Source organism: Phycodurus eques, chromosome 11 (genome assembly GCF_024500275.1).
Source record: "Phycodurus eques isolate BA_2022a chromosome 11, UOR_Pequ_1.1, whole genome shotgun sequence".
Classification (NCBI taxonomy): Eukaryota; Metazoa; Chordata; class Actinopteri; order Syngnathiformes; family Syngnathidae; genus Phycodurus; species Phycodurus eques.
Genome location: NC_084535.1, coordinates 9,499,575 through 9,749,497, shown reverse-complemented (window position 1 = coordinate 9,749,497; position 249,923 = coordinate 9,499,575). Strand labels below are relative to the sequence as shown.

The 249,923-nt window shown below is 40.6% G+C and overlaps 6 protein-coding genes across 15 annotated transcripts; 5 read left to right on the top strand and 1 right to left on the bottom strand.

Moving 5' to 3' along the window:
• The first annotated feature begins 8,890 nt into the window (after window positions 1-8,890).
• Window positions 8,891-21,392, top strand: LOC133409790 (transmembrane protein 26-like). The gene is made up of 6 exons (XM_061690261.1): window positions 8,891-9,099; window positions 11,182-11,278; window positions 14,010-14,102; window positions 16,208-16,407; window positions 16,557-16,636; window positions 19,080-21,392. The coding sequence occupies exons 1-6, from the start codon at window positions 8,903-8,905 to the stop codon at window positions 19,373-19,375; spliced, it is 963 nt and encodes a 320-aa protein (XP_061546245.1). The 5' UTR covers window positions 8,891-8,902; the 3' UTR covers window positions 19,376-21,392.
• Window positions 21,393-23,404: 2,012 nt separating this feature from the next.
• Window positions 23,405-35,048, top strand: perp (p53 apoptosis effector related to pmp22). The gene is made up of 3 exons (XM_061690434.1): window positions 23,405-23,712; window positions 29,938-30,078; window positions 33,427-35,048. The coding sequence occupies exons 1-3, from the start codon at window positions 23,508-23,510 to the stop codon at window positions 33,636-33,638; spliced, it is 558 nt and encodes a 185-aa protein (XP_061546418.1). The 5' UTR covers window positions 23,405-23,507; the 3' UTR covers window positions 33,639-35,048.
• Window positions 35,049-40,004: 4,956 nt separating this feature from the next.
• Window positions 40,005-67,356, top strand: tnfaip3 (tumor necrosis factor, alpha-induced protein 3). The gene is made up of 9 exons (XM_061689501.1): window positions 40,005-40,229; window positions 45,923-46,285; window positions 53,685-53,875; window positions 53,984-54,125; window positions 55,504-55,674; window positions 56,509-56,689; window positions 57,822-58,798; window positions 60,568-60,776; window positions 61,651-67,356. Exons 2-9 carry the CDS (start codon window positions 45,979-45,981, stop codon window positions 61,930-61,932), a joined length of 2,460 nt encoding a protein of 819 aa, XP_061545485.1. The 5' UTR covers window positions 40,005-40,229; window positions 45,923-45,978; the 3' UTR covers window positions 61,933-67,356.
• Window positions 67,357-70,216: 2,860 nt separating this feature from the next.
• sdccag8 (SHH signaling and ciliogenesis regulator sdccag8) lies at window positions 70,217-127,395 on the top strand. Of its 4 annotated transcripts, none has more exons than XM_061689696.1 (17): window positions 70,217-70,372; window positions 71,500-71,667; window positions 73,105-73,172; window positions 74,092-74,163; window positions 74,240-74,368; window positions 75,233-75,304; window positions 76,140-76,204; window positions 76,285-76,485; window positions 77,353-77,491; window positions 78,450-78,602; window positions 79,180-79,314; window positions 79,653-79,769; window positions 81,111-81,253; window positions 103,335-103,462; window positions 111,543-111,619; window positions 114,024-114,155; window positions 127,042-127,395. In XM_061689696.1, the coding sequence occupies exons 1-17, from the start codon at window positions 70,306-70,308 to the stop codon at window positions 127,090-127,092; spliced, it is 1,917 nt and encodes a 638-aa protein (XP_061545680.1). In that variant the 5' UTR covers window positions 70,217-70,305; the 3' UTR covers window positions 127,093-127,395. The 4 variants fall into 4 exon arrangements, with proteins under 4 accessions (XP_061545680.1, XP_061545677.1, XP_061545679.1 ...); XM_061689693.1 differs by having other exon boundaries at window positions 111,511-111,619; XM_061689695.1 differs by lacking the exon at window positions 75,233-75,304 and having other exon boundaries at window positions 111,511-111,619.
• A 4,026-nt stretch (window positions 127,396-131,421) lies between these two features.
• On the bottom strand, window positions 131,422-208,153 carry akt3a (v-akt murine thymoma viral oncogene homolog 3a). 5 transcript variants are annotated; one of them, XM_061689625.1, is made up of 14 exons: window positions 207,789-208,153; window positions 201,316-201,686; window positions 161,707-161,832; window positions 156,346-156,475; window positions 153,720-153,873; window positions 152,588-152,719; window positions 150,481-150,546; window positions 149,760-149,828; window positions 146,019-146,141; window positions 144,964-145,092; window positions 136,356-136,570; window positions 135,182-135,269; window positions 134,984-135,086; window positions 131,422-132,874 (listed from the first exon to the last, which is right to left on the bottom strand). In XM_061689625.1, the coding sequence occupies exons 2-14, from the start codon at window positions 201,359-201,361 to the stop codon at window positions 132,789-132,791; spliced, it is 1,467 nt and encodes a 488-aa protein (XP_061545609.1). In that variant the 5' UTR covers window positions 201,362-201,686; window positions 207,789-208,153; the 3' UTR covers window positions 131,422-132,788. The 5 variants fall into 5 exon arrangements, with proteins under 5 accessions (XP_061545609.1, XP_061545610.1, XP_061545611.1 ...); XM_061689626.1 differs by having other exon boundaries at window positions 153,729-153,873; XM_061689627.1 differs by having other exon boundaries at window positions 156,364-156,475.
• Window positions 208,154-225,612: 17,459 nt separating this feature from the next.
• Window positions 225,613-237,731, top strand: zbtb18 (zinc finger and BTB domain containing 18). 3 transcript variants are annotated; one of them, XM_061690934.1, is made up of 2 exons: window positions 225,613-226,048; window positions 232,848-237,731. In XM_061690934.1, exon 2 carries the CDS (start codon window positions 232,865-232,867, stop codon window positions 234,464-234,466), a length of 1,602 nt encoding a protein of 533 aa, XP_061546918.1. In that variant the 5' UTR covers window positions 225,613-226,048; window positions 232,848-232,864; the 3' UTR covers window positions 234,467-237,731. The 3 variants fall into 3 exon arrangements, with proteins under 3 accessions (XP_061546918.1, XP_061546917.1, XP_061546916.1); XM_061690933.1 differs by lacking the exon at window positions 225,613-226,048 and adding an exon at window positions 229,485-229,748; XM_061690932.1 differs by lacking the exon at window positions 225,613-226,048 and adding an exon at window positions 231,125-231,565.
• The last annotated feature ends 12,192 nt before the right edge of the window (window positions 237,732-249,923 follow it).

The window sequence follows — 249,923 nt, the reverse complement described above, 5'->3', positions numbered from 1 at the left end:
GCAAAGTGTGTCTACTGCTCTGCTAAATAGACACCTTCCTGTAGCCTCGCCTGGTTTGATGCATAATTTACATTGCGATTTGACCTCAATCACAGCACATTGTCATGCATGCGGGACGGAAAGGCAAACATTATCTCCGGCCGCAGCTGCTATGACGATGAACTAACAACTCGTGGTGTGTGCACAGCAAGAATTTGCATGCGTCAAATTGGATCACGTGACGGCTTTTATTGTGCGTGGATGTAAAAAAAAAAAAAAAAAAAAAAAAAGGCATGTTGTGAAACACGCATGTATGTACTGGCGAAAGACAATTAAAGGTAGGGTTTGAAGGTCAGGGTTTTGAATTAGGGCTTCAAGCCAGATTTAGGGTTTCAAAAATAATTCTAAATTTCATGTCTGGGTTTCAAGGTAGGAAACCCGAACTTTCAAAGTAGGGTTTCAATATAAGGCAAGTGTCTCAAGCAAGGGTTAAGGTTTCAAATTAAGGTTTCAGACATGAATCGGGTTTCAAACAAGGGTGAGGATACCGAGTTAGGGTTTGAAGCCAGGGTTAAGGTTTCAGTTTAGGGTTTCAAGCCTGGGCTAAGAGTTTCAACCATAGGTTTGGATTTCAAAGTGGTGCTTCAAGACAACGTCAGTTGGGGTTCAAACCTGGATTAGGGTTTCAAACAAGGGTCAGGTTTCAGTCCAGGGTTTGAAGGCAGAGTTAGGGTTTCAAATACAGATTAGGATTTCAAAGTATGCTTTCAAGCCTGGATTAGGTTTCAAAGCAGGGTTTTGAACCTGGGTTAGGGTTTCAAGTCAAGGTTTGAATACAGGATTAGAGTTTCATGTTAGGTTTTCAAGCCTGTGTTACGGTTTTAAAAACAGGATACAGTTTCAAAAGTAAGCTTTCAAGACAAGTTTAGGATTTCAAGCCTAGGTTAGGGTTTCAAAGATGGGGTAAGATTTTAAAGAAGGGTTTCAAGCCTGGGTTAGGGTTTGAAGGCAAGGCAAGAACAAATTAAGGTTTCAAGCCTGAGTTAGGTTTTCAAGCCTAGGTCGAGTTTTCAAATTAGAGTAAGATTTGAAGCCAGCGGGATTTGTTTTGTTTTTGTATTTTGCTGTGGTTGCAAGTGTGCATCGGCCTTGCCTGGAAAAAAATATGAGCGGGATGAGAAAAGTGGAAACTGCAAACAAACTAAGATGTCTCACCGCCGCCATCTGCATACAGTTACATTTTAATATCTCACCATCTGAGGCAAGGATTAGAAGCATGAATAATGGATTTATGTAAATGTCTGATGGGGTTTAACCATAAAAAGATGAGAATGATTGAACGGGCTAGATTGAGTTACAGCTGCAAGGGAGTTGTACACGTGTTTTCGTGCATGTCACCTCCGCATCAGAGGAATCCATTAATACAGAACACGATCTGCTAGCTGCATTTCAAACCACATGCCGCTCAAACTATGCAACTATGCAATTTCTCATAAAACGCTCATAAATGTTCGCGGGCATCTGTGATCACATGATTCACCGACATGTATCAGCTTCTCCTCTTGGGGCAGTGACCTACTAGATCCCGCAAATGGTGCTGTGTTGAAAAAAAAACAACACTATTTTTGTGATTCAGATGCAAAAAATAATGTCTATAAATACATTTATTGATAATTACTTTCAGTATTTAAATGCGTGTGAAGATGTAGATCCATCCATTTTCTATACCTCTTATCCTGTTTAGGGTCATAGGTGAGCTGGAGCCTAACCCAGCTGACTTGGGTGAAGGGCAGCCTGCATGGAAGTCAGGCGAATGTACCACTATACCATCAGTGATGCAGAACAAAATGCTGTATCAAGCTTGGAAAACCTGGGGATAAACAAGGAAGCAAAAGCCAATACAATAAATGTGGGGTCTGAGGCCTGGTACACACAAGGATTTTTTCAAATCCTGAGGTTTTCCCTATGTTGCACACCCCACAGATGAATCATTTAAAAAAAAAAAAAAAAAAACCTGATATTTAATAGTTTTGATCGTACTGTGTGTTTGCTCCAATAATCTCAACACAACAACATCACACACGTGAACATTTTGTTCCAACACTGATCTAGAACCTAGTCCTCCAAGACAGAAATCGCACGTGATCAAACATGACCTAACAAACGAACAAGAAGAAACATAACGACAACACAAGACGCAACATGGAAGTAGGGGACACACGAGAGGAGGGAATGATGGTGGTCTTGGGAAAAGTTTTTAGCACAGAGAAATTGTGAACTAAAATGTTGGGAACAACCCAAGGAATCCATGCATACAAAGAAAGTAGAACAAATAAACTCAGAAATGAAGTTGTGTGTAAAAACGTGCAATGACACAGGGAAAAAGTATTGAACAAATGACGAAAGGGAGGTGCAAAAAGCCATGGAAAGCCTAAAATATCAAACAGCAATCCAGCCCCTTGTCAGTGCAAATGAATATCAGCTGGTTCAGTCCTAATTGATGGCCTACAAAAAGGTCTCATTGCCAAGGTGTGAGTCAAGACACATCTCGTGATGGGTAAGAGCAGAGAGCCGTCTCAAGACCATCGCAAACTAATCGTTGCAAAACATAACGATGGCGGTGGTTACAGGCACATATCTCAGCTTCTGAATGTTCTCGCGAGCGCGGTTGGGGCCATAATACGTAAGTGGAAAGTCAATCATACCACCATAAATTTGCCTCGATCAAGTGCTCCTCGTAAGGTTTCTGACAGAGGGGTGCAAACAATAATCAGAAGAGTTGTCCAAGAGCCAAAGGAAAACTGAGTAATGTACTCCGCCGCCATGGCCGGCTTTTGTACAAAGTATTAAATAAATACCACTTGCCGTTTATTTATTTATTTATTTTGAGACCTGGTTTGGGAACTCAAAGAGAGAAGAGAGCAAAAAGTAGTCAAAAAACATATTGGAACCAGGTTGGGGCAAAAGGGGGAAAAACAACATCACATATTAACGATTAATCTCGTTTTATAAGACAATTTAGTCATCACTCAGGGTTGCTATGGCGACACCAGGTTTACTCAGAGACAACTAAATGACCTCATGCAAAAAGCCACTCGCTGTTTGAGATGAAATTGCTGCGATATACGTGGCGGACAGAGAGAGGTTAATCCCTGCACTTTTTCTGCTGGGGACAAATTAAATTTATTAATATCGATGTAAAACATCTGTGGGCTGTTTACTGCACAGGCAACATGAGCCAAGAGGAGGAGGTGGTGAAGGGGGGTGAGGGATGGGGTGGGGGGGGGGGGGGGAGCTCAGTGCCGCATAATAGCCTCTTGTTTTGATTGCTAATGCAGAATACACAGCAGTTTTCCAGCTTTAAGGTCAGGATAGAAAACAGCAAAGGAAGGAAAATTAAGGTAACGTAATATTGTTTAGCACAAAAAAATCATTATTGTCACAGATTCCACACTGGAAAAGCTTTGATGAGCCTCGCTGCCTGCCTGCTCTGAATCATATTTGTCTAATAAGCGCTTGGCCGCTTGCAGCTGTCGACACAGACTAGAAAGAGAGAGTGAGAGAGCGAGAGAGCGAGAGAATGAGTCATGTGTTATCCATTTAAAGTGCAATTTCTTGCAATGCAAATGCCTGACATGTGTGAATGTGTAAAGGTTGGCGTTTTGGGAACAAGCGCAGGGGAATGCGTGGCCGCTTATTGAGCCACCTGCTTCAATTTTGACCCCAGCTACAACAACAAAAGAAGAGATTTTATTGGAGCAGCCAAGAGAGAGAAAAGAGAGAACAAAAGATGACAGCAATGACACTTCCTGGGACCTGGTCAGTGAACCTAGGGAACAAAGAACAGGAAAAAAATAGAGCTAAAAAGTAATAACAAAAGACAACATACAATAACACCTGCTGGGACTTTGTTGGGGAACCTGGGCTTAAACGAGGACAGAAGAGAGAACAAAAAGCAATAGCAGAAGACAACAGCTTTGGTACATCGTTAGAGAGCAAGAAGCAAGACCAAATGATAACAGCAATGACATCAGCAATGACAACGACACCTTTTGAGACATGGGTGGGGAAACCTGGGAATAAACTAGGAGAAAAGAGAGAACGAAAAACACTAGCAATTGGCAACAAAAATAACAGCTGTTGGAATCTGGTTGGGCAACCTGCCGATAAACAAAGAGAAAAGAGAGCAAACAGCAGTATCAAAAGACATCAATGACAACACCTGTTGCAACTTGGTTTGGGAAAGTGGGGAGAGACAAGAAGAAACGAGTGAGCAAAAGACAAAAACAATAAGAACTGCTGGAACCTGGGGATAAATAAGGTGCAAAAATAAAGCATAAAACAAAAAACAAAAAAACACCACAAAGCTGTGTGCTGCAATCTGTTTGGGGGACCTAGGGATAGATAAAGAGAAAAAAAGAAATCAAGAACAATAAAAAAAGGGGGTGGGGGGGGGGGCACTTGTTGCACCTGGTTGGGGAACCTGAGCAAGAACAAGTACAAGGGTCAAAAATCTAGAACAAAAGAAAACAGTTTAGGGACATAGTTTGAGAAACTGCCCTGGGGACAAAAAGGAGTCAACAAGAGAGCAATCAGCAAAATGAAAAGACAACCAATGGGGAACCTGGTGATAAACAAGGAGTAAATAAAGAGAGAAAAAGCAACAACAAAAGATATAAACAGTACCTGTTGAAATGAGGAGAAAAACAGAGAAGAAAGCAAAGGAAAAATTGCTGGAACCTGGGGGTAAATGAGGAGAAAAAAAACAATAACCAAATACACACGACATCAACAATAATACATTAGGTCATGGGATAAACAATGAGGACAAAAGAGATTAAACAACAAAAATGAAAGACAACAACAACACATGTTAACTTCCAGGGATAAACAAGGAGAGAGAAAAAGAAAAAAGCAACACCTGTTGAAACTGTTGAATCTGGGCATAAACAAGGACAACGGAGGGAGTAAAAAGCAATAACAAGAGACAACCGCTATTGGACATAGTCTGGGAATCTGTGGAAAAACAAGGCGAAGAAAGAAAGCAAAAAGGATGACAAAAGACAAAAAAAACACCTGTTTGGAACCTGGTTGGGCAACCTGGGAATCAACTAGAGAGCAAAAAGCAAGAACAACAGACAAGGTAACACCTATTGGAACCTGGTTAGTGCACTTGGGAATAAACAAGTAGGAAAAAAAAGTAAAAAGCAATAGACAAACAAACATCAACAAATGCATGCATTAGATCAACAGTCGTTACTGGCTGGTGGTGTTGTCACCTCTATGCTTAGAGCTTATATGCCAAATCCACAGAGCAAACAAATGGATTCAGCAGATTTCCTTCGCCCAAATATGGAAAGAGAGAAAAAAATTCATATTTGGAAAATGTGACTTGTGCTCAGCGAAGTGTGGCGAACCCGAAATAAACTTGAACCTGAGCATTTTTCTTTGGCTGTAATATCCGTGGGAGGTTATATTACTTCATTGCGTGGTGTTGAGCGCCACCTGTTGGGACACAACAAAACAGCACATCATCATCATCATCATCATCATCATCATCATCATCATAACACAGGAAGGGACCCTGACCGGCTACTATTTTCACTACTGACGCCAACTCTCTTTTTGCGCTATGCCAGTGCAGAGAGAAAAAGAAAAAAAGATGATGATGACGACGATGATGATGGACAATATGGAACAAAGACAGGAAAAGGCTGTCTCCCTTCCAAGGTCGCGCATGGGCCGGTCTGCCCTTCCCCTCGTCTGCATTGGCAGGCTAGGCCAGCATGAGCTGGGTGTGGGTGTGGGTGTGGGTGTGGGTGTGGGTGTGAGGGTGTGTGTATCGAAGAGCGAGAGCCAGTGTGAACTGGGGAGCGAGTTACTTCCTGCACAGGCGATATAATGAGATATGTGATTAGAATGCCTGATAAGGTTTTTATATGACTGACGAGACAATGTACGAGCTGATTGTTTTATGCAATATTATAAAAGTATTGAAAGTGAAGGCGCACACACGATTTAATGGGTTGTTGCGCAAAGGAGGAAATGACATAACATGCAGTACAATAAGGTCATTTTTTTTCAGGCTGCTTGTTTTTACTTTGCTGTTGTCCTGTTTTTACATTTATTGTTGGTTTCCATGTAATATTTTGCTACCCTGAGGAGTAAGAATTCTAGCATTTTTTTTTTTATGATTACTGTACTTCAAAAAGATTCTTCTTCTGTTCTACGTATAGCAGGGATGGCCACAAGTTATTTTCAAACATTTAATTAAAATAATACGACGATATCTTAAAAGATGAAACTTTTTTTATTCCAAATTTTAAAACTAAAAATAGGGTGATACTTTGTAATAGTCAACTTAACAATTCCTATCCATTATTTTATAAATTAAAAAAGAGTGTGTTCTGTTATGTTTTTAAATAAAAAGTGATAGCATATACGAAACTTTTAGTTTTATTTTGTAAATACAAATAGTGTGATACTTTGTAATGCTGAAGATTTCTTTGGCATTATTATTTCTATATATATTTTTAAAAATAATAATTTGATATCTGGTAACATTCAACTTTTTTATCTTATTTTCCATTCATCCATTTTCTAAATTGCTTACTTGTAATATAGTTTGACAAGTGTGATATCAACATTTTCCAACTATCCATTTTCAGTACCGTTTATCCTGTTCAGGTTTGTGGGGTGCTGGAGCCTATCCAAGCTGACATAGTAGTATAGTTATACCTTCTAACATTAAATTTTTAACATTTTTTAAAAGTAGCGATTTTCTTTCAAGTAAAAAAAACGACCCTGTAGCATACTAAGCCTATTTCCAATATTTCCTATGGGGAAAGTAGCGTTACAATTGAAAAAGCTTTACAACCCCAATTCCAATGAAGTTGGGACGTTGTGTTAAACATAAATAAAAACAGAATACAATGATTTGCAAATCATGTTCAACCTATATTTAATTGAATACACTACAAAGACAAGATATTTCATGTTCAAACTGATCAATTTGATTGTTTTTTAGCAAATAATCATTAACATAGAATTTTATGGCTGCAACATGTTCCAAAAAAGCTGGGACAGGGTCATGTTTACCAGTGTGTGACATCACTTTTTCTTTTAACAACATTCAATAAACATTTGGGAACTGAGGACACTAATTGTTGAAGCTTTGTAGGTGGATTTTTTTCCCCATTTTTGCTTTATGTACAGCTTCAACTGTTCAAAAGTCTGGGGTCTCCGTTGTTGTATTTTAAGCTTCATAATGCGCCACACATTTTCAATGGGAGACAGGTCTGGACTGCAGGCAGGCCAGTCGAGTAGTCTCTTTTAATACGAAGCCACGCTGTTGTAACACGTGCAGAATATGGTTGGCATTGTCTTGCTGAAATAAGCAGGGGCGTCCATGAAAAAGACGTTGCTTGGATGGCAGCATATGTTTCTCCAAAACCTGTATGTACCTTTCAGCATTAATGGTGCCTTCACAGATGTGTAAGTTACCCATGCCATTGGCACTAACACAGCCCCATACCATCACAGATGCTGGCTTTTGAACTTTGCATCCATAACAGTCCGGATGGTTCTTTTCCTCTTTGGGCCGGAGTACACGTCCACAATTTAAAAAAACAATTTGAAATGTGAACTCGTCGGACCACAGAACACTTTTCCACTTTGCATCAGTCCATCTTAGATGAGCTCGGGCCCAGAGAAGCCGGCGGCGTTTCTGGGTGTTGTTGATAAATGGCTTTTGCTTTGCATAGTAGAGTTTCAAGTTGCAAGTTCAAGTTGGTTTTCTGACGTGTTCCTGAGCCCATGCGGTGATATCCTTTACACATTGATGTCGGTTTTTGATGCAGTGCCGCCTGAGGGATCAAAGGTCACAGGCATTCAATGTTGGTTTTCGGCCTTGCCGCTTACATGCAGTTATTTTTCCAGATTCTCTGAACCTTTTGATGATATTATGGACAGCAGATGATGAAATCCCTAAATTCCTTGCATTTGTACGTTGAGGAACAATTTTCCTTAAACTGTTCGACTATCTTCTCACGCACTTGTTCACAAACAGGTGAACCTCACCCCATCTTTGATTGTGAATGACCGAGCAATTCAAGGAAGCTGCTTTTATACCCAATCATGGCACCCACCTGTTCCCAATTAGCCTGTTCACCTGTGGGATGTTCCAAACAGGTGTTTGATGAGCATTCCTCAACTTTCTCAGTCTTTTCTGCCCCCTGTCCCATCTTTTTTGGAACGTGTTGTAGCCGTAAAATTCTAAGTTAATGATTATTTGCTAAAAACAATAAAGTTTATCAGTTTGACCAGTAATATCTTGTCTTTGTAGTGTATCCAATTAAATATAGGTTGAACATGATTTGCAAATCATTGTATTCTGTTTTTATTTGTTTAACACAACGTCCCAACTTCATTGGAATTGGGGTTGTCCATAAAATAAACATGAGCTCTGTACAACAGTTGCACTGAAGATGAACTAAACAGTACTTAATTTTCTATGTTGAACTGCTAACATATGCTTTATTTGTTTCTTCGTTTGTTTGTTTTACAGAACTGACTCAACTCTGCAGCTGCAGCAGGACATTTCCAATAAAAATGTGTGCCACCCTCAGGTCTTTGGCGCCCTCATGTGGACGCTTTTGCAAACGTCATCCCCAAACTGCTGTCTATGAATAATCCTCAACATCCTCCTCAACATCAACGAGGCAAACTGTGTAATGGATTCTACAGCGAGTGGCTTCATGCAGCAGCCCTCATTCCCACTCCCACTCGGGGGTGGAGCTTCAACTTTGAGCCCACTTTTTTTTTTTTTGTGCGAGTGCCACAAACTTCATCCTGCAATGCTGAGTTTGTCAGTCAGGAGTGTGTACTGTACCGGGTAAAGGGGGCGGGTGGGGGGGGGGGGAAGATGATGCTGAGCGTGTTGAAGTTTACGTGCGCCATCGTGACCAGGGCGCTCTTTCTCTTCGTGTCGCTGGCGGGCGTGTGGCGGGTGACATGGGTGAAGGGGGACAACATCTTCTGGCTCCTCACGCTGCTCTTCGTGCCGCTCCTGCTGGAGATGATCGTCACGCTGAAGAGGAGGAAGGGACAAGATTATAAATGGTAAAAGAAGCGATTTTTAGACACTTGTTAAACTCCCACCGTAGCTACTCTTACTTAGGCTGCTGCTGCTATTGTTCACAGGACAATAAAGGCAAGGGTGGTCCCACTCCCTGCCCTAAATAGACGTCGTGGAATCTGCGCCCCCCCCCCCCCCCCAAAAAAAGTGCATTGTTGTTATTAATTGCATGGAAGTTGTTGTTTAGAAACAGGACATGATCCGGGATGTTGATTAAAAAATAAATAAAAGATCACGAGCTCCAAATTTGGCTCAACTGTAGCCAGTGGCGAGTCTAAGATCAGAGGTTTGAGGGTGCTGGTCTCCCAGCCACATTTCACAGTTTTATACATTTCAACGCAATTTCATTCCCACATTTATGAATGAGAGGTATAGCACTTTTTAGGAAAGTCTGCGACTAAACCATCAAATCTGGTAAAAGTTATTTAAATGTTGAGCCACAGCAAATGAGGAATGGATTGGATTTATAAAACAAATATATTGTAACCCTACTACTGTCTTGGGGAAGATAACACATTTTGCAGCTCTACATACACATTAAGAGTATGGATTTTTTCCAGGAGTAAATCAGCCTCCAATAGTGAGTTCTAAAAATACAATACCATTTTTGAGGCAATTAAGTGCTGTTTTTTATTATTATTTGTTTTAATGTTGGCGGCACGGCGGATGACTGGTTAGAGCGTCAGCCTCACAGTTCTGAGGACCCGGGTTCAATCCCCGGTCCCGCCTGTGTGGAGTTTGCATGTTCTCCCCGTGCCAGCGTGGGTTTTCTGCGGGCACTCCGGTTTCCTCCCACATCCCAAAAACATGCATGAATTGGAGACTCTAAATTGCCCGTAGGTGTGAATCTGAGTGTGAATGGTTGTTTGTTTGTATGTATGTGCCCTGCAATTGGCTGGCAACCAGTTCAGGGTGTACCCCACCTCCTGCCCGATGATAGCTGGGATAGGCTCCAGCACGCCCGCGACCCGAGTGAGGAGAAACGGCTCCGAAAATTGCTGGATGGATGTTTTAATATTACATTTCAACCAAGTATTGTATGGTTAGACACTTACCGAGCGTGTTTAAAAAGGAAATACAGTTAAAAAAAAAAAAAAAACATCAACAAAAAAACAAGCTCTAAAATTTTAGGGGTGCTGAGATTAAATTTAGGGGTACTTGAGCACTCCCACAAAATGGGCTAGAAACACTTGTGTTGTAAACCATTAGATAACTGTAAATGTATATGATATTTTGCTAGGGTAGTACCAATCTGAGGGTCTGGGTTCGAATCTGTTTCTGTGTGGAGTTACAGGTGTGAATGTAAGTGTGAGTGGGATCGACCGGCGAGCAGTGAAGCGTCTACCCTGCTTCTCTTGACAAAAATCTGATGGGATGGTATATTCTTATTTTGGGGCTTACTGTAACTGTGGCTGAGCAGGTTTAAAAAAAATAATAATAATAATGAATAAAAAAACATTTCAAGCTGCTGTACCTTCCTCTGACATCCACTGCAATACAGTACATCACATGGATGCAATATTTTGAATATCACAAAATAAAAAATATATACAGGAAAAAGACCCTAATAGAAAGGGTTTTTACATATTGAACATACAAAAAAAGGTAAGACATTCAATATTTTGATATCAAATTGGACTTCTTCTCTTGTAAGCTACCATCAAAATATGGCGTGTCTCCCTCGTGTAGCTGACTGAGGTGACCCAAATATTAAAAACAACAGAAGAAAGCTTTGAGAACCTTTTCCGGTAACCTTTCCTCTGAGCTATTCCAAGACAGGATGTACAAGCCTTGTCGAATCTACTTTATGGTACTCAGGAACACTGAAGTGGACCTTCAATTTGCTTTATCTGCATCTCATACTGTTAAATGTGAAGCGAAGAATTGCACTCTATGAATAAATCATGAGCATATCACAAGTAGTAGGGCAATAGGAGATGATTGGACCTCTTAGAAGTAACTTTAAATGTAGTTCTACGCAATCTAATGGTTGCAAAATGTTTGCATGACATAATTCGTTCCCATTATGTGTTCTCATGGACTGTTTGCATGTTGTTGTTTTTTAGGTTTTCCCCTCCAATCTTTCTCTTTCTCATCAGTATCATTCCCTCCATTTGGATTCTGGAGCTGCACTACCAGCAGGACAAAGCCAGCGACCCTCAGGTGTAAACGCCACATCACATTATTATGGGTACATTTTTGAGTACAGCATTATTTTTGGGGGGTTTGGGGAGGTTGCTGTCTTTTAGCATGCTAAGTTTAGCCTTGTGGTTTTCAAATTGCAACTATTGACGTATTGATCTCATCTCATCACCTTGTTTGACTACAGCGTTTAGGTTTTATCTTTTACTTATGGTACTTATTGTAATTTCTGCAATTCATTTTTGATTTTTTTGTCCTTTACCTCACCTGGTGTTGTTGAAACTGCAAAGAGTAGCAACTACATCCAAGTGTCAATTTCTATTAAATATACTGTACCTAATCACTTTGTGCCAGCACGGACTGGTTAGCACATTTGCCTCACACTTCTGGGGACCGGGGTTCAAATCCCGGCCCCGCCTGTGTGGAGTTTGCATGTTCTCCCTGTGCCTGCGTGGGTTTTCTCTGGGCACTCCGGTTTCCTCCCACATCCCAAAAACATGCTTGGTAGGTTGATTGCGGACTCTAAATTGACCGTAGGTGTGAACGTGAGTGCGGATGGTTGTTTGTTTCTATGTGCCCTGCGATTTGCTGGCGACCGGTTCAGGGTGGACCCCGCCTCCCGCCCGAAGATAGCTGGGATAGGCTCCAGCAGCCCGCGACCCTCGTGAGGATAAGCGGGAAAGATAATGAATGGATGGATGGATGGATAATCACTTTGTTTGACTACTGCTTTCATATGTTATACGATATCTAGTTATTAATATTACATATTTTTGCAGTCTTTTAGATTGTGGACGTTTTGATCAAATTGCTTTGTTGGACTACTGCTTTTAAACGTTTTTATCCTGTATTTATCTAGTTAACATTATGGCGTTATCATGTCTTACATTCAAGTCGTGTTTTTGAAAGTGCGAACATTTTATGCAACTCCGTCTAAATGTGACTGACTGACTTACTTGACTTAATGTTCTTTACCCCTTTGAGCGTCATACGGCGTCCACAAGAGCTCTCCATCTCACTATCTTCTGGGCCCAGTGGCCTTTGCGTCTTGCCAGCTCACACCGATACTCCTCAGGGCTTGTCATGTGGAATGTCTCCAGGCGTTTTTTGGCCTACCGGCTTTCCTCTTCCACTTCCAAAGTCTGTCTAGTGATGTTGTTTGAGTCCTTCTAAGGGTGTGCTCTATCCAGTTCCTCTTTCTCCTTTTGATGGTGGTAGCGATGTTGTCCTGGTTTGTTTTGCTCCACAGCTCTTAATTTGTGGTTTTGACAGGCTACCACAGCTTGAGGATGTAGCACAGGCGTTTGTTGATAAACACCTGGATTTTTCTTGTGAGGCCCTCGGTAGTCTTTCATGTTTCAGAGCTATAGGGCTGTAAAACAAGTGCAATAGGGAACCAGATATCCCAAAGAAATAGTAATGGAGGCAAGAATACAAAAAATAGTATGGTAGTGAAGAAGAAGATGAGAAGGAACAGGAGGAGAAGTGTTGACAGCCTAGTATGTGAGGCAGATGTAGCAGCTGGACAGAGGAACATGAAAGATATTTACAGAATCACAAGAAAAACTAGTGGGAAAAAAACAGAACCATAAGCCGACAAGTGAGGAATAAACAGGGACAACCCCTCGGATAGGAAGGTTAACAACTGGACCGCCGGAGGGAAGATGTCCAAGAGCTCCTAAATTGACCTCCCCCAGAAATAACAGAAGACATCAGCAGCATATTATCAGATAACTGAAGGTCAACTGTGGGAGGGTGTCTTAGGATGAACTAACCAGAGCCATCAAAAAGATGAAGGCCAAAAAAGCACCAGGAGTTGACAATATCCTCCTTATATTCTGAAAACTGATCCCAAAGCGACCACAGCGGTTCTATACCACCTTCTCAACACGATCTGAGATGCAGAGATAATCCCCAATAGAATGGAAAATGGTCTTAATTGTCACCATTGCGAAAAGAGGAAACCTCAGCATACGCAACACCTGGAGAGTCATAATGCTCCTGTCCATCCGTAGCAAGGTTCTACGGATTATCCTAGATGGAATACAAGCAGCCATTGACGATCTGTGGAGGAAAGAGCAAGCAGGTTTTAGGAAGGACGAGTCATGCACAGACCATATTGCTACAGTGAGAATTATCATCGCACAGTTTGATGAGTGGCAAATAAATTGAGAAATTTATTAGACTTCGAAAAAGCCTTTGACAGCCTACAGTATAGATAAGGAAGTGCTTTGGAAACTCCACGGGCACTATTTGCTACCATCTAAGATCATCAACCAAATAAAAAACTGTATCAGGAATGTATCAGGAATTCAACGGCCAGGTGATCTGCAAGGGCAAACTTCTAAATGTACATTTCTAAAAATATACACATAATGAATGACTTTGAGTGCTGCTTTTAAGTTTTGTGTTTATTCTTCACATTGGCCAAAAGTCAGTAATAAAATGCTGGAATGGATTGTATTTGTCATTGCAGCACTCAATATCTTTGTTGTAATATATGAATATTCTTAAGATCTTTAACATTAGTTTATTTACGGTGTATGTCGATGTAATGGCTATACATGATTTATTCTTAACAGGTTTAGTCAATACTGAAACAAAACAGTCATCAGGATGGCTCATGGTCTTATGACTGACTGGTTGTCAGTTGGGAGTAGTGCAATGCTGTATTACTCATTGATAAATGGGTCGCTAACTGTATTTGATGTCAAATGTCCTTTCAATAATCGTGGGGTTTACTTTGTTGCAGTGCAACAAGCTGGACTCGTGGGAGAACGTGAAGCGAGTGATCACCCTGAACGAGACCACAGGGACAAACCTCACATACCAGAACTACCTGGAGGTAAAGCTGACTTCACATTAGCGTATTATTAGCATGCGGTATTGGTGTGCGATGATGAGTGACATATTCAAGATTATGTTCTGCTTTTATTGGAAAACCACTCAGTGATGTCAGTATTCAGAGCAGCGACAGTAGCCGGAAATAAAGCTGATTTCACAAGAAACCCTCTAGCAGGCGATTGACGTCGTCAGTCTGTCTGGTCATCAAAAAAAAAAAAAAAGGCTGACTACAGGCTGCACATGTGATTTACGTTATGAGTTGACTCAGTCCGTAGATTGAGTCTCAGAATAGACAATCCGATAAATTTCTGTTAAATTTCAGTGAAACGTAAGAATTTGAGGTTTTGGGTGGCAATCCCATTAAACTACTCCCATTAAAAGCTTTATACAGTACAGTGGATCCCCGCAATTCGCGGGGATAACGACTGGGCCCGACCTCGAATAGCGAAACTCTATGGATAACTGCATTGGAGAAAAAAGTGATTTGGATTGATTGAATTGAATCTGATTTTGGTGCTCGTCTCAACTAAATGGTTAATCTGTGAGGAACAATCATAACTCTGACTAGTTGCATCAGTCAACACATCCATAGACTGTGGATTTAAGTTTGCCCTGGGTTCACACTGTCAGAAATAGGGATACAATAAGAGTTCAATTACACTGGGGAACAATTTGGGGAAAAAAAATTCAATATATGCAAACAGAAAGCTCGCATTGTAGGAGATAAGAGGATTTGTGCCATATCCTTTGTAAAACATAATAGTGTTAAATAAACATTGCAGTCATACCTGTTTCTTTCATATTTCATTGTATGGCAATATTTGAAAAATTTTACGAAACAAGTACATATCTGTTAAGTACAGTATTGTTCACATTTTTTAAGAAAACGGGGATCTATAGTTAAAAAAACCTGACATGATAGAGAAAAACAGATCAGTTTTGGATTCCGCACCCAAAAATGAGTTAAAAACAGCTGTCAGACCTAAGTCAACAAAAATTGTGTTCCCCATTTATCAGACTCCAAGGTAACTGTACTTTTTCGTATAATAAAAAGATATGCGTATGTTTACAAGATGTAAAAGACGAGTTTCAAAGAATTCAAGGCTTTTTGACCATAAAATCAGAATAATGGACTTATTGAGAGTGCAAAAGTTGCCGCCTTTTGGTCCCGAAGCCAAGTCCTTAGAGCCAAGACCTTCTCATCTGAGGTACTGCCACCCCCAATTTTGTGTCAGACCAACACAATCAGTCAACAACACACTGACGCATCATCAGTGCTGAGTCAAGACTGACTTGACATGAAATCTTGGAGCATTTAGGTTTTAGAATCTCAGACAAATAGGGTTCGCAGTTTGGGGAGAATAAACACGCAAGGAACATTGCACAAAGATGTGAGTGTTGACGTAATGCATGTAGCAACAGACGTCTCAAAGTCTCAGGCAGAACTGACCGTTGGAGGGGGTGAGACAAAGAGCCTTCTCAGGAATACTGGCCTGAATCCGTTGGGAAAAGTCAGGAAAAGTTGAATGGTGCAATTAAGGCACGAGTGGACATTAATGCAGCTATACTCCAATATCATAAAACGGACCATGTTGTTAAGCACAAAGATGTCGAATCAAAACAAGATTTTTGTTGTAACTGAATATAGCCAAATCACCAAGAGAGAATGCACATAAAAATCCAATGGATTGGATTTGTATTAGGAGACTAGAAGTGGTCATGTAACTGATCTTTGGGGAACTCTGCAAAGAAAACAAACAATTAAGAAACTAGTTTCCTCTTTTATTACCACAGATAATAAAATAGATCGTACAGCAATGGAACATTTTAAAAGTATAGATTTAAAGCAATTTTGAGATTGCCACTACACCCATTTATCACTTGAGTCATGGATACACCTCTTAAGCTTTGTTCCCCAAAACGAAAACAGGCTTTGTCCCTTTTCCATTTCAGGGTGGGGGTAGGCTTCAATAACACCCAGCACAGTCTTGTAACAGTGCATGAACCGAGTTAGCTGCATGCTACAACAGTGCAAGCCAAGTGTAAACACATCCAGATGTCCATTTACATAGAAACAACTTTTCTGATCTATCCTGGGTTTTACAGAACATCAACCAGGCGTTGTGCTCCAACGAGTGGATCCTCGCTCTTCATCAGATCCTGCTCATCCTCCTCATTGTGGGAAAATGGCTCCTGCCCCTGGGGGGCGGCGTCACCAGAGACGAGCTCTCTCAGTTGCTTCTGATCTTTGTCGGCACGGCGGCGGACATCCTCGAATTCACGAGTGAGACGCTGTCAGATGTCAAGTGGGTGTCTCATCACATTTCCTTGGCGGGCCTATGCTGAGCTCTGGTGTTTTACGCCTTTATCAATATAGGAACAATTGTAAAGAACTACCAGTGCCAACTTAAGTATGCCAAAAGATCAATTTTTAGCTGTGTATTGTCCTTTCCAGAGAGAACAGTCCTCAGTTGGTCTATATTATCTTAGCCGTATGGACATGGAGCATGTTGCAGTTCCCTCTACATTTGGCCGGTGAGTAAAAGAATAAATAATAACCTCTATAAATAATAATAATAATGCAGACAATTATACAGCTTTCACAATGAACTGGTGCCAGTGCTGGTTGAGCACCAGTGATCGTGCCAGTCCTCAGTTTGAGTCAACTTGCACACCTCCAAAGAGCAGTTTGGTTTCACACTGGCAGAGAACCAAACCAGAGCAAAATCATGAGGTCACCAATATAACATACATACGTCACCGTATGCGCTTCTGTTTACAAAGTGGCGTGCAACTAGAGTTTGTTGGCTTCTTGCAAACTGGCAGTTGAATGTTTACACAAAGGACCTGTGGTCACCACCCCCACTGGCAATGACATAATAGCGACCTTCTCTTTGGAGCAGGAAAAAGTTGTGAACAAGTGCTGAATTTGTCTCCAGGTCAAACCAGCAATGGCACCAGGTCAATGTGATCACTGTGAAAGGGTTTATTACTGAGTGGTTTTACATATAGTAGCATAGCAACTCAATATTTGTACATGGGTTGCATAGTAATTGGTTCTTTCAAGACAGGCCTTTATTTGGATTTTGAGAACACGGTGACCCCTGTTTGAGGTTGTCTATCGTCGCTGTCCAATGGAAACAGTGAACATTAGCCACCCCATTTAAATCAATCAGACTTGGTTAAATGAAAATGCACCTTTATTGTCAATCATCTGCACATTGCTTTCATAATCCAAGGTTGCCAACACTTGGTTCACTAAAATAAAGTGACGTTGACAGACTTTCTTTTCAGCGGGTTGTCGCTTGTCTCCAATATAAAGTGGATGGACGAAGTATGGTTTATGGGGAATAATTTTTTTATTGTTGTTCATAATGCAGAACCACCATAGTGATCGAATCAGTACTGTGACTTTGGGCATATGTAAAAGTATATGAGCATATTTGGCCTGTTTTGGAGGCGAACTCAGAATTAGATTTGAATAAACGGTATAAAGATTCTGGTCCTATAAAACTCAACCATATCACACACCGTTAAGAATTTAAATCATTCTCTCAAAGATAACGTTTAAAAGAAGAAAAACTAACTAAACTGGAACGGTAAAGTTAAACATCCTTATGATGATCCCAATAGAGAGCATCTTTTTAATAATGTAAAAGTTAGCTTTGCCCCTAATATTTATAATCATGATGCTTTTAGAGCACTTACATTAAACATTCAATAGTGCTTGACTGTGGTTCTCACTGTGTTGTGTTTATCTTGTATCCTTTTTGTCAGGGTGTGGCTTTGCGCGGTATGTTTGTACAGCTTGTAAACACGGACTATGTTGTTATACAGTATCCTATATGTGCAAAGTGTTCATAAACATGCTTCAGTGATTCATCCTTGGATGCACAGCGAAAAATACCATTTTGAGTTTGTTGCCTTGTTTAGTTTATTCAAACAGCCTACTTGTGCCAGCTAGCCTTCATTTGGCATATTAGAAAACATGCTAAGTGATTTTGGCTACAAACAGTCATCGAGCAGCCAGCAGAAAATCTACAGTATACTGCACGTGTGCACTTTCTTGTGAACAACTTGTGGATAGCTAAACAAATCTAATATAATTATTTGATCATGATAAGTGGTACACGAGCTAACACCTATGAAAAGGCACTTATTTCAACTGGAAAACAAAAACGAGATAAATGTGGATTTACACTATATGATTCAAGTGACACAATTGGTATAAGCGTCATGCCAGTGCAAGTAGAAAAAAACAACTCATGGACTTGGATATCTTCTGATCAGAATCTGGCTTCTTCCAACTTTGGATAAAAGTGTGATACTTATCGGATATCTACCAAAGTAAGAGCATCGTAAACGCACGGATCGGATATACTGTGTCAGTGTAAGCTTGACATTACCGAAAGACATCAGTTGGTGAGGTATACACATCCACGTCTTTCCAAACAATGCAAATAAACGGAATAAACCACTGAAAAATATTTGATAGAGGTATTCTATCAGAATTGGGCACTTTAAAGTGCAGTGTAAATCCAGCCTTAGATTGTGTTCACAAGACCGGTCTTTGTGTATTTTTCCACAGACAAAACATCCCTGATGGACTGAGTCATAATCTACATTGACTTTATTTGTGCAGTGGTGCCTTGACATACGAGTGACCCAATTTATGGGTTTTTCGAGATAAGAGCCGTGGTCTGGACTATTTTTGGCATTTCAAATGAGTTTGATGTACTGCCAAAAGGACATAGCTTGCCATGACCATCGCTGGCCAGACGCTCAGCTGCACTGTATTTGTTTAAGAAGTAAACTATAGTGGCTAAAGTGTGAGGCAGCTACACTTGTCGGTTACCTAATATTTTCCATGTGGGAACTTGGTATGCCTCTGAACTCTACTCCAAAAATCAATTAAGATGAATTGTAATTTTTTTAGTAGCTGTCCATTTAAATTACTTTTCCTGCTTTTTTCCAACAGTAGTGAACTCCAAGTCGGACCCTGTTGATGACCAGGATGCACAGGAGGTTTCCCTCTTGACCAAACACAGCACGGACATTTGGGGTATCGTGGAGGCTTTGTTTATCCAGGACGGGCCCTTCCTGATGGTGCGGCTCACTGTCATGACCTACTTCGACGTCTTCCACCAGATGCTGGTCTTCTTTGCCATTAAGAACTTCCTGGTAGTCATTTTGAACGTGTACAGGTTGGCCGTCATATGCCAGGACTTCAGACCTTCCCGGAGTGGCAGTGGTCTGGGCAGCGGCATCCCATAATTAAAAAGGGGAACCCTGAGTCATTCTGTATTGATTGGACGATAATACTCTTGTGTTGTCTTCGTGTGTCCCGCAAAGTCAGTTCATTTGGAAAAGTACTATTTTCAATCTTGTTCTTACACTTTATACCACATTTACTGTCCATGCTTGATGCTGCTAACCTCACTTTACAGTTGATCAATGCTTATAGTAGAGGAGTGAGTGGACTGGAGTAACCGCAGTGGTGTTAAAGCTGAAGATACCAGCAGGCAAACAGGAAAAGAGAAAGCGGTACAGGAACAAAGAGGGGTCTGGAAATTTCTGGTTCCTTTTGAAAGTGTGTTAGCACAAAAACAAAACAAAAAAACAAATAAAAATAGTCCTCAATCTTGGATAAGATAAGACTTTCCATCCCGATTCTTGCAGTCTGAGCATTAAGGTCAGAAGACATGGGAAAACTCCTTGTCTGTTAAGTGCTGACGGAATCCAGAGATTGAAGGGAGCGTTTGAACTCAACCAGGAAGATGAAACAGAACGTACCCAACTGTAAACACTGGGTAATTATTTGATTTAATGCTGACTCAGACTGTTCATTTTTTTTTTTTTTTTTTTAACAGATAACAATTTTAAAGCATTGGTGTCATTTTTAAACATGCTATAAAAAAGCCAAATAAGACCATAAAAAGCCCCTGACAGTGTCCCATTGGGAATAATGTACTGTAAACTGCATTTCTTGAGGGGCAAAATAGGTATCTCCACAAGAGCTTTATTCGGTTCGTGTTATTGCTTAAAAACACAGGGTTTAATTATTGTTTTTTTATGTTACTTTGAATAAGCCTCAAAAATGAATCTGTCCCATTGTCCTGATTTGTGTATGACTTTTTAAAAAAATGGTATTACACAAGCAATGATTCCACAGTAATGGTTATAATGATTAGCTATGTCCTTACAGCATGACATGTAGTTTATTTGGATCAACAGTTTTATTAATGTTAATGTCCTGGTATTCATAACTTGTTTCATACAAAATAGGACCTCGCATTTTAGTCATTTTCTCCAGTACAGCCACATGTCGCCTCAAAGTGGGCAGTAATTGCAGTAACACATACTGATGATGTAATCTGTTCAAAATGATTTGGCTAGTGAATCACTGACAGTTTTAAGTAAAAATGTGGGAAATGAATTCGTTTGTTAGCAATTAATACTTCATACATACTACACAGGACACCATATGTCACCAAAATAGCTTCACATTTATGTAACTTAATGCTGTTAGCAAAAACGTTGATACATACTGTGAAGTTGACAGGCTAATGCTATTGGCGAACATAAGAGGTGACAAGTCTTGTTTGACGTAGTTATCGCAGTGCATTCTGGGATGTGTAGTATGTACGGTGCGTGCCTCTCTGACAACAAGTTTGAACAGGTGAAGAGATTCCCTTTGACTCGCTAGCAGGCTAAGCTTTCAGAAAACAGAGATTTACCTCTTGCCAAAGGAAAGGAACAATTAAACAAAAAATTAAACAGGTGAACGCGTGTTTAAACATTTTCCTCCTGTGTGTCTCTTAAACTTAATTCAAACTAGTGACGAGGAACCAATGAGGAGTTTCAAAGGGGCTAGGGACAGGTACGTCGCCACGATGTCGCAGCTATCGCGGTGCATTCTGGGAGTTGTAGTACCCGGTCCCGCGGCATTATGCTACATTATATCTTCCCGCCCAAATATAATTACGTTGTGCTACCTATTATTCTTCATTTTGAAAAAAAGAATTTCAAAAAATCCATTATAATTATCAATATTACGGTTTATATTGCGTTAATTCACTGTACTGTCTTTGTAGTGTACTGCTTCTTTTTAGATGTAATTGCAAGTTCACCCTGATCGCAAGTTTTACCTTCTGCTGGACTTTTGGCAGGCATTTGAGATCAGAGTTGTCCAATGTCTGCTTTACGAGAATGAAATCATCTTTAATTCGAAAAACGATGGGTCAGTTACTTTGTAGCTGTATTATAATGAGCTATTGTTTCAATTGATTAAACAAAATAAGACAATTTATCATCTGGTTTGGACATTATTAGTTTTCACTAGTATTAAAATGAGAATTTATTTAAATGTGAATTGTTCTCCAATATGAAATGATCGTATTGGATCTATTTATTTACTTAGTGATGGAATGATTAAAAAAAAAAAAAGGTAAAATAAAATTCATATTTTAGCCCGGTAATCTTGAGTGCAAGTTTTGTAATCGACGAAAGTTCAATACGTCATTTTAAATGTATTTTAAAATAATTAGTGCCATTTTAATTGTTATATTCCTATTTATTTCCAGGTGCATCTCAGTAAGTTAGACTATATCGTAGAAAAGTTCATTTTCTCCAATAGTTCAAGTTAAAGTGTGAAATTCATACATGATACATAATACTTTTCAGAAGGCCAACCTAATTCCTATATTAAAAATCATTGAAATTGTTTCTCATGCAATATATTTTTTTATGGTGAATTTCGGGTTTTCCTCGCTATAAACTATAATCATCAAAATTATATACATTTAAAAGGCATGAAATAGTTGTTAATTTATATAATCGATGAGATTTTGAATCAAACTACTTAAATTACGTTATCCATGATTATAATTCAGTGATTCTCAAATTGTAGTGGTATGCAGGCTTCAACTAGTAGTACCCGAAAGAATCACTGATGAAAGGTTCAAACTGTGCAAAATATGGTGATTTAAACTTTGTTTTAATCCTCTACAAGACATTTGTTGCATACAGTTTATTTGTATCCATCTTTTAAGTACAATACAATGCCATCTAATCTTTTAGAACGGATTGTTTTCCAACATTTATTCAGGTACAAATCTCATTTACCTTTCATGTGCATTCATTTTGAATTGAGTCATTGTTTAAGAAATGTAGGCTACATTTTTTTTTTACTCCCCTCTATTTAAGTGCACTGTTAATTTTCTACCAGTGCATAATGTTACAGTGGCTTACAATAATAATATTAAAATGAAATATACTTTTTAGAAATAAAACCTCTGCCTTGTTTTTATTGTTTATTACGCTACTGTATTTTAATATTGGCCAGTATGGTGTTTTTTTGGAGAGACAAATATATTTAAGGTTATACTTGGTGGAAAAGGTTTAACAACTACTGTTGTAATTTATTGCGCTGCAGCCCTACCGTTAGCCTAATAGCATTGCAGCCTTAATAATATTTGAACGATTTTGTAAAACAAGAAAAAAAAAACGTCATCAACGAAGAACATTCCAGTTTCCTCGATTCAACCTCTTCAAATTACCATGACTTTGATGACTGAGAATCTACACAGACACAAATAACAAACACGAATTTTAGCAAACACATGGGTATTTTTTTTAATTGCTGTTGTAGCAAAAATGGCGGAGGCAATTGTGCTATTCGGCTAACAACAGTGGACAAAAAAAACGGGTAGGTGCCCCTCATCTTGTTGTTAAGATTTTCCAGTTTGTTATTATTATGAATTATTATTATTATTATTATTACAGTTAAGTTTTGAACATTCAATTAATTATTTCGATTTGATTAATTCATTGACATTTCAATTATATTGTCGACCTCGTATGTATTCAATCAAATTACCGTCAATGCCAGTACGTGGCCTCCAGGGGGAAGCACCGAGGCACTTTTGAACGACGATGTGTTTTTGCAGCGTTTTGGCCGCCATCGTGCGGCGAAACAGCGTCACCCCAACAACATTACATTTCAAATCTCCTTCTGTTGCTTGTGTGTATTTGATTTGTATTTTTTCGCTGCCCGGAACAGGTGGTCGCCACCTGAACGACCATGAACACCAAGGCCACCCAGGAATCGAACAGTGTGGCTGACAGCCTTTGCGTGAGAGTGTAGCATGACACACTCCCAATTCAATTGAACTGGGCTGGGCTTCTTTAAAAAAAAAAAAAAGTCCAACCCGGTACGTCCCAAAACAGGTTGACGACTGCATTGCACACTCGGGTGGGGCTCCCCCCCCTCTCCCTCCCTCCCTCCTCTCTCTCTCTCTCTCTTACACAAAGACACTAAAATTCAGCCAAGCGCCGCACAGCACCACAAACAGGCAAGCAGACAACACCGCTCTTCCTCCCTTCACTCCCCGACAGCTCGCTCGCCATGTTCCGCTGCGGGATCGCCTACCCACGCTGCAGGTGGATCGTGCCCCTGCTGCTGCTCTTCGCCATCATCTTCGACATCATCGCGATCGCCGCCACGTCGGGCTGGGTGACGGACGAGGAGGGCAAGACGCACTACGCCAGCATGTGGGAGCAGTACCACGGACGCAACGACCAGTGGGAGGGCAAGTCCCTCATGGAGTTCCGTAAGTGACACGCAACTACCGCGATCAATAGCAATGTAAACCTGAAAATGCAATTTGGAGCCATGATGCATGCGCACTAAGGTGGAAAATGTAACACCTTGCCTGAATCCACTTGACAATGAGTGTGTGTGTGTGTGTGTGTGTGTGGGGGGGGGGGGGGTAAACTTTGGAATCCTTCGCCCCCTTCCCCTCACCCTCCTCTCTCTTATCACATCCGGCCTGGCAACGCAAACAGACAAGAAACTACAATGGCTGTTTGAGCCCAGACCTCCACCGAGGGTACAATTTAGAATTTTAAAAACCAAGGTGATTAAAAATAAATAAATAAATACAACATGTGGCGGGAGACTGCAGGTATACAAGGTGTGTCAAGAAAGTACCAGGACTGGTGTCACAAAAGATCTATTTCAAACCCAAACGAAGAGTTTTCCCCCCATCAGTGAGCGGCCGACGATCAACCGGCATGTCTACAAAAAAGATAGGTTTGCTTCGTTCAAGTGAGCAAAAAGAGGCGAGAGTTGTGGCAGGACCACTCAAGGCTGCTTCACCACGGCAACGCGCCTGCTCACAATGACCTCAGCATCTGACACTTCCTGGCAGAGAGGAACAGCCTTTTTACTCACCCAACCTGGCTCCGTTTGATTACTCTGAAGTAGAAAACTTGTCGTCTGGATTTGTCTATCTTTTGTGACGCCGGTCCTGTAACTTTTCTGACTCACCTTGTATGTACACTATGTTCTTCATACAGCGGAACTGCACGGCTTACAATCTTTGATTTTAAACGATAAAACTTGTATCCGCAGCCAGAATAACAAATTACATCATGAGCCAACAAGATGAAGGTTTTTATTATTTCAGACGAACTAAAATCATGATGTGTGGACTAGCCGCTGAGTGTGTTTTGCAGTCAGATTAGAGAAGAAAATGAAATGAACATGTGAGTTTTACGATATCACAATTATTAATACAGTCAGAAGTTACACAAACAGAGAAAACACGGAAATGGTTGCTAGAACCCAGACCTCCACCAAGGCTACAGTCTTGGACTTTTAAAGCCAAAAAGAGGACCAGGTTTCATCGGGATCCGGAATAACACAAATTGCAATATTATCCAATATGATTATAAAGTGTCTGATCATGTTGAATGGGAGCGTCCGTGTTGAATTTAAAGTTCCAGTGTAAGTAATATAATGTTGTGTGGCTGGTGAGTGTGTTTTATTGTCTGATCAAAGAAGAAAAGATCCATTTGAAATATGCAGAAGCAATATCACTATTATTAATGCAGTGGTGGAAAGTAAAGCAATGGCTGCCTAATAGGGTATTAACAGAATTAGCAATCGTAAATATCTTCCATTTCCGTTCATTTCTCAGGAACACCAATAATGTTCCTGGGTCAATTTGACACGTTTAATCATCAAAGAGGGTCTGAAATCAAGAAATCACAATAACTATTGTTTATATGTTATTTTTAGCTCTACTTGCAAATATGGGAAATGGACCGTTGTCACTGTGAATGTTGATTGCAGTAATTAAGCCATGCTTCATACCAAAAGACGCTTTTTAAGCTTGGGTCTATTTGACACGCAACATAACAGGATGATTAACTCATATAATACAGTATACACAAGTTAGAGTAAAGTAAGTGGACTCATTTAGAGCCAAAAAGACGGGCAGTGCTTTTGGTAGCTAGCTACCTTCCTGTGTTTCCTCTGTTGCTTGTAGATTTTTTTTTTTGTGAACAAAGGACTTGGGTTTCCTGTGACTGCCATTTGAATCCACCTCTTTGTGTTGTTTGACAAAAAGGAGCCTGGAGTGAAGCTGGACAGTAGCCTGCTGCGTTAGCTTCCCACACTAGCATTTGGTTGCTAAACTGGCTAGGAGAGTGTTTGAAGCATGTTTTTAACCGACTAATATTTGACAAAGTTACATTCGGACATGCTGAACTTTCAGCCACTGTACAATAAAACTGAAGTGGAACTACCTATCGTCATATTATAAGATAAAAGTAAAATTGATTACCTTTTTAAAGACATGTGACAAGACGTAATTGAGAGGGAACACGGCAGAGCGTGATTTGCATTCGGCTAAACGTGTTGTCGTCTGTGTTTACCTTAATGCAGTAATTATCAACGCGTGGTAAAAAAAAAAAAAAATTTTTTAAATCATATTCAGTTTACGACGATGCCAACGTACGACATTTCAAGGTTACGAGCAGCATACAGCATACTATTTTAAATACATGGTCATGTGGCACAAGAAGGCACGCTCAGTTAACGCAGTACTTCCTGTTTTTCGTTTGATTGTTCAATATTCATTGTTTTATATTCCTGAACAAGGTGTTTTTCATACAAATATTTACTGCAATTATGACTACTCCTGTGTTAGCATAGGTTAGCGATGACTACGGTGCATTCCGATTTACGTGCAAATTCGAGTTATGTCGTTGCTGCAGGATCGAAACGTCGTAAAATAAGGACCCCTGTACTGTAAATATTTAACGTGCATTCCAGGTGGGACTCGCTTTTGGAAAATAACATTATTTTGACAAGCATGTGCCTGAAACATAACTTGATTTGATGCCTCAACATAAGCTAAGCTTGAGTGTAACCAGTTGGTAAATTGACAAAATTTGCACTAATTTGCAGTTTGTGACCGTTTTAAGAGTGATCACACAGAAGCGGCAGTCTAGAACCGTACTAAAATGGATGTTGTCCCAGGGAGCAAAGCAAATGGCTGCCGTATTTTGGGAATTTGTCATGCGTTGCTGTTGATTCAGGGTCAAAAACGGTCAGGTTTTTGATTCCTGGGTGCATTCCAAATTTATCATGTCCCCAGTGGTTTCCTTAAAGAATGTTTTAGAGACTTCCCCTTCATTGTTCCACTCCTCTGCACCCACCACCATGACAACAGTGCCACACAACAGAGGACACTTTTGTCCTGTACTTCCCAGATCAGCGCCGGTGTGGTTGTTCAGCCGTGAATATTCCTCCTGACGTCCCGGTGAGGCGCGGAGGCGAACGTGGCAGGCATAGTCCCTTTCCAGTTGGGTTGTTTGGACCCCCCTCCTTAAGCAGTATGGCGGTGGAACAATGTCTAACGATGACTTATAACTCTAAGGAAAATGTGGCTCAAAACCCAAAAAAACATCCAGAAACCAAGTGAAAATAGTACAGCTCAACAAAGCAATGCTAAATTAGCTTTTCTCTTTCACTTTGTTTTGTGCGTGTTCTTTCGCAACGGAATCAGTGATAATATGCCAAAGAGGAAAATGGTATTGACAAGAATTACTAATATAAAACTTATTGCGAAAAGGTTCATTACCGTTTTAACATTTTTACCTTTAACTGTTAACAACTTGTTACTTATGTAATGTCTTTGTGCACTTACATGACAAATAACAATGTTAAAACTATGTATTTACAATGTTGATCGTAGGGGGGGGAAATATATTTGAAAAAATCTGAACAAAATGTGCAACAGTTTCCTGGATATAATTGTTTTTGAGTGCTACCGTGTAAAATAGGATATAAAAAAGCTAAGATTATTGTCTCTTTGATTATACATATTCAGAACTCTAACAGTCTGAATTCGACTTGCGCTTTAGTGCTGTTACGTTTGCGAACGTTTTGTTCAGAAGAACGAATCTTTTTAGTGAACGAACTGAACCGAATCAGTTTATGGAGTGATTCGTTCTTTTAGCTTGGCCGCTGTGAGGTGAGCGAGTCGTCCGGGAGCGGAAACGGAACTGTTGAAGCGTTCTGTCACTCACTTCTGAATCTTCGGCGAATGACCAATGAGCAGCCAATGTGCAGTCGGGGGCCATTGAAATCCAAACACTTGGTTGATTGGTCTTGCACGTCTCATTGTTTTTGCTAATTCCGCAGTTCCACTCTGTAAATTATGATGAAAAAAAAGATAAGATAATTCATCTACCACATACTGTATGTCGTATTTCTTGATCTTTTTTTGTATGGAGGTAACATTCCCCAAGACTATCCCAGAATGTAAGATGAAGAAGAAAAATGGGATCGCCAATGACAGAACTAAAAAAAAGTATTCAAAACCGAGGCTTGTCATGCGTTTTTAAACTTAACATTTCAGCTATACTACCTGTATGTCAGTTAAACATGTTATGATGGTGAAACTATGTCTAGGAATAGATAAATTACTACTTCTGGGGAAATGAATTGGGTAAAACGTCCTGGAACCAATTGTTCCATGAAGCTTGCATACTTAAATGAAGCTAATTTGTCTGAATCCTAATGCAGTAAGCGAGTTAGACCATTGCTTAAATCATACATCTTTAATCACGGTCACTGTCTGGCTTTCAATGTAATCTGAATAGGTGGTGAAGTATTTTCCATTGCTAATCAGGATGTAATGCAAATGAGAATATAAAAAACTTAGATCAAGATTAGGAGAATTTTTTTTTTTGCTGATTTTCAACCAAACAGGATTATTGAGGAGTGAGAAGAATCAACCTGTCCAACACGTCTGGTGTGTGTATGTGTACGTGTGCCATGCCTCAGGCCAGGTAGCTCGGCCGCTGGTAAAACACACGCACACACACGGGTATGAATAATTGAAGGCGTTGGCTGATCCTTGCAGTAACAACAAAGTGGGTGGAACGTAAGGCTTGGCCTCAAAGCAACTTGCTTCCACACTGAAAACATACTTTTTTCCACCTTCTAATAGATTTGTGGAAACAAGGCACGTATTTGAATATCAAGCTTGAATGTTTTGAAAAGTGACTTTAAAGAGCTTTAAATTCATGTCTTTCCTACATGACAAACAGTGATCAGACTGGAAAGTGTGCTTGTTAGATGGCAAAATGTATTTCTGAATAAGTAAGTGTATATTTAGGAGGCTGTCTGTGATATGGAAACAGACCTATTAGAAAAACCTAAATGCCAAAACTTGTTTTTGAGTTTAATTAGGAAGCATTTAAAAAAAAAAACATTTAAATAATTTAATTTCTTGCATCTTTACTATTTATTTAGTTAATTATGTCGCTTATAAAATATTTAAATAATATTAAAAGCGAAAACATTCCTAAATGTATTTAAAATATCTATATATTGCATTTCTTAATACAAAAATTAATAAAATCTGTACATATTCTCTTTGATAATAAAATAAATAAATGTAAACATTTTATATCACAACAAAATTTTAAAAATACTACTTTTTTACACATTTTATTTGATAATACATTTTAAGAATTTTTTAAAATGTATGATCAAATAGATTGTTGTGGAATTATCAAATAAAATGTGGAATTGTGGAAATATATTTGCTAATAATGCAGTAATTGTATACGTTTAATATTTTTTGTGTACATATTTTGGAGTGAAATATTTTATTTTTAATGATTTATAAAATAATTGTCTGAAAATAGTATAGCTATTTGATCATAAGATAATTTAAATAAAATTAAATGTTTACATATTTTATGTGGTAATAATAAAATAAAATTTAAAAAGTGTACATGCAATATATTTGATAATACAGTAATTGTACAGGTGTTTTTCATGTGTACATTCTATTTTGCAATAATACAGTAACTGTAAAAAAAAATGTAAATGTGTACATTCTATTAGCTAACAATACGATAATTGTGAAAAAAAAGATCTACAGTGTATACTGTACAATTAATTTGATCGTAAAGTAATTGAAAAGTAAAATCTAAATGTGTAAGTTCTATTTGATGATAATAACAATTTAAAACATAGAATACAAATAATGAAAATAATAATAATTTGACTTAAAGAAAACCAACATATTAAAATAGTTAAAAAGAAGTTCAAAACGTATGCCATAAATCATAGTTTTCTACATGGTACTTTGTTTTTTTTGAAAATGTATGTATTTCTTTGTGCTTAAAGTGTATGCACAGTATGATATCATTTCGTATTATCCTGTAATACTGTCACACGAGCTCCTTAAAAGCATGCAAGGAGACTCGTGTGTCCTTATATTCTATAAGGGTTCCATCTGGAGGACGTGACGTGGCGCCGCAGAAGGTGAGCGTGCTGTTGTGGGGAGTGGCAGGCCTTGCTTCATATCAGCATGGACCATAAATCATCATCATAATCATTTGATCTCCACTCACTACCAATATTGCGGGTGTACCTAACGTTATGGCCAGTTCAGTATACATTGACATGGAGTGACATGGAGATGATATTTATTTTTCTCAAAAGTTTATGTTTGTTGTACATGCAGCATGGGCGCAGGCGGTGGCCGCCCTGATGATCCTCGGCCTCCTCATCCTCATCGGCGCCTTCATCCTCTCCTGCGTGGCTCTGTGCTGCTCGCTCAACGTCACGCTGCTGCCCTTCATCGGAATGATGCTTATTGTTGTCGGTAAGAAACGCACACACACACACACACACACACACACAAAGGAGAGCATAAAAACATGAATAACTGAGTTGAACAGTATTTTCGATACATGTTATGCTTTATTGTGTTCAACTACATTTACAATATGTCTAAAAGGTTTGTATTAATATGTTTAAATGCGTTGAAAGCAGGTGGTAGGGGTAGAAGTATTTAAAAAAAAAAAAATTATGTGGTCTCTTTATCGCCGATATTGACCTATTGTGAGTGGTTCTGGAATGTATACGCAACAATAAACGGGGGTTCGATGTATTAAAAATAAATGTATCTCCAAATGTTTAGATTTACTTTTCAATTGATAAATTAAGAGTTAAATAGAAACAAAACAAAACAATAATAAAGAAAAACATACATGCAGTATATATATTTTTTAATTATATTAATTTAAAAAAGTAAGTGCTTTAAATTAGACAGCGTCAGGGATGCTCTTTTAAAATGTAATGACGACACTAGAGAATACCGAATTTAATGACTAGCAAATACAAATCTGTATTTTGTTGCAAAAAGAATAAATTCTATTGTTTAGCGCACAGGTGGTACATGCTAAATAAAACTGACCTAAAATGAAAAAAGGAAATCATTTAAAACAGACATTGGAAAACAGGTGTTTTATCTTTGGCCTTAATTTGTACAAATGTAAAAAAAAAAATGTAATGATTACTAAATCTTGCTGTATCAAATGTTTGTTTAATCTGTATTTTGTAGCACAATTATCACGAATCTTTGTCTACCAGGCAGCATTATATTTGTTAGAACCTAATTTAAATAAATAAAAAAGTAAATAAAAACATAAAAAGGAATGTTATAGAAATTCAAATGTCCATACTTGTTTTGCGGTATTTGGACAAAAATAAAAATAACAATTTTGTCAATGTCTTTATGTCTCAAAAGTCTGTTGTGGTACTAGAGCGGCTCCAACTACCGTTTTTTTGGACATACTTGGCAAATAAAGATGATTCCGATTCTGATTCTGAACACCAGTGACTGACAAACCTTTACCGCATGGAAGCGAATATGTTCACTGTTCTTAAGGGTGCAGTTGTTTGGGGGAAGAAAGAGTTAAGGATGGTGTTGTTAGTTTTTAGGGCCACATCACCTTAGGAACAGCACTTTACTGTAAAAAGTGCCCCTTCTGACACATTTCCACGCTGTGTGGTGTTACCGAAGGAACCAGGGCATTGTCTTTAGTAGACAGCAAAGCCTACAAAGCACTGCTGTTTTATACATGGCCGTGAGGATTATTTACACGTGTATTTTCCCCTTTGTGAACGCTTTGCAAAAGGTTTTGATGAGTGTTCGGTCAAGTTGGGCTTTCGCTGTGGGAGTGCTGTGGAACAAAAGGTCACACAGAGGAGTGAAAGAAGAGAGCAGTAAATGTTGACGCTTTCTGTAACTGGGTGGGAGGAATCCAGTCTCAAAGAAAAAGGGCTGAGCAACATGATAACGTATGAGGAAGAGAGAGCGAGGGCGGGCTTGGCCTCAGAGTAGGGTGTACCGCCATTGGTGGAATGTTTGCAAGAGCTTTCACCTCACATGGCGCCACGCGTATCTTTTGTGTATGGAGGAGGGGTGTAAAAGTATGCCAAAAATCAGTGACAGTTGACATTTGAGCTCACATAAAGTAAAGGAACAAATAAAAACAAATAAACAATTATATGTACAATAAAATGAAAAACACATCCATGACAGCTTAGATCATTTCTTTTTAACCACGCCACATCAATAGTTTTTCTTCATTTCGGGGAGGAAAAAACAATGCAGACAAGTGCAATTTAATGATATGTAACAAAGACTGTACAATTTTTTAGAAAAGTGTAACACTGAAAGGTTGTCATCATTTTAGGTAGTAAACAGTGCAGAAAAGTGCTATTTTTGTATATCATCTTCAATCTTTTCTTTTTAAGAAACTGCAATACCAATAGTTTTTCTTATTATTAGGAAATGAATGATGCAGACAAGTGCAATTTACCAAAATAAAACAACTTAATCATTTATTTTTCGGAAAGTGCAACACTAATAGTTTTTTTTTTTTCTGAGGAAAAACAATACAGACAAGTACAGTTTAATAATATGTCAAATCTTAGATATTTTCTTTTTCCGAAAGTGCAAGTCAGTTGTTTGTAACGGGAGGTGTTGCTTTACTTATCGGACTGGCAAGTTCATTAGTGGTATGCATGTCTATTCTGGAAGGGAACACAAAAAAACAAGTGTGTGTAGTTCCCTCCTGCCATTTTAAAACTCCTTAGTTCCTCAAATGATAATTTTTCTGAATGTTTTTCTCACATCAAAACCCCGGCATTCATTGGTGTCACGCCTTTTTCTCGAGAAGACGCAACAGGCGGCCCACGAACGCGGATGTGATTGCTTAACAGTGACTCACCACCGAGTTGCTGATGTCGAGTATTTTGGTACAAAAGTGTCTCACGCTGGTGTGACAGTATTTTCCTCAGACTCTTGTTAGCACCGCTGTCATATGTCCTCGACCAACACTTGTCACACTAAAGCTAGAATAAATCAATTTGAGATCATGGAAGTGTTGAGAAAACATTTTTTTAAGATCGGCGAACAGTGGTTAGCCTCACAGTTTGGACGCTGAGGATTTGAATCTTGGCACGGCTCATAGGTGTGAATGCCAGTGTGAATGGATGTTTCTCTATTCAGTTTGTGCCCGACGATTGGCCGGCGGCCATTCTCGAGTGTCCCCCGCCTCTCCCATAAAGTTCAGCTATGATAGACTCCACAACACCCGATAGCGACCCCTATTATGGGGGCTATTGGAAATGGATTGATGGATTTAATATAATTGTTAATATATAAATAAGGCAGGCGGCACGGTGGACGACTGGTTAGCACATCTGCCTCACAGTTCTGTACACGCGCCGAAGTTACTGTTGCATAAATGCTGCTTTTCACAAAAAGATAATTATATCCATATTCTGAGACTCAACCAAAACATTTAAAACGTACTTAACTAAAGAACAAAAAGGGTAGGATCTCGCATTTTTTTTCCTGCTGAAAGTTCATACTTTAATTTGGTAGATTTCGTATGTGTATAATCATAGAACACAGTATTCTGTAAGCCTTGAAAGATCGGTCAAAATCGGCTGGCACTCAGGAGGCTGTCTTTTCTGAAAACGGCTGACATTTTTGAGCAAACTTGAAAGTTCAGCAGAGGATCAAATGATAATTTCTCCCACCGTATATTGCTAGCATAAGATAATAAAGGTCTTGCCAAACAATACTGTAGACACCCTGTAAATAGCTGACTGTTTGCACAAATACTACAAGGAATGTTCAATTTCCTGTGTGCAGTGGTGCTGCAGGTGATCGCCCTTATCATCTACCCGGTCAAGTTCAACGAGCAGATCTTCGAGGGCCACTACTACTACACGTGGGCCTACGGCTTCGCCTGGGGCGCCACCCTGCTGTGCATCGGCTGCGCTGTGCTCTTCTGCTGCCTGCCGCGCTATGAGGACGAGCTTACCGGCCTGGCCAAGACTCAGTACCTCTACACGTCTGCCTAAAGCCCCTCCTACCCCGACCACCACCAGCAGCATGTCCTCCTCCATTTTGGAACACTTGTACACTTCCACCCCAATTCAAGATGGAGGTCGCATCAGAATCGCCAATAAAAGATGGAGGTTGCATCAGCATCGTCCGTAGTAACCAGTTTATCCCTCACAGCTTCTACATACAAAACATCACCAAAGTGCCTACGCGTCATGGCGAATGATCATAGCGATTGTTCCGGAGTGTTTGATCTGGAACAATTGATATGGAGCAATTTTTCCTGATTGATCCAGCGCTTTTTTCTGAAGACCTTGATCTGGAGTATTATATCCAAGGGGATTTAATCCAGAGCAATTGATCCGGAGCAATTGAGCTAGCCCACCATGAAATTCTAACCATAAACGGAATAAAACTGATCCGTTGAGATTGATTCGCAGCAAATGTTCCAGACCAAATGATCCGGCGCGATTGTTTTTGGAGCGATTGATCCGGCGCGAGTAATCTGCAGCAAATGATTTGGAGTTTGTTCGTTTTGTATGGCCCCTAATACGTTCCCCACTGGGAATTTCACACATTGTAATTGTCACTTGCTCGCTTCTTGTGTCACAGTGCATACAAAATGTGGTTAAATGTCATCTTTGCACTTCTTTTCTTGGTATTTTCAGTGTTCATTTGTACTTCTTTTGCCTACGCATTCTTTATTTGTATTCATTATTTATCCCAAAGAGGCACCGGGAGGATTAACTTCACTTTGCATTTTACGCTGTGTGATGTAATTGCGGTAAAATATTCAATATTTGGTAATATTTCATCTTTTAGGGAAATTAGGATTTTTAAAAGATGTCATAATCTGTGTGCTGCCTTGATTGTGATATTAACATTTTTTGTTGGTTTAGAGGGTGTGTACCCCAAATGTGTTTTTTTTGTTTTTTTTTTAATTAATTATTTGTATGTTTGGGTTTTAACGAGTCAAAGAGGGACCTAACATTATTCTGTATGGAAAACACCAAAATCCTTCATCTGATGTGCCTTAGCTGCTCCAATGTCAGATTTTTGCTTCAAAACACTGTACTAGACCTCCTTGTTTGATGTATTATGAGAGTAAAAAAAAAACAGAGCCTATTCTAGCCGGCAACTCGTAGAAATAACTACTGTGTGAATCATAACTGACAGGCTAAATAAAAAAAGACTACAGTATATGATAAATATTTGAATACAGGGATTGATTATAGCAGGCTGCATGTGTGTTGATGGGCAGGTGAAAAAGGACTACTGTACTACGACTGTATTAACGCTCTGTCAAGCCTTCCTGTGGGTGTGTTTTCAATAACCATTTGCTTATTATTTTTCCTGCTTTAGTGTGAACTGAATCTCTTTTTTGTAGTTGGTATTTTTATCCAATAAACAGTTTTGTTTTGACAAAAGCAACGTGTTTCTCCAGTGAATAAAATGCCACGCCTCAAATAGACTCCTCTAGCTGACTGTAATTACCGTCACAATGACGAATACCGCCGTGTGTCACGGTAGACATCTTTGCTGCAACATGTGCAACTGTAAAGCTGACGTTCACCGAGAGAAGTTGGAAGAGAAAGTGCGGCTGTCTGCGACATGGAGTCTTCCAGAGGAAGACAGTGACTGTGATTTATTCATACTTTAACAGAACCCAAAACGAAACGTTTATCATATAAAATATATTGTTTATTATAATACTGTGCTTTTGTTGTAATACATTATTTTAATGCTTTATTTGTATTTAATGCAGGTTTGTGATTTAATACAATTAGAAAAACGGCTGTTTATGAACAAAAAACACACGTCCAAGTCCCCAAAAGTTGGAAGATTTTGGAGTTCAAATAAAAGTTTGAGGGGAAAAATATGGCCCAAACAACACAGATTTTTTTTGTTTAAGCAGAAAAGAATAGGATGTCATAAAATGAATAAACTAAAATAAAATGTTTCCAAAAGTCAAAGAACAACCAAAGTTAAAATGGATGTAATAAATACAAAAAAGAAAATTAAAAACACAAAAATGAAACAAATTAAATCAAATACATTTATTAAGAGACTGAGATTGACTGAAGACTGAAATTGAAATAAAAAAGAATAACAACAAAAAGAAATGTCAAATGAAAGGGTGACTTAAAAATGAGACATTTTAAAGACTTCAAAAGAATAACTAAAGCAAAAAAAAGCATATTGAAATTGTTACAAAAATTAGAAAAATTAAAATGAAATTAAAAAAAAACAGAAATGAAAGCAAGGAAGACATAACACATTCCATCAAACATTTTTAAAAATCTTCAAAGAAAACAAGTAGATGAAAAATTAAGCCAGTTGACATTTTTCCAAAAAAAATAAAAAAGACAATTAAAAATTGAAAGAGAGAGTGAGATAAAAATGTTGCAAAAAACATTTAAAATATTCAAAAGAAGAAAAAAATCCAAAACAACAAAATAGTATGGAGATTGAATTTCATTTTTTAAACAGTAAATTGATAGTAAAAAAATAAAATGATAAAATTCAACAGAAGAGGATTTGGAGTTATTATTTAGACTTGTTTTTAAATGTAATGAGATGCTATAAATCTCTTTGTGAACAAATCCCTTTTAAAATGTCAACAACATGCAAGTTCCCCTGTATTATTATCAAATGCTTTTATACAAATAAAAGCCTCCCCTGATAGGCACATGGTAACATCTGCCATCAAAATCAAACCCATAAAACCCTGGCAGACAACATGACAAAATCCCAGTGCTTCATTATCGTCCTGTTTATGTTGCCGGTGAGATAAAGGAGGCTCTGACAGGAATGCTAAGCTAAGTGCTAAACATCCCACCACTACTGGCAGTCAAAATGTACTGTGTGCAAAACAGGCCGCTGAACTTTGTCCTCGACTTGTCAGCGCACACACAGACACACACAGCCGTGGTGATAAGCAGTCCGTGACTCAGACCCACTGGGCCCCACCCTGGGACGGGCCTCTGTGTGGAATCTGACTTTTGCTACCACTCCAATTTGTGTAGTGTGTGTGTGCGTGTGCTGACAGTTACAGAGGCGGAATGACTATTGCGTTCGATAATGGCGGGCGGGAGAAAGTGAAACAAAAGGTTTTTAGGAAAGCAGGTGTTGACTTGAAAATGGAAAGCAATTTAAACAGGAGGCTGCTGCAACCATCAACAGTTAATAGCAAATCAACGCTTAGATTCGAATATGTCTACAATGTGTTTAACACTGAAACCAAAAAAAAGCGAATTTTACATGGTTATAAATATCTATAATGCGGATTTTTCGTCGTAGTGTGATACTGGGGGTTCACTTACACTTTGAGCATAATGGAAGGAACAACGGTAGAATTCCTTCCCATACAACAGGAATGATGAGTCCTGTTTTTACAAAGTGAAACTACGCCATCTGATGGCTGGTAGCATGTGTTGCACGCAATGCAAATCAAATCTCATGAGTTGCATTCAACGTCTGCCTTTACGAATATAATGATGCTCACTCTTGATGGGCACTGTCAGACCTGTGATTGCTGATTGTATAGCAAATGGGCGTTGTACAAGTATTTTACAGTAGGAATCATCTGTTAAACAAATGAGTGTTTATGTCAAAGATTGACAATCTAATAATGGTCTGCTATTATGTTTTTATGTTTAAATTGTAATATGTATTTAATTATCATTTAATTTATGTCATTTTATTTTGTACTTGTATTTATTGTGGGTTGGTTATGGTTTCATTTTACTTTTTGTTTCTTTTTTTGTTTTGTCCTTTTTTTTATTCTTTTGAATGTGGTTTTGTGATAATTCTTTGAAATTCTATTTTATTAATGTTTCACATTTTTATTTTGGAGATGCCATTTGAATGTAGTCACAGGCTACCGTAGCTCAGAACGTAGCAGCGGGTTTTACTACTGCCACTAGAGAGCAGGCTTGTTTTGTTGTAGAGTTGCTTTTAAAGTCATTAGACTTTAAAAGCAATACTGGGGCCTATCCCAGCTATCTTCGGGCGAGACACCCTTAACTGGTCGCCAGCAAATCGCAGGGCACATAGAAACAAACAACCATTCGCACTCACATTCACACCTACGGGCAATTTAGAGTCTTCAATTAACGTACCACGTATGTTTTTGGGATGTAGGAGGATACCGGAGAAAACGATGATGGCTGGGATGGGCTCCAGCAATCCCGCGACCCTTGTGAGGATGGGCGGCTCAGAAGATGGATGGATGGATGGATAATATATTATAACTTGTGCCCGACTGGGTAGCACGTCTGCCTTACAGTTCTGAGGGCCGGGGTTCAAATCCCGGCCCCGCCTGTGTGGAATTTGCATGTTCTCCCCGTGCCTGCGTGGGTTTTCTCCAGGTACTCCGGTTTCCTCCCACATTCCAAAAAAACATGCAGGGTAGGTTAATTGAGGCCTCTAAATTGCCCTTAGGTGTGAATGTGGGTGCAAATGGTTGTTTGTTTATATGTGCCCTGCCCTAGTGAGGATAAGAGGAACGTAAGATAAATGAATATTTTTTTTATTTGTATCATTCTATCTTTTAAATGTATTTTATATGTTCTTTTATTTATTTTTTGTTATGGTTTAGTTGTATTTTATTATTATTAATATCTTAGCCTGCATTTTTTTATTTTTATTTTATTTTCATCGTATTTTGCTTTTTCTTCATTTTTTAAAATGTTTTCATTATATCTATGTGTTCATTGTCATTCTAATTCATATTTTGTTTCATTTTATTATGACTTTTATTTTGTAACTTCCATTAAAGCCTTCATCCACTGAACAGAGCTGAACTTCTAACAGTGTTTTCTACTTCTGTTACTAGAGGGCTTGTATGTCATGGATGTAAGTCAACCTTGTGATAAAGATGATGATGTCATCCCTAGACGCACAAAAAAAAACTGTGTCAAGTGATTTTAAAATTTTTATTTTAGTAGGTGTTGGTTTCGATCCACCTTCAAGGTGCTTTCCAGTTCAAAGTTGTCCTGAGGGTTCCCCCTGTGTGGCCCCGACACCTCATACCAGGACCAGAGGAAGATGCCCAGTGGAAAAAAAGTGGGTCAAAAAGTCACTGGGCCAGGGGGATCGCCCACGCTGTCAGAACACGAGATCATCTTTTTTTTCATCTTAAAAAATACTGAGCTTCAAGTATCCACCATACTGTACAGTCGAACGATAGTCAAAAAGAGGAAAAGAAAAATAATCCAGGCGTCCAACAAAATGACCGAGATTAAAATAGAGTACCGTAATAGGCCGAAGTGTTCATGAAAAACGTGCCACATACACAAATAATATAGCAATACTCACAGGCATATATTCTTTATCCTCTATTTAAAAAGAGACTAATATCAGCATCTTACGGAGTCACTTACAGTAGTTGTAGTAGATGAAGAATTATTGTTCTTCTTCATTTGTATCTGAATTACTGTATTATACTGCCTCCTGATGACCAAATCGGGCACACCAGGAGCAGCACAATGGGTGGATTGCAGAATTAAATCGTGATGTGATCATGATTTTCCTTTCCTTTTTATTGTCGACATACAGGGGTGTCAAACTCATTTTTGTCACGGGCCACATCGTAGATATGGCTTCCCTCGGAGGGCCGCTACAACTGTGAACCCATATAAATGAAAGATTACCTCATATACTGTAATGACATGCTGTATACACAACACATCGATGAATAGCTAGTTTTGAAATCAGAAGCCTATAAAAACATGTTTTTCAACTATTACATTTCTTTTCAAAGGAGGATCGGTAACAAAAAAATGCTTGCAAATATCTCAATGGCATTACATCAGAACACACTGAGCAATTTTGATTTGCTTTCGCGGGCCACATAAAATGATGTGGCGGGCCGGATCAGGCCCTCGGGCCACCTGTTTGACAATTTAGCGGAGGTTCTCAAGCTTTTTGAATCACATACCACCGTCATGACTCAAATTAAGGGAAAATAACAAAACTGTACTTAAATAATGATTCAATTAAAATTCAATTCAAATGGATTAAACAGAGCACGAGATCTATTGAACGTGTTTTTACAAGCTCTTCAAACAGAAGAGAAAATCCCCACACAGACAAAATAGTACCAGTTTATCAGTATTATTCCATTAGTGTGCGCACATCTTTTTTGACCTGCTAAGTCAGTAGCCCAGTGGGAGTATTTCGTTATTTTAGTGCACTGTCAAGACAGCTCCACCCACGAGCTCCCCCTGGCGGCATCCAGCATAACAGCCCTCAGGGGTGAGGGAGGGACGGGGAGGGGTGACTTGAATGAGGGAGGGGAAAAGAAATGGGTGGACGGAAAGTCCCTGCGTGGAAATCCCCCTGAGTTGAGTTTTTTTTTCCCCCTCCTCTCGTACTTTTTTTTTTTTAATGGTTTTAAACGCTATCGTCGGTATCAACGCGAGTAGTCGGTGTGAGCGAGAGGGCTCGTCAAAGTGCGAGCGGTCTCCCCCACCTCCCCCAAAAAATATATATGAAAAAATAGCCGCGCCGGGAGGAGAAGCTCGAATGGCGCCGAGCGAGAGGACGAGGCTGCCGAGTATGCGGCGGCCTTTGTTGTAGCACCAGCCCCCGCGCAAGTCGGACAGGTAAGCCCGGCCCGACGACGCGTCTCCTCGGCTCGGCTGCCCAGGCGAGTCCGAGGAGGCTGGAGGGGGTGGTGGCGGCGGCGGCGGTATGGGGCCTCTTCCGAGTCGGTGGAGGAAGCGGCTCACGACAGCCATTGTTTACAAAGACGTCATCGTCCTCCGGCGAGCGGACCGTAACGGGGGCCGTTTAGCCGGGCTACGGTCGCCAATGAGCGGACAATTTTGGGGGGCCTCGTCGGGCTATATTGTTGTCGTTAGGGATTACGTCAGCCTCGTTGTCACTTACATGTACTAGTGTATGTCTGACCCCCCCCCCCCCCCCCCCTTACTCCTGCACCTGCCACTGGAGACATGAACCGAACCTCTATGGCACAGGTGTCAAATTCAAGCCCCCTAAAGCAGTGATTGCCAACCTTTATTGAACCAAAGCACCCATTTTACATTATAATCTCATCAAATCTCTCGGCACACCACCAAACAAAAATGTCACAAAAATTATGAATACTGAAATAATGATCTTGTCTCAATTTATTCACAAGTTGACTTACTCAATGTGGAATATGGGCCTGTTCAGATGAGCACAAGGCAATTTATTATTCAATTATATGAATGGCAGCAAGTGGATACACAGGTTTATTGTACCTTCTGCCATCTAATGGAAGAGCATTTAATTGTTTTGCCTGTTATGATATGTCGCTGTCAGATACTGTAGATGAACAAGTTATATTTGTAATTAATATAGAATACATTTCAGACAAATTACGTGAAATTGGATAATTTCCCACAGCCCTCCAGATGACACATTCACAGCACACTAGTGTGCCACAGCACACTAGTTTTGTCTCACTGCTTTAAAAAAAGGTCTACTTCACATTTCTTGCTAAATGGATTTGTTCCTTTCATTTCAGCAGTTTGCAAATTTTCCGCCATTTTAACTAGGGTAGCAAAATTCTGTGAATTTTTGGAATTAACAGGAATAAACCAGAAATTTAAACTGTGTTATCCTCTGTCACAATAGCGACACACACTTTTTACTACCGACTGTGACAAATACTTTGTTTATACCATACATACATCGATACACATACTCTCTTCAGGTGTCAGGTGCCTATTAGGCTGACTTTCAACATCTAGGCACTTCTCTCTCATAATCAACGTGACAAGCCGAGATTCACGCCCTAATCATTTTCTTCTACTCAAAAGCTCTGCGGGTTGTGAATCCAAAGCGACGCAACTCCGCCATCTATGGGGATCTGTCAGTCATTTACAAACCTTGACACCCGTTGAAAAACGTACTTGACAAATATATACAAAATGAGTTTGACACTCATTATAGCCTCGGGCTGGGCGATCTGGCAAAAAAAGAGATCACAATTATTTGTTTTCATATCGTCCAATCTCAAGTATTATCCTCATTGTCAATATTTAAAACAGTAACCCCAACGTGATATTGGCATACTAAGCAAATAAGGGAAAAACATTTTCACTCAATAGTGCAACGAATGTAGACAAATATAACAACAGTGCACTAGTTTGAAGTCCTGAGTATTTTTGGCGGTACGAGATACAAAATAAACAAACTGTGCCCTCTGCGATAATGACGATGTCTTGGATTGTAAACATTATCATTCTCCAGTTATGATGCTATTGTTATTGTTAATACTATTATTGCTACTTTCAAATGTGCATCATCTTTAATAATAATACAGTAGTTAAGTAGTTTTGCCATTTTACCCCACCTGAATAATGATGACACAATTGACTGTTGCTTTGGTCAGGTGGCCTCACCGCTAGCAGTAGTTAACTGCTAATGCTACGTTTGCTGTGCAGTGAGTGACAGACTGTACTGACTGTGCTAAAATCGGAGAATGGGCGAAGAGTGGCCGCCGAGGACGCGGCATGTTTGTGTGACGGCGGCTGAGTTGGATCCAGAGTTTTGATTTTGCCAGCTGAGGAGGCGTGCTTGCTGTTTACTCCCACAACTGGCAACCAGAAGTGAGCAGGAAAAGGATGACTGATTGGCTGTTGTCACGCACATTCCCGCTGTGTTAGATCAAGAAAATATGCAAACAGTTGATAATTGAGATTGAGGTGGAATTTATCACGCTCTTCGATCTTGATCATAAAATCGCCCCGCCCTATTATAGCCGATAGCAACTTTACTTAAAGGGACATTTCACTTCAATTTAGGGTGTCATGTAGATGACTGGTTAGCATGTCTGCCTCACAGTTCTAAGCTTCAGTGTTCAAATCTCAGCTCCGGCATCCCTGAGTACAAGTGTGTGAACAACAAAGCAAACTTCATGTTCTTCTTGTTCTCGCATTGTTTATCCCCACACTCCAAAAACAGTCTCCTTAGATTCACTGAAGACTCTAAATCAGAGTTGACAAACTCAGTTTTGTTGTAATTATGGTTCCCGTCAGAGGGCTAAGACTGTGAAACCATATAAATTGCCTTGTCATATTATTACGTATCGCAGGTGTTGGGCATAATCCTTTCATCTCCAAAATTATCACATTTCAGGAAATCCAGAAAATGGCTCAAGTAGTGATGATTCACCATTCACAAACGCCCCAACTGTTCACTGAAAAACTCACTTATTCACGCTTTCTGTAACGCCCTAAGATGGTCGCCACGTTAGCGGAAGAGTAGCTAAAGGTGGCCACCAATTGATAGCTGGTCAGTTTGACAGCGAAAAGCAGTGTGATGGAAGTTTCCAGTAGAGGCCCGACAGGTAGGGATGGAGAAACTGAGGTTTTCTGAAGCCATGAATCATTTTGAGACAATTGGCCTAAAATGATTCACTGTTACGGAGCATTTACAGACATAAAAAGAGCTCCATCTTTTGGCTAAACCTGCATATTGCTTTTCAAGGCCCGCTTTGGCAAAGCTTCTTTCATGGCTGTCTTGTCATGTGTCTCACTACTGTGTTCAAAAAAGACCTAGTTGTCTATCATGTCGTTGTGTTCTTCGGAAGATAAATGTTCCGAAGTGACGATTACTATACTCTGATGTCTCATAATAGGTGGTTAAAGATTGGGAATCTGCAAATAATTAAAACATTTATATCAAAGTCAAATTTATTTATATAGCACTTTCCTAACATTAGTCCATGGCTTTGACCCATTATTTTGAGTTAACTGACCTCATAGCCTTTTGAAAAATAACTTGCAAGTAAAATGTTTGTGAAACACAGATATTGACTCTTATAGTTGCTGGCAACTTTATCTGAGGCAAATGGGTGACGAAAAACTTATATTTTTATCAAATTATTGGTGCATGTCGTGTCTGGCACGCAACTGTCGCAGCATCAAAGATGTGATTTTGCTGTATGTAAACTATCAAGCCATCAAACCATCGATGTATACAACTTTGAGTAACCACATATGGGCTCAAACACACGCCAGCACCGTCCTCACAGACTGAGAGGATGAGAAAAATCCGGGGCTGCAATTCTACCGGTAAACACCCTTTTTAGGTAGCGAGGAGGCAGCACTACTCCGCAGCACTACCCTCTGCCGTTTTGTATCTACGGTACACTTCAGCATCTCACTGTGTGTGAATCACTACCGAAATGTTTGTAATATAAATATTGTTCTACCTCCTTGGCTTGTTTGTTGAAAGTGATTGTGATGTACTGTACCAATAAAAAAGCCACCATTTGGTGGGTATTTCTGACACACAGAGGGGTTGTGAATGAGCTATAGACATGCCCACCCAGTTCAACACTGCTTATACTACACTACGTATTTTTAAGGGTAATGTTGTATGATGAGTTGGAAATAAAATTTAAATGTTTTGGGGTCAAAGTTTGGGGTCTAAACTATTAATACAGGCAATTCTAAAAATGTTTAGCATGGCGTCTGTTCATGAGTTTTTGCAGTTCGCGGTGGGTCTTGGTCCCTAAAAACCGGAACTAGCGAAGGTTTGCTGTGGTACATTCACCTCATCCATGTTATTGATGTGTTGATGTTATGGGGATACATGGTATATTTTATTAAGCTTGGGTCCTGGGGAAGTACTGTAGGTATGGAGCGTACTTATTACAAATTATTAAAGCCTCACTGGGGGAAAAAAAAAAAAAAAAAAAAGGACTCGTTAAAAATGTATAAAATGCCAATAAAAAAAGTGGTTAAGTTGTTGTAATATGAGAAAGATTTCCCAGTATAAGAAGGTATTCTGAATATTTTTGGTTTTCAGGGCTTTGAATTTGATTGCAATTGGACAGTTGTGGTTGTCTTAGAAGAAATCGCCTCTCATCCGAGCAGGATTCAACAGTTCATGCAACAAGGCTTGTTAGGACAGACTAGTGTTGTCCTAACTAAGTTAATATTGTATTTTGTTGAACAAAATAATTTTAATATTATCATGTGTAAAACAAACATTGTTGTAATGTTGGAAGAAGAAAGTCATATGTATAAAAAGGCGTAATATACAGGAAGAAGAAAGTCATGTATTAAAGTATATATACAAGATATGTTTTTTTTTTAGAGCATGTTTTTAATGAGAAAAAAAGTATAAAATGACTAGCAGAAAAGTCGTAAAATTATGAGAGTAACAAGAATGTCACAGGAGTAAATCTTGGCTTTCACGTGCAGTGTGAAACAGGCTAATATTACATTTAAAAAATTCACCGGCAGCACAATTCACAACGAGCATGCGGGAAGTTGGAGGTGACGAGTCAAACAAGCTGAAGTTTGGCTGACTTACCAACTTTTAGCGACAGGCTTTTGTTTGCTGTCCCGTCAGCGGATTTGCACCTGTCGGGACGCCTGACAGAAGTGTGACTCATCACCTCCAACTTCCTGTGTGCCATGTTGAAACTATAGCTCATTTAAGTGAAACGCCTTTAAGTGCCCATAAGATGAACACTTAAATACATGTAAGGCAAGGTACCACTTTATGTTGACTTTACGGTCAGTGTTATAACAAGTCAGTTGTGGTTAACAATAAAATGAGTGCCTTTGTTCAGGTCTGCCATTTAATTCTAAAAACAAAACCCCAGTATCAGAAAACGCATAAAAACATTTAACCCAGAATATTACACAAAAGTTGTCGTTTACCACTGTTTCTCTGAACTCATGCAACACAAACATCTGTGTTGCATGAGAATGAAGTTGTAATATGAAAAAAGTTGTAATGTTACAAGTGTAAGTTCATAATATTGCAATAAAAAAAATCAATATTTTATAAGAATAGTTGTATTTTTCTACTAAAATATTAAAGTAAATAAAATAATTAGCAAAATAAAATAAATAAATAAATTGTAATCTCTAGGGGAAAAAACACCAACCTCTACCACAGTGTATTAACGGGTGTTTAATGTGTTAGTCCAGTGTTACAGTGTTAGTCCCATGCAGGCTGATGATCCCAGTGTGGAAAACAGCAGTGCATTGTAGGATTGCCCCCCGAGCGCATCGGGATGCTGGAGCGTCGTAGTTTTTATTTATTTTTAATTTTTCTTTCATTTTAATTTTTTTTTTTTTTTTTTTTTTTTGTCGAGACAAACCGGAATACAATGATCTCTTTATGGATAGAATTTGATTTAGCGGAATGATGATTGTGTTTGTGGTGCTTTCCCAACTGAGCTATAAATTAAGACTCCAATTTATAAAATAAAAATAAAAAAGGGGAATATCCGGCGGACATTTCCTCACAGACTAACAGACTCCACTGTCTCCCTCCGTTGTAGTTTCTGCCTTCTACTGCCGCAGCTTCGCCTCTTGCTGGGTCCCCTTCCTTGCCGCCATGTCGCAGGGCCAGAACTTCCTCCCCAAGTTCCTGTTCGTGTCCAATCTGCTAAAAGCGGTGAAGATCAGACAGCGGGTGCCTAACGATGTGGTGAAGACGGCGGCCAGCGGCGGCCTCATGCACCACCTGCGGGGCATGCACCGCTACACGCTGGAGATGATTGCCATGAACCACTTCCCGCAAGCCTTCCGGGAGGTGGTGCAGGCTGCCATCTTGGACCGGGCCATGCAGGCCTCACTGGAGCAGGAAAAGAAGCTCAACTGGTGCCGGGAGGTGAAGAAGATGGTGCCCCTACGGACAAACGGTAAGAGATGTGCACTTGCTGTTGCTCCTATTGTGCCTTTCCCCCCAAGTGACTTTCTTCATGGTTCTGATTGGCTGGAATCAGGTTAAAGGATATAGCACCACCTGTTTGTCTCAAAGTGCAATGTTCACTGTCTTTTCGCCCATGTGATTCTGTGTGTTCTAGATACACTGGCGTTGTTGTTTTTTGCGGAAATTACTTTCTTCAAGTTTCTGATTGGCTAAAGTAAGGTTAAGGGTTATAGCGCCACCTGTTTATTTGTCTCAAAGGGTAATGTTTACAGTCTTCCTACCCATATGAGTCGGCGTGTTCTTGACATGCTGGTGTTGTTTGTCTTTTCTGGAAGTTACTTTCTTTAGGTTACTGTGATACAGGAGGTCAATGAGAAGGTTAGTCAATACCTTCACATTTGCTAGTGGAATTACTGTAAGTGACAGCACTGAGTGCTTCCTGCGCTTCACTTTCCTCATTTAGTCATCCCGGATTAGTTTTTAATGTTGCAAAGTCATGTTTTCGTAAAAGGCATGGAACATCCAAGCGCCCGTACACAAGTTTTGAAGCACGCTGGGGAAACTCTGTGGTTTTGCATGCTTTTATTTACAACTCAGGGTCTGCCCCCTCTTTTTCACCGTGTGTGCAGGGTGGTGTAAATCTCACAGGTTCTTAAATAGATTTACGTCTCCAGGAAGATTTACACTGTCCCTCGTGCAGTCAGGCATGTCACAGCCGGCTAGACCTCATTAAATCAAACGTGACCACGCTCTTTTATTTCGTAGTAAACCAAGCGCATCTGTCAAGCACTGTACAGAGGACTCCATTTTTAGAGCAGCCCTTAAAGCAGTGTTGGGATACCTTTTTCATAACGTCTTATATGGGGCCATAGTAAATGTTTAAAAAAAAAAAAATTTTGTGGTCATTGTAAGGGCTTTTCCATACTAAAAATTTGCAGGTGTGACTAATGTGAAAATGTACGTTTGGTAGATGTTGTGGGTGTGACTCGTAAATTTGTCTCAATAGCACTCAATGGAATCTTTTGAAAATTCAGCCCTTGAAGGTAATTTCACTATCCATTCATTTTCTGTACCGCTTATCCTCACTAGTGTCACGAGGGTGCTGGAGCCTTTCCCAGTTATCTTTGGGCGAGAAGCAGGGTACACCCTGAACTGGTCGCCAGCAAATCGCAGGGCACATATAAACAAGCAACCATTCGCACTCACATTCCATTCATACCTACGGGAAATTTAGAGTCTTCAGTTAACCTACCATACGTGTTTTGGGATGTGGGATGAAACCGGAGTACCCGGAGAAAACCCACGCAGGCATGGGGAGAACATGCAAACTCTACACAGGCGAGGCCGGATTTGAACTGTGAGGTGGATGTGCTAACCAGTCGTCCACCATGCCGCCGCAATTTCACTAGTCAATGTGAAATTTGGTAGGTGATGTCTATAATGAGCAAACCCGCAAAAAAGTCTCAAGAAGCCATGCCGAAATCACAGAGGAATTTGGTTTTAAGTAGCCATTTTTAGGGTCATTTCCAGGGGTCCTTCAAAGGTGCGGTTCCTATACATTTGGTCTGATTGTTTTTAAATTTTAACAGCATATTTGACAGACGAGTGCTGCTAAACCGTAAATTGGTTGGAGTAGAAATTGGATTGAGTTTTCATCATTGTGTGTGGGCGTAGCATGGCACCAAAGTTTGATGATGTTGGAAAACAATATCTCTAATAAATCAGTCTTTACAAGATCAACGCTTGATTAAGCGGATGCACGAAAAAGTCTCAAAGACCCATACCTGAAAATGAATAAAAAGTCGGCCATTTTCTTTTGAAGTAGCCGTTTATGGGAATTAAAGGGCTCATACTTATGACAAACTCCTACTTGGGAATTTGCCCAAATGAGCTTTAATCGGAACAAGCTATCCAAGACAGATAGGCGATGCTAAATTGGCAAAAATTGATGATATTTTGAGGATTCACAATGAAGAGGGGTCCGAGGGCCTGTCCATTGCTTGTAACAGCTTTATGTTATTGTTTGAACGACGTGGTAGGCTGCATTTAGCCATCGGTTTGCTACCACTGCTCTAAAGGGAAGCATCAGCCCAAACTAGAGGAAGAAGCAGAAATGATCTCACCATTTATCTCAAGCGTCATGGTGACACCATAAACGAGGAACGTGTGTGCGTGTTATATCTGTGTTTGTGACTGTTGACTCGAGAGGCTACTGTAACACACTCACTCACACCAGCTCAGTTCCTCTTCAGAAAGCACCCTGAGGTTGACAAAACTCTGGCCCCCTGCTGCCGGTAATAGCCACATAGAACTTCCTGGCATGTGATGATGTCATCAAGGTGGGACGCACAGTCACACACACCAGAGTTAAAAGCTTTTTCTAACTCTGAAGGACCCAGACGTGACATTCAGCAGAGGACACACACATATTGTCTGCTGCTGAGTCACTGGACACACACACACACGCACACACCGAGCGGAAGTCCATCAATGAAAAGCAAGCCGGAGAAGGTCATAACAGTCATGCTTCTTTGCGCCGGCCAGACTAATTTACATTCACCTGATACCCCAAAAATAGCTCTTAAAACTAAAGCTGCAACCAACACATCAGACTTTTGACGCCATGCTCTGCCCACATTGGATAAAGTAGGCAAAAAACTTTGCAATTTAGCATCGCCCATCTGTCTAGGATACCTCAATCCTTTTGGTTGGATTCTCTAGTAGGGGTTTGTCGAAGCGGCAGTACGGCGTGAAAAGTGGTTGAAATATTATTGAATGTCCGTATTTTGTTATGGAAATCACTGAACACTGACTCGTTACATTAGTTAGTTACTGCACGCTGACTTGTTACGTAAGTAACGCGTTACTGTAACATGCTGCTCCAAAAATCCACCATTTTGAGTAACGAGCAAAGTAGTGTGTTACTTTCCCCGGCAAAGTAGTAAAATTACAGTTACTTCTTCAAACCATCAGTCGTTACTTTTGCATCATCAATGTCTCTCACCAAATACTAATTTGTAGTTAGTGATTCGAATAAAGCGCAGTCAGCTGCAGCAGCATTTAAGTGAGATCGCTCTATTCTACAAATAGAAGAATGCGATATGGAAGTGACTGTTTATTACACAATGCACAGTGACGGTGTAGTACCATAAAAGTGCAAAGAAATGCACGATTTCACTGTCGCCACACTATTTTTGTTATTTTCCCTAGTAAAAATTGTATTTGGTGGTTGTTACTTTTTTATTTACACGTTAAGAATACAGTTTAACTGGCGTGTTAAACGCACAATGCATTGTGGGTTAATTATTCATACCGAGTGCGCGATCATCAATCGGTCATGGAGGGTAAGGACCGACTCACTGAATGACTTAGAATACTCAGCTTGAATCACAAAGTGAGAACTCTCAACTTTCTCTGTGAGCTGGTTGATAATTTTTTTTAATCTGCTGTTTTTGGTTTCACTTAGGACCGGTTTTGATATATCAAAACCGCTCCTAGCTGATATATCAAAACCGCTCCTAGCTGATATATCAAAACCGCTCCTAACTGATATATCAGCTCCCCGACTGATAAGACTGATTTGTCGTATTTGTCTACTGGACATCGGCCTTGTTTAAAGATTGTTTGTTGTGCTTTTAGGAAGTTACCTAACACGCCAATAAGGAAGTGTCTATATTTATCCTTAGAGACGACAACCTATTACCATAATAAAGTCACAAATAATGATGTGATTATAAGAAAAAAGTTGAAATATTATGAAAATAAGTAAAAATGTTAGTTATAATTACAGAAATAAACTAAAATATAAAATATTACAAGATTGAAACACAATTATTACAAGAAAAAGTCAAAATTGCAAAAGGATAAAGTTGCACTTTAATAAGAATTTGGTTTTCACAAAAGTAAAGTAAAAATATTAGATTAAAAACATTACTAGAATAAAGTCAAAGTAATTACAAGAAAAAAATTGAAATATAACATGAATAAACCCAGTTTAGAAGTGAAAACTTTACAAGGAATGTTTCTCTGAGAATGGTATTGAAGAACAAGCTCCCAAATGGACAAAAATCCCTATAGATGCACTCCAACAAGCCTTCCCAGAAGAGAAGCTGACATGTTTTCTTCTATTTTAGGTGTAACATGTCCCAATAGTTTTGCCTGTACAGCCTATTACAGTTTCATTCTGACCACACACGGCGAAAAATGCAGACGTCACATCGCACATTCATTCATACTTGATGTGACTGATGATAGCAGCAGCGGTTGTTGTTTCAAGATATGCGCCGGCATTCTGTCCTCCCCTCCCCACCCTCCACGGAAAGTCCAGGACCAGCTGAGTGCTGTGTTTGACAAGCCAGTATGAAGAAGATGAAGAGCACAAGCTGGGAAATTCCTGTGTTTAGTATGGGAACAACAAGGCTTTCTGTACAATCTTTCACAATGAGAGAAAGACCCACAGAGGCTCCTGAGTCAGCATGATTAGAGTTGGGTAAAAATGTTGAGTCATCAATGCCTTGCAATTCTTTCCCCTGCAAGTAAATATAGATACAGCAAATCTTCTGAATCAATTCACCTCCTGGCCAGTGTAGAGCCATGTGATTGGCATTGTATTGGCGGAAGCCGCACACGACCAACCACCACCACCACCAACAACAACGATGGCGACTAAGCAAGCATCGTGGCAGTATAAAGCGAGCGGCCTCTACTTTTAAATCGGACGTTTGGGCTCCTTTTGTAAATCCGGAGCACAAGAAGGGGACAAAAGACACTCGAACCACGATACGCAAAATCAACCCGTAGGTCTGTCACGAATAAAAAAATTTAAGGCAATATATTTTCCCCAAAACTATAATATTGTTGTGTTTTTAATGCCTCTGAGATCTTGAAAAATAAGGCCCGCCCTTATTATTTTTTAAATTATTTATTTTATTGCTTTTAAATCAGTATTGTTGTTCTTATTTTTGTTGTAGGGTATTATTATTATTATAATTTCAGTTCTTGTTAATCTATTACATTGTTTTTCTTTACTCTGTGATATGGATCCCTCTGTGTCCAAAATAAAGAATAAAGAGCTGCAAGACCAGCCTGGTTAACAGGGAGCCTTCGATTCCGATTCTTATCGGTTTAGAAGCCCAAACCAAATGGAAATGCTCCATATAAAAACCTCAATCGGGAAAAACAGGCCGAATGCAAATGAATAGAGAGCTGTCATCATGTGTTTACCTTTGTACTCCACATGCACAAATAAGTTATCATGCACCTTTTTTAATTACAATTTACAAGAGGCAATAAACATTCTTTACATGCACTTTACCTTTTCAGTGTTTATACACAACTGTCATGTTTTTTTTTTTTTTTTAAACTTTTGTTTTCTTTGTTGTTTGTTTTTTGCACAAATAAGTTATGGAAATATTTGTATTTTCAGATGTTTTATTGCTTGAGAAATGTGACGTGACCTGCAACATTTTTACATGGTATCAAAATAAATATTTCAAAATTTTCAAAATGTCCTCTTATTTGTGTATTTCTACTACTTACTGAATCAATACCAAATCAAATGGCAACCTTAGAGAATTGATATTGAATCCAATTGCAACCTAAAAAATTTATATCAAATCCAATTGCAACTTAAAGAATCAAAATCGAATTGTGACTTTCTTAACAAAGCCCAGTTCTAGCATATCAACTGTACATAATATTTTATATCCTCCACTGCCCATGTTCCATGTTTTGTCAAGAGGTACTTAATGCAGGAATAATATCAAAGTCAGAATTTTGGTGTTGTGACAAAACTAGTTGTGAGATAAGCCTGGAATTAATGTTTATTTTCAAAAAGCTTCTTTCTCATGGTTGACCTCTAAAGGAGAAGCTCAGCCTCTTTGTGCTTTCAGACATGTGAGCGTCATATAATTGCAGAGTAGCCCACAGCGCGGAAAATCCCCACACTCCTCTTTCCGCGTGCGCACGCACACTATTTAATGTAACAGCACTTTTTTTTCCTCAATGCGCACTTTGCCTCGGTTAATATCTTTTCTGTGCCTTCTTAGGACATGGTATTCTGTCTGTTTGTCATTAGCTTTCCTTCAAAACCTTGCTTTCACGTCATGTCAATAACAAATCTATTATTAACCAGTAGAATGTAAAAGGAAGATCAGCCTGGTTTCATGGAGCCTTATATTCAAATTATAATTGGTTTAGATGCCCAAACTGAATGAAAATGCTCCATATAAACACCACACAAGAATGGAACAGGAATGAAGTTGCAATTTAAAATGAGAAAGATGGCATTTTTAGAATTATGAAGTCAAATATTACAAGAAAAACTATCACAAGCCCAAAATCAAAATATTTTACAGAATGAAGTTGAGATATTTTGAAAAAAGTATAACTTGTATGAGGGAAAAGTGGCAATTTACAAAGAAAATAGAACACTTTTATGAGGACAAAAAAAGTCTGACTTTATTTTTGTAATATTTAAAGTATTACAAGAAAAAAATGCAAATATTACAAGAATCAGAATCAGAATAATCTTTATTTGCCAAGTATGCCCAAAACACACAAGGAATAAAGTCAAAAGTATTACAAAAATAAATTCAGAATATTAAAAGAGAAAAGTTAAATATTAATGAACAAAGTCCAAGTTTTACATGAATATAGTAGCATTATTACAAGAATTAAGTTACAATTTTATGAGAATTAAGTCAAAATCTGTCCAAATTGTACAAGGATAAAGTTGCAATCTAACAAGGAAAAAAAGACAATATTTTGCGAGAATCACGTCGCAAAAAGTTGTTCTTAAATAAGAAAATATGAGAAAAATATTACAGGAATTACATCAATACAAGAAAAAAAGATTAAGTTTAAAATAAATACAGACAAAGTTGTGGTTGCTATAAAAAGTAAACATGTAAACAAAATATAAATCTGCAATTAAAGAGGAAAAAGTAAAAATATTACCAGATTTGCAATTTTACAAGGTAAAATCAAAATATTTAGAGAATTAAATCGCAATTTCTGAAAAGTAAATCAAATTTGTACAAGGATGAATTCACAATTTAACAAGGAAATAAGAAATTACACACGAATAAAGTAGCAAAAAGTTGTAAAGTGAAACAAATATTTGAATAAATATAAGAACAATTAAGTTGTAACGAAAAAAGTTTAAATAATGGTAAAACAAATAAGAATGAAGTTGTAAAAGTCTAAATTTTTTTAGGATAAAGTTGCAATTTGTTCTTGTAATATGTCACCATGTTCTTGCAACTTTTTTAACTTAAAAAAAAAATTAAAAATTATTTCCAGTCAATAGTCAATTGTAATGGATCTATTTGTCCCTGGCTAATACATAGTATGATATAACGTGAATGTTTTTGTGTGTGTTTGTGAAGGAGACGGCAACTGTTTGCTGCATGCTGCCTCCCAGTACATGCTGGGTGTCCAGGACACGGACTTGGTCCTCCGGAAAGCCCTCCACGGAGTTTTAAAAGAGACAGACACTGGCGTCTTTCGGGCACGGTTCCAAGCAGAACTTCTGCACTCCCAAGAGTTCACCCAGACGGGCCTTCGATACACCACCACGGTAATAAGCCATGCCCATAACTACGATAATATTCAATGAATAAAGTTGAATAAAGAAATTAAAAAAGAATGGGTGAAAAATTGAAATAATGTGTTGAATGATTTCCAGAACTGGGAGGACGAGTGGGAAAAGATCATAAAGATGGCGTCTCCGGTGTCCAGTAGCAACGGCCTCCAGTTTGACTCGCTGGAGGACATTCACATCTTCATCCTCTCCAACATCCTCCGCAGACCCATCATCGTCATCGCAGGTACACACAACAATTTCAACAAAAAAGAATAATCCACTTGCCTCAAGTGTACCGGCGGACCGGTACACTCTTGCCAGTGTTGGCTCCTTCCAATACTCCACAGCCTTGCTCCATGTGCAGCGTGTAGATTCACACAACAGAGACACTTAAGGAAAACTTAACTGTTTGTTGTGTTCGCTAGCCCTGCCGCGAGCTAACGAATTAGTGAGTTAAGGAGCTAAACGGCTCGCTCCACCGCGGCGAAGTCATTTAAAACGTCAGTGCCTTTCCTAGTTGTTGTGTGTGTTAGTCCTCAATTAACACAAACACTGGAACCTTAACTGTTTATTAAGCATAACCTCAGTGGCACACGTTATTAAGCCAGTAGTTGACTACAGCGAACGTCAACGTATATTTGGTTGACAGGTAAAAGGGTCGTCTTTAGCGGACCAACCACACAGTAGCCAGGTTTACATGGAGACTTTTTTGTCATTCTGATTGAAATCATTGTGATGTGCACTACATTTAATCGGAACAGCTGTGTGACATGCACACTTAGTCGTGAACATCACGTCATTTATCAAGATGGAGGTCTGTCATCTATTCAGCACAGTAGTTGGGATTGTTTTTATCCGTTTACTTAAAAAAAACCTTGATGAAAACCACTTATAAGTCGTGAAAAATAAGATCTCTGTCACATACGCACTCCGTTGGGACCCATCATATTTACGGCGTGCATAAACGATGACGTCACCGTGCCTTCATGTGGAGACGAAGCATGTGCAGACAGCTTTTCCCGGCTCTATTCAGAATGGCGGTATAGATGGTGAAAATCTACTTCTGATTGGTTTGCCAAAAGGAATATTCCACCCCTATAAAACCAAATGAAATTCCATTCGGATTCGGCCGGTTTATTCCAATTGAGGTCTTGATATGGAGCATTTTCATTTGGTTGGGGCTTCTAAACCAATTATAATTGGAATGGAAGGCTCCATGGAAACCAGGCTGGTCTTGCAGCCATTGGGATCCACATCAACAACAAGAAAGGTAATAATAATAATAACAATAACAAAACTACCAATTTAAAAATTAAATATAAATAATAAAAAATAATAAGGGAAGGCATTATTTTTCATGATTTCAGATGCATTACAAAAAATATAATTTATTGTGATAGTTTTTGGGAAATTAATTGTCTTAGAAAAATTTTAAGTCTTCAATTTCAAGTCAAAATATTCTGTCAATGGCATCAAAATGAATTACTAATTGAACTTTTCTTTTAATTTTACCCTAAAAAAATATAAATGAATAACAAATGAATTTGTTGCAAAGGAAGTTGGAGGAGTTGGAATAGGACTGTCTTGTTCCTCCACTAAAAAGTGATTCTCTTCAACAACAGACCAGGTGCTGAGGAGTATGAAATCCGGTTCCTCCATCTCCCCCCTCAACGTGGGAGGGATTTATCTCCCGCTGCACTGGCCGCCGGCTGAGTGCTACAAGTACCCCATCGTGCTGGGCTATGACTCGCAGCACTTTGCTCCCCTCATCACCATCAAAGACAGCGGCCCTGGTAAGGGAAAGATGTCTGCCTGCCGGGGACTTGTACCTGTGTTTAATAGGCTTGCAATAGGCTGGAAAATTTACGGGAAATGTTCATAGGGCGTTAAGCTGGGGAAGTCCGTAAATATTCGAAAATTGGATGAATGGAAAGGTGCCATATACAAGTATAAATATAAAGTAAATAAAAAGGGGTATTTGTGTGTGTGTGTGTGTGTGTGTGTGTGTGTATATATATATATATATATATATATATATATATATATATTTTGTTTTTGTTTTGTTTTGTCATAAGCAGACATTTAGGCTCAATAATACAAATAAAAAGTATGATGTTTCTTCATATTTATCTGAAAGTAGAACTTTATCAACTTTTAGATATTTAGTGAACAATCAATTATTTCATTGACGCACCTTCACAAAAACACGAGTTAACTATGGTATTACTCACCCCCCTGACCCAACCCATTAAAAAACTAACAAAAATGCACCCTTTATCCAAAGATAACAACAAAGTCCCATTCAAAATGTTAAATGAAAATTGCCCTTCCCACCAAAAAACATTTCCATTCCATCAAGTTTCTCAGGCCTGCATTTTGCTAAACCTTTTTAGGCAATAGGCTCTTCATATTCAACTGTACTTGCATGAAACCAGTTTGCTATAGTCAGGATATTGCTTATGTGAATTTCCCTCAACAATATTTAAATTCCAGTTTAAGAGCAAACCTTCAATTTTACTAATTCTTGGTTATGCCCATAAATTCCCATTGAGTCCCATGGAGAGTTTCCAAATTTCCTGGAATTCTGAAAACCTAATGTTTATTTCCGTTTTGTTTTCCTGCTTAAGAAATAAGAGCTGTGCCTCTGATCAATCCCGGACGAGGAGGCTTTGACGAGCTGAAGGTGCACTTCCTGATGGAGAAGGAGCACCAGCAGAAGGAGAGGCTCCTCAAAGATTACCTGCTGCTCATCGAGATCCCCGTCATTGGATTGGGATGCGACGCCACGCGCATCATCAACGCCGCACGGTACTTTTATTTAGAAAGTATGTGAAGGGGGGAAAAAACTGCCATTTGACTTGACTGGGCAACTTTGTCAAGCTCAAGGATGACTAGAATGTGACCCAGAACATATACTGTAGCTTACTGCACATTGGCAGTAACAAAGAGGGCTCTATTACAGAGGAGGCCTTTATTACTACAAATAAGAAAAAAGGCATGATATGATGAGAATAGTAAATTAGAAATATTAAAATAATTAGGTCCCAATTTCTGGGGGGGAAAAAAGCCTTCATTTCACGAGAATAGAGTCAAAAAGAAAAAAAAAAGTTGACTATTATATGTCACAATTTAAAAGAAACCTTTAAAAAAAAAGGTAGCAATATCGCAAGCATTAAATTGTGATTAAGAGAAAAAAGTACTAATATTGTGAGAATAAAGTCAAAGTATTACAAGGAAAAAAATTCAATTGAAAATAAAAGTCTTAATTTTACGATAATAGTCAACAAGAAAAAAGTTTAAATATTAGGAGAATAAGGGCACAATTTATCATAAAAAAAATATATGAATAAAGTAACAATATGACAAGTTGTGATTACGAGAAAAACTCTCAATTCACAAGACAAGTCTACATTTACTAGACTCAGAGTGGTAGGTTTCACCCAAAACATAATTTTTTTCTAATAAACACGCGCTAGCTTAATACTAACCTATAATGCTAAACGCTATAGACAGGCTAACAGAAATAAGCGTAGATGTTAGGGTAATTATAAACCTTCAAACAACTGCTACTTTAAGACACATGGAGCAGCAAGACATACAAACAGAACATTCTTCCAGTAGACCTCAGTTCTGTCCACACATTGTGGTACTACATTAAAGGTGCTTAACTCTTGATTCAAACTTGCCTGTACACCCTTTCTTAAGAAACCCTTAAGAAAAACAATTGCTTAAAAATCTGCCATATGGCAGGGCTACGAACGTTGAACTACGAGGAAACACGATTGAAATTGTGGCTAGCATCATAAAAAAACACTTTGATCTCAAACCGTGAAAAGGTCCATGGTGGAGGTAATAAGCATTTTGATGTCTGTTGTTCAAAAGGTTGGACAACTTGCCCATGGTGGAGGTAATAAGCATTTTGACGTCTGTTGTCCAAAAGGTTGGACGAGGGCAACTTGCCCGAGGACATGAACCTAATGGAGGACTACCTGCAGCTGGTCAACCACGAGTACCAGCGCTGGCAGGAGGACAAAGAGCAAGCGTGGGCGGCCCAGCCCCAGCGCCCACCGCCCTTCTCCGTCTCGCAGCTCTCGCTAATCGAGATCCGCTGCGCCACACCGCGCTGCACCTTCTACGTGTCGGTGGACACGCAGCCGCACTGCCACGAATGCTTCGAGAAACGCCAGGCCACCACTACCACCACCGGAACCAGGGTAGAAGGCCTGGTGCACACCAAGGGCGGCGGCTCGGACAGCAGCGAGGGCAGCTCCAGAGGTGGCCGGAGCGGCAGCCCGCTGTCCTCCTCGTCCAGCCGGGTGGTGGTGCTGTCCAGCCCGCGCTCGGCCCTGCCTCCCACCGCACCCAGCCTAAGCTTGTACAGTGAAACTCACGCCATGAAGTGCAAAACCCCCGGCTGCCTCTTCACCCTCAGTGTGGAGCACGACGGACTCTGTGAGCGCTGCTTCAATGCCAGACAGAACCAGGCACTGCCTGGAGCTGGAACGGGACCTGGAGCCGGAACGGGCCCAGATGCCGTAGCCCCTCACACAGTTGCTGCACAGGGTCCTGGGTGGAACCAGTGGGGTGCCCGTGAGGTGGAGACGGAGCGCTGCAGCATGTGCAGGCAGGAAGCGTTTAGGATATTCAACGGGCTATGTCCACCCTGCATGCAGAGTCAGCAGGCTCCAGAAGGGGGTGAGCCGCAGCCCAGCAAGCCAAGGACTGAGGCTTCGTCTTCGGCTTGGAGCCAGTTGAGGGACCGTGAGCGGCCGTGCCTCACCCTGACGCCGGGGCACGCCTCCGCCTGGCAGGCCCCGCTTGCTCGGTCCTGTAAAAGATCCGGTTGCCAGTTCTTTGGGACGCCGGAGAAGTTGGGTTTCTGCACTATTTGCTACGTAGACTATCAGACCAACCACCGTAAGTTCTTTCCCTTCACGCCATTCATCATCAATCCATGTAGCATTCATTCTTTCCATTTCCAATTGGAAATCAAAAATCAAGAAATTAAAAAGTGACTGATTATTTTATGTTTTTTTATCTGGTGGCACGATGAACGACTGTTTAGCACATCTGCCTCACAGTTATGAGGACCCGGGTTCAAATCCGGCCTCACCTGTGTGCGTTTGCTTGTTCTCCCCGTGCTTGCATAGGTTTTCTCCAGGTACTCCGGTTTCCTCCCACATCCCAAAAACATGCATGGTAGGTTAATTGAAGACTCTAAATTGCCCATTGGTGTGAATGTGAGTGTGAATGGTTGTTTGTTTATATGTGCCCTGCGATTGGCTGACGACCAGTGCAGGGTGTACTCGCATCTCGCCCGAAGATAGCTGGGATAGGCTCCAGCACACCTGCGACCCTAGTGAGGATAAGCGGTACGGAAAATTAATGAATGAATGTTTTTTAATCTAACACAAACAAAAATTGCCCAAGTTTTGCCTGAGACCAAAATACAAAATGGAAAAACAGGACTGAATATGATTTTAATACAGTGATACCATGACCGGCGGCACAGTGGACGACTGGTTAGCACATCTGCCTCACAGTTCTGGGGACCCGGGTTCAAATCTGGCCTCGCCTGTGTGGAATTTGCATGTTCTCCCCATGCGTGCGTGGGTTTTCTCTGGATACTCCGGTTTCCTCCCACATCCCCAAAAACATGCATGGTAGGTTGATTGAAAACTCAAAGTTGCCCGCATGTGTGAATGTAAGTGCGAATGGTTGTTTGTTTATATGTGCCCTGCGATTGGCTGGCAATCAGTCCAGGGTTTACCCTGCATCTCGCACAGAGTCAGCTGGGATAGGCTCCAGCACCCCTGTGACCCTAATGAGGATAAGGAGTATGGAAAATGGATGGATGGATGGATGGATACTGTGATCTATGAGTGTCCCATTTTACGTTTTTTTTTTAGTCGAGAGCTGTCGCTGGATGATTTTGCGGTACGAGCAAGCATCATATACGCCACTGGTTGAGTGAAGTGGAAAAAATGTAAGCAATTATTAAGGTACTGAGATGCCCTCGCATGTGTGCAAGGAGAGCCACAGTCAGAGATGCACTTTCAGCCGTGAACAGGACAAGCAGGCAAACACAAATACAAATGAGAACACTCCCAAAGAGCAACTCTGACTCCAGCCCCTAATGTCACTCACCAGGCTACGCCTCTTGAAGGCACGCCTCAAGCACAAATACTACAGTGAATACAGTAATGACACTTTATGAAACCAGTTTTTTTCTGGTTTATTCTTTTTATGCCATACTGTATTATTTCTCTTCTCTCTTGGGCGACTGTGGCTCAGCTGGTAGAGTGGATCATCCAGTGACCGAAAGGTTGCTGGTTTGAATCCTGGCTCTGCTGTCTGCTGTCGAAGTGTACTTGGGCACAATACTGAACCCTAAATTGCTTCCAGTGGGCATGGCAGCAACCGCCCATTGGTGTATGAATGTATACGTGAATGGGTGAATGTGAGCCTCTAAACCGTATTGAGCACAATATGGTGTAGATCCGGTCCCCCAACCTTTTTTCAGTCATGGACCGGTTCAAGGATGATGATTTTACATGGCCTGGAAGTTTGATTATTAACTTTAGAAAAGTCACTTTTCGATTGCTAATTGAAAATGGAAGGAAAAAATTATACATGTATCATCGTCTTTTCACATGATTCAGGAACTTTGTGTGCTTCCGTTCCAGATCTGACACCTCCCCCCCCAGCCCCGGCACAGGGCCGGCACGGTGTGGAGGCCAGCTTCCAGAACGCCACGCGGTGTCGGGGGCCGGGCTGCGGCGCGGTGGGCAAGGCCATGCTGGAAGGCTACTGCGACAAATGCTATGTCAAAGAGCAAAGCGCACGACTCAACCAAGTGGCGCATCGCACGCCAGACTCCCCTCCTCCTGTCGTGGTAGGTGCCACTTCCTCTTTTTTGACTTCAATAAAATCTGGTGGGGAGGGGGGTTGTTATCTCGGTTATTTACAGTATATGGCAATGATTACTTTTTTGGGATAGGATTAGAAATATTCATTTTGGATCATCACAGATCCCAATCATTGTCATCTAGGGTGCCTGAAAGAAGAAGAAACAAACTGGTATTAGAAAAAAAAAGTTTGGTTTAATAGTGCTGTAAGTCCAACAATCTGCCAAATTTATTAATATTTCATGAAAGGTAATACATAACATTTACAACTTGCACCCGAGATAAAGCACTGCTTACTTTCTGAGTCTTCTACCAATTTCTGGGTTGTTTTTGTGGAAGCTGAGGCCTGCTGTCATGGGCGCGGCCATTTTGGAAATGAGAATTGGCCCAGTGTAGCATTGATCAATCAGGAAAAGGGCTGAGTGCAATAAAGACTGTCCCCTATATGTAAAAAGTTGAATCAAACCTTGATTTCGATCAGTATTCCTCTGAAATATATACCTTTTCTTGATTAATGTCTGCACTTCATAAAAAAAAGGACAAAAATGGAGTGAGCCCACTTAATTTTTCTCTCACTGTAATACCCTCACATGTGGGAAGGGAGAGCTCACTTGCGCATGAGCTGCTGTCTGTCTGCCACAGTTCACGCCCAGACACTCACACTGGAACAAATAGGGTTTACTGTTTAGTAGTTTATGATTTGTTTCGTTTTTTATATTTAAGAAAATATTTATCCTAATATTTCAGGAAACACTTTATTTTTACTGTATTTTATTTTATGGGAAATGGCAGGAGTCAATTTTAGAGAGACGTTTATTTTGTTGACTTACCTTTTACCCTGTGTCGTGTATTCCCCAATAGCGTGAGCGAGCCACCAAACCCAGATCCACGCAGCAGTCGCAGACACAAACGCAGACCCAGTGCCGGCGGAGTGGCTGCAGCAACGTATCTCCGGGCTGCACGGACCTCTGCCCCGAGTGTCACACGCGGGGCCAGGGCCGGGACGCCGGCCGGCGGGCGCAGGCGCCCAAGGAGAAATCCAAGCAGCGGTGCCGGACGCAGGGCTGCGACCACTACGCAAACCAGGAGAAACAGGGCTACTGCAACGAGTGCGACCACTTCAAACAGATCTACCGCGGCTGAACGCCAGCCCCTCTCGCCTACTAACCAACTAACTAACTAGCTAGTGACTAACTAGTAACCTTATGGCCTGAAAATCACCCCCCCACCCCCGCCCCCAAATCCTGTAACATAATTTCCTCCCCTGTGTAGAATGTGAAGAGAGAGCGCGTGTGTGCACATGGGGGGATAAGCGAAAATGTGTGTGTGTGTGTGTGTGCGTGTGCGTGTGTGTGTGTGTGTGTGCGCGCAGAGTTGACATGGCCTCCACAATACCTCTTTGTGCAGTCATGACCATCTGACAAGCTGTGGCCACACATGTACAAAATGTATTTAGAGGTACTTGCCCACTCGTGCCGGACGCAATGATTGTATGTCAACCGGAAGCATCCGATTTTTTTATTTTTGCTTTCTAGACCAGTGTTTCCCAACCTGTATTAAGCCAAGCCACATACAGTAGTTTACATTAGAAAAATGCCACGCCACACTACCAAACAAAAATGTCACTAAAAAGCATACAGAAAAGCGTTAACAGGGAACTGAGCCCCGCCGTTAATAGTGAAAACCTGCAAGTAATCAACGCCCCCCACACCAATTTTTTTTTAAAATTGCCAATAGAGGCCACAAATTGGTGACAAAGCGCTACTTTTGTCAAGTACTTTTGTCATCAACTCACGTCAACATAGTTCCATGGCACAAGATGCAATAAGATAATGCCAAGAGCAAAAAAAACTATGAAAAGATGAGTTTTTCAGGAATAATGGAGGATAAGTACCCTCCCAAAAAATGCAAATAGGTGAATCCTCAAGTCACAAATATGCATGGGAACACTGTAAACCGAGCCCTGCCATGAATAGCCAAACATTGCATGTAATTTGCAGCCTCCCTCAAGTTTTTTAAATGTATAATTGTGTAAATTTGTGTAAACCGTAAATATATGAAAAACTATGATCCAAAAACCTTCAGATCATTTCAAGCACATTTTACATTACCGTTATCTCGTGTACATGCACATGCAGCAGACTCTCCTTAACAACACAGACTAAACTTGGCTCCTTCCTAACATAACAAAGTTTATCTCTAGTTTGAGACGCCACTTCGACATACTTTCTTGACACTTCTATCAGTACAATTAGCCAGGGCTTTTCCACCATCTTGTGGCATTTTAGGGCATTACAGAAAGATGAACAAAGCTACATTATTTGTATATAATAAATATACATTTTCGGACAGATTAAGTGAAATTGGATAAAACACTAATGTCCCATAGTGGTTGGGAATCACTGTTCTAGACCACAGCCAAGGATTTCTAGCCCTCGTTTGTCTGTCTGTCCATCTGTCTGTCTCGACGCATCCGTCAGTGCCTGTCTGTCTTAGTATTTTTTCTCCAAGGTATGAGAGATAGAGTGGTGGAGTTGTGACCAATCAAAATGGTCCCTGTCCCTCCAAATTCAAATGCTTCAATGTTCTTGCCCCCCCCCCAAAAAATGGACTTATAATTAGTACGGTGTGATTGCATCATACACAAGTCATTTGAGGGAAATCCGCCTCTGTATTATGTTAACGTCACGTATGCTAAATGAGTAGATGTGTGTCCAAACGTGCATGGGATTGTTTTGTGGGGAAAAAGTATATTTTCCAGCGTTTAGGGTCCCCAGAAATGCACTTTTTTAAGAACACGCTGACCAGGGTAGAGACTTGCAAAAAAGTGTCTTGTCTCCTTTGTATGATGTCACATTTAAGGGACGGGCATGCCACTAAGGCTGCGTTCAAACTCTTTCACTCTCTCACTACTCTCTACTCCCCATGTAGGGTTGCACTCTATAGTGAGCTCATTCATAACAGCTTTTGGACACTACACGGAACTCTGTTAATGACGTCACCGTTGTCGCACAATTGCAAAGTAGGCTGTTGCGGTTGTTTAAAAAGAGAGAAAAAAAAGATTGCTGCATTAGTTCAACATACTGTTACTGTACATTCCTATAAAATTTAGGGTGATGAATTTGATCACTCAGCATTCGGACACCTCTACAAAATGGCGTAACTACTATATAGTGCACTATAAAGTGGTTAGTGAGTGATTTCGGACACAGCATAAGTCTACTATCAATTAATTGTTGGATTATTATTTGTTTTGAATTCCTCTTTCGTAGCTCAATTTTCTCATAGCTATTTATGGTGATAACTAAAAAGAACAAGAAATACTGTGAGAATAAAGTCGTAATCTTACAATCACAATGTATATTTTTTTAGGGGAATTTTGTTTTTATTTTGCAAAAAGTAGTTGTAAAATTGCAATCTTAAAATTGTCAAGTTGCAGTCTAGCTAGTCTGAATTTTATGATAATAAAGCCACTTTTTTTTCAAAGAATAAAATTGCAATCATGCATGAATAGTATTTTTTTTTAGAACAAAGTCATAATCTCGCACAAACAAAGCGAGCGTAAACTATCAACAATATTTTCTTTTTTTTTTTACAGAAAATCGTACTTTTACAAAAATAAATTATTAATAAATAATAAAATTTTCTGAGAATAATGTTGGAATTTTACAAGAATAAAGTGATGATCATGTGAGTGTAAAGTTGTAACTTTAGTAGAAGAAAAAGTCATCTTACAAGAATGAAGTTAATTTTTTGGGAAAATCAAGTCAGACTCTTAAGAGAATAAAGTTGTAATCTCATGCCAATTTTTCTCAAATACATTTGTATTTTCATAAATAATATCAAAATTTGCTTTTTTTCCTCAAAAAGAAAGACTTCTCATAAGAATTTCTCTTTGAAAAAATATAACGTTTAATAAAATGACTACTTTAATATTGTAAGATTATGACTTTGACATAAAGCATTATATGTTTCTCAAAATATTAAGACTTCTCGAAACAGGATTTTTTTCTTGGAAAAAATACGACTTGTTATGAGTTTCTTTTTTTTTTTTAAATTGTGACTTTATTTTTGTGAGATTTACATTTTTCTAAAGCAAGACAAAAAGATTTCTCATAAGACTACAACTTTTTAACTAAAAAAAATACATTATTTAAAAAAAAATGCAAATTTAACACTTTTCCCTTATATTACGACTTTCTCCTCATCATCTTCCCTCAAAAGAACTCTTTATGTTGAGCGACTACTATGCCCGTCCCTCCTCACATGATCTCCTTTTAAAAACTTCAACTTCATTTGATCTCTTTTTATTTTGTGCCATGCCAGGGAGTTTCCCACTGTTATACTTAAGTTTTATGCTGAGATTTATTCCAAATGCACTTAGTGTGGAAAATGGTGGAAAATATACTTTTTTACCTTTTTTTTTTTTTTTTTTTTTAATTTTTATTATTCCCATGTATGTGTGGCCTTAACTCTATGTTTAATATTAAAGAGTGCAAGACAGACAGGGCAGGGCCCTGTTGGATGTGGTGATACATGCACAGAGAGCCTCTCCACTGTAGCCAGTGGAGACTCCATTCAGCATTTACGTTCTAGCTTTTTTAAACCCCGACTTAAAACAGATCAGTTGCCTTGATGTTGTTTTTTTGCCTGTTTACGGACTACTTAAGCACCTATACGCAGGCCGTATCCACACACAAACACACGCGCACACACACAACCCTTCGATTGCCTGCTTGGTCCGGCACAATGTATCTGAATGTGTTTGTGCTGCTGCTGTAACAGCACAGTATTGTATTGGGGCTGATCCTCCAGAAGTTTTGCCTTTACGACGGACCAGAGGGGCCTGATCCCCAGATCAGTGCTCCCACTTATTATTATTAATATTTCTATAACCCTCCTGTTACGTCATGGATAATTAAATACAAAGTTCACAAGCCTCATTTGTGAGAGGTAATGCCCTGAATAGGGATAGTAATGAAATATAAACCATGGAACTTTTTACCGTTTCTCACATCATTACACACGCCCCGGGTCAAATTGATCCAGGAACAAGCTTGCTTTTTCCTGAGAAACGCACCTAACAGGAGGGTTAAATTGCATTTGTGAATATGGATCTGGGTCCGTGCTGTAGGACCTTCTGACCTGATGCCTCATCTTTAAAACACACACACACTGAAAAGACACACGTACGTCTCAAAACTGACATTCCTATTTTATTTTTTTACTAGGGAATTTTGGTTTTGTTTTGGTTGGTTCCAGATGTATTTTAATAATAGCTTTGGTTTCCTTTTTTGGTGTTGCTTTTATTGCCAAAATAATGTACATGTGCCATAAAGCGCCAAGCGGTTGTTGTTATACCTCCTTAAAAATGGCCGCCTCAGACAAGATCATCGCAGTGCACTTTGTTTGATACAGTGGAACGCCCCAAAGTCCAACACTCCAAAGGTCAAATAATTAGAATGAATAGATTTTTTTTAGTGGTGGTTGCATTTTTGAACATTTTCTTTCCTTCTTGTAATGTTTATGAATGCTAATGTGAATAGCAAATATCTAAAACTATGATGCCTAAAAGGGCTTTAAAAAATGTAAATTAAGAGTTTAAAACGTTTGATCAAAGTAACCCTAAAAGTATTAAATATGACTCAATAAATGTTACACTAATCATTTTACAAAGCAAATGCTAGCATAGATAGCATAGTGACTAACAACTAGCTTGAAAATGACCAGTGAAGCATGCAAATTCACAGTACAGTTTTTTTACGGGTGATGAGTACTTTTGACTTTTTTTGTGTTTGTTTTAAACATTTCTGTGTATTTTCTTAATGTACAAATTGAAAACGATGCAATTTTTGCTCAACGAACCCTACAAAATCCTTTAGACTCTTTTAATTAATTACATCTAAATTGCATTCAGAATAATAATTTTCCCAAGCAGATGCGAACATAGATTGCATCGAGGGTAACAACTAGTGTGAAAATGACTAGAGAAACATTTGACAACATTAATGCGTATTTTCTTTACAAGGAATAATTTGTCACATTTTGTTCAAACGGGGTCCTGAAAATGTGGTCGAAGTGGCTTAAAAAGTCTAGAATTTGTCTCAAAGAATGAAATGTCATTTGCAATCATAATATGACCAAGCAGAAGCTAACTTAAAAGAAAAATCGCTTTGGGAATGGATTGCGTTTGACTTTGGAGGTTCCACTGTGTCCCCGCAAAGAGTCCAGTATGTCCATGTGCGCGCCAAGTCTGCCTTCACGTTCAAGTTTAGTGTGCGTACACTATAGATCTCCATGTGCTTTAATGGCCTCCAGACCCACCTTAATCCAACGAAGGTCAACGATTGTGAGAGAAAAAAGGACTTAACGCTTAGGGACGTGTAACAAAACATGCAAGTTTTTCTTTGTAGGACCTTTCCACATTGGAGTATTGTATGGAGAGAGAGAAGGAAAAAATTGTTTTATTTGTTAAGTATTTATTCATATCAAGATATCTGTATTGTGTGATTCAATAATTATTTATATGTTGTCCTGAAATGAATTATTTTTATTAAGAAATCAGAATTCTGTCTGCTGTGTGTTTTTATTTATTTATTTTGTTGTGTGCGGACTCATTGTTGCTCTCTTCTTGCATCATGTTTTTAATAAATAATAGCCATGAATAATACATACATAACGGACATAGTAAGAGTAACTTGCCATACAATAATACAGTGGTTCTCAAACTTTTTATACTAAGCACTACCATAATGACCAACAGTATTGCAGTAGGCCTAAATGTACATTTAAAAACTAGGTAAAAATGTATATTTAATATTCATGCAAGGCACTGTAACATCATGCATTGTTTGAACATTAACACTGCGCTTAAATGTAGAGAATTTTAAAAAAGGACTTAAATAATGATTCAATTAAAATGCATTGCAAATAAAGTAAAACAATCTAAATATATGTGTAAAGAAATGGTTCTAAAAGATTATAAGCAAATGTACCTAAAAGACAGAACTGACCTGTACTTAACAAATGTACTGTGCTGGATGTAAAAAAAAATCTAAGTCGAATAACATGCACAATTTTGAACATTTAATTCATCGTTTCTTGCGTACACCACTCGAGTGAGTCCACATACCACTAGTGGTCCTTATAGCATACTTTGAGACTGCAGTAGTATACACACATGGGCAAAATTGTCACTGAAACAACCTGAAACTGACCAAAGTAATATATTTTTTAAAAGTACTGAAAAGTCTCAAATGAAAATCAGGCTTAATTTTTGTAATGCAGCAAAATCATTAAAAGAATAAAAGTTTAAAAGGGAAAAACTATAGTTCCCCTTTCGGGGCTACCAAATAGTTCAATGTCTCAGAACATACGGTAACTGAGACCACGCTTTCTGATGCTGGGCAACACATTTTGCTCGAGAATGCCTTGATATGTCTAGAGATTTCTTTGTAGCCAACACAGATTCAAGACACCCTGTGCCAGATTCAGAAATACACCCACATAATGGAGACTAAGCTTTCTCTTGATAGTCTGGAGATTTCATTGAGGCCTGCATAGATTCAAGACAGTCTTGTGCGGAATGCAACAAAGCAGCCCCTGAACATAATCGAGATCCACATTTATGATCTTGGGAAGCTCATTTTGGCTCCAGAATGCCTGAATAATTCATTGTACCCCACACAGATTCAAAAGAACATAACTAAACAGAACATAACTAAGCTTGAGCAAAGTCAAGTTTTAGTTCATCTGTCCACAGGACATTCTCTCAAAAGCTTTGTGGCTAGTAAAGAAGCATTTTAGAAAATGTCAGTCAATTTCAGAGACCAAGTCATTTCTCTCTTTACCAGAAGGGTACCAACAATTTTGCCTGTGCTGTGTTTAAAAATAAATAAATAAAATACTGCCATCGTGAATGAGACTCTGCAATGATGTTTTGCCATCTTGAAGCTGTTTAAGCTACCAAGAACTCTGATGCCAGTCAAGACATTCTGGAGCAAAATGTGCTGCGTGGTGTCAGAAAGTTTGGTTTCAGCTTCCAGTCATGGGTCCTCTAACAGGACAAAGACACAAAACATGTAGATACAAACAGCCAATTTCAAAGTAGCATGAGTCCTCTCCCTAAAATAGACATACATCCAGTAACCCCACACCCGCATAGAAGCAGGGGGAAGTGGATGCCGCAGTGGGAGGAGACATTTTGGTTATAAAGGTGACATGAAATCATAGGCTGAGGGAACAACGTGACCATTGTTGTCAGTAAATCAATGAATGAACCCGTGACTCACTCTTGGTCCCAAAATGATGCAAAAGTCAAAAGTACAGCAGAGATGGACAGGAAGCTGCCATTGTGCAATATTAGGAGGGCGTATCCATGGTTACCTTTGTTAGAACAGCACGTAGGCTTGATTTGTCACATGAAACTTCCCTCGTTGTCTCCTGAGAAATTTCTCTTTCTGTGAAAAAAATAAATAAAAAAAATAATGTTGGCGTAACTTTAAAAAATTATACAGTGATGAAATTCAGACGTGACTCACAGTTTATCAAAAATCTTACAGTGACGTGTACAAAATTTCAAGGCTTTATTTTCAATTAAAACATATTTTTGTGACATAGAATTGAATTTAGAGGATAAGTGATACGGAAAAAGAATGAATGAATGAATGAACATGCATTTTTTTATTAATTTGTTAATACATTTATGTTCATGTCAACTCGATGTAGGCGAATAACGTTAATTATTTATCAGTGATAAATGCACATAAAAATACATTTCCAAACAATGTTCAGAAAATTTATTCGTTTCATTTTAAATATACTGTATATTTAGAATATGATGACACACATGAAGTCAGCACATTTATTGTAAACTCATTGAATTAAATAAAAAATGTATGGTTAACATTTACCTTCTGTTTCTATTTTATTTCGTTTCGTTTTCCCCAAACATTTTAAATAAAACTTAATTGACCAATCATCACCATTCTACTTCCTGCTTTATTTTATTTTTTCAAATTAATGAAATAATAACTAGTACTACATTGATACATAATGTGATCAACATTCTACAGTTTTTTCATTTAACTAAATTTAATTAAGAAACATTGTAATGTCATTTAATTTTATTTAATTTCGTGATAGGTGAATTAAATGTAATATTATTTATTAATGTGTGTATTTATCTATTTATGTATGTATGTATGTATTTATTTTTTTGTTTTTGATGCAATTGAAAATATAGCGAATTTTATTTTATTGACTACAACTCCCAGCATTCCTTTGACACCACTCCGTTTGGGGGTAGCCTCGTTTAGTATAAGTCAAGTGTTTTTATTGCTGAGCCCGGGCGGAGACACCAACTTTCTTTAACACCGCCTCTTCGGCACATCAGAGAATACAAAACAAATACTACATAGCAGTTGCGAGACGCGTCTCTAAGTTGTTATTGCGTGTAGCTCATGGAGCATGTCTAATCACAGTATTTACTCCCTGAGCGACATTAAAGTGCTTTAAATGAAACCGTATGAGTCGGACGAGGAGGAAGAGGACCAGCTGGGTGTTTACCAGAAACAACTGAGGCGTGAGTGGACGCTGATTTTGTGTGCGTGAGTGTGTGTGACTTCGCTAACGTGGCTAATTAGCATTCGCATTAGCAACGCGTTAAAAACAATCATCACATTACTTGGTATTGTAAGGTGTGTTTGTTTACGACAGCTGTGCGTGTTTTTTTTTTTGGGGGGGGGGGGGGGGGGGGGAAGTGAAATTTAAATATTAAATCATCTTATAATAATTTAAATGACATCTTTAGCCCCAGTTAGAAGTTAATGCCACCTGTTGCTTTTGGACCCCTACTTGTACCTACACTGTAGAAAACATCAAGTACATCTTCACTGCTTTTTAAATGGCATGCAGTACACTAGTCGTATCAAAATTCCATCTTCTTGACAGTACCAATGCTTCATTTTGATCGTATTGAGATGGTTATTACTGTAGTTGTAGTTTGCATTAAGTGTAGGTAGCACAGTAATTGTTGTGGTTTGCACGTTTGCGTCACAGTTTTGAGGTACGTGATTTGAATCTGGGCTACGGCCTTCCTGTTTGGAGTTTGCATGCAATTTAGGTCGACATTGTTAATTGATTAAAATGTTCCTTGTGTGTGTGTGTGTGTGTGTATATATATATATATATATATATATATACACACACACACACACACACACCGTATTTTCACGACCATAAGGTGCACTTAAAAGTCTTAAAACTTTCTCCAAAATGGTCTTATAATGTGGTGCGCCTTATGTGTGCACCGAGTTCCAAAATCTGTAAATGTTGTTGTGTAACTTTAATGAGCACTCCGCTTGACTGACTGGGAGCATTTCCTTAAACGATTTTAGCAAATGGCTGCAATATAACAAAGATTGAAAATTTTAAGGGGGTCTGAATACTTTCCGTACCCACTGTATATGAGTGTCACAGCAAAGGGTCTGCATACTTATGGCTGTGTGATATTTCAGCTTTTCTATTTTAATAAATCTGCAAAAATTTCAACAATTGTTTTTTTTTCTGTCAATATGGGGTGCTGTGTGTACATTAATGAGAAAAAGAAAGAACTAATGATTTTAGTAAATGGCTGCAATATAACAAAGAGTGAAAAATTTAAGGGGGTCTGAATACTTTCCGTACCCACTGTATACTTGTGTGTTTCAGAACGGGCCAACCAAAGCCTGCAGCAGCTCAGCGGTGCTCTAGAGCAGCTCCACCACAACGATGAAGAGAAAGAAGAGGTGGTCAGATGTGGTGGTGGCAGCGGCCCCCGGTCCTCCATGACGGAGAAGGACCGGCCGATGTGGAACCAGAAGAAGCAGAGCGAAGCGGGTGATGCACCCTCTCCCATTATTATTATTACAGTGATAGGGACCAAGCACGACCTTGAAACTACGTGAGTAACTTACCTATGGATGCGGTAAGATGGTGACAAAGTCCTTTTTTATATGACAAGGCTACGGCCTGACTATCTGAATATCCCGTCACTTCAGCATACATAGTTCCTTGTAGGGCTGGGCCTTGTAGGGCATTTGGCCTTCTCACGATCATCAAAACATTGTAATCGAAGAAAGACAATTGTGCCGAACGGCGCCGCGTGTGTGGAAGTGTGGAAAATCTTCAGCCTACCGAGATAATTGTGTCTAAAAAAGGTCTACTAGCTTATTACTAACATATAAAGCAAAACACCATAGACGGGATAATGGCAATTAGCATCAATGTTACAGCAGTTAAAAACGTTCAAACACCTGCTGCTTGATACACAGAGCAGCAACACATACAAATGGCATTCAACAATACTGACAGGCATACACAGTAAGTCTCTGCTCTGTGGAAAGAACTATTAATGGAGAATAGTTGGACGACTGGTTAGCATACCTGCCTCACAGTTCTGCGGACCAGGGTTCAAATCCCGGACCCGCCTGTGTGGAGTTTGCATGTTCTCCCCGTGCCTGCGTGGGTTTTCTCCGGGTACTCCGGTTTCCTCCCACATTCCAAAAACATGCAGGGTAGGGTAATTGAAGACTCTAAATTGCACGTAGGTGTGAATGTGAGTGCGAATGGTTGTTTGTTTCTATGTGCCCTGCGATTGGCTGGCGACCAGTTCAGGGTGTACCCTGCCTTTCGCCCGAAGATAGCTCCAGCATGCCTGCGACCCGAGTTAGGATAAGCGGAACGGAAGATGAATGGATGAATGAGTTGGGGACCGTTCCTGCCTCTTCTTGCTCTTAATTACGCTGCAGCGTAATTAAGAGCAATTGACCTCAGTTGACCTCAGTGCTGCCCGGCATGTTGTGGTACTTAAACTGAAGGTGTGCAATTCTAAATTTGGACTTTCCTGCATACTGTATTAATCCAAAATAAGCAATGGCCTAATAATTGCGATTATGGGGACCGTGAAAATGATGAATTGCAATATAGCGGGGATTTACTGTCATCCATTCCAGTGTCAAACTGTCACCATCATAATACCTTTATTAAATGTACAGGTAGTGTGAAAGTAAAATTTTTACCTGCCATGAAAGTGCGAAAAGTAGGGACTTTTGAAGGATTGTGGGTATTTGGACCGCAGGGACTATTAAAAAAATTGGAGGCCAAAAGAGGAAACTGCTCGTAGTCTAGTCCAGGAAGCTGAATATATCTGATTGGAGCCTTTTAGTACCAAGACGTTTACTAATTCCAGGAAGGGGTACTGTGACTTTAAATGTGGAAAATTCAAGCTTTGTAATGACTTTTTGTATATGTGGGTGTATGTCTGCTGCTGTACAGTCAATCAACTGAAGAGCCTCCTATTGAAGCAGGGCAAGGAGATGCCTGCTCCTCTCTCTCCTTCAAAGGTGGAGTAAACATGTCACACCATGTTACATATCGATATTTATCTCTTTGAATTGATATGTACTGTATATTTATATATGTAGTTATATTTTATATATATTTAGATTTATATAGTTATATTTTTATTCATATATACATTCATACTACGGGTTGAACAGACGAGTCGACGCGTCAACTTTGACACCCCTTAGCTTGAGGTCGTCTAATCGGCAGTCGTGTTTTGGAAACAAAGCCTCGCTGAAATCAACAGGTGGTTGGTAGGTGCACCAAACTATGGCGTTCCCTCAAGCGTGTGGATGTATTTTACTAAAAATTTGATTTGTACCACGGACATTTGTAAAATATGCAAATCTATCCTCAAATATAACACAGACGAGTGCCATTAGCCAACAATAAATTCACCAGACGCGATCCTATAACAGTAAAAAGAATATGCTGTAGCTTCTGCTTACACAATGAAAAGGAGACAACCCATGGCCGATGAGCAACCTCTTTTTAAAAAAGACAACGCTTAGTGTTGAACTTCTCTAAGACTGCCAGTGCAAGGGGAAAGAGAGAGGATTGCATGCTTGGAGCCCTTTACAGTCTCAAAGACAGTCGGAGAGTATACAATTTTACAACAATCCACGTAACGCAACTGAAGGTTTGCTAAAGTACATTATTGAAAACCATTCCCTCCTCCTCTTTGTTTTTCTAAGACTATATACACTATTGCTATTTCCTGTAGCAAGTAGTGACCCTCTAGTTGTGTACTTGTATTACATTAAATGGTGTTAGAGTCGCACAAATTACGACTGTACCTTGAAGGTGTCTGAATGTGAATTGATGTGTGTTTGAATGTGATTGGATGAACAAGTCGTGGGGTACAATCTGTGCACTAAGGACACTGTGTGTGTGTTTATGACCATTTCTCATTGTCAGGACTTGGTCCCAGTGACTCACAACCCCCCAGACTACATCCAACACCTGGAGGCTGAAGTCAGATTCTGCAAGGTTTGTTTGAAAATCACTTTATATGTTCAGCCAGTTAGATTTTAACTTTGTGTGTGTGCATGCGTGCGTGTCACAGGAAGAGCAGCAAGGCCTCAAACAGCGCATCCGAGTCGTGGTGGTGGAGAACGAGAAACTGCGCACGGAGCTCCAGGCCAAACATGCCGATGTGTCTCCGAAGGACCACCACATGTTTCCACATCGCATGGTAAAACATACATTTTCATAAATTGTATGTTGCAATCAAAACACAAATAATACATCTAATTCATTCTCATTTTTGTCCTAAAACGGACCATAATTTACTAAATGAGTGTGTTACCAGGTGCCGCTTAATTAAAGGGCAAAATATACAAAGGATTAAGAGTTATAGTACACTAAACATCCACTTGTCACACGCTGGTTTAAATTGCTCGGTTTGGGGGGGGACATGGGCGGTTATGTCTCATGCAAATGAGAAGTACGCCGTTCGTTATCTTTACAACCAGGAGTGAAGCTTGGGCGTTGTGACGAAGCCAGCGGCTGCTCAACTTGCTGAGCAATTCTGTCTCAATTTTAGTAACTTTTTCAAACCCATCAATGACTGATTTTGAATAAAGTGACTTTTTGTGGTGTTTTTGGAGACTGATACTCCTTCCAGAGTAGGACATGTTCTCCCCTCCGTGTCCAGACTCCAAATGTATGCCACTTGCATACAGCCACCAGTGGCTAATTTAACCATGTCGACCCCAAATTCACAAGGACTCGCTTAAAAAACACATTTTCAGAAATAGGAATACAACAAAAGATTTTCTTCGTTGTTTAATTTCACACTTGATGTGTGGACAGCCATTCCAGGGACCAACTATGTGTATACAAGTTATTAAGTCAAAGTTAAATAAAACAGTTACATGTATGTTCCGTTTACACAAGGCACTGATAACATTGAGGCTAAGGTTGCTACCTAACGGCCACATTAAATAATGCATGCTTAAAGACAGTGGCTGCCTACTTTTTATGTCTTGAATTAAACAATTCTGCAAAAGCATGTGGACATTCTCTTACAATTTAGTGTGCTGTCTTGTGTTTTTAGGTGAGTGAATATATGGCAGGCGACAGTCATATGGCCAAGAGAGGGGACCACACAGCATGGAAACATGAGCTGGTTTGTCCTGCCGCCCCGCACGTATAATAGGTTATATCCACCATTTTGATGTGTTTGTCTTAATTAATGTTCACTATATATATATATATATATATATATATATATAAATAATTTGAATCAAGTATCTTTTTATTTTTACTTATCTCAAAATTTGCTAAAATCACACAAATATACAATTCTCATATTGTAAAAAAAAAAATGCATTCCTACAGGATACATTTTTTAAGCATTATTTTTTCTTTTAAATAAAATTACATAAATATAGAAGACAAATACGGCAGCATGGTGAGCAACTGGTTAGCACATTTGCCTCACAGTTCTGAGGACTATGGTTCAAGTCCCGGACCCGCCTGTGTGGAGTTTGCATGTTCTCCCCGTGCCTGCGTGGCTTTTCTCCGGGCACTCCCCGGGCACTCCGGTTTCCTCCCACATCCCAAAAACATGCATGGTAGGTTAATTGAAGACTCTAAATTGCCCGCAGGTGTGAATGTGAGTGCGAATGGTTGTTTGTTTATATGTGCCCTGTGATTGGCAGTGACCAGTTCAGGGTGTACCCCTCCTCTCGCCCGAAGATAGTTGGAATGGGCTCCAGCACGCCCGCGACCCAAGTGATGATAAGTGGAACGGAAGATGAATGAATGAATGATTTCATATTGCTATGGAAAATTAATTTATACAAATGAACGTCTCTAGTTTGTTAACACTCTTGCGACTATGTGCAGTTGAGTAAATAAACACTATATCTTTTTCTTACACGGATGCATGCACACGTGCGCGCGCACACACACACACGCACACGCACACAATATTTAGTCTGTGTTTGTGTGTGTGTCAGGAACAATTGAAGGTGATGCAGCAGGCTCAGGTTCAAACGCTGGAGGCTCAGGTCATCTCCCTCAGGTTGTCCTCTTACTTTTTATTGCAGCTTAAGGCAGTTTCCTGCTTTCCCTTCATCATACTCTCGCTCTTCCACAACCCAGGAGGGATCTTTCTCTCAGTCAGAAAGAGTGCGAGGAGCTGACAGCCCGTCTGAGAAACACCGAGAAAGAGGCGGCAGCGTCGTTGCGGGTCGATTGCGTGCCGCACGTGTCCGGCTTGTGTCTGAAGTGCGCGCAGAAGGAGGCGCTCTTGGCCGGGGCTCCTGCCAACGCGCACGTCCAGGCTCTGGACCGACTCACCAAGTGAGCGGAGACAATATAGTACAGTGTTCCCCCTGCTATATCGCGGTTCATCGTTAGATAGGTGGAGTCGGATAGAGTAGCAAAAAACTGTGGAGAGTCCTGTTACTTTAGACAGAATAATATGACTCAAGTAAAAGTAAGAAGTCGTCCTCCAAATAATTACTTGAGTATGAGTAGTACTCAGTGGAAAAAACTACTCAAGTACTGAGTAACTTCTGAATGATTATTTTTTTAACAAGAGCATGAACGTAAAAAAAACAAACAAAATATAAACTAGTTATGTGTAACTTCTATATCACTTTAACTACAAAAAATGGAATGAAATCTTTATAAAGTTAAAGAAATTTAGGCAGATTGAGCCACAAGAAATGGTCTGAAATTACTTTTCTTTGTTTACACTCTTGAAACATCACAATAGTTCCCATTTCATTTATTCTAATTTCTGTCAGCCCATCTCTGGGTTTTTTATTTATATGTTAGCATTTAGCAAGCAGACTTTCGTTAAATACAATTATCGTTTGGTTGAACATTTAGGTGTATGTTGAAATCGCTCTTGTTTTATGTCAGTTTTACGTTAAGCTTCAGTTGGGAGTGACAAACCGCTTGAAGCAAGCACGCTGAGGCTTCTAATTTGGAGAACTGTGCAAGCGACAACAGGTGCTAAGGAATACTTTGAAAAGAGTGTTTTCATAAGTTTGAATGTCTTTAAAGTGTGTGGGAGGGGTAAAACTATATAAAACAAAATCTTTATATTGTCTTGTCTCATGTGTTGGTCAGGAACGTATCCTCCACGATAAACTGGGGTTCACCATGCGTGTATATAATGTATGTATGTGTGTGACCACCTAATTTCGGGCCTCCTCGCAGGGAGCGCGACGAACTGCTGGCGGCTCTGAGTGCAGCGCGTTCAGCTCGCCAAGAGGTTCAGCACCGGGAGTGGTCCGCTTGTCTGCAAGTCAAAGACGCAGTGGAGATGGCCGAGGAGGCCCACCTGCACAAAGCTGAGGTTGGATTATTTAAACTGACATATGGCAGGGTGAAATGGCTTTAGTTTAAAATTAAATCTCAGATAATGTTTTTCACAAAAATCTGCCTACCATTCGCTTATAGAATAAGCAAATGACAACGGAGTCATGTTTTGCTTTTATTGCTTTTATTTTTAATTGACACCAACCCCCAAAAATGTTGCTTCTATTAATAGTTGTAAATGTATAAATGTATATATATACCCCATAAACAATGATCCCAAAACATTTAAATATCATTTCAAACTCATCTTACACATTATCCTTCAAAATGAATGACTTCGAGATGGTTTGCCTTGTAAAAAATGCACTGGATGTGCGCGTGTAAATGCACGTGGCGAAAGACTAACTTCCACTAACAACCCAGGCTAAACTTAGCTCCTCCCCGACATACAAAGATGTTCGTCTCTCACCAAGTGCTACTTTTGTATTAGCCAAGGGTTGTGGCTCAATCTTGTGGAATGTTAGGGTGCTAAAGAAAGTGCACAGAAACCACAAATCTTTCAGCGAATAGCTGAGGATAGGTTCTAGATTTTAAAAAGCACAAATGAGTTTGTGAATAGTGATCTGCGAAAAGTTTTATTTCCCCCCCCCCCCAAGCATTAACTAGCATCAACTTTCACAAAAATAATAGAAATACATATATTTTCTCTTACACACAGTAAGAAAATAAGTGTTCTTGGAAACATTTCCTGTGTCAAAGCGTGCAGTTGAACCTCGGTTCACGAATGCTCCTGTTTACGAACAAATTGGTTTACATCATCCCAGTTAATCAAGAATGAAGAACGAATAAGTGTCCATCATCATAGAGACAGAAATCTGAACTATAAATCCCCAAAATATTTTACCTCTGTAGTAGTCTAATTGGAAACTGTGTTCCATTTACAATGAGCCCCCAATTCAGCTGACGATGTGACACATTTTGGAGTCTCCGTGCAGGTGGAGGTGCAGTGCCAGCAGCTGTCCAGGGAGCTCGCCCGGCAGACGGCGCAGCGAGAACGCGACGCGCAGGCCCTAAAGGACAGAATAGTCAAGGCCAGAGAGGAAGGACGCAGCGAGGGTCGCAGGCAGGAGGAGGAGCTGGCAAATACTGTAAATGCAATTTATGTACTGTTTATTACCACACCTGCACAATCAAATGAGAGCTTACACGAGAAAATATGCTTGTCTATATATTATAATGTCAATAAGATTTTAATGCTGCACTGCGTCCTTTGGACGTTTTCTGGATTTTGTCATTCATTCTGATACTGTCCTTTGTTCTTTTTTTTTTTTTCCTTGAAAATAAATCTGGCTTTGTTCTTGTATCATCTTTTTTTCTAAAACAATATTTGTCATTATAACATTACAACTTTTTTTTCTGGAAATTAGGCATCTTTTTAATTCCTATGGCATTCAGGGGTATTCATGGTAGTTATGTTTAATTGTTTTTAGGACTATGAGGGGTTTCTTGGAAGAATTTCTCTTCAGTAAGGGGTCCCTGGACTCAAAGAATTTGATAACCCCTGCTCAAAAACACGCAAAAAACGTGTCAAAACAAACCCCATTCAAGCCGATTAAGTCATCGATAGATAGAAATATACATGGATAGAGAGATGGAATGTAAAGTATTCACCACTTGATATGTTCCATAATAAAGTTTCTTCATGTCCAATTGTGTATGCATTAGGTGGCCTGGTTGTCCCAACGTGCCACCGAGCTGGAGGGCCAACTTGACAGACTCCACGCCGACAAGAGCTCGCTGACCAATCAGCTGGAAGACGCGCTGCGACAACTTGCCAGTGTGGAACAAGACAACAGCAAAGTATACACATTTATTTATACTGTATAATCAGCATATGTCCTCTCGAGATTTTTTTGGGATGCATGACAACCACAAATTTGACCAAACTGTACTGCCTTGTGTTATAATCCTTATTAATTCCACTGGATGGCAGCAAAACTATAGCTACCGCCTCCTGTATTCAGCCTCAGCTTAAACCCCCCTCACTAGCACTTGTAGTTATACATAAATTTAAACAAAAAGCAATTATAAATAGGTCATTCATACAAGTAAAATGAATTAAGGGAGTTTAGCTTAGGCAAAATTGATTAAAATGCGCGCATATGTACCCATAGCATGGACATTTGTGTCCTCTCCAGGTCCGTGCAGAGCTCCAGTATCAGCTCAGCGATGCCCGACTCAAGGAAGAGGAGGCTGAGCGAGAAATACAAGACCTCAAGTCCAAGACCAGGAGGCAGCTGGAGAAATCGACACAAGTAAACCCACATTAATCTTTTTATAATTTCACATGCCAGTACATCACAAGAAATTACAATAACCTGGAAAACGTAATTTATTTCAGTACAGTGATCGTCGCTGCTATATCACCATTCATGCTTTGCTGTCCTGCTTTATCTCAGACTTTGTTTTAAGTGTTATTACAGTTATTACTCTATTTTTTATACTGTTTGTATAATATGTTTGTTTTCCATTGCTCTTGCTCTCTCTCAATATTTTTCTGCATTTGTATTGTTTAAAAATGTGTTTGAACACCTTAATCTTTCTCTAAGGCTGTAAATGCTATAAAAACCCCATGTAACCTCAGCGTTGGAGGGGGGATTACTGTAGTTCAATTAAAAAAGTGAAACTCATAATAGGGTGTCCCCAAAAACCTATTCACACTTTGACTGCCCAGTACTCATATATTTTATATTTAGACGGATAACTAATAAGCCACTAAACCTTTTAAAAGTTTTCTTTCTTTTATTTTACTCACTCAACGTTTCTCTATGTCAATAAACACCTCAATAGAAATTAAATGAGTAAAGGCCAGTCAAAGAGTGAGTAGTTTTTTGGGATACGTCGTATTATAGAGACTCACTCCCCATTGAGTAAAATATTTCAGGATTGAGAAAAAAACAAACACTAATGATTAGAGCTTGCAGCTAATGAGTAGTAAAATTCACCATCTGAAGAAATTAGAATATTACATGAACAATCAAAAGGATTTTTAACATAGACATTAAGTCGGAATTTCCCTTATGAAAAGTATGTTTTTTAATCAATCTGTATAATTTATGATTTTCACTTTTTGACTCGAACTACTGAAATGAATGAACTTTTATACCACATTCTGATTTGAGATGCACCTATATATTTTGTTTATAGTTGCACATAGATAGATACATACATACATGGATAGATGGACTCTTATTCAAGAAGATAGCCACGATGTGTGGATGTAGTAGCGTTGCCATGTGAGGAAATTGGTAAATTACAGTTACCCCAACACTCTATAACAATATATGTCTGTCAAAATTTGTTAAAGGAGGTATCATTTTTGGCCAAAATACTGTTTACAAAATGAACATGTATTATCATAATTACGGTAAAGGCTGGCAGGCAGCTGGAGAAATCGACACAGGTAACAACTGAAATAAATTAAGTTTTTCTACTGTATTCTTATTTACTGAGCTGACCTGTATATTTTATTTATAGCGTTGCACATAAACAAGAATAAGCCATAACACCATTTACATGAGGTCACTCGAGAGGTGTTTTAATGTGCTAACCATGTGAGAGCGCTTGTTTTCAACATGTCTCTCTCCGCGGGACAGGAAGTGGAAAAGCTGAGCTCAGAGCTGGTTGGTTGCCGGCAGCGTCTGGAGGCGGTCCAGAGGGACGGCGGCCAATGGCAAGCCGAAGCCCTGAGCCTGGCCGAACAGCTGGCGAGTGCCCAGCGCCAACTGCACCTCACCAGGTTAGCGCCTAATCCCATTACGCATGCCAACGCGCTCGCGGTGCTGCCCTCTGCCTTGGTCTCGGTCCGGACTGGACCCTGCATACCAACTGTACAGCACCAGGTAGCGGCTAATCCTATTAAACAAAACCACGCACACATGAACACGCGTGGGCAACCGCTGCGCTGTGGTCCCGGGACCAACTGGACCCCACCAGGTCACCTCTAATCCCGTTAGGCATGCCACAACATAATGTGCACACGCACATACACTGGCTCACTCGCTCTGTGCCACCAGGCTCATGCCGAGCCAGCGCCAGCAGAGCCAAACTGCTACTTGAGCCTTTCCTTCACTCCCTGGCGTATGTGCTCACACACACACACGCACACACGCACACGCACACACACACACACACACACACAAAAGCACATACACGCAAACACAGGACAACGTGGCCTTAGTGCCCTCTCACCAGCGGCTCTCTCGACAGGCACTACCGGCTCTCCTCCTCTTACCTCCGTTTTCTGCCCTTCCTTTCTCATCTAATTCCAAGGTTTTTCCTGGTTAAATTTGAGGCAGAGGTGGTACAATTCTGAACCCCACTAGCTCAAACAGATGTGAAGTATTTACATGCGCTTTTCTTTTTCTCAAATTAAATACGAAATATAAATGCAAGACCCCTCTTCGATATTAAATTACAGCACATATAACAAAAGTGCATAAATGTTACTTTAAACACTAAAGTTAATCAACTTTAACTTAGCTAAATGTGACCCTGTTAAAGTCTTTGTAAAGTGAAAATTAATGTCTTGTTAATTTGACACACCATAGAGGAAAGTGTTGTTAACAACCCTGCCAAATTTGAATGATTAAAAAAATTAGTATACAAAATGAGGCTTCAAAATTGTGAAAAATCATGCCATTGTCCCTAATCTCAAATACTGTGGGCGTATTTGTTGAACACATAAAGCCATTGGTGCTGAAAATGGATGATACGCCATATATCACCCGGATAACCACTGATGAGAATGAAGGTGCTCAGGTTCTTATATAGTGGGTTACAGACACTCATGCCAGATGCACAAGCACATTCATTCATAGGCAATGTGGGTTAAGTGTCTTGCCTAGGGACATGACGATGACATGCGCTCGGGCGGGGATATGAACCGGTGTATAGGACGTACGCCACGCCGCCCTAGGTTAATGTATTATGTCCAGAGTTTAGTAGTACATAGTTCTCAAGAAGTTTTATCGTCAAGCATGTATAATGTATTAAGACACAAATCTCAAAATTCACTTTATAGGGTTTTTAAATGGTACTTGAACATTTGCTTGAGCCATTTCATTGATACATTTCACAGGCTGAGGCAGAACAGCCTTTTAGTTTTCAGTTGGTAAAATGTCCTCATGCACTCCAGTGCGGTGTCCTACCTAAAAAGTAAAAAAGACAATTAAGCAATTTTTTTTTTTTTAAAACAACCACTAGGTTTTCCTGTAAATTTCAGATGAGTTTTGTTTTATGTACTACCTGTTTTTTTCTTTTTCTTCTTTTTCTATTGCTGACATATATAGGAGTCATCTTGTGACACTTTCAGGTACAGGTGTCTGGCCAGATCTGGCCCTCCTCCTCTGGTCACATGACCTAAAAAATGTGAACAGGATGATGAAGAGGACTGTGTAAATACAAATTCTATTTGTGAATTAATTAATGAACCTGGAAATGTATCGGTTGAGTCATGAATCAGAATACCTGTTATACATTTTGCCGTTCAGCTCCTTGTTAGAGAACAGAGGTTTAGAGGTCAAATTAAATTCGCCCGTAAGGTTACAGTGCATTTTAGGTTCATTCTAAAATTTCACCTGAAAAGCCAAAACCCTTTACTCTTTGTGAGTAATTTAATACCTGTTTTCATGACATCAGAGGTTTTAGAGCCGGAGGTGGCCGGAAATTAGGCGTAGGGTAAAACCCTGTATTTCTATTCCGTCCATCTTGTCCCCCTCCTGTCATCTGCTGCCCGACGACCCGTTGCCTCTGCCGTCGTCCACACCGACCCGTGCCAGCCGCCCGGAGTGCGCCATTACCCCCGCCACCCTGTAGTCGAGATGTTTGAGATGGGGACAGGTGTTACTGCGCTGCCCTGTGGTGCTGTGTGTGTGTGCGTGTGCGTGCATGCGCGCACGTCTTCTCTGATCTGTGTTTAAGTGTGTTTGTCTGTCAGCTGGCCAGTGTTAGCACTCACACTGGCTGCATGGCGAACTGTCATGTGTTTCAGTCTCTGTGTGTGTATTTTTGTGTGTGTGTGTTTTGTAAGCAGTTGTGGAGAATAAAACAGACATTGAACTGGACCAGAGTAACCATTGGCGCGTATCACGGTGTGTCTGTGTGTTATGTAGTTTCATGGTAACGCAGATGCGCGCTGCGATGTTGGACAGCTGTTGACTTGGACGAGGAGGCGGCCATTCTCATTCAGTTTTGCTCATTAGCATTAAAAGCCACTTGTGATTTATTGCCCTAGCCGAGGAGGTTATCTTGTTACTGTCTGCAGTATCAGAAACATTTAACCTGAGACATACAGGTGCATTTTAATTATAATATGGTATTTTTTTCAGTAGTAGTTCCATGCAAAAATGAAGCTCGAATAGTGTTTATTCAAGTTAATTAAAATACTTTTCAGAAGAATCTATGAATCTATATCTATGATCTATATCTATTTTCAACTATATAATTAGCTGCATTGAGTTTTCATGGACTTACATACTAGCGACGCCTAGGACTGTTAGCTTCTGATAAGTGGCACATACTTGACTGCTTGGTTGAGTTGTCGACGCGGTCAAATATGTGCTGCTTTGATAAGACCGCCCCTTTCCTCTGATTGGTTGCCTCTGTATAGAACGGTGGTCCCCAACCACCGGTCCGCGGACCGGTATCGGGCCGTGAGGCATTTCTTTGACCGGGCCGCAGAGAAAGAATGACCAATTTATATAATTTCTGTTGTATTACAATTTGCGGGTCAATGTGTTTTATTTTGAAAATTGACCAGATCTTCTCCGCCGCAACAGCTGCGTGTCTCAATTGACACGTGGAGACACAAAACGCTTCCGTTTCCGGTCCCAGCCGGCTCGAACGCTTCTGTTTCCGGTCCGAGCGGGCTGGCTAACGGCGGCAGAGCTCAAAGAACGAAATAATTTCATAAACTATTTCAGCTCATTACATTTACTGAAAAGATTTGTTCTTTTGAGTGAAACGTTCGCGAACGAAACAGCACTATATCAGGAGTCCTACTTAAAATACGGTTTATCGCAAGTTAACTCTCACGTACCAAGTCCGCTCTGATACAGAAACAGTCGTAGGTTGCTGCTCGACACAGGCAGGACTACTTCTACGGCGTTAAAAGTCTACTCTCATTGAGGAGCTACGGAACTGCAGTCTGGTCTGGCTGCCTACAATAACTCCGACCCCCGCTCCTGCATCGCGCACACTGTGGACGCACTACGAACGGCGAAGGAGGAAGCAGAAGCGAGGCAAGCGTGTGCCTGTGTGTGTATATTTATGTATACATGTGTATATGCGCGCACGCCACCATAGCCGGTCCGTGAGAAAAATCCTGACTCCTAACCGATACGCGGTGCAAAGAAAGTTGGGGAAAACTGGTATAGAAGACCCACTTGTGAGAGCACACGTGTTATGTTGATAGCGCTGGCTCAGGACCGGAGAGGTAGGTGGAGATCGAGAAATTCGAATGACTTGATTTCAGGGATATGCGGCAGAAAAACATCTGGAACTCAGGAATGCGTGGATGATTTTAATTGATATTTCATATGTTTACTGAGGCACCATAGAGCCAATATTACATGCCAAATACTAGAAAAAGTTGGTTTGGTCAAATATGGGACCATTAAAATTAGTATGACTTAAACTCTGACGTCAAAGTACAACCCCAATTCCAATGAAGTTGGGACGTTGTGTTAAACATAAATAAAAACAGAATACAATGATTTGCAAATCATGTTCAAGCTATATTTAATTGAATACACTACAAAGATAAGATATTTAATGTTCAAACTGATAAACTTGATTGTTTTTAGCAAATAATAATTTACTTAGAATTTTATGGCTGCAACATGTTCCAAAAAAGCTGGGACAAAACCTATATGTACCTTTCAGCATTAATGGTGCCTTCACAGATGTGCAAGTTACCCGTGCCATTGGCACTAACACAGCCCCATACCATCATAGATGCTGGCTTTTGAACTTTGCGTCCATAACAGTCCAGATGGTTCTTTTCCTCTTTGGCCCGGAGGACACGACGTCCACCGTTTCCAAAAACAATTTGAAATGTGGACTCGTCGGACCACAGAACACTTTTCCACTTTGCATCAATCCATCTTAGATGGGCTCGGGCCCAGAGAAGCCAGCGGCGTTTCTGGGTGTTGTTGATAAATTGCTTTTGCTTTGCATAGTAGAGTTTCAATTGTACGTTGAGGAACATTGTCCTTAAACTGTTCGACTATTTTCTCACGCACTTGCTCACAAAGAACCTCGCCCCATCTTTGCTTGTGAATGACTGAGCAATTCAGAGAAGCTCCTTTTATACCCAATCATGGCACCCACCTGTTCCCAATTAGCCTGTTCACCTGTGGGATGTTCCAAACAGGTGTTTGATGAGCATTCCTCAACTTTCTCAGTCTTTTTTGCCACCTGTGCCAGCTTTTTTGGAATGTGTAGCAGCCATAAAATTCTAAGTTAATGATTATTTTCTAAAAACAAAGTTTCAGTTTGAACATTAAATAACTTGTCTATCGATGTCTTTGTAGTGTATTCAATTAAATATAGGTCGACCATGATTTGCAAATCATTGTATTCAGTTTTTATTTATGTTTAACACAACGTCCCAACTTCGTTGGAATTGAGGTTGTACCATTGTACGTTCCCTTTAAATGGCCAGTTTTTGTGTTGGAGCTCATAAGGTTGAGCAAATGTGATTTCTTTCTCATCTCGCTCATGTCGTTCAAAACTAAACAATCTCGGTCTCCACGGCCCTGCTGTTCCAGCTGGGTGTCTATTTCCGTCTATCTGCAGGCCTTCGGGGGTGACGCGGAGCTGCGTGAGGCTCCCTCGGTGGCTGTGGTGGTACGCTTTTTTTGTAGTTGTGTTGGCTATGTGCGCATCACAGCAGTGAGGCTGCGAGGCTCCTGTTTGACCCTCCTGATAAAGGAAAAGAAGCTCTTTGAATGCCTCTCTGCTTTCATTCTGTCCGCGTTGTGGCGGAATTGATCACAGCATAGAGCCTGTTTGATTCCTAGTGCCTTTCCTTTCCGATTAATATGTGCAGGAAGTGGGTATTTGTTAATGTCTCTATGTGGAAATACACATCAGATGTAGTATCACATGCCTACACACACACACACACACACACACACGCACACACACACTATGGGGGTCCCATGGCGGCTGGTGCGCTCCAGGATTGGATCATCAGCCAGCTGTGAGTTGGACAGCTCAGGATCTGTCCTAATCCCCGTCACTCTGTTCACATCCACGCGTGCGCACGCACGCACGCACGCACGCACACACACACACACACACACACACAGACACAGACACACACACGCGCTGCAGCCCCAGCCCAGCAGAGGGCTTTACCAAGTTTGTATTGATTGTTTGCTCCTTTCTTTCCAGTCTTCAATTCCTGACTTCCTCCTCATCCTCTTCTTCATTCTTCCTTTTGCCTTGTTGTAATTAAGTGCTCCCAAAGGCAGCCAGAGTGAAACGCTGACCTTGTGGTCATCTCAAGCCAGTCACGTGTGTGTTTGCAGAGACTGCTCCATGCTCTGTTTTTTGGACAATGTTTGCAAGGCCTCCCAGTTGTCTATCATCTCCGTAAAATCAGGAATCCATAATCATGAGCGTGTTTGCTTGGAAATCAGGAAGTTTACTCATTGGACACTTTGTCCAACAAAATGTACTTTTTTTTTTTTTTTTTTGCAGAAGAAATGAAATGAAAAGCCAGACAGCAAAAGAGTCAAAATAATTTGTTTAATCCAACTCTGAAATGTATTTTAGCCCAGTATAAACTGGAAGGGTCCATATTATGCCCAAATTATAAAACACACTAGGGTGTGCTACATGTTCGTAGACTGGCAAAACTGTTGATTTCAATGAAAACAAAGTAAAGTTTGATATTAAATGTCAGTTATTTCCTTCTCTGATGTTTAAAAATAATTCTACCTTAAACTTGTACATTTATTGTAATTAAGTCTGTTTTCTAAAACTGTTCTGTGTTCATCCATTTAAATTTTACCAATGTCTACACTTCTAATTGTACTCAATCTATACCTAATACGATATAATTACATGAGAACCTTATTAATGAAACATAAAATAGTAATGTCTTGTTGCATCTGAAAATATAAAGTAAAATACAATATATAAAGGGGTCGATAAAATAGGTCAAGGTAGGAAAAAATCGCTTTCCCACAGTTCTCATGACTTTAACAGGTGCATCTCAATAAAATTTATTAATCTGTCTGTTGCGGAAATCCATGCCCAATGTTTGTGGAAATATGCGATTGATGGTGATTTCATATATATATATATATATATATTTTTTTTTTTTTACAGTGTACTTTCTGACTGTAATGTCCTCGTATGTAGGAAAAGAGAGGCACACTCACCGATGCACTTTTCAGTCATTTATTGAACGCCGGGAGAATGGTAAAACACACAAAGACAATGAGCACACTCATGCAGGAGCTCGTGTCAGCCATAACCCACGCTGGACACTCACACGCGTAATCTCAAATGTCACACACCACCCCACCATGCCCCGCCTCTTAAAGGCACATACCTAACACCCAGAAAATACAATTTGTAAGTGTAGCCGATACACTTTAAGCTTACAAGTTACTTTTTTTTTTTTTTACGTTTGAATACGTTTACGTGTTTAAAAAAATTTTTTCAATCCTTTTAAATGTGTGTAAAATGTGTGGGAGGGGTAAAACTATTGAAATAATTTTATGTATCTCATGCGATGAACGGGTTTCACCGTAATATATGATTTTCTTATTGAATTTAGCTACTGTACTCAAATGTTCCATGATTTTCAAATGTATTGAGATGAAGCTCAATACCTTAATAGTGAGAAGTCTGGTGGCCATTTTACAAAACAGGCTAGGCTATACTTTGTCGGCGCTGATAAGACTGCTCTTCCACTGTGTCCATAAGGTGATTGTTTTGTCACTAACTGACCGACCACACTTTTTTTGGAGTGTATTTATAACCTCATTTTGTTGACATCACTAACAAGGATGGTTGGTGATGATGAGCTACTTCCTGTGCTTTCATTGACCTTGAGCGCACAGCGAGACGGGAGGAAACTTTCCCCAAACTCCATTAAACCTGTCATGCTGCTGCTCTCTCTCTCTCTTTCGCTTTCTCTCTTTCGCTTTCTCTTTCTCTGGCGCTCTCTCTATCTCGCTCTCTCTCTCTCTCTCTCTCTCGCCCTCTCGCTGTGTGCTCCTCTGCCTCATCTGTCATGGCAGGGGGGCAGCGGCGATGTCTGCGTAGGCGGAGACGAGAGAGTGTGGCGCGCGTGTGTGTGAGTGAGAGAGAGCGTGAGAGGGCGGAGAAGTGTAAATGAGGAAGGTGAAGGCAGCAGATGCAGCGTCATGCCAGAGGCTCACTCTGAGCACGGCGGGGCCAAAATCTGCGCCCGACAAAACTGCTGCAAAGCAAACTCAGTGGGAGGCTCTTGTCTAATCACGGCCCGGCATAATAGGGCTGCGGCGGCGGGGGTACAAACACACACACTGGAGGACGGCATTGGTGCTCCTATACCTGTTAACCCACCCATCCGTATTTCTAACATCTTAACAGATTTTTTAAATGGTAGCGCCCCCCACACAAGACAACGAAAAATACAAAGAAGAAAAAGTAGTAGAAGTAGAAGTAATGGAAGGGGCTTTGTTAACTGTTTCTTTGTCCGGTAATATCGTTATGGTTGTCAACTTGCCCTTGTCACTTTTCTTGTAGTGAGTGACTCGTGAGACATTGTAGAAACACTCAACTTAACCAGTTGCTCCTTGATTTGTGTGCAGCAACAGTGCCAAGAACAACAAGATTCCCGATTGGCTATCATCCCGTTTCACGTCACAATCATGGAGTCTGTGGCTTGACCCAAATCAAATCGGTGTTGACGACACGCATAAGCAATTGTGAGCATAACTTTGGAACAGATTTAACATTTACGGTTGTCAGCCCCAACCTTTTTTCCGAGCCGATCAGGGAAGAAAAAGTTACTCGTAACACACCCCACCCTACAAGATAATCACTCAAGATAATGTTTCGGAGACATCGAACAATTGTGCCTTTACTGGAAAAATCCTCAACTTCGGCCTGATTGTCGGGATGTGGGACTTTGTGTACCATGCTTTAGATACTGAACAGCTTTAACATTTATTATTTTCGGCCCTGACTGGTTTTTCAGCAGATTGGAGAGATAAACTCACTCTTAACACACCACACATCATAGGAGACTTGATCAGGATAATATTTACAACCATCCTGCAGGGGAACCGGACCCATGTGTATACCCTGCTTTGAATATTGAAGATGTTTAACATTTACAATTGTTGTACATCCAATAATCATAATTGCTGTTTTCGATTCAACGTAGGTCGGGGGATGATCGGGCTCAAAATCTGCCTGATCATTGGAATGGGTGTACCCCACTTTAAATAATGAACAGGTTTAACATTCATGATTGTCAGCCCTGAGCATTTTCTGAGCAGACTGGGGAGGAATAATCACCCTTCAAAGACACCAGACCACAGAGTAATCGCTGAGTATTATCGTTAGAAACATCCGGCAATCAGGCCTTTGCTGTCTTTGGTCGGAAATGGGGAATCAGGCTCAAAATCAGATAACCGGTGTATGTATTGAACAGATTTAATATTAACGATTGTAAGTCCCAACCATTTTTGAGCAGATCCTGGCATAAAATTCACTCTTCATGCACCCAACTAGAGGATAATTGCTCAAGATAATCTTTAGTGACATCCGATGATCGGCCATTGCAGACTTTGACCAGACAGGGGGAATTGGGCTGTCTACCTCGCTTTAAATAATGAACAAGTTTAACATTTACGATTGTCCGCCCCGCCTATTTCCTCGCAGAAAAGTCATTCTTAACATACTCCACACCACGGGATAATCGCTCAGGATAGTCTTTTAGAGACAACCAATAATCAGGCCTTTGCTGAGTTTGATTGCAAGGGAGGGAAAATGCTCAAATTTGGCCCAATTTTTGGTATGTGTACCCTGCTTAATGGCGCTACTACGAGTGTGGTGTGTTAAATGCAAGTCTCTGGCCTCGAAGTGTATGAAATTGGCTAATTTATATATGGTGTGCTGGTAGAATCCTTGGAGTGTGCAGCTATGTATGTGTGTTTCCTTTGTGTGAATGTTAAGTGTTGATACCTTTGGGCGACACCTGTGTCTGTGGAGTTTGATGTGTGTGTCTTTGTGTGACAGCAGCCGAGCCGTGCCAGGTATAGGCCTCGCTGAGCGCGTGTGTTCGCGTCTGGTCGGCAGCCATGTTGTTGGGTAGCAGATGGCACCGTGGTTGGCAGGGGAGGGGCTGCTTAGCACAACTAATCAGACAGTTACGGATAGGGCAGCTGGGAGGGCACTTGGCCAGCCCTGTGTGTGTGTGTGTGCGCGTGTGTTCGCGCTTGTGTGTGAGCGTGTATGTTAGAGTGTGTGTCTGTGCTATGATGTTGACAGTGGTGGCCTGTTGGCCTTGTGATACCTCGCAGCGCTCCTCACGCCTCCTCGCTGTCGGTGTGCCCTCGTGTCCTCACCTCGCTCTTCCTGTCTTCAGTCTTATTGTCTTGGACTCCTTTGATCATTTTTCACATGGTATTTCATTAACAAATGCTCTTGGAAGCACAAGCTTACATTATAGTATAGCATCGCATCACCATCAATGGGATTTCTGAAAAATGCGTCAAGATTTTAACTACAGTGAACCAACAATCACTTAGGGGGATACATTCCAGACCCGTAATAGCTGAAAATCCGCAATTTAAAGAGACCATTTAAAAACACATCTTTGAAATAACTTTTAGCCATCCCAAACGCTTTAAACACATTTAAATTGATTAAAACACATTTTATTTTTATTTTTGTTAATTCATAATAAATACTCTGCAGTGGAAGCTCGATAAAACGCACCCTGATATAACGGATATCGGTTAAAACGGATCATCGGGGCTGGCGCTATGGCGTAATGCAGGCAGAGAATGGGACTGAGGTATTTCCGGGTCACATAAAAAATGTGCCTCGCGTGCTTACGTGGTGGCCATGTTGAATGTGGGGATTGAAGTGGCTGTCATGTGAGGATGATTCTATTGTCTAGTGTGCATAGAGCGCTGGCAACGAAAGAGCGAGAGCGGCATGGCTCTGAGGAATACAAAACACAAGTCTTTGGAGTCTACAACATGCCATTTTTGGTATAGTTAAATTTTTTTTGTCAAGCCCTTCACCTTTGGCAACAGATTTGGAACCAGGAAGCACACTAATTCCTCGCGGCTCATGAAAGCGACTCGCCTATGATGAATACTGTACATGACCAAACACTTTGTAAGTTTGGATAAAATGTGAAACTTTCAAAACATTTTCAAGCTTTTTTTTGTGTTTACAAAAACTTTGTACTGTACTGGATGTTTTAGGCCACGAAAAGAAAAACCTACAAAACAATAATTTTGAACTGTACAGTAAGATGGGTGTATATGGCCTCAATAAAACGTGCTTCAATGTTCCTAAAATTGGTAAATCTAACTGTATTTATTCATTGGTGATTAATTTGTATTATTAAATAATTGGCTTAGTTCTTTATTGTAAATAAAAAGCAAATATTATTAATCCAAAAGAAGGCACATCCTCAATAAGCAAATATTTCCAATTCTGTGCAATTCATCGGTTGATCGGTATCCTGCGATGGATTGTATTCAACCTTGGAGTTTCCACTGTAGGTCGCTTTAATTGACACAGGAGTAGAACATCACTCCACATGCACCGTACTGTGATCATCAAACAGCGCTGTAATCTGTGCGTCCTTTGCAAGAATAGACAGATCTCTAACTGGGAGACCTCGGGCGAGATGGAGGCAAATCTGTCGGCGACAACTGTTCTCAGAGCAGCCAAGTCTGCCCCAGGACACTGGCCTACATAGGCGCACTTCTGCTGCACGACCCAGAAGCGAACCGGCCCCTACGCCTTCCATCCACCATTTGTCCACCACCTTTTCTTGCCCGTGCCATCCCGCAGTGCTGCGCGCACGGTCTTTCAGAAGTTTGGACATATAATGAAGTTTGAGTATCGACAACACAGACCGGCGTACAGTGAATGCAGTGAAGAAATTGTGGTTTCAATGCCATGTATTTCTGCCTTCACCAAATGCAGATATTCTTGTTGAATAAAAATACAATTATTTCTTCAATGCCATGTATTCCCAAATGCACCAAACACAGATATTCTTGTTGAATAATCATACAATTCTTACTCCAGTTAGTTAAAAATTTACCTATATGAATAAAAGAAAATGTTACTGTAATTAGATTTGAAAAATGCTCAATAAGTGAATAAAACAAAGCACAACACAATGTTATCTTATTATTTTCCGTTCGGCTTGTCCCGTTAGGGGTCGCCACAGCGTTCTCATCCTTTTCCATGTAAGTCCTGCATTCTCCTCTCTAACACCAACTGCCCCTCATGTCTTCCCTCACGACATCCATCAACCTTCTCTTTGGTTTTCCTCTAGCTCTCTTGCCTGGCAGCTCCATCCTCATCATCCGTCTACCAATATACTCATTCTCTTTCCTCTGGATGTGTCCAAATCATCGAAGTCTGCTCTCTCTCACTTTGTCTCCAAAACATTGAACCTTGGCTGTCCCTCTGATGAGGTCATTTCTAATTTTATCCAACCTGGTCACTCCGAGAGCAAACCTCAACATCTTCATTTCCGTCATCTCCAGCTCTGCTTCCTGTTGTCTCTTCAGTGCCACTGTCTCTAATCCCTACTTCATGGCTGGCCTCACCACTGTCTTGTAAACGTTGCCCTTCATCCTAGCGGAGACTCTTCTGTCACATAACACACCTGACACCTTCCTCCACCCTTTCCAACCTTCTTGGACCCGTTTCTTCACTTCCTGACCACACTCACCATTGCTCTGGACTGCTGACCCCAAGTATTTAAAGTCCTTCACCCTTGCTATCTCTTCTCCCAGTAGCCTCACTCTTCCCCCACAACTCCTCTCATTCATGCACGTATATTCTGCTTTACTTCGGCTAATCTTCATTCCTCTGCTTTCCAGTGCATGCCTCCATCTTTCTAACTGTTCCTCCACCTGCTCCCTGCTTTCACTGCAGATCACAATGTCATCTGCAAACATCATGGTCCACGGGGATTCCAGTCTAACCTCATCTGTCAGCCTATCCATCACCACTGCAAACAGGAAGGGGCTCAGGGCTGATCCCAGATGCAGTCCCATTGCCACCTTAAATTTGTCACACCTACAGCACACCTCACCACTGTTCTGATGCCCTCGTACATGTCCCGTATTTTTCTAACATTCTTCTCTGCCACTCCAGACTTCCGCATGCAGTACCACAGTTCCTCTCTGGGTACTCTGTCATAGGCTTCCTCTTGATCCACAAAGACACAATGTAGCTTGTTCTGACCTTCTCTGTGCTTTTCCATCAACAGCCTCAAGGCAAATAATGCATCTGTGGTACTCTTTCTAGGCATGAAACCATACTGTTGCTCGCAAATACTCACTTCTGTCTTGAGTCTAGGCTCCACTAATCTTTCCCTTAACTTCATTGTGTGGCTCATCAACTTTATTCATCTGTAGTTCCCACAGCTCTGCACATCACCCTTGTTCTTAAAAATGGGCACCACCACACTTTTACTCCATTCTTAAGGCATTTTTCACCCGCTAGAATCCTATTGAACAAGCTGGTCAAAAACTCCACAGCCACCTCTCCTAGATGCTTCCATACTTTCACAGGAATGTCATCAGGACCAACTGCCTTTCCATTTTTCATCCTCTTTAATGCCTTTCTAACGTCCCCCTTACTAATCATTGCCACTTCCTGGCCCACCACACTTCATCTTCAAAGTTCAAACGCTACAGTCAAACTACAGACCAGGCGAAAATCCGTAATGGTCGAAACAATTCAGTTCACATCCAACTGTCCACATTTGGTCAAGTTTTCTCGGGGGGTTTCAGTAAAGAAATTGTCGACGGACTACCATCACATGGCTCAGGTTCAGTAGAAGGTGCATTCTGTCGAGTTCAAACTGGTTAAGACCGTGTGTGCATGCACACTTCAGTTATGTTATGGAGTTTCCCACTGGAACCTGACTTAAATCAAAAAATCTACTCAAAAGTCGATAATCTGTTGTGCTATTTAGAAAATCTTAGGAGAACAATGAGAGAAATTTGTTGGGCAGACAAGTTTTTGTAGGTTGTAAATGGAAAGCTTGATTTCTGAGTCAGTTTAGCTTGAAAACACATCAACAGTTACTAGTTATCGTTTTCACAGTGCACATATGTTGTGTTTTACAACAATACTTAACTATATTCATAATTTATGATGTAACAGTGGTTGAAATTGCGAAGATTGTGGTTATTTTTGCAAGCGATGATCATCGCCGCAGGTTCAATTCCAATAAATGAGAGTGGATGACGACCATAAACTCAAAATATCCCCCTCTTTTAATTTTCACCCACATCCCCTTTCAGATCACGTTCCCTATTAGTGGGCCAACAATCCAACGCTTGCTGAATTGTTCTTCACAGTGATAGTAAGACATGGAAGGACGCCACGTTGCTATGAACGTTTGGCAGCCCCAAGTGTCGCTGCAGGTTAAATTCTTATCAATGGATTACAAGCAAACCCTCAAAATATCCCCTACGGAGCATATTAATGTGCCGCAGATTAATGAAATGCGCGTTCAGTGTGTATAAATAACCCTGTGATAAAACTCTTGCGAGGGAGGCAAGTCTGAATGTAGCATCGAAGGGCGCAAGATCGCTATGTATGCTTGGCGCCGTGGTATGGACCAATCAGAGCCAAGCTGTGTTCCATATATCATTTGGGGAATATGAGCGATCCAATCAGAGCAAAGCTCTTTTACGTCTCGCATATTAATGATAAATCTGGCCATCTCAAATGCCAGGTGGAAAAGACAAACTAGAATAGCTTGAAAAAGGACATTTTGGCTATTTCTTGCAAACCAGATACAAGGGCATAAAAGATTATGAAAATAAAATATAGAATGAGGGAAGGGGACCGTTAACAACCTTAGAAAGTTAATTCAGATTGTCATTGGCAGATTTTTCACTTATTTTAGGGACAAAATGTCTTTTTTTTTTTTTTCTCATGTAACTAATAAGTCAAAGTACCACTGTATATGTCAACAAGAATCGGTGGACGTGGAACGATGTGGCTTTGTTACAATTGGTTAATAAATTTAAACCGAATATTTGTACCGTAAAGCTTTAAGTCAGATACTGAAGCGCAAGGATATTCAGTATGTAAAAAATTTAGACTTTTTACTAGACCGCCCCACCCCCCTCCCTCCCTTTCTCCCCCTCTTGCTATAGCCCCTCTTTTGTCATGCTTGCACTCACTCAAAATCAGACACAGGAATCCTCGAGTTGTGTTACTATAGCAGCAACGGAATCCCAAATTTATATGCAACTCTGAATGCACCGTCTACCACCAGCCTACACTAACAAAGGCGTACAGTTATGATTAAAGTAACTATTTGTATTGTTCTCCACATTTCCATCAGGCACTTCAATAAATTAAATAAAACAACAACTTTCCATCCAGTGGCTATCATGTCATTGGCCATTAGACACCTTCAGGCATAGTGCTACTGCTCCCTCCATCTCTAGCTATTGCTCACCCTTTAAGGGACAGTACAGCATTGCAATTAGGGCACTGAGAAAAGTCCAGTGTCACCTGGAGTGCAGAAATACAAAAAGGTGATTCAAAGTGTTATTCTTTTAATGCATTATTTTTTTCTGCAATTCATTATTATTATTAAAAGTCCTGCCCCTAATCTTTTAAATACATCTAGTATGTCCAGAGGATGTTTGTGTTTGTATTTTGTACAGTATGTATGACAGCTTTTGAGACACCAAGCAATTCACCCTCGCTTCTTACATCATTGCCATTAGACAAATCCTCCATACATAGCACTACTGATCTCTGTCTGTCTCGCTCTCTCTGCCCCCCCCCCCATCTTAAAGGGGCACAAATGCGACCCCAATGAGGATAAGCGGAAAAGTTGGATGGCGATATAGCTTTAAAGTTCATGTGCTACTCCACATACATATGACAGCTTTTGAGATGTCTTAAACATATTTACAGGCTTGTGCTGGAGTGCTCTTGGTATTTCAATGTGGCTCGGCGGGAAGAGAGAGTGGGGTACAGTGGCGGTGGAAAGGGTGACGGTGGGGGGTCCTCCTTGATGAAGAAAAGAGGTTCGGGCCGCAGCCTGTAAACAAAGTTGACTCGTCGACAGATGGATTGAATGACAGAGCGCCAAGCCGCGCCTGGGACGAGCCTGGCAGCGCTGTGGTGAGTGAAGGAGGGAGGGAGGGATGGATGGAGAGATAAAGGGAGGAGGTGGCCAACAGGAGAGGAGGTGTGAACAGGTGCATGGCCGCTGAAGGAAGAACCAGCAGATGGAGAGAGACACAGCCAGTTTAGTTACAGGAAAAAAAGGTGGGAGGGGAACGAGGCATGAGAAATGGAATGGAGGATAGGTATAGAGCGAGAGACAGAGACAGAGAGAGAGACAGACAGACAGATGAAGGGGGTCTGCGGGCTACATCAGGCTGCCTCTGTGTGTCATATGTCGGCATGACCTGGAGGCGTGCTAAAAACCAAACACAAAGCAATTTGTTACACGTGGCGTCAATAAATGATGTTCAATATGTCTTTTTAATTTTGCGCGCTCTCTTTTTCTCTCTGGAGTGCTTTCTCTCGTGTTCTTTTCATGATGCTTGGCAGAGAGCCACACGAGCCCTCCACACACACTTACAGACGATGTTTGCTTCAAAACCGATGAATATTAATGGTGTGTAAATTGACGCTGTCTGTCATAAATAGCTGCTACGTCTGTTGGAATAGTCCACCTGAAGTGAATCATTATCCGCCGTTTGGATAGAAAAATACATACTGTACTTAACAGCTAATATAGCAAAGTATCGCTCCATGACTGTAATATTACCTCTTAAAAATACTTGTATTTTAGAGATTACGGTGGTGCTAGAGAAACAGTGTAGCGTAGTAACATATACAGTGGTACTTTGACTTACAAGTGTAATTCGTTCTGTGACCAAACTGGTAAAAGGCATTTCACACTGGCGAATACGTCGCCGCAGCTCACCACAAAATATTGCTTGCTCTCTGACCAGGGCGACATCTTGTGGGGACCAATTAGCTTGGAAGTTGCAAAGTGCGGTGACGTCTCCACAATTTCTCCTCAATCTCCTTGGTCTCCAGCAGGTCTTGGAAATGTCGCAGAGACCTTGAGGAGATGCTGCGGACTTGAAAAAGTCTTCAAAAGGTATCAGAAAAAAATTGAACATGTTTGAATTTACTGTGACTCCCGACGACCTGGTTCTTCCAGGAGACGTCGCGGAGACTCGAGTCGCCATCAAGTCTGCAACTAGTCTCCGGGGGAGATGAAATGCCATAGAACATATATTGGTTTGAAATGGCCATTTTAGGCAAATTCTAGATGGGTGACACCAAAACTGTGGAACTTTGTTGCCTGTATCAGCTAATGTAAGCATACCATGATGTAAAAGGGGGCAAGGGGAAGTTTATTTCTGCTTTATTTTTGTATTTAACAGGATTTTTGTACAGTATGTAGTAGTACAGGCTATTTTATTAAGAATTTGTAGGTAAGTTAGTTCATTGAAAACTGTGATTTTTGTTTGTTTTGTTTTGTTCTACATAGTATTACATTAACCCGTCTTTAGACTATTTTGGAGCACTTAAGAGTCTGCATGAATAAAAGAATGACTGACATGTTTTTTGATGGGGTTGGAATCAGAGAATCTCTTTTTATATTTTGACAAATAATCGCAGTAGTGTTAATGCTCGTCTCCTAACAAAAAGTTACTGTGTTACTGTGACTTTGTGTGACTTGTTACGAAAGACTCATTGTACTTCTGAGTCTTTGTACAAACATCAGTCCGTATGAGCGAGTGTCTTCTCCAAGCTGACCATCTGACTCCAATTTGTGTGCTGCTGCTCTAATAAAGCAGCATTTGGCGCTGCTGGCGCGGGACGTTGCCGACACCGTGGGGCGCCGCAAACTCTGAGTCGGGCCGGGCTGCCCCAGCGCCCCCTCCTCATCTAATGGCCGACAGCTTGAAGAGTGCCCACTTAGGCTGGTCCTGCCCAGTAGCCCCCCCGCTCTGTCTTTACTCTCTTTACCCAGCAGCCACTGCACCTGGCTGCTCAGCCACAAACATCCCAGCTTTGGTCTTTGGCCCGCCTGGTAACTGACACTTGTCCAGAGCTGTGTGTGTTCATATTAATGCGTTTGTGTGTGTGTGTGTGTCCGCATCAGGGCTGGTCACATTATGGACCCGACACACTGGTTCCTCTCCAGCCCACAAACTAAAGGCTCTTTGATGGTTATATGCTAATGACCTGCTGCTTGGATCTGATCAAATCAAACTCAAGCAGATGAAGAAGGTCACATGTCCTCCAGCAACTTTATGTGAGAGCAGTAGAACCTCCAAGGTCCAACACAATCCATTGCGGGCATACAAATAATTCATTCCAGGCTCAAACTGTCAATCCCAAAAACTTTCTTACCTGTACAGGCAATGTTTTAAGTAACCTTTTGAAATCCTTGTGGGATTAGATTTCGTGCCACTGTCTTCCAAGTGTAAAAATAAATAAATGATGGTCTTAACTTTGACGCCAAACAATCAAAGCAGGGTAAACACACCAATGTTTTTTTTTTTAACATTAACTGACTTGAAGAATATGAGACACTTCACAAATGATAAGGGGAAAAAAAATTGCATCTGTGTTCTTACAGCTATAGTGTGTGGTGTCCTTGAGGTGCCCAACACAGCACACCACATGCATGACAATGTCATTGAACCAAGACTCACCTGTGAGAGCCAGCACGGTGCCACAAGGCATCCAGTGCTGCCGCAAAAGACGACGAAGAAGAAATATATACAAATAAGAAAAATAGAATCGTAGTGGTAGAAGAAATCAAGGAAGCTAGGCTAACTGTGAACCTGTCGTAATTACATTGCAAACTGTTCTACTTGCCATTTTTATTGTGGTGAGTGACTTTTGAGACACGATGCAAAGCCTCAACACAGCCAGTTGCTTCTCTATTTGTGTCTGGCAACCACAACAGCTTCAACTAAATTCCTGATTGGCTAGCGTTTTGTTTCACGTCATGTATGGTGGAGTCAGTGGCTCGCCCAACTCTGTGTTGAACACACAATAGGATTTTCCATCGTAAATATTATGCCTGTGAATATTCTCATTCATTTAGATCTTTATATTCTCAGGGCATTGTCCATCCATCCATCCATTTTCTGTACCGCTTATCCTCACTAGGGTCACGGGCTGCTGGAGCCTATCCCAGCTATCTTCGGAAGGGAGGCGGGGTACACCCTGAACCGGTCGCCAATCAATCGCAGAGCACATAGAAACAAGCAACCATTCGCACTCACATTCACACCTATGGGCAATTTAGTCTTCAATCAACCTACCATGCATGCTTTTGGAATGTGGGAAGAGTGCCCGGAGAAACCCCACCCCATCACAGGGAGAACATGCAAACTCCACATAGGCGGGGCTGGGATTTTAACCCCGGTCCCCAGAACTGTGAGGCAGATGTGTTATCCAATCACACACCGTGCCGGGCTCAGGGCATTGTATTGATCGCAACAGGACTGTTCTGGTTATCTTAGACGTTTCGCTTCCCATCTGAGCAGGCTTCATCAGTTCATGCACATAGGCTAGATAGGACAGCTCCAGCCTGAGTATTGGTGTGGAAACCCAAGTATTTATCCTCTAAATTAGAGGCACGCCCCAACCATGAATTATATCAGTCTTTTGGCATGCAAAACGACAGTCATTAAAAATCTACAGTAGATGCGACCACATTTTTCAATGCCATTCGGTCACATCAGTCAGTGTGCAACTGTGGCTTGGTGTAACTTGAACTTTTTGTGTTTGTTCTTGTCGTTGAGGTTGATCCTTCTCCCTTTTAAGTCATTTTTTGCCCAAATATGTTGATTTTAGTGGTTGACTATACTGTATTTCTTTATCACATTCAGGTCTTGACACACTCACGCTCATACCGTATATAGTAAATGTGTCAAATTGTGCAACTTGTTAAGAAGTTGTTTTGCGATGATGAGGTGACGCTCTGCTTGCTTTTCTCATCTTCTTTGCCACCATCACCGCTCTGTTGCTGATTGCTGGAACTTTCTGGCGTGGCGTCCGATGCTAATTGGTGGGTAAACAGGTCTGGTGTGAGCGCCCTGTCCTCCTCCTCCTCATCCTCTTCATCCTCCTCATCCCCCTTCTCAATTGCATACACACACACACACACACGTATGGACAGACGCACAAAAGTACACATGCCCCCCCCCAAACCTCTTGCAGGACCAAATGGCTGGCAATGCCTGGCCGCCATCTCCCGCTGAGCCATGGTGTGCGCTTTGGTGGCTCAGGCTGCTGTTCAAGCCCAGCGGGTGTTCAGCTCACCCACTCAGACGCGCACACACACACTCACAGTATCCTTGTGTCCCCTGCACGGCAACGCCACCCGCTTTCACACCCCAGACAGCAGGACAGCAGGATGACACACATACATGCACACAGGCAGGATGGAACAGACAGACGCGGTCACTTTAGAGATGCAGGCCAAGCGCTGCAGGGGAGAAAAGTTTTCACTTTAACTGTAGAATTCTCTCTTCATTAGCGCCTCTTTGGACTTCAGGAAGAGTTGTTTATTTGTCATCGCTCTCGCTCTCTCTCTGTCTTTATAGTTTTTCCCGTTCTTTTGGTCTTTTGTCTGCATCTGTTGTTGGCACGCGGCTGGACTTGCTTGAGTTGGAAAGTTTGATTTGAACAGACAGACGGCGATGATGCACGCACCTTTTTTTTTTTCAAGCCCTACCTGTGCCGTTTTTCATATATATGCAATTGGAGGGAAGAATTAAAATAATTCAGTGGTTTCTTACCATAGATTTGTGCAGCTACTGTACAGTCAATGGTCACTCTTCTCTGATTACTATTTTATACAATGGCTGCAAACGTGACGGAACAGCAGCCATACATTTTATATAAAAATAGTGCGGTAAGTATGGTTTTATTGTGGGCGTTGCTCCAAATGGCCTCTACATAATATTTTACAGTAAAATAATGATAAAAAACGTAAAGAGTGCCAAAGGCGTACAGTGGACCCCATATACTCGCGGTTCGCCACCCGCGGATTCACCTATTCATAGATTTATTTTTCAAATTTTTATTTAATTTTTTTTTTGAGGGGGGAACCAACACCCGTTTTTTTGTGGAAAACACTAATTAGCGGCAAAAAGTATTTTATTCCATTGCAATTGTAATGGGCGTCAATTATTCGCGTAATTTCACTATTAGCAGTCGGGCCCGGTCCCTGTCCCCCGTGAATAGCGGGGGTCCACTGTATTTCTTTCACCTTGAACACCCTTTATTTGCTTATCACCCACATACACACATGTAAATGGGGTGAAAATTCCAGATATTGAGAGCTCATATAAAAAACAAAATATTTTTTAAGAAAAATTTCACCCCTCCCACATGCCTTAATGACATTTCAACTTTTTAAAACTCAAAACAAAACCACAAATACAAATTTAGAACTTTGACAAGGAGCTGCTGTAGGCCACAACTCACACAAAGACATCCAGCACACAAATACTATACTATGTATTGTAATTACACTTCCTAAAACCAGTTTTCCTTTTTTCATTCTCTTTGATTGTTTTTTTATTGTCTTTATGGTGCTGTAATTAATTAATAACATTTAATTTAATTTCAATGGCAGAAATGTATTTAATTTGTGAGTAAATGAAACGCGTAATGCCTAGATCTTAGCTTTTTAGGCCCGATATTGGCCCGATTAGCTATCGCAGTTGATTTCCTTGATCGGGCCTGATATATATTGTCGGGAACGACAAAACTTGTAGTGTGACATGATCCTCGATTAACATTTTGGCCCTACAATAGCCCTATCACGCCAAAAGGAAAAGTCTCACGTTTGCTTTATTTATTTTTTTATATCTTCCGTGTAGTGTGACATAACGACAATTCTCCGACAGCGCACCTTGACGACCGATAGGATTGCGATTGCAACCGGCGCTTTGCCTCCCGTGCTTGCCATTGTCAACATACGTGGTCGCCGTTGTCAGCATTTATTCATGCGCACAAACCAATGTTTACCGACGCTTTAATGCATGATTCGACCGAACGCCGGCATGTTTACGTACAACCGTTAGTGCTCGTACTAGCTTGTTGGGCTACGTAACGTTTTGTTGCCTGCTTACGAGCCGCATCGTATTAAAAATACGTGAATATACCTCAAGCAATCCTTGAATGAATGTCCTCTCCCGAGCACCGGTGATGACCCACCACACCTTTTTCCTAATTTTTTTCTTTTACCTCCCCCACAGACAATACATTGGCCCAGTGTGTTGTTGTCGTCGCCATGGTAACGAGTGTATCCGGTTGCGTTGGCCGGTGCCACGTTTTCTGGTTACGCCTCTCCGACAGTGTTTGATAAAGTCCAGTGATTGTACAAGACGGGATGCGGTGGATACGGCAAGATTTTATGCCAGTAGTCTTACATAGTGCAATCGGGAAAGACCAAACTTGTCTTGTATTCTGATCCAGGCATAAGCCAAGGTGACACTGTATTCTATCTCATCATGATCTAAATTACTTTTGCACTAAGTGTCCTTCTATTATTGTCTTCCCGCCTTCAGAGAGGACAGCGAGACGGCGGCGAGAGCTCACGAGGACAAGATGGCGTGCGCGGCCCGTGCGTGGCACGACCGTGAAAGCGAGATGGCGGTGCTGCTGCAGCAAATGGAGGCGCAGCACCTCCAGAGAGGTCAGTCGCTCCAAAATCACCAAGTTACTCCTTTGACATCATCCTCTTGTATGTGGGTGTGTATTTGGAGGTTCAGCCTTACAGTATGCTTTTGAAAAGACACCACACTAAAAAAAGCAAGCCAGTACACTGATTTGAGGCACAATCTGTTATGTTTCCATTTCATTCCCTGGAATATAGGTTACTTGGATATTTGTCCCCTGGGAAACAATGGAAATAAAACGTACCTGCCTCAAATTGGAGCTCATTTGGGTAGATAGGCTTAAATGGAAAAGGATGACGCTGTGGCGACCCAGAACTGGACAACCCGAAAAGAAAAGAAGAATGTTTACATATGTCAGATCATTTTTGTTTAGATATACATGTATTTAACTTTTGTCCGAAGACATCAACCATAAAGAAAACAAAATTTTAGCAGTTTGGCTTCAAAACAATCATGTCATCAAACGAGTCATGCTTGTCGCATACAACACCAATTCCAATGACGTTGGGACGTTGTGTTAAACATAAATAAAAACAAAATATTTGCTGTCAGACTATCGGAGCATTTTTACGAGTATGAGTACAGATGTACTGTATCGTGTCGGTGCATCCCTAGTATAGTGTGCTGTGTTGGTCATCTCGAGTGCACTACACACAATAAGAGCAGCAAAAACATACAACCCCAATTCCAATGAAGTTGGGACGTTGTGTTAAACATAAATAAAAACAAAATACAATGATTTGCAAAATACAATGATTTGCAAATCACTGCTCTAGTCAGGTCATGTATTCTAATCAGTCAGGTGAAACCAACATTACATGACAGAAATAATGGGTGCTAACTTACTGTAGTTGAATTACTTTATTGTAATTAAATTACTTCACACACCAAAACCTTAGAGCACTATTCGACATCACGTCGGGATGTTTACGTACAACTGTTAGTACTAGCACTAGCTTGCTAGGCTACATAACGTTTTGTTGCCTGCTTCCGAGCGGTATCGTATTAAAAGTACGTGAACATATCTCAAGCAAGCCTTAAATGAACGTAATCTCCCGAGCACCAGTGAACACCAGCACACGTTTTTTCCCCATTTTCCCCGTAATACACGCGTCACCCTGTCGTTGCCATGGTAATGAGTGTATCCGGTCGCGTTTATGAGTTGACAAGATAAAGAAAAAGTCCAGTGATTGTAAAAGACGGGATGTTGTAGTATCGGAATACAAGATTTTATTGCAGTAGTCTGACGTAGTGCAGTCGTGAAAGACCAAATTTGTCTTGTAGTCTGATCCGCACATTAGATGTTGTCTGTCTGTGGCGTATAGTAATTGAAGCCGCCCTAAAAATGTTTCTAATTTTCAATTTAAATGATAAACTGTAAACTACATGAGCCCCCAAAACAGTCGATCATTTCAAACAAATTGTACAATATTACCGTTAAAAAGTAATGGCTTACAGATGATTTGGTTTTGCAAAACATTTACCACAAGTGAGGGTGTACATGTAACTCCATACCTTCAACTAACAGCCCAAGCTAACAAAGCTCCTTGACATACAAAGCTTATCTCTCAGTTGAAATGTATAGCTGCAAGATACTTCCTTGGCACCAACTCCTATTTTAGACGGGCTTCGGCAGCATCTTGTGGCATATTAGAGCGTTTCAGAAAGAACACAAAAATGCTAGTAGGTGAGTTTTTCAGAAAATAGTTATAGATAGGTTCCAGAGGAAAAAGAACACGAATCGGTGAATTTCTGCATAGCGAAGCGCAAATATGTGGGGGATTACTGTATCGGATACAAATTGGGAATGTATGAGGAAGCACAGTGACATAGTGGATAGCACACTTGCCTCACCGTCTGGATATCTGAGTTCGAATCTCCATTGGAACATCTCTGTGTGGAGTTTAAATGCCCCAGCCCCCCGTGCGTCTTTAATTGAACACTCAAAATTGTCCGTAGCCGTTTGTCTATATGTGCCCTGCGATACGCCGCAACCAGTCCATAGTGTACTCTTGGCCCTGTGACCCTATTGAGGATAAGCACATAGAAAATGGATTGCCACAACATGGCTACAGTAGCAAAGCGCCTGGTCACCTCAGAAGAGGAAGTGGAAGCGTGGAAGTTGACCAGTACAGGTCAGAGTGCCCGCTGCGTCAGAGCTACTGCTGCTCGCATAACTGTTGGACCATCTGGATCCTCAGCCCCCTCCTCCTCATCCGTTTCCTTACCTGCATGTTCCTCCGCAAGCAGGCGGCCTGATGCTTTTCAAAACAAATACTGAGGACACTGGATGGTCGTGACAGAGGGAAGGAAAGGGAGGGTTGGGTTGGCAACTTGGATCGACTACATTTAAAAAAATATTCCCGTACTTTTAAATATGTACAGACCCCTCCAAAGGTATTGGAACGGTAAGGTCAATTCCTTTGTTTTTGTTGTATACTGAAGACATTTGGGTTTCAGATCAAAAGATGAACATGAGACAAAAGTTCAGGATTCCAGCTTTTATTTCATGGTATTTACATCTAGATGTATTACACAACTCAGGACAGAGCACCTTTTGTTTGCACCTTTTCAAGTGAGCAAAAGCGTTGGAACATGTGACTGATGGATGTTTCTAGTTGTTCAGGTGTTGCCTTTTAGATATACGATACGGAATATTTTTTTAAAACGTAGTCGATCCAAGTTCCCAACCCTCCCTTTCCTTCCATCTGTCACTACCACCCACTGTCCTTTCCAATACTTTTGGAGGGGACTGTACATACAGGGCTACCTCGAGGTTACATTAGATCATAAACAAAGCAGCAATTTTGCCAAAAATAAATACATTTGTAATTTCATTTGAGACAGCGTTAATTTTCCAAAGAGTATTGTAATTGTACATATACGAATGAAAGAAAAGTTGTAATTTTATGAAGAAGAAAGCTTCTATTTTACGGGAGAAATTCCAAACGTAAGGAGAATGAAGTTGTAATTTTACAGAATTGTTTTTTCTGTAAGTTTATGATCAGATGAAAACAAATTTTGCAAGAAACATTTTTAATTTTACTGAACAAACTTGCTGTAATTTTATGAGGGGAAAAAGTTGTAGTTTTATGAGAGATTATTTTTTTTTCTTCCAAGAGTAAATTGTAATCTTATGAGGAAAAAACATTTTCAAAAGAAAAAAAATACAAATGTTATCAGAATAAAGTTTTACATGGAAAAAGATCACAGGAAAACATTCGGTAATTTTATTTATTTAATCAAAAACTCTAGTTAGAGAAAGAAAATGAATTTTAAGATGAAACAATATGTAATTTTACTTCCAAAATATGTAGTTTTAAAAAAAATACTAATATCAGGGAAAAATAATAGTTTTATGAGGCAAAAAGCCCAAATATTATCACAATAAAGCTGTAATTTTTACTGGAATCAAGTACGTTTTCGCCACTGCTGCTTGCACATCTGTCCCACGGTCTGGCTCTTCATCCCCTCCTCATCATCATCATTTTTCTTACCTGTGCATTCCTCCGCAACTAGGAGCCCTGGTGCTACTAGCAACAACAACAAAAAATTGCAGGCAGAGAAGGACAGTTGGTGGAAGAGCAGGTGTAAACAAAGGGTTTGTTTCCTGGCACGTGGCGGTGGCACACATGTTGTCTAAAGAGAGCTGACATCAGAGCACAGCAGGAAACATGGAGGGAGGGGATATGGTGGACGTCCTTTAGTCACTCGCATCACTTCCTCTTGCCGCTCCGACAGACGAGCGCCATAATGAGCTTTTTTGCTCTCCTTCCATCCATCCATCCACCCCCCCCCCCCATATTCCTGTTTTTTTTTTTTAAATGCATGCATACAGAGCTGCCTCGAGATGACATCAGATATTTTTCCCCCTCCCTCGTTCGCTTCCTCCCCCCTTCCTCCATGGCTTTGGCTGTTGTTTGTTTCCAGTGCCAGTTCTGCCGGGTTTTCTGTGTCCCAGGGTTCTTTTTGGCCTGCGCGCGGCCAGACGCATTCAAAGCCTGCTTGCCTAATTAGCATTCTTCATCGCAACTTTTTCACGCTGTGGCCAAAACTTTACTCTGTGTGTGTGTGTGTGTGTGTGTGTGTGTGTGTGTGTGTGTGTTTGCATGCCCTCTATGTGCGTGTGTGTTCCCCCACCAGATGAAGCTAGTCAAAGTTAGGCCAGCATCATTGCAGACTTGGCCACCTTTGGCACAGATTTAAAATTTTTATGAGTATATAAAAAATGCTACATATATAACAGTAATAAATTACTTCACAGGATTAAATTCACACTAACATGCAGTAATATTAAATACTTAATAAGTTTATAAAACATTTTTGAAAATTACAAAAACGTTTTTAATTTCTATGAGGAAAAAATAGAACTATTGTTGGAATTATGGTTTCAGTTCTTATGTACGGTGGCCTGGTAGTGCAAAACAATATAACAAATTGTGAAACACTTTTACATTTCAGAAATCAAATTTACATTTCAGAAAACAAATTAACAAAACCGGCGGCACGGTGGCCGACTGGTTAGAATGTCAGCCTCACAGTTCTGAGGAGTGGGGTTCAATCCCCGGCCCCGACTGTGTGGAGTTTGCATGTTCTACACGTGGCTGCGTGGGTTTTCTCCAGGCACTTCGGTTTCCTCCCACATCCCAAAAACATGCACGTTAATTGAAAACTCTGTTGACCGTAGGTGTGAATGTGAGTGCGAATGGTTGTTTGTTTGTATGTGCCCTGCGATTGGCTGGCAACCAGTTCAGGGTGTACCCCGCCTCCTGCCCGATGATAGCTGGGATAGGCTCAAGCACGCCCACGACCCTCGTGAGGAGAAGCGCCTCAGAAAATGGATGGATGGAAATGAACAAAACCTACAACACTTTTACATTTCAGAAAACACATTAACAAAAACAGAAACACTTTTACAAAAAATGAAACAAATTACAATTGAGAAAACACTGAAAGGGGACGTCCCATTTCACAGACATTCTTAGAAACCCCACGCCCTTTCTCGGCAAAACCCGCCCTGCTTCAAGATGATTGGCTCCCGCAGATGTAACGAGATGTAAACCCCTAATATGTATCACATTTGTACAAAAAAAAAAAAAAAGTTTATTATGGTTAGGTTTAGGACTAGGGTTGGGGTTAAGGCAGTTTAGGATGAGTTGCGGTGAGGATTATGTCGGTTAAGGCTGGCGCACACCAAGCACCGCCGCCGAACCCGACTGAACTATGGCGTAGTGTGTGTGGTTTGGAAACTGTTTCCATGAGCGGCCGATCGGTCGGCCACTGGTTTTGACGCGATTCAAAATTATCGTCACAGTTTACATTCAATTAAAATGTGCAGAAGCTTTCCTCTACGGTGAAAATACATTCCCGGATTTGCGTGGCGCTCCGTTGCCTCGGCTTAAGCCATATAAATAGTATGTAAAGCATCAAATGTTCTTTTACGTCAATACTAACCTATATTCATAATGTATAATGTGCCTGTGCATGAAAAAGCGAAGTTTGTGACCAGAGTGTACGTTCAAACGAATTTAGCCGGCAGCTTCCTTGCAATATCCACACTTTATCTTTAATTCTCACCAGCATCGTCTCTCTTTAACAACCTGCTTCTTCCTTAACTCTTAATCTATTTTTTTATGGTTTAAGAAATGTGAGCGAGTACAATATATTGTATACACAGCATCAAATGCTATACATATATACAATCGCTATTTGGGATGGACATTTCGTTACATCAGCGTAGCCTACCCTTCCTACGATGCAGGAGCCAATCATGTTGAAGCGGGGCGGGGCTTGCCGAGAAAGGGTGTGGGATTTCTAAGAATGTCTGTGAAATGGGACATTCCCTTTCTGGGTTTTCGGATTTGTAATTTGTTTCGTCTTTTATAAAAGTGTTTCTCCTTTTGTTTATGTTTTCTGAAATATAAAAGTGTTTCGTTTTTTTGTTCTTCTGTTTTCTGAAATGTAAAGGTGATTTGGCTTTTGTTAATTATTTTTCTGAAATGTAAGTGTTTCACAATTTGTTATATTGTTTTGCACTTCCAGGCCACCGTACTTATGAGAACCAAACAAATTCCAAAAGGACAAAGGGAAAACTAATTCTATGAGGAAAAAAATAATTTTACAAGGAAAAAAAGTTTTGAGAAAAAAAGCTGTAATTTTCGAAAGAGAAAAGCTACAATTGTACAAGGAAAAAAGTTTACATTATGAGAGTGAAGTCAAAATATTTTGAGAATAAAGTTGGTTTTATGAGGGAAAAAAAGCTGTAAATTTATGAATTCAAAATATTACCAGAATAAATTTGTAATTTTACAAAACAAAATCCGTTTTACAAATGCTGTATTTGTTTAAAAATATATATATGTAGTATATGTAATATTTCTGGGGAAAAAGTTGAAATATTATGAAAATAGTTGTAATTTTAGGAGAAAAAGCTGTAGTATTGGAAATATGATGTAATTTCACTAGAAAAAAAGTTAAGCTCCAACAAGTTTAAATTAGAAATTTTACAGAAAAAAAATTGCTGTAATTTTACAAGAGAAACATTTTCAATAATACGAGAATAAAGTTATTTTATAAGGAAAAATGCTCTAATTTTACGAGAAAGAAATCAAAATACTGTGTCACCTTGTTGTTTTGCCTTATTTTCTGACTTTGGAGCCGTTGATTGTCCATCCATTTTCCAAACAGCTTATCCTCACTAGTGTCGCGGGTGTGCTGACGCCTATCACAGCTGACTTTGGGCGAGAGGCGAGGTACACCCTGAACTGGTCGCCAGCCAATCACAGGGCACTTATAGACAAACAAACATTCACACCTATGGACAATTTAGAGTGTTCAATCAATCTACCGCGCATGTTTTTGGAATGTGAGAGGAAACCGAAGTCCACGGAGAAAACCCACGCAGGCACGGGGAGAACATGCAAAGTCCACACTGGGAGGCCGGATTTGAACCCGGGTCCTCAGAACTGTGAGGCAGATGTGATAACCAGTCGTCCACCGTGCCAAGCTGTTGATTATTTTTATTTATTTATTTTTTGTGCTTTGTGTTGCAAGCCAAAATTTTAGGTACATACGAATTTTAGATACGCCGCTGCGAGATGGTGGTAGAGAACACCACAACTTCCGCCCAGTATCCCGCGTTTCACTCACAATTTGAGATTTGATTAAACTGGGTTTCGAGCTAAGTGAAGGTACCACAGTATTATGGAATTAAAGTTGTAATTTTACAATTTGCTGAAATTGTACCAAAAACTGCTGTGATATTACACAGAAAAGATTGCTGTATTTTTATGAGAATGAACTAGCAAAAACAAATGATTTTACGAGAAGGAAGTAAAATTGCAAGGGAAAAAAACAACTCACTAAGTCACAGAATTATGTGAATGAAGTCACAGAATTATGTGAATGAAGTTGTAATGCTGAATTTTTAAAAAACTTTTCAAAAGCTACAATTAACAATTTTATTTAGACTTGGCATTAAAACAACTTTTACCATTTCCTTTCTTTACAGTGTAGCGTAGCGTTGGTCTTTGCTTTCAAAATATTTTTTTTCTTTGCCTTGTTTACCATAAGCAAAATAAATTAATAGTACAACTTTTCAAAGACATGGCCTTGCCCTTCCTTTTATTTGATTTTTGCTTGTGCCTGATGGTGCTCGAATGTGGGAGCAGGTGGACCATCATCGACTCCATCCAAAAACGACAGCCATTGTTATTAGTCGTTTGTTTTCTAAAAGGAGTAAACATATGTTGGTGAGCGCATGGCGGCCGCTTTCAAAGTCGGGATGAAAGCCCACTGTTGGAGTGTTCAGAAAGAAGAGAAGGCGGGAAAGGGCACAGAAGAGACAATCGACCGACCTCGTCACATTTTAACCACAGCTACATCGCTTACCACACATTTATTCTAAAAACATATGTACTTCTAGTGCAACTTTTGTGTGCATTTCAGCTGTGAACGGCTGCCAGAAAACAGTTATGTATTATTTACTGAAGTGCACAAAACTGTTTCGTGTGTGTGTGTGTGTGTGTGTGTGTGTGTGTGTGCGTGTGTGTGTGCGTGTGTGCAGCTGGTGAACTGGACGTACTCCTGTCTTCCCAGAATTCCCTGATCAAGAAGCTGAAGGAGGAGTGCCTCACTCTGGGAGCCACACTGGAGGAGCTGTCAGGAAACAAACGGTGAATACTGTACCGCCTTCCCTAAAAAAAATACTACAAATGCTAATTAATAATCATAATAATACACATTTATTTGTACTGTGGTACTTTTTACCATGACCAAGCTTGTACCTGAATTGGCCAAAGTATAAAAATGTATTTTCCCCGTTGAAATTAATTGAAATGACATTAATCCGGTCCAGCCCCCCAAAAACACCACTTTTTACGAATTAAATATTAAGAATTATAAGAATTAATAAGAAGCCACTGCTACATGCTACCTGCCTTTTACTTACTGAAGGGTACTTTTGACCTAGTATATGCTACATACTAAATGCTACTTTTGACTTAGCAAATCGTACATACAAAATGCTACATTTGACTTTCTAAATGCTTCATACGACTGATTAAATGGTATTTTTTACTTATTAAGTAAAGATGCTGCAGGTTATTAATTACTAAATGCTACATGCTACTTAGAAATCCTGCCTTTACTAAATGCTACTTTTGTCAACTTAAATGATTCCTCTTCAATAAAGCATATAGTCAGGAAACATCTATAGCCGTGTTCCTACTTCTGTGTCCTAATTTCCTGAGTGCCAGATGTTGATCAATGCGGGAGCTCGAATTAAACTGAGCACCATATCCGAGTGCAGGACATTGATGGACAACCATGTCATTTTTTTTGTTTTAATTTCTCACACTTTTGTGACCTATTGTTCCATGTTTCATGTACCATCACCCACTGTATCTATTTCTCATCGGTTTGCATTTTTCCTCACTGATTTGTTGGAAGAGAGAGGAGCAGCCAAAACTTGCCTCCGTCGCCTAGTGCTCGCTCAAGTGGGGTTCAGTTCTTTTTTTTATGAGTGTGGAATGTAGTCTTAGACCTGCTCCATGTTTAAAGACCCCTGAGACAACTTCTGTTGTGATTTGGCGCTATGTAAATAACATTAAATTGAATTGAATTGAAAATGAATACTGTGTGATTTGGACAAAGTTTTATATTCCCATCAAGCTAATTTTACCTTCTGTTATCAAGAGTTAGGAATACAAGTTTGTTAGCTTGTTCTGAAGGTCCTGGTCCCTCAGGTGTGGTGAGCAAAGAGGGAAATCTAAAATAACAATATAAACGATAGAGGGTTGTATCGTATGGTAGATGTTTTTAGATCATACTACGACATATCCCGCACAGCCATATTTTGATTTACTAAATGCTACATGCTGAATCCTAAATGCTTCTTTTGACGTATTAGATGCTACATGCTACTGACTCCATGTTCCCTTCCTGCCTGACCTGTTTTCTTGTTCAACCTGATGCTAGTGTAGTCACAGCAGGCCTGCCTGGCTGTCCATCTGCCACGTGGATGAGTGTGCCTGTTGTTGTTTGTGTGTGCGTATGTGATATATACATGTGTGTAAGTACATGTACGACAGTGACCCTGGGCCCAGTGTTCTGTCAGCTGTTGGAGCTGTGCTGCACATTAGTCACATGATGGCCTCCAATCTGGCCCTGACAGACCGCGCTGGCCTCACCAGCCACAGGACACATGTACACACTCTGGCATACACACAAAGACCCAAACGAATGCTGCAAACCGCTAACAATACATACTGATAATCACCAAATACCTTATATGTTCTTTTATTTGTGGCATTTCATTCACATACTCTAGTAAGTGTGTGTGTGTGCGTGCGTGCGTGTGTGTGTGTTAGGTAGTTGAGTCGAAGTACAGCGGTGTCAGTTTGTGTGTGTTTATGATGTGTGTGGGTGGGCCTCTAGCTGTTTGAGCTCCTGGAGTCCAAGCCAAGTGTAGCGGTTAAAATCCTGCTGGACATCTCCAGTGACAATGCACACACACACCCACGCCCACAAACACACACAAGCACACGCACACACTGGGGCTGATGAGGGCCGCTCCGTGCTGTTGAAGCAGAAAATGGGCTACGGATGCCCTCGAGGTTCATCACACATTTTGGGACCCCTTTCACCATGCATTTCAATTCGTGCTTTTACGACTTCTACCAGACAAAAAAATATTTTTATGAAAATAAAGTTGTGAAATGACAAGATTTATTTATTTATTTTTATTTTTTTTTTAAATGAAAAAAAAAAGTCAAACATGAGAAACGTTGATATTCAATGACAGTGAAAACAGTGATTTTAGAACAGCAAGAACAAAGCTAATAATACACTTAATACAAATAAAGTCAGAATTTTGCAAAGAAAGTCATAATTACGAGAAAAGGCGGTCGCTTTATTGTGGCATTACTATGACTTTAGGAATAAATTTGCGTAAAATGCAGCTTTTTTGCTGTTTTTTTTTTTTTTTTTTTTTTTTTTTAAATGACTTTCTTGTTACATTAAAATGTTATTCTGGTTTTTTTTTTTTTTTTTTTTCCCCTCTGGTGTGTGTTTGTGTAGGCGGGAAGTGGAGCAGCTGGCTGTGGTGAATCAACACCTTCAGGACACAGTGAAGAGCATGAGAGCACGCTGCTTCGACATGGAGAAACAGTGTGTTCAGCACGGACGCATGCACCACACCATGAAAAACAGGTACTCACATGTACATGAAAAAACACCACCACTTAAAAGTTAAAAAAAGTTTTTTAAAAAAAATTCCCTCGATTTAAATAACTTTGCCTGGCTTTAGTAACAATATACTGGTGAGAACAATACCCGTGTGTTTGCCATACTCATGAACACTATAAGCCAAAGAATAAAAGTTCATCCATTGATGCTCGCTGAACTGAGCTGGGGTCTTGCTCCTCAACTTGCAGAACACCAGCTTTTTTATTTTTATTTTATTTTTTATAGACTTTACAGGCATAATGCTGTAAAAGTAAATTAAAAATAGTAAAAATAGAAATCTGTACGACTTCTCTCACACCAGAAAAAGTGTAAAAGAAATCTTACAAGAATAACTTTGTAATATTGCAATAGTAAAGTTGTCCTTTTACGATTTTATAGACAATTTTGTAAGTGCTTAAAGGTCTTCCATATTTGGCTTTGGCCGCAATACTTCAGTCTTTGTGTGTGTGTGTGTGTGAGTGAGTGACAGGATGCGTGTGTGTGTGTGTTTGTCTGTGTGTGTCTGTGCGTGTGTGTGTGTGTCCCCACAGGGGTGCTTGGCATGTCGCCTGTCTCTGCCCATGTGGCCCAGAGTGTGTGTGGGTGTTGTCGTCCCACTCTGTAGGATCTCTACATCAGCACCTCACACACACACACACACACACACACACACACACACACACACACATATGCTACACTACATATTGCCTCCCACCCACCAGCTAACCTATGGCCGGACAGACAAACATAAGTAAAAGTTTAGCGTGTGGCAGCTGCATGCAAAAACAATATAGCTTGTCATAGGCGGTTCAGAAAATAGATGGATGGAAGAAGGTATCGCTCCTCTAAGTATGCGTGTGCGTGCGTCCTCAGGAGGTTCGGGTGAGCGGGAACGCGGCTGCCAAGCGCGGATTGGCCGGGAAGCTGGCGCCCAAACTTGGCGCCGTGTTCCCCAGCTGAACTATGATAATCAGCGTTGGCATTTAACAAGTTGTGTTTTCTGCTTTGACACTTTGCTCAGTGCATGAATCCTCTTGCTAGTTGCTGCACTCTTCAAGATTTTTTTTCTTTTTTTTTGGACACGCCCTGACCAGAGTTTTTCTTTTGTTTTGGTTGTTGTTTTTTGCTTTTCTAGATGTTTGGCAATGTCTCTTTATTTTTGTTTAGTTTTAGTTGCAGAAGAATGTGTTTAGCAATGAGCGTATGCTGCTTGTGGGTGTTTAGATGGATTTACATGAGAATTAGAGTACCTTGGAAATGTTTTAGGGGTGCAATGATGCACTGAAAATCATATAGTATAGTAAGGCAGTGTTTTCCAACCTTTATTCTGCCAAGGCACATATTTTTCGGGACTTGCGAGACTTGAACAGAAGCCCAAGTCACACTTATTATCATTGAACCACCAACAACATTGCGCGGTTGTCAAGGGAGAATCGGATTTCCCCGGCCGCTGTAGCTACATTATAATAATGCAAAGAAACAGAAAGGGGCGAGCAACGGAGTGGCTGTGGATATTTGAGAGGCTGTTGGCGATGAAGACCCATTCATTGACTGCATTTGTGAATTTCGGGGCCAGAGACCACACTTTCCCTCTTAGGTACATATGAAATCATCAATATATGTATATATTGTGAAACACACCCTAGATTCCTTGCAATTGTACGTTGAGGAACATTGTCCTTAAACTATTCGACTATTTTCTCACGCACTTGTTCACAAAGAGGTGAACCTCGCCCCATCTTTGCTTGTGAATGACTGAGCAATTCAGGGAAGCTCCTTTTATACCCAATCATGGCACCCACCTGTTCCCAATTAGCCTGTTCACCTGTGGGATGTTCCAAACAGGTGTTTGATGAGCGTTCCTCAACTTTCTCAGTCTTTTTTGCCACCTGTCCCAGCTTTTTTGGAACCTGTTGCAGCCATAAAATTCTAAGTTAATTATTATTTGCTAAAAACAATATAGTATATCAGTTTGAACATGAAATATCTTGTCTTTGTAGTGTATTCAATTAAATGTAGGTTGAGCATGATTTGCAAATCATTGTATTCTGTTTTTATTTATGCTTAACACAACGTCCCGACTTCATTGGATTTGGGGTTGTATTTCCAAATCCATTTCCAAAGGCGAACGGCTTGACAAAAACAAAAAAAGTTACTGTACCAAAAATAGCATGTTCCAGACTCCAAAGACTTGCATTTTCTACTCCTCAGCGTTAACGCCGCATCCATGCCACTCTCTCTCTCGTCTCTATGTACAATAGACAATAAATTGTCACATGGCTGCCACGTCAATGCCCACATTCAACATGGCCACCATGTCGGCACGGGCAGATCTAGTATTATTGTATATCTGTGAGCCAGAAATACGTCAGTCCCATTCTCTGCCTGCATTGTGCCACACGGCCAGTAAACAACAGCGACCAATTCTGGAATTGACAGACTTTGTCATCGGCATTTTACATGACAAATGGCAATTACTGTATTTTTGGACACACTGTCCAGTCCCAACATTCCGTTTGATCCGATATCCGTTATATCGGGGTCCGTTTTATCGAGGTTCCACTGTACTGTACTGGGACAGCCTGGCGACTGCTGGCAGGATCTCGCTTGGTCCCTGAAACGCAATTTGGTTGTGAAAGATCATATGATTCAACATGGCATTTCTGATTGCCCGTTAACCATCTGCGATCTTGCAAAGGTGTTCATCTGCCATTCAAATTCCGAATTGCAGCAAAACTAGTTGCAGACTTGTCGGCAACGCTCGAAAACTAGCTGCAGCCGCGGGCCCTTGAACGCATCACGGGGCGCCCCATCTCGCTGCCCCGAGGCGTTTCAAGGTGTAATCCGTTAACAAGTTAAGCAAGCGAGTGGCCTCATTACCATCCAGCGCCTTCTTCCTCCCCTCCCCTTCCCTTTCCTCCCCTTGCCGCAATCTGTGCCGTGAAGAGCAAAACATTTGGAAAATCAGCTTGATGTATTTTTACCGGGCTAAGCCGGCTGCCAAACGACACAGGGTTTTTTTGAACACACACTTCATTATTTATTTGACTATTTCTGTGTTGTTTACGTCGTGACGATGATGAGGAGTGGCTGGAGCAGCCAAGAATGCTGACAAACAAACATAGAACATATTATTATAACACGTATTGTTCCATAAATAGTGTTATTTTTATTGTTATTATTATTTTGTCAATTCTGTTGATATTTAATGCATCGCATTGTTGTTGGACGTTATTAGGTTGTTCAGATGTACCTAAAGGAGTGTCTTACTTCCCAAACTCAATTTTGTAATAAAAACAGATGTTGGAATTAAAAGTGAATTTACGGATGTTCTAGTTTTTAATGAAAAATGTAAAATAATCTTGGAAAATATTTTTTTAAATGTTGAGTGTATAAAATATATCACACTATTTCAATAAAAAAGTGGAATGTAACAAAATAAATTAAAAATGTTGATGCGATTTATTTTTTATTAAACATTACAAAAATAAACATTGCTAAAAATAAATGTAACAATATTGACCGTCACAAGATATACTGGTTTTTAATTTAAAAGCTAAAAGATGACAAAACTAAAAATATATAACTTATTATTTAAACGATTATTTTCAAATGAAATATATATCAGTTACTGGTCACCAAATGTACCAGTTTTTAATTAAAATAATCTTTAAAAAAATGTTGCAATTTATGTTGAATGTTACAAGCTATCATACTATTGTTTTAAATTTAAAAATTTAAATGATCATTTTAAAACAAAACATAAAAAGTGAATGTTTCCAGATTGTTTTGGATTACTTTTTAAATTGAAAATATAAAAATATAAAAAAATATTTCAAAAAGAAAAAAATAATCAGATATTTATTTTTAATGTAAAAATGTTACAAGATTGTTTTTATTTGTATGGTTCAAACAATTTACACAGATGAATTGCATTTTATGCCAATTGACTTACATAACTAATGAGTTTTTCATATCGACAGTTCACAAAAAGTGTTTTGTAATTTAAGACAAAATAGTAAACGTGTTACACAAAATTACCAAAAACTGAGCATTCATATATTTATAAAGCTGAAATTTAAATGAAAATTAAACATAAAATACATATTTTAGGTGATGCATGTAGATGACAGGCCTGACAGAACCAACTGCAATGCTCTCTTCATTTTTTTTTGTCCCATATTTCTCCAAAAAGGAGGCCTTTCTTAAGATTCAATTCTCAGATGTCATGTCCAGTGGCTGCCTGCTGCCCTCTCTTCTTCATCTTCATCCTCGTCCTCTTCTTCCTCTCCTTCTGTCACTCGTCTTCCCGGCGTTTGTCGTCCGCTTTGCTGCGGCGAACCTCACGCAAACCTTTAGTCAGCGCACAGCTGCTCGCAGGCCGCCTCACCAATTATCACCACATACACACACACACAAACACACACACTTGGGTCACATGAACACACTTATCCACTATATATGTGTGCGTGTGGGTGGTGCAACGTACAGAATATGCGCAGATGTGTGTGTGGATCCACAGGCTTGACTGGGCCATATGGCCTCTGTGAACAAGGATGGCGCGTGCGTCTGGAGGAGGGATGGCGGCCCATGTGCACCATGAGCTGTGCAAGCAGTTGTTGAAATGTGTGTGTCTGTGTGTGCGTGTTGGTCTATGTGTGTGCGCGCACCAGAGGCTCCAGGAGATTGCTTAATGGAACAAATGGTCATGACGGGCCGCGGGAAGAAGGAACAGGCTCGCTATTACCGCGGGCGAGCGACGAGCCCTGGGGGGGCGAGGGATGCTTCATCTGGGCGCCTGCCACACGCACACACACACACGCACACACACACACACACACACACACACACGCTCGCACAAACACACACGCTCACAGTGTGCTGCCATGGCCCAGAAGCTAGGACACCGCTCCTTGCAAAAACTTTTCATTTGCAAATGAGGTTGGCAGTGGTTGAAGAACATGAGACTCATTGCTCTGTGTGTGTGTGTGTGTGTGTGTGTGTGTGAGAGAGAGAGTTAAAGGATGATAAGCTGAAGTGTCTACAGTAGAGTCTAAATGCCTGTAGTCTGTTATTGCACTCGCAATACCCGCAGTACATACACAGTTCCCTGCTATATCGTGGTTCATCATTTTCAAGTGATCGTAATGAACTGTTTGTTGTGGTGTGGTGGGGGCGGGTGGGAGGTTCAATTGGTGAAAATCTGTTAGTTTTACTCCTTCCACACGCTTTAACCTTATTAAAGCCCACTTTTGGAAGTATTCCTTAGCGCCTGTTCTCTCTCGTTTCCTCGCACAGTTCTCCCAAAAAAGAGGCACAGTGCGCTTGCTTCAAGCTGCTTGTCTGTCCCAGTTAGTGTTAACTGCAACACTGACACATAAAACAAAACAAACTTAATCATTGTATATTTAAATGTTCACCCAAAACATATAATTTTGTCTAACGAATGTTGACTTAGCTTAATGCTAATATATAATGTGGAACAGCACAGACAGTCTCATGGAAGTTAGCATTCATGTTGTGGTAATTATAGACCTTCAAACAACTGCTACTTTAGCACGAACAGAGTAGTAACACATTCAAATAGAACATACAACAATACTCATAAGCATACATTTTCTCTGCTCTGTGGGGAGGACGAATATTACTGGAGTTTAGTTAGGAATGTTCTCTGCCTCTTCTTCTTGCTCTTAATTACATGCTGCTTCTCTTCCACTAGACCTCAGTGGACTAAACCTAAACATTTTTACCTTTTTATTGTCTAAAAAACAACCAGACTTTCAATCTTGAGGCAACGTAATGCCACACGGCCCCCGCAGCGTGAGGAACGAGGCGGAGTTCTCAACTCTTCTCGGACAGTTGAGTGTTCAAGAGATTTAATAGATTTGTTCCCAAGCAATTTTCAACGATTCCATTGGGTAATAATGTGTAAAACAGACCAATAGTATCGGTTCGTGGAAAAAAATGTGAAATTGACTGTTTTTGAACATAGGAGGTTTCCACCCGACAGCGACAATAAGCATTACTCCGTGTTAAGTATGACATCGACTGTGGTAGTTCAGCATTTACACGTGTTATTCTGGACCAAAATTCTCGCATTTCTCCTTCCACATATCTCAAACAATTCCAATTCTTCCAAAAGTCACACAATTCAGCACATGTAAGTAAGTAAGTAACATACAAACTATGTTCCACATTCCAAAAATGCACACTTTTCCCAGAATTCCACATTTTCAACGGGAAAAAAAGCATTCATGGGAATGAGACATTAAAAAAAGTTCCTGTCCTTCCTATTCCAACTTTTGACTGTTCAACTCATTCAGGACATCTTGGGAACAATTTTACACACTCCCCAAATTCCCACATTTTTCATTTCAACATTCCCAACTTTTTCTTGACAATGTTCCCAAGTTAATGCGAACATTTTACATCTTTATCTCCTCAGGATGCAAATAGAATTATTTATTAAATCCCCCTAATTGTTACAAATACACTACACTCTTACGACATATACATCACAATAACGATCCCAAATTAGGCAATAGTTTTCGTATAGAGTACATCTTCACCTTCCGCATTCAGCAAGCGATTCAAACCATTCAGTCTTCAAACTGTTGAGCTCATTCGGGTCCTCTTGGGAGCTACTTGTCACATTCCCCAAATTGACACATTTTCTAATTCATGTGTTCAGCACTGTACACTGAATAAATAGTCAGTCCTGTCTTCGCCTCTAGATGGCGTCCATCTCTCATCCTCCGCTTCCTTTCTCTTCGTGTCAGTGTCTCCGTTGTGGTCCAGTCGGCCTTGTGCAGCCTGGGCGGCGTCACGCGTTTGGAGACGTTTGCAGGATCGGAGCACTGAGGCGGCGTAAGTGGCCAGAGGCCTCACAAGCTGCACTCTTCCCAAGTGTGCAAAGTCAGCGAGAACGCCTTGTAAAATGTATTAAATGTGCTAAAATGTACCTCATAAATGCGCTACTCCTGTTTTAACAACAGCAGTAGCGCCGCTCTTTAAGACACACTTAGACGTGTTGATAACACGCCTGCAGCACACACGCACGCACGCACGCACGCACACGGAGCTTAAATGAATGCAAGCGCTTCCAAAGCGTCCTTTCACTTCGAATCAGTCTCTTGTCTGTACGTGTTTATCTGAACGAAATGGTAAAACAAGTAATTGGGAAATTATTTAAGCTTTTTTTCATTCCCCCCCATTGTTAAAGAACTTTTTTTTGGGGGTCATTTTCCGTGTCCATCCCTCACACTCAGATAAGACAGCTTGAAATGCACTTAAAATACAGTGCTTTATATCTAGAAATTACCTTAAAATGATGGTGCAAGAAATTCACTCACTTTTTTTTTTTTTTTTTTTCCCCCTAAACTTAAATTAATTCAATATATATATTTTTATTTTAATATTCTCATCTCTTCTCATCAATTTAGAAATGATGTGAATTATTACCTTTTTTGATTTGCTTAAACATATTTTAAAATGAATGTAACCCTTGGGCATGAATACGATGGCATAAAATGTACTAAAGATATCCAAACATTTTCTTTTCACTAAAATGATATGATTATATATTTTAGACATTTTGTGAAATATTTCAACGCTTTATTTTTTCCCTAACTCGAAAAGTATTTACTTTTGTTGTAGAAGTGTGAATTATTATTCAGTTTTGTACTTTTTCCACTTTTAAAAATATTTTTCACCAAAAGTATTTTAACAATGATACTTGAGTAAGATATCATGAAATGCACAATCTCTTTTTGTCCACATATTTGTGTTAACCGGAAAATGATATTTTAAAACTATAAAAAAAATATTTTAGAAAGTTTGTGAAACATTTCTACACTTTTTCATTCCCCAGTGTAAGATCATGTTTTTTTTTAAATTTAGAAATGATTTGAAATATGATTCCCTGTCACTCACTGTTCACTTGTTCTTAAATTCATCTATTTTACCCAATTAAAATATGTAATTTAATGTATCTTTAAATGAAAAAGTTATACTTGATTATCTATCTATTTATGTAAACATTCGTTTGCCTTAAAATGATAGTGGACATTTTATTTTTAGATATGTGAATTATTTACTTTTTAAATTCTGCCAATGTAATTTTTTTATACATTATTTTTAAACTTCTATTCTTAATTGTTTGGACTGAAAGAAGTCAGCGTTCTTGTTTTTACTTTAGTTTAAATACACTTATCATGCATTTATTGACCTTAAAGGACATGACACACACACACACGCACACACGCGCAGGAAAACGATGAAAGCGAGTGTGTTTTGTGTGCTCGTGATGAAAATGTCATCACACATGTTGTGCACGCGAGCAACTGGCATGACAGGCTGGTGGTGGGGTGGGGGAGAAAAAATGGAGAGGCGGGGTATGACCTGCAGACACACTTATGTTATAGCAACATTCTGTGTATGTGTGTGGCAGCTGCAGCTCGACGCCTCTGGCGTTGTGTTTTGCAACCAGGCGAGCTTGCTATTTAACCCCGAGCCCACCTAACACACACAATCAAGAGATACAATATTTCCTCAAATAATGGCCATCCCTTTCAAATCAATATATAAATGCCTCCTTAAACAAGGTGTCCCCATTTCCCCAAAAAGAAATAGAAGAGGCTCGGCTAACTGTTAGCGTGTGTGGTAACCGCATTGCGTCTGCAGACTCTTCTTGTCGTTTTCATTGTGGCGAATGACCGGTGAGACATGTCACACTGGTACAAGCACGCAACACAAGCAGTTGCTCCTCCCTTTGCCGGGCGATCGTTAACGGCTTCAGCGAGCTTCCTGATTGGCTGTCAGGATTTTCGATCAGAAATATTGACCAGGTTTTTTGCAGTTATGGTCCTCGATTGATTTCTGAGCAGATCAGGGAGGAAAAAATCACTCTTTACACACACGCACACCACAGGATAATCACTGCAGAGACGACTCAACCCAACTGAGGCTTCGGTACCTCCATGAGCGACTGGATGGAGCAGCTCGGAAAGGCAAGGGAGGGCCAAACCATTTGAGCATTTAAAAAAGAAAAGAATCTTAAAACCAATTCTCGAAGGCACTGGCGGCCATTGGGAGGAAGCCAGCGTGGGAGTTATGTGCTCCCTCTCACGTGCTCCAGTTAAGGGGCGAGCAGCCGATCCGCCATGCCCGTTTGCTGACTTCGATAGGAAAAGGAACGAATCGGGTTCAAAATCTGCCGGATTATCAGTGTGTGTAAACCCCGCATAAAATATTGAACAGGTTGTACGCTTACAGCGGTCAATCCGACCGTTTTGCGAGCAAATCGAAGAAAGAAAAACAGAAATCCCTCCCAATGCACCCCACGCCGCAGGATAATCGCTCAGCGTAATCTTTCAGACACATCCTCTAATTGAGCCTCGGAAGAGCGGGAGAATGTAGAACCTGGGCCTGATTAGAAGTACGCATGTACCCCCACTTGAACCGCCCTCCGTTCCTTCCCCTTTGACATTTCCGACATGTCAGCGTATTGATGTGCCGACGCTTCGCCTCAAACCCTCGTGAGGCTTTTGAACAAGACAAATGTGACTTTTGATGCCACCCACCCCCTTTCATCCTCATTCCTTTTAGCGCCTGTTCCCTCCTCGGCCCGCGGGGAATGTTGCTCTCCCACCTGTAAATAAACCCGCCGACAAACAAACACTTTCTATAGACACTAGCTGTGGGCTACCTCTCGTGTATGCCACTGAGTGTGTGCGCGCTGTGGTTAGAGGGTGCAGTGTTTCATTATCAAGACTGTCAGGGGAAATTACTGCAGAGTGCCCCCCAGCGAAACCTGCTTGGAATTTTGACTGCTGTCATGCATACACGCACACACGTGTGCATACACAGGAACACACGCACACACTCTGTCCGGCAAGTGGCGTCCTTTCGCCAGGTCAAAATGTCCCCGCAGAGGCAAATTTCTTTGTTTAATACAGCCATGAATCATCCAAGTTTCTTTTGCAGACTTTGGCAGTAGTGTGTGTGTGTGTGTGTGTGTGTGCGTGTGCGCGTGCACATGTGTGTGTGTTGGTGCACAAGGCATTAAGCCACATTAAGTCCTAATTAATGAATGACTATGCCAGTGGATGGAGGATTGGATTTGGTGCTTTAGCTACAACACGCGCACACTCGCAAGCGGAAGTGGGCAGTTCAAGTTCTGAGGTCGGCCACACGTGATTGTGTGTGCGTGTGTGTGTGGTGAGAGACAGAGAAGCTGCGTTGAGCACATTATATCAAACTTCAGCTTCTGTGTTTGAGTCCATTAAAAGCATGAAAGGTTGCACTTCATTTCCAGTTCCATTCCCATTTATACACTTTATATGAGCACGCAATATCGCACAAAATACACATTTTCTATTGGTGGTTGTGGTAATTAGATTTTATACATATATGGAAAATATTTAACAGATAACTTTTTAATTTAATTTTACATATTTATATTTGACGTTTTCCAATCACTTTTAGACGCAATAAATTGTCATTATATTCATATCCCAATTTTGAAGTTTTCCCATTAGCTTACTGTGCTAATAAATTGGTTTTATACAAATAATCACATTTATTGTACATTACAATTTTCAAAATGTTCACCTCACCTTACAATAGTCAATATTGACGATTTTAGACTGATTAGACGGCATAATGATTGTACAGGTGTGCCTTAGGCTGGCCACAATAAAAGGCGCAGTTTCACTTCATTGGGAGGCTCAGAAAACCAGTCGGTATCTGGTGTGACCACCATTTGCCTCACGCAGTGCATAGGGTTGATCAGGTTGTTGATTGTGGCCTGTGCAATGTTGGTCCACTCCTCTTCAATGGCTGTGCGAAGTTGCTGGATATCGGGAGGAACTCAAGTCGGTTATGACGACGAACTGCAGTCAGGTCGAGACCCCGATGGGGACGACGAGCACGCAGATGAGCTTCCCTGAGACGGTTTCTGACAGTTTGCACAGAAAGTCTTTGGTTATGCAAACCGATTGTCGCAGCAGCTGTCCGGGTGGCTGGTCTCCGACGATCTTGGAGGTGAACGTGCTGGATGAGGAGGTCCTGGGCTGGCGCGGTTACACGTGGTCCGCGGTTGCGAGGCCGCTTGCACGTACTGCCAAATTGTCTGAAACGCCTTTGGAGACGGCTTACGGTAGAGAAATGAACGTTCAATTCACGGGCAACAGCTCCGGTGGACATTCCCGCAGTCAGCATGCCAATTGGACGCTCCCTCAGAACCTGCGACTTTTGTGGCATTGTGCTGTGTGATAAAACTGCACATTCCAGAGTGGCCTTTTATTGTGGCCAGCCTAAGGCACACCTGTGCAATAATCATGCTGTCTAATCAGCATCTCGACATGCCACACCCGTGAGGTGGGATGGATTATCGAGACAAAGGAGAAATGCTCACTAACACAAATTTAGACAGATTTGTGAACAATATTTGAGGGAAATGGCCTTTTGTGTATATAGAAAAAGTTTTAGATCTTGGAGTCCAGCTCACGAAGAACGGGAGCAAAAAAAGAACGCGAGTATTGCGTTTATATTTTTCTTCAATATATAAGTTTTTCCATCTTCTTACCATAGTAATACATTTTGATTTTTTTGATGTATTTTTTTTGGTTATAATTTTTAGGTTTTACAGTTAATTATGACCGCAAATACAAAAAATACATTATTATATTTGACAGTTTGTTTTTCTTCCCCTTAGCGCTGTAATAAATACATTGTTTTCACTAATCCTAAGTATTATACATTTTTATTGTTTAACAATTTAAAAGTTTTACCATTGTCTTACATTTGTAATAAATTATGATATGCAATTTTTTTTTTTAAAACTGAAGCTAAAATTTGAAAAGTAAATGGCAAGATTTGAAACTGTGTTGAGCATTACTAACACATGAACTTCATGAGAAGTTGGGATTGAATGTGTCACTTTCTACTTCTCCATTGTCATCATTTATGCAACTGAGACTTGTGTCGGCTTTTTGTTGTTGTTTTTTTTGCCTTCTTTGGAAACTTTTGTCTCGTGGCTTCTGGCACTCAAAATAAAAAAAATAAAATGTTACAAGGGTATTTATGACACAAATTCCCAAAGAAATTATTTTGGGTGTATTTTTTGTGTATTTCTGACACACAAATGCAAAGAAAAAATATCTTTAAAAAAAAAAAAGAAATTATATTGTTGGCACACAAATTCTCCCAAAAAAAAAAAAAAAACTATATTACGATTGATTGAAACAATATTTGTTTTTATCAGGTATTTGTTATATACTACACAAAATTTCAATTTAATTGGCACACATACACAGAAAAAAAGGAAAGAATTAGGTATATTTTTACCAAGTATTTTTTGAGGGTGCACACAAACTCAGGGGAAAAAGGAGTTTTGGCTCACAAATTGTTAAAAAGAGTTTTATTTTTGGCACAATAACACAGAAAGAAAGGTAAAACAAAAAAGATTGCATTATTCAAATGATATATTTTTGGCAGACAAATTCTCCCTAAACATTAAAAAAAATATTTTTATTTAAAAAAACACTTTTAAAAATAAGTTTTCCCCCCTTAAAAACATATTTTGGGTGCACAAGCTCAAATAAAGTACAAACATATATTTTTTTTAGAAAGTATATATTTTACACCAATTGGGGTGGGGGGTGGCGGGGGGGGGTGGGAGTCATTTGTGCCATCCTGCTGATTTAATTTCAATTTACTTGATTTTGTACCTAATCAATTGTCTACTGTTGAGTGTTGTTTAAAACTCTGATGGGTCCAATGCTTTTTTTCAATATTTGCTTCTCTCGCGGCCAAGACACTTTGTGTGTCAGTCAATAATTGAATAATTGCGTGTGTGTGTGTTTTGTAGGCTTCAACAGTTGGACCGTCACTGTCAGAGCAGCGCCCAGCAGGTGTGTGAGCTGCTGGCCAAACAGAACCACATGATGATCAAGCACACACAACCACTCCACGACTAACGCACACAATATCTGAAAGTGTGTGTGACTAAATGAATTTCTGAGAGCGCGTCACCCAGCACATCAGCGTTGGTCTTTCTGTTTTTATACAAATTTAGTTTGACTTCATGGATTAGATAAATTGGAATACATTAAGCCTGTTTCTCTTGTGTTTAAGCAGGATAGCAATTGTGCGCATTTATAAAAGTTTTCACATGTTGGAATAAATGAAATCTTTTATTTAATAAAACCTTTATAAATTGTCATTTTTGAAATATTCAGTCTAATTGAAATATTTTTGTTACTAGATTTGTATTATAAATATATTTTTTTAAACATTCAGATATGCTGTACCATTAATTTTTTTTATTTTCTAAGATATATTTTATATATTGTTAAAAGAATATTCAGCCAGGTATTTATCTGCAGCAAAATGTTTTTTTTGTTTGTTTGTGTCACCCCCCCCCCCCCCCCCCCCCATATTTTTTAATGCAATATACAGGGTTTTACCTGCTGCAAAAGTTAATCTAATTTTTTTCAAGCGTTTGTTTTTTATTTTTTAAAAAGGTTGTTATAATTTTAAATAAAATGTATTCACTTACATGCAGCAACATGATAGTTAACCTTTTGCCTTTATTTTTTTAACACATGTAGTTCATATTTTTCTAGAGATCCTCTTTCTTAATACTTTGTCATTTTTTTCATTTTACAGTTTTTAACTATTCAGAAATTTTATTTATACAGATTCAGAATTGTTAATTATTTTTCGAGATTAAATTTTTTTTTTTAATCTTTTCTTTACAGCATATAGATTTTATTCCAAGTGAAATTTTCTTTACTGAAATTTAAAAAATTATATTCAGACAGGACCTGCTGCAAAATGGAATATTTTTTATGAATTAAATTTCTATATTTTAATTTTTGAATTTGAATTATTGTTTTTTATATATCAAACTTTCTAGAGTTGTGTTTTTAAAAAAAAATAGAATATACAGGTTTTTTACCTGCTGCAAAAGTTAATGTAAAATTATTTTTCTAGTTTTTCCATTAAAATATTTAAAGCTTGTTTTTTTAAAAAAAGTTATAATTTTAAATAAAATTGATTCGCTTTACATACAGCACCACGATAGTTAACCTTTTGCCCTTATTATTATTATTTATTTTACACGTAGTTACGACTTTCCTAGATTGCGTCTTTTTTAATACTGCGCTTTTTACATCCTGCACAATTACCCCCCCCAAAAAGTAAAGAAATTAAATTAAAATGTAGATGGCATATCTACATTATATATATATATATATATATATATATATATATATATATATATATTCTACATTCTCCAAAATGTAATATTTTCTTATCCATGGATTTTTGTCATTTGATAATTTTACATTTTTAACTATTCAGAATTTTTTTGGTATGGATTTAACATTCTATGAATACTTTTTCTAGATTTAAAAAAAAGGGGGTATTTATATTTTTAAAAGGTTGATGGAAGCTGACCTTTTTTTTTTTTTTAATTCCTGGTTAGAGGGCCTCACTGGGCAAAAGCACTGCAAAACAAACAAAACAAAACAAAATAAAAAAACACCACTGGAGGTCACTTAAATGTTTCTGTTATATTTTCCCTCCCATTTATTCCAAAAAGGGAAGATGGCAGATATGGCATTAATTGACTCAAACTCAAAACATTACATTTTTAATTTTAATTTTTCTTACTTTTGTCCATTGTGCCTTAAAGAAGCACATCATATACTGTTCTGTATGTTGTCTATGAGACGTGTAAAGAATAAAAGGGAGGCATTTATTTTTTTTCAGTTTGACTGCAGAATGAACACAAACAAGATGACATCCAATAAATTAGAAAACAAATTCAAGTGATAATAACACTGACATTCAAATGATAATAAATAGCAAGACATACATTTTGTCTATTTCAACTGCATTGCATGTTTAATGCATCTTTTTAAGTTATTTTATTTAAATAAATTTCCAATTTTTTGTCTTTGTTTTTGGAGTGAAACCATTAAGGCTTTCCTGGCGTGTGAAGACAAACAAACACGGAAGGACCGGCTGGAACGTTGGAAGACATGACCGCTCCACGGCGACTGACGTGACAAAGGCGCAAATGTCGCCACACACGTTAAAGACAGACCGCCAACACTGCCAAGACCGGCTTCCATAGCAGTAGGGTCGCGACATAGCTCTAGCCTATCCCCGCTGACTTTGAGTGAGAGGCCGGACTGGTTGCCAGGCAATCGCATATAGACAGACAAAACATTCACATTGAGACATTTTTGAATTTTCAGTGAAGCTCACATGCATTTTTTGTGGAATGTGGGAGGAAGCTGGATTCAAACCAGGATCTTCTGACTGCGAGGCAGACCTGATAACCGCCAACCAACGTGCTGCTTCCAACTATTTCTTGTTAAGTCTCACTCGCCTACCTTCGTCAACTTCACTTTTCTTTCACCGTCCTCGGCTTTCCTACTTGCGGCTCTCCATCCTGTCTTCAGCTCACACACATGCACACACACGTTCCCATACAATAAGTGCTTATCGATAAACTTGTCATGTCTGTCTTAAACGCGTCCAGTCACCTGCGCTTGTCACATTTTGATCACAAAACACACAAAAAAAAAACAGAAGTTCTGAAAGTTCAGACTTTCACCAAGACAAACCTACCTACATACACAGCAAAAGAATATGTATATGGTAATTCACGTTTAAAGTGAACAAGATTAAACCCAAAAACTAAAAATAATTTACACTTTTTTTTGGGTGGGGGGGGGGGGGGGGGGGGCATAAACAGCAATCTACAGTGCAACCTTTGGAATGCTATTAATATGTACTGTATATTATATACTGCATAATAAATATACATTATGGACGCCCTGTCCAATATAATATATGTCATATATGTACGACAGAAGACTATTAATAATGCTAAGAGAAATATAAGTAACCCATCCATTGTCAAACAATGGACTTTATAAAATATGTATTATTATTACAATAAGACAAACAGTATCTTCAGTGTTGTCTTTGATAACAAAAAATAACTAAATTAGGGGTTGAACCAACTATGTCGACTTTACCACTGCACAATGACAATTATAGCTTGAAGTCGATTAATCGCCAATTACGTGTTTTGACAAAACCGAGCGTATTTGATGCTATACATCCAAAGACATGTTGTCTTTGTACTAAGGTTGCACCGACTAGTCAACTAGTCGACTTTACCACTGCGCTATGACGATTATTGCTTGATCGGCAATCATGTGTTTTGACAAACAAGTGTTATCTTTGATGTTACACCATCAATGAGGTGTTGTCTTTTATTGCACTGAGTCAGGTTGAACCGACTAATCAACTTTAGCACTGTGCAATGACGATTATGCTTGAAGTCAATTAATCGCAATCATGGGTTTTGGCATTAACAACACTTGCGACTGGCTAAAATCAACGAGGTCCGTTGACGACAAAGAAAATAAAAATAAAATAAAAAATCATTGGTCGATTAATCGACATCGAATCGACTACCATCCCCGTAGTGTCGACTACAACAAAATCTGGAGTCGTTCAACCCCTAGTGCTGAGCAGCCGGGATATTAACGTGTACCACATTGGTAGCTACGCTACCGCTTTGAAGCAAAAAGTTCCACTTTCTGTTCCATAGTTATGATTGCATTTTCCCTCTTTGCCGTCATTTATCCTCGTAAAGTCTACTGGGACGTCAAGGTTGAAACTTCTGAGGCGTATTTTTCAATGTTTTTGAAAACTAAATTAAAGGTTCTACTGTATTTCATGCAAAATGTGTCCCAATAAAACAAACCAAAAACAAAAAAATGGCCTTGGTGGAGGTCTGAACTCTCCGGCAACCTCACATGGACACAAGACCTCCGCCAAGGAAGGCGTAGGTCCTGCGCACAACCCAACCAACAAACAAAGAGACACACAAACTAATAAATACACGAATAATGCTTGGCGGAGGTAAATAAGTGACGGAACAGTTTCCCCCTCCTACATTCTTGGGCCATTTTGTTTTCTCAGCCCTAACGCACAGAGACTCCGCCGGTAGAATCAGGTGTCAATAGAAAAAAGGGGAACAATGACTGGGATAATAAATAAGCCAGAAGTACCTCCACCAAGGAAAGATCATCATCATAAATAAGTTTGCATTGGACTCCCACGTCCACGGCGGCGATCTGTCTCACCTCCGTCCAGTCTTAAATCGACGAGTGAGTGTTGCATTGTGGGTCGTAAAGCTATAAGGGGGCGTGGTCGGGGAACTGCTGTGCTTGGATGTGGAACCTCCTCGAATGCAAACATGACATCCTTTATTGATTTAGTTGTTTGTGTACTAAATCTACGTGGATGTGTTGTAGCTTCCACGTTAGCAGCAAGTTAGCAAGCGTAGGCGTAGATGCGTTGCTAGCTAGCGATTAGGGCTGGGCGATTTAGCCGTTTTAATTAATTAAGTCAAGTTCATTGCTCAGGACGATTTAGTTTTATTTATTTATTTATTTATTTTTCAAAAAGAGACTTTCATTCCCGCTAAGAAAATGACAACATGAGCAGAATTATTTTCATACTGTTTTCTATATGACAAAAAGCTATGGAAAGGTGGAAAGAAATGGTCTTAAATGTCGATTTTATGTTGAAGAAAGGTAAAAAGGGATGTTTAATGTTCATTTAGCAATTTTATTAGCCATTTATATTTATTTTATATTGTTTTGTGTATCCTAAATTATAATTATTTTCTATAAAGTGTATTTTTTTGTCAATATTTTTTGTCTGGAACAGATTAATTGGGTTTACATTATTTCCTACAGGAAATGAAATACTGCTTTGGTTCTTGGACAGTTTGATTTTAGTCAGACTTTTTGGGATGGATTAATAATGAAAACCAAGGTTCAAATGTATCTATAAATATGTATTTTTCTGTACATTTCTGTGGAAGTTAATGCAAGTTAATGCTGTGTTAAAAACTGTTTCAAAGCTAAAAACTGTTTCAAAGCTTGTTTGGTATCAGGAGAAATGAAGCAAATCCCAGACGCGGGGAAAAAAGAAAAGAAAACGTAATTGTAATTTGCTTAAAATCAGAAAAGAGATTTTATTTTAAGGCCATGTCGCCCAGCCCTACCAGCGATAGATCTGTTTCGCAGTAGTCCGGTTGAAGAGGAGGTGTATGTGTCCAAGAGGCAGATGTTGGAATAGCAGCAACGACGAGTGGGAAATTGCACCTGAGTCAACTCCTGCCTACCAGACCCACTCAGTCGATCCCAGAATGATTCACGTGTGCAAGAAAAGCCTGAGATTATATCCGAGCCACGTGTGAGAGTGCGTGCGTGCGTGCGTGCGTGCGTAGATGGCCAGGGAGCAGGGAACCAATCAAAGCACAGCAGTCCCATCTGGGGGACATCACATTAGTGGCTAATCGCCTTCGTACCTTACGCTCCATTCGTAAACGATGAATGAGACAAAATGGCTAAGAAAAAAAGGAAAAAGGATGGCAAAATCCTTCCTTGAGGGGATTCTTCCGGGTCCCTAAGCTGTGGGTTTTCCTTTTTTTGTGTCCCACGCTGATGACCTCATAGACCAGCTGTGATGATGTCACAGCAGCAGGGGGCGGGGTTAGAGGGAAGGGGACGGAGTTCATTCTCGCCCGCTGGCCGAGTAGGAGAACTGCGGGAAGTGCGGTCGTCTCTCGTTGTCCAGACAGTCCATGCCGTCCTCGTCAACTAGCGCACAACAACATGGTGAAAAGGCGGTTACCACAAAGGAGGCCTTTATTTAGACAAATATATTTTTATAATAATATAAAACAATACTGTGGACCCCTGCTGTTCGTGGGGGATAGGGACCAGGCCTGACCGCGACGAGTGAAAATCCGGGGATTCTTCACGGCCATTATACAAATGTTTGTAATTGCATTGGAATTATTGAATAAGGGCAGATATACCCCCCCCCCCCCCAAACAAAAAAAAAAGATTGGTGCTGAACTGCGAGTATCTCGGGGTCCACTGTACTGGAATATACAAATATATACAAATATACATTTACTGTATACATGGTACTCAAGGGAGTATATTCTTTATCCTCAGAAAGAAAATGACTAATATTTCTGCATCTTACTATGCTTACGGTCTTCTTTGCATATCTATTATATATTAAACCGCCCCCTTCAATGGGGAAAGATGATTTAAGATACCAGTGTTTCAGTGATGCTGGTAACGTGTTACGTTCACGTAAGTATGTGCTTCTCTCCCCGTGTCAATCATTCACAGCTTGTGTGTGTGTGTGTTGTTGGGGGACGGAATCAGGAAAAGCTACCAACAATTCTAATGCAAACAAAATGAGTACTGTTGGCCGCAATCACGTTTTTAAAACAACATTAAGTGCAGTCCTGTCTGTTTCCTCCAACATCTAACCGGAACGCTCACGTTTACGTACATACACACATGCACGCACGCACGCACACACAGTTGCCTTCAGTTTCCCACACAATTGGAAACCACAGAACTCTAACAAAATGTAGGGTTGCCACAGTCTGTCTATCAGTAAAGAGTCTTTAGAGAAGTGTACGTGAGAATGGTGTGCTTGTTTCCATGTTTAGGTACTTATTGTATTTGGTATGTCAAGTCTTCACTAAATAGCTCATTTAATGTGGCTTCAACTACACTAATATTTAGTATATAGCACCAAGTAATGGTTACAGTTAAGCCAATGCTCTGTTTGTACTGTGGATAAGTGATATTCCTGCCACTTGGCAGCTGCTGAAAGTAACTAAAAAGTTACTTGTCATCTAACTTTGTTACTTTTGAAATCAAGTAATCAGTAAAGTAACTAAGTTACTTTTTCAAGTTAACTGGCAACACTGCAGTGTTTTGAGTAACGAGCGTGGTCACTGAACGAATCAAACTCGTAACTCAAGGCATCACTGAATTATTTTATTATTAAAACAAAGAGACATATTTTATACATTTGAACTTTTTTTTATTGAATGACCTGGCCCATCTGTTTATTTAAAAAATTCAATGTGGCTCTGAAGCACAAACGTTTGCCCACTTGCACATCATTTTCCTTCTCTCTCTCTCTCTCTCTCTCTCTCTCTCTCTTCTTTTCTTTCTTTCTTTCGTTCTTTCATTTTTTCCATATGACAGTCACATGACTATAAACACAAACTAATGACTGCTGTTTCTTCATCTTTTCATCAAGGACTGAAAACTATTATTATTATTATCATCATCAGAGGCGGCACGGTGGGCGACTGGTTAGAGCGTCTGCCTCACAGGGTCAATCACCGGCCCCGCCTGCGTGGGTTTACTCCGGGCACTCCGGTTTTCTACCACATCCCAAAAACATGCGTGGTAGGCTGATTGAAAACTCTAAATTGCCCGTAGGAGTGAATGTGAGTGTGAATGGTTGTTTGTTTATGTGTGCCCTGTGATTGGCTGGCAACCAGTCCAGGGTGTACCCCGCCTCCTGCCTGAAGATAGCTGGGATAGGCTCCAGCACTCTCGCGACCCTAGTGAGGATAAGCGGCTCAGAAAATGGATGGATGGATTATTATTATCCAATGACACATACACTATATTGCCAAAATAATTTAGATACCCAGCCATTACACTTCCACAAAGTGAAAATCAATAAAATATGGAGTCTCCAGCCAACAGCTTCCACTCTTCTGGGAAGACTTCCCACTTATTTACCATTTTTTCGTGTTCACCATCCTCTTATGTTTTCACAAGAGACATTTGCAACGGCCAGCTCTCATTCAGGAAGACCACCAAAAATGGCATTCTACTAACAATTAGCATTGTATCAATGTAGTATTCAGGAAGACTCACATTTCTCGGGTGGCGTCACCGTGATGGTCTGCGCCGTGAACTCCTCGTCAAAGTACCTGGTGTCCGTCTCCGATGTGACCTGAGGCTTGAACGGAGGAACCATCTGGAACAGAGATCAAGCCAGGAGGACAGTGAGGAACTCCTAAACTGTACCTATAGCCAAATAAGATTAACAAAATATTAGAAACGCATCTACACCTTTTTGTCGTATACATGCTGCCAGTCGACTCCAGTAAAGAAACTGTGTCTCATAATTTCTTTCGCGTCATCTGGTCCTCCACCAAGCCTAGTTCAGTGGAAAAAGAAGCCAAATGAAAAGGAACGCCTCAAACACTGCTACCTTTACACATGCGCAAAGACCATAGAGAAGTTTCGAGTCAGATAATTTTTAAAACTATCACAATAAGTTCCAACAGCAAAATGATTCATCAATGTGGATATTGTTGGTATTATATCATATTACAGTCACAACATTGCATGCAAATCCTTGTGTCAGCCTTCCTGAGCATATCTCCTGTCGAAAGGTAATTTTCCTCTAACTTAAGAAAAAGCTTTGTTTTTTCTTTATTTTACTTGAGCTTTTTTAAAAGCATTTTTAAAACACCACCGTTCTAAATCCAATTTTAAGTAAAACAAATAATAAAAATAATCCCTAACAGCAGTTTTGCTAGATTTTATATGCTACTGAACAGTCAGAATATAATGTAATTCATCTGTTTATTTTTATTATAATGCACATTTCTCTTTGATTTTTTTCTATTTATTTACCTACTTAATTGTCCAGGTTTCAAATAAGTACAATGTAAGTCAATAAAAAAAATGCATAAAACATGCAGTTCAACCTGTTCCTATGAGAAGAGTCCAATTTTATTTTCTTCTTTTACTGAAAAAGTCTTCCAAAGAGGTCTTTGACCTTCATTTCATCGTGAAACCAAACAACTCCAACAAAATTATTTTCTTCAAAAAGAGATAAGCCCAAAATTCTTCTTTGTTGCTGCTATCCTCAAGGTCCCGTCGACCCACGTGATTGCGACCAATATTGGCGAAAACCTCCTCGTCGAATATGTAGACCTGATTACTAACACCAATCTCACTGTTTTATGACATCTCACTTGGACTCTTTCAGAATATCAACCATAGGCAATACAGCTAAAAGTTATCCTATTTTACACTCACTTTCAAGCACAATCGGAACTATATTAGCAGGGTGTGAAATGAGAAATTAAGGGAAGACATGTTTGAGGACATTTGTAACGAGTATGCGATGACGTCAATACGTATGGGTTCGTGACTGGCTTTAAAGGAGATGGCACCTGGTTAGGGTTACGTCAGGTTTTTGTGCCATTTCCTACTAAATCCTACACACAGGTACCGTTTGTTGGGGTCCTTGATGAGCAGGCCAGACAGCAGCGACTTGGCGTCGGCTGAGAGTGTACGCGGGAACTTGATGTCCTCCATCAGGATGAGCTCAAAGAGCTTCTCGTGGTCCTGGTTGTAAAAGGGCAGGCGGCCGCACATCATCTCGTACGTCACGACGCCCAGACCCCACCAGTCCACCGCCCGGCCGTAGTCGTTGTCCTCCAGTACCTGAGGAGTACACATGCAGACATTTTGGTTTTAAGCTCAGGTCACCTCAACTTTATTTCTTGGGCACTCACAAAAAAAAAAAAAAACAACCATAGCTGTAACATAATGTCGTTGATAATGAAGCTCAAACATCTCTCGTTTGAGAGTCTAAGATGCTGTGAGAAGTTGTTATTGGATGAGAGAGAGGAAGATGTTTGAAGTCTCCACTGAGCAGTACGAGGGCGCCCGGACGCCGAATTTTGCAATCACAGGCATGACATCACTCGTGTTGACTGCAGCAGTTGAAGGTTGAACGTAAACCTTAATTGCACATCTTTTGGAGTGATCTAAAGAATTCTATCAACTCCAAATTTGAACACTCAATGAAAACAACTATTGGACATTTACTATTTAGAATGTCTAAATTTGACAAAATAAAGTTAGATAAGTTATGTTATCAACCTTCTCGTGTTGTTGGCTCAGGATAACAGCTGGCTGTTACCAGGTTACCCGTAGGCCAGTCTGCGTCTGAGTGACTGGGCATCAGTTGTTGGCTACAGAACCTAGAGTATAAGTGTGCTTATTATGAGTTTCTTTTGTTTATTAAAGCAAATGAAAGTGCACCAGCAGCTAACTAGCGGTTATAGGCTATATTAAAGTAGCTAACGATGTTTACAGTATGTTAACCTAGCATTGTCAATCATAGACGTGCTGTTGTGTAAGCCAGTCCACACATTGCATTATCTTCTTTTTTTAGGTGTGAAAGAATACCAAACTTTGGACATTCGCTATCTTTTACGAACTGTTTTATCATGTCAACTTATTTCCACACAGAGTGGCACATTAGACCGTAGGGAAAAATGATCCCCACGAAGCTTTGAGGCAGTGATTTTGCATCAACCTTTTCTTGTAATTTAACAATTCGAGTTATTCGATTAATCGCTTCAACTCTAGTAAATACCGTAATCTGTATTAAGAAAATAATCTTGATATATATGTACAGGAGTCGAGTGTGAAAAATGTGGGGTTACGCGGTCCTCCCAAGAGGTGACACGCTAGTACTACTTTGCTAGTTGTCGAGAATGTGACAGTGTAGATGCTTTCGGCTAAGCTAACAGGCTAAATTAAATCAACGAAGTCAGAAATAAGGTGGAACATTACTTTACTTTGTTTTTTTTTTATGAGACATCTGCTTGTATTCTGCGCGTGTGCATTTATTTTATTGGCACCAAAGCGCCCACGGTGGTGAAGAAGACGAAGCAGACAGATGAGACAGGAGATAAAGCACAAGAGAGTCAATATGGCGCCAAGGTGGCTGCAGGGAAGCATTAAAAAAAGCAGAGATGGCAAACATCAGTGGGTGGCAGGTCTTCACAGGCCGCGCTAGGAGGAAGAGGACAGCGTCCCTGGATGGAGAAGGCAGGCGAGGCCGTGGACGCGGGTCACGGCCGGCGAGCGACTCTATCAAAGTCTTCTTCCGCACCTCGCTTACTCTCGCCTCCTCCATCTGCTCCCCCTTCATCCCGTCGCAACGCAGAGGTACTTCAGGTGCTCATTAACATCATAAGCTTATTAACATGTGACGCTACAATGAGTGTGTTAGTGTGAGCGTTTGCGCGATGACGGCCAGACTGGCAAGGTTGGAGAGCGTCCAGAGCGGCATATGCCCTACATCTCGCCAATAATAATAGCATCTTCTCACTGTTAAGAATAATGGAGCGGGCCGGGAGCACGCCAGAACACGCTAACAAACCTTAACGACCAACAGCCATTGTCTAATGACACTCTCAGTGCATACACTGCAAATAATGACAATATCTACATGTGCGAGCTCCATAGATTTAACAAGGTTTATCTTTGTGGTTGTACGACTGAACAGGATCACACCGAGGGCTGTTTCTAACTGAAGGGAGGCGCAACTGTTCTCTACTGAATTAAAAATGGGATATCTGATTACGTTCAATATTTTTGTTACTTTTTTGTACGTTTGCCTTTTAGAATTAAAAAATTGAAAATAAATAGAGTGATATCTTGCAACATTCAACATTATTTCATTAAAAAAAAAAAATTTTACTGCGGTATCATGCTACGATATGGCGGTTGTGGCTCAGCTGGTAGAGCGGGTTGTCCACTGACCCTTCGGTCAGTCCCAGCTCCAACTGTCCGCTATTGAAGTATCAAGATACTGAACCCTAATTTGCCACCAGGTTGGCATTGCAAATGAAAAACTGTTCTCAATTAACTAACCTGGTGAAAGAAAGGAAGTTATTATAATTATACATTAAATGTTTTTCGCAGAGTTTGTCCACATTATTCTTAATTAAAAAATAACACAACATTAAAATTGTTCAACCTTGTTCTTGCATTTCAAAATGTCTTGTAATATTCAAAATTGTTTTAAAATTATTTAAAAGAAACACTATGATACCTTGTAACTGTCAACATTTTTAAATATAAAAAATAAATAGAGGGATAGTTTTGAACATTAATTTTAACTCCTTAAAATTTAAAAAATCTTGATATAAAATACCAGTTTTTTAAATTAAAACAATTTTGTTCCTTATTTCTAACTAAAACAATTATGCGATAACTTTAGAAAATAAAAATACTGTTTAACATTCAACATTTTCTTTAAATAAAAAAGTGTTATATCTTGTAATGTTCATTTAAAAATAATATTAAAAAAGGTTATCTCCTGTAACAGTTTTTAAAATGAAAAATAACTAACCATGCCTGATTTTTTATATAGATTTTTTTTGTTAAAACAACTGTGCAATTTTAATAAAAAAATAGTGTGATAACATTTTTAAATAAAAAAAAAAAGTGTGATATCTTGTAACAGTCAACATATGTAATGTTTCTCATAAAAGTCTGATTTACAGTAGGCCGTGTTTGATTTTGTCATCACAATATATCACGGGCAAATAAATAAATAAATAAACAAATAAATAAATTTTAAAAAATAAATAAATAAAAAATAAATGAAAAAAAAAAAAAAAAAAAAAAAAAAAAGGCTCCGGGCGGGACTTTGGTCACTCAGTCCTTAAAATACAGCTGAAAGTCGATCATTCAATTACATGCTTCAAATCAATTGTGGCGGTGCTATATGAAGACAAAACAATAGACACGTCCAAATACTTCTGGCTATAATCAATATTGCAACCAGAAGCAGTTGTCGGAATGATGCAGTGCAATCTCCAATGTTTGTGGTGTGCGAAGCTGCTGGAGGACTTTACCTTTTTGTGCAATATCCTAATAAATTCTTCAGTTTAGGCAGCAAAACAACAACTGAAGCGGTTACACGTCAATACATATTTCATGTGTGATGTGCTTGCATGCTGCTGGCAAGTATGAAGAAGAAGAAGAAGATGAGCTGCTAGAGGAACATTGCCCGCCGCCAGCTCAGCACACTCTACAACTGGAGGGATAACACCGCGGCTTAGACGACTGGGAGACAGATGGAATATTTATCTAATGAAGTTTTCAAAGTACGGCAAACAAGGAGAGATGTTAAAAGAAATTGAGGGGTTTTTTTTTAAAAGTTGGTGAAAAGGTGAAAGCTCAGTCATGCCAGGGTGTACATTAATTTAGAAAATAAAAATAAATGTGACACCATTTAATGCTCCATAATTATTTTGTAATCTCTTAAAATAAAAATAGTGTGATGAATTGCAACATTTAACTTTGAAAAATATATATTTTCATTAAATTAAATCGTAAGAGCTCGTGTTGCATGTAAAAAAACAAAAGGTAATATCTTGTAACAATCAATATTTTTTACATTAAAACAAAAAAATAATTGTGTGACATCATTTAACATTTTTTACATTAAAAAAAATAGGGTGTTATCTTGTAAGAGTATATAATGTAAGAGTAAATAATTAAAATATAAAAAAGTATCATTTTAAAATTCAACTTTCATGAATTAAAACCAACAAACAAACAAAAATATATATTATTATTAAAAATAATTATAATTCACTTAAAAAAATGATTTTGTATTTTTTTTCAAATAAAATAGTGTGATCGCTTCTAACAGCCACAACAAAAAGTTGGAAAAATATCTTTTAAAATTAAAAAATGTGTGATATCTTAGAAAATTCAACATTTTCATAATTACAATTTTAAAAATAATAAATAGCGTGATAAATTATAACATTCCAATTTTTTGCAATTTTAATATTGTAAATTAAAAAATAATTTTTAATATTGTACAATAAAAAGATAAGGACATTTTTATGATGTTATTTTTACTCATAGGCTTGTGAGGCAGGCCGTGTTTAATTTTAATATTAGGGGTGGCCAATAGAAAACGTGCTGTGGGCTACAAACAGCCTCCGGGCTGGACTTTGGATTCCACTGTTCTTAAATGACAGCATCTCATCACAAAGACACCGCTTACTCTTGAATAATGTTGCTCTTCGTAATGTTAAAATAAAGTGTTGTGCAGGACTACTGGAGGGCAAACACGACTTGGGAGACAGATGGAATATTTATCCAGCAAGTTTTCCAAGTGCGTAAAACAAGGACAGATGAAATTGAGAGCAGAAAAAAAGAATAAGAAGAAGAAAAAAAGAGGTGGCAGCTCGGTCGCAGGCAGGGAGCAGATTAATCCTCACAGAGCCAGAACGCTGCCCCACAGCCGCCGGCGTGTGTGCGTGCATGCGTGAGTGTGTGTTTGGACTTGTTTTGAAAAGCAGCAGTGCTGACCTCACGACTTAAAAAGACGCATTTAAGGCAAGGCAAAACAGGGGATGAGACAAAAGGAAGCCAGGGGGAGGGAGAAGGATCTCGGGGATCAGCCATGTGGCGATGGTGGGACGGCGCTCCCGGGACGGAGGGGCTTTGGCAGCCGGGACCGGACTGGAGATGAGATGGGAGCGCACACATAGCCTGGAGCGGCTAGCAGCCCAGATAGCCAGCGGGCCCACACATGATCACAGTCAACACACACACACGCATATTGCTGGTGTCAAAGGGAGACATTTTGTTCATGTTGATACAAAAAAGGTGTGATGAAATAGAAATTGATTGATTAATGTTGATATGTTTTATCAGAGCACAAGTTGATTGTCTGATTGCTTGGCCTTTGACCTGACAGATAATACAGAGTTCTCGCTTCTCTTCACAAAGACTGCTTACTATTTACATTGAGCTTCATAATGATGTATAATTGAAATATAATCATGAATGATTATTATCTTGTAAAATGCAACTTTCTTTAATTGTTTTCAATTATTTTAATAAAAAATATTTTGACATCTGGAACATTCAAACATTTTTTTAAATTGTAAAAAAATAAAAATAATGTAACATGCCAATATTGGATGTTTGAAATTATACTCATAAAAACACTGTGATACTATAACACCCGATATCACTTTACCAGCATACACTATTACACTACACTATTCTGTCCTTCCTGAACGTGTTGTGGGCAGCTTAGCAGATAGCGAACAGTTCTTCGAAAACAGTCGTCTTCTTGCTTCAAGCTTTTTATTGACACTCCCAGTTGAAGTTTACAGTAAAACTAACATAAATTAAAGAGAATTACACATACATTTAGGAAAACACAAAGTTTTGTCTTGCAAAAGTCTTCTAGCTTAATGCTACCACATAATGCAAAAGACAATAGACAGGCTAACAAATAGCATCAATGTTGCAGTGTAACCCATTAAATAACTAATATTCAAACACAAACGGCGCATCAACGTATACCTTGCCTTGACAAAGACGTTCTGCCTTATACTCACAGCCATATATTCTATTTATCCTGCAAAAAACAAGTTATATTGATGCAGATTTTCCACAACATTCTTCATTGTGTCTTTTCATCAAATCTGCGTGCACCGTACTGCCCCCTTACAGGCCAAGTCGTGCACAACAGAAGCAGCACATTGCAGCAAGTGGAATAGGATTATTCTGTGTATATTAGAAGTCTAACAGTTGAATGAGATGCTATGTTAGAAAAATGTTTGATTAAAGTAAAACACATTCATCAAAATTGCAAGGCATGATGGAATTATCAAGTATTGGTACTCAGTATCAGTAAGTCCTCAAATGTAAATCGCATCGGTCCATCCCTACTTCTGAGGCGTTGAGTTTAATTTTATTATTCAAACGTGGCGTCCAATAAAAAACAGGCTACGTACGGCCCCTGGACTGGAATTTGGACACGCCTATCCTTAAATGACAGCATGGCTTCACAAGGACGCTACTTATTATTGAGTCATGTCACTCTTCATTATGAAATAAGTTGTTGAACAAGACACAAGCCCACATTGTGTGGCCTTTGCAAACACAGGAAGCATCTAATATACAATCGCGTAACCCTGAAATATTTCCTCTGCCTTCTCATCTCCGTGTGCCTTCAAGCCCCCACCAGTGCCCCCCACCCCCTTATTCTCTGTTTAATCCCAGCTACTTTGCATCTCTGGAACTTGGCTCGGAGCACACTGTGTTATTTTTACACGCGGGCGGGCGAGCAGAGCGTGCGGGCGGGCAGGCGGGCGGGCGAGCGGTGGCGGTGTAGATTTCCAGGTTTTTTCCGAGCACCTTCCTCCAACCTCGCCCATCTGCCGCCATCTGCCTCACTTTAGCCCGCACTTTCTACTGCAACACACACACAAACGCGCGCGCACGCATAGACGCACATCCTGTGAAAAATAACTAGCAGCCTCCAATCAGCTTTTGGCACGCAAAAGGAAAGCACTCGGGGAGGGGGGGGGTGAAAATGTTGCGCCAAATTGTCCTCGCTACTTTTTCAAGTGGGATATACACTGCCACGCTGCTCCCCTGCTGCCTTCATCTCCACATCATCTCCACCACTCACAGGACTGCGCCACGCTCGCCAGGTGATCTGGTGACCTTGGAGCTGGATGGACGCTGGCTAAAATAAACTATTATCATTTAACGCTCTTTCTAATTTTGGCCCTGTGTTTCAATAGGATGTGTCATTGATAGTCAGTGAATACAGACAGCTGATTAGGTACACCTACACAGTGAGATCCAGTTCAAGGAATGTATGAACACTGCCTTGACAAAGACATTCTGCAATATACGAGTATTAAGTATTGAGTATTAAGGCAGCACTGAAGAAAAAAAAAAAGTCGTTTTTTTTCTATACTTTTTTTGGGAGATTCTGAATTTTTTCTAAAAAAAAAACAAAAACAAAACCCCACTATTCTCATAATATTACAACATTAAAAAAAGACATGCAAATATAACTTTTTTCTCTCGATTTGTATTATTTATTCTCTTAATATTTAAAGTAAAATGTAATATTTAATAAATATTTAAATGTTTATATAGAAATAAAAAAATCTGGAAAAATGCAACTTTATATTCATGAGTTCACAGCGGTTTTTCTCCGACAATTAATAATTCCATTTCATTTGTTTTTTTTTTGTTTTTGTTTTTTTAAATAAGAGAAAAATACAGGGGTAAAGTCTGGAAAAGAAATATGACCTTTTATTTAGAATTTTTATTTTATTTTAACTCCGTAATATAACCAAATCAAATTCTCCAAGCAATACAACTTAATTGTCCTAATACTAGAGGATGTGGATTTTTGGAAATTTGTCTGCGCTTAATGAAGCAAAAAACTCATCCACTTTGAAAGTTGAACTTGTCTTTTAAGACGGTATCACACTGGAGATCAATCAGTTCCCATGGCGCTGTTTCTGGGTCTTGTGTGACTGAATATTGGATGGCAGTTTGTCAGATAATGATGTTTTTCTGAGCCTGTAACCTTGATTTTAACCGCTGATCCATAGCCATCAGTTCATGTGTTGATTGACTGTTAGCATAATCAGCATGCTTGGTAGAAAATTGACGGCTGATGTTATAATCCTCTAAAACCGCAATGGTTTCCTAACAAATTAGACATACAGCCTTTGACCGGACTTCAGTCAAAAAGTATTTAGTAGACCATGCTATATTAAACACTCGGCACTCACTGTTAACTTTTCTTTTCTTTGGCTCACTCATGGTTGAAGAAGGGTTCAGAGCAGTAGCAGAGTAAAAACAGAACAGTCAAAGTCAAGTCAATGTATCACTGTACATACTGCGCTACCTGGTGGAACCAATGGGCATTACAGGACAACCTGGTGGAACCACTGAGCATTACAGCACAACTTGGTGGAACCACTTGGCATTACAGGACAAGGTCAAATGAATGCAGTCATGATTTTAATATGATTTGGGCAATTCTGTACCAATCTTTGGCGGGCCGGATTGAAATGATCAATGGGCCGTATGTGGCCCGCGGGCCGTAGTTTGGCCACACTGGTCTAGTGAGTGTGTAAAAGAATGTTTGACAGGGATGTAGTGTGCTTTAAAAGTAACGGAACGAGGCAATAGAAAAGGATGCTTTAAAATAGACTGACGCAAAAGAGTAGTGCTCAAAATCTTACCTCTGGCGCGAGGTACTCTGGCGTGCCGCAGAAGGTCTTCATGGTGGCAGTGTCTGTGATGCCTTCCTTGCACAGGCCAAAGTCAGTAATCTTGATGTGGCCGTCTTTATCCAGCATCAGGTTCTCCAGCTGGGAGGGGAAATATGGACTTTTTTACTACAGAAAAACAAACATATCTGATAAAGCTGCTGTAATAGAATGCTTATTTGTTATTGATTGTGTGGAGAGAATCTCTATTTTAGAGACTTGACCTTATCTCTGGTGCAATATTGATATAATGAAAGAACATTTTCAAAACAAACAAAACAAATAATTTTCTCATATTATTTTTTATTTTATTCTCATTATACAGTAGACTATTACAACTTTTTCTTGTGAAAAAGTATGACGTTTTAGCCTGAAAAAATTAAACTTTATTTTCCACAAATTTATACTTTTTATAGAAAAGAAAATCAGCTTTACAACTTTTGTCCCATAATATTTTCTTATAAAACTTTTTTCTTGAAGAAATATTATTTAAGTCTTGTAAGAAAATTATTGTTTTTCCTACTTTTTATCTATTATATATTAATAATATTAATATAATCTATTCTTGTTAAATTCTGACTTCTATTGAATCAATAGAATATGCTTGGAAAATTACGATTTTCTTAAAAAAAAAAACAATTTGATCCTCATATTGTTTTGGGGGTAAATTATGTTTAGTCTGGTAATATTACAACTTTAAAAAAAGTAAGACTATTCTTGTAATTTCATTCATAAAATAAATGGGATTTTATTTTTGTAAGTTTACGACGTTTTGAAAAAAATATGACTTAATTCACATTACAACTTTTTTCTTGAAAAACATTAGACCTTTTAAACTGAAGAAAAAAAAACTTTATTCTTGAAAAATTACTACTTTAGTTTGATTTGATTATACATTTTTTACCTTGCAAAAATATGCCTTTTATTATCAAAAACAATGAATTATTTTTTGAAGATTCTGACTTTTTAAAAAAAAAAAACTTTATTCTCGTAAAATTCCCACTTGACTGTACACTGGTGGTGTTTACCTTGAGGTCGCGGTACACGATCTTGGCCGAGTGCAGGTAATCAAGGGCCGAGACGATCTCGGCGCCGTAGAAGCGCGTGCGTTCCTCGGAGAACACCCGCTCTCTGGACAAGTGGAAAAACAGCTGCGGGGGAAAGGAGGGGAGAGAGGGGGTGGGGCAGACAGCAGGGACGGCGCAGCAATAATTACTGATTTATTGAAGGAAATTAGCACAACACAAACTGGCTGCCCGTACCATATTGAGATGATAGATGGCGGAGGGGAGGGCGAGCGCGAAAAGAGAGGGAGGAGCAGGATGAGGAGGGGGGTCTCCGAGGAGGGCGGGTGGATGGAGACATTCAGCAGCTGGCACCTCATCTACTAGCGCACCCCCACTACGTGCGCCCTCGCCACACGCCGACCTCTTCCGCGGTAGCCCGCAGGCTAGGCTGACAGGGCACTGGCGTGGAGTTGGGCGACGGGGGCCAAACAGAGGGTTTAATCAATACGCCAGTCGAGTTAAAGAGAGGCGGCGGGCCACGGCCCCGCTCCCATCCCCCACAGCCTCCAGTGTGACGCTCATTAGCGCGCTATCTGCTCCCCTCGGAGCCTCCATTTTCATTCACTCCATCCTGCTCTCTTTCTGGCAACAAACTAACTCTCATAATTAACAGAAATGCGGCTTTTTTCTCCGGAAAATACAACGTTATTCTCATAACGGAACAATTTATTTTTGAAAAAAAATACATTATATTTCATGTCTTTTTTTCTTGAAAAAAATGTTTCTTCATTCTCGTATTATACACTTTTTTCTTTGAAAAACTATGACTTTATTCTTTTTTAAATTACAATTTTATCCACTTAAAATTATAACTTTTTACCTCAAAAACTAACTTTATTCTCACAAGATTGATTTTTGTAATATAACAGCTTTTTTTTCAGAAAATTATGTAGTCAAGAATTTTATAATTATCCAATTATGTATGTATGTATACATGTATGTACAGAATATATATACAGTATATATATATACATATACAATATATAATATATATACATATATAATATATATAATATGACTTTTGTAAAGACTTTATACTCGTAACTCTTATTTCGCCTTTTTTCTCAAATTAGATAATTTATTCTCGTAACATATGACCTTTATCTTGAAAAAAACACAAAACATCTCAAGAAATGCCTGCATTTTTGCAAGAATACTACTGGTACTTTTTTCTTTAAAAAGCACTTTATTCTCCTAAAATTATGACATTTTTCTCAAAAAATACAATTTTACGCGCATAAGATTACAACTTTTGTTCTTGAAAAATATTACTTTATTGTTGTAATATTATGGCTTCCTTTATTTTTTAAATAGTAAAAAAAAAAGAAAGAAAAGAAAAATGAGTCATTATCCTGATAATATATTCTATTTATTCTGGTAAGATTGTGACTTTTGATCGAAAGCAACACTCGTTAGTACCCCTTCTGAGCCTCCATTTCATTTCACTCCATCCTGCTCTGCTTTTGGCAACAAACTTCACTCTTTATACTTAAAAGCAGTGCTTTTTGTGTCCCAGGTGTCTTGTACCCCCCGCACACACTCTTCCGTGTTAGCCTCATAGCTTCACTCTCTGCTGTCACTTGTCACACTGCGAACTAGTACAAATTACCCTTGAGGCCATGGGGCACACATCTCCCTATTAATTGCTCAGGGAGGTTTGCATATGGCCGCTGGAGTGATGCTTACGGCTGGAGCACCTTGCCGTGTGTGTGTGCGTGTGGGCTAACACGACAGGTGGGCCTTCATCAGTGTACTGGCAGCTGTGACTGTGGCAGCTTTGTAATTGGTGGTGCGCGTGTGCTATGTGTGGTCACAATTTGTCCGAGGAGGCTATATTTGCAGGGTGTGTTTGCCGGCGTCTTCGGCGAGCGTTTGCTCAGCCCTGGCGCCGAACGAAGTCTCACTCGCTGGAAGGCGGGGAGCAGGTGATGACGGCACTGAGGGAATGAGGCATGATTGCAAATGGTGCCGATTAAAAAGCTGAGAAATGGGGAAAAGTCGGGGGGATCCAAACTCATTTTGTCTCCGACTGTCATTCTGGCTGCCCGAGGCCCACAGGTGAGTCGACAAGCAGGAAGAGAGGAGGAGGAGGAGGAGGAGGTAGAGGAGGCACGTGACGAGCCAATTGGCTGGCAAATTGACTCAACAGTCCACTTTAATCGCTCACTGTGAGCACATCTAAACATTCTTGCAGTAGAATTTAGTAGGGAATTGTATATTTTCATTTTCAGCAACACGAGTGTACCCAAATCATCAAAAACATCTATCCATCCATTTTATATATTGCTTATAATTATCAGGATGGCGGATGAGGTGGGGCCTATCCAAGCTGACTTTGGGCCATCGCCAGCCAATTGCAGGGCACATATAGACAAACGAGAATTCACACTCACATTCACACCTAATGACAATTTAGGAGGCTTCAAGACCGAAGAAGCATGTTTTGGGGATGGCCAAAGGACCCGAAGAGAATATGAGATTCAAACCCGGAACTCCTGACTATGAGAAAGAGGTGCTAACCGCTGCGTATTTTTTATTTTTTTATATTTGTTAGTAAACATGAATAAGATAAAAAATTTATTTTTTTGTAAAAACTCAATCTGGAGAAGGTTTTCGTCCAGGATATCCCTGTACTTGGCCGTGTTCATCTTTCCTTCAATTGCAACCAGTCGTCCTGTCCCTTCCGCTGAAAAACACCCCCACAACATGATGCTGCCACCACCATGCTTCACTGTTGGGACTGTATTGGACAGGTGATGAGCAGTGCCTGGTTTTCTCCACACATACCGCTTAGAATTAAGGGCAAAAAGTTCGATCTTGGTCTCATCATACCAGAGAATCTTATTTCTCACCATCTTGGAGTTCTTCAGGTGTTTTTTTTTTTTTTTTTTTAAGCAAACTCCATGCGGGCTTTCATGTGTCTTACACTGAGGAGAGGCTTCCGTCGGGCCACTCTGCCATAAAGCCCCGACTGGTGGAGGGCTGCAGTGATGGTTGACTTTCTAGAACTTTCTCACATCTCCCAACTGCATCTCTGGAGCTCAGCCACAGTGATCTCTGGGTTCTTCTTTACCTCTCTCACCAAGGCTCCTCACCCCTGATTGCTAAGTTTGGCCAGCTCTTGGAAGGGATCTGGTCATCCCAAATGTCTTCCATTTAAGAATTATGGAGGCCACTGTGTTCTTAGAACCTTAAGTGCAGCAGAATTGTTTTTGTAACCCTGTCCAGATCTGTGCCTTGCCACAATTCTGTCTCTGAGCTCTTCAGGCAGTTCCTTTGACCTCATGATTCTCATTTGCTCTGACATGCACTGTGAGCTGTAAGGTCTTATATAGACAGGTGTGTGGCTTTCCTAATCAAGTCCAATCAGTATAATAAAACACAGCTGGACTCCAATGAAGGAGTAGAACTATCTCAAGGATGATCAGAATGGACAGCACTGAGTTAAATATATGACTGTCACAGCAAAGGGTCTGAATACTTATGGCTGTGTGATAGTTCAGTTATTATTATTTTTTTAATAAATCTGCAAAAGTTTCAACAATTCCGTTTTTTTCTGTCAGTATGGGGTGCTGTGTGTACATTAATGAGGAAAAATGAACTTAAAGGATTTTAGCAAATGGCTGCAATATAACAAAGAGTGAAAAATTTAAGGGGGTCTGAATACTTTCCGTACTCAGTGTATATAGGTGTGTGTCTTACCTCTCCGCCATTCACATACTCCATGACGAAACAGAGGCGGTCTTTTGTCTGGAACGAATACTTCAATGACTGAAACAAACAAAACAAACAGATGTTACTCAAAGCACAGCATTGCATCACTGCGACTCATTGCATTTGTCTTGCTGTTTCACTGTGCTGTTGCGTTATTCTGACACAAATGAGAAGAATACAGGTGACTTTAACCATCTTGAATGTCATTGCTCGTTCAAGAGTGAAAACAGCAGGCGCAACAAACAAACTAAACTAGCATCTATAGCTTTAGATGGTTCATCTCTGTATGCGCTTAGGCAAACAATCTTGACAAGTGTTTACTTTGAAGGATAGAGACGCTAAACAAAAGAACAGTTGGTCTTTACATCTCTTTGTGGCTGCAGATGTGACAGTGGTATTAAAGAAAAAAGTATCTGGAGCAGACACGCTGCCACAGAAGTTAGCAGGAGCTGATGTGTCTGCGCAAACACAAAACGGCTAACCGATGCGTCCATTATTGTACCACAATTTGATGCCTGGCACGTAATTAGCCTCCAGAGACTCAGGTATGTAAACATATACATACACACACACACACACACACACACACACACACACACACATATATATGTGTGTGTGTGAGACTCGAGATGTAGCACATTTGCATGCGCACATACAGTACATGTGAAACCCCTTTGTGTGTGTGGCACGTATCTCAAAAAACACTCACAGTGAGAAAGGGGTGTCTGGTGTTTTTCAGTACTCTGCTCTCGGTGAGCGTGTGCGCCACTTCATCCTGTGCACACAACATAACAACATGTTTTCACCAATCAAAAACATTAATTGAAGCAAGACAAGTCTATAGATAAGTAGCAGAATTATTCAAACACAAGACTAATATAGTAATATTAATACTGGACTTATAGCGTCCATATGGCCTATAGTTCACAAAGATCTATGTATTTTTGCTCAAGGACATTAAATTGGCAGTCATTTCCAATAATATCAGTCTGTTTTGGAGCAATTGGTAAATAACTAATTGCCCTGGGAATGATGCTTTTACATCACCAAAATCGATATGCCACCATGTCATGGTGTGACCTCTTTGACAGAACTGGAGAACATTTTGCCACGTGGACAAAGAAATTTACTATACAATAAAGTGGTAGTATTTATTCATATTTTATATATCATTGCTAGTGGGCGGACTTCTCGCACCTCCAAAACGACAGCTTTTCAGTAAATTAAAAAAAAGGTATCTTGCTTGAATTTCCAAACACCACTTTGTCATATATCATTGCACAGTCCAATGCACAATAGCACCCCAAAATTATGTTCAATCACTAATTTAATATGGAAAGAAAATAATAAAACTGAATCGCTAAGTTATTATGCTGTCATTGATTCAAATGGTACACCTCAAAGTCCCCCACCATGCAAAAAAGCAAATGCTTGTGTTACATCATCTTACCAAACTATTTTTCAAAGGTCTGAGAGCCATGAGCAATGCAATAAATACAACAATTAGCTGACTAAACCCGTGTATTAGTTGGAAATGAATCGGCACACACTTGCCTCCATATTTAGCAATATACAATATTGCATAATACAATATACCGGCTGCGATAGCTAATAGAGCCAATATCGGGGCTAAAATCCTGTAGTCTGATCTAGGCATAAGGAAATAAATGTGCTTGTCACTCGGTCGCTGACATCAGCAGGCTGGTGTGTCAATTATGCTGGTTTTGACCTATATGTGGGCGGGCATAAATCTGGCTGAAAATCAAATATGTTATCATAAAACAAGCTTAAATTTACTTTCGAGTCTGTTTTAGGGGGAATTTCTTCTGCAGACATTGATGTTAAGTCCAGAACGATGGCATAAGTGCCAATGTTTGCTGTATTAGATAGTTCCTTTAAAGGAGACATTCTGAACAATATTATTATTTCAATTATGATTACTTTAAATAAAATAATAACAATTATTGTAATAATTGTACAATTATAAGCAAAAATGCATTCATTCATTTTCAGTACCGCTTATCCTCAGTAGGGTCGCGGGCTTGCTGGAGCCTATCCCATCTCACACTGGGTGAGAGGCGGGGTACACCCTGAACTGGTGGCCAGCCAATCGCAGTAAGCAAAAATTAATTAGTAAATTTCATTGTTAATTCCAGCAAGCATTCTGTCAAAAGTCTATTGTAGGACCTACTTCAGTACTTATTCTTCTGGTCTTTCTGTACTCTACCTATCACGTTAGCTTAGCAGTTAGTCGTCTTCTGTTACTTACTACTTGTCCTCCTTTCGTGAAAACGATTCTTGTCAGAAATGAAGCTTGTGCGTTGCCACGGAGGCGAGGATTTGTGACTTAAAGAAGCGGCTCCACACCATGAAAGGACAGTATTTAGGAGCTTGTAGCGGGTGCAGACTAGTGCCTAGCATTCCAACAGTAGCTCCAGAGCAGCCGGGGAAGCAGGGAGGATCCGTGGCCAGATGTAGTTAATGCCATTTTCACACAGAGCCAGACCCAATGACGTCAACAATAATTATCGCAATTGGTCCAAAGCTACAAACTGTAGACAGTACCTTAGGCATAATTTATACCGTCTACCGTATATACCATATATACCTCGCACCGCTGAGTCAAGGCCGGACTACACTGTCCTCTGATATACAGCGCACACTTGAATACTTCGTGAAGATGTCGACGGAAAGTAGAAGTCACTCGCGTCTTTCAAACTGATAACGTCGCCCCCTCAAAACAGGTAAATTTCCGGGTGGAAAATTCTTTATCGAAATTGCATAATAGGTTTCCTTTAAGTCAACTGAGCACCGACCTTGGCGATGATGACTTCCTTTTTTAGAATCTTCATAGCATAGTATTTCCCGCTGGCCTTCTCCCGAACCAGAATCACTTTCCCAAACGTTCCCTTTCCAAGCAGCTTCAAGTAATCGAAGTCACTCATTGTCTGGGTGGAAAAAAACAAGAAAGTTTAACGTCTGGTAGAAACACAGAACTCAAGGACCCCAGCTGCTTTATTTGAGGAGAATACAAGAGTTATGTCAACAATTCAACTACAGTGGAAGCAATCAAAGTTCAGTGCCCTTTAAGTTGTACAATTTGCAATTCAACCACAAATTTCTAAAGAATATGCCGCACATAAGTCATTATAAACTTTTCAAAGTGTTCAAACATGACAGCAAATCTTGCCAAAGACCAAAATTCAGCAAGGGTGAAAGGATTAATTCAGTGGTTTTTCTTCTCTTTCTGCAATTTAGCATCACCCATCAGTCTCGGATACCTGCTTCCAATTGGGTCTCGTTTGGGGGAATTCCCTAGTTAGAGTTTGCCAAAGCCCTGGAGTCTGCCCAAAATGGCTGCTTAAAAAAAAAGGCCAACTTCCTGTGTTTGTTCTTGAAACCTTTTTTGTGTGTACTGTTATAACAGACATGTCCACACATTTTCGAGTTGATCGGTAAAACTTGTTTCAAGAACTTATTTTTTCTTACATGCCAAATTCACTAAATTATTATTAAACTTTGACACCATGTTGTGCCCAAATGGGGTAGGCAAAACAAGCGTGGCAGTTTGCGATTGGGGCTCATTCGTGCAAATTCCCTAGTCATAGTTTGTCAAAGTACGAGCCTTGGAATTCACCCACAATGGTTACGTCAAACCAAAATGGAATACTTCCTGTTCAGTTTGAGGCGTGGGACTTTAAGACTTTTTTCATGTGTACTGTTATGATAAATATGTCTACCAATTTTGTGTAGATCAGGGGACACTACTAAGAAAGATTTTGGGAGCTCATGTTGGGGATTCCTAAAATATGTACATGTACATTTTCACCAATGAAAATTTGCGAGTTTTCACGGCCCCCGAAAAGGTAATTCTAATAACCAGTTGGAATACAGTTTTCCTCAAAGTATGTTTACTAAATAAAGCTTGATGATATAAAGTTTCCATACTTGTGCTACCTTGCGTTTGTGGTGTGTGGTGGAGATGTCCATCTCCTCCTCCACCATGTTGTCGATGTTGGAGGTGGGGCTACACTGGATCCTCTCCTCCTCTTGCTTTTGCAGCTTGTCTGCCACCATCTGGATGGCCTCCGTCCACTCATCTCTAGGAGGAGACCACACCACACATACTGTATAATAACACACCTATACAATAAAAGTCTCTAAAGCTAATGCAGGTTATCTGAGAAAATGGCAGCTTGTTTTAAAAGCACCTTTAAATTAAAATCAACACTTTGTTTAACAGAGAGGAAAATGGCCACCAAGAGAATCAAGCCAATGAACAATGCTCCCGGAGCAGAACTAATGCCTGCGATTGTGTGCGTATGTGTGCGCGTGTATTATACACGCCCCCGTGTTCGAGGGAACAATGCATTGTTGTTTGCAAACATTGTTCCCCCCGTTGGCTTTTCATTAGCATACTTGTTCAACATCTGCTGGGACAAAGTTTGTCAATTAGAATGTGTGTGTGGTTGTGTGTGTTTGTGTGTGTGTGTATGTGGCTGGTTATTGTTTCTAACGATGAATATAATGACTTGAACACATGCACACTTCCCTCTTGTGAGTAAAAAAAAAAAAAAAAAAAAAAAAAAAAACAAGACTTATGACTTTTATTTGTGCCACAAAAGTTATGTGTTAATTAAAAAAAAGAATAATAATAAAAACGATTTAATTCTGTTGTTTATAGCTGGACAATTTTTGATTTTCAGACCTTTTGGAACTGGCCAAGCAAATAAACGACATTGGCTAGGACATGCTTGTTTTTATTTATGGCCACTTCATTTTTCGTCAGTCAGGTCACTTACAGACTGACTACTTTCCGTTTCATGTCATAATTCACAGAGTTATGACTTGGGAGAAAAAGTCTTTCCCTGCACAAATAAAGATTTTTGCACTTTAACAAAGGAATCAAAGATAGTAGCCACTATCCAATTTATAATGTTATGAACCTAAAAATATGACAATAAATACAGTACTGTCAAATTAGTGAACAGACAATTTTTCAATCGTCAGTTTTGTTATTGTGAGCGTAGCAGTGATAGTAGTACTGGCACTGATGTCATAGTTTGTGCAGTTACTCGGATGCTTATAACTTATTTTCATGGTTTTATCTGCACCACAAAATTATGCAGTAACTTCATAATTTGTATGTTTTTTTGGAAGATATTTTTAAACAATTTAATTTTGTCAGTATTTGTATGTATTTTTAAAATTATTTAATTTCATTTTTGATTTTCAGATAGTCAGGACTTGACTGTAAAAAAGTAAAAATGAGCGAAAAACATGGCCATAATTTTATCTGCTCCACAGAATTATGTATTAATGGCAATGCATTGATTTTAAATTCCATTTTTAATTTTTCTTTATGATTTCATTTAGTCGTTACAGTCGAATGAGTCTCGACATTCAGATGTTCTTTCTCAGCTGCTCTTTGCTCAAACAGAGTTAATTACGGGGTTACACGAGAGCATAGAGTGAAGTGAGGTGAGCCATTCTGAGACGACATTCAAATATTGCAAATATCCTCTGCGCTCTGCAAGCAAGCGACTCTGGATTTACGCAGGGAATATTGAGACCTGTTTGACTCCCAAATGATCACTACTGCGTGTTTTATTTGGAGTTACATGCCCATATGTTTCTCGCAGGAATTTGGAAGAACATCTATCTCTACCTAAACGGAGCTTCGTACTATATTTCAAGATCTGAATCCCTTTCGAGTGCAAAGACTTGTGAGCGTATCCTCCACACTCCAAAACAAGGGCAAACTCTGCTTACATTCAACAACAATGGAGCGCTCAGTTAGCCATGTTGTGTGTGTCTTGTGTGTAGTGACTTGAAAAGCAACGGGAACACTCTCAAGGTCACAAAGCAGACAAATGCTCTCTCTCTTGGTTTGAGTGTCTTTACTGTAATGAGTTTTTTTTTTTTTTTTTTTTTGCTAATGAGAGATAATGGGCCTGTCTACAGTCAGCCACGCCAGCATGTGAGAGGCTGGAGCGCTGCCAGTACAGTGAATACAGTAAAACACGCACGCACGCACGCACGCACACACACACACACACACACACACACACACACACCTTGGAGGACAGTTTTAGCTCTCCACATCTGGATCATTTGTTTACACCTGACTTTTATCAGAACGATCAATGTAAAGTTATTCTTTTGTGTTAATTACCGTGTGTTTATTTGATTATCTAGGCACCAAGTTATTAGAAACACACACACACACGCACACACATAGTGAAAAGGATGCACAGGAGCATCTGTGGTCTTCTGGGCAAAGCTGTTCATTTTCTAGAGATAAACACCTCAGCTCCTCAGAAAGTAAGCGAGCAGCTGGAGAATTTATGCCGATGCTACTTGAAAGGTCTCCTCTCCCGCCTCACTCACGCACACAAACACACACGCATACAGACACACTTGCTGTACATACACAGCAAGTCCTACCTGTGCCCTTGATTATATGTATGCAACATCATAAATAATTTACTTTTGTCACGGAAGTTTGTGGCTTAGTTTCCTTAACTTTTGCCCATGTGCGCTTGGTTTAAGCAAAAAGTAAAACAAAGTTTACTTTTCCTGTTCGGCTGACCTCTCATCGGGGGAGTCTACATGGAAAGTCCTCTCGATGACTGTGGTCCACTGGAGGCAGCGTATGATGAAGGTGTTGGGCTTGGGCCTCTCCGTCTTCATAAGCTGGCATTCTGCAAACAGGGGGACATGAAGGCTTTTGTTTGTTGGAAAATAGGCTCAGTGAGAAAAGTCTGGATTCATGAGCACTTCTTGAGCACATATGGAAAATGTACTTTTTAATGGCCTGGATACAAATGACTGGATTTGCATCTTTTGTACGCTGCCTATTTATGAAAATGCGTCTGTGAGCGAGCCCTTATGTATTTTGCCTGATTGGGATGTAACAGTGTGGCTAATTTACATTACAGCGCTCACATAATGAGCTTCTCCGCGGATGACGAGGATGCTAAACTGAGTAAAAATCCGCCATTTTCAAGCGACGGCCGGACCACACTGACTGAAACACTATTTCATCATAGCCAAAAGGTAAACTGAGCTGCATCGTTTTGTTGGATGTACAGTGCTAGCTTCTGCTAAGCGGCACATACTTGATTGCTGGTTGTGGTTGTCGACACAGTTGGGTAACTGGGAGGTATTTGGTTATGTGTCTGCTGCATACAACACGTGCATGGATGCATGACTAATTGACAAGTGGATGAAATATAACGTACAGAGTGCTGCCTACATGAGTAAAAATGCTTTGACTGTTTTAACAGGTACTCACTTTTTTCTATACTTTGAGCTTTGATTTTGCAAGTAGTGTTCACTACAATATCATGGTTCTTTATTTGAGCCAATTATCACGTTTTATTTAAGCGATCATTTTTCAACAGTTTTTACAGTATACTGTACTTACTGAATGTATGTGGTTAAAGAAAGCCACAGCTACATTTTTCAGCCGTTTATTGAAGGCTAGAAGAAAACACAAAGACACCCAGAGTACACTTACGCTTAAGCTGCTGTTGGCCATGGCTCACGCTGAGACACTCGCACACAGACTTGACGACATCCCACACCACCCCACCAGCCACATGCATGTAACATAGATAACTACAGAATGTTATATATATTTTATGCTTGGAATGTTTTTGTGTTCAAGTACATATACAATGTGTTAAAAAGTTGGAGGGTGCTTTAAAGTATGTGGGAGGGGTGAAACTACCAAATATTTTTTTATATGGTCTCTATCATAGCTTTTCACCTATTGCGGGTGGGCCTTCAAAGTACTCTGCTCATTTCTGACTTTCAAAAGTGGGTATAAATAGGTAGTTTCATTTTGAAAAGTGAAACTCTAAAACATCAAGATCACACTTCATATTGCTGGATGCTCTTTGAGACAAATTGCTAGTGGGCTTATAAATGTGTTAAGCACTGTATATACACATGCAGGAAGAATAACTGACAACTGTGAAAAATGGTGTTAGTAGAATACTATGACTTTTAGGCAAGTGTGTTCCATTAGCACAGATGCAGCCGGTCTTTGAAGTGCTTTAAAAGCGAGGGGGAAAAAAAGGTAATAACATCCACTGCCGAGGATTCCAAACGCAGCCGCTTCGGCGTGCCAAAGGATAATATGTGCTGCGGTACATGCGCATCTGGTGAATATCTGAAGAATTGCGCGGCGGGCAAAAAAAATGGGCAGCGCATTAGGCCATTTGTACACAAAGGCAGAAACGTGCGCACACAGAGCCAGATGGGGCTGTGAGCCGGCTGTGGGGACGGGGAAGGCATTGTGACGTCCTCAGCTATCCCCTTCACTCGCTCACTAGAACAACTTTGTGTTCAAGTGAGGCGCGGCACAGCGTGTGAAGGCGCTGCCCTAAATTCAGACTAGAAGGTTAATAGCGATGCCACACAGGTCCAACACACATACACAAAGTTATACCTGACCTGCTGTGCTGCCAGAAAACAAGGTCACTGGACGCCCAATGCCAAAAAACACTCACACCTATACACACACATTAGAAGTTTGAGTTGAAATTAGGTTTGCCACAGCAGGCGACTGCAAAATCTGTGTAGCAGTTTAGTGGGTGGATGTGGATGTGTGTGTGTGTGTGTGTGTGTGTGTGTCACTCTGCAGGGAACAGGCCTGTACTGTCTCTGCTCCATCTGACCACTTCTGTTGTTCGCTTGCACACAGATAAACAAACACACGCGCGCATGCACGCACACACACACGCATATACACACATGCGCCACCTGGCCTCGCAGCTTTGGGCAACAGATGTGGCAGTGCCAGCACAGTGCCAAGCAGCCGGGGCCGGATGTATGGCCCGGCTTGTCCTCGGCACAAACTCCTTTTTCCTCTTTCTCCTCCTCCGCCGCCTTCCCTGATCCTGTCTCCTCCTCGCTGTCTGTTCAGGATGCTCAAACTCTCAGTAGATCCCTCCATCGCTCATCTGTTCACAAGCGGCCCTCCATCCCTGTTCCCATCCATTTTCTCCTCCTCCTTTCTCATGAACAACTGAGTACCCCTTTATAATACGAGTACTTTATAATATGGTTGTTTAATGCTAAGAATTTGTATATTTTTGGAATCATATTAAAGAGAGACCGGCACGGTGGACGACTGGTTAGCACATCTGCCTAGCACATCTGCCTCACAGTTCTGGGGACCGGGTTTCAAATCCCAGCCCCGCCTGTGTGGAGTTTGTTCTCCCCGTGCCTGGGTGGGATTTCTCCAGGCACTCCAGCTTCCTCCCACATCCCAAAAACATGCGTGGTAGGTTGATTGAAGACTCTAAAATTGCCGTAGGTGTGAGTGTGAGTGCGAATGGTTGTTTGTTTCTATGTGCCCTGCGATTGGCTGGCGACCGGTTCAGGGTGTACCCCGCCTCCCGCCCGAAGATAGCTGGGATAGGCTCCAGCACGCCCGCGACCCCAGTGAGGATAAGCGGTAAAGAAAATGGATGGATGGATGGATGGATATTAAAGATAATTATCTCAATATTACATGTGAAGTGAAAGGAGACTTTAAAGGAGACATCCATCCATCCACCATTTTACTTACAGGAAGTAAAAATGGAAGACAAAATGGAGTTGTTGCGTCCCAAGACTTTTGTTCATACAGTAATCGAAATAGCACGTCATAAACTGAGGCTGCATGCCAAGAGGTGAAATGGCAAACACGCAGCTATCAGATTACGTTCTATGAACGTGAACGTATTATGAGACTTATGCCGCATGACATATGCCCCAGATGTCTAATCGTATTTAATCCATTAAAATCATGGGCATAAATCTAAATGACCAAATTTCTAGAAAATCAAACAAGATAATCCCTAAAACATTGAGTGTCACATTGAAACTGCTATTCCTGTAGTTTAAATAAAAAAAATAACAACAGCGGTATTTACTATTTACGCCTGTCTGCTGACAATATAACACACACACATCATAACTGGTCCAATGCAAGGTTATAGTGTTTGGCTGGGAATTAGAGACATTAAAATGCTGCTAACTCATTAGCCGTCTAATTGCACATGTCAACTACACTGTGGACCGTGTTAGCTCGGTGCTGACACCGTGAATTACTGATAAATACATCATCACGAAAGCTATACGGTTCACCGGCGGTGTACCACTTCACTGTGACAATTGGATGTATAGCTTTAAAGTCCATGTAAAGTGAAAATAAATGTCGTCTAAATTTGACAGACCACAGAGAACAGTGTTGAGAACCCTGCCAAATATGAATGCTTAAAAACATCCATCCTTCCTTTTTCTGAGCCGCTTTTCCTCACTAGGGTCGCGGGCGTGCTGGAGCCTATCCCAACTATCATCGGGCAAGAGGCGGGGTACACCCTGAACTGGTTGCCAGCCAATTTCAGGGCACATACAAACAAACAACCATTCGCACTCACATTCACACCTACGGGCAATTTAGAGTTGTCAATGAGCCTACCATGCATGCTTTTGGGATGTGGGAGGAAACCGGAGTGCCCGGAGAAAACCAACGCAGGCACGGGGAGAACATGCAAACTCCACGCAGGCGGGGCCGGGGATTGAACCCCGGTCCTCAGAACTGTGAGGCAGACGCTCTAACCAGTGGACTGCTTAAAAAAATTATTAAGAAAATAATAAAAACATTTTTAAAAAATCGCCAAGTACATAAAATGAGGTTTCATAATAAACTGCTCTCGAGCACTGTGGGCGTGTCCAGTGAACACGCTGAAAGCACGCCCCACTCAACCTTCAACTATCAATGAAATATTTCTGCTACGACCTTTAAAAGTGAAAGCTACTTCGTCTAGCATCTATCTTATGCATACAACATGACTACATTTTTGAGCTGCGAAAATATATCCGCTTAATTCCTACGGTGACTGGAACATATCACACCAGATCGTTGCAGGGCTTTTCCACATTGCGTCACGCCAACACAAAGCCATTGTCCGCACGCTGACACATGCTCAGGTCTGGCTATTTTTTTTTTTACTCTTGGTCTTCCACCTTCTCTCAGTGACGTGTGCACTCACAGCCAACAACGAGGCGTTCTAAAGCTGTCGTGCCTGCCCGAAGCCCCAGTCCAAACGCTGGCTATGAAGTCTGACTTTTTTGATTTTGTTTCCCATCTTCCTTGCTCTTCTGCCTTTCTCTGCATGATGCGCCTTTCTCTTCTGAGTGAGGCTCTCTAATGCGGCCAAGCCAGCGGACTATCTGAAAGGAAGATGCATTTTTGGAGAGGCATAGCTAGGTAGATAACTGCACATCACAATTGCAAGGATAACCGCTAATGTGAACGAAGGCGCTCAAGTCCTTATGTAGTGGTGGAACCACAAAGCATGCCATACTACTAAGAAAGTCACGTAGCGCTATTTTGGCCATGCCCAAAAAAATCTGGAAAACTGAAATGGTGAAAAACAGTTTCACGCTATAGCTCCACAGTTGTGTACTGCATCGGTCTCAGTCTTTGCGCATTTTTCGTAAATATCTTCAAACATGTATAATTGATTTATCAATCTCTGAATTCACTGTACAGGGTCTTTAAGAAATATAGAAAAATCACCTGTATTATGAAGAAACCCCCAAAGAGGGATTGATTACACCGGGTCGTCGGTTTCCGATGGCGCTAACATTTCATGGATACGTATCGCGTGCAATGAGCTAGTTTGCACAGCAGTGTAAGAATATGTCATCATGTAGCACAAAAACATACACTCATTTGTGTTTTTCATACAAATACTTAATGTAATTATGACTTAAATACTGCGTTACCATAGGTTAGTAATTGACTATGGTGTATTTTGAATAACATTAATCCCCCGCATAGCGCGGTTTACAAATTCACCTATTCACTGTATTAAAGATTTGTAGGGAACAAATAATGCGTTTCAGACGGGACGGGATGTGAGTAACGTACTTGCTACGGAGAAGTTGTTTAGCGGGTAGGGCAAGTCGGCGTCCTGAGGTTTCTCCTTGTAGCCGATGAATGAGCCGTCTGTCTTGAGCAGGAAGTAACGTGGCCGCCAGTTCTTTATGTATTCACCTGCAGGCACGAACCAGAGCAGAGTATTAATATGAATCACAATCATAAGTGTGAATACAGATTTGACTGCCTCGACAGATGAGAGCCTAAACACTCATCTGTCAAAAAACACTGCAGTGCCCACACGTAGTATCTCAATGACTTGCACAGCGCTTGCCTGCCAGATTCCGATCGGATTATAGTGTAAAATATGACAATAACATGTTTACCAGCACTCGACTCGAAGTAACCATGCCAGCAGCATCATCTGGCCGATACATGGGCAGGTGTCGAGGTCGCCACCCCGCTCAGACTTACACACACACACACACACACACACACACACACACACACACACACACAATAACACGTACAGTGGAAACACAGAAGACGTGGAATAGCCAGTCTCGGACCGTGGCAACAAATCACATCATCTCCGCAGTTGGTGTCAGAACTTTACCCGACTGGTTGGCACAGATTGGCGCCGAGGTGGCACGACAGCATTTTTTTTTTCCACCGATGTCCTGCCGCTGGATTACACAGGTGTCAAACGTTTCCACAACATAGAGGATGATAAAAACTAGTGCAAAAAGCACGGACAGACCTAGGCTGTATTCACACCTGTAGTGGGGTGTTCCGGTCTGGACCAAATGAGATTTGGTCCTGGTTCACTTGGGATGATAGCATTTACACTTGACCAAACAAACCACACCACACTTTTCTTGTTTAGTGTACACCAGGGTTTGGATGATAATGATCACACATGACCAAACCTAACGCACCAGAACTCAGTTGTTTGTTGCGCAACAGCGTTTGAATAATAGCGTTCACAAAGTTCACCATTTCCCAAACAAACCACACCAGTATTCAGTTGTTTGGTACATACCACAGTTCAGATGAAGGCGTTCACACTTGACCAAACAAACAGTATCAGAGTTGAGTTGTTTTGAGCGCATGAGGGCTCCAATGACAGCCTTCACACATCACCATACAAACCTCACAGGACTTCAGTTGTTTTCTCCGCACCAGGGATCGGATGACAGCGTTGACACTTGACCAAACAAACTGAAACCGAATGTAGTTGTCTGGTGCACATTTGACTAAGTGAACTTCACTCGCAGATCACACCACAGTTTGGAGTGTGTTTTAAACAAACCAAGCATGTCAAGTGTGAACACAGCCTTACACACACAGTTGGACAAGTACGGTGGGTACAAACACACCAAGGCAGAGTGAAGCCTGCAGCTACTGACACTCAGCTGTTGATTAAAAACAACAAGAAAAATCTCAACACTTTCTAGCACCAGGAGTAGCACTGTGTAAATATTTCACTCTAAGCAACGTTCCCTCCTTCTCAAGCCTTTTCTTTTTTTAATTAACCATTCCTCCAGCATACACCTGGTGAACATAGAGAAATGGCATCTGTGCAAGCATTGCACAACTCTGGCTAACAGCTCTGATCACCTTTTTCTGGCTAATTTGCCACGAGAGGAGAATAGGCAGCATGTGTGTGTGTATTTGTGGGTGTCTGTTCTATTTGCGACATCCATTTAAAGCTGGAATGACAGCAGGCCACGCTCATTAGCACGTCGTGCAAAAACACCTGCTCCGCCAAAGGGACCGTGTGACTGTGGGCCCTTCCGGTACCTCCAAGTTCTGTCTGCAGTTGGAAGTGCGTGTGCTATGTGTGTGTACCAGCTGATTTGAATATGATAAGACACAGATAAGAATATGGAGCCAGGTGCCAACGTGCCATTGTGATGACCAAATCACACATTTCCCCCTCGATTGGTCTTTATTTTTCTCTTTTTAACAACTCTGCCCACTCGGTCCCCCCACGCGCATTTCCTCCTCCTGTCCTTTAGAGAAGTGAAGCATATTCTTTGCTATCGATAAAAACAAGAATAAGGAAGGGGAAGAAAGAGAACTGAAAAGGTGGCAAAAAGAGGGTGTGATTATTGCTAAGTGTGATAATTTAAACCACACCATACTGTGTTATGAAAGTGGAAATGAGGGTTTGCAGTTTCATACACATCGTTGGTACCCTTCTGTTAAATGAAAAAAAAAAAAAAAAAAAAAAAAAAAAAAAAATCATATTGGTCACCAAACGAGACTGGAATTTGCCAAAATATGTACTGACATGCCCCCCCCCCCACCCCCCCAAAAAAAAAAAAAATTTTTAAAAATTAAAAAACTACAGCGAAACCTCGCTATTCGCGGGGATACGCAAAGAGTGAAAATTCCCATACCCTGGCCCAATTTTGAATTTTTTATATTACTCTCAACCTAATAGTCTAAACGTTAAATATATAACCAAAAATGAGACCGGTAGCCTTTGATGCCCCGTCATACAACACGCTATGCTATGGAACACAAGATGAAACTGGCTGGCTTGCTGAAGAGAAACATGCTAATTACAATTACAACAATTAGCGTAATGGCGAGTTGTATTTTTAATAATTTGTTTTCATTTATTTCTATACCAGTCCGTCAAATGTCTTCATGTGAAACTGGAAACAGTTGGTCGGCCACTGTACTATGTCGAAAAAATATCAAGTGAAATATCACTTCGACTTGACTTCCATCCATTATAGTCAACAAAAAAAATTTGGGGGGTCGTTCAACCCCTAATGTAAACCCATAAAAATACCAATCACTACTTTCCCATTAGCGATTTAAACGATTTAGTTTTATTGTACCTAATGTTGAGCAGCTAGCCGTTAGCAGCTGACAAGCTAATTTCCACCACTGCTGAAGTGCCGATAGTGATTCGGACCTTTTTCAGCATCATCTAGAGAAGTTTACCACTCTGTTTCTTCGGCGTCAACCTCGCGAGGAGCTTTACTTTGACTTTAATCTGCCATCACCCTGCTGTTCGGTGTCAGGTCTGTCGGAAATTAGCCAGTGGCTACCGACAATTGAGATAAAACACAAGTTGAGCTACTTGGCATCAACTCCACAGTCAAGCATGGAGTGTTTGGGGCTATTTTTCTGGAGAGGGTACAAGGAGACGTCACTGCATTGAGAGGCCAACGTATGGAGCAATGTATTCCTTTGTTCAGCAAGAAGATATTTCGTGGATGGCTCTTTCAGCATGACAGTAACACAAAACATACTGCGAGGCCTACAAAGATGTGGCCAAAGAAGAAACATATAAGGCCAAATCAGTCTTCAGACCGCAACCCAATAGAAATCTTGTTTAGGGATTTAGAAAAACTTGACAGATTTAGAGAGTTGGTGTGAAGGGGAGTCGGCCAAGTTCCCAACTAAAAGAAGCGTGTCATCTGTGTGCTTGCCAACAAGGGTTTCTCTCCCAAGTACTGACTTGGGTTTTGCTTGGGGATAAAATACTTATTTCACTCCATAAAATTCACAACATTTTCTAACCTTTAAATTATGTGTGTTTTACACATTTTTGATGGCTGTATATTCTAAATAACTATAAACATTTTACTCTGTTAGAGCAGATAAAATAATTATATCCCCCAATCTACATCATATCAGAAAGGTTATTGTTTGAAAACATTTAAAAATGGGCAGGTACAAGTAAAACATTTGTTGACCATGTTCATCAATACATTTAATCATTTGATGCTTGTTTCATGTTTTTTCGTGTTAGTAAGAAAAATATTGTGAGTATAGGTTATCAATTAAAAAAAAAATAATAATTACAAGAGATTGGGGGCTGGGATTTCTTTTTTTTTTCTGTATGTAGAAGACCCACAAACACAGAATGAGTGACCAAGTTGTCCTGCCAACATTCAGGTTATTTGAGTTATTAACATGCAATTTGGGAATCTAGGATTGGAAAGAGACAGTCCCAAAAAACGCGATATAGACATTAAATCGGAATTAGGCACTTGGCGCTGCAGCAACAGTTTATACAACAGTTAGTTCCAACCAAGAAATTGTTAATTTGGCCTACAGTACATTTACAGTCAGCGGTGAGCTAACATTACTGTTAGTGAATTCTCTGATCGAGGGATATCCTTTTACCTTTGCACTGTTTTGCGTAAAAGTCAAAGACAAAATTGGGCTGATCTTCTGTTACGGCTCAGATACGGCCATCTGCAGGCTCTCTGTGTGAAAAGAGACCTCAATTTCCCATCAGAATGAATGCGGATGAAGAGAAAAGTTGAACTGCTAAAAAGTATAATAAAACTGGCAGTGACAAGAGACTCGCTGGTCCAAGTCCAGTCATTTCTCTGAGTCACTTCGGAGATTAAAGTGTCCAAGCGACGAACGCCTGTAGCTGGCCACTTCATCGCTCAGCTGTCCAGCACGAGTGAAAACATTTAAGCAATGCTTCTGGCCTGGACCGAGAGGCTAGCGTGTATATGTGTGTGGCTGTGCGTGTGTGGGTGGGTGCGTATGAGTGGAGGGGGTGGGGGGCAGCCAGGGGTGACACAGACGGCGAGGGAAGATGGACAGTTGTCCACGCGAGGCGTCCAAAAGAGACGGCAGCGCAGAACCGATCCAATGGTGTTCTGTCGAAGCAATCGCGTCTTGGCCAGGCCTGCGATGAGTCCAGCGAAGCTCTTCCACTCTGGACAGCTTGTCTCGAGAGCCACATGTCTGCTTGTAGTTTGGACCGCTGCAGAATAAAGACAACAGCCGGCTTCCTTCCCACACCATCGCCTTGCTTCAGTTGCATTTAGTTTTACCCGCTCAAGCTCCCTTCTCCCGCAAGACCAATTAGTCCAAACTAAACTATACGGCGGCGGAGACAACAGGAGTCTTTTGTTTCTTAGAGCAGCGGGATATTGGTGATACAGGAATGCGCTGTGATCTGACGGATCCAAAGAACGTGAGAGGAAAAAGGCTTTTTGTAAAGTCTTTCACGACTTAATTGGCACGGGAAAATACACAAAATGTGTTGCCGCTCTCTGTCTTATATGATATCTTAACAGTATTTTACTCTTTACAATTTCACATCTTTGCATTAGTAGGATTAAACAAATACAATGAAACCGCATGATAAGCTAATTGGTCTTTCAGAACCAAATTGGGGCTCCATAGTGCCTGAAGGAAATAGAGGATTAGATATTTACTACTATGTGGCAAATGTTATAGTTAATTGTATTAAAATATAAAGTGAAAAAAAGTGGAATCGGAAATCGAAATTGGATATATATTTTCTACCCTTTAAAAAATGTTTTGTTTATTTTGTTAGCTCATCTATTTATCTCTCTGTAATGTAAATATAATTAAATTGTCAAAATAATATTGTCCTGTCTCAATCAATAAAAAAAGTCAAGTTTTAGAACACCCCAATGATACCAGCTATTTTAAATTTGAAATTTATGCAGTTCAATTTCTCATTTTAGTCTGAAATGAAAGCACAGAACAAATAAATGATTCAAGCTACAAAAGAAATTATGGTATCACTCTACAAACAAAAATATATTCTAAACCTTTGACTGATTCTGATTCTGTATAGTTGTTGAGGAAAAACATCCCCACATTTTGTGATTTATCGCAGGTTTTATCCTAAAAAAAAACAATAAAAAAAAAACAAAAAACTAAGTGTTTCAGGAAAACAAGTTTTACATTGCATAGGCTCTGAAAACGTCCCCCTCATTGTTCAAATAAGTCTTAAAAATTTAACTTTACACAGGAATGTGAAGGTGAAGTAAGTTGCGCTGGCATGTTTTGTCTCCAGCAGCAGCTTGCTGTTTCTGCATTCGATGGGAGATGAATTAGATGCGACTGTGTCCGTTCCAAGCTTTCTGATTGGACAATTAGGACAACACACTGACTAAATGTCACTCAATTAGTGGAGCTGATTATCCATTCATCTCAGTGCAGAATGGAGGGGAAACGGGAGCGAACGAAAGCAGGAGAACAGACGGGTACAAATGACAAAGCTGAACTTCAGCCAGCAGAAAAGAAAGTCCCGTTAACTTTTCCGATTCATCTTGCGATCCTTCACGACAAGGCAAAAAACCTTCACGACAGCTAAATAAATAAGCGGGAAACTATGTGAGCTCACCAGCCATTTGTTAATCAGCCTGAACAGGGATTTAATTTAATGCCTTGGCCGAGGCTGAGGCTGATATGCAGATGGCGCAGAGGCAGAGCTAGGTGACTGGCGCATTGGGACACAGCGACGGTGGTCGGGAGGATGTGCCACGTTCCTGCACACACGCAGAAGCGCACTGACACGGGAAAGGAAAATGTTGACACATTTAGCACATGGTCGGGGATATTTTGCATTATGTAAATACCAATTTTTATTTTTAAACTTTGAGAGGCAAAGAAAATTAGCATGTAGAACCCCAATTCCAATGAATAAAAACCGAATACAATGATTTGCTAATCATGTTCGACCTATATTTAATTGAATACACTACAAATACAAGATATTTAATGTTCAAATTGCTAACCTTTATTGTTTTTAGCAAATAATCATTAACTTAGAATTTTATGGCTGCAACACGTTCCAAAAAATTTGGGACAGGGTCATATTTACCATTGTGTTACATCACCTTTTCTTTGAACAACATTCAACAAACATTTGGGAACTGAGGACACTAATTGTTGAAGCTTTGTAGGTGGAATTCTTTCCCATTCTTGCTTGATGTACAGCTTCAGCTGTTCAACAATCCGGGGTCTCCGTTGTCGTATTTTACGCTTCATAATGCGCCACACATTTTCAATGGGAGACAGGTCTGGACTGCAGGCAGGCCAGTCTAGTACCCCACTCTTTTACTACGAAGCCACGCTGTTGTAACACGTGCAGAATGTGGTTTGGGATTGTCTTGTTGAAATAAGCAGGGGCGTCCATGAAAAGACGTTCCTTGGATGGCAGCATATGTTTCTCCAAAACCTGTATGTACCTTTCAGCATTAATGGTGCCTTCACAGATGTGTAAGTTACCCATGACATTGGCACTAACACAGCCCCATACCATCACAGATGCTGGCTTTTGAACTTTTCGTCCATAACAGTCCGGATGGTTCTTTTCCTCTTTGGCCCGGAGGACACGACATCGACAATTTCCAAAAACAATTTTGAAATGTGGACTCGACGGACCACAGAACACTTTCAGTCCAGACCACAGAACACTTTCAGTCCATCTTAGATGAGCTCGGGCCCAGAGAAGCCGGTGGCGTTTCTGGGTGTTGTTGATAAATGGCTTTTGCTTTGCATAGTAGAGTTTCAAGTTGCACTTACGGATGTAGCGCTCAACTGTGTTTACTGACATTGGTTTACTGAAGTGTTCCTGAGCCCATGTGGTGATATCCTTTACACATTGATGTCGGTTTTTGATGCAGTGCTGCCTGAGGGATCAAAGGTCACGGGCATGCAATGTTGGTTTTCGGCCTTGCCGCTTACATGCAGAGATTTCTCCAAATTCTCTGAACCTTTTGATGATATTATGGACCATAGATGATTAAATCCCTAAATTCCTTGCAATTGTACGTTGAGGAACATTGTCCTCAAACTGTTCGACTATTTTCTCATGCACTTGTTCACAAAGAGCTGAACCTTGCCCCATCTTTGCTTGTGAATGACTGAGCAATTTAGGGAAGCTTCTTTTATACCCAATCATGGCAACCACCTGTTCCCAATTAGCCTGTTCACCTATGGTATGTTCCAAACAGGTGTTTTTTTTCCACCTGTCCCAGCTTTTTTGGAACATGTTGCTGCCAAAACATTCTAAATTAATGATTATTTACTAAAAACAAAGTTTATCAGTTTGAACATTAAATATCTTGTCTCTGTAGTGTATTCAATTAAATATAGGTTGAACATGATTTGCAAACCACTGTATTTTGTTTTTATTTATGTTTAACACAATGTCCCAACTTCATTGGAATTGGGGTTGTATGTTTTTACTGCTCTTATTGTGTGTGAGATCCTGCCCCAAGTGGAGTAGTTCAAGTATCTTGGGGTCTTGTTCACGAGTGAGGGAAGAATGGAATGGGAGATCGACAGGTGGATCGGTGCAGCGTCTGCAGTGATGCGGACTTTGTATCGGTCCGTTGTGGTAAAGAAGGAGCTAAGCCGAAAGGCGAAGCTCTCAATTTACCGGTCGATCTACGTTCCTACCCTCGCCTATGGTCACGAGCTGTGGGTCGTGACCGAAAGAACAAGATCCCAGATACAAGCGGCCGAAATGAGTTTCCTCCGCAGTGTCCGGGCTCTCCCTTAGAGATAGAGTGAGAAGCTCGGTCATCCAGGCGGATCTCAGAGTAGAGTCGCTGCTCCTCCACATCGAGAGGAGCCAGATGAGGTGGCTGGGGCATCTGATTCGGATGCCTCCCGGACGCCTCCCTGGTGAGGTGTTCCGGGCACGTCCCACTGGGAGGAGACCTCGGGGACGACCCAGGACACGCTAGAGAGACTACGTCCTTCGGCTGGCCTGTGAACGCCTCGGGATCCCCCCGGAAGAGCTGGATGAAGTGGCTGGGGAGAGGGAAGTCTGGGCGTCCCTGCTAAAGCTACTGCCCCCGTGACCCGACCCGGATAAGTGGTAGAAAATGGATGGATGGATGGATGGATTATTGTGTGTAATGCACTTGAGATGACCAACACAGCACACTATACTAGGTATGCACCAACACGCTACAGTACATCTGTACTCGTACTCGTAAAAATGCTCCGATACTCCGACAGCAATACCATTTTGTCAGCCTGACATTACTATTCTGCCCTCCCTGAACGTGCAGTGTGCAGTTTGGCAGATAGTAATCAATTCTTCAAAAAGTCCGCGTGCGCTTCCTTCCGGCTGTTTATTGACACGCCCAGTTGAAATTTACTGTAAAATTAACACAAAATAAAGTGGCTTACAGGTTGCATATTTAAGCAAACAAATAGCTTTGTCTTACAAAAGTTCGCTCGCTTAATGCTAACATATAATGCAAAACATAGACAGGCTAACGAATTAGTACCAATGTCGTGGTATAAACCTTTGAATAACAAACACTCAAACACATACAATACACAAACGGTGCTCACTCATTAGTCAAATGAAAAATGCTTTTGGAACACTATTCGGCAGCACCATTAATTATGTCATTGCTGTCGCATAATTACGTACCGGATCAAAGTCAGCTGGTGGACCTTCTGTAATAAATATTGAATAAATAAATCCATAAATTTTCTGTATCACTTATCCTCACAAGGGTGTGCTGGAGCCTACCCCAGCTATCTTCGGGCGGGAGGTGAGGTACACCCTGAACTGGTCGCCAGCCAATCGCAGGAAAAAATAAATTCTAACATTAGTTTGTTTGAAGCAGAGTATTTTGCAAGCGTAATACAAACAAAGCATTTTACCAACATTTGTATGGTAGCTCCCACTGCTAACCTTGTCTGGCTTCCTACGACACTGAACAGGATCAGCGGTATAGAAAATAGATGGATTGGTGGATGTTCCAATAGCTTTGGAGTGCAAAGCTGCCTTCTCACTACCTGTAGGTAGAATCCCAATATCTTTGTTCATAGAATGTATTTTTTTTTAAGTGTTCTTAACAATTTTAAAGTGTACAGACCTTTGAACCCCAAAGCAGAGCAAACACAGCAATAAGAGCAAATGAAAAAAATATTTATTCAACCAAGGGTGCATGAACAACGTGGGCAAGAATAATAAAAAAAAAATTAAAACTACATAGCAAATGGCTGACGCGAACTACAATTTTCAAAAATACACCAGAGGTGGCTAGGCGGAGGCGATGGAACCTAGTCACCGATAAAACAAAGGAGCAATAAAACAACTAAGGGTCCAGTTCCTGGACTACACAAGTCTAGAAAACTGGGCAGAAACAACATAGCAAAGTCTAACCTACACAAGAAACGCTAATACTAGGACGCAGGAAAACTGGAAATACTTACGAGGGAAAACAAGTGCGAGATGAAACGGGGATGCAAAACAGACAACCGAACAGGCAATGACTACGAGCAACAATATTCCAGCAACTACCTCCCATCTCTCAGGCGCTTAAGAACCTAACTAATCATGATGCCAGGCAGGTGTGCGCCGGATGCTCCGCCCATCCACCACAGCCAGGGAATGAAAAATACTAGTGTCAGCAGGCCCAGAGCCTGTAAAAATACAGTGTCAGCAAAAAGCCCCTTATTGGACCCTACCCATAAAAAAAAGACAGCATTTTCCCAATTTTGTCCATGTCATACAAACAATTTCCAGGTTCAGAGGTACTATCAGAGCCATATGTGGTATTTTTACTTAAATATATATATATATATATATATCTATATATTTTTTTTTTTCTTAGATTTTGTATTATTTTTATTTCCCAATATATTTGTTTTGTTCTACTATTTCTGGATTTTGTCTAATATGCAGGTATTTTTCATTATCTTTTGTCTTATATTTTGTATTATTTCCAATGTTTGTTTTCTCAAATTTTTTATTTTGTTGTCTAATATCTGGATATTTTTCATCAAATATTTTAGTTTTTGGCTTATATTTTGTATTCCTTTCTGCTTGAATTATTTTCTGATTTCTTTTAAAAATTTTCAAATGTTATATGATTTGGCTAATGTTTTTGTATTTATTTTTGTATTTTTGTCTTCCATTATTCTTTCCAATATGTGTGTATTTCCCATACTTTTTGGACTCCATCCATCCATCCATCCATTTTCTTTACCGCTTATCCTCATTAGGGTCGCGGGCTGCTGGAGCCTATCCCAGCTATCTTCGGCCGGGAGACGGGGTACACCCTGAACTAGTCGCCAGCCATTCGCAGGGCACATGTAAACAAACAACCATTCGCACTCACATTCACAGCTACGGGCAATTTAGAGTCTCCAATCAACCTACCACCCATGTCTTTGGGATGTGGGAGGAAACCGGAATACCTGGAGAAAACCCACCCAGGCACAGGGAGAACATGCAAACTCCACACAGGCGGGGCCGGCATTTGAACCCAGAACTGTGAGGTAGATGTGCTAACTAGTCGACCACCGTGCCGGCACTTTTTGGACTATTTTGTATTATTTTATTTTTTTATTTAATTATTTTGTATAATATGTGGGTATTTTTCATGAAATAGTTTTATCAAATTTGGGGTATTTTTGTCTCATATTCACATGTTATTTTCTAATATGCTTGTGTTTTTCTGATGTGTTTATCCAATATTTAGGCATTTTCATAAAATATTGTATTTGTCTTATTTTTTACTTTGTCTAATAATTTTAAATTTAGTATGTTTTGTCTACTATTTTTTATTGTCTGCCTTATATTTTTATATTGTCTACAGTGTTGGTATTGTTCATTAAATATTTATTATTATTATTTCATTTTCAAATAAATATTTTTGTCTGTTCAATTTTGTAGTATTTTTGTATTTAATATAATATGCGAATATTGTGTCAATATTGTTTTCTCGCTCAATTCTTTTTATTACTAAATGTCTGTGTTTTTCTCGTACATTTGTATATGTAAATTTTTTGTTGGGACTGCCATTTTGCTATATCCCTTTATGGAAAAGAGGCTCTCGAGTGTAAACACCTTGAGGCAGTCAGGTAAACATGGGGCAGGGGAAGTGAAGGATAATGGCTGTTGGAGGCCATACACGAATTAAAAAGTGTGGGATTGCGCAACAAGTCCTGCGGCGGAGCTACACTGGACACGCGCTGCGCCTCGTACGAGGACAGGGACAAAATATGCACATTTTCCTTGCGTGTGTGTATTTATACTACGTGTGTGACCCCAACAACCCCCTCCTTCACCCCAGCAGTCCTAACTCCAGTCTGCTCAGACATCTTAAGGCGAATCCGGGCTCTTCAAAGCAAATCCACTTAGAGTGCATTAGTGTAATTAGCACATCGGGGATGTGGCCGCTGTAAGAGATGGATCCAAATGCACTCGTCGCTGTTCCGCAGTGTTCTTGCTTTAGCACAGGGTTGTGGACGCAGCTGGGTTAAAAAAAAGTTGCGTTCACATGACAAGAGTGATCAGGGCCGTTCATGGGGCGGAACCACCCCAGCCCCTCATGGGAGTGCGCTCATCCCTCGGGGGCGCTAAAGAGATTTCACCCAGCCAGCTGCACCTCCTGGTATGCCGGTCTGGAAGGATACAACGTCCTGGTGCCCCTCTGCTCCCCCCCAGCTGGTACAAACACACAGGCTGATGTATCATATAATCTGGGTTAAAAATTAAACCATCATTTTCACTCTTTTTTTTTTTTGTTCACTTTCATCATCCCTACTAAACTCACCTATTGCAGTACAACTACTGTCCGGTAGATGGTGGTGGCTCCCTAGAGCATGGTGTCTACCCTGTGATGCTCTACTCATAATCTCATTCAGTACATTGACGTGTCTGTACGTGTGTTCATGTGTGTGTGGTGGGTCAGCTGAGTTTGCCGCTTCCTGAAACACATTTAGGATTAGTGTGGGGTTCGCATATTTATAATTATAATATATAATTTTTGGGGAATGTTTTTGTCGTTATATGCGTCTCTACGGCGGCACGGTGAGTGACTGGTTAGCACATCTGCCTCACAGTTCTGAGGACCAGGGTTCAAATCCTGGCCCCGCCTGTGTGGAGTTTGCATGTTCTCCTCGTGCCTATGTGGGTTTTCTCTGGGTGCTCTGGTTGCCTCCCACAACCCAAAAACATGCATGGTAGGTTAACTGAAGACTAAACTACCCGTCAGCGTAAATGTGAGTGCGAATGGTTGTTTGTTTATCTGTGCCCTGCAACTGGCTGGCGACCAATTCAGGCTGTGCCCCGCCTCTCGCCCAAAGATAGTTGGGATAGGCTCCAGCTCGCCCACGACCCTAGTAAAAATAAGCGGTTCGATGGATGTCTCTCTAAGATTTTGCAATATTTTTTTGCAGAAATATTTTTGTTCATTATTTTGGTGTTTTTATATTTTTGTCATGACATGTGTCTCCAATATTTTGTGGTAATATCTTTTTGGTATTTTTGTTCAATATTGAAAAAAACTGTCATAATATGCTTACGTAGTCAAATATTTTTTAGTTTTGTATTTTGTTCTTCTATTTGACTAATGAATATTCTTCACATATGTTTATGTTTTTATTTTTATTAATTTTTTTTTTTTTAAATATGTTTGTATTTTTTTTCTCTAGCAGTTTATGTTTTTGGTGCAATATTTTTGTATTTTGTCTAATATTTTTGTCTTTGACTAATATTATGGGTATTTGGAATGAAATATTTAGTTTGACGTTTATTCATAATTATTTTCTGGAATGTTTGCATTATTTGTCTAACATTTTACATTTTTTTTAGTTGTAAGATTTTTGTATTTTGTCTCATGTTTTTTTGTTCTACTATTGATATATTTACAATCCAATATTTTCCCCCAATATTTTCCAACACCTGAAAATTAATAAAAAATGTAAATATAAGTATTATGAAAAGGAAAACATAAAAAAAGCCAATTAACTTTTGCTTGTTTACAATTAGAAATTTGATCACACACTGAGAATATCACTGCTGTAGGAACAAAGACAAGAATCGAGAAGAAAAAAAAAAAAAAGAAAATCCAAGCTTAATGGTGCGAGAAAACATGCGTTAAAATGGCAAATGTCACGCTCCCTGTGTTCATAATGTGTGTGTGTCGAATATAATTGGTGCTTGTAATCACACACACACACACACACACACACACACACACACACACACACACACTAGTTAACTTTGTGCTATTTTCCACATTAAATACTTATCCTGCATTTCCCCTAGCCCCGTGAGTGACCCTTGTTCCACTATATCATGACTGGAGGCCTATGAGCATATGAAGGGCAACATTTCCATTGCTCAGATAATGGTGCTCACATTAATAAACCCACATGAGCGCAAATGATGAAATACTTAGATTCACAGGGAACAAAGAGAGTGGGCTTCCATGTCCTTCGACATTCAAATGCCCCTGAGGTTGTACAATTTAAAAACAGACTTTTGTAAGGGATTAACTCAAGTGGGTTTTGCAAAACAAACTTTCATCATCCCTGCTAACTTCATTTGTTAGATGATAATCCTCAAGAAGCATTTTAAGGAGTTTATTTAGCTCGGGAAACTGGAGAATTTTCTCAAATTCACCATTTTTAGTTGATGATAAACATAAATATTCACAATCTTTGGTGATAAATATCACTACCAGGACAGGGGGAACATATAAAATGGTTTTCTAAGTAGTCATTAATGCCGTTAGACAATTGTAACAGATTTCAGAAGTTTTCCTTAGCTACATACTCATCTTTTGTGGAGGGCTGTGGGTTTAGTTACCCCAAATGACTAGCTACGCCTCTGGTCTTAGGCAAATGAAATTAAATGGGCTTCATGTTGAAAAAAAATATATATATACTTATGAAATTCCAACATATTAAAAAAATGTTATAGCAGATTTTACACAGCTCTACTAATGTTCAATATGCACACAGCTTGTGACACAACAGACGTTTTGCTTTTTGCTTTTCTTTTTAAATTGTTTATGCCATGTCCAAATCTGGTTTGCATTTAGTGTATTTTTTTTTGAATTTCCGCAAAAATGCACACTGCACGTTCTTTTTTTGGACTGTGATCCAGCATAACACACAAAATGCCTGTTTATTACAAGTGACTGTCACTGTACAAAAGTAAAACAGACTAACTGACATTTAACTTGTTTAACATTAAACAGTACATTTCTACAGTTACAGTCGTGCCTTCAGATACAAGTGACTCGACCTACAATATTTGAGATCCGAGCCATCATTTGGACGATTATTTTTGGCAAGCGCTGTATGGTGGCAGTAAACTCAACTCGCTTCACAATAAGCAACAGCTGGCAGATAAGAATTTCTTTTCAAAAAAGACATTTAAAGCTGTTTATAGCCAACCCCAGTTGAAGTTTACTGTCAAACTAAACATAAAACAAAAGATTACACGTGTATTTAAAATGCGTAAATAATTTTGCCTTAAAAATGCACCCGCTAGGTTAATGTTAAAACATGATGGAAAACACCTGTGACGGGTCAACAATCAGCATCGATAGTTGTGGCAACTGATACTTGAACACAAACAGTGGAGCAACACACGTAGAGAGACAACATCACAATACACACACATTCATTCTTTATCCCTTTTGAAAAAAAAGACTAATATTATTGCAGCTGCTGAATCCCTGGGAGTAGTGGCGACACTCACTCGTTTGGGTCTGTAAAACTATATTATACTGTCCCCTGGTGGTGAAGGAGGGCACACCAGAAGGAAAAGCACAAAATAATTGAATTGAAACATTCAATCATAATGCACAAACTGTTCAATTATCCATCCATCCATTCTCTTTACCGCTTATCCTCACTAGGTACACGGGTTGCTAGAACCTATCGCAGGCATCTTTGGGCAGGAGGCGGGGTACACCCTGAACCGGTTGCCAGCCAATCGCAGGGCACATAGAAACAAACAGCCATTCGCACTCACATTCACACCTACGGGCAATTTAGAGTCATCCATCAACCTACAACACATTTTTGGGATGTGGGAGGAAACCGGAGTGCCCGGAGAAAACCCACCCAGGCACGGGGCGAACATGCAAACACCACACAGGCGGGGCCGAGATTCGAACCCCGGTCCCCAGAACTGTGAGGCAAATGTCCTAACCAGTCGACTACCGTGCCGGCTACTGTTCAATTATTCACATTCTATTGAATTATGTTATTACTCTATGTTTTTATAAAGTACAATATTATAGAGTGCTATGTTTCTTATTAAAAACACATTACAAAATGTTTTGTTGTTTTTTAGGGGGAGGCTGGAACGGATTAATGACATTTCAATTCATGTTCAATGGTTAAAGATGATTTGAGACAAATTTTACGAGTGTGGTCACAGAAAGAATTCAGCTCATATCTCAAAGCACCACTGTAGTTTACTGTCAAAATTGGAGATCATTTGAGCAAGAATTGGCTATGTCATTATAGTACAAAATGATGTTTATTAAAAAAAAAAAAAAAAAAAAAAAAAAAAAAAAAAAAAATCTATATATATATATATATATATATATAGATTTTTTTTATTTTTTTTAAATTTGGGCACACCTTACTTTTGTTACTCAGTGGCCAACTTCTTTTTACACTTGTATGATTGTTAAAAATGTACAAGTACAACGCAATAACTTCAGCAAGACCACCTTTGTCCACTACCTTCAATTCTAAGCTTCTGCCGTATATCATCCAAGGTTGAATAGTTTTATATACGTTAATTAGTGGTTAACTTTTTTTATTTTTTTTATTTATTTGATACTCTCCTATGACAGTCATCTTCCTTGAATGTTGTGGTTATTGTCATTAAGGGAAGAGAGCAGTGTCATCAACTTCTGTGTCAGTTAGTAATGTTAGACTTAGACTTCAGGGCTGCTTCTTGGACTACTGGATAGCATGTATGCCTCACAGTTCTGAGGTTCAAACTATGGAACTGGGATAGGCTTCAACTCACCCGATAGTGACCCTTATGAGGCCAAGCACTATAGAAAATGGGTGGATGTAACAAACATTGGCTTTTAAAGGTGGCGTGATGGCACATGGTGTCAGTTTGACATGGGACAGATTATTTCCTATGGGAAAAACGTTTGACATTTACAACGCAGAATGTGCGCGTTGTCTTCAGAATGGGACAAGGCATGATCAGGAGGCTAACACAACTGTGTGTGTGTGTGTGTGTGTGTTCATTCATGTTTAAAACAGTCCGGGTGGGACCTTAACCAGCCCCGACCCTTGCCAATTGAGCAGCGGTGAACAGGTGCAAAGCTTTCTGCATGTGTGAGTGTGTGTGTGTGTGTGTGTGTGTTGCTACTATTCCAGAGTGGCTGGCTCTCTATTATTCATTCAGAAATGCCGGGCTGGGGCCTGTGGGCAGCAGCTGGCGTTACGCGTGCATGCGTGTGCGCAACTTAAGACCCACTGATCTTTTGTAAAGCCACCCCTTAACGCACTCCTTCTTTCTGAAAGCATTGTGCTGTTAGTCTCCATGTCTCCCTGTAAACCTATACACACGCACAACATACCTCGCTGTACACACCCAGACAAACACATCCATAAACACACACGCATACATGCACAAACACACACCCTTGATCAGAAAAGCCAAGCGCAACAGGCGAGAATAAACAATCAAGTACTATTAACACACACACCAGCCCAGCCAATTGATGTGTTGTATTATAGGGGCGACAGCAAGTGCTCTCCAGCTCACTAACTGCTGCTTTACCCCCTTTTGTCCATGCCTTCTGTCCGTCTTCCTATCTGTCTAACTAGTGTGTTACAATAATAATACGCCCGACGATAGCTGGGATAGGCTCAAGTAGCCCGTGACCCTAGTGAGGATAAGCGGTAAAGAAAATGGATGGATGGATAATAAGAATAATAAGTATTTTCCATCAAGATCGATACCAACACAAGGACCAGGACATACAACCTGGTTTTATGAATGAACATGATGACAAAATGCAGGCAAAATGCCGCCGCCTAGGCTGTTTTTGTCTCTCTCTCACAGTCATCAGTCACACTCCATTATGCATAACTAATAAGCCACAGAGACCGTAATCATATTTGTTTTGTTTTGTCTGTTGCCAAAGCAAATGTAAAAAATTAAATACAAACGCTAGCCACCAATGATGTAGTGTCGCCAGTTGCATGGATGACAGTGTAATCGAGACTGGTAAATGGCTGGATCTAGACTGCGTGGTTCAAGTTACACAATTCCAATTCTTTTGCTCTCAAGTCACGGCAGCATTAATATAAAAATATCATGAAATATGTTGTCAGATCGGAATCAGGCCTCTTCCAAATGTGGATAAAAATCTGACATCTATCAGACATCTGCAAATGTGACTGTAGCGTAAACGCACAGATTGGATTTTCCCCGTCAATGCCATCTTAATGGCATCAAAATTGTGACAACACCTGTGTCTGTGCAAACAACAGAAATAAACACATTAAAAACTGTAAACTACAGTGAAAGCATACACAACTGCATATGGTCTAAATATGCTACATTAGAGGTGTGCCCACCAAAAATAATTGCGGAGTGGAGAGTGATTCCATTAAAAGGTATTGAAACATTAAAAAAAAAAAGTAATAACATAAGTAAAACATCCATCCATACATCCATCCATTTTCAACACCGCTTATCCTGGTTAGGGTCGCGGGGCGATGGAGCCTATCCCAGGTGACTTCGGGCGAAAGGCGAACTACACTCTGAACTGGTCGGCAGTCAGTCGCAGTCATTATCATATAGACACGGACAACCATTCGCACTCACATACACACCGTCACTGAGTGGGAACTGAACCCACGCTGCCCGCACTAAAGTCAGGCGAGTGTACCACTACACCATCAGTGTCATAAGTAAAACATACCATGCTAAAACAAAACTTATTCAATAAAAATGCAGAAGTAAAAACATACAACTTTGGATTACTTTAAAATGAAAAACATTAAATAAAAACAACAACAAAAAACACACAACAAATAGTAAAACATGAAACAGAACTTCTTAAAACATCTATCCATCCATTTTCTTTACCGCTTAGCCTCATTAGGGTCACGGGCGTGCTGTAGCCTATCCCAGCTGACTCTGGGCGAGAGGCGGGTTTCATCCTGGACTGGTCGCCAGCCAATTGCATGGCACATATAAAGAAATAACTATTCCCACCCACATTCACACCTACGGGCAATTCAGAGTCCTCAATTAACCTACCATGCATGTTTTTGGGATGTGGGAGGAAACCGGAGTACCTGGAGAAAACCCACGCATGCATGGGGAGAACATGCAAACTCCACACAGGTGAGCCCGAATTGGAACCCGGAAACTGTGAGGCAGATGTACTAACCAGTCGTCCACTGTGCCGCCGCCTTATAATAAAACTCAATAATTAGAAACGTAAAATGTATGAAATAAAAACAAAATGTATGAAGTAAAACAAAACAGCAGTAAAATATAAACCCCATTAAGTAAAAACATCCATCCATCCATTTTCTGAGCCGCTTCTCCTCACTCGGGTCACGGGCGTGCTGGAGCCTATCCCAGCTGTCATCGGGCAGGAGGCGGGGTACACCCTGAACTGGTTGCCAGCCAATCGCAGGGCACATAGAAACAAACAACCATTCGCACTCACAGTCATGCCTACGCGCAATTTAGAGTCTCCAATTAATGCATGTTTTTGGGATGTGGGAGGAAACCGGAGTGCCCGGAGAAAACCCACGCAGGCACGGGAACAACATGCAAACTCCACACAGGCGGGGCCGGGGATTGAACCCGGGTCCTCAGAATTGTGAGGCTGACGCTCTAACCAGTCGGCCACCGTGCCGCCTAAGTAAAAACATTAAAATGTAAATACACAAAACATACCATGATACAATATAAACTATTATATACAAATATACAACAATAAGTCAAAATACACAGGTTATTAAGTTAAAATGTAAAACATAAGTTTAAACATCAAACGCATTAAATAAAACTGTAAAATATCCATCCATTTTCTATACCACTTATCTTCATTAGGGTCAGGGGTGAGCTCGGCTGACTTTGGCCGAGAAGCGGGGTACATCCCGGACTGGTCGCCAGCCAATCACAAGGCACAAACAGACACTCACAATCACACCTATGGACAATTTAGACTCTTCACTGAACCTAAAGTGTGTTTTGAGGATGTGTTAGAAAGTCTGCGTAGCCAGAGAAAACCCAGGAAAGCACCAGGAGAATGTGAAAACTTCACACAGGAAGGCGAGAGCCCAGATTCGAACCCTCAACCTTAAAACTGTATCTGTCACAGACAGAATAAATAATTGTTTGTTAAAGTAAGCCATTTCAGTATCATAGTGTCTGTCGGTCGCTCCAATATTGGAGCTGTTGTGAAAGTCCCACAGTGTCTTAGACGTGCAGCAGGCGCCCGTAATGAGCAGCCTTCTTTACAGCAGCTCTATTCAAAACACAGATCTTGTGTGGAAACACTCAATCGGCAGAGCAATATCTCAATATGGCAGATGTTTGCCCTCTTTCTTGTACTCCCCCCACCCCACCCCCACCCCACACACTCACACAGCTTCATTGAACCTCATGCTTCCGCTACTACAAGACCAATTTTCTTTTCTCTACTCTATCCACTGTATAAACAGATTCATTTAATGAATGACATATGTCAAACAATAGTACATTATTACTTGTTTTTAAGCTTTTTTTTTTTTTTTTTTTTAAGCACGTTTTGTGATCCCATTGTCTGGCGGAAGTGACTATTCTCCATCGACCAATCAAGAGGGAGCAGTGTTTTTACCACCCACCCTTTAGAACTTGATGAATTTTTATTTTATTATTTTTTTTTACGAACTTGCCTATGAATTTTTCACAGGGTGATTTTTAACCAGTGCTAATAACAAACCCATGAGCTAGAATTGATGTTAGTAATTCTCCTTTCACAACAGGAGTAAATGATACACGTTCACAAGACAGCTTTATATTTGAAAACCTCAAATAAATTTACACGAGCATCAATTGCTGCAGGTGCTTAGAACATGTTAATAAGCTCCCATGATCGGCTAACTGAATGAATATTGTGAACTGATAGACAAAATTAGAACTACTTGGCAAACCAGTCCAGATGCAGCAGGTACAGTGTGAAATAAAAAACATTTATTGTGTTTAATTGATTATCATGAATGCCTTTTCAGGCAACATGTTCTGCAGTGTACACACATGCTTGGTATAGACAATACAAATGCTAATGTTAAGTCATAAGCTAATGGCTACTTAGTAATCTTTCACCTTCTTTGTATGTTTCGGCAGTCTGGCTGATCCTTGGCATCGAGCTGCCTCTCAGGTTAGTGTTGGTACTTTGACAGACATCTGGTTTGGAGAAGGAGAGTCCCGATTGTCTGCGGCGATATGGCTATTTCTGTGGTGTGCTGTGTGGGTCATCCTGACTACACTGCACTACAAGAGCAGTAACCACACACTTTTTAAGATCACCCATTTTTTTCTCATCGTGTGGGGTCTGTCACATTTAAAAAAACAGATAACATGTTAAAAATCGGTATGGTATATTGCTTTAACGGAACCAGCACAAAACGTTGGAAGTCGACAATTAACGGTTTCTGAATTCTGAGGCAATATAAAAGCCGTAAAAGAGGCGGTACGACGTCTGTGTGTCAGGGAATTCTACGATCGCGGGATGGGTTGTGAAGTTTAACACCTATCACTCACCTTCCACTTTTGCTCCTGGTGTTGAAAGCACCTTTCACTGTCTGACAGTGTTTTCTATATCACACATCTAATTATTTGTCTGTATGATGCCGTGTAGCTGTGTGAACACGCACACAGTTGCGCCAAACTTCCGCTTCACTGGGTTGTAGTTGAAAGACAAAAACAGATAATTTCCAGGTGTCTTCTGCTATGACAAATTTGAGGTATCACTATGTGAACTTGACGACTGGAGATTAGCAAATTGTACTCCATCTTGTTTGTAACAGGCATATATTTTAAATAAATGATTATTTGGATCATACATTCATTGGAGCTGAATGCTCAGACACACTATTCACATTTTTGTGCTCAGGCACAGGAGACTCAAACTAGAGGCTCCGCTAATCCCGTCAAGAGACAGATTACAGGTGGGCGGGCTATAAATAGACGGGCTGTCCCTTTAACCTGTCCGCTGTGACATAAGCACTGCGGCTCAACTGTGAGGTCGGGCGTAACATTCAACAACAATGATGGCACAAGCCAAACACAATAGCCTAGCGGCTGGTTAACTCCTCAAGTTTAAATTGGACGATTAAAATCATCACTAAACCACAAGCAATGTGGCCGCAAAATTGCTCCGACATTTACAGTTGTTGCAAACCAGCATGCAGTAATCTGATGGCCTAAATCAGATGGAGCGAACTGAGCGAGTGACTCTAACCTGCCTCCTCTAATCAGCCCAAAGCCTGGGCGAAGCAGCCAACAAAACCTCGACATGTTAGACTACACACTGTCCTTTTTGCTCTAATCACTGTGGCATCTTAAGTGGTCAAAAGCAGTGATACGGTTTAAGATTAAGCTTTCTTGATACAGTACAGTGTGTACAAATTGCATCGGACCTGACGGACAGTGTCAATCAAACCTGGTGCTTGACAACTTTTTTTTGTTTATTTTGTGTTAAAATGACTAGTGACAGCACAGTAGACTAGTACAGTGTTTCCCGACCATTATTGAGCCAAGGAACCTATTTTATATTACAGATATCTTATAGTACACCACCATACAAAAATGTCACAAAAAAAGTACATACTGAAATAATAATGATCTCGCCTCAATTTATTCACAAATTTACTTAATCAAGCACATACGGCTCACAGTTCTGAGGAGCCAGTTTCAAAACAAGCCTCGCCTGTGTTGAGTTTAAATGTTCTCCCCGCGCCTGCTTGGGTTTTCTCCAGGTACTACGGTTTGCTCCCACATCCCAAAAACATGCAAGGTAGGTTAAGTCAAGACTCTAAATTGTCAATAGGTATGAAAGTGAGTGGGAATGGTTGTTTGTTTATATGTTCCCTGCGATTGGCTAGCAACCAGTTCAGGGTGTACCCCACCTCCTACCCGCAGTTAGCTGGGATAGGCTCCAGCATACCCGTGACACTAGTGAGGATAAGAGGTGTAGAAAATGAAATGGAATTTACTTTATCAGTGGGAAATCTGGACCTGATTAGTTCAACACCACGAAGTTATTCAGTTGTATGAATGGCAACAGGTGGATAGGATACATAGGTTAATTGTACCCACCGCCCTTTAGTGAAAGAGCATGTCGTTGTTCTGACGGTCAATATATGTGACTGGTTTAGATAGATGAACAAATAAAGATTACCTGTAGTACTGTAAATAAATGAAAACATTAGGACCAATTGTTTACTGCGGCACACCTGATGATCTATCATGCCACAGTGGTTGGGAATCACTGGACTAGTGTTTGGCATGTCCGTCTCACAGTTCTAAGAGTTGGGGTTCCATTCTTGGCTCAGCCTTCCGGTGTGGATTTGACATGTTCTTCCCTTGCTTTAGTGGTATTTCTCAGGTACATTAGCTTCCTCCGTTCCAAAAACCATTGAAGTCTGTCCATAGGTGTGAATGCGAATGTGAATAGTTGCTCGTCTATATGTGCCATGAGATTGACTGGCAGGTCAGGGGTGTACCTCGTCTTTAGTCCAAAGCCAGTTGGTATAGGGTCCAGCTCACCTACAACCCTAATTAGGACAAGCACTATACAAAATGGATGGATGGAAAATGGCTGTATTTACAATAGCCTAAATGCACGAGCGATGCATTAGCATAGATGCATCCAGATTGATCAAACATTTCAGGTCAGCACTTTGATGATCCCGAACTACAAACTAATCTCATTACTCAACCTCCTTCATTGAACATCCTCTGCAGCCATCAGCACTCCATTCATTGATCCTCTTCATTCATTGATACAAGACTCCACATTAGTTCATTCACTCGCTTTGGCCATTAATCCATCCCGTTGTTTGTGTGGTCTTTGCAAAGAGTCTTCTTGCAAATGATTGTAACAACTGGCACAGTGTGCACAATACCTCGCTACCTCATAGCACAAAGGAGACGACTCCCCAGGCAATGACATGCAATTGAGCTGGATATGAATGGCACAACTGGGTAAAAGTAGGTTCTTAACCTGGAAAAAAAGTATGCAACTCCAAATGGGGCTATTTACGGTTAGGCTGGATTTACACAGCAGGTCTAAGTGTTCAATTCCAATTTAATGGCTACATTTTTTTCCCCTATGGTTAACACATACTGTAACATAATGTATTTTTTTCTTCCTATTTCTATTACGCCTGTCGAAACTGAAAATCACGATACTCTATAAGACACAACTCTGCGTCGCTTTTGAAATGGCAGAACACGCGCCTTCCGCCTTTAGGTTAATTTAAAATAAAAATAAAAATAAAATAAATTAAAAAAAACACTGTGACACGTCTGCCTCACAAATCCGGCCTCGCCTGTGTGGAGTTTCCATGTTCTCCCCGTGCCTGCATGGGTTTTCTCCAGTGAGTGTGACTGGTTGTTTGTTTATATGTGCCCTGTGATTGGCTGGCGACCAGTCCAGGGTGTACCCCGCCTCTCACCCAGAGTCAGCTGGGATAGGCTCCAACACACCCGCGACCCCAGTGAGGATAAGCAATACGGAAGATGAATGAATGAATGAATTTAAAAAAAAAAACACACACACAGACAAGCCTAGACTGAGATTAATTTCTTCAGCAAGCCACCTCCCTGTGTGTCGTGTGACGATTTTCTCAGGTGAAGGTCATCCCAACTCAACTCAACTTTATTTATAGAGCAAGTTTAGCAACAACCGCAGCCGTGAGACCAGACATTACAAAAACAACAATAAACAATAAATAAAGTAATAATAACAAAAGTATTATAATTAATAAACTAATTAATTAATTAACATTGTCTAATTACACATTGGGGTTCACCCCGGTGGACGAGAGGGTTGCCTCCCTCCGCCTTCGGGTGGGGGGATGGGTCCTGACTGTTGTTTGTGCCTATGCAACAAACACCAGTTCAGAGTACCCACCCTTTTTGGAGTCCTTGGAGGGGGTGCTGGAGAGCGCTCTCGCTGGGGACTCCATCGTTCTGCTGGGGGACTTCAATGCTCACGTGGGCAATGACAGTGAGACCTGGAGGGGCGTGATTGGGAGGAATGGACCCCCCGTTCAGAATCCGACTGGTGTCCTGTTATTGGACTTCTGTGCTCACCACGGATTGTCCATAACGAACACCATGATCAAGCATAAGGGTGTCCACACGTGCCCTTCGCACCAGGACACCCTAGGTCGCAGTTCGATGATCAACTTTGTGGTCGTGTCATCGAACTTGCGGCCGCATGTCTTGGATATTCGGGTGAAGAGAAGGGCGGAGCTGTCAACGGAACACCACCTGGTGGTGAGTTGGCTCCGATGGCGGGCTAAGATTCTTCACCCACGTCTCGGGGGACAATGCAAAGTGTTGTGTTAAGTTGTTAGTAGACGAGAGAGAGGAATATTAATGAAGTCTCCAACAACCAGTATGAGTTGTCGGGATACTGAAATTGCAATCCCGCAATCACATCTTTTATGACGTCACTCGTATTTGCTGACAGAGTTAAAGTTTGAAACGACTGCAGTTTTCTAGCAGCCATTAGTGCCTCCATTGACAAATACACATACAGAAGAAACAGTTCAAATCTCCTGCCTCATTTAGTCTTCTCTCTCGCTTTACTTTATCACCAGCGCACATCCCTCTCATTATGGATGCATTCTTCACCGACTGAACGCCGGCCGGCTCCATGCTGCGGCAAAGCTCCTCACGGTTGTAGAGTTGTAGACAAAACAATGTTCTCCGCAAGGAAAAAAATAGATCACGGCTAAAACACTGTGATAGTGGAAATGGTTTAGCATGACGCAAAAAGAATAAAAGTTTGAAAAAGTTATTAAAGAAGAAAGTAATGGAGCTTTTGTAAACAGGCTGCCGCTTCACAGGCGCACACAACAAGCGCTGATACAATCTGCCATAGATTGTCACGGTCAAAACACAAAAGCTAGTCCAAAACGGGTTAGCATGATGCAAAACAAACACTAGATGATAAAAAAAAAAAGTTGCCTCTTTAAAGTTTGAAATCTGACCGGAGTCAGCAAAACATTTGGCTCGTGCTAATGTTAGTTGTTCAACAACACAAAGCGGACCCTCAGGCCTGTAAGACTACAATTGTACAACTCTGCCCTTGTTTTGGTTTCTTATTTATTTTACTTTTATTGTTTTAACTTTGTTATAGTTTATTGTTTCTAAATGATGTTCAATTGTCTTATGCTTGATTTCTATTTTTGTATTCACATACAGGCCTTTGTTTCGGCTGAGGCTGTTCTTAAAGTGCTATCTGAATAAATTTTAGTTGAACTGAGACTAATAACCCTGAAATTGCAGACCTCCAAAACTCATTTAGGTCAACAGTATAGGATAATTTGAGAACAAAGATGGAAATCGCATGGTCAACAAGACCCAGACTATTTGGCGTAAGTCACGTCAAACGCTACAGTCAAAGGTATCACCCCGAAATTAATTTAGGTGGGGCACGGAAGAAAACACAGGCCCAGACTACTCTAACAAATGTATTATCCATCCATCCATTTTCTGAGACGCTTCTCCTCACTAGGGTCGCGGGCGTGCTGGAGCCTATCCCAGCTATCAAGGGGCAGGAGGCGGGGTACACCCTGAACTGGTTGCCAGCCAATCGCAGGGCACATACAAACAAACAACCAGTCGCACACACATTCACACCTATGGGAAATTTAGAGTCGTCAATTAACCTACCATGCATGTTTTTGGGATGTGGGAGGAAACCGGAGTGCTCGGAGAAAACCCACGCAGGCACGGGGAGAACATGCAAACTCCACACAGGCGGGGCCAGGGATTGAACCCCGGTCCTCAGAACTCTGAGGCAGACGCTCTAACCAGTCGTCCACGTGCCGCTCAAATGTATTATATTAAGAAATTAAATGTATGCTAAATATGTATATATTATAATGTATTCATAAAAAAAATGTGATTCAAACCATGGGTGAGAAATAAAGGTACAAATTGAATCATAATGTTTGGTGTATCGTTACAGCCCAAACTGTCTTTCAACTGTGTTTGTACTCGCTGCAGGTCTCTTCTGCATTGGCAAATATCCGCAGCCTGTGTACCCCATAAACTGTCTGTCTTTCATGCAGTGTTTGCCTGCCATTCTCCTCTGCAGTGTGGAGTGAGTCATTCTCAGGACAATAGAGACAGTTTGTAAAGCCACACTGGAGCGTACACTTCCTCCGGATGTGCAAGTGGATGCCATTCATAACAAAGCCCGCAGTGTCTGCCTGTCTGCAGCCTGCCCCGTACGTCCACGCGAATTGGAGAAACAGAGGGGACGCGGAAAGGAGACGGTAAAGCGGGACAACGGGAGAGAGAGTGTCGTTGACAAAGGGTAGAGGAGAAGGAGGAGGGTGACTGCGTAGACTGTGGCGGCTGGTGATTGATGTCGGAGACCTGGCACTGCCATCTGATCCGGCCGGCCTGCTAGCCTCCAGCGAGAGCGAACCCGCTGAACTTGCCCAGCCAAAATGGCCGCCTCGCTGCATTGCACCCGCTGAACCTCCCAGTAGCGTAGTTTGATATTTACAGTGGCGACAGTACAGTTCCCCAAGAGATGAAGACGCCGAGGGAGAGGTTTGCGGCGAGGGTGCGCAATGACAGATTTAATGTTTCACCTCTAATCCAAGACACATTAAGCGGCATATAGTAAGCACCCAAAAACCAGTCAGTTAAATATCATTTCAAACTCAAAAATAGATGAGAATTTGATTTATTTTCTTTTTTAATGCATCAGAAGTGCAGGTGAACATACATATGTGGTAAAGACTCTTTAACTTCCACTAACAACCCGGACTAAACTTAGCTCCTACTCAACATACAAAGATCTTAGGCAATGTTCACGCTGCAGGAGACTTCCGATTTTCTTTGCCCAATGTGACATATCTGATTTTTTTCACATCAATGTAAACAGTACAGTTCTGATTTTTTCATATCGACCCAGGCCTCTTTCATATGTGGATATAAATCAGATATGTATCCAACGGCAGTGAAGTATGGACGCTCACGTGGCACGCATCTGACCTAACGTCATCAAAAGGCGACAAATGTCACAATTGTTCAACAAAACAGACATGCCACAAAACGGCAACGGCGGACGAAGCAGCAGAAAATAGCCAGTGGTGAAAAGAAGATGCTTTAGAACTGATAAGAAAATGTTTGCTTCGGTTGCACGAAATCATAAATGCGTAATGATGAAACCTCTGCGATGGGCCACATTCATTTCCGTCAACACGCCGCCTCACAGTTGTGCGCTTGCGTAATGTGATGTCCGGTTTTGTGCACATGCGTGTGACGTGTTCCATCCACAATAAAAGCCGCATTTGTTTTTGTAATGTGAAAGACTGTATAAAAAGATAGGATTTAAGAAAACAATAAATGAAAATAAAAATTGGCATCATTGGCCCTGCAGTGTAGACGTAGTCTTTGTCTCTCACTTTATGAAAAAGAGTTAAGATGGTAAAAATCGGGATGTGTGAACAGTACCCTCAGCTTTAACTGCACAACACAAAACAGTGGGACAAAGTGGGACTTAGTTTTCATACAGGGAAATGTTGAACTAGCATCAAATGTAACACATTCTGACTGAGCATCTGTATTTTGAATGTTTACGGCGATGCCCGTGCATAATGCAATGTATTCCTGACAGGATGTGCATTCAAATGAGGGTGAATTTATGGAGATGAGCAAAACAAATCTGGTACAACAAGCACACACAGTACAGTATAGAATCATATCAGTATGTGATAGTACCCACAGGTTCATTGACTGTGACACCACAGTGCTGTCAAAGGCATTGATCATTTCTAATGCAGTCTCAAGACCTACTGACCTAAGAGAAGAGCCATCATATCGGATCTAATGCGATTATGCAAAGTGTACTTAATGAGGTATGACCAGAACTAAAAACGGTAATGCTTTTGTGTTTTTGACGTTGCATGAAGTTTTGCAGTATGCCAGGGTATTCGCCTTTCCACCGTGGGCTGTGTAGCGTGTAAAAAAAGCAATCACTGGACAGTAGTGAGTCAAGCTCTGCCCTGCACAATTCCACGTTGCAATCAGAACCCTCATGACAAGATACTCAAGAGTGTGAGGGTTTGGTTTCTGGCACCCTTTCCATTGGCAACTAAATAAAACTGTACTTGACTGAAACAAACCACACCACTTGGTGGAAAGAAGGATTCTGAATATGCTTAAATTGGCTTGGTTTAAGAATTTTACATATTTATGCTAGCCCCAGTAGCAGTGGAGAAAACAAACTTTTGTTGTCAAAGCTCTTCACTCATTATCCCCCTTTTTTTACTGCCTACAAAATCAGCAGTGACGCATACTGAGAGGATGTTGACGGGATTTTTCCTCCCCTGGAGGTGGTATCAGTCTGTTGTTTTGAGCAACACGAACACCCCCAAAATAAAATATAATAATCACAGAATCACACACAGTATTCCGCCATTATTATTTTGGGTTATGGTTTACAACGTCCATGTGTAAGGGCAATCCAGAAAGCCGGACCAGAGTATGACGTTTAACATCTGACACATTTTCACCAATTTTCTGTTTCACTGAGCTGTTTATAAAAGGTGCAGGTGTATAAACTCCAGATCTACTGATAGGTACGTCTGATGTGACAATTTTGCAGGATCACTGTGCTATAGAGACTATTGTTTTGAACAGCACAAACACAAAATGACAGGCCTGTGTTCCACTGTTTTGGGTTAGCCACAGGTGTCAAACTCGAGGCCCACGGGCCACATCCGACCCACCATGTAATTTTATTTGCCGTGCGAAAGCAAATCATTTGCGTCAACTTCCATGATTGATGCCGAAATCTGTCCCAAAATTTCAAATTGTCATATTTAATAAAGAATAATGTTGAGATATTGCAAGAATTTGTTTGTTACCAAATCCCTCTTTACAGTGACTTGAACAATAGTTGAACAAAACTATTATCTTGACCTTTGTTTTCAAAACTAGTTATTCATCAATTTGTTGTGTATATGTAATAACATGATGAGGCGATGAAACATTTACAGTATATGGTTTCACAGTCATAACGGCCCTCTAAGGGAGACCCGAACCACAATGTGGCCCATGACAAAAATGAGTTTGACACCCCTGGGTTAGGCTAAGAAATACAGTAGACTTAACACATAAGCAATAGTCCTGCTTTTTCATAGGTGACCAGTCGGAAACTACAGGGGGTCCTTGGTTTACAGAGCGCTATAAACTTGTTTTCACAGCGGCGTAAGTATACGTCTTCACGCAGTACAAGCAGGCAAGTTTAATTACTGGCGTACTGACTGCCATTATCAAAAGTTTACATTTTCAGCCTCCAAATTGACAGTCAGCCATCTGAACACTTTCAAAAAAAGATGATGATGATGGTGGTGGTGGTGGTGTTCCTCTTGCTGCCTTATCTCCAGGCCATTCCTGCCTGCTGTGTGGGATGACGCCGATGGATGCAACTGTATCCTCGGTGACCGCGGCTGACTGTGACCCTGGCGATGTCGCATTTTCCGACTGAAGGTAAAGTCGCCAGCCGGGGCGGAAATTAACTTCAGCATCAGACTTCGCAATTGGGCCTAAGTAGCCTTGTAACTTGTGTTGGCGGTGACCAGGGGCGACATATTCGCTGCGTCCTTTACGAGCGGGACCTGTGGCTTGTCTACGTCCTTCAGACTTTACAGCATCTATCCATCCGTTTTCTATAGTGCTTATCCTCATTAGGGCCGCGGGGGTGCTGGAATCTGTCACTCAAAGTGCCTTTTAAATCATCTGGCCTTTATTTCTCCAATGAGAACTGGATTCTGAGCATTGGTTATTTTACCTTGAAAGCGCTGATTTATTCCATATGCGCAGCCCTTTCTTTCAGGGAGATAAAAAAGTGATACAGCGCACTCTGCTTTAATGAAGAGAGGAAGGAAGTATTCAGCGGTGCGTTGAGAGGGGGGCTCTGAAAGGCTCGGTCATCTGAGGACACAGTGTACTGTACTCTGCCGAGGTGATGTTCCTCGCCACTTCCTTTGTTTCCGGGGGGATTTTATGTGATGGATGGGGACTTTTTACACAACCTTCCATTAAAAAAAAAAAAGACACTTGATCATCAAGTAATGTCATTTTAGGAATATTAATGCCATATTCTACAAATCCTATTCTATTGGCGTAGTAAAAGGGGATATGTCTAATATGCTTGGTTGCGATAAGAGGAAGGAACAGTGACATTAATGCAATAGGACAGACGTTAGTTACATGACAGGTTGACGCAACATATTTACATGAATGCTTGGTGAAACCCCTGTTTAAAACTCGTCAACATGTACATTCAGATAACAAGGATACCCCATGTGTCAAAGCAAATCATCACAGACGTTTTGTACATTAAACAGGAAACACTTGGTTTAAGTCAATAAGGTTTTTGCAACAAAAGCCATTAGTCTCACTACACAACGTCAACTCAAATTAATGTTATTCATAGAGCACTTTTAAAAAAACAACCATAGCTGAAACAAAGTACACACATGAAATTGACCTCATCACTGGTGACACAAAAGTTTACTCAAGCCTCCACAACAACTACTTGATCCAAGTGTCGAGATAGTCAATCAATTATGGTGAAATAGAGGACACAGAAAATGTAGACTCTTGTTAAAAGGAGTTTAAAGGAGAAGCACTTTGAAACAGTAATCCATGCCTTCATCACATCTCAACTGGATTACTGAAATGCACTTTACTTTGGAGTCAGCCAGTCCTCCCTCAAACATCTCCAGTTGGTTCAAAATGCTGTCACGTACCTCTTAATTGGAACACGTAAGAGGGAACAGACAACTTCTACTCTGGCCTCCCTCCACTGCCCGGTGTCTCAGGCCAGCTGACCAGCTGTTCCCATAGGTAACTCTACTGAAGTCTAAACGGAAGCTTAGAAGGGATAGGGCTTTTTCCGTCACTAGTGCCAAACTATGGAATGACATCCCAGTGCACATTAGACAAGGTCCATTTATAAAACTCCCCTTAAACCCCATTTTTAGTCCTTGGCGTTCTACACAGCATGAGACTTTAACCCTTATTTTAGGTTCTTATTAATTTTTATTCTTTTAACTTTGTCACTATTTTATTGTTTTTCAATTATGTTATGTTCAATTGCCTTATGTTTATGTCATTTGTTTGTTTACGTACAGCACTTTGTTTAACCTGTGGTTGTTTTTAAGGTGCTCTATAAATAATAATGAGTTACGATAAGTTGAGTTTCCCTGAGATCCAGGAGAGAGGCTTAAGGGCACACCTGATTCAAAAAGTGCATTGCTTTGCTGGTAGCATTTTTAGCATTGGCATCACTGGACCTTTTGCATTTTTCTTTTATGATGCTTTTCCAGGTTTTAACCACAGCCTCTTTCTGTTTTTTTTGTTTGTTTTTTTTCCAGGAAAGACACTCTTTAGTCTGCTGTTTAGCAGATAAAATGCAAGCTCTGCAGTGGTGTCAAACTCAATCACACAGCGGGCCAAAACTCAAAGCATTCTTGAACAGAATAAGCATTTATTGAACAGACAAAAACTTCTTTGAACATAAATGTTAATCGAAATAGATATACATACAGATAGATACAATATTATTCCAAAACAAATGTAAAATTCAAATAACTTAATATCAATTCATCCATCAATTTTCCGTACCGCTAAACTTCACTAGCGTCACGGGCGTGCTGCCTATCCCAGCTGAATCTGGGCGAGAGGTGGGGTTACACCCTGAACTGGTCGCCAGTCAATTGCATGGCACATACAGACAAACAACCATTCACACTCACATTCACACCTATGGGCAATTTAGAGCCTTCAATTAACTTACCATGCATGTTTTTGGGATGTGGGAGGAAACCGGCGTACCCAGAAAAAAAATCCACGCAGGCACGGGAAGAACATGCAAAACCCACACAGGCGAGGCCGTATTTGAACCCGGGTCCTCAGAACTGTGAGGCAGATGTGCTAACCAGTCGTCCACCCTGCCGCCCCACAATAATAATAATACTATTGTAAATCGAAACTTTTAAGTTTCAGAACTGGATATGTGACATAAGCTATATGGTAAGGTTCTGTACTTGAGATACAGGTATTTTAATGTGTGTTGTTAATTTTAATCAAAGGAACAGCTGCGCACACAGATACAGTATGTGCTAAAGCTACATAGCATTCGAGCAGCAGGAAGACAGAGCTACGGAATGATCACAGGTAGCCTATTGTTCGGTAAGGCAGCTGTCGTGCTGCAATACGGGATTTGTAGTTTGTGTGCCATCAGCCCTTCACAATGCGGTTGCGCCATTAAAAAAGATATTGTGGAGTGTTGGGGAATCGGAAGAGGAGGTGTTTCCTAGCATGCTTTGTCATAGTCACAATTATCACATACTGTGGTATCATGCCTCTTTAATGTGTTCATTTGCACAGACATATTGTAACCATGGATATGAACAAGTAGATACAACCTTTTTGAGCTGCGTGCCTACGGCCACGCTAAGCTAGAAGAGTCGTAGTCGTAGCGCATTCCTTGTGTGTAGATGGCAAGAAAACCGAAAGACCAAGGATTCCGGTACATTGTGCTGCCTACAGTTGCGTACAATGCCGTACAATTAAGACAAGGAAACTGGGATAACCTTTCACAGGTAAAAATATTTAGCTTTGCTTTTTTTCCGAATGTTGTGTATTGATAGCACATTCTTTGCCGTTGACAAAAAAAGTAAGCGGCATGAAAATCGGTCAACAAATGAGCAAGTTAGGACTTAATTTCAATGTCCATGCATTGCTGCTGATGGGAACGTCAACCTCCCCAACATGGCCGACACGTAGCCACGTCGGTTAGCCTGGCTGCTACAGTGTGATGGCGTATCTAGTCTTGGGTGTAACAGTTAAAAGTGTTGCTGTTTGTAGTTGTAGGCGGTGAATCTGTCACCCAGAGTTAAAGTTAGTAAAATGACAATCAGGTCTCTCGCAGCGTTAGCGAACCAACATGCGTGTTTGTGTCAAATATACAGTAGGTATCGCTGCGAAAAACAATCAAATGTTTACGGCTTTTTATGTGCACGTGCCAGTTCCACAATATTTATCAAATGGTTCTGAGGAATGAATATAATTCCATACTGAGCCAGATGTGGGCTGGGAGTTTGACACACTCTATAGCAGTGACTCGCAGAGTGTGGTACTAGTAAACTAGTGGTACTCAGGCTCCAGTGGTACACGAAACAATCACTTCCCAAGTGAAGTTCAATTGTATTCAACTTTTTAGTACAATTTTCCTATATTTAGGCATACTTTTATGTTAAAACTTTGCATAATTTTACAATGACTTGCAATATTATTTTAATGAACATTTAGACCTACTATGGTACTGTGTTCTAATCTTGGTCATGAAGGTGGTACTTGGAGCGCTCAGTATTTTTTCAAGTGGTACTTTGTGTCAGAGGTTTGAGTATAACTGCTCAACAGAATTTAAGTATGGAGATTGGCTTAGACACTAAAGTTTGGTGATGTCAGTGAGTTGCAGCCAAGGGATTGCAACTAAAAATGAAGTTTTATTCACTTTAATCTACATGAACTCTGCCTGTTCAAATACTTTGGCTCACCTAAAAAAAAATTGGTGTTAAAAATGCTAAAGTCTGTGTAGCGTATGAAATGTTGAGCTTTCAAATTCACCTTTTGATGGCAAATCCAAATGTTTTCAGTCTACAGCAAAAATGAATAGACTGGCATCATTGTTCAAATACTTTTGCGGGAAGCGTATGAATGCACTTGTTTCAAATGTTTGATAAACACAATGATCTAAGTCACTTTAAAGTGACTATAGACGGTCCAAAAATTGGCCATTTAGACCTGCAGAGTAAGTGGTATTTGGTGTTCTGTGCCGTACACAGTAAACTAACCCACCATCACAAAATGGATTTGTGTTGACTTGGCAAAAAAGCAGCTGCCTCGCAACAACGACAACCAGGGGGCTTGCTCGCCACTCAAGTGAGAAACGTCAAGTCACCAAGTCACCTCGGAATGTTTGCTAGAGTGACAGCTGTGAGCCACCACAGGAAAAATGTAGAGATCCGACTCAGACTACTGTCACAGCCACTGCCTGCCATGTATGCTGATGACTGGAGCTTAGAGTGCATCTGGGAGGCATTGGCATCATTCACTTTATTTGGTAGGGCAGGGAGCTACAACCAAAAATTACAACATGGTAAAATAACTTCAGCTGAGCTATAAAGGTGGGGAAAAAATAATTGAGCTACTTCAGTAACATTCATTCTTGGTTCAGATCAAATGAAGGCTTACTGGACAGCACCAAACTACAAAAGAAACATAACATCGTTTCAGCATGTGAAAATGTATCAGTGCCCTCTAGATGGAATTTACAATAATGTCATTGTACATCTCTGTAGGACATAAATAAAATGATGATTAAGGTGTGTGTGACCTGCAACTTTAACACTGTCTTTGGGAGGAAAAGCAGGGCACAAAATAGACACATTGTAAATAGGTCTATTTTACGTTAATACATATGTCAATATTGTCGCTGTCTGATGAAAACAAACGTCGATCATTACTTCTTTGTTTTAATAAACCAAGTGCCGAGAATCTTGGAATATGAACAGATGAGTTACAATAAAATGTTTAATTTGTACTGAGTCTAGATGAGCCATTATACTATGAATTACACAGATTTTAATGGCCTTTAATGAAATCTTTGAAACATTGCATAATGTACATTTTTGTTCACAATTTAAAACTGTTAACCATTAAAAGGTTGCCTTTTTTTTTTTTTTTTTTGCCTGAAATTATTCTGTTTTTGAAGGGGCAGTCCTGTCTAATGCAAATGAGCCACTACTAACACTACCCCCCACTCCTGCTGGGCCAATGCAAAGTAAGCCACAGTTTAATATGGCAGCTCTTCGTCCAGCCGACCTGCCAAGTTACTAACTTAGAGAGTACTTTTCTAACCACTCCAGTGACTATTTTAAAACAAAAAGTGACAAGCAACAAATCTAGACACTTTTTGAGTTGTCATTGGAGACTTCTGGAGACTCCCTGCAGAGTAGTTCACCTCTCTGCATCCAGAGTGCGAATGAACGGCTGGCCAATTTAACCATAGCAAGGCTTGAAATAAAGAAAATTCTTTGAGGAGCAGTTTTACTTATCATTTCTTCATTTGAGGAGCAACTTTCTAATTTTGAGGAGCAAGTTTTTGCAGGTTACCGGTAATTGCACAGGGGCCTCAAATCAAAGGTTTTATTAAACAATAAAAATACAACAATATAACGGAGGAGTTGAATGTAGGGCTGCAGGCATAAAATATTTAAGTACTCCAATATCCTACTGAAAATTCTATCGAACAATCGAGTATTTGGATAAACTGGTTGCTCGTTAAAGAGCAATTATGAATACAAAAGAGAAAACAAGACTTTTTTAGTAACATACAACTAACTGGTGTTCTTTTCTATATGATCAACAATTTTTACTTCTTAAATTCACATTGTGCGTAAAAGATAAGGGATTAATCTTTAAAAAACGTATAATATTTTTCTGTTATCCATTGATCTTGCTCTCTCTCTCAATATGTTATATATGTTTGAATGGGTTTGTATTGTTTTAAAGGTGTGCTTAAAGACCTTAAAAAAGTTTTCAATGCTGCAAATGCTATAAAAACATGCCTAGGGTGTATTTAAACAGGGTATATCTACATAGCGGATTTTCACTTATCGTGGGGGGGTCTGTAACCTAACCCCAGCGCGATGGAGGGGGTATTACTGTATATCACAGTACTATATAACATAATATCACATAGCACTACATACGACATACTGTACAATGAACAGAAACCATAATTCTTTCAGATCTGCTCTACACTACTTGCCGTCTTCAGAACTCTTCCTCCCATTCTTACTCCCTTCAAAGCCAACAATGAGCATTATTTGAAAGAAGAAAGAACAGCGCCAGTGGAAACGCGACTACAAGTAATCTTTGAAAGTACAAAAGGTTCACCGTGCAAGTCCGTAGGTGTCACTCCCGCTTTCAGTCTACATCATCTAATGACTAAGACTGCAGTCTTTGCTGTATCACGACCCGGACAGTGAGTCAGCACCCTGACCCTGTACCACACACACACACAGGATTTAGCATATGATGCAGTCAAACATTCATATTCCTGACACGGAGAAACACCCCCCCAGCCCCACAACCTGGATCCCCTTCTCTCTCTCTCTCTCTCGCTCTCTTTCTCTCTTTCAGTCAAACACTGCGTCGTGACTAGAGGCGATGTGTTCTTTTTAATATGCACAGACGACTGTCTGAGGATCACAGCGGCGCGCTGGCACACGCGGCAAAAGAGTGTGCACCCCCATTTGTGTGTACTGTCTATGTGTGTCTATGTGAGGATCCAGCTCATGCGGTAAGAAGCACTTTGATGCCCAACAAATTCCCCCGCTGCGCAACAGGGCAGGCCTACATTACCCACAAGCCTGCTGTCTTGTTACGCACTCTGTCACTTCCTGTGCAACAGTTTGTTTTACACATTCCAAGGGGCTCCCGTCACATAGCGGGAGGGTGACGCTCATGGAAATCCCCACATCACAACCACTGAAGCGACCACTCACTGAACTTGTCAAGTACCCCCTAAAGTGGCAGTTTGGAGTTTAACCAAAAACGTGTTCAGGAAGAATATGCGTTCTAAGTCAAATTATCAATTATCATTTCAGCTCATTAAGTGTCTAAAGAATTAGGTAAGTGTGTTTTTATTTTTCTCTCTTTCCTCTTTTATACAAACAATCATATTCACACATATGGACAATTGAGGCCGGCCACACACCAAGCGACAGAGCCGAACGACACTGAACTGTTGCCAAAAAAGGCAACCTTTTAATGGTTAACAGTTTTAAATTGTGAACAAAAATGTGCATTATGCAATGTTTCAAAGATTTCATTAAAGGCCATTAAAATCTGTGTAACCACTAGTTAACATGAATGGCCAATTGTTGGTAACAAGTTTTACTGTGATTCAAAAATTTAATCGCAGGTGAACGCCATGCCAAGGTAGATGCAGATATTACAGGGAATCAAAAATGCTGTGTCGTATCACATCAGTTTTTACAACTAAAACAAGGGTTAGGGTGCTTCATATGCACATGTGACTAAAAAGCTAAGCCTTGTGAGTCACTATCGCTGTAATGCACTTGAGCTTTCACAACAAAAATCCAGCCGGCTGCTGCCAAGCCGGACCAATTCAGTTTTTACAGTATATGGACAGGTATATATAATGTTTTACAATACAGTGGACCCACACATTCTTGCCGTTCGGCACCCACTGATTCAGCTATTCACAGATTGTTTTCAATGTATTTATTTTGGGGGGGGGAGAACCAGCCCCCGTTTTTTGTGGAAAATGGTGATAGGCAGTATATCCCCTCTTATTCAATAATTTTTTTAGGTTATTTATTTATTAGAATGCGGCGGCGTAGATGGTATGTAGAACCAAGGGGCACGGCGAGTATGTCATCACAGCATGTGACTAAAACGGACCAATCACGAGAGATGGTCTACACGGCGTTCGACGCACAGCAACAATTTTTGACGTGTGCGCGTCAAACTATGCAGACAGACTGCACGGGGCAATTCGGTCACGTGATGCAATGCGGGCGTTGTCGGCTGCGGGAGTATAAAGAGGCCTTTAATGGCAAAGCAAACATGCCATTTTTTTGTTGTCCCAAAAAGTGATGGTATTGGATATGTGAGGATACTGCCCAACCCCAGAGATATGTGTATCTGGCTGAAAAAGCGAAGCATTGAGAGTCTTTGTCGACAAAATGCATACATGCAGTCGATGAATGGAACCAACAGCCTTTCAAATATCTACTCTCATCTTTCTCTTTTTATTATCATAACTACAGCAGCCAAGGCAATCTGCTTTATCCTTGTCAATTGCATCATGTTTGTGGTTCAATAAAAACATCTTAAAGTAGCATAGGGCTATGTGGCACCTCAAATGTTGTTTCCCGATAATGCAGGTTTTCTTTTACAGCAAGACGGTTTGTGCGAAGGTCAATCGCCTGGTGTCCAGTTCAGTCGCATTCGGCTGCATTGCTCAGTGTTCGAAGTCTTCAATCGACCTAACATGAATGTTTTTGGATTGTTGGAAAAAGCGTACCTGGGGAAAACCCACGCAAGCACTGGTGGTACACACACCACTCCACACAGGAAGGCTGGAGCCCAAATATGAACCTGACATAGGACGTCAACTGTGTTCCACTTTGGAGGTTGTCAGAAAGGAGAAGTAGCATCTTTGCAACATGGCCTCCCTCCCTTCACTATACTCATTTCCCTTGTGTTTGTATTCAGTGAGGCTGTAAACAGGATGTGTTGTCACTGCCCACCTCCCCTTCTACTACCACCACCATGCCCCCCCCCTTTACACCCCTCTCAACCTTGTGTCATATGACTCTTTTGTGACATTCAGCATTACAGACTAGCTATGTCAATGAATCCCAACAGAACTAACTTGATGTCACAGTCTGTATGTGATGGCTGCCCCTGACAGATGCAGCAAGCAGTGTGACCGCAGGCTAACACTCCACACATACATAGACACACACACATACACATTCCCATACACACAAGCACATAAACAGCCAACCAAGCCCATAGTAATAAAGAGACGCAGCAAAAACACACAGGCACACACACACAAGCTACTGTGAGCGGCAGACATCCATGTGCTCACACGCTCCAATCACAAACCGGCACATGTGGCGGCACCGGCGAGGCCAGGCCAGGGAGGAGAGGAGGAAGAGAGATGACGATGATAAAGAGCAGAAAGAAGACGGGAGGTTAGTGGACGTACTCACCCCGTTTCTGAAGCCATCCCTCTCTGACGATGGTGACATCGCTCATGGTTCCTTCACGCAGAGTGTGTTGCCGCTACACGCCTGCTCCACAGAGCGCCGTGAAAGAGGAGGAGGAGGAAGAGGAGGAGGAGGGCGGCTCTCCCAGCCTCGCGTCACTCTCCCTCCCTTCCTTCCTTCCTTCCTTTCTTCACCGTTCACGCAGTCGCCGTCTTCGCGACACACCAAATACTCAGCGTGTGTGTGTTGTGGTGCCTCCTGTTGTGGCTTATCTCCCTCCCTCCCCGCTTCTTTTTCTTCTTCTTGTCCTCTGCCGCCGACGCCTCCCCTCCCGTTCTCACTCCAGACCTTCCTCTCACCGGCAGTGACTCAGCCTGGAAGGAAATGAAATGAAGGGGGGGGGGGGAATGAAACAAAATGATTTATTTTTCATATCCTCTGCTATTCAATCACTTTAAAACTGGGAATTTGTGCTAATCCTATGCCTAAAAAAAGTCACGCCATTAATGTCAGCAAGTTCACAGTTCAGCTCACCAAAGTGTACCAGTAACACCGACGGCAAAAGAGGAAAAAGGTGATGCAGACCATAAAACCGTGTGTCTCTTCCCTGGCTGTACAATAAAGATATGAGACGATAATAATGAGAGCACCAGAAAGTCAGCTTTGTGAAGTTCCGATGCCGGACAACTCACGATTTAATTACGAATGGACTACATGTTGGTCAATTGTCACCAAAGAAACTAGTGATGAAGTGAGACGTTGGCCTGTGTCGTGGCTGTTCAGTACAACATAGCTATGAGACGATAATAATTAAAGCAGAAAAACTGCAGGAAGTTGGCTTTGTGACGTCCCAATGCGACAAAACTCCAGATTTCACTTCTGTACAGGCTACATGTTGGTCTCTTATCATCAGGGAAAGTGATGCAAAATCAATGGTGAGCCAATAATAATAATTAAAGCAAAATAAAACTGGACAGTCACAGTCTTCAGTCCAGATGAGAGACCACAACCGATTTCACTGCCGAATATGCTACATGTTGGTCAATCGTTGTCAAAGAAAGTGACAAAAGGCATAGGCGTGCCTGTCCTGGCTACTTCGTAAAACATAACTAAAGGAACGAAAAGTCAACAATAATAATTAAAGCACAAAGTTTCCAGAAAGTCAGCTTTGTGAAGTAACGATTCCAGATGACCAATTTCACTTCCAAATATGCTATGTTGGTCACTTGTCATCAAAGAAAATTAACAAAAGTGTCTCATCGTCCTCTGTCCTGGCAGCTCAGTACAAAATAGCTAAATGAACAATAACTCAACAATAATAATTAAAGTAAAGTACCCAAAAGTCAGCTTTATGAAGTCCTGATGTGAGACATCGATGTCACTTTCGAATACGCCACATTGATCAGTCATCGCCAAAAAAAGTTACGAAAACTATGCTTATGAATCTGTCCTGATTGCTCAGTACAACACTGCTCTGAGATGATGATAATTATAGCAGAAGAACAGCAGAAAGTCAGCTTTTAAGTCCCAATGTGAAACGACTCCTGATTTCACTTCTACATGTTAGTCACTCAAGCTCTTAACTCAACTCACTTATATAGCTAAAAAAAAAATTCCTTATTGAGTTACACTGAAATGCCATTGATCTATCCCAACCCCACCCCCTCAAAAAAAATACAATGTTTTGCGCACACACGAGGGCATTACTGCTCCTTTTCTTTCACTTCATACGAGCGCTGGCGTATCTCAAGCTCGATCAAGAGTAAAATTTTGGTTCACAACACAAAAACAACCAAGCGACGGCTCGTGACTTGAAAAGCTCGTAAATTGGGGTACACGTAGGTCAAGGTACCACTGTATTTCCTGTGAGGACATACTCGCCCTGCTGCTGTGCCATTTGCACAGATGACCGCATTTAAGTCTCTGGGCCAGACAGAACGTGACCTTGCTTGCCAGACAAATACTGGTTAGTTCATTCATCTTGCTCTAGCATGCTGTGTTATTCCTGCATGTCGAATGATGCGTGGAGGATAATGTGTCTGCACGTGTGGGAGGTGGGTGAGGATCTCAGGATTGTGGAGTAGAGCATGCTATAAATAGCAGTAAAATGAAAACATAAAACACACAGTTACACTCTCTCTCTCTGCTTCGGCTCTCCCCCGCATTGCTGGCATGCTCACCTCAAATGCACCCTGCTACACTACACTGTATTACACAACAACAGCACCACGCCTCCGTCGCTTCAATTGGGGATTAGCAGTACGGCGGCTGAGCTAACACTTTGGGCTACCTAGCGGCGGTCGGAGTGAATCAGTATTCGGATCAGCTCGCGTCTGCACTGCCGCCGACACAGACAAGGGGAGGGATTGCAGCGTCATGGTTTAACCAGGGAACATACACACACACACACACACACACACACAGCTTAGTGGGTAACAGGCTAATAAACCACATATTAATAAAAATGTCTCCTTTCATTTTCTCGGCTTGCTAGAAGAAGATCATCAAGTCCAAACTGTGCTTTAGAGAGGGGCTAAAACAATTGATGATGACTGAGATGAAGAGCAAGGAGTTCCCCCTGTCACTAGGGCGGCAGTTGTCATGGTGATATCTACTGCCGGGATGCGCCAGCCATGCCAGGGGAAGCACATGCCAGGCGACATTTACAATGGAAATTCCACTCTCTGATCCCTTAAAGGGGACATATTATGGAAAATTTACTTTTTAATTGCTTTTATACAAATACAGTGATTCCCCCCGTTCACACATTTTTTCTGTGGAACCTAATGCCCTGCTGCTTTTAAGGCACCATCTTAGCGGAAGAGTTGCTAACAATAGCGACCAGCTAGTAGCCGGCTGGCTGGATTGCAAACCACAGCATTCTGGAAGATTCCAGTAAAGATCTGATAGGAAGGCAAGACTCCGCTGAAGAAAGCAGGATGCTAAATTTCTCAAGATGATGCAGAAAAAGGTCTGGAAGTGAAGAGTTCTTTCCATGTTTTTAGAAAATTCCACAAAGATGGCGGCCAATTGTCACATTGCTACTACCAATGCAGATTGAATGGAGTAAGCCCCCCAAAAAACAAATAACTGAAAAAGGATGTGGTGAATGAACTTAACATACATGCTTTGGAATGTGGATGGAGCACATGCATGGAAAAAAACTCCCCACAGGAAGGTCAGAGCTGAGATATGAGCCCTGAACCTCAAAATTGTGAGGCAGACGTGTTAACCAGTAGTCAGTGTTTGGAAGTTTATTAGGAAATGTAGTTGGATACAATTTCAAATTACCCTGTTTAAAACATAATAGTAGTGTAACTACTTCAATTAATTTCTCAAAGTAATATACATAACTAATGACATTTGATTACATTTTGATTTTCTTAATTTTGAATGAATGCAACAACAGACCCTTGAACGTTTCCTCTAGAAAAGTGGATTAAAACCATAGATCATTATTTTTAAATTACCCACGTGTTCTTTACACAAATAATAAACTGATGACAAAAAATGATGAAATGTAAAAGCATAATCAAAAAATGTTTGTTGCATTATGTGTACACCATGTGCAAAAACCACCATACCATACCATGTTTACCTCATGACAGATCTGCACAATTTAGGCAATATCGCTTCATATGATAAAAAACAAGTGAATGTTCCATTAAAAAAGTCAAAAACTATAAAGTTGAAACTCTTCAAAAGTCAGTGTACTAAAGTTTAGGTATGAGTCTAACATTTTCAAAATCTCAGACACCTTTGGAGGTCACATTTGGAAAAATACAGTAATATATCATATTTGAGATTGCAGCAGAGACCAAAGAGAGAGAAAAACACAAGCGTAGGCTTTAGGAGGAGGAAGTGATATGAAAAAAACAAATTCCGTCACAGGCAGCACAGTGGACGACTGGTTAGAACATCTCCCTCACAGTTCCGAGGACCCTGGGTTCAAATTCGGCCTCGCCTGTGTGTAGTTTGCATGGTCTGCCTGTGCCTGCGTGGGTTTCCTCCCACATCCCAAAAACATGCATGGTAGGTTAACTGGAGACTCTAAATTGTCCGTAGGTGTGAGTGTGAATGGTTGTTTATTTACAGTGGGTACAGAAAGTATTCAGACCCCCTTAAAATGTTCACTCTTTTTTATATTGCAGCTATTTGCTAAAATCATTTAAGTTCATTTTTCCCCACATTAATGTACACGCAGCACCCCATATTGACAGAAAAAAAACTGAAAAACATTTTTTTTGCAGATTTATTAAAAAAGAAAAACCGAAATATCACACAGCCACAAGTTTTCAGACCCTTTGCTCAGTATTTAGTAGAAGCACCCTTTTGAGCTAATACAGCCATGAGTCTTTTTGGGAATGATGCAGTTTTTCATACCTGGATTTGGGGATCATCTGCCATTCCACCTTGCAGATCCTCTCCAGTTCTGTCAGGTTGGATGGTGAACATTGGTGGGCAGCCATTTTCAGGTCTTTCCAGAGATGCTCAATTGGGTCTAAGTCAGGGCTCTGGCTGGGCCATTCAAAAACAGTCACGGAGTTGTTCTGAAGCCACTCCTTCGGTATTTTAGCTGTGTGCTTCGGGTCATTGTCTTTTTTTAAGGTGAACCTTAAGGTTCACCTTAAAAAAACCTTAAAACCTGAACCTTAAAAAACCTTAAGGTTCACCTTAAAAAAAGGTCTGAGGTTCTGAGCACTCTGGAGAAGGTTTTCGTTCAGGATATCCCTGTAGTTGGCCGCATTCATCTTTTCTTCATTTGTCTCCTGTCCCTGCAGCTGAAAAACACACCCACAGCATGATGCTGTCACCACCATGCTTCACTGTTGGGAGTGTATTGGAGAGATGATGAGCAGTGCCTAGTTTTCTCCACATGCCACTTAGAATTAAGGCCAACAATTTCTATCTTGGTCTCATCAGACCAGAGAATCTTATTTCTCACCATCTTGGAGTCCTTCAGGTGTTTTTTGTTTTGTTTTTTAGCAAACTCCATGCAGGCTTTCATGTGTCTTGCACTGAGGAGAGGCTTCCGTCGGGCCACTCTGCCATAAAGCCCCGACTGGTGGAGGGATGCAGTGATGGGTGACTTTCTAGAACTTTCTCCCATCTCCCGACTGCATCTCTGGAGCTCAGCCACAGTGATCTTTGGGTTCTTCGTTACCTCTCTCACCAAGGCTCTTCTCCCCCAATTGCTCAGTTTGGCCGGACGGCCAGCTCAAGGAAGGGTTGTTATCGTCCCAAACGTCTTCCATTTCAGGCTTATGGAGGCCACTGTGCTCTTATGAACTTTAAGTGCAGCAGAATCTTTTTTGTAACCGTGGCCAGATCTGCGCCTTGCCACAATTCTGTCACTGAGCTCTTCAGTCAGTTCCTTTGACCTCATTATTCTCATTTGCTGACATGCACTGTGAGCTGTAAGGTCTTATATAGACAGGTGTGTGGCTTTCCTAATCAAGTCCAATCAGTATAATCAAACACAGCTGGACTCCAATGAAGGTGTAGAACCATTTTAAGGATGATCAGAAGAAATGAACAGCACCTGAGTTAAATATATGAGGGTCACAGCAAAGGGTCTGAATACTTATGCCTGTGTGATATTTCTGTTTTTGTTTTTAAATAAATCAGCAAAAATGTCAACAATTACATCAATATAGGATGCTGTGTGTACATTAATGAGGAAAAAAAATAAAAAAATATTTTAACAAATCATTTTGTGCAATATAACAAAGAGTGAAAAATTTAAGGGGTCTGAAAACTTTCCGTACCCACTGTACATGTGCCCTGCGATCGGCTGGCGACCAGTTCAGGGTGTACCCCGCCTCTTGCCCAGAGTCAGCTGGGATAGGGTCCACCACATCCACGACCCTAGTGAGGATAAGCGGTGTGGAAAATGAATGGATGAATGAATAAATCGAGTTACATTCAAATTTGTTACTCTTCAACACTAACAGCAGTTCCAACCAGGGTGCCAAACTAGAAATCATTAGGGGTGCTGTGGGAAATTATCCAATTTCACTTACTTTGTCAAAATTCTTTGCTCATCTATGTCAACAGCATATACTGACAGTCCACCTGTTGCAATTCATACAACCAAATATAGAATATATAGAATATCACACTCTTGGTTTGGTGATGTGCTATGGGATTTTTTGAGGAAAAGGTTGGGAAACACTGTCGTCCACCCAGCTGCCCGAAAATGTGGAACCCCTGTATTTAAATGTGGGGTAGGACTCCATTTTACTCGCTACACTCTACTCAATGATGATGTACAAAATCATCATCATCACCATCACTGACTGCCAACCTGACGCAAGTTGCACCCCTTCCACTGTCACTATAATAAACAGTGTTATGTATGTCTTGCCACTGATGTTGCGTGACACGGCCTAATTATCTGGGCCGTATCGTAACAAGTAGACTAGCACAACATTCAAACAGCCATGTTGTTATGTTAGCTTGTTGGCTAGGTTTACCTGAAGCAGCAGGTGCAGTCCTCGTACTTCTGTTTTCCTTCGCGTGTCTCTCTCGTCTTAAAGATGTCCTCCTGGTTTAGGACTTAGTTTTATTTACAATCCCAACATCCCGAACTTCACCCCTCACGGATTCCCTTACGGCGTTACCGCATCAACATTCTCTTGTTTTGACTTTCGGGGGAAGCTCCTGACGTCACGCGGAGACCCCCTCCTACCCCCTCCCTCTTCCTCTTTATCCTCTAGCTCACGCTCATAAATGACACGCCAGCGTCCAACCTTCGGGTGTTCACTGGTACTCGGCGTTCTTATTGAGGGGCCCGCGTGTTAGTCTTGTTTTTGTAGAGAGCTCGCTCACCACTGACTACTCGAGCGCATCATCTTCATCTCATTCCAACATCCCGCGCGGCTCCGTTGGGCCGGGAAGCCAAATCTCGCGAGATTTGGTGCTGCTATTTAGTTCAAACGGCTTCGTGGTTAACTAATGGGCTCACCTGTGGACTATAAACACATCTGAGAACTGATGATTATGTGTTTATCTTATTTTATTTTTTAGTTAAAAAAACTCATTTGTAAAATATTATACACATTACATCCATGTCACAGTTCTTCACTGATATTTATTTATTAGGACATTTTTAGCTAATTTAGCAGCAGGGGTCATCCACCAGCCTTTTTGAAATTGAGAGCTACTTCTAGGGTGCTAATTAATGCAAAGGGCTACCAGTTTGATACAAACACATTTGCTCAAATTACCTTTAATTATGTTACATGTTTTTAAATTTGTCACCAATTTGTGCTGTGTGGTTGTGTTGCAGTGCATACAAGTGGTGGACTTAGGGGAGCAGGCATACTCTCCAAAGTATTATAAAAAAAAATAAAAAATAAAATAAAAAAAAGCAAACAAGGTTCATGGAAATATCAAAATACTAAATTCACAAAGTCCCCCAAAAATCCAAATACAAAGTAACAAGGAAACAAACCACTATAGTAAACATGACAAAAGCTATGTGACCTATGACAGCAATATTAGTGAACCAACAGACTGAGAGAAAGCAGGGAACTAAATACAAACAAATTGATTAGACAATGTGGCACACCTGGACAAGGCATGAGTGGCTGGAGGGAGCTCATTGGTAAACACAAGGAACAGGGCTGAACCAAAGATACAGGAAAAACATGACAGAACTAAATCTAAATCTAAACAAAGTCAACAAAAACACAGATCATTACATAATTAATGATATTCATATATGATAAACAGATAAATATCAATAAGTTACTCTATTTTTTACAAATCTCTGCAAGTGCATACATTTCCAAATGATCACTTTTACAACATTGCTAGGAAATCACAATAGATCACAACTGGTGAACAGACATGCAGGCTACTCATGTGGTCCTTGAGGGCACCATCTTGGTGACCCCTGATCTAGTGTGAATAATCTGTGTCTCTAAAAACATTTCTAAATATTTTTGTGGATATTTATTCCTTATTAATCTTGCGTAATTAATCTGTCACAAAACCTTAAGAATTGTTCCTTGTGCTCTAGATTTTGACCTTGTCCTTGTTTTAAAACTGATAAATTAACACATTTTGATAACGATGTGTTTGATAACGATGACACAAGGCTTTGTGTTTTTGATAGTTGGGCAGGGCAGCTGTGTCACATGTGACTGCGTGCAAAAAAATGTGGGGCGAACATTTTGAGGTCAAATTGGGAATACAGGACATTCTTTGAATACACTTTTTGCATCATGAACAATTCATATTGCTCTGGAATCATACGTGCATACCCCAAATAGTAATATAGGCCAAGCACCATTCAGTTATCCACAAGACAATTAAACACTTCCCGTCAGAAAAAAAGACAAAGCCACAATTGTTCACACGCTGACATGAAAGAGTTAACATTAATCTATGTAGCTAACCAAAACAGCAGCGCCTACTGAATCACCTGAACAGTTTCTTAGTTGCGTGGAGTTCCACACATAAAGCTATGAAGCCCTCCACATTGTCAGTTGAATCTGTCAAAAATCAACACACACACACGTTTGTCTGCTCTGAAGTAAGCAACATACTTGCATTATCTGTAAAAAGGTGCTATGCTGTTGTTAGCATTTTAGCGGATAAAGCTATGAAGCTATCTGCAAAGTCAGTTGAATACTTCAAAAATCAAGAAGCACACCTTTGTATGCTCCAAACTAAACAAATTACACTGAGCAAAAATAGAAATACTTTTTTTTTTAAATTATCTGTAAAATATGCCTGCGCAGTTGTTAGCACCTTAATTGCTAAAACCATACGGTCGTACGCGTATGTGAATTGAATCTGTCAAAAATCAAAATGGCAAACTTTCTGCTCAAAGGTCAGAAAGGTACCTTGACCTGCCAGCGGCCCACCTTTAGTTTTTCGAGCTTCGAGCCGTCGCTTCGTAAATTTTTTGTTCTGTGCAGTGAGCCAAAATTGGAGGTATGAGCAAGCTTCAGATATCCCCCCGCTCCCACAACTCATGCCCAGATGCTCACACACAGAATAACCAGCCAACATGATTCCCGGTCCTGACATCGCTCACTAGGCCACGCCCCTTAGAGGCACACATTCATCATAGAAATACTTCAGTATGTACAGTAATTACACTTTCTAAAACCAGTTAATTTCTTTGCATTCTCTTTCATGATGTTTTATTATGTTTGTATGCAATATAATAAGAATAAACAGTATCAAAAACAGATGGATGGACAACACAAAGCTATTTTTCTTTATCAATTTACACAAAATGAATACAATTGTGGTGTTTTTGGGGTCTGACACAGATTAATGGCATTTAACATCATTTCGACTGGGAAAATTGATTTGATATGTGAGTAACTGAAGTTTAGAGCTTGATCACAGGATGAATTTAACTCATAAGTTAACGTACCACTGTACTTGGATAATAATAATAATATTAAGGAAAATTAAATAATATGTTGTTGTTAACTGTTTAATTGATAAACCTATGCGACCACACACACACATACACACACGCGCGTGCTGGCATACGTGCATGCACACACAGCTGACACTTTAGCACAGAAGGTGAGTTGAGGCCAACCCAGTCAAACTAAACTTCCACTTCTTGTCTATAACAGCCCCTCCCCTTCATTCCCAAACCTCCTGTCTCTGCCCCCCCCCCCCCACACCGCACACACACACACACACACACACACACACACACACACACACGACATATTTCTGCAAACACATCCCTACCTTAACTCCAGCCCCAGCTCCCAAAGCTCAAGGAAGCAGAAGCTGCCCCCTTCAGCCCGTCACCCAGGGTGGCTTTGAAGAGACAGAGGGGTCAACGCGGCCCAGGAGACCTGCAGAGAGGTAAGGACAGCTGCGGTCAGACGGACCCCCGTGTGGGAGGTGAAGTGGAGGTACACAGACATGTATGTGTGTGTGTATATATATATATATATATATATATATATATATATATATATATATATATATATATATATATATATATATATATATATATATATATACACACACACACACACACACACATGCACACAGGAGACAGGACAAGAGCAGCTGCAGTCAGAGTGTTCAAGGTGTGCTGTGCAGCAGCAGCGCTCCGCAGCCAGCATGGTCCAACATGCATACGTGGGCCTCTTCTGGGTCACCTCCTGTGCACCGGCGTGTGTAATGGAGGCTGCACATAACCAGATGACCGCATACACGACACACCTAAAGCAGTCACGCCAATGATGAGCAACTTGGAGAAATACATGGCAAACTGGCATAGTTCGTAATTATAATTTAACTACTTCTTTTTCAAAACTTTTTTCAAATAGTTAGATTTTGTTCGTAAAACACAAAATACAAAGGTGCCTTGAGAGTTTAATTTGTTCCGTGACCACGCTCATAAATCAAAACACTCATATCTCAAATTCTATTTTCCTAATAAATGGACATGCCACAAATACATTCCAAACAAAATTGTTGTAACGTGTATTTTGATGAGGGAAAAACAGCTTTTTAAACCTAAAATACAACCTGTACCTTGTTTTTGATGAACACAACAATGCTGAGGTTATTGTGGGCCAGTTTGTTGGCCCTCTAAAACAAATTTAAAATCTGATTGGTCAAAGAAACAGCCCCGTTGGTAATATAGTATATACTATAGTATAGTATAGTATAGTATAGTATAGTATAGTATAGTATAGTATAGTATAGTATAGTTAAAGTTACATCAGCTGGCACTATTGATTCTTAAGGCTCCGGGGCAGATTAGATTGACATGGCAGCAATCTGAAAAAAAAAAAAAATACTCTAACATCCACATACACGTACTGGAAGCAGAGCAGCCAAGAGAAATGCTACGAAATACAGAGTATAGACCACTAAATTATATTATCCATAAAATAATGCTGAGCTAGCTGTATTGTGTGTATGAAGCGATGCAGCTATCCTTTTTTATAGTATGATAGATGTAGACTTTTCTGTGTGAGGTCTTTTGTCTCTTTTAAGTGTGTTCTAGTCGACATGGTTCGTTGTGGCGTTAGCGTGTTAGCTTACAGTGTGTTTCTTTGTTAGGCGTGCAGCGCATAAACTCTCAAATTGACAGTCATATACAATGTGTGTGTGTGTGTGTGTGTGTGTGCGTGTGTGTGTGCGTACATACCTTCTGCTAATGTGCACACAGGTTGCCCCGCCCCATGCCCCAAAACACACCAAAACATCCCCTTCCTACCTCCCCCATCCACTGCATGGCCCCCAGGTTGTAGCAGTCTGTTTTCTCAAGTTGTTCAGCTGTTCTAACCCTAAAAAAATAATAATATTGGTGGGGGCTTGGACCCAGAGGAGCCAATGCACATTCTTACTTTTATACTGCAGTAAGTGCAATGTTATAGTTTTTATTGCTAAATGTGTTTTGTTCCCCCCCTTATGTCTCTTAAGTATCTATAATCATGGGACACATATCCCCCCCCCCAAAAATAACTTATGGGAGAAAAGCACCTTTTAAACAAAAACACTCACTCCTATTCATTGACATTAGCATGCAATGCTACATTCTTACTTAAGAACAATTGGCACCAATTACCAGGATATTTCACCATATATTTTAAAATGATTACCTCCATCAAGGGGATTCATGTTGCTTGAAATAATGTCAGACATTCGGGTACAGCCATAGCCAAAGTCGACATGATATATATATATTTTTAAAAGACCACAATGATATACTCTGAACACATTTAATAATGTCAATATATAATTTTTCATATTAACTATTATATTAAATAATAATTTATGCAAACTATTATTTTACATTTTTGTTCGTTTGTGTAATGTAGACGTTGGATAATAATATACTGTATGTATTCGTTGAATCACAATACGAATGATATACCATACTTAACATTTTTACTCACACATATTGTCCCATTATATTCTATTTATTTTGAGATTTTACAATTACTTATTTTATTTGACATTTTGACATTTTGAAACAAAGAAACCCAAGCTGATGTATTTATAATAATAATAAAATAATAATACATATAACCAAAAAACATATTTGATGTTGATATTATTTTTTATGTTATTCAGTTGAATTTTATAATTATTATTGTTATATTTTGTTTTCCATGTTGAAGTAAGGCAAGTCAGATGAAATACTGTATAATGTAGACTTTGAATATGTATTTTTAATAATAACTATACTAATGATTTTAATATTTAATAACATTTTATATTTATTTCATATGTACTATATGTTTATTTGTTTTGTTTTATCATAAAATGTTGTATTATTATGCATTTCATTCGACGTGTCAAAGCAAAGTCAAATCAAACTGATATAGATTCATAAAATAATATTTAATTACTTAAATAATTAATTTAATTTTGCATGTAATAATATTAAACATTAAACATTTATAAGTAAGGCAAAGTCCTGTAAGATTTACATTCAAAATGGCAATTGTGTATTATGTGATTATATATTATTGAAAACCACTGCTTTTCCTCTTTTTTTTTGTTAGCTTTACCTGCTTGGATGATAAAATAATATGAAAAATATGAAAATGTGAATAAAATATAAAAAATAAAATATGAAGCGGATCGTACCATCCATTCAATTCAGTCGTCACTGCACAAACCACTCCAGGCCACTCGGGGGTGCTCTGTTATCTGGGTTACTTCAGTACCAGGCTGCAGCTGTTTGCTTCCCTCTGTGTCACATGTGAACAAAAAACCAACAGTGTGTTTTGGTTATTTATAGAACACCAGGAAGGGAAATAGTTAGCTCTCACTCTCCCCTGGGGTTCACCTCTGGAAATCATCATATTTGATGTGCTAGTCCAGCCAACAAAAAGAAAAAGAAGATGAAGTCTTCTCCGGAGGGAGCGTGCAGGAAGTGTCGCCGGCGCCAAGTGAGGCTGAAGTCGGCACATCTGTCAACATCTGGATGCGCAGACTGTGTTTGGCTTTCCAACAACTGGCAAACCCACACACGGAGGGAGCAGAGATTTTTTTGATGGCCCCCGAGGGCCCGCTGTTTCCAATCCTGACACTTCCTACTTGTGCTCCTCCGTTTCCTTCATTGAGACACAACAATCCTCCATCATGTCGGCACACACAAACACACTCGCACACTCTCTTAGCCAGCAGACACATTAACGCCTAATGTGCAAATATGCTCGTGGCTCCCCTGGGGAGGCCGGCCATAGATTATCGTCTTGCTTTCAGAACAAACATCTGTCCGGAAGAAGAGGAAAAGGAGGAGGACAGACCCGTCTCTTTTCATTTGCAATCCCCCAGCGTGCCATTGTGTCAATGTGTGTGATGGGGAAGTAGTCACCAAGAAGCTAGGACATATTTTTTTTGTGTAAACAACTTGACTAAACTACTTTTTGATTTTAACACCTCTATTTTTGCAGGGAACTGCTAAAAAAAAAAAAAAAAAAAAAAAACATGACCCAGTGAACGCGTCAGTGGGAACGACACGCTAACAAATAATACAGCAGAATGAGGATTAAACTGTGTTCAATTATTGGCATTATAGAGTAAAATAGAAAGCTTGGTGGCGCAGATACAACTTAAATTCTGGAGTGTTACATTCATATAAAAACTATACTAAGACGTGAATCGTCCACATTAAAGACACATTTTATCCAAGAGAAGACTAAGTGTAGTTGCAGTAAACTGGAGACGAAGGCACAGCGACAACAAAGGATCTTTTTCAACCGAACAGCTCTACCTTTTCATAGTATATTTTTATGTTGGTTTAATCTCCAGTTTCTTGCGACATAAATCGTAATATACCACTAACATTGTCATTATAAGTTGAAAATGCACATTTTCTGTGACTTGTTTACAAAAAAAAAAGCTGATTTCGGGACATCACTGGGGCTCTCATATGACATTTGAGGTCTTTCAGATGAGAAATACTTGTCATCTGTCATCTTTAGCAGATCAGATCATGGGGGTTTTTTTTATTCTAAAAAACAAAACAAACAAAAAACAAAAAAACACTACATCAATACTCACTCCAGTGTCCAGTTGTTGTTTACTTGGTCAACATGATGGCTGGCTGAAAGGTGACACACAGGGGACGGACGCAACGTGTTAGCCCAGCGTCAATTCACCATATGGGGTAGGAGGACGCGCTCTAAGCCCTGTGGAAGTCCCAACACATGGATCTCACAAACATGGGTATAAAGTCCCTGGCAGATGCCACCTCTGTGGTTTAGCACACACACATGCACACACATACAAACACGCACACATTAAAAACACAAAACACAGCCAAATTTGCCCCAACATCCTAGCGACATGATGATGAAACTAATTACCGTTTGATGATGAGTGCACATGTTTTTGTTTTTTCTCTACCCAAATATACGCCTGTTGACCAAAACAAGTGCTGACACTAATTCTGGATGCTACAAGTGCGAACACAGTAAAGTTATTGATTTTCAGTAAATGATCTATGGAAGTTCGAAGTGATATGCCTCACAGTTCTGAGGACTCAGGATCAAATCTGGCCTCGCCTGTGTGGAGTTTGCATGTTCTCCCCATGCCTGCGTGGATTTTTTTTTTCCTCCGGGTACTCCGGTTTCCTCTCACATCCCAAAGACATGCATGGTAGGTTCATTGAAAACTCTAAATTGGATGGATGGAAATTTTAATGATACATTTATTTCTTTATTTATTTAACCAAGTAGGTCAATTGAGAACAAATTCTCAATTACAATGACGACCCGACAAATTTATGTCCATTAATATTAAAATCTGAAAATTCTAAATTCAAAAAATGAAATCAAACCATTTTCTTTTTTAAATACAATAAAGTTTAAACCAAATTTTTTTTTTTTCATATTATATCGTCGACATGGGCTTAATTCTTTCAAGAAAATTAAGTCAACTGAAATAAAACATCTGATAATACAAAATTGAAAAATGATATCAAGCCATTTTTGCTTGAATAACAATAACATTTAAATTTGAATAGTTTTTTTAAATGAATTGTTATATTAATTACTAATAATTAATGATAATCATACAATATGGTTAAAATGTTACATTTATTAAGTATTTCAATAATTTTATGCCTTGGTGGATGTTGTCATTATATGGGAGAGCTCATGTTGTGTAAATAGTAAGTAGTTATATTTACAATTACAGTACGTCACATTGTCCAAACACTTTTGACCCCCCTGCTTACCACTAAAATACTGTATAACAAAACATTTTGTGTATTATGTGATATAATTGTTTTGAATAAAAAAATATACCAATTTATTTTAACGTTTGAAATCAATTCCAATGTTACATTTTTACATTTAAAATTTGGAAAGTATTATTTCATGAAAGATTCATGAAATAATTAATCAATTTTCAATTACCTGCAATTGGCTGGCAACCAGTTCAGGGTGTACCCCGCCTCCTGCCCGATGACAGCTGGGATAGGCTCCAGCACGCCCGCGACCCTAGTGAGGAGAAGCGGCACAGAATATGGATGGATGGATGGATGGATTTGCAATTACTAATAACTGATGACAATAATAAAAAATAATTACAAAATTGTATGTACTGAGTAAAAAGTAAAACTATGGTTGTATTTACAATGCGTATGTCCAATTGAGATACTTACAGTGAAATATAATAAAACATTGTTGTCTAGTTGTTTATTTTGTTGGGATTTCATTTTCATAAACTATAACCACAATTATCAATATTTATATATTTTTAAAAGTATTATTAAAATAACAATTAACATTTTGATTAAAATTTGAAATTAAATATTTTGTATTTTCAATTGTACATTTAAATACAACATAAAACATTTAAAATAACATTGAAAAAATATAAACATTTTAGTTGATACGTTTATTTTAATAAAATATAGTAATTACAAACTTAATACGTAAAATATTAAATTTTGCCAGTCTTTCACTTATTCAATGGCTTGCTGAAGCTTTGTATTATAAGGAAAACTCTTATTATGTACCAAATAAAGTCACATCCTGTCTCATTGCCTAAAAAAAATATTTTTAAAACTACAAAAACGAATTTAAAAAAAAGACAAGTTGTAATTTAGGAGCACTGAATAATAATAATAATGCTGATAGTAATAATAAGTGTGCAGCTCCCTCCATGTGGCCGCGGGCTTACATGGCTAACATCTGGACTGTTTGGCAGGCGAATGGAGGCTCTGAAAAGCTTCTGCCATGCTGCTCCAGATGCGTGCGCGCACACACACACACACACACACACAAACACACACACACACGCACACAACAATATCTCACACCCAGATGGAGACGGAGCGAGTGGCAGCTGAGGTGTCGCGGGCAGCTAGCAGCGCATTGTTGGCACAGGTAGCATGTTGTCAACAGCTGGCGCAGGTTAGGCATTCCTGGGAATTGGAGCCACAAGGCAAATGTTCCCGCTGCCTCCAGGGGGGGGGGTCAGTGCGGTGGTGGCGGCAAGCCCACTGGCACAACAACATCACCCACACAATGGTGCACAATGGGCAGAGGTGACAGAAGTATTCATACTTTGAGAAAAGAAGTACAGATATGTACTGTACTGCAAAAAAAAAAAAAAAAAAAAAAAAACACTGGTAAAGGTAGAAGTACTGTTTCAACTCCTGTACTGGCTTGCAACACAAAGCCCAAAAATAAAAATCAACCCAATGATCTCAATCAATCAAGATCACAACTGTGGTTGACTTTAACTCTCTCGAATTATCATCTGAGTCATTCACTCTAAATTGCCCATAGGTGTGAATGTGACAGTGAATGCTTGTTTGTCTCGATGTGCACTGGGATTGACTGGCAACCAGTCCAGGGTGTCCCTCCCCCTCCAGAATGCATTGACAGAACAAGTTGTCTGACACCAGGCAGGCACATTTAGCTTCAGAATGCCTTGAAAGACTTGAGTTTTCATTGTAACCTCCACAGAATCAAGACACCCGGTGCCGGATGTAGAAAAGCAGCCCCAAAACATAACTAAATGTCTTTTTTTACATCTGTGAACCTATTTTTTTGTTGAGTTTTGTATAGTCTGTCCACAGAAGTCCCTACTATTTTGTGCCTTGTCTCGATGCATTTTGGCAAATTCCAATTTCATTAGTCATTTCAGTGACCTTTGTGGCTTTTTTGTTTCTTTAAGGGTACCAATAAATTTCTTTTATCCAATCTCAGTTGCTTTTCAGATTCTATTCTATTCGTGGAAATGTGCTCCTCAGCATAGAATACTTGAAATTTGTCATGCATTTATAAAAAGAAGCTTTATATGATCGCTTTCTGAATGCGTGTGTTTTGTTTGGACTATCTTTTTCCATGTGTGAATGTGTATATTAGCTGTCTCACTGCCCGGGGGCTAATTTCCTCCATCACCACAGCTGTTGGCTGTCTCCTCTGACATCTGGAGCGGAGAGGGACAGACGAGCAGACAGACAGATAGACAGAGGATAGACTTGTACTTCACATCTCTCTGATTTCTCCCCAATAAACACAATGTGTGCACATCACAGTGTTGTGCATCTCCCGTGTTGGCTCTGAGACTCACACACACACACACACACACACACACACACTGTGTCTGATCTGACCGTTTCCATCTCAGTAGAAAAACACAAAAAAACTTGAATGACATTCTGTAGAGTGCAGACCTCCACCAAGGCTGAGAAATTGTGTACACGTCTCTGTCCTAGTTGATCATCACAATACATGGAAAATGAAAATAATAATAAAAGTTTGCCATGTTGGACCTATATTATGTTTAATGTGAAGAGACTCACCTCCCAAAGCGCAAGCAACTTGTCACTCATGACGCATTACATTAATGATCATCTTATTTTTACATGCGTATGACCGTTAATAATGTGAGTTAAAACATTGACTGTATGGTTAAGAAATATTTTACAATGGTGACAGTGTGAACCAGGAGGAGATTAATTCCAGTTACTGTAATTGCTTGATTTGAGAGATGTCTGAGGTCACTCGTTGAAGGTGGGAAAGACAAAAAAGGGAGGAACGGAGCAAAAATGAGAGGAGACATGAGGAGGAAAAGAGAGGAAGAAGAAAAGGAAGGAAGAGGCAAAAAGAAATGAAGAGAGAAGAGACAGAGAGATGGGAAGATACAGGAAGAGAGACAAAAAGAGAGGATGATACAGGAAGAGAGAGGAAAGGATAGAAAAAGCAAGAAAAATAGTGGAAGAGCCAGAACCAGGAAAAGACCGGAAGAAAGGAAAAGAGAGGAAGAGACAAAAAGAGAGGAGAAGACAGGAAAAGACAAGAAGAGGTAAAAGACAAAGAGAAGGGAAGAGAGAAAAAGAGGAAGAGATAGAGTGGATGAGATAGAAAGAAAAATGAAAGGAGCGGGAGAGAAAGGAAGAGAGGAAAAAGAGAGTTGGAGAAAGTGCAAAAAGCAGAAAACGAGATGGGAAAATAAAGAAAGAGACACAGAGGTCAGTGACATTTTTCAGTTGATTTTTTGATTTGATTTTTCATTGATTTTCAGTCACGCTGAGAGTCTCATTTGCATTATTTCAAAAACAACCAGCGGAAAAGGACACGTCCAGCAGCAGGGACAGCGAGACAGATGTACAGACTCCTCCCACACACACACTCACACACGCGCACACACACACACACACACACACACACACACACGCACACACACAAGCACATACAGATTGGAGGTGCCATTAACCAATTTAGCTTCCAGATGTCCATCACTGAGCCACAGCCAAAGTTGCACAGCTTCCCGTAGGTTTCACACACACGCACACACACGCGCGCAAACACACACACACACACACACACACACACACACAAGTGCGAACATCCCACTCACACACACACGCACACACTGCCAAGTTTCAGTGTGCGGCTGCTGTGGCAGAAACGGATACACACATAAGTGTGTGATGTACAGAAAGCAGAGGAGGTGTGCGTTTGCCTGTGTGTGTCTATTTGTGTGTGTGAGGCATATGACTGACAAGCACACATCCTGATAAAACATTTTTTTTTTTTTTTTTTAATCATTCCTAAAAATGAGCTTGCGCCATCTGGAAGATAAGCCAGTTAAACACACAGTTGTTGTTCCTGATGTCTGATGCACACACAAACACGTAACAAACACTCATGCACACACACACATACGGGTACACACACAGTCAAACACACACATACTCGCACACATTTTTTTACACGCACATGCGCACAAACACAGTTAAAACACATACAAATGGAAACACACACACACACATAGCGGATAGTAAAAGTTGACACACCCATGTTCAAATGCTAGATTTTTGTGGCACAAAAAAAATTAGATCAAGATAAATTATTTCAAAACATTTTCCACCAATAACGTGACCTTTACCCTGTAGAATTCAATTAAATTTTGTAAAATGTTTTAAAGAGGTAAAGTAAAAATAAACAAATAATATCATATGGTTGCACAAATGTGCCCACCCACTTATAACTGGGGATGTGAACCAATCATATTCAAACTCATGTTAAGGGAGTCAGCACCCACCACCACCATTTCAAGTTTAACTCCAAATAAAGTTCAGCTGTTCTTTTAGACTTTTCCTGACATGTTTCTGCTTTTTAGCAAAAACCTGAAGGTGGTGTGCTAACACTGATTGCCTATTTGGAGCCGTTCGTAATTCCCTCCACCATGACCAAGATCCCATTTCCAGCTGGAAAAAAAGAGCCCCAAAGCATGATGCTGCCACCAGCATGTTTCACCGTAGGCACGGCATTCTTTTGGTGATGAGCAGTGTTGCGTTTGAGCCAACCATACCTGCCTTGGTTTTATTGGACACATTTTCCCATGTGTCACGGGAGATTTTAGGGGTTTTTTCTTTGTAAGGTAAGACTTCTGTATTGTCACCCTACCCCATAGCATAGACATATGAAGAAAACAGGAGGTTGTTGTCACGTGCCAAACAGCCAGTACTTGCCAGAAATTGCTGCAGCGCCTTCAATGTTTCTTTTGGCCTCTTGGCCGCCTCCCTGGCCAATTTTCTTCTCATCTTTTCATCAATTTTGGATGAATGTCCAGTTCTTGGTAATGTCACTGTTGTGCCATATTTTCTCCACTTGCTGAAGAATGTCTTCATTGTGCTCCATGGTATCGTTAATGCCTCGGAAATTCTTTTGTTCCCTTCCTGACTGAAACCTTTGAACAATGAGATCCCTCTGATGCTGTGGAAGGTCTTTGCGGACCATGGCTTGCACTGTAAGATGTGACTATACAAATGTCAGGAAAAAAAACGACTAAAACTTTATTTGGGGTTATCAGAGTTACTTTCAGTTGTGGCAGGTAAGTATTAACTCCCAGTTAACATGAGTTTGAATCTGATTGGTTAATTCTGAACACAGCCAAATTCCCAGTCATGAAAGGGTGTGTGTACTTGTCCAACCACAATATGTCAGTGGTTTATTTTGACTTCACCTGTCTAAAATATATTATTATTGGTGGTTTCTTGGTCTAATTTTCACAAAAAGCTGGCATTTGAACAAGGGTGTGTAGACTTTTTACATCCAATATATATATATATATATATATATATATATATGTACACACACACACGTTGTGCTGAAATGGCCAGATGCTGCACCTCTAGAGGCTCCGTGAGCACGAACATCTGTTCCCCAGCCAGTCAGATGGGTCGCCATTGATAGTTCATGAATATTTTACGCCCAGAAATAAAATGGCCGCCTTCCAGACCGCCTACAAATGCTGTGGCACGAGCGCATCTTCCCACTATTTCATGGGAAAGCAGTCATGTTTACGAAGATGGCATCAGAAAACTATGCTTATGTGTAAGAAAGTTTGACGGGTAGAACACAATGAACTACTTTTTCTCATAGAAAACAATGGGAAAAAAAAGATCATATTTTTGTGCTGTTTCCATGGCAATACTTGTACCAAAACAAGTAGTTTTTGAAAGCCTTTCTTCTCGGTCTTACATTGGTGTGACAGGATACCAAAGAGGCAGCGTTAGCCACAATGCAGTCTCTTGATTGGTGGACACTTAATGGTCACTTCCTGAGTGAGCATCATGAAAATAAAATGAATGTTGTTGTCATGACGAGTCACATGTTGTCTGGATTGATTTGATTTGGCCCCAGGCTGGCTTCCAAACAGCTGTCTGTGGACATACTGTACTTCAACCACTCTCTCGCTTCATTTCTTTTCCCCTCACTTCATCTCACATTCCCGTCTTTTTTTCCCTCTTCCTTTCTTTTTCTCTCATCCCATCTCATCATCGTGTCCTGTCTTTTTTTTCTCTCTCTCTTTCTTTAATTGTCTTTTGTTGTCTTCCGCTCTTTCAGTCTCTCTTTCTGTCCACGTCTCTCTCTTCCTTTTATCCGTGACGTTTTTTCTCTTCCTGTCTCTCGACCTTTCCCTCTATTTTCCTTCTCTTTTCATCTCTCTGCTGTTTTTTCTCTCTATTCTTCTTCTCTTCCTGCATTTTCCTTTCTGCCTGTCTTTTCATCTCTTAGTTTCTCTTCCTCACTTCCCCTCTCTCATCCAGTCTCATCCACACTTTTCCTCCTCTCTTCTTCTTTCCCTCTCTCTTCCTGTCTTTTCCCCTCTTGCTGTCTCATTCTATTCTTTCCACTCCCATCCTCTCTTCTTCTCTTTTTGCATCTCTTCCTCCCTTTTTCTCTCTCTTCCTGTCTTTTCCTCTCTCATGCTGTCACATTCTCTTTTTATCTCTTCCTCACGTTTCGTCTCCTTGTCTTTTCCTCTCGGTCACTTTCTCTCTCCATTACTGTTCCTTACTTTTCTCTCTCACTTTTTTCTTTTTCTGTCTCTTACTCTTTTCTGCTCTCTTCCTGTCTTTTCCTCTTGCTTGCAGCCTTCTTCTCCCATCCTTTCTTTAGTCTCTCTTGTTCTCTTTCCCTCCCTTCCCAACTTTTTGTCCCTTACTGTCTCGCCCTCTTTTCCAGTCTCTTCCTCTTTCTTTACTGTTACTTACACGTTCTCCCTTACTCCTTTTGTTCCTTTCTGTCTCTTACTCATTTTCTCTCTTCCTTTCTTTTTCTCTCTTCCCATCTCTTCCTCTCATCTGGTCTTTTTCTCATCAGGTATTTCCTTGTATTTTCATCTCTCCTGTCTTTCCCTAAACTGTCTTTTTCCGCTCGCTTCCTGTCTCTTCCTCTCGCTTCCTGTATTTTTGCCATGTCGGCCGGCCAACATCCAGCCGGTGTCTCCCCAATTACGTGTCCCCATTACTGACATAATGAGGCAAGCACGTACACACTTACTCTAATGGAAGACGACTTTACTCTAGGGATGGACAAATGGACGGATCCATGTACATAACTTCATGAATGTTTATATGTGAGAAAAGTCATAATGATTGTTATTATTACTACAAGTGTATCATTGGCTTTGTTTTACATTTACTGGTGAGGCAAAACTGTGCACCAGTTGACAACGGTGTGCTACTAGTATTACTAATGACATTATAAGATTATACTAGTAGTTAACATCTAGCGCTTGAGTAGTAGTGCTAGTAGCACAGAGGTGTCAACTAATGCAGATTTGTGCCTCTCTAGTAGTGTGTAGTTGCCCTACTAGTATGCCAAAGTTGTCCTACTAGTGTGAAGAACTGTCACACAGTGGTGAAAGGCAATCGTGAGAAAACTGTTAGTACTAAGACACAGTCGTTCTACTAGTCCTGCCTAGTTCCTCTAAAAGTGCACTTAATTATTTTTTCATAAAGCTGTTTAAGCACTTATTCGATATCTTCGGCATCCATCCAGTTTCGGGTCCATAGGGAGGAAAAACCACTAGTGGGTATTTTGTTCCTACTATGGTCCAGGAGGTTACTAGTGCGTGACACATGCATATTAGTTGTGCTACTAGTGCAGCACAGTAGTTTACTAGTGAGGTTAAATTGCATACTAGTAGGCCAAAAGTGGAACTCGTCGTGAAAAAAAATAACATTATTAATAAGACACAATTGTTCTACTAGTGTGATAATTTGTCTTACAAGTGAGGACAAAGAGAGCAGCAGTCCATGGACCTCAAGCTGGATATCAAAGATATCGAATAAATGCTCAAAACGGCTTTCCACGTATTGTGGAGTGATCGACATGGGATCTACAGCGACCTCCAGAGGTGGAGAGGTGTACTGTTGGTTAAAGTAAACCCGGAATGTGAATCTTCTGATTGAGTCAATTTAAGTAGTCTCTTTTTAAGTTTTGATTTAAAAGTCCAGGGGGTAGGGGGAAAAAAAAAAAAAAAAAAAAAAGGCTAATCCACACAAATATTTGGTGTGAAATACTTCGGGAAGGTCCCACTTGTTCCATGTGCGCTCCCCTCCCTGCACGTGTGTGTGCCTGAGTGAACATAGCCACACACACACAAGGGCCTCATTGTCCCCCCACGCCGCTAAAATGGAGCCCCGGAAAATTGACAGGCAACAACAGGGTCGTCATTCATTTGCATTTTAACAAGTGCCGCGGCTATGACACCGCATCATGTAAATTCATTAGCCGCCTATTAGTGACGCCAATTAGTTTACTAGGACGCCTTTAGCCCACGCAGGATGTGGGACGTGTCCGTCTCCCTGCGGGACAGACGTTCCGCCAAGGTGCCTGATGACCCAGTGACCCACAAAAAGACTTATATATATATATATATATATATATATATATATATATATATTTATTTTATTTTTTTTAACTTTTTTAATGTGCATTGTTATTTGAACCTGCCTGAGGTTCAAGGCCATCACCAGTTGTTGTTGTTTAACACTAAAAAGAAGAGGAATATTGAAGTTTTTTCAACACAACGACAGACAGGATACAATGTCACTCTGTACAAGGCAAGGAACCATATGTGGTCACTTCACATTCAAAATGGTCTCACTGTAACGTGGTATAACCATATACTATATCTATATGTCCTAACCGCTTGATTTATTTAGTGACTAATATCTTTCATATTCATTTTTGATTTTTTTATCTCATAAAATAAATTACTAAACAACAAAAATACTAATAATTGTACCACCATTACTACAATAATAATCACAATTAATATTGAATTTGTTTTAGTAAATGATTCATATGAATTCATTAATTCATTTTAAATCATGATTAACATGTAATATTAACGATATAATGTACTGTATATTATTGTGCCTGAGGGGTTAAGACGCTTGGTCGAAGTGTTTCCATGGTGGTGCACCTGCTTGCTCCAACCGGACTACATTGTCCATGATGCACCGCGCACCCGACTCTCTCGCTCTCTCCAGTCTGCGCCAGCCGTCCACCTCTCACACAGCCGCCCAACCAGTCGGTTCATGCGAGCCGCTTCCCTCTCCCTGCCCCTCTCGGTGTCTGTGTGTGTGTGTGTGTGTGTGTGTCTCACCGCCTGGCTGTTGTCAACCTCCGCCAACCGAGGAAGAGCGAAGGCGAAAAAGAAGACATATCCCCCCCCCACACCCTCCACTCCAGCTCCTTCTCGACCCTCCACCATTGGCTCCCAGCCTTGCCATTCAAGTCCGAGCCCGAGTTGTGAGCGGTTGTTTGGGGAGAAAACAGCAGGCAGGGAGGCAGCAACAGCTCGGAAACATCTGGCCGACGCGGAGTCCCTCTTCCCTTCCCCTGCCTTGACAAGCCTGTTATGGAAAGGAACACAAAGTCGTTATCATCGTAAGGGGGAAGCGGGGAAAAGACGAGGCGGATTCAGCGGGGGACGTCGGAGCGTGCTGCCTGTAAGTGGCGCTTCTAATACGGCGAGTGGAGAGGGCTTGAGGGAGCGAGTAAAAAGTAGCTTCCTTATCCCTAGCATGACTGTGTTGTGTTAGCTCGCCTTTTTTTAGCAGCAGTTGTCATAGCAGCGAGGCCTAAAGGAAGGAAGGAAAGTCCTATGGAGGACATAGCTTCAGACGCATGCTTTCTTTTGACGCTCGCCTTCACTTTTAGCCGCTCGTAGCTAGCTTCTCTGCGGGCTCGGCGTGCCTCCTTCGTCGTCGGTGTCGGTTCTCTATCGTCTTGAAACTATATACAGAACGAATAACTTGTTAAAATGTCTATATCACTATTACACAGGCGGCAGTTGTTACAGGCTTGTCCCACTACTACTTTATTACACTGACTTTAAAGATGGCCACCTGCAGCGTTAATGCAAGTGAATCATTTGAATTCATAAAGTTTATCTTTAGACGAAATGGGGGCGTTTGGATGTTTATACTTAATCCCTCTATCATTTATTTGATAGCAATGGTTCTCAAACTTTACAAAAATTATTTTTCAAGGACCGCCTCATAATCATAACCAGTTAAATATACTGTAAATCCCATAGGAATGATTGATTGATTTTTAAACGTTTCAACTTAAAGATTCATATTTTCGTAGTTTAGCTGGTTTAGGGTCAGCGCCACTAGACGGATTTAAATCTTTCTCCATCAGCGGTAGCTAGAAATGCTGCGTGCCAAGTGATTCACTGATGTAAGGATGACAGAGTTACAGTCACAGCAGAGTTTTTATAAGTTACGGTGGAGTAATGGGTTTAGTGTGTTTGTTTTATTGCCATGCTGGACCTCACATGTATGAGTTGTGTCTAAAAAGTACAAGAATTGATGTTCACAAGTAATTCAAATCCAAACAGGTTTTCCCCTTGAAAGTAAGTCCCCTGTAGTCTAACGTACTTTCCCACGCCCTTATGCTCTCTTGGAAGGGTTCTTCTGGGATCATCTGCATCTCCGTCGTCACGTCCATCTTGATGTCATCCACGCCCTCAAAATGGGTCCTTTTGATAAGCCCCTTAAACTTAGGAACGATGAAAGAAATCACAGGGCGCCAGGTTGGAGGAGTAAGGAGGTTGCTTCAGCGTGACGATGTTCTTTTCGTCCAGAGACTGTCCGATGCTCAGGGCATTGTGAGCAGGCGCCTGGTCATGGTGAAGCATGGCCACAACTGTCGTCTCTTCTCGTGCATTGAACGAAGCAAACGCTGCAAATCTGCGGGGGAAGCGAGGCGGTAAGGAAGGAGAGCAGGAAAGCAGGTTTGAAGGAAGGAAGGAAGGAAGGATGTAAGACTGCATGATTAGGGGAAGGAATAAAGGAGGTCAGGAAGGAACAAAGGGAAGCAGAAAAGTATGGTAGGGATCAGCCAAGCAAATAAGGAAGTCAGGATGCAAGAATAAAATACAACTCTTGGGGAAGGAAGGAAAAGATGTGTGGAAAAACAGACATATTAGCTCCTCCCAGAGCCATACTAAATCTACCCATGAAAGGTAGACTACACCCTGGACTGGTCGCCAGTCAATAGCAGGGCACATATAGACAAACAAGCATAGACAATCATATTGACACCCATTAATGACTGTAACGTGCACGGTTTTGAAATGTGAGTGGAAAACCCATCGAAGAACCAGGAGCGCACGCCAACTCCACATGCGAATGCCTGTACCCAGATTCGAACCCCATACCTCTAAACTATGAGGCAGACGTGCTAACATCTCTGCCACAGTGTTGCTGCGTCATACTAAATATATGAAAAATATACAATCAAATAAATCTTTATTATATTTTGGCTTTCTAGATGATTGACAGCAGGTGGTCAACCAGTGGTGACAAATATTTGTCAATAGTAGACGCAATGTTTAGAATTGCCTATATTAATAGTCGAAACCATACATATGTCACAAACTGTGATCCCAAAACAATAATATAATTTCAAACTCATCCTCTATCATTACCGTTAATAATAAATGGCTAACAGCTATTACAATTCTCATACTACTTGCAAAAGCGAAAAAGACAGTTACCCCTATGTACAGTACGTGTGTATATATAAGTGCGAATAAGTGTGTTTCTCAGTGAATAGTTTTAGTTATGTTCCACAGGACAATTGGCGAGTAGGTGAGGAATCATTTCATGATTTAACATGGCTGCCGATAGGAAGAAGTTTCCCCAAATCCAAATTTAGACATGTTTTTTGGAGGTTGCCTCCACTTTTTTTTTTTTTAGTCTCTTGCTATGTTGCGGATCAAACCGTCCCATTTTAAAGTGAAATACAGTGCTAACTTGACTTATGAGGGCACCAATTTAAAAGTCACCCTTTTTTAATGTTTTTTTTTTTTCCCTTTGTGTTGTGAGCCAACATTTGAGGTAAAAGTGCGCCGAATGCCGCAACATCTGCCCAGCATCCAGCGTTTCATTCACAATTTGAAACAAGTAAATTGAGCTCAGTCATGGGACAAATTAAAATCCTAAATCAGGGTACCACAAGAAGTATAATTTAAAGTTGTTTTTTTGGTAGGGACCCTCCTCTGCTTGGCAATAAAAATGGTTCTTCTCACATATTTGCAATGAAATGGTGAGTAATGGGGTTGCTAATAAGATATAAACAATGTTTATTCGTTTTTTCTACTGTTTCTGACACTTTCGGATCACAAAATATGCCACTGGCCAACTTCATTGCTTTTCCTGAAAAACAACGTGACAGGAGGGTTAATATTCTTGGAAATTCACAAGCACACTTTCACTAACGCTGTGTGGATAATCCAAAAAGTTCTACTCATTGGACTCCTTAAAGAGTGTTTGTTTCCTATTGTTTCCTCATGTCGTAGCTTGTTCGAGTGCGGGCGGGTGGGAGGGACGGACGAATGAATGAGTGAATACAAGACGAGAGGCAGCGTCGCTGATGCGTGAAAAAGTGGAAAACAATATCAGCTGCGTGCGTCTGTCAGTTGTAAATCTTTCTTTTGTTTCAAAGGGGGTGGAGCTAGTAAAACAACTTGTTTTTGGATAATTTGCTAACTTTGCGGTGATTTTTTTTTAGTGAGGATTTTTTTCTCCATAAAATTAACTGCTGCGGCGCCTGCTGCTGTTAGTCGCTCGTGTCGTTTTCCAGCCAGCGAAAGATATGGGGGGGGCGGGGGGGGGGGGGCAAGAGGGGATGAGGAGGGGGCGACAAAGTTGTTGGTTGAAATGAAAGAGGAGTCTGGTGGCAGGAGTGTAGAGGAGGCAGCATATGGCTGTAGAAAGAGCACAGCTGGAGGTAGCATCTCCATCTGAGGATGATGTCAGAGCAGCTGACAGGCTGCCATCCACCCACCACCCCCTCCCTCGCTGCCCCCCCCCCTCCCTGGCCCTTTATTGTGAGGCAGCCTGGGAGAGTTAGTACTCTGTGCGTGTATGTGTGTGTGTGTGGCAGTTAGTAGCAGGGAAGAGGTGGGAGGTGGTATCTCATTCCCCCTCCAACATCTCCGCCACTTTGCATCTGTCCCTCGCAGTTTGAACAGCAAGCTTTGTTTTTCTCCCTCCTCCTCCTCCTGCGTCTTCGCTCGCTACCCACTCACAAGCAAGGCGAGAGAAGGGAAGGACTAGCGGGAGAGAGAGCGCAAGCCACAGAGCTCCAGCTCCTCAGCCACAGTGGACTTAATCGAGTTGATGCGTACCGCTGCAGGTATCGTCTCATATGACATGCGTGTGTGTGTGTGTGAGAGAGAGTTCGCGAACGGAGCTTCAGAGCAGTAAATGTTTCGGGAATGCTCTTCGAGGACAGACTAGATGCGAGGCGATTCAATTCCTTCTTTACGTTCTTTGGCCAGTCACTTTAAAATTAAGATGGACCTGAAGGATTTTAAATGTGCTCGTTTGGTAGTTGGGGTTAAACTGTTGCTCGAGTGTGGAGGAGAAGCGCGATGATTCCATTTGTTTTTTACGTTTCTCTGAAATTCACTCAAAACTTAACACCAACCATAGTATTTTAAATGTTGCTCTTTGGCAGTCGAGTGTGGACGAGAAGCAGTATTATTCCCTTCACTTAAAAATTAAGACTGAGTGGATGCGTTCTAAATCATTTGGCTTTTACTTCACCAGTCAAAGCCACTGTCAGCCCCGAGTGTAGTGGAGATGGATTATTTCATTTCAAATTTTACAATAGTTAAACCTGCCTTTTAAATGTTCTCGTCTGGCTCTTGTTGTTACTGTTGCTCGCTGTAATGTAGTTCGAGTGCTGACTTGAAGCAGGATTATTTAATTTCAGTGAGAGTTTGGACCGAGTTAAAGCATTCTAAATGTTGCTCGAGGACGTCATTATTTTAGTCGTTATTTGGCAGTTACTCCCAAAGTTAAAGTGAATATTGCTCGAGTCTGGACTAGAAGCACAGCTATTATTTAACGTTCCCAGCCATTCAAATTTTAAATGGTCTTGCAGTTAAAAATTAGTCAGTTAAGAAAGTCATTTGTATTCATTAAGTTTGCGTTCATTAATAAATTGCTTCAGCTAGAGCATGGACTTGAAACACCAGGTTTATATTATGTTCTTGTTTTACCACAGTTCAAGTCATTTGAATTCATTCATTCATTAAGTGGGAGTTGACGTGAGCAAAGGGGAGTAAATAATTGCTTGAGCCTGAGTGTGGACTACAAGTGGGGGTTATTTATAATTTCTTCTTTAATTTAAGACAGCCTTGTATATGTTGCTGTTGGTCATTTTAGAAGTCATTTGATCAAACCGTGAGGGTCTAAAATCTCAAAAGAGAGGTTATTCCAACCCAACTATGAGACTTCAAAATGACTGGAAAGCGTCCGCGTGTATGTGACCGCTCGGCCCGGTGCAGAAGACTAATTTAGAAGTTGCAGATTTGCGCTGCCTGAATTGGCTAGACAGCTGTAATCGCACTCGCTCCTCGTCTTAATCTCTTTATCTGGCTAGCAGCTGCCATATGGCCCCCGTCAGCTGGATCAGATGTGGCTAAGCCCTGCCTCCCTCCCTCCCTGCCTTCCTCGCTGTCCATCCCAGACCCCCCTGAGCCGGGCCTGGTTGGTTTGGGCCGGGGCCGGGGCCGGGCTGCTCCACACCTATCTCTCTCTCTAGCGTCTTTATTTTTAGGCATCTTAAGGATTAGGATTGATGCTGTGACGAGCAGGGCACTTACAGTGATTGTATTGTAAATCTTCTTCTTCTGGGCAGAGGAGGAGGAGGAGGATGTGCGAAGGTTTTTCTCGTAAGACCATGTCTTGGAGCGTGTGTAGAGGAGGGGCTAGTTCACCCTTGTCCCCGTAAGCCCCCCCATCACCTCCCACCCCCTCCTCATTACACACACCCTCCCCTGCCCCTCATTAAAAGTCGCACACACATCGCACACACTCGTCCATTCTTGCCGAGGCTTCATTCAAATGAGGCCATTTAACTGTTTGGGCTAACGAGCAGAGCGAGAGCGAAAAAAGCGAGCGGCATGTATTTTCTCAGACGGGACAAAGCGACGTGGTTAACAGGTGGGTCTTTGTAAACGGGAGGGGGGGTCGGGTGCATGGTTTAGTTTTCTCAAGCCGTGTGTGGAGGTGGCAGTTAGGTAGGTGTGTTTGTTGTGTGCGCCAGGGGTTGGAAAGCCGGTTACCTAAAAGGGCCGTGCCGGGCCAGGCCAAAGTGGGTTAATAAAAATAACCAGCGTAGGAGCAGCGACGGTCCAGAGTGCAGGCAGAGGAGGCAGGAAAAGATGCATCACTGCTGCACTCACTCTCATTATAACGCTACACGCTATCGAAAATACTCACGTTGGGCATAAAGGAATGCGCGTGTTACTTTTGCTTTATTTTAGTTAAAAATGTCCAAAAATATAATATATTAGATTATTGTGGAAAGGTATTTTTAAAAATTAAATAATTTAGATTGTTTCATATGTAATGTTGAAATTTGTTAAGACGCTGAACTTGGGGTTTTCGTTCAAAATGATAAAAAAAATGTCATCTGAAATATTTAACTCAGTGTGTAGTGAATCTATATGAGTGCCACTTTGTGGCCGCTGACATTTTCTACAACGTTGGATTTTTTTTAGACACACCTTTGTGTCGCTAGATGACAAGAGCACAATTAGATTTTTGTCAGTTAATAAACTTTTCCATTCTATTCTAATTAATTGAGATGCACCTCTGTGGCACTGACCGAGCACTGAATAGATGAAAAGAGCACTGTTTGCTGCTCTTTTCTCTTTTTTTGACCTGAGAAATAAATTACATTTTCCACAATATTCTTATTTATCGAGATTCACTTGTGTGGCGCTCACCGAGTGCCGAATAGACAAAAAGAGCACAATTCAACTTTTTTCACTTTTTTAATTGAACAGCTGCATTGAATTAAATTTCCCCCTTTTTTTTTTTTTTTTTTTTTGAGGAGCACATCTTTTATGGAGCCGGCTGAGTGCCGAATAGACGAGCGCAGTTGTTTTTTTCCTCCACCTTTTGAATTAAACTACTGAAATAAATTACATTCTCCACCATATTCTAATTTAATAAGAACTTCTTATATGTCGCTAACCGAGTGCCAAAAAGACAAGAGCACATTGGATTTTTGGACATTTTGGAACTAAAATACAGTAAAGGTACCACACTCATTCCTTTACACTCTAAAACATTTCAGACGTGTTCTAATCTGCCTACTTACTCTTTAGCACCTCCTTTAATTGTCCTCCCTTGAGGTGTTGTTGTTAATAATCTGTCATTAAAAAAAAAAAAAAAAGATCCTGTCATAAAAAGCTGTTTTCTGACCGTTTATTTCCAGGTTATGAGGACAGCAGGATGGAGTTCCCCGACCACAGCCGACATTTGCTCCAGTGTCTGAGCGAGCAGCGGCACCAGGGCTTCCTGTGCGACTCCACGGTGCTGGTGGGTGAGGCGCAGTTCCGTGCGCACCGCGCCGTCCTGGCGTCGTGCAGCATGTACTTCCACCTCTTCTACAAGGACCAGCTGGACAAGCGCGATGTGGTGCACCTGAACAGCGACATCGTGACGGCGCCGGCGTTCTCGCTGCTGCTGGAGTTCATGTACGAGGGCAAGCTGCGCTTCCAGGACCTGCCCGTGGAGGACGTGCTGGCCGCCGCCTCATACCTGCACATGTACGACATCGTCAAGGTGTGTAAGAAGCGGCTGAAGCGCAAAGCCACGGCCACCGAGGCGGACAGCACGCGGCGGGAGGACGACGGCGCCGGCTCCAGCTGCTCCGACAAGGCCGACAGCCTTTCGGACGGCTCCATGGGCCGGCCCGCCACCGCCGACCTGAGCGACGAAGAGGACGACGGCAAGACGGAGGTGGGGGCTCTGTGGCTGAGGGCGCCCTCCGCAGAGAGGCCGGGAACACCCGCTGTCGTCGTACCCGCCAGCCCGTGCCACGGCGAAGCAGACGTCAAACCCACGTCTCCTGCTGGAAGCCCATCCAGCTCCACCGGCTCTCTTTCCCAAAAGTCGCAGCGTTCCGTGAGCTCGCGAGGCCACCACGGCAGGGTGTCCAGCGATGCCGTAGACTGCGTCCTGGACTTGTCAGTCAAACCCACAACTGGTGTTAACCACCACTCCAACTACTTTGGTGGTAACTCCCCACCAGATAGCCTCCAGAGCCCCCTGGCCGTGAGGGTGAAGGTGGAGAGGGGCGCGGCATCGGACGAGGATGAGGACATGGGGAGCGGGGACTATGAGATGGAGCACAGCGGCAAGGCTCCGCCGGGGCACCACGGCGTTGGCGGCCCCCTGTCGGCGCAGCGGCGTCTGGGCCTGGAGGCGCACCTCTCGGCCCTGCGCGAGGCCTCCCTGGCTTCTGAGCTGGAGCGCGACGACAAGCCGCCCGGCGAGGACGTCCCGGCAGAGGCGTCTTCGGGCGGCGTGGACGGCGCCCTGCTGCCGTATGTGTCCAACATGCTGGCACCGCCCCACACGCAGATCTTCATGTGCCCGCTGTGCAACAAGGTGTTCCCATCCCCGCACATCCTCCAGCTGCACCTGAGCTCGCACTTCCGCGAGCAGGAGGGGGTGCGCGCCAAGCCGGCCGGCGGCGACGTCAACGTGCCCACGTGCACCATCTGCAGCAAGACCTTCTCCTGCATGTACACGCTCAAGCGCCACGAGCGCACGCACTCGGGCGAGAAGCCCTACACGTGCGCCACCTGCGGCAAGAGCTTCCAGTACTCGCACAACCTGAGCCGCCACGCCGTGGTGCACACGCGTGAGAAGCCGCACGCCTGCAAGTGGTGCGAGCGGCGCTTCACGCAGTCGGGAGACCTCTACCGGCACATCCGCAAGTTCCACTGCGAGCTGGTGAACTCGCTGTCGGTCAAGAGCGAGCCACTGGCCCTGCCCAACGTCAGGGACTGGGCCATCGAGGACAGCTCGCAGGAACTCTGGAAGTAGACGCCCGCCACCGCGTCGACTTCTTAAGGCGCTGCTTCCCAACCGTCATTGTGACCATGCGCAGCGTTTTACGTTGGAAAAATCTCAAAATGGCGCAAAATGTAGAGTAAACCCCCAGGGGATAGGGACCGAGAATACTGAAAAACCACACGTAATTATTAACGTCCTCTAAAAATGTTACCTATATTAATTAGTTCAAACTGTATAAACAGTGAACCCCCGATTATCATGGTGGATACATTCCAGACCACCCGCAATAGGTGAAAATTCACCATAGAGAGCCCATAATTAAAGCAAGCCTTAAAATAAACTTTTCAAAACACACCTTTTAAACAATTTTTAAAAAAATGTTTAACAGAAAAGTCTTCTATGTAGTGGAAATGCAATACAGCGGAGGATTACTTCATTGTTATTTAACTGAGGCACCTGTTCTACATTTGAAAAATCTTATAGTACAACATCAAACATAAATGTCACAAAAATTATGGACTATAGTAAAAAAATGATCATCTCGGTTTACTCCCAAATTTACATAATGTGAAATTTGGGACTTTTAAATTGAACACAAAGCTGCTATTATTCTGTTGTATGAATGGCAACAGGTTGATATGCAGGTTAATTGTACCTTCTGCCATGTAATGGAAGAGCATCTAATTGTTCTGACTGTCACTATACGTCGCTGGCATAGCTAGATGAACAAAGATATTTGTAAAGAATAAATAATGTTTTTGGGACAAATGAAGTGAAATTGGATCATTTCCTGCAGCAGCCCTGCAGTGGATTACTGTATACCACAAACTTCGAAAACACAAAACTTGAAAACACTAATATTATTTTAAACTCATTTTACGTTACACTTCAAAACATCTGCCTCACAGATCATTTGAGTTTGAAAAAATGCGCTAAAAATGCATGTGAGATGTAAGTCTTCTTCGCAACGAGTAATTGGCAATTGTCAAGCGGTAACAAAACCGCCGTCGTTTATTAGCTTGTGTTCAGCTTATCAAAAACTTGACACATGGCGAGGACTCTCCGTAACAACCCTGGCTAAATTTCGCTCCTCCCAGACATGCAGACTTTAGCACAGACGCGATGTATCACTCCAACCTTACTTCCTTGTCAACGATTACTACTTTCCTATTACCCAGGGCTTTGGCGCCATCTTGTAGCATGTTACGGAAAGAGCACAAAAACGCAAATAGGTGAATTTGTGAGTAGTGAACTGCGAAAGGTGGGGGTTCACTGCATGTGTTCTGAAATCATGCTGATTTCACAGATTGACTTGCTCCGTGTGAAATTCGGACCAGTTCAATTGAACACAAATCTATTTTTCTGCTTTATGAATAGCGACAAGTGAATTTTTTTGTACCTCACTGGCATAGATAGATGAACAAATCTACATTATTTGTAGTAATTAAAAAAATAATTTGGTGGTTGGGAATCACTGTTTTAAGAGTACGTGGGCGTCAAAGTGAGTCTTGCACTTTAATAGCACATGAACATGTTACTACTGACTTTTGGGTTCGGGGTTCCTTTGACTCTCAATGTCGCAAAAGGTCTCGCTTTTCAACTTTTGATTTTCGTCTCTCATCTCACGACTCGACGATACGCTAAACGGGTATCACCTTACACACTTTGAAGACACGTGTGCGTGTGTTTGTGCGTGTGTGCGCGTGTGTGGTTTAATGAGATGCTCCACTGGCACGGAGGCGCAGTTAGCGTGTTGGTGGTGGTGTGTTCAGGGAGCGACTGACAAAACGAAATGATGGCACTCATGCAATGCACAGCCTCCTTTTATTATTATGATTTTTTTTTTTAAATCAGTTTGAAGTACTTTCTAATGATGATATTTAACAAATTATTACTGATGAATAGTTTTCTTCAATCTAGCTGGCAGTCTTTTTGTTGACAAAATAAAAAGTATTTAATTTAAAGGTTGTAAATTGTTCTGCTATAGTTTAAATTCACTTTTATTATTATTATTAATAATTTTATTTGATTTTGTTTTTTTACCTGCTGTTTGTTGCATGACGTCCACACTTGTATATTTTAAGATTTTTTTAAGACAATAATGTGAATTTGCTGTGTTACTGTTATTGATCAAATTTGACTTTTTTTTCAGCATTTTTTTTTTTGTGAATATACTACTACTACTACTACTACTACTCCAGGGTGAAGCCAAGCTGACTATGACTGGGGGGGTGGGGATAATGCATGGAATGTTGTCTTAAAAAGTTGGGAATTTAGGGGTGGGAAATGTCGATGAAGCTTTTGAAGCCGGTGTTTATGTGTGCACTGATCTCTTCTGTGTGTGCGTGTGTGTGTGAAGGAAGCACCTTTTTAAGCTATAAAAGACATGAAAATGTGTGCTGGAAAGATGCCTTTTAACTCCTCATTTGCGACTCAACACATTTTTGTTATTTAAAAAAGATATTTGAAAAATGTCACGGAATTTATCAAAGTCATCCCAAAAGGTATTGCCATCAAAGAAAATTTTTAAAAATGATTAGTGATTTTTAAAAACTTTTTGTATCTTGGGGGTGGAACTCCGTTTGGAATTTTGAAAGAATTGTCAAGCGTTTATACAATCCCAAAAAAAAGGAGTTGCTGAACGCACCATAGCCCTCAAGTGTGCGTGTGTGTGCGTGTGTGTGTGTGTGTGTGTGTGTTTGCGCGCGTGCGTGCGTCCCCGCACCCCACCCATCCATCCAACCTGCTGCGGTTTGCATCATCACTGCTGTTGTTTTTTTTTTTTCCCTTTCTGGTTGTACTTGACCGCCTTAAACTGCTGAAGTCCAGGCTGATTGTTATTACTATTTGTCTTCTTTTTTGTTTTTGTTTTTTTTACTTATTTTAATTTAATTGTATTTGTAATAATTTATTTGTGAGTGTCAGGCTGCGAACTAACCACACTCCAACCTTTTTGCTGTGTTTACTTGAAAACAAGAAAGGGTGCGGGTGGGGTTATTTTTCTGATCAATAAAAAATATCTTAGTTTATGAGGGGCTTCAAATGACTGAAAAAAAAGGACAATCACCATCTGGGGGGGGGGGGTAAAAACAAGCAGATTTTTTTCAGATCTATTTGCTCCCCAGTCGAGATTAAATAAATTTATTTTATAATTGTTTTTGGGGGGAGGGGGGATTGAGATTTAGTCATTTTTAGCTTTGACAATCATAGTTTGTTTTTCTCAAGGGGAATTAAATTCGAATTGTGTTTAGTTTTGTCATTTCCGGTGTGCTGTTGACGTTGACATTTTTAAATTGTGTGCAAACTGCAATAAATTATAAGATTCTTCACATTGGACATCTCGCTCTGCGTGTGTGTGTGTGTGTGAAAGGGTTTTTTTTTGGGGGGGGGGCTAATTGAGTATTTTTGGATTACATTATTTAAACATTTTTAATCTGCAATTTATTAGAAAGAATAATTGTAAAAAAAAAAAAAAACAATTAAGTAAAATAAAAGTAATTAATGTACAATTATGAATTATTTGTGACAATTTACAAAATGTTTTACTACTTATTGTTTTATAAAATGTTAAGGAAAAAAAACTAAATAAAATAGACTTTTAAAACCCTCAATTATTAGAATTAATAAAATATATACTCTATCAAATAATTTATTTAATTCAGTTTTTAATCATTGATTGTTTAACCAGAAAAATACTAATTACTTATATTAATACAATCAATGAAGAAAATTCATGCTGACAAAAAAAAAGAAAAACCAATAGAACAATAGACAATCATTTAGTTGTGAAAATGAATCATGAAATATATTGAAAATAAAATACAAATGCATTTATATGCAAGTTCTTTAATATTACAAAATAAGTTTTTGGGGTGGTCAAATGATCATATATAATGTTGCCAAGTCATAGCATGGCTGTATCTCAAGTTTCTAAATTTGCCCTCATCATCATGATTCTTCTTCTTTGGTGACTCAACAGCGCCTCTGCTGTGTGCAGTTAAGTAGTATACTCCCTTTTGATTATTACGGCCTGGATTGGAAAAAGTTGCCTCGCGGGAGGGTTTTGGCGTGGGCGGGGTACGTAGGCGGAAGCTATATGCTAACTGGACCTCCTGCATGTGTAGGCTGCGTTGGAGGAATGAAGACCCACACAATAATTGTGCAGCAGCTTGTTGCGCACCCCCTCCTCCAACACACGTACGCACACACACAGCTTGTAAAGCTCCTCAAGTAGTTTTCCAGCAAAGAAATGAGCTTTAGCCACTCTTACAGATGCATTGAGAGAGCCTGAGCGGGTCGCGCGCTGGGCAGCGTTCATTAGGCCACAGATGGTCTCCTCGGTAAACCCACCTCGCCCCGACCCCCCGAAAGCCCCAAGACGCACACACACACACACACACACACACACACGCCATAAGCTCACAGCTAATCTCGATGTCTGATGAGCGCCTAATTTTGCTGCGAGGAACCTGAAAAAAAAAAAAAAAAGAAGCACAAAGTTAATAGTTAAACAGTCAGATAAGCAGAAGGGAGGCTTTATGGGTCTCAAGTGGTCTCACCTTGGGATTCTTGTTTGGTCATTAAATTGGCGACCCACTATCGTACGCGAATCGAGAGCATTCACCTATAATGACCAGTCCCTAATGACCAGTTGAAGAAAAAATAATGATTTAAAATAAAAAAATAAAACATTGAATATTAAAATAAATTTAAACAATTATAACGCTACAAAATTTCACATTTGATTATATCTCTGTTTGGGGAGGGGGGGGCACACAATTACAGGACACATTTCAAATATTTCAGTGTACTTTTTGATGTTCGGATGTTTGTATATTTTCTAATGTCTTAATATTGATGAAAAAATAACCCAAATTTCCTTTTATTTCCCATTTAATCTCACTTTCTTTTTCTGCACTCCAATTGACAGAACTTTTCATAACTTTCAAACTCTAGTGTTGTGCTGTCCTTTTAAAAGGTGAGCAAGCAAGAGAGTGAGGGAGTAGGTAGGAAAGGAAAGAAGTGAGGCTCCAAAATTTTATTTGGAAAGACATTCTATTTCTTTCTAAAAATATTTATGAAGCTTTTTGCTCAGGATAAAGCGGTCGTGTTTCCAAAAGGTCCTCGAGGAGACAATAACGCTGCACTTTGGTGTGGCATCATTAATTGTAGCGTTGGAAGCGAACATCTGCTTGCAGGCGACCGCTCGCTCTCGGGCCGTGCGAGGTTGGCGGTGAATGTAGGTCATTAATTTGTTGCTGTCCTTTGTTTACTTAAGGAAAGAGGAGTGGGGGGTGGGCCGAGGGGGCGACAAAGGGGCAGCTGCAGAAGCATTTGGTTGCGCCCAAGGCGGCGGCCCTGCTCAACATGTTGGGAGGCTTGACACTGAGCTGCGGCTCCACCGTCTGGGGGCCCGGGACCCTCGCCCTCGCATGAGGGAAGGGAGCCGCCTCTGCCAAGCTGCCAGTCTACCAAGGGGACGGGGGCAGGTCAAGGAGGGGAGTTCACATCAAGACCACTGTGCCTCCTTCTGATGTTTCATTATTCTCACTAAAGATGATAAGGAATAACGGATCAGCCAGAACCACCTTTGGTTACTTCTATAAGAGTCAACACCTCGCTCACACGCAGACTAACTGGCCAACTTGACTGCAGATGCTGACCTCGCTTAATAAGCCACACCCCTCAAAGGCACATGTCCAAAACAAGAATGCAATAGCATGTACAGTAATTACACTTTATATCATCTGTTTTTTTCTTAACATTCAACTTTTATGTTTTGTAATTGTTTTAATGCGATACAGTGTTGTTGTTTTTTTTAAATACACGCAACAAAAAATGTTGTGGTGATTTTTAGGCAGGGGCTGGGCCAGATTGATGACATTTCAAATTGATTTGATATACGAAAAAATGTTGTCACAAGCTTAGTCACAGAACAAATTAAACTAGGAGCGCAAAGTACCACTGTACAGCAGATAAGGACAGAGTCGAACCACAAATAGTGAAAATCCACATAATTGACACTCATTAAAGTTGCCATGAAAAAAAATTTGAATTTATTCTTCCTGAAAAGTGCTGCATGTGGAAAAAAATACCACCAATAACAAAACGGGCTAGATTCACCCCCCCCCCCCCTCCTCGCCATTTTCTTTTTGTATTTAAATCAGCAAATAGGTGAATCCGCAGATGCCAAACAGTGAATATGCGAGGTCCCACTATTTTCACTTTTTTTGTTACCACAATGCCATCTGCTGAATATGGCGGGGCACTGCCTCACTTGCCCCTGATGCAAAATGAGAGTTCATTCAAGCCTAATAATAAATGTGTTTTGTCCATGCAAAAGAAGCATGCGAATAAATTGATAATCAAGCTGCGGTGCGTATTATTGCCTGGCTTTTGGCTTCAATGTACAGTAAGAAGGGTCGCACAAAAAGAGAAGAAAAGGAGCTTTTAGCTAGATGCCCCTGCTAAGAGCGCCCCCTCTCATGGGGTTTTCATGCGTGTGTGAGACTTGTTGATTGTCTGTGGAAATAATACCAAAAAAATTATAATAAAATACGGGACACACTCCTGGGTGAGCGAGAGACGAGAAATTTAGTGAGAGAGCAGAATGTGCATGTGTGAGCGTGTGTGTGTGTGTGTGTGTGTGTGAGAGAGAGAGAGAGCGAGAGAGAGAGAGAGATACAAGCTTGTCTGCATATTTAAAAGGAACCTCTTTGTCAAAGCACTCAGCACAGCAGGACAGAAGGCAAGCAACAAGCGGCCCCTCTGCATGCACACAATACAGTGGCACTACACTGGCAAGAGAGGGAGGGGGGGCGGGGGGGGGGAGAAGGTGGTGACATTGGGGGATATTTGTTTTTTGTTTTTTGGGGGTGAGGGGGGTGTACATTGTCCCAGCCATCCAGCCAGCCGCCCCACTTCACCCTCCTCCCACGACTTAAATATTTGTGTGTCTGCATGTGTGTAAGACGGGAAAGAGTTAACCACCAAGCCCCCACCCCGCGTCCCCCCCCCCCCCTTCGCACGCACTCGCACTGACACACACAAAACATCACTGTACACTGAACAATTATGTTCACACAAACATTCAGGGCCCTATTTTTGGGAACGGCGTACATCCAGCTGCGCCACTGTGGGAGTGCTCACAGCCCACTTCATTAGGCCGCCACTCAAAGCGGCTCCTCTCATTCCCTTTAAACGTGGCACAATGACAGCCTCGACGGAGACATCTTGTGAGGAAGAGGATGATGCGTAATCGCAGAGATCTGTACATGAGCGGAGCGTTGTCGCAGTGGCAATCGGTGTGGCAACAGACAACGTGAGAAGGTGCCCCCCTATTAAATACAGAATGAGCTGGTCATAAACGCTGGCGACCTAAATATGTCCACGGAGCTCCTATCTGTCTGCCTGTGCCTTGATCAAACTCACCAAAATCGCATGAGACCAGCGGTCTAGCCTACACCGGAAGTTAGACATGGTCTGAGCAGGTGTATAGGTGTGAATGTGAATCGTTGTTTGTCTGTATGTGCTCTAGAATATGGAAGGATGGAGTAATAAAGGTGTATATAACTGACAGTAGAAATTCCTTTTGACTTTTGTTCTTCAGTACATTTCAGATTGTACTTCTTTTTTTTTTTTTTTTAAACTCTTCTTTATGTACAGTACTCAAATCAGCACTTGTACTTTTACCAGAGGCTTTTCCCCCCCCCTTTTTTCTGAAGTACAGATTGTGAGTACTTTTGCCACCTCCGTCGTCAACAATGCTCTGCACGGAAGCAGAAAGAGAGCGGACACAACTCCACATTGCAGTTACAACAATGACAAATGGAGCGCACTTTTTCCTCCCCCTCCTCCTCATCATCATCATCATGAGCCTGCCCCTCTGCCACCTTCTGCCAGCTGTGTGTGCCAGATAAGAGGTGCCAGCAGGGCGTGTTCAGGGTGGTGTTGGTCAAACACTTGGCACTGGGATCGGGGGGGGGGGGGGGGGGGGACACATGTGCCCCACTCAGAGCTTTATCATCCACATGCTGACACCCTAGATGGACGATGTTGTGTGCTGTGTGTTCCGCTGCTGCCAAAAAAGGGCCAAGGTCAAGTTTGTGTTTTTTGTTTTTTTTTTACTGCAAATAGAGGCCGTTCATTTCGGGCTAGTTGACAATTAGGCTTGGGCGAGGCCAAATTTGGCATGAAACAAAGTTAGTAGTGCATAAAGAGAGTTTAAAAGGGACAATATACAGTACATGGAAAATGGACTTTTTCTGTACAAATCACAGATTTACATGACACGCTTTTTATTATTTTACTATTATTATTACTCAATCCATCTATTTTCAAAACTGCTTATCCTTATCAGGATAGCGGGTGAGCTGGAGGCGGGGTACAGGCGGGACTGATGGCCAGCCAATCGCAGGGCACAAATAGACTAACGTTTACGCTCATATTCACACCTACGGACAATTTTAAGTCTTTGGTTAGCCTTATATGCATTTGTTGGGAATGTGGGAGGAAGCCGGAATACCCGGAGATAAGATTCGAAGCGGGAACCTCTCAACTGTGAGGCAGACGTGTTAACCGCTACGCCAACATACTATTTCAGCCCGGGTATATTGCAGTCGTCAAAAGGCAAAGGAAGCGACATATCGACAACGATAAGTCCGCTGCAGTGCCATCTATTTGTTTATTTATGACACGCCGGACTCAAAGGATAGGATGCCGTATGATGAGGTGTGTGTGTGTGTGTGTGTGTGTGTGTGCATGTGCGCGTGTACTCTCACCCTGCGATGCCAGCCTCCCTGTTCTGCCCATGCACGACCCATCTGTCACATTCCTGCTTCCATCTCCATGACCATCCGTTCACCTGCACCTCTTCTTGGGTCCACACCTAAATAAAAACATGTGGTCACTCCATCGTGTGTGTGATAAAAAAATATTATTCATAATCATAAAATGAGCACGATAAAACTAATCAACGTGGTGGCCCCCCGCAGGCTCTATGTGGAGCCCTCGGGCCCAACCAATCCAATCTGGGCTATGGAAGGACAGGGGTCCTGCCTAGGGAACTGGCAATTAATTGTGTGTGTGTGTGTGTGTGTGTGTGTGTGTGTGTGTGTGTGTCATCAGGGGTGTAGCCCGCGGTGCACTGGCATGGCTGTACGTTGGATTATTGAAGGCAGCTTGGGACCATCTGTACAGTGTTACGGAAGAAGGAGGAGAGGAAGGATGGGTGGCAAAGGGACACGGGAGGGTTTTATGGAATATACGAAGGATCCGTCTTTGTTTTGGGGCGTTTGTGCGACTGTCTGGAGAGCTTTTTACACAGAGACTAGTCAAAGGCATCCTTACTCTTTTCCCGTGTCGGTGTTGTGTCAATGGCACCAACTCAGAATTTGAATTTAACGTTGAACATTATTTGTTTGATTTTGATTACATTTTTATTTCCTTTTTCATCATTATTTTTTGAATTCCAGTAAAATATTTCATATTTGTATTGAATTTGTAGTATTTTATTTCTTATTTCTTTATGTAATTCTTTGTTCATTATTTTGTGTTTCAATTTTATTTCTAATGACTTATGTTTATTAAATTTGAAATGTAACTTTAAATTAATATATATTTTAAATCTAATTTTAATTATAATTATTAAATTGTTAAATTATGATGTATTATTTATCTTTAAATATTGTACCATTTCATTTTTTACGATTATGTCTATTTTAAATTGTAATAAAATATAAAGAAATATTTTTTAAATTAATTTGTAATACTTCCATTTTTTATTTTACTTTCATTTAATGTATATTAATGTATTTTTCACATTTATACGTTTTTAATTTAAATGTGTAATGGAACCTGTAATTTAATTATAAGTCAGAATGTACATAATGTTTTTATAACAACATTTTTAATATTTTATTTTAAAGCATGCTTTTTATTTGACTTTAATTGGTAATATTATATCAATTTATACTTTTTTTTAAACTTAATTTTGAATTTTTTGGTAAGAGTTGAACTTTTTAAAGTTCGTTTGTAATACCTTACATTTTAAAGGAAGAGCTGAGCATCAGTAAATTGAGAGCTTTCAGCAAAGCTCTCAATTATTATTATAGTTATTATTAGTCATTTCTTTTTCCGGTCTTCTGAGGTTAGCAACAGAACCACAACAGAGGCGTCTATTTTCGACAATGTGCTTAAACGGCAATTTTGTTTGGTGTGCGTTTTCACGCGATCCACTCTACTATTCAGTGGGAAGGGGCTTCTGTAAAAGTCCAGTTTGTTACCTTTATGAACAAGGTGCATCTTTAAAGGTTTAAGACAACTCGTGTGCGTCTGTAGCTATTGGTCGTATATGAAGTCAAGAAGAAGAAGAAGAAGATGGCAGACAGGCTGGCAAGCAGCTGTGGTGGTAGCGCACGCACACACACACTCGCACACACAGACACACACTAAAGACAAGCTGTTGTTGCTTAACGATTAGGCTGCACCGAAGCACATCTGCACTGTGCATCATCATTAGCTCTCTCCGTCTCTCTCTCTCTCTCTCTCTGGTCGTCAGTATGGCTGACAAAGTGAACAATACAGAAAATCACCCCCTTCAGCGGCAGCCATATGGACGCCATCTATAGCTCTTTATGGCCAGCCTGGTTGCTGTGCGGCTGCTGGGTGAGGGGGACGAGGGGACGGGCGAGGATGAGGGGAAGAGCCATTGTCACAACAAATGCGGGGCCTACAGAGAGACATGACTGTATATGACGATTACCGACGGCCATATTTACTCATACGGTGGCGCGGTGGGGGCGTTTTATTCGTAACTGCAGATGGTGGGTGGGTCTATTATGCTGGCGTGATGCTCTCACGTGTGGGCAAGGAGAGCCACAGTCGCAGGCGCACTTTCAGCTGTTTAATGAAAGGGACAGTCCCACAAACACAAAATGACAACACTGGCAAGGAACTGCTGTAGGCCACAACTCACGCCCAGACGCTCACATGCAGATTAACCGGCCAACCCAAATCACTCATTAGGATACGCCCTTGAAAGGCACACGTACGTTACAGTACGTACAGCAATTACATTTTATTAAAGCAGTTTATTTCTTTACATTCTCTATTAACACTCTATTTTTTTTTAAAAATAAAATAGAGGGCTATTTTCCTTAATTAAAAACACACACAAAACATTTTAGGGGTTGGAACAGATTAATGGCATTTCAATTCATTGAAGTGGTGAAAATGGATTTGATATCCGAGTAAACTGAGTTACGAGCTTGTTCACAGAATGAATTCAACTAGAAAGTCAAGGTAACACTGTATTATGAAGTTTTGAAAAAACAAATAAATATATATATATATATATATATTTAAATAGATTATTATTAATGATAAAAAGAAAACAAAATTAATAAGCTACGAAAGTGCAACTTACAGTGAACGAAAATAGTAAAACTGGACCTTTTTAGAGTGGCCTATTATTGTGGGCAACCTAAGGTACACCTGTGCAATAATCATCCATCCATCCATTTTCCGCATCGCTTATCCTGCTATAATAATAATAATCATGCAGTTTATATATATATATATATATATATATATATATATATATATATATATATATATATATAAACACAACTTTGTACATACATACGTATACATATATTATTGATGATGAAAAACGATTAAAATTTAAAATGTGAACATTTTAATGATTTGAAATGTATATATTGATTATAGTTAGTGATAATGCATTTTTTTCTTGGGGTGGTTTGAATTTCTTAAATAAATAAATATTATATCAATCAATAAATGATTACAAAATGCTCACAAATCCATCCATGCATTTTCCATACAGCTTCGTTCAAATTTCCCAGCACTCTCAAACACGGCATTTGTCACTCTTCCGCAGCTGCCTCTGTTGAACCTGGGACACTTTGGTCACAGGCCCACATTCCTAACCACTTGTCCATCCGTAGCTACGGCGTACCTAATGAAGTGTCCCGTGCAAGACATTACTTGCTCGTGTGTGTGTATGTAAAATGCCATTTCCACCGGTCTCTTTTTTTTTTTGTTCACCCTCATGAGCGTCGCCCCCACCCTTCGACAGTTGAAAATATTTCCAGGTACGCTTCGTTGCAATAGCCACCATCTCATCCTAACAGACTATGTGTGTGTTTGTTTGTGTGTGTGTGTGTGTGTGTGTGTGTTTGTTTGTGTGTGGGGTCCAGATGGCAGGACGAGGTGCGCACCACCACTTCTTCTTCTACCGCTAGGTCCCCCCAACATCTTGGCGTTCCTGTTCTTGCGGCCCTCTCTCAATCTCAGTCTTCCCTCCCGGACTTTGGACCCAGCTGGCTGGCGGAGGTGTTTTTCTGGGATCAGCGTCGGAATCCTTCACTGCTGTTCTAATTATCTTTCCACTCCTGTCCTTCTTTTGTATCCACATCGGGCTGCGTGTCACCGGGAGATTTGCAGAAAGGGGAGAAAAACACGACACGCTTTGTAGCGTGCCAGTGTCACCTTGAGATGAGCGTGTTTTGATAACATTACATTTGCCTTGGCTGTATTCAAACATTAAGTACAGTTGTAACAGTTTGGAATTTGACCATTTTTGATCACACCACAATGCATGGTATGCTGCTTACTGCTAGTAAAGACAAATAGGGTCATTTGAAGGACAGTGTATTAGAATAGTGCATGGCATGCTGTTTGAAATAGTCATGACGATGCACGGCTGCTGTTTCTTGCAAGGAAGGCGTAACAGAATTAGTCGGATGGACAAAAGCGATGAACGGGCCTTTGCATTATTATGCTCCAAGAGTCATGACAAGGCATGGTATGCTGCTTGGTGCAAGGGAAGAATAATAGTAAATAATAATAACACTGTTCAGTCTATGTCAGTTCCTGATGTTCAGTAGAGCTATGCTGGTGTCTCATACTCAAAATGAAGTAGGGAATTAGTGGTATTATGCCGGAATAGTCACGACAATGCATGGTAGGCTGTAATGCATTTTGTTGTCTTCAAACCTTTTTAGTGAGAACATTTTAAACACAAATACAAAGAAATGAAACACAAATATCAATTGATAACTTGCCACTTCTCCATTAATTTAAAAAACAAAAAAGAGGAACACAAGCTTGTCATCTTGTTATAAAGGCCCAATTTTATCCAGCCGTGGTACCTCCGTCAGAACACTAGGGGGCACTGCATAAAACTATGCGATAAATGTGATCAACTCCGCCTATTCAGTGGGAAGGTGCTTCGATAAGAGTACTATGAATTGGAATTGTTTGGAAAAGTCATGACAATGAATGGTATGCAATTTTTTTTTTGGGGGGGGGGGGGAAATAGCCTAAGGAATATCACGACAATGTATGGTCTGCTGTTTGGATTAATAATGACAATGTATGTTATGCCGTTTGCTACGCCGACCTATTGGGGTAAAACACAAAGAAAGTGTTTTTACTTGAATACACTTGCACCGGCATGCCCTGAATCTGTCAAGTGTGAACAAGGCCTTAAAATACACACGAGAGCATAAGGTCTCAGGATGTCAATGTCTCATTAATAGTTAACGACTAAGGATTTGTCAAAGGTTTTCACCACGAGAACATTATTTATTTTTTTTATTTTTTTATTTCATCAAAGACCCACCGGCTCCCAACCTCTGGTCATACAGGTGTGCGTTTAGACCAGTAGAATGTAAATATCCACACACACACACACACACAAAGAAGATGTGTGTCGGCTTGCAAAAGCGTGACCTCGGCGCTTCCCCCAAACAGAACGAGCGCCTCCTGGGCAAATATTTAAAGTCAAAACAGGCCGGGCCCATAAAAAGCTGAGAGGTGGCGATGGTGGTGCGGATACCTCTGTCGAGGAAAGGGCGATGGGGGGTTGACGGCAGCTGCCGCCAACACCTGTCCACGCTAGCAAATGTCCAGCCACCACACCCCCGAATCGCCACTCTAAGGTATCTCGTGCAGTGGTTCTCAAACTGCGGTCCCTTGGGATCTATGATCCCTAGCTTGGGGGTCCGCAAAATAATTTTCAATAAAATATTATGAGGTATCATTTTTTTTTTTTTTTTTTTTTTTTTTTTTTAAAGGTCCACACCTATATCTGGAGACTGGCGCACCAATAAAACAAAAATACATTCAGTACATTGATTAGGAAATGTTAGCATGGAAAATGTTAATTCTGCAAAATGTGGAAATTTCGGGAATGTGAATTTATTTTTTTCCCCCCAAATGTCCTCAAGTTTGTGAATATTTTGAAATAATGATTTGGATCAGTTGAGAAATATGAAAGGATGAGTTCAATTTGTAGAATACCTCCATTCATTCAAATAATTTGCATGACGAATGATGTGGAATTGTGGTAAAAGGAGCAATTTTGGGATTGTGAAAAAATGGTTCCCAAGGATGTCCTGAATTTCTGTATTGTTTTGTTTCCAGCATCCTGATGAAGGCCAGTGGGCCGATACAGGGTGTTTTTTTAATGGCTTTTTAAATTGTTTGACTCCTGAGTGCCTGTATTGGGAATTTATTTTTTAATCAACCTCTGTTTTTATGTCCTGAATTTTGCAATACTTTGACGTTGGAATGGTTCGAATCAGTTGAGAAATGTGGACGGAATAAAACTATGGGAGTAATAATGATGATTTATTATTATTATTACTATTATTATTTCACAGAAAGAATAAAATATACCTCGGGTCAAAAGTTACCAATTTGAGGATAAAATACTTCATTTTCACCGTAAACAGTAAATGGGCACTTTGTCGTTCGCCACAGTCGACTCTGTGATTTCCTTCCACCAGGCTCTTTTCTTGTCATATGCAAAACAATATAAAAATGAGGAATTAAACTCACTAATTGCATTTTGAAAAATAGTCAGAAAAGTCGCTAAATATAGCAACCAAATGTCAAAGTTGGCAACAATGACTGTACTTTTGTAAAGTAGCTCGTCACTGTTTGCAACCAACTGTTTGTTGTGAGTGTAAATAGTGCACATCAACTAGCGATGATGGATAAATATAAATTTTAATTCACTAGGATTTGGTTCAATTCCACTCTATTAAACGGGTCATGAATATTTAGTTAAAGGGGGGGGGGAAGTCCTATGGCCTTTAGGGGTGTTGCGTTCAGATTATGAGACGGGGTCATTGGAACATTTTCTCCACCTTAACCTGAAAAGTTTGAGATCCCCACATCTAGCGCTACGAGCAAAAAGATACCCTCGGACACACCTAAGCAGGCCCTTTTGTCGCCCACCACACCCTCTCCACTGGCTCCCCCCCATCTGTTGCGTCCCAGGGGAGTGTGCGTGTGCATGCATCTGTGTGTGTGTGGTGGGGGCGGGGGGCAGTCAGGCGTTGGCTTGGCTCCGGCTGCCCATTGATCAACAGCTGCCGGGCTTCTCATGCTGAGCTGGACGGCTGCGATGGCGACAGCAGCTGGGCCCTGAGGGTTGGGGGGCTGGGGGGCTTGG

Excerpts from the sequence above, each read along its gene's own strand:
- LOC133409790 (XM_061690261.1), top strand. The coding sequence starts at position 8,903 with ATGATGCTGAGCGTGTTGAAGTTTACGTGCGCCATCGTGACCAGGGCG. Across the intron at positions 11,279-14,009 it reads ACAAAGCCAGCGACCCTCAG|TGCAACAAGCTGGACTCGTG; the intron begins GTGTAAACGCCA and ends ACTTTGTTGCAG. Across the intron at positions 16,637-19,079 it reads GTTCCCTCTACATTTGGCCG|TAGTGAACTCCAAGTCGGAC; the intron begins GTGAGTAAAAGA and ends TTTTTCCAACAG.
- perp (XM_061690434.1), top strand. The coding sequence starts at position 23,508 with ATGTTCCGCTGCGGGATCGCCTACCCACGCTGCAGGTGGATCGTGCCC. Across the intron at positions 23,713-29,937 it reads CAAGTCCCTCATGGAGTTCC|CATGGGCGCAGGCGGTGGCC; the intron begins GTAAGTGACACG and ends TTGTACATGCAG. Across the intron at positions 30,079-33,426 it reads AATGATGCTTATTGTTGTCG|TGGTGCTGCAGGTGATCGCC; the intron begins GTAAGAAACGCA and ends TCCTGTGTGCAG.
- tnfaip3 (XM_061689501.1), top strand. The coding sequence starts at position 45,979 with ATGTCGCAGGGCCAGAACTTCCTCCCCAAGTTCCTGTTCGTGTCCAAT. Across the intron at positions 54,126-55,503 it reads ACCCATCATCGTCATCGCAG|ACCAGGTGCTGAGGAGTATG; the intron begins GTACACACAACA and ends CTTCAACAACAG. Across the intron at positions 60,777-61,650 it reads ACTCCCCTCCTCCTGTCGTG|CGTGAGCGAGCCACCAAACC; the intron begins GTAGGTGCCACT and ends ATTCCCCAATAG.
- sdccag8 (XM_061689693.1), top strand. The coding sequence starts at position 70,306 with ATGAAACCGTATGAGTCGGACGAGGAGGAAGAGGACCAGCTGGGTGTT. Across the intron at positions 71,668-73,104 it reads GAAGAAGCAGAGCGAAGCGG|TCAATCAACTGAAGAGCCTC; the intron begins GTGATGCACCCT and ends GCTGCTGTACAG. Across the intron at positions 111,620-114,023 it reads GAGCTGTCAGGAAACAAACG|GCGGGAAGTGGAGCAGCTGG; the intron begins GTGAATACTGTA and ends GTGTTTGTGTAG.
- akt3a (XM_061689625.1), bottom strand. The coding sequence starts at position 201,361 with ATGAGCGATGTCACCATCGTCAGAGAGGGATGGCTTCAGAAACGGG. Across the intron at positions 146,142-149,759 it reads AGTATGTGAATGGCGGAGAG|CTGTTTTTCCACTTGTCCAG; the intron begins GTAAGACACACA and ends TTTCCCCCGCAG. Across the intron at positions 132,875-134,983 it reads GGTGACGCCACCCGAGAAAT|TTGACGAGGACGGCATGGAC; the intron begins GTGAGTCTTCCT and ends GTTGTGCGCTAG.
- zbtb18 (XM_061690932.1), top strand. The coding sequence starts at position 231,526 with ATGTATTTTCTCAGACGGGACAAAGCGACGTGGTTAACAG. Across the intron at positions 231,566-232,847 it reads CAAAGCGACGTGGTTAACAG|GTTATGAGGACAGCAGGATG; the intron begins GTGGGTCTTTGT and ends GTTTATTTCCAG.